The sequence below is a fragment of the Cucurbita pepo genome, chromosome 17 (genome assembly GCF_057944985.1).
Source record: "Cucurbita pepo subsp. pepo isolate OVF chromosome 17, ASM5794498v1, whole genome shotgun sequence".
Classification (NCBI taxonomy): Eukaryota; Viridiplantae; Streptophyta; class Magnoliopsida; order Cucurbitales; family Cucurbitaceae; genus Cucurbita; species Cucurbita pepo.
Window position 1 is genome coordinate 1,626,310 of NC_141814.1, and position 271,272 is coordinate 1,897,581.

General features: G+C 36.4%; 42 protein-coding genes, 2 long non-coding RNA genes, 5 other non-coding genes and 3 pseudogenes across 81 annotated transcripts; 22 read left to right on the top strand and 30 right to left on the bottom strand.

Annotated features, from left to right (window-relative positions):
• Positions 1-1,199: 1,199 nt before the first annotated feature.
• Positions 1,200-6,388, top strand: LOC111778440 (casein kinase 1-like protein 10). Of its 3 annotated transcripts, XM_023658264.2 has the most exons (15): positions 1,200-2,046; positions 2,134-2,174; positions 2,572-2,641; positions 2,762-2,910; positions 2,986-3,081; positions 3,591-3,661; positions 3,883-3,944; positions 4,042-4,105; positions 4,180-4,264; positions 4,539-4,665; positions 4,816-4,889; positions 5,008-5,071; positions 5,266-5,399; positions 5,520-5,803; positions 5,914-6,388. In XM_023658264.2, exons 1-14 carry the CDS (start codon positions 1,971-1,973, stop codon positions 5,787-5,789), a joined length of 1,383 nt encoding a protein of 460 aa, XP_023514032.1. In that variant the 5' UTR covers positions 1,200-1,970; the 3' UTR covers positions 5,790-5,803; positions 5,914-6,388. The 3 variants fall into 3 exon arrangements, with proteins under 3 accessions (XP_023514032.1, XP_086975199.1, XP_023514034.1); XM_087119073.1 differs by having other exon boundaries at positions 5,520-6,388; XM_023658266.2 differs by having other exon boundaries at positions 5,011-5,071; positions 5,520-6,388.
• A 4,352-nt stretch (positions 6,389-10,740) lies between these two features.
• Positions 10,741-19,401, top strand: LOC111778485 (COP1-interacting protein-like protein). Of its 3 annotated transcripts, none has more exons than XR_015413325.1 (15): positions 10,741-10,911; positions 11,051-11,111; positions 11,458-11,637; positions 11,735-11,855; positions 11,934-11,985; positions 13,019-13,071; positions 13,147-13,202; positions 13,380-13,532; positions 13,639-13,847; positions 14,165-15,732; positions 16,434-17,309; positions 17,911-18,319; positions 18,576-18,638; positions 18,719-18,895; positions 19,076-19,401. XR_015413325.1 is itself a non-coding variant. In XM_023658342.2 (14 exons), the coding sequence occupies exons 2-14, from the start codon at positions 11,053-11,055 to the stop codon at positions 18,781-18,783; spliced, it is 3,864 nt and encodes a 1,287-aa protein (XP_023514110.2). In that variant the 5' UTR covers positions 10,741-10,911; positions 11,051-11,052; the 3' UTR covers positions 18,784-19,051. The 3 variants fall into 3 exon arrangements, 1 of the variants encoding a protein (XP_023514110.2); XR_015413326.1 differs by having other exon boundaries at positions 19,086-19,401; XM_023658342.2 differs by lacking the exon at positions 19,076-19,401 and having other exon boundaries at positions 18,719-19,051.
• A 531-nt stretch (positions 19,402-19,932) lies between these two features.
• On the bottom strand, positions 19,933-22,113 carry LOC111779007 (putative protein phosphatase 2C-like protein 44). Its single transcript, XM_023659034.2, has 5 exons — positions 21,986-22,113; positions 21,502-21,795; positions 20,744-20,999; positions 20,459-20,556; positions 19,933-20,329 (listed from the first exon to the last, which is right to left on the bottom strand). The coding sequence occupies exons 1-5, from the start codon at positions 22,016-22,018 to the stop codon at positions 20,192-20,194; spliced, it is 819 nt and encodes a 272-aa protein (XP_023514802.1). The 5' UTR covers positions 22,019-22,113; the 3' UTR covers positions 19,933-20,191.
• Positions 22,114-23,427: 1,314 nt separating this feature from the next.
• Positions 23,428-24,906, bottom strand: LOC111778129 (large ribosomal subunit protein eL14y). Its single transcript, XM_023657792.2, has 5 exons — positions 24,756-24,906; positions 24,552-24,653; positions 23,939-24,068; positions 23,751-23,863; positions 23,428-23,653 (listed from the first exon to the last, which is right to left on the bottom strand). The coding sequence occupies exons 1-5, from the start codon at positions 24,756-24,758 to the stop codon at positions 23,600-23,602; spliced, it is 402 nt and encodes a 133-aa protein (XP_023513560.1). The 5' UTR covers positions 24,759-24,906; the 3' UTR covers positions 23,428-23,599.
• Positions 24,907-26,501: 1,595 nt separating this feature from the next.
• LOC111778586 (kinesin-like protein KIN-10A) lies at positions 26,502-30,670 on the bottom strand. The gene is made up of 6 exons (XM_023658501.2): positions 29,045-30,670; positions 28,648-28,803; positions 28,457-28,564; positions 28,238-28,348; positions 27,040-28,137; positions 26,502-26,956 (listed from the first exon to the last, which is right to left on the bottom strand). The coding sequence occupies exons 1-6, from the start codon at positions 29,681-29,683 to the stop codon at positions 26,711-26,713; spliced, it is 2,358 nt and encodes a 785-aa protein (XP_023514269.2). The 5' UTR covers positions 29,684-30,670; the 3' UTR covers positions 26,502-26,710.
• Positions 30,671-33,111: 2,441 nt separating this feature from the next.
• LOC111778588 (uncharacterized) lies at positions 33,112-34,352 on the bottom strand. Its single transcript, XM_087119240.1, has one exon. It carries the CDS (start codon positions 33,855-33,857, stop codon positions 33,465-33,467), a length of 393 nt encoding a protein of 130 aa, XP_086975366.1. The 5' UTR covers positions 33,858-34,352; the 3' UTR covers positions 33,112-33,464.
• A 5,675-nt stretch (positions 34,353-40,027) lies between these two features.
• LOC111778470 (uncharacterized) lies at positions 40,028-49,719 on the bottom strand. Of its 4 annotated transcripts, none has more exons than XM_023658317.2 (11): positions 49,468-49,719; positions 49,042-49,198; positions 47,382-48,924; positions 47,151-47,288; positions 45,343-45,414; positions 43,831-43,872; positions 43,616-43,705; positions 41,773-41,877; positions 41,551-41,640; positions 41,289-41,368; positions 40,028-41,215 (listed from the first exon to the last, which is right to left on the bottom strand). In XM_023658317.2, exons 3-11 carry the CDS (start codon positions 48,789-48,791, stop codon positions 40,510-40,512), a joined length of 2,733 nt encoding a protein of 910 aa, XP_023514085.2. In that variant the 5' UTR covers positions 48,792-48,924; positions 49,042-49,198; positions 49,468-49,719; the 3' UTR covers positions 40,028-40,509. The 4 variants fall into 4 exon arrangements, with proteins under 4 accessions (XP_023514085.2, XP_023514084.2, XP_023514086.2 ...); XM_023658316.2 differs by having other exon boundaries at positions 49,012-49,198; XM_023658318.2 differs by lacking the exon at positions 49,042-49,198.
• A 4,221-nt stretch (positions 49,720-53,940) lies between these two features.
• Positions 53,941-58,415, top strand: LOC111779252 (protein NRT1/ PTR FAMILY 5.2). Its single transcript, XM_023659365.2, has 5 exons — positions 53,941-54,147; positions 54,741-54,958; positions 56,636-57,201; positions 57,357-57,903; positions 57,980-58,415. The coding sequence occupies exons 1-5, from the start codon at positions 54,030-54,032 to the stop codon at positions 58,304-58,306; spliced, it is 1,776 nt and encodes a 591-aa protein (XP_023515133.2). The 5' UTR covers positions 53,941-54,029; the 3' UTR covers positions 58,307-58,415.
• Positions 58,416-58,673: 258 nt separating this feature from the next.
• On the top strand, positions 58,674-61,679 carry LOC147787396 (protein NRT1/ PTR FAMILY 5.2-like). The gene is made up of 5 exons (XM_023659367.2): positions 58,674-59,077; positions 59,305-59,522; positions 59,636-60,201; positions 60,354-60,900; positions 61,129-61,679. The coding sequence occupies exons 1-5, from the start codon at positions 58,963-58,965 to the stop codon at positions 61,453-61,455; spliced, it is 1,773 nt and encodes a 590-aa protein (XP_023515135.2). The 5' UTR covers positions 58,674-58,962; the 3' UTR covers positions 61,456-61,679.
• A 1,129-nt stretch (positions 61,680-62,808) lies between these two features.
• Positions 62,809-64,091, top strand: LOC111778712 (protein NRT1/ PTR FAMILY 5.2 pseudogene; annotated as a pseudogene). Its single transcript, XR_015413437.1, has 3 exons — positions 62,809-62,982; positions 63,167-63,713; positions 63,783-64,091. The product of XR_015413437.1 is annotated as a protein NRT1/ PTR FAMILY 5.2 pseudogene (transcript).
• A 453-nt stretch (positions 64,092-64,544) lies between these two features.
• On the top strand, positions 64,545-66,086 carry LOC147787397 (protein NRT1/ PTR FAMILY 5.2 pseudogene; annotated as a pseudogene).
• A 530-nt stretch (positions 66,087-66,616) lies between these two features.
• LOC111779253 (protein NRT1/ PTR FAMILY 5.2-like) lies at positions 66,617-68,688 on the top strand. Its single transcript, XM_023659368.2, has 3 exons — positions 66,617-67,192; positions 67,306-67,852; positions 67,926-68,688. The coding sequence occupies exons 1-3, from the start codon at positions 66,630-66,632 to the stop codon at positions 68,220-68,222; spliced, it is 1,407 nt and encodes a 468-aa protein (XP_023515136.2). The 5' UTR covers positions 66,617-66,629; the 3' UTR covers positions 68,223-68,688.
• Positions 68,689-69,577: 889 nt separating this feature from the next.
• LOC111778445 (heterogeneous nuclear ribonucleoprotein 1) lies at positions 69,578-72,767 on the bottom strand. 4 transcript variants are annotated; one of them, XR_002812545.2, is made up of 4 exons: positions 72,362-72,767; positions 70,484-71,791; positions 69,848-70,015; positions 69,578-69,758 (listed from the first exon to the last, which is right to left on the bottom strand). XR_002812545.2 is itself a non-coding variant. In XM_023658281.2 (2 exons), the coding sequence occupies exons 1-2, from the start codon at positions 72,581-72,583 to the stop codon at positions 70,631-70,633; spliced, it is 1,383 nt and encodes a 460-aa protein (XP_023514049.2). In that variant the 5' UTR covers positions 72,584-72,767; the 3' UTR covers positions 70,325-70,630. The 4 variants fall into 4 exon arrangements, 1 of the variants encoding a protein (XP_023514049.2); XR_002812544.2 differs by having other exon boundaries at positions 69,843-70,015; XR_002812543.2 differs by having other exon boundaries at positions 69,578-70,015.
• A 1,621-nt stretch (positions 72,768-74,388) lies between these two features.
• Positions 74,389-75,636, top strand: LOC111778068 (FK506-binding nuclear-like protein). Of its 3 annotated transcripts, none has more exons than XM_023657705.2 (3): positions 74,389-74,529; positions 74,633-74,721; positions 74,836-75,636. In XM_023657705.2, exons 1-3 carry the CDS (start codon positions 74,443-74,445, stop codon positions 75,461-75,463), a joined length of 804 nt encoding a protein of 267 aa, XP_023513473.2. In that variant the 5' UTR covers positions 74,389-74,442; the 3' UTR covers positions 75,464-75,636. The 3 variants fall into 3 exon arrangements, with proteins under 3 accessions (XP_023513473.2, XP_023513474.2, XP_023513475.2); XM_023657706.2 differs by having other exon boundaries at positions 74,848-75,636; XM_023657707.2 differs by having other exon boundaries at positions 74,854-75,636.
• Positions 75,309-78,547, bottom strand: LOC111778067 (uncharacterized). Of its 2 annotated transcripts, XR_002812471.2 has the most exons (3): positions 77,461-78,547; positions 76,986-77,327; positions 75,309-75,448 (listed from the first exon to the last, which is right to left on the bottom strand). XR_002812471.2 is itself a non-coding variant. In XM_023657704.2 (2 exons), the coding sequence occupies exons 1-2, from the start codon at positions 78,329-78,331 to the stop codon at positions 77,465-77,467; spliced, it is 657 nt and encodes a 218-aa protein (XP_023513472.2). In that variant the 5' UTR covers positions 78,332-78,547; the 3' UTR covers positions 77,355-77,464. The 2 variants fall into 2 exon arrangements, 1 of the variants encoding a protein (XP_023513472.2); XM_023657704.2 differs by lacking the exons at positions 75,309-75,448; positions 76,986-77,327 and having other exon boundaries at positions 77,355-77,788; positions 77,999-78,547.
• Positions 78,548-79,609: 1,062 nt separating this feature from the next.
• On the top strand, positions 79,610-80,597 carry LOC111779017 (protein PROTON GRADIENT REGULATION 5, chloroplastic). Its single transcript, XM_023659045.2, has 2 exons — positions 79,610-80,028; positions 80,310-80,597. The coding sequence occupies exons 1-2, from the start codon at positions 79,750-79,752 to the stop codon at positions 80,412-80,414; spliced, it is 384 nt and encodes a 127-aa protein (XP_023514813.1). The 5' UTR covers positions 79,610-79,749; the 3' UTR covers positions 80,415-80,597.
• A 39-nt stretch (positions 80,598-80,636) lies between these two features.
• Positions 80,637-82,959, bottom strand: LOC111779016 (eukaryotic translation initiation factor). Its single transcript, XM_023659043.2, has 5 exons — positions 82,694-82,959; positions 82,233-82,401; positions 81,990-82,115; positions 80,996-81,061; positions 80,637-80,910 (listed from the first exon to the last, which is right to left on the bottom strand). The coding sequence occupies exons 1-5, from the start codon at positions 82,882-82,884 to the stop codon at positions 80,863-80,865; spliced, it is 600 nt and encodes a 199-aa protein (XP_023514811.1). The 5' UTR covers positions 82,885-82,959; the 3' UTR covers positions 80,637-80,862.
• Positions 82,960-83,998: 1,039 nt separating this feature from the next.
• LOC111779236 (large ribosomal subunit protein uL14x/uL14z/uL14y) lies at positions 83,999-85,931 on the bottom strand. Its single transcript, XM_023659342.2, has 4 exons — positions 85,779-85,931; positions 85,218-85,502; positions 84,352-84,393; positions 83,999-84,246 (listed from the first exon to the last, which is right to left on the bottom strand). The coding sequence occupies exons 1-4, from the start codon at positions 85,789-85,791 to the stop codon at positions 84,164-84,166; spliced, it is 423 nt and encodes a 140-aa protein (XP_023515110.1). The 5' UTR covers positions 85,792-85,931; the 3' UTR covers positions 83,999-84,163.
• A 1,405-nt stretch (positions 85,932-87,336) lies between these two features.
• On the bottom strand, positions 87,337-91,270 carry LOC111779024 (uncharacterized). Of its 2 annotated transcripts, none has more exons than XM_087118976.1 (5): positions 90,971-91,270; positions 88,931-89,686; positions 87,759-87,950; positions 87,551-87,670; positions 87,337-87,476 (listed from the first exon to the last, which is right to left on the bottom strand). In XM_087118976.1, the coding sequence occupies exons 1-5, from the start codon at positions 91,019-91,021 to the stop codon at positions 87,369-87,371; spliced, it is 1,227 nt and encodes a 408-aa protein (XP_086975102.1). In that variant the 5' UTR covers positions 91,022-91,270; the 3' UTR covers positions 87,337-87,368. The 2 variants fall into 2 exon arrangements, with proteins under 2 accessions (XP_086975102.1, XP_023514822.2); XM_023659054.2 differs by lacking the exon at positions 90,971-91,270 and adding an exon at positions 89,810-90,191.
• Positions 91,271-93,643: 2,373 nt separating this feature from the next.
• Positions 93,644-99,320, bottom strand: LOC111778957 (uncharacterized). 4 transcript variants are annotated; one of them, XM_087119286.1, is made up of 9 exons: positions 98,974-99,317; positions 97,033-97,451; positions 96,859-96,931; positions 96,702-96,782; positions 96,452-96,515; positions 95,822-95,909; positions 95,644-95,728; positions 94,957-95,007; positions 93,644-94,702 (listed from the first exon to the last, which is right to left on the bottom strand). In XM_087119286.1, exons 1-8 carry the CDS (start codon positions 99,076-99,078, stop codon positions 94,969-94,971), a joined length of 954 nt encoding a protein of 317 aa, XP_086975412.1. In that variant the 5' UTR covers positions 99,079-99,317; the 3' UTR covers positions 93,644-94,702; positions 94,957-94,968. The 4 variants fall into 4 exon arrangements, with proteins under 4 accessions (XP_086975412.1, XP_023514738.2, XP_086975411.1 ...); XM_023658970.2 differs by having other exon boundaries at positions 93,708-95,007; XM_087119285.1 differs by lacking the exons at positions 93,644-94,702; positions 94,957-95,007 and adding an exon at positions 95,269-95,548 and having other exon boundaries at positions 97,033-97,446; positions 98,974-99,320.
• Positions 99,321-100,567: 1,247 nt separating this feature from the next.
• On the top strand, positions 100,568-102,307 carry LOC111778501 (plasmodesmata-located protein 2). 2 transcript variants are annotated; one of them, XM_087119000.1, is made up of 4 exons: positions 100,568-101,618; positions 101,820-101,933; positions 102,029-102,065; positions 102,169-102,307. In XM_087119000.1, the coding sequence occupies exons 1-3, from the start codon at positions 100,850-100,852 to the stop codon at positions 102,034-102,036; spliced, it is 891 nt and encodes a 296-aa protein (XP_086975126.1). In that variant the 5' UTR covers positions 100,568-100,849; the 3' UTR covers positions 102,037-102,065; positions 102,169-102,307. The 2 variants fall into 2 exon arrangements, with proteins under 2 accessions (XP_086975126.1, XP_023514144.2); XM_023658376.2 differs by having other exon boundaries at positions 102,029-102,192.
• Positions 102,308-104,149: 1,842 nt separating this feature from the next.
• On the bottom strand, positions 104,150-104,848 carry LOC111778502 (mitochondrial import receptor subunit TOM9-2 pseudogene; annotated as a pseudogene).
• A 127-nt stretch (positions 104,849-104,975) lies between these two features.
• On the top strand, positions 104,976-107,389 carry LOC111778500 (uncharacterized). The gene has a single exon (XM_023658374.2). The coding sequence runs from the start codon at positions 105,422-105,424 to the stop codon at positions 106,988-106,990; it is 1,569 nt and encodes a 522-aa protein (XP_023514142.2). The 5' UTR covers positions 104,976-105,421; the 3' UTR covers positions 106,991-107,389.
• A 182-nt stretch (positions 107,390-107,571) lies between these two features.
• LOC111779228 (glutamyl-tRNA(Gln) amidotransferase subunit B, chloroplastic/mitochondrial) lies at positions 107,572-114,277 on the bottom strand. Of its 2 annotated transcripts, XM_087118999.1 has the most exons (9): positions 114,139-114,277; positions 112,455-113,124; positions 112,090-112,298; positions 110,749-110,889; positions 110,438-110,641; positions 109,590-109,787; positions 109,434-109,502; positions 107,964-108,177; positions 107,572-107,871 (listed from the first exon to the last, which is right to left on the bottom strand). In XM_087118999.1, exons 2-8 carry the CDS (start codon positions 113,077-113,079, stop codon positions 107,980-107,982), a joined length of 1,644 nt encoding a protein of 547 aa, XP_086975125.1. In that variant the 5' UTR covers positions 113,080-113,124; positions 114,139-114,277; the 3' UTR covers positions 107,572-107,871; positions 107,964-107,979. The 2 variants fall into 2 exon arrangements, with proteins under 2 accessions (XP_086975125.1, XP_086975124.1); XM_087118998.1 differs by having other exon boundaries at positions 112,090-113,124.
• Positions 114,278-114,613: 336 nt separating this feature from the next.
• Positions 114,614-118,534, top strand: LOC111778147 (uncharacterized). The gene is made up of 4 exons (XM_023657815.2): positions 114,614-115,047; positions 116,706-116,776; positions 117,456-117,591; positions 118,289-118,534. The coding sequence occupies exons 1-4, from the start codon at positions 114,891-114,893 to the stop codon at positions 118,384-118,386; spliced, it is 462 nt and encodes a 153-aa protein (XP_023513583.2). The 5' UTR covers positions 114,614-114,890; the 3' UTR covers positions 118,387-118,534.
• A 446-nt stretch (positions 118,535-118,980) lies between these two features.
• On the bottom strand, positions 118,981-120,246 carry LOC111778918 (uncharacterized). The gene is made up of 3 exons (XR_002812615.2): positions 120,087-120,246; positions 119,551-119,625; positions 118,981-119,324 (listed from the first exon to the last, which is right to left on the bottom strand). It is a non-coding gene; the product is annotated as an uncharacterized LOC111778918 (long non-coding RNA).
• Positions 119,101-119,172, bottom strand: TRNAT-CGU (transfer RNA threonine (anticodon CGU)). The gene has a single exon. It is a non-coding gene; the product is annotated as a tRNA-Thr (tRNA).
• A 5,425-nt stretch (positions 120,247-125,671) lies between the features above and the next one.
• On the top strand, positions 125,672-127,191 carry LOC111779158 (uncharacterized). Its single transcript, XM_023659235.2, has 3 exons — positions 125,672-125,944; positions 126,205-126,334; positions 126,477-127,191. The coding sequence occupies exons 1-3, from the start codon at positions 125,791-125,793 to the stop codon at positions 126,982-126,984; spliced, it is 792 nt and encodes a 263-aa protein (XP_023515003.2). The 5' UTR covers positions 125,672-125,790; the 3' UTR covers positions 126,985-127,191.
• A 1,063-nt stretch (positions 127,192-128,254) lies between these two features.
• LOC111778816 (P-loop containing nucleoside triphosphate hydrolases superfamily protein) lies at positions 128,255-138,474 on the bottom strand. Of its 2 annotated transcripts, none has more exons than XM_023658792.2 (16): positions 138,268-138,474; positions 136,839-137,080; positions 136,064-136,492; positions 134,705-134,877; positions 134,431-134,625; positions 133,673-133,849; positions 132,090-132,478; positions 131,519-131,699; positions 130,850-130,972; positions 130,664-130,780; positions 130,011-130,115; positions 129,655-129,795; positions 129,473-129,538; positions 128,896-129,051; positions 128,739-128,820; positions 128,255-128,612 (listed from the first exon to the last, which is right to left on the bottom strand). In XM_023658792.2, the coding sequence occupies exons 2-16, from the start codon at positions 137,005-137,007 to the stop codon at positions 128,560-128,562; spliced, it is 2,556 nt and encodes an 851-aa protein (XP_023514560.2). In that variant the 5' UTR covers positions 137,008-137,080; positions 138,268-138,474; the 3' UTR covers positions 128,255-128,559. The 2 variants fall into 2 exon arrangements, with proteins under 2 accessions (XP_023514560.2, XP_023514562.2); XM_023658794.2 differs by having other exon boundaries at positions 136,839-137,112.
• Positions 138,475-139,305: 831 nt separating this feature from the next.
• Positions 139,306-154,980, top strand: LOC111778481 (protein transport protein SEC24 C). 2 transcript variants are annotated; one of them, XM_023658336.2, is made up of 25 exons: positions 139,306-139,465; positions 140,265-141,187; positions 142,452-142,682; positions 142,871-142,945; positions 143,083-143,181; positions 143,678-143,789; positions 144,125-144,252; positions 145,254-145,373; positions 146,411-146,491; positions 147,057-147,134; positions 147,233-147,325; positions 148,141-148,195; positions 148,478-148,554; positions 149,109-149,180; positions 149,281-149,364; positions 149,841-149,960; positions 150,064-150,132; positions 150,565-150,642; positions 150,998-151,136; positions 151,410-151,574; positions 151,942-152,084; positions 152,169-152,345; positions 153,280-153,368; positions 154,317-154,348; positions 154,630-154,980. In XM_023658336.2, the coding sequence occupies exons 2-25, from the start codon at positions 140,363-140,365 to the stop codon at positions 154,740-154,742; spliced, it is 3,255 nt and encodes a 1,084-aa protein (XP_023514104.2). In that variant the 5' UTR covers positions 139,306-139,465; positions 140,265-140,362; the 3' UTR covers positions 154,743-154,980. The 2 variants fall into 2 exon arrangements, with proteins under 2 accessions (XP_023514104.2, XP_023514105.2); XM_023658337.2 differs by having other exon boundaries at positions 139,461-139,597.
• Positions 154,981-155,760: 780 nt separating this feature from the next.
• Positions 155,761-160,240, bottom strand: LOC111778929 (chaperonin CPN60-2, mitochondrial). The gene is made up of 18 exons (XM_023658941.2): positions 160,025-160,240; positions 159,784-159,808; positions 159,516-159,647; positions 159,244-159,403; positions 158,877-159,052; positions 158,676-158,771; positions 158,177-158,281; positions 157,998-158,084; positions 157,820-157,909; positions 157,646-157,726; positions 157,488-157,556; positions 157,289-157,366; positions 157,089-157,184; positions 156,880-156,979; positions 156,698-156,801; positions 156,479-156,584; positions 156,297-156,375; positions 155,761-156,213 (listed from the first exon to the last, which is right to left on the bottom strand). Exons 1-18 carry the CDS (start codon positions 160,060-160,062, stop codon positions 156,108-156,110), a joined length of 1,728 nt encoding a protein of 575 aa, XP_023514709.1. The 5' UTR covers positions 160,063-160,240; the 3' UTR covers positions 155,761-156,107.
• Positions 160,241-160,742: 502 nt separating this feature from the next.
• LOC111778902 (NADH dehydrogenase [ubiquinone] 1 alpha subcomplex subunit 13-B) lies at positions 160,743-163,331 on the top strand. The gene is made up of 3 exons (XM_023658904.2): positions 160,743-161,116; positions 162,644-162,715; positions 162,850-163,331. Exons 1-3 carry the CDS (start codon positions 160,902-160,904, stop codon positions 162,992-162,994), a joined length of 432 nt encoding a protein of 143 aa, XP_023514672.1. The 5' UTR covers positions 160,743-160,901; the 3' UTR covers positions 162,995-163,331.
• Positions 163,332-163,893: 562 nt separating this feature from the next.
• On the bottom strand, positions 163,894-163,967 carry TRNAV-CAC (transfer RNA valine (anticodon CAC)). The gene has a single exon. It is a non-coding gene; the product is annotated as a tRNA-Val (tRNA).
• A 1,112-nt stretch (positions 163,968-165,079) lies between these two features.
• Positions 165,080-175,424, top strand: LOC111778901 (protein BLISTER). Of its 3 annotated transcripts, XR_002812613.2 has the most exons (14): positions 165,082-165,661; positions 166,464-167,154; positions 167,277-167,953; positions 168,956-169,075; positions 169,780-169,845; positions 170,583-170,693; positions 171,639-171,715; positions 172,476-172,543; positions 172,984-173,094; positions 173,227-173,399; positions 173,933-174,001; positions 174,204-174,368; positions 174,943-175,102; positions 175,175-175,424. XR_002812613.2 is itself a non-coding variant. In XM_023658903.2 (13 exons), the coding sequence occupies exons 1-13, from the start codon at positions 165,584-165,586 to the stop codon at positions 175,021-175,023; spliced, it is 2,487 nt and encodes an 828-aa protein (XP_023514671.2). In that variant the 5' UTR covers positions 165,082-165,583; the 3' UTR covers positions 175,024-175,424. The 3 variants fall into 3 exon arrangements, 2 of the variants coding, with proteins under 2 accessions (XP_086975419.1, XP_023514671.2); XM_023658903.2 differs by having other exon boundaries at positions 174,943-175,424; XM_087119293.1 differs by lacking the exons at positions 173,933-174,001; positions 174,204-174,368; positions 174,943-175,102; positions 175,175-175,424 and adding an exon at positions 173,561-173,902 and having other exon boundaries at positions 165,080-165,661.
• Positions 175,425-176,193: 769 nt separating this feature from the next.
• On the bottom strand, positions 176,194-177,046 carry LOC111779280 (uncharacterized). Its single transcript, XM_023659396.2, has 3 exons — positions 176,959-177,046; positions 176,565-176,699; positions 176,194-176,428 (listed from the first exon to the last, which is right to left on the bottom strand). Exons 1-3 carry the CDS (start codon positions 177,010-177,012, stop codon positions 176,348-176,350), a joined length of 270 nt encoding a protein of 89 aa, XP_023515164.2. The 5' UTR covers positions 177,013-177,046; the 3' UTR covers positions 176,194-176,347.
• A 1,993-nt stretch (positions 177,047-179,039) lies between these two features.
• On the top strand, positions 179,040-187,659 carry LOC111779188 (uncharacterized). The gene is made up of 15 exons (XM_023659281.2): positions 179,040-179,463; positions 180,196-180,354; positions 180,520-180,636; positions 180,747-180,831; positions 181,141-181,249; positions 181,360-181,427; positions 181,510-181,635; positions 181,715-182,655; positions 182,849-183,052; positions 183,127-183,187; positions 184,018-184,131; positions 184,916-185,029; positions 185,157-185,243; positions 185,737-185,804; positions 187,275-187,659. The coding sequence occupies exons 1-14, from the start codon at positions 179,351-179,353 to the stop codon at positions 185,761-185,763; spliced, it is 2,325 nt and encodes a 774-aa protein (XP_023515049.2). The 5' UTR covers positions 179,040-179,350; the 3' UTR covers positions 185,764-185,804; positions 187,275-187,659.
• A 2,732-nt stretch (positions 187,660-190,391) lies between these two features.
• SMAP1 (small acidic protein 1) lies at positions 190,392-191,202 on the bottom strand. 3 transcript variants are annotated; one of them, XM_087118937.1, is made up of 3 exons: positions 191,054-191,186; positions 190,950-190,989; positions 190,392-190,771 (listed from the first exon to the last, which is right to left on the bottom strand). In XM_087118937.1, exon 3 carries the CDS (start codon positions 190,755-190,757, stop codon positions 190,569-190,571), a length of 189 nt encoding a protein of 62 aa, XP_086975063.1. In that variant the 5' UTR covers positions 190,758-190,771; positions 190,950-190,989; positions 191,054-191,186; the 3' UTR covers positions 190,392-190,568. The 3 variants fall into 3 exon arrangements, with proteins under 3 accessions (XP_086975063.1, XP_023513495.2, XP_023513491.2); XM_023657727.2 differs by lacking the exon at positions 190,950-190,989 and having other exon boundaries at positions 190,392-190,768; positions 191,054-191,202; XM_023657723.2 differs by lacking the exon at positions 190,950-190,989 and having other exon boundaries at positions 191,054-191,202.
• Positions 191,203-191,945: 743 nt separating this feature from the next.
• On the top strand, positions 191,946-193,363 carry LOC111778674 (uncharacterized). The gene is made up of 2 exons (XM_023658632.2): positions 191,946-192,460; positions 192,683-193,363. The coding sequence occupies exons 1-2, from the start codon at positions 192,131-192,133 to the stop codon at positions 193,232-193,234; spliced, it is 882 nt and encodes a 293-aa protein (XP_023514400.2). The 5' UTR covers positions 191,946-192,130; the 3' UTR covers positions 193,235-193,363.
• Positions 193,364-193,462: 99 nt separating this feature from the next.
• Positions 193,463-198,823, bottom strand: LOC111778673 (carboxyl-terminal-processing peptidase 2, chloroplastic). Of its 2 annotated transcripts, none has more exons than XM_023658631.2 (13): positions 198,648-198,823; positions 198,148-198,484; positions 197,900-198,049; positions 197,533-197,615; positions 197,173-197,378; positions 196,653-196,721; positions 196,178-196,296; positions 195,880-195,955; positions 195,765-195,806; positions 194,439-194,547; positions 194,005-194,102; positions 193,835-193,928; positions 193,463-193,754 (listed from the first exon to the last, which is right to left on the bottom strand). In XM_023658631.2, exons 1-13 carry the CDS (start codon positions 198,753-198,755, stop codon positions 193,629-193,631), a joined length of 1,617 nt encoding a protein of 538 aa, XP_023514399.2. In that variant the 5' UTR covers positions 198,756-198,823; the 3' UTR covers positions 193,463-193,628. The 2 variants fall into 2 exon arrangements, with proteins under 2 accessions (XP_023514399.2, XP_023514398.2); XM_023658630.2 differs by having other exon boundaries at positions 198,148-198,490.
• A 6,567-nt stretch (positions 198,824-205,390) lies between these two features.
• LOC111778337 (ammonium transporter 1 member 1-like) lies at positions 205,391-207,196 on the bottom strand. The gene has a single exon (XM_023658094.2). It carries the CDS (start codon positions 207,125-207,127, stop codon positions 205,616-205,618), a length of 1,512 nt encoding a protein of 503 aa, XP_023513862.2. The 5' UTR covers positions 207,128-207,196; the 3' UTR covers positions 205,391-205,615.
• Positions 207,197-210,351: 3,155 nt separating this feature from the next.
• Positions 210,352-212,065, top strand: LOC111778123 (GATA transcription factor 1). The gene is made up of 2 exons (XM_023657786.2): positions 210,352-210,722; positions 211,255-212,065. The coding sequence occupies exons 1-2, from the start codon at positions 210,552-210,554 to the stop codon at positions 211,876-211,878; spliced, it is 795 nt and encodes a 264-aa protein (XP_023513554.1). The 5' UTR covers positions 210,352-210,551; the 3' UTR covers positions 211,879-212,065.
• A 2,977-nt stretch (positions 212,066-215,042) lies between these two features.
• On the top strand, positions 215,043-220,192 carry LOC111779117 (uncharacterized). 4 transcript variants are annotated; one of them, XM_023659191.2, is made up of 4 exons: positions 215,043-215,500; positions 215,847-218,789; positions 219,243-219,633; positions 219,930-220,192. In XM_023659191.2, exons 2-3 carry the CDS (start codon positions 215,894-215,896, stop codon positions 219,623-219,625), a joined length of 3,279 nt encoding a protein of 1,092 aa, XP_023514959.2. In that variant the 5' UTR covers positions 215,043-215,500; positions 215,847-215,893; the 3' UTR covers positions 219,626-219,633; positions 219,930-220,192. The 4 variants fall into 4 exon arrangements, with proteins under 4 accessions (XP_023514959.2, XP_023514957.2, XP_023514960.2 ...); XM_023659189.2 differs by lacking the exon at positions 219,930-220,192 and having other exon boundaries at positions 219,243-219,871; XM_023659192.2 differs by lacking the exon at positions 219,930-220,192 and having other exon boundaries at positions 215,880-218,789; positions 219,243-219,871.
• A 2,737-nt stretch (positions 220,193-222,929) lies between these two features.
• Positions 222,930-223,539, top strand: LOC111779271 (uncharacterized). The gene is made up of 2 exons (XM_023659388.2): positions 222,930-223,067; positions 223,144-223,539. The coding sequence occupies exons 1-2, from the start codon at positions 222,989-222,991 to the stop codon at positions 223,425-223,427; spliced, it is 363 nt and encodes a 120-aa protein (XP_023515156.2). The 5' UTR covers positions 222,930-222,988; the 3' UTR covers positions 223,428-223,539.
• Positions 223,540-226,128: 2,589 nt separating this feature from the next.
• On the top strand, positions 226,129-226,820 carry LOC111779241 (S-protein homolog 5). Its single transcript, XM_023659349.2, has one exon. The coding sequence runs from the start codon at positions 226,147-226,149 to the stop codon at positions 226,579-226,581; it is 435 nt and encodes a 144-aa protein (XP_023515117.1). The 5' UTR covers positions 226,129-226,146; the 3' UTR covers positions 226,582-226,820.
• Positions 226,821-233,900: 7,080 nt separating this feature from the next.
• On the bottom strand, positions 233,901-237,896 carry LOC111778713 (uncharacterized). Its single transcript, XM_023658686.2, has 2 exons — positions 234,896-237,896; positions 233,901-234,805 (listed from the first exon to the last, which is right to left on the bottom strand). Exons 1-2 carry the CDS (start codon positions 237,750-237,752, stop codon positions 234,489-234,491), a joined length of 3,174 nt encoding a protein of 1,057 aa, XP_023514454.2. The 5' UTR covers positions 237,753-237,896; the 3' UTR covers positions 233,901-234,488.
• Positions 237,897-244,343: 6,447 nt separating this feature from the next.
• On the bottom strand, positions 244,344-248,905 carry LOC111779301 (putative pectate lyase 1). Of its 2 annotated transcripts, XM_023659423.2 has the most exons (7): positions 248,675-248,905; positions 248,232-248,285; positions 247,423-247,503; positions 246,248-246,890; positions 246,059-246,162; positions 245,822-245,960; positions 244,344-245,103 (listed from the first exon to the last, which is right to left on the bottom strand). In XM_023659423.2, the coding sequence occupies exons 1-7, from the start codon at positions 248,776-248,778 to the stop codon at positions 244,882-244,884; spliced, it is 1,347 nt and encodes a 448-aa protein (XP_023515191.1). In that variant the 5' UTR covers positions 248,779-248,905; the 3' UTR covers positions 244,344-244,881. The 2 variants fall into 2 exon arrangements, with proteins under 2 accessions (XP_023515191.1, XP_023515192.1); XM_023659424.2 differs by lacking the exon at positions 248,232-248,285.
• Positions 248,906-254,752: 5,847 nt separating this feature from the next.
• Positions 254,753-256,491, bottom strand: LOC111778578 (uncharacterized). Of its 2 annotated transcripts, XR_002812579.2 has the most exons (3): positions 256,117-256,491; positions 255,563-255,992; positions 254,753-255,352 (listed from the first exon to the last, which is right to left on the bottom strand). It is a non-coding gene; the product is annotated as an uncharacterized LOC111778578 (long non-coding RNA). The 2 variants fall into 2 exon arrangements; XR_002812578.2 differs by lacking the exon at positions 256,117-256,491 and having other exon boundaries at positions 255,563-256,110.
• A 526-nt stretch (positions 256,492-257,017) lies between these two features.
• Positions 257,018-265,262, bottom strand: LOC111778576 (Protein kinase superfamily protein). Its single transcript, XM_023658487.2, has 13 exons — positions 264,902-265,262; positions 264,061-264,210; positions 262,901-263,071; positions 261,872-262,015; positions 260,934-261,039; positions 260,686-260,834; positions 260,454-260,579; positions 260,241-260,384; positions 259,494-259,581; positions 258,922-259,295; positions 257,990-258,319; positions 257,521-257,751; positions 257,018-257,404 (listed from the first exon to the last, which is right to left on the bottom strand). The coding sequence occupies exons 1-13, from the start codon at positions 265,145-265,147 to the stop codon at positions 257,270-257,272; spliced, it is 2,394 nt and encodes a 797-aa protein (XP_023514255.1). The 5' UTR covers positions 265,148-265,262; the 3' UTR covers positions 257,018-257,269.
• A 1,166-nt stretch (positions 265,263-266,428) lies between these two features.
• LOC111779104 (vesicle-associated membrane protein 722) lies at positions 266,429-269,656 on the bottom strand. Its single transcript, XM_023659174.2, has 5 exons — positions 269,345-269,656; positions 267,932-268,073; positions 267,736-267,856; positions 266,824-266,886; positions 266,429-266,713 (listed from the first exon to the last, which is right to left on the bottom strand). Exons 1-5 carry the CDS (start codon positions 269,535-269,537, stop codon positions 266,570-266,572), a joined length of 663 nt encoding a protein of 220 aa, XP_023514942.2. The 5' UTR covers positions 269,538-269,656; the 3' UTR covers positions 266,429-266,569.
• A 106-nt stretch (positions 269,657-269,762) lies between these two features.
• TRNAM-CAU (transfer RNA methionine (anticodon CAU)) lies at positions 269,763-269,846 on the bottom strand. The gene is given in 2 exon segments: positions 269,763-269,798; positions 269,809-269,846. It is a non-coding gene; the product is annotated as a tRNA-Met (tRNA).
• Positions 269,847-270,286: 440 nt separating this feature from the next.
• On the bottom strand, positions 270,287-270,371 carry TRNAM-CAU (transfer RNA methionine (anticodon CAU)). Its single transcript is given in 2 exon segments — positions 270,287-270,322; positions 270,334-270,371. It is a non-coding gene; the product is annotated as a tRNA-Met (tRNA).
• Positions 270,372-271,033: 662 nt separating this feature from the next.
• Positions 271,034-271,118, bottom strand: TRNAM-CAU (transfer RNA methionine (anticodon CAU)). Its single transcript is given in 2 exon segments — positions 271,034-271,069; positions 271,081-271,118. It is a non-coding gene; the product is annotated as a tRNA-Met (tRNA).
• Between the last annotated feature and the right edge of the window lie 154 nt (positions 271,119-271,272).

Genomic DNA, 271,272 nt, shown 5'->3' on the forward strand with positions numbered 1-271,272 from the left:
TAATCACCCTATCCACCTATTTTGAAAAGAAAAATACATACTCAAACTATAGGCAATCACATTTTCATATTTTATGAATATAAATAATTAAAATTAAAATAATACTATATTATAAAATGCATTATTGTCACAAAACCTAATCTTATTTGATAATATATATTATTACAAAGACCATATCAAAATTATTATTGATCCTAACTCTTGCCATGTCCAACATGCCAAACAATAATTTAGGTAAAAAACACATAGAAACATCCGGTGTCTATGACGATTCGTGTTTGATTATTATCTTGGTGAGTGATAAAAATGTACTTAGAGACACATAATTTAAAGGCTTAAGTATATATAATTGTGATATCTGAGTAAAATTCAAGTACGTAAATTAGAGATGTTCATGAGACGGGACGAGGACGAAGAAGCCTGCCCAATCTCCACCCTCTTTTTTTACTCCCGTCCTCGTAAAATTATATATATATATATATATATTTTTTTTGTGGGAATCAAGGCCGAGATCCCTCACAAGAATGCCGGGATACCAACATTTTAAAAAAATGGTTTTTTTTCAAGTAAATAATAATAATAATAATAATTGCAAGACAAATAAAATATAAAAAAATGATTTATTATAATTTTTAATATATATATATAAAAGCGGGGAACGAGAACAAGGTATATATTTTCCATTATTGATCCAGTTTATAAAACATAGAGAAATCTCTCCCCACTCCATCCTCCAATCGAATGAGAGTGATCATAAAAATACAACGTTTAAAAATGCTTAAAAAAATTATAATTATTACATATATCAATAAAATGCATTTTTATTTTCCGTAGTTCAAACATAAGAATTTCAAAATTAAGTATGTTTGACGTGGAACCGTCTTAGGTCTTATTTCTAATCCTAAATGTGAATTAATTTTGTAAAAATATATTAAAATTTTGAATTAAAATATTAAAAAAAACAGAAAATTAAATTTAGGCCGGTTTTGCAATTATTATTGCAATAATAAAAAAAAAAAGAATATTTTAGGGGGAAAATGATTTCAAGCAGCGTAAATTTGGACACGTTTGGTGGTTCCCAACTAATATTTATTGGAATAAATAATTATTAAAAAAAAAAAAGAAATAAAAAAAAGAAAAGAAAAAAGAATTATTAATATTATTATTATATCATATTATCATCCAGCTTTTGGTGAATCAATTATCACTCACCGTACTTTCTCATCTATTTTATTTTCCTTCCTTTTTCTGTGCTTCTCCTTCCCTCCTTTTCCTCTTCTTCAATCGCATCTCTCAAAATACCTTTCCCTTCTCTTCCGCCATATTCAATCTCTTCTTCAATCGCCATAAATCCCTTCTCAATTCCTTTCACCTCTCTGTTTCCAACTCCCTCACTTCAATTTTTTTGATTCCTTGCTATGAACTACTGTCTCACAGGGATTGGATTCTTTTCATCATCTAAATTCCATCGTTGCCTCCTTTACTGATCTTTGCACTCTCTGACAATTCCGATTTAAGCATCCTTTTCTTTCTCCTTTGCTGTGTTTACTTCCAGAAATTACACTATCTTGCTCTCCCCCCAAAAGACAGAAGAACCCTTTTTTGTTCGTTTTGGGGATTGGGGTTTTGCTTACTCACTAACTTCTGTTTCTTAGATTCTTCCTTCTCTATCATATTTTCGGATTTTTTTTTTCTGAAAGTGAAATTTGAAGTATTTTCGGCGGTCTGGAGTTGGGTTTTTGAGCTTTTCTTTCTTTTATTTGAAGCTTGAAGGTTTTTCTTCATCGCCGTGTTTAATTCCAAGTTGGTGGATCTGAGATGGTGTTTGGAGATTGAAATCGTATCAAGGATCTAGGAATTGCGGATTGGTAGTTCAACTGTTCTTGTACGGTTAGTGTTTTGGATTGGGGTTTGAGTTGTGGTGATAAAAGGGTTAATCGCGAGGGCTTTAATTCGATTCGAGCTAGATCATGGAGCATGTAATCGGAGGGAAGTTTAAGCTGGGCCGGAAGATTGGAAGCGGATCCTTCGGTGAACTGTATTTGGGTATGCTTATCTGGTGCTTTTGAGATGGATTTTATAGTTTTTGAGAAGCGTTGTAGTTAATATTGATATTGATCTGGATTGTTGTAGGTACTAATGTGCAAACTGAGGAGGAAGTGGCTGTTAAGCTGGTATGTAAATGATCTTCCCCTTCCCCTTCCTTCCTATATTTAGTGCATAACTTAATCATTACTATTTGACTTGGACTGGTTCTAAGAAAGTCAAGGCATTTCGAATTGTTTGTTGACGCGGACGAAGTCAAGGAAAACCTCTGAAATTATTCAATATTGGACCTTGGACATATAAGAGTTCCGAATCAAATCTCTTTAGAAAGAAGATCTTTTGTTTGTCTCATCGTAGCCTGATAGTATGTTCATGAACTATTCTAGTATGTAACTCGAATTTGGATGCACCCTGTGACTTAGATTCCTCACTTGCTCCAAACTGGTTGAAGTTTATGGCAGTAAGCATAATGGGGAACGCATTTGTATCTCTATATTCCTTAACAGTGATATATTTTCCTTGCAGGAATCTGTGAAAACCAAGCATCCTCAGCTTCACTATGAGTCGAAACTATATATGCTTCTTCAAGGAGGAAGTGTGTTTGTTTATCTCGCACTACTTCCATATTGAGTTTGATTTTGATCTTGTTATTGTTATTCGTTTATTTTAGTACGCAATCCGTGTGTGTAGCTTATATATTGTTCATTTTGTGAAGCTGGTATACCTCATCTCAAATGGTTTGGAGTTGAGGGTGAGTATAATGTTATGGTTATTGACCTCCTTGGGCCAAGCCTTGAAGATCTGTTCAACTACTGTAATAGGAAGCTGTCCTTGAAAACAGTATTGATGCTTGCTGATCAGTTAGTAAGTATGCTGTTCTTGAAAGAAGGTTCAATTCAATAGGGTTATTAGGCTTATTATGTTCATTTGTTTCCTTAGATAAACAGAGTTGAGTACATGCACTCGCGGGGGTTCCTTCACCGCGACATAAAGCCTGACAACTTTCTAATGGGGTTGGGGCGGAAGGCTAACCAGGTATTTAATATTATGTATCCCATCTGTGTGTGCCGATTTATTTAGGCCTTTTCTTGAAGATCATACAGCAAAGTTCATTTAAGATGTGCTTGCTATGTGTTTTTGTTGGTAATTCACGATATAATTACAACTTAAATAAGAGCTAGAAGGATGCTTTGATTCAGTCGGTAATTTAATTGTCACGACTCACATTCGATTGTTGAAGTTTTCTGTCTACCAACTTTCCCCACCTGACAACAATGAGAGGAGAAGCGTAAGGGGTTTATTGTATCAGGATTCTAATTTCTCTTTGATTGATAAAGCCATATAGACCACTTAGCGTGAGTTCTTCCAATTTGGGATGCAAGAATGGATTGTTCTTGATTAGATTTTAAAAAATTCAAATTAATCTTGCCCGTTGTGTTTTGGCTCTGTGTGAATGCGGTGTCTGTGGGGCAATGAAATTTGTTATTTAGAGCTCATGCACGATGACGTTTTCCTAAGAAGCCTGTTGGCTCATTATTGAACAGGTATATATTATCGATTATGGTCTTGCAAAAAAGTATCGGGATCTTCAAACACACAAGCATATACCATACAGGTATTTGAAAACTAGCATCTGATCAAAGTTGTTAGCTTCTTGCTTATCTGATAATTCAAGTGAGAAGCAAAGACGATAATACTGTCCGCGCATTTTCACCTAAATTACTTTCCATTTGGTTGGGTGAAAGTTTCTTTTTATCTGAGCATGCTAGCATCATTGTGCAGTATAACTTGTCTTTGCCAAAACTCCCTTGAATGAATCTATTTATTTCTTGGCAGAGAAAATAAGAATCTCACAGGAACAGCTCGCTATGCAAGTATTAATACCCATCTTGGAGTTGGTAATTGAGCTATTTACTCTTCGATTCATCCATTATGATATTCAATTCTTTGAAACCGTTCCGATATCTATTTAGTATATATTTTGTTTGATTGCAGAGCAAAGCAGAAGGGACGATCTTGAATCTCTCGGCTATGTGCTTATGTATTTTCTCAGGGGAAGGTTTGATGCTTGTCTTGTGTACTCTCTATTCTTCTTTCTTTTAATCCAGTCTAAAATTTAATTTGTTATTTCAGCCTTCCCTGGCAGGGTTTGAGAGCAGGGACCAAAAAGCAAAAATATGATAAGATTAGTGAAAAGAAAATGCTCACTCCTATTGAGGTATTCCTACATCTCTTACTTAATCTGTCGAAGTGAAATAGAATAAATTACCGTCGTTCACCGAAAATGGGCGAACTATTGGCTATATTGGTCATCATGTTAGCTATATGTTTGAGCTATCGTGGCCATTTACTCAAGAATTAACTACTTTACAAGCTTTCTAGGCTGAATTTTGTATCAAACCATTGTCATAGCTCATGGTTATAAAAGAAAGAGATTTTATGCTATAAATGTTTAAACTCGACACACCGCGAGGCCTTCCATGTTTTTTTAGGTCCTCTGCAAATCTTTTCCAATGGAATTCACATCATACTTCCACTACTGCCGAGCCCTAAGATTTGAAGACAAACCAGATTATTCGTATCTGAAGAGGCTTTTTCGCGATCTTTTCATTAGAGAAGGTTAGTCCTATCCTAAGGCCTACTCGAACTATGTGCAGTCACAGTTGAAGACCTTATGTTGTTGCATCCTCCTCCATTTTCAACTGAAGTTTCCATGAACTGTATCAAAAGTGGTGATAATGGGCATGACACTTGTAATTTTCATTACAGGTTACCAATTTGACTATGTGTTTGACTGGACTATATTGAAATATCCACAGATCGGCTCCAGTTCAAGGACTCGAGTACGTATCTAAATACTTTCCACGTTGTCAAGGCAAACGAGATGTAAAGCAAGAACTATATTTATTTACCTTGATAGTTTCTTCTCTTAATGTTCTTATTCTTGTTTCTTATCATCAGCAGCCAACTGGGAAAGCCGCTGTAAACCCTGGACCATCTGCTGAAAGAGTGGAGAGACCTTTAGGTATGTCCCTTATCCCTGCAAGGTATCGAAGTTTGTTTTAAAGCTCGCAAATGCTGATATTTCCTATTTCAACTAGTTGAACCATATGGTCGTGTCGAGGTCTTGTAGCATTTGGGTCGTTGATGTTCGACTGGATTGTCTATTTGTTCCTTTAATTTGTTTAGTTGAACATACTCTCTTTGAATGTCATTTAGTGGGACAAGATCTCCGCGATAAATTTTCGGGTGCCGTGGAGGCTTTTGCTAGAAGGAATGGCACTGGACATGGTCTACACAGTGATCACTCCAGACACAGATCCTCTGATGATGTGCCTTCCTCCAAGGATGTGGTGAGTTGAATCATCCACAAGAAAATCATATACTAGAATTCTTTGCCTTTGGTTGCTATCCAGTTATTATCTGGTAATATCTCCATTTATAGTATTTCTCTACCTCCTCCATTATTACAGCAACCGGATTCGGAAAGAGCACGGAGTTCTTCTCGACAAGGGAGTGCTTCTAAGAGACCTATCTTATCCAGCAGCCGGCCTAGCTCCTCTGGGGAGCCAAGTGAACTCCGCTCAAGCCGACTTTTCTCAAGCAGCAGTCGTCTGTCTGCTTCTACTCAACGAGTTGAGCCAAAATCATCCTTCCTCCGTTCTTCGGTTACAAAAGGCAGCCACGACGATGCCCTTCGAAGCTTTGAACTATTAACGATTGGCACCGGAAAGAAGAAATAAGAAGCAATCATTGGGTGAGGGAATGCATGCTTTCTCTGTTGTTCCCGTTGGATTGCATCAATATGATGATGATTTCTAACATTTGTATGGTGTCTTCATATTCATCTCTGGATTCCATCCTCAGGTATGGAACTTAAAAAAACTCTCTCCCGCCTCCCCCGACCCGCCCCCAGTATGTATATGTGCCTCTTCAGGGGTTCATATTAGTTTATATAAACCTTTTAGACTCATGAAACAGAGAGAAATTAACAAAGCTCCGGGAAATTGTTGATACATTTGAGGCAGCTGTAACTGTAATAAGTACCTCTAGCATATTCATTCTTTCACGGTAAAGAGTTTCGACATGAACCCGGGAGACTTCGATGATAATGATGATGATGGTGATGATGCAACGGATGGAGATGACTCATTTGAACTCGTTTTTTTTGTTCTTGGATGATGAATAGAAAGAAACCTCAGCTTTAACTTTCTGTGTTAATTATACATCTGCTGCTGCTGCTACTGTTTTCTTATGAGGATCTGATTTTCCAATGACTTTTACTTTCCCTTTCAATTTCAAATAATATGCCTGTAATGGGATGAACAAATATTTGCCTTTATGGATGATAGTGTGCTCGAACAGTTCAATCGAGTTCGTCCGAACTAATATTTTATTTTTATTCGTTCAACATAATTAGGTGGAGATTCTTTTAGAACTCTGTAACTCATTGTAGGTTCGAGAAACGGAGACAAGAGGTGTATGAACGAGATATACAACAGGAAGAAGAACTGAATAGAATTTTTTAATGTTTGGTGATCTTAGATGTGTTGATATCGATGATAACTTACTGTCTCGATGAATCATTTCATCAGGACGTAAAAAGATTATGTATCTTACGTAAAATCTCACTTATTAATTATTGAACACAATTAATTTTTTTGAAAATAAAGGAATGGTCCTACGTTTTAGCAATAATAGCATAACTGAGTGCAAATTTGGAAAGACATCTAATGCTTTTGGCAACTTTATGGTCTGTCCTAACTCAAAAGTTCTTCACTAATAATCGTTGTTTTAAATTCACAAGCTTTTTGTATGATCGGCCTCTCCGTTGTCTCACATACCATCGATAAAAGAATAATTTTTGCAGTATTGTAATCATGCGGGTAAAGATGACCGATACGAAAAAAATAAAAGATCGTCCCTTTAAAAGACAACATAATATGTCGTCTTGGTTAAAGAGATATTTTAATTGGCCAAACCATCGCTAGCAAATATTATCCACTTTAGTCCGTTGCGTATCGCCGTCACCTCACAGTTTTAAAGGTTTCCACACTCTTATTTTGTTCCCCTCCCCAACGGACGTAGGATCTGGAGAGGGGATGTCTAGCTCTCATACCATTTGTAAACAACCTAAGTCTACCATTAGCAAATATTGTCTACTTTGACCCGTTACATATCGCCGTCAGCCTCACTATTTTAAAACACGTCTATTAGAAATAAATTTCTACACTCTTATAAGGAATGTTTCGTTCTCCTCTCCAACCGACGTGAAATCTCACGTTAACCCATTTCTTGAAAACATAAATAAAAGAGAGAAAACTTATGAAATCTTGAATTTTTAAACAGTGTACTAATCTTCATTTTCTTTAAGCCTTTCTTAGTCATTCTATTTTCGGTATTGCTCTTATTCGGATGTGATCTCGATTCATTCATGTACTCTTCCTTTACTCGAGTGTCACATATATATACAAAATCAACCCAATTTAACTACTTGGCTTGACGTGCTTTGAAGAAAATACAGTATTTGATGACTCCAACATTCATCTGTGATATGACTATATTATCTACTTGTGTTAAAGTGTTTTAAGTGTAACAAAATTTGGTAATAAACCATTTTTCTTCGGATCAAAATCAAAATTAATTAATTAATTTTTTTTAGTTCATATAAATTTAATTTCTTTAACTCTAAATCTATGTCTATTTAATTCTAACATTTAATTTATTTTTCTAATGTCAAGAATATTTCACATTTAATTTTCATAATTATCCAACCTAATAATTAGTTTATTAGTATTTTCAAATAAAGGTTCAGTTTTTTAAGTAACAGCCCCACCAGACCAACCACAGCCCTCTGAATCTGTGGGTTCTGGCGACCGACAGCAGTACAAGCCTGAGCCACTCAGCGCGCAACACCCACTGCCTTTCTCACGAGAAGCTCATCTCCTTTTGATCCTTGAGCTCCCAAATTGTAAGAATAAAAGAAGATTATATGGTTTCTCTGTAGCGACAACGTACTTCCAGGATTTGCCACTCAAAACTCTCATTTATTGTAAGTGGGTCTCTCTCTTTCTATCCTGTTTTTCTTATTTGAATCTGGTAATTTTCACTTCCGTAACCTGTTTGATATAATGCCTCTTGAGACATATTCCCATGTCCTTGAAAAACTAGTGGGGCTATGAATGCCCGCAACCTGTTTGATATAATGCCTCTGAGACACATTCCCATGTCTTTGAAAAACTAGTGGGGCTGTGCATGCCTGCAACCTGTTTGATATAATGCCTCTTAGAAAGAAAAAAAGAATATATAAAATTGGTGGGGCAATGCCTTCGAGAAAAACTTAAACATCTCATTAAAACTAGTGGGACTGGGAGTGTGTCCATGGACATGTTTAATATAATGCCTCTAAGAAACAGTTCCATTATTTTGGGTACTTGGGTCGGTGTTGGTGACTCTCGAAACTTGTTTGATGTATTGCTTGTAAGAGACATTGTCATTTTGTTTATAAAAAAACCCCCCAAAAAAAAAACCAATGGGGTTGTGGTTGTTGGTGATGGCCATAACCCGTTCGATGTAATGACATTTTGTGAGATTTCACATCTGTTGGAGAGGGAAACGAAACATTTTTGATAGGAGTGTAGAAACTTATTCCTAATAGACGTGTTTTAAAATTAGAAGGCTGACAGCGATACGTAACGGGCCAAAAGAGACAATATTTGCTAGTGGTAGACTTTGCCTGTTACAAATGGTATCAAAGTTAGACACCGGGGGGTGTGCCAGCAAGGACACTGTGCCTTTTAAGGAAGTAGATTGTGAGATTCCACATCTCCGGTATGAACAAAACATTTCTTATAAGAATGTGAAAAACTCTCCTTAACAAACTGTTTTAAAATTGAGACTGACGATAATATGTAATGGATCAAAACAAATAATATCGACTAGCGGACAAAATGGTGTTCTTCTAAGCTCCTGGTTCCTCTTCTCCCATTAATTGCATCAAAAGTTGGTGAAAATTGGGCGTTTTGTTGGGGACAAAGGGAGGGGATAGGCCAATGCCAAGCCCACTGAATGCCCTATTAACTAGTCACTGAATTGTCCTTAGTGCAATAATTGTCTATTCAAGCTGTGTCATAATTTTCTTATTGATTATTTAGTATCTTATAACAAAAGAAAAGAAAACTCACAGGCACAAACTAATTCTAGTGCTTATAATTTCTTTTTTATGGAATGACAATTTTATATTTTAATTTTTGATAAATTATTATTTTTGTTCATGTGTAGAAAGCTAGAATTTAATCTGGGTTAATAAAATTTACAGCAGTTATTATTTATGATAATTTTATTTAAACATAAAGACTAAATTCTATTTTTTTATAATTTAAATTAAAAAAATAGGGAAGGAAAATGAAAGGAAAATAAAAATCTTTTAACTCTTTTATAAAATTACATGAATTAGGGTTCAAGGTTCAGCATGGAGGTATTAGGTAAAAACCCATGTAGAATAAGGGCAGTTTAGTCATTCCAACAGTAGTTCTTCTGACTTCTCGTGGAATGGAATTTTAATTTAAAAAGAAAACCGAGGAGAATAATATCCAGACTTTCTCCTCTAAAAAATGATTTTATTTTAAATAAGGAGATTAACGAATTAAATTACAAAATTTAGTCTTATAAGTTTTAAATTTTTTAGATTTTTAAATTTTGTATTAGAAAAAAAAAAATTATAATTTGTAAATTATTTTAAAAATATGGAACAAACCAAAATTTATTAAATATAAAATTGAATAATGGAAAATTTATAAACCTATCAGACGAACCCAAAGTTACATATTCTATATTTTCTAAAATTAGAAATTTATTTGACCCAAGTTCAGATATTAAATCTTAAGTTATAATCAATATATATATTTGTTACTTTGTTAACATTAAATATAATTATGAGGTTAATTTTAGAAAAATGGGTAAGTATTAATAAGAGTGGTAACCAGGGGCAAATTCGTAAATATTGTAACTAGTGGGGGGCGTTAATTGTGGAACAAATTAAAATTAAAATAAGGGTTGTTTGGTACTATTGACAAATATTCAAACCCAAATTCAAAATGATACCCACTCTCCCAAAATATTAAGAAAATGCCAGCCAATCACACGTCACACATATATCTAAAATTCTACTTCACATAGCCAAATAATAATAATTAAATCAAATAATTGATGCCGTTTTTCTATTTTTATTTTTTTTAGATAAAAATTAATATTTAATTTTAAATTTTAGAGAAAAAGTGATCACGAAGATATAAAGTTATGGATAAAAAAGCCTAAAAAATAATTATGTAATTTGAATATTTTGAATGGACACTTTTAAATAATATAAAAATATAAAAAATTAAAAAGAAATTGGATAATATAAAAAAGTATGACCAATTTAAAATATAAATGCTAATAATAAATATTTAAGTAAATAAATTAGGATTAAATATAAATATTTGAATATATAATAAAATATTAATATTTTAGATTAAATAATCTGAACATAATTCAACAAAGATAATCACTCTGACTTCATTTGTGTCGCTGTCGGGTTTGTTTTTCAACTTTATTCAGGTTTCCAAATATACCCCTCCTCTTCTCTCCATTTTCCCTTTCAGCCCAACCAAAAACGGTTCCACTCTCTTTCCTCTCTTGCTCTTGGATTCTTCCGCTGTCGCAGCTCTCTCTCTCTCTCTCTCTCTCTCTCTCTCTCTCTCTCATGGCAGCTGCCATTAAAGCTCATCTTTAGAGGTAAATGACCTTTCTCCCTTAGGTGTCTTCTTCAACCTTTTGCTTAGAGTTTAGAGCTCATCTTTTGCTGGCACAAACTTGCTTATTTCGGTATGCTCTGTTCTTTCGCCGATTTCGTTTCTTTCTCCTGTCCTTCTACTTCTTGTTCTGATCTCACGTTTACGGCTATTTCGTTTGTTTTTGTATTGTACTTGTTGAGTTTTGTTGTTCTGATTGTTTTCTGTCTCAGCAATGAAGTCCTCGACTCAGCTTGATTTCGCTACTTTTCAGCTCACGCCTACTCGAACAAGGTTTATGTTCTTCCGTTATTATACGAGTTAATTTATAATTGTTAGCCAATGTTCGAGGAATTAGATTAGATGGCTTGCTTTTGATTTGCTGTGTATTGTTCTGATGAACTTCTTTGTTTCATTCGATCCGCCATGCCGCGTTCTATTTTAGAAGCCGATTCATGATTTTAGTGTTCCTTTCGCGTTGATTAGTTCTTGGTGCATAATATCCTTTTCGTTTTATTTTGTTGAATTTTGTTGAATTTTGTTAGCATATTGACTAACTATCACCATTTTCTTCTAGGTTTTTTGTTTCATAGCATTTCTTTTTAAAATCAAGTATTTGTTCCTTTCATTCACATATCAGGTGTGATTTGGTATTATCTGCAAATGGGAAGTCTGAGAAGATAGCTTCTGGTTTGTTGAATCCTTTTCTTGCCCATTTGAAGATTGCACAAGAACAGATGGCCAGAGGTGGTTATTCCATTATTCTTGAGCCAGATCCTCGCAGTGATAGAATATGGTTCACAAAGGGTACCATGGAGAGGTTGTATAGATATTATGAACATTTTCCTTAGTATTGAGTTTTTTGGGCAATTCATGTTAGTAGATAGTCATATACTGATGAATTTTGCCACCATTAGGTTTGTCCGATTTGTAAGCACCCCTGAAATTTTGGAAAGGGTGTACACTATTGAGTCAGAGATCTTACAGATTGAGGAGGCAATTGTGATTCAGGGCAACAGTGACATGGGGCCTAATGTTGTAAGTATATTCTAGCGTATTAGTAACACTTATCATGTTGACATAAAACCCATCTTTCAATCCACTTTCATCTAACAGGTAGATGACGAGCAAGGAAAGCCTACAAAGCCCATAGAAGGTGCCACCGAAGGTACTAAAATCAGTGGAGGCGTGTAGAATATTTTCTTTCCTTTTCTTAACATAGATTAGTTTCTACTTGAGTTGATCTCTGATAGGAATGGCATTAGGAATGTTATGGAGGTATTAAAGATATGTCATCAATTAGCCTAGGAGTTTGTTAGGAGAGTTTTGTTATAAATAGTGTGGGTTAGAAAGGATGAATCTAGGTATTGACTAAAGTTAATTTAGGCTTGAGTTTCCTCAAGGGAGAGAGGGTCCATAGTTCTTCAAATTACTTGGTTTATCTTTTATTTTGCAATATATTGGTAGTTATATCAATATCCTCGTCTTGGATAATTTGGATAATTAGAATATTGCAACACCCCAAGCACATTGCTAGCATATATTGTCCGACGAACCAAAGTAGACAATATTTGTTAGCGGTGGGCTTGCTGTTACAAATGGTGTTAGAGTTTGACACTAGGTGGTGTACCAATGAGGATGCTGGGTCCCCAAGGGGGGTTGGATTATGAGATCCCATATCGGTTGGAAAGTGGAACGAAACATTCCTTGTAAAGGTGTAGAAACCTCTCCCTAATAGATGTGTTTTGAAATCGTGAGGTGGATGACAATACGCAACGGGTTAAAGCGGACAATATCTGCTAGCGGTGGACTTGGGCTGTTACAAATGGTATCAGAGCCAGACAATGAGCGGTGTGCTAGCGAGGACGGAAAAGAGAACGAAACATTCCTTATAAGAGTGTGGAAACATTCCCCTAAAAAAACGTGTTTTAAAAACCGTGAAGTTGACGGCAACACATAACTAACCAAAGCGGACAATATCTGTCAACGGTGGGCTTGGGTTGTTAAAAATATAGTCCTTTTTCCTGGTTCTTTTTTCTTATGGTGCTTCTTTTTTTCTTTTCTTCACTCTTTTCTTTTTCAGAATATTTTTGAATATGAAGCTAAAGTTCTGTTAACTAACTCAATATTTATGTGCCTTACATACTATGCAATTTTTAAAAATAATTTGATTCATGAATGAGAACACTGGTTTTTAACAGCAAGCAAGTCTCTTCTGGATGGTAATGAGGAGAAAGCAATTGTTCTGTACACGGTAAGTGGTACTCAAATATGCTCTTTAAACAACTTTCAGTTTTTATATTAATTTTCTTTGTTTAAAACATGTCAGCCAGATGCGCACTCACTGGAGACCAATGGACATACAGTGTTAGAGGAGAACTCGAAGTACATACCATCTCTAGTCATTGTCAATTATGTTCTCTACCTGCTAGACTCGAATAGATTTGTAATATGATCTACTCTATGAACAATGGCTAATACTCATTTAGTTAAGGGCAATTATCTAGTGAAGATTTATGACTTTTGCTGCGAGTACTTTTAATTTCATTTAATCCCTTTTAGAGCTCAGCTTCTGAAAGTCCTGGAGACTCGCAAAACTATGCTTCAAAAGGAGCAAGGAATGGCATTTGCTCGTGCTGTTGCTGCTGGTTTTGACATTGATCAGATGTCACCATTGATATCATTTGCCAACAACTTTGGAGCCTCACGATTGATGTATGCAGAGATTCATATTTCCAGCTATATAAAAAAAGCATTATGTTAATGTTTACATCATTTTTCTTGCAGTTTGTTAATGTGAATTATTTGCTGCAAAAAACAGGGATGCATGCGTAAAATTCAAAGAACTATGGAAAAGAAAGCATGAAAGTGGCCAATGGGTCGAAATTGAAGCAGCAGAAGCACTATCCAGCCGGCCAGATTTCTCCCCTTCCATGACTGCATCAGGGATTATACTTACAAGTATGACTGACAAGCAGACAGAATCTCAAATTGAACCATCTTCAACAAATAAGGGGAATGCAATTGCAGGTGAGATATGATGATAACATTAGAAATCTGACGGATTTTGGTTAAAAATGTCTCTTGAACTGAAATCTTCCAAGTTACAGTCTTAGACTTGGAATGTTCATGCGGCATCATTATATTTATGAAGAGTAACAACCATGTGGCTAATTTTTAGTGATAGTCTAATCAAATTACAATTAAAGCCGAACATAGAGCCTCTTGGTTTTGTATCAAATCCGTGCTCTTAGAAACTCTTCATTTATTATATGTGCTTTATAGAATGCTTCTCTTACTCTTCTTAATTTTGGGTTAAAGGATTTTTTGTCCACTTACTCGCCCAGATGGAAATCCGCCTATGATATACCAGTCACCACCAGGCCACCAAGAGTATCTTCAAGGGCAGTATCCTCCTCATATGTACCCTCCCTGGCCCATCAATTCTCCTCCAGGTTCATTACCTGTCTTCCAAGGATATCCCATGCAAGGAATGCCTTACTATCAGAACTATGCAGGAAGTAGCCCTTTCTTTCATCCGCATTATCCAGTAACAGAGGATTCTAGATTTGGTGACGGTATGAAAATGGGAGGAAAAAGGCATTCCATGGAAAGTGGAGATAACTCCATTGGACCAGAAACACGTGAGACGAGTGCTTGGAAAACAAGAATGCCTGATGATGCAGGATCAGAGCAAGAAGATTCAGAAGATCAGAGAAAAGGTAGTCGATTAGGTAAGAAGAAATCAGGCGTGGTTGTCATCCGCAACATCAACTACATTGCATCGAAGAGGCATAACTCATCAGGCAGTGAAACGGATTCACAATCTGAAAGTGAAAGTGAAGAAGGAGATTCACAGGTTATTAGTCCAGAAATTAAACACAAGAAACCTAATCGATCCTCTAGGAGCAAAGGAAAGCATCTAAATTTTGGGGATCAATCGAACACTTCTGCAAAAACTGATTCCCCTGAAGCTGAAGGACATTGGCAGGCATTCCAAAACCTTTTACTTCGAGATGCCAATGAAGAAAAACATCATGCTGATCAAAGTCTGTTTACCATGGAAAGGGAAACAAAGCAGAAAAGGCGACAGAATAAAGTTGGTGATGATCCATTAGTTGCTCAAGGATGGAACAGAGATGAAATCCAAGAAAATGGTACTACGGGCATTGATAGAGTTGGTGGAAGAATCAACCGTGTATCAAGAGCATCAAATGATGAATTATTAACTTCCAGAAGAGATAGTCTATCAGGGGATAGCCATATGAATGTGCAGGCTACAGAACTAGATGGAGGAAGAAATGGCTATAGGAGGCCCGGTAGTGATGATTTTGTGGTTTATGGACATAAGGGTCAAAGTTACTCTAATGGCCACTTGGATCCATTAGCTATAAATGGCTTTGATAATACACAAAAAAGCTATGATAAAAACTCTTCAAATAATTTGGATGGTGATTCTTACATAGTTCCATTGAGATCAATGACAACGGATGCAGTTGGAAAAGAAGGTAGAAGTGCTGTTGACATGGATTCTGAGTTTCCATCTTCAAATCATAAGGCAGAAAACTTGTCCAACAGAGTTGCTACCTATGAGCCAGATGTTCTGAATCTGATGCCAAAGCGTGAAGCAGAAAATGAGCCTGCTGGTTATGATCCTGCTTTAGAATATGAAATGCAGGTCCATGCTGGACGCGTACCAGCTTCGGATAAAAAAAAGGAAGTGGTAACTGATGTTAAACAAGGGACTAAAAGGTTGGACAAGGATCGAAAGCCAAAAATTACTCCTGATAGAAAAACTGGGGGGCCAATAAGGAAGGGAAAACCTTCTAAGTTGAGTCCTTTGGATGAAGCAAGAGCACGTGCAGAAAAGCTAAGAGCTTATAAAGCTGATCTCCGGAGATTGAAGGAGGAGAAGGTATTATGTTAAAAATGTTTTTCTTCACAATCATATCTATAAGCAGAACCCTGAATCTTGAGTAGTTAAGTGATATGGGAACGAACTATTTATCCCGCATGTATATTAATTTTCTTGCAAGTCACGTCCTAGTTGCAGTGTTTTTTTTTTTCTTTTCTTTTCTGGCTAGTTTGTTCTGGACATGTGACTGGTTAGAAATCAAAGAACTCCACAATGGTATGATATTGTCCACCTAAATTAGCCAATGTGGGACTCCCTCCCAACCTTCCTCCCCTTGAACAAAGTACACCATTGAGCCTCTCCTAAGGCCTATGGAGCCCTTGAACAACCTCCCCTTAATTGAGACTCGACTCCTTTCTCTGGAGTCCTCTAACAAAGTACACCCTTTTTCGACACTTAGTCACTTTTGACTACGCTGTCGAGGTTCACAACTTCTTTGTTCGACATTTGAGGATTCTATTGACATGGTTAATTTAAGGGCATGACTCCGATACCATATTAGAAATCACAAAACTCCACAATGGTATGATATTGTCCACTTTGAGCATAAGCTCTCGTGGCTTTGCTTTGAGCTTTTCCAAAAGGCCTCATACCAATGGAGATGTATTCCTTTATCTTTCCCTAAACTTGCCAATGTGAGACTCCCTCCCAACAATCCTCAACATAACTATTCTAATATCTTACTAGTTTTTTCTATCCAGGAGGAGGAGGCAATAAAAAGAATAGAAACTTTGAAGCTAGAGAGGCAGAAGAGAATTGCAGCAAGGGGTAATAGCACATTGCCCTCTCAGCAAACTAGAAAGCTATTGCCAACAAAAATGTCACCCAACTCTCAGAAAGGATCAAAATTTAGTGATTCAGATCCAGTATCATCATCTCCTCTGCCAAGGTTCCCTATCAGAACGGCTTCAATTAGTTCCAATGATTCCAACAAAGCTGCAAAACCCAGCAGATTGATTGGTGGAAAGCAATCAGCTGGAAACAGGTTAACTCAATCTGTATCTTCATTAGCTAAGCTCAAGAAAGATAACAGTGATGTTTCAAATGACAAAAAGGTATCCATGGCTCGTATTAGAAGATTATCAGAGCCAAAAATGAGCACCAGCGATCATGCTTCTTCCATCAAGACACGGACCACCGAGCCAGCATCAAAGGCAAAAGTAACTAAGGAGACTGAGAACAAAAAAAAGATACCTAATGAGACTGAAAGCAAAAAGAAGATATCTGCTATAATGAATTTGGATAAGAGCAAGGCTGCAACTCTTCCAGAACTTAAAATTAGAACGCCTAAGGGACCTGGCGCTACAATTGGCAACTCAATAGGAACTGAAGGTGCTTGTGCTTCCATGGAAAGAAACACGGCTGAAGTCTCACATCATAATGAACTGGATGACAACCCTGTTGTTGAGAAGACTGTTGTTATGCTAGAATGTGAGAAGCCCTCCATCTGTACAGGAAAACCTGATGTCCCATCAGATTTTTCTGCCACCAAGGCTTTTAATTCCCAAATTGAAGTGTCCGGTGTCAATAGAGAATCCATCAAGCACAAATCACAGGATCAGTTGAGTTCTCATGAGGTATGATTGACTGCTGCGTCAGATGTGGAAAGTTTATCAGAGAATTCTTTGAACAGTGTGATGCTTACAGAACAAGTTGAACCCTTAGAATATAAGATTCCTTAGCATTGATTGTAGGTGGAATGCTGCACAATTCTTACCTCTCCCTCTTTTCTTACAGTAGTTCAAAGAAAAATCATAGTCATTGGAAATGAATATCATTTACTATTTATTATTTTTCCATGATCACTCATTATCGCATGACAATAGTGCCCCCAGAAGGAACAAGAAGAATAAGAAGAGTTTCTTGTAAGGCAAGGCCTACTGCTGATGCATTGGGTAATACTAATGCAGTAACACTATTGGTATATTCAACAGGACAAACGGTGCTTCAAAAAGATTACATTTGATTATTTTTTTTATTTACATACCTCACAATTGCACTATACCGGAGTGCTTTAATTGGTATATTAAATGTTTCCGTTTCTCAATCATTTGATCTTTATCGACTTGAAAAGCATCCTTAATCCTTTTCTTTGACTCAACAGATTTCATTATCCTGCCATCCTGCAATGATGCTAAGTTTAATAGATAGCCTTATAAACAAACCTCCTGTGTTCAGGTGACAGCGGATGGTGTAGATCAGGAAGCACAAAAGTTTTCATCTCCTAGTATTGCTGAAAACTTATATAAAGCTCCACACGCCCGTGTATCTTCTTTTGAACATCCTTGCACACGCGTTTCAGAGTATGGAAAAGCAACCCCACCAGATTTGGAGAGTGGAACATCAGGCACTGAAACTGCTAAAGCCTATGTTCCTGATTATGGAAACGCACAATTGGAAAAGATTCCTGAAGCATCAGAGAAGTCTGAGGTAAAAAAATCATCAAAAGGGCTCAGATTATTTTTGAAGTTTGGGAGAAAGAATCATAGCTCAGGTACAGATGAGCATAATGAGGAATCAGATAATATCAGCGCAAATGATTCTGAAGCCAGTGATGTTGGGGCAAATACCACTTCTCACAATGAAGGTAACGTACTTATAGAACACATTTTAGTTGTTTGATAATGTCAAGAAGATGACTGAAATGCCTATATTTCTAGTAACAATCAAATACAATTTCTTTAACTATTATGGAAGATTTCTGTTCTTCCGGACTTTTTTAACCATTATGTTGAAGGATGCAAAGTTCAATTTTGACAAAAATGTGGCTATAGATGTTTCCATGTGTATTTTTCTGTGAGCTGACTATATTGCTTTGTTACCCCTTTGTTTGCTGTCCTCAGTTCCTACACTGAAAAATCTGATTTCTCAAGACGAAACTCCCACTGCCAGCAAAACTCAGAAGTGTAAGCATTTCCAAAGATTTGACATGTTTCTATTTTCATCATGATTTCGAGATTGAATCCATTTTTTGTTCTTGCTACAGCTTCTCGTGCATTTTCCCTGCTATCACCTTTCCGAAGCAAGAACAGTGAAAAGAGAAGTGCATGACACGACACAATTTTGTGGTGCTGCTAAATATGTATGTAAAGTCGAGGAACCATCAAGTTCAACCTTGTGTTTTGCAGGGCTCAAGCCTGATTGGGTTATGAAGAATGCAACGGTTTGTTTTTTATCCTTTTACTACTGTGGCTATATAGAAAAAGTTTTAGTAACGTTATCTTAAACATGGGCATTGTATAGTTCGTATGTGTTCCAGTGATGAACTTCCCTGTAGTATCCATTATGGCTTTATTAAATGAAAACCAGTTTCAAATTATGCAACATTTGATCTACTGTTTAGCTGGTTGCAGCCATGACCACAAACAGAAAAAAAATGGTGTCTCATACTACTCAAGGAATGGAGGAACATCTCTTGGGAAAAGTCGAATACCATTCCATTGTTTCGTTTCTTCTCGAATGTGCTCATTCGATCACCGAGCTGTGGGACGGGCATCAAGCTTGAAATAGGTACTTGTGTGTTGTTACTAATATGATAGTCAATCATCAATTCATCATCATCATAGAATTTGCTGCCTTTTACTAGTAGTTACTTGCCGTTACCTGTTTATGCATATCATTTTAGAAACGGAGCTATTTACGTCCATATGAATCCTTTCATTTCATTCACAGCACTAGAAAATGGCAGCATTTCTCTCTTACTAGGTTAACAAGATCATGTAATGAAAATGAAAGCTTAACCCCTCCCATTCTTAGGAAAAAGATATTTGATACCCAAAATTTGCACCGTTAGAGGTATGAAAGAGTAATTGCATATGTAATGGCCCACATTTAAATGATGACTAATAGGAGTAGGGTAGGGTAGCTCTATGCTTCTTTGCTCGACTTTCGCTCATGATTATTTTACTTTCGCATAACGATTAAAATATTGATGAACAAATTATAGAACTTATTATTGGCTTTTATATTTATGTTAGTGAATCATTGATAATTCTTTTTATGTTATAAGCATCTGCACGAGATATCAACGATTATTAGTGTAAATGTTGGACTTTTTAATTTATAGATATATCAGACATGATATGTGTCGATATGTTAAATGTTTTCTTTTCTTTTGTTTTTGAGGGACATAATCTCTTCTAGTTAAGTCGACACTTCAAATAGGTGAAAAGAGAATGAGAAAACAATATATAAATGGAAGGAAGAAACATGAAAGTTCTTGATTATTATCATACAGCCTTTTTCTGCGATTTGAAAAGGCCTAACTACTAGCAAGAACCTCAAGAACACCGAATAAAATTTAAGCAATAAGCTCACCAAAATTTGCATGATTTTGGATGAGAATTCAGGAATCAGTTTCAGTAAATACTATATGGCTGATATTTACACAATAGCCTTTATAACTCGAACTGTAAACAAATTAGTAAGAAAATAGATAGGAAGAAAAGGATTGATATATTTAGTCAAAACGAATGACCAAACAAGAAATGTTACTCTTGCTCATTCTTGTGGAGGCCTCCTTCGCCAAACACTCTGCTGCTTCCTGTGGGTCTTCCATGTGTCTTATCAGATTCACAACCTCTTGGTTCTTCATAACCTGTTTTTTTTCCCGAAAAAAAATTCTTAATATATGATGTTGCCTTCAAAACTGGGTTTTCGTACATTTATTAGGAGCCAAGATCTATTCAAGCGGAAGATGTAGATGTTCTTAATGTTTAAATCTTACCTCCCATACGCCATTGCTTCCCAGTACCATAAACTCAGTTTCTGAGTAGACTCTTTTAGTTGCAACCACAATTTCGGAGCTTGTCCGGAGCTTCATTCCTATGAAGATGATTGCTCGAGTTAGTAGTTATCCGATAAACGTGCATACTTGCATTCATATGATAATATTCACTGTTTAGACTTGATCTGAAAGGCTTTCATGCTAGGTATTATATAGTCTTTACATGGGCAATTTTCGAGAATAGGAGTCATTTCTTTCCTGAGAAAAGTTCGAAAGAGAGATTACCGAGAGTTAATCTACGATGCCAATGTTGCTTAGATGAGTGATGATCACAGCTTATTTGATGAGCCACACCATCTTCACACACAATGGCTCTATAGTCCCCCATGCAAGTAATCACCAGTCTATCTCCATCAATTACCAAAACTGAAGCTGATCCCATTCTCCAAGGCCCCTTCCCTTCATTTTCATCTCTTGTCTTTGTTTTTGCACTCTGATGCGCTTTCTTCATTGCCTCTGTTCCCTTCCCTTTCATCTGACACTGCAAGTCAATACAACATTTCATGTACAAAATAACCTTCAACTTCACCAACCAAACAATAAAGTTGGTTGTGTTTATAGAGCTGAAAACTTTGTGTTTGGAAGTGGAAAAGTTCTAAAAGTGTTCATCCATTAAAAAACGTTCATAGCATATTTCATCCTTTTAAGAGGGAGTAGAATTGAAATCCAAAACTCTCAGCCTCACGATTTTAAAAATGGTCTAAGAGGGAGAAGTTTCCACACCCTTATAAGGAATGTTTCATTCTCCGATGGCTCACAACTCTAACTCTACTACTAGGGAGAGTGTTCTACACCCTTATAAGAAATGGTCATTATAAGGAATGCTTCATTCTTTTTTCCAACCGATGTGGGACCTCAGATGCATCCTGATGTGGGACCTTAGGTTATGAGCATAACTCATGAAGTGGTAGGTTTGAAGTCCAAAATCCAACCCTCCAACATACTGAAAGAAGAAAAAAGAATGAGGGAATGTTGAGATATACCTCTTTGAAGTTCATATTAAAGAAATGAGTTTGCATGAACTTGATGACTTTGTCACCAATTTTGGGATCAAAAACCCCAAAAAACCATAACTCCACCCCTTCAATCTGCTCTCTCTGCACCACAACTGAATCGTTTTCCGATTCCTCTTCCCAAATACTCGAGCATGACTGATCCGCCACTACGTGATACCCATGGGTCACCGGCGCCATCCACGACTGCTTACTCACCGACACCGATGACGGCCGTCGCTTTTTCCTTGTATTCCTCATCATGAACTTTCCAAATTGAAACGCCTACAAAAATTTACACCATAATCACCCATTTTCAGATTCCCATTTTACAGCCCCTCGCCATTGATGAAAACCGAGGAGAAGGGGACGAAAATGCAATAAACAGAGCTTTCTAAAAAAACTCCATCAATCAGAGTATTCTGAGCTTTGAAGCAAGAAAGGTCCATTTGAACAAAAGAAAAAAAGGAGTTACCTTGAGTTTGTGACGAATATCTTTAAGACCCATCTGCTGAAATTTGAAGAAATGAAGCCCCTCGATGAACACAAGAAAAATCAAGCGAAAATAATCACATGGGTCAGTGGGATTTCCCTTGTTTACACTGAAAACAAGAGTGTTTCCTGGGATTTATCAATGGGGTTTGGATTTTCTGGAGCGGCGCTTCTTATTGAGACTCCATTTTTGGGGTGAATGAATTGGCAACATAATTATTAATTGTCAGTTAAAATAAGAAACTGAAAGATGTAAGAGTGAAGTTAAGTAACGGTCTGTTTCAGCTTTTTTTGTATTTTGCAGTTCAGGCAGGTAAAGAACTTGACGATTTCCCGTGAAAGATATGAGAATGCTAAGCAAACAGCTCCATTTTTCCCTAACAACTTCCTAATCCAAACTTTTCTTTTTTTTTTTTTTTTGTTATTGATTTTAGTTTCTAACGATTGCATTTTTCAATCTTCAATTTTAATGAAAATATAATGAAACTAAGATATTAATTTTTTAACCAAAATATAATTCTTTTTTATCCAATCTCTTTAAACAAAAATTCCATTATGATCATAGTGGGAGATGGATCATATCAACATTTGAATCAACATTCAACATAATTATAATTGTTAGTATTAAGATTTAAAGTGGACTAAGAGCAATAACCCAAGTGGGAAAATTCAAAACGCAGACACTTAGAATAAAAGTTAATATAATTGTTATTGTCGAATAACTTTTTGATGATGGCATCATAGGTTAAGCCGCAAACATCTCAATTAGTTTTGACAAATTTAAATTCTAATTAGAGTATTTAAAAGTTAATAAATGTGGATATGGGTAAACTCAATTACTGAGATCTAGAATAAAAGTGTAAACAACCTAAACAAATCAATTCAAATTTTCAAACAGAAATAACTAAAATTATGATCAAAAGGTTAAATTTAAAATTAGCTGGACCTACAAAAACTTTGGAGTTTAGAAACATATATAAAAAAAAGACAGAGAAACATCTAAGTCTAATTTAGGATTGTTAAACACTACCATAAAAATGAGCGAAGCTTCAAATTCAAAACATTAATGTGAAGATCTAAGTCTAATTTAGGATTGTTAAACACTACCATAAAAATGAGCGAAGCTTCAAATTCAAAACATTAATGTGAAGATCATTAAGTGAGTCCGGCTAATTTAGAGAATGATCATGGATAAAAGGCCTTTTGGGAAAAAGGCCTTTTGGGAAAGTACAAAACAAAGCCATAAGAATTTGAATTTAAAATCAAAGTAGACAATATAGAGAGAGTTGTGATTCCTATCAATTAACTCATAATAATTCTCACCTTTCCAGTATCGATTTCTCCCACAAATGAAAGACCACAATTAGTATTCAAGCCAATTAAACATAAGGGCCTTTTACAAAGAGGATGATAAAGTAATAACAATTAAAATCCAAATAAGAAATTGGCGTATTAAGATTAAAAATGGACGAAGTTGAACACAATGACTTAAAGGCAATGATACTGCTACAAAAAGTTTGGATCTATAAATCAACGACTTATAGATGTTAAAGAAAGTTGACAGCAAAATGGGAAAATCCATTGAAGAAATGAACCTCTAGGCCTCGGCCTTCTTCAACTTCGAAAGCTCTTGCCTAACCAATCCTGCCCTCTGCATAAACCAATCAAAGCCCATAAGGATATTAGCACTTGTATTTAAAATAAAAATTAAAAACAGGAAAATGAAAAAGAAGATAATCAGCACAAACCTTAATCTTGGCCAACATAAGCTTGAACCTGTCGAAGTCGTTGAGAGAGGCTCTTCTCTTCTTAACAATCAATTTTCTGCCCCATGAACTATCTTCCCATTTCTTCTGAACATCTGAATGGATACAAAAACACTTAAGCACAAGCAAATAAAACTAACAGTAAACGCTCATAACAAATTGCAGTATACCCCCAGCTTTCATGGCTTCAATCAGCTCCTTCTTCTTAGGGACCCTTTTAATATCAATTTTGATATCTGTCAGGGAGAGTCTCTTAAAGTTCATTTGAGATCGCTCCATATCAGGGGCATCAACCAGAGCCTGGAAAACACAAAAATTAGCTAGTCAAGCTCATGCAAATGATTAAACAAAATTTTCCATGAAGACACTGATCAATGAGAGATTAAAAAACCAAATTGATAGAACTAACATTCGAAAAAAAAAATGGTTGCAAATTCTACATAATATAAAAATAATACTTCTGTAGATAAGCAACAAAACACCAAGTTGCATACTTTAAAAGAACACTTGAATCAACTAATGGAGAATGATCGAGAAGAAATGACAACCACCATTATCAAGTTCTGAAAGAAAAATCAAACTTTCATAATTTCAAATGTCAAACCTAAAATTGATATTCAGAAGGCATAATAACAACACAAAAACAGTTCAGTTCAATATCTAGCAGTTTCAGCACTGAACCGTATAATACGAGTACAACGTAGCAATTATGAAGAACTTACAAAACCAGAACGAACTATAACACTACATAAAAACTGTTGATTACAGGAAACGAATGCCTACCCGATTCTGGTCGATAACATCAACGATGACAACGAGCTTTCCGTAGTCTTCACCGTAGTTGACGAGGGCAACCCTTCCGATCTCGACATACCTCTTAAACGGCTAAACAAGCACAACCAATGACCAAAATGAACAGATTGAAACGATCACGATGAATGTAGAGTTAAAAGAAAAAGAAGACGCGATTTGCAGAGAGAATCTCACCATTTTCGCAGTTTGTTTGACGTAAGCAACTGTGAGAGAAGCGGCGGGATAGAAGGGAGACGGAAGAAAGTGGTCTTCCTGCTCCTTATAAGAGCTTCTATCTAGGGCTCGGAATTAATCGGCTTCATAGACCCATTTTGGATGGCCAGAAATTGGGCCATCGAAGGAAGTTCAAACCCAAATCCAAGGCTTTGTTTTGGGCCTTCGAGGAAAATCAGACACAAATCCAAGGCTTCGTTTTGGGCCGAAAGTTTAGCCAAAATCCCAGACTGTTTTGGGCCTTCGAGGAAGTTTAAGCCCAAAACATACTTTGTTTTGGGCCATCGAGGAAAATTAGGCCCAAATCTCATGCTTTGTTGTGGGCCATAGGAAGTTTTGGCCCAAATCCAATTCTTTGTTTTGGGCCTTCGAGGAAATTTAGGCCCTAAATCCCAGGCATCGTTTTGGGCCATCGTGCAAGTTTAGACCCAAATCCCATGATTCGTTTTGGGCCGGAACTTTAGCCCAAATCCCACTCATTGCTTTGGGCCATCGACGAAGTTTAGGCCCAACCAAGACTTTGTTTTGGGTCTACGAGGAAATTTAGGCCGAAATCCAAGACATTGTTTTGGGCCTTCGAGGAAGTTTAGGCCCAAACCCATGCTTCGTTTTGGGCCGAAAGTTTAGCCAAAATCCCAGGCTTTGCTTTGGGCATTCGAGGAAGTTTAGGCCCAAATCCAAGACTTTGTTTTGGGCCATCTAGTAAATGTAGGCCCAAATCCTAGGCTTCGTTTTGGGCGGAAGTTTAGCCCAAAATCAGTTCGTTTTGGGCCTCGGGGAAGTTTTAGGCCTAATACAACTTTATTTTGGGCCTTCGAGGAAATTTAGGCCCAAATCTCAGACTTCATTTTGGGCAGAAAGTTTAGCCCAAATCGTACTTTGTTTTGGGCCTTCGAGGAAATGTTGGCCCAAAGCAATACTTTGTTTTGGGCCTTCGAGGAAATCTAGGCTGAAATCTAAGATTTGTTATGGGCCTTAGAGGAAGTTTAGGCTCAAATTCAGGCTTCGTTTTGGGCTGGAAGTTAAGCCGAATCCCAGTCTTTGTTTTTGGGCCTTCGAGGAAATTTAAGCCCAAATTCAAGACCTATTTTGGGCTTTCGAGGAAATTTCTGCCCAAATCCAAGACTTTGTTGGGCCTTCGAGGAAGTTTAGATCTAAATCCCAGGCTTCGTTTTGGGCCTGAATTTTAGCCCAAATCCGAGGCTCAAACCCAGGCTTTTGTTTTGGGCCTTCGAGGAAATTTAGGCCCAATTTTAAGACTATTTTAGGCCTTCGAAGAAATTTAGGCCCAAGTCCATGACTTTATTTTGGGCCTAAGTTTTGGCTCAAATCCTAGGTTTCATTTTGGGCCGTAAGTTTAGCCGAAATCCCAGTCTTTTTTGGGTCTTCGAGGAAGTTTTGGCCCAGATCCCAGGCTTCGTCTTTGTATTGGGCTTTCGTGGAAGTTTAGGCCCATATCCAAGACTTTTTTTAACCTCAAAATTTTATGATAATTGAACAATATTTAGTTGCATATCCGTGTGCTATGTATCATTAAAATTCTGGCAGTTGAGGATAAACGTTAAAAGTTATAACATCTCAATTATAACCTTTTTCTCTCTTAGTTTCCCTTAAAAATTGAGTCGACCCCTCCAAAACAAAGCATCCAAAGAAAAGCTTCTGCCTTTTCCTGGTAGCCCAGCCATCAGCCAATTGAATTTCCTATTAGAACTCAAAATAATGATCTTCAGAGTCCAGTACAACAAAATGCCACAAAAATATCTCCCCCTTTCCTTCTCTTACTGTTTCTTACAGTGCCGAACGGTGTCGCGCAGATAAAGCCTCGGCGTGACGGGCAGCTAGCTTGTTCTCCTTTGAGCACAATGGAAAATGCAAGAAGGCCCCTAACATAAAAAATGTCCCCCTTCCCTTCTCTCCTAGTGTTTTCTTACAGTGATGAATGGTGTGGTGCTAAGCCTCAGCGATAGGCCATCGTGTTGCTGCGATACGTCGTTTGGCGTGACGGGCAGCTTGTTCTCCTTTGAACACAATGGAATTGGACTCAATGGCACAACAACATCATCAACACCTCCTGGGCTGTTCACTCCCCCCTTTACTGCTAGCTTTATAGGCTGCAGCTTTGCCTCTTCATTCTCTGCTAATACAGCTCCTCCCTTCTGGTTCTGAAACATAAACAAAAAAGAACCTAAGGATCATATTCAAAACGGGCAATCTTATATAGAGTGTTCAGATGTTTTGTTCTTACCGTCATGTCTGATAGAATTTGATGTGAAAGCTCTCTCTGGTTTCCACAAAGAGTAAATATATTTTGAATTCTCAATTTTCTCGAGAATGCGGTGTCCTTAGAGTTTTCGTCGTCGTTTATTAATCCGATGCCGATCTCCGATCTCTCCTTGAGATTCTGACTTCTGTTCATAACTGTACTCACTACTCTCTTTTCTTCTATTACTTCCTTATCCTCTTCATCTTCTGCATCGTCTTCCTCCAACACAGTACTTAGGCATACTCTATCACTGTCCCTAAACCGTGATGAAACCACATCGTGATCGACCGACTCGTTCACTTTCTCTAGTAGGCTTTGGATACCATTGTTGGTAGACGGTTGATAATCCATACCGGCGATGATCGGTTCTTGATCATCCATGTCCAAGTCCATGGACTTCACCATCCCTGCATCTGCACTAGCATAAACTCCTCCTAAGAGACTTTTAGCAAGCCTGCAGCCATCCATGTCCCTTGATTTGTTTACAACATCATTGCTTGTTGCTGCATTATTCCTTGAATTCAATAGTCCGGTTTCAATTTCTTCCAAACGTCGTCTCAACGTTTCGACTTCGTGTTGCTGCTGCAGTATCCTCTCTTCCATTCTTCTCCTTTCCAATTCAACAAATTCATGAGCCATTCTCTGGCACTCCTCCAGCTTCCTCTCCAACTCAAGTTTCAGAATTTCGGTTCTTTCGTTCACCTTCGAATTGATCTCTTCCTCGCTCGTCCCCGATCCTCTCGAGCCTGCTTGCTCGAGCCTAGCTCTCAATTCTGCCACTTGTTCTTCTTTCTTCAAGAGTTCTCTATGTGCCTCATTTCTCTCTTTCTCTCTGAGTTTGTTCTCCTTTTGTAACTTGAAGATGAAATCATCCATTGCTGCAATTCTAGATCCCAGAATAACAGCAGAAGCAGACTCATCAGCACCACATTTATCCTTCGTCGGCGTATGCGGACCACGGAAGATGCATTTGGCTTTCGCACCATATTCGAGTGTCGAGATCGTCTTGTGTAATTCTTTGGGATCAGGACTGGCACATAGAATCATCAGAATTTTGGATTTATCATCCTCAAAAGAATCCTGGAGATAGATGGATGATAGATCCAATCAAATCAAATCAAATCAATCTTATAAACATAATCTGAGCAAGAACAATAAGAATTCTAACATGGAAAGTTACCTGCAAAAGCATTGTCAATTTACTGTCTCTAAAAGGCACATGAGAATCACCATTAGCAATTGATTCAACCACTCTTTTCAGTGCAATGTTACCTTGATTAATCTTTGCTGTCTGTGATTCAGGGGAGCAACTATTTAGTTCTTTAAAACCACAAGGGGGGTTGGGGGGGGGGGGGGGGGGGGGGGGGGGGGGGGTTGGTGCTGTTTAAACAATTTTCACCTGCATTTTTGCCTCGAATCCAACTTGCCCAGCTTGCTCTATATTTTCAGAACCAGCCATATCGACAAGCATTAGGCGCCCACCGACAGTCGGCACGTCGAGGATTATCTATGAAAAATCCAGAAGATAGCAAAAAGTTATGAAAATTTCACCATCTAGATAAGGAAGAGAGTTCAAAAGCTCAAACAAACCATGCAATGGCTTCTTGAACTTCTCTCATTACAGAGTGTACTTTTAACAATCCTTCTTTTCTCCACTTTCTGAATCTCTTTGGAAATCTTTCCTGCTTCATTACCAGATAGATAAGTAGCATTCTTTGCCTTCTTCCCCATCACTTCAAGCTTCACCTGCAATAACAAAATGGCTTCAAGCTTCCAATTCCATAAGAACAGTCCAAACTATATATATATATATATATATAACAAACTTAATAGTACAAGCAAATCAAACCCAATAGAAATTTGAAAAAGCTTCACATTTCTTGAATGAAAATTATCATCGTTCTTTCACAAAAGCAAAGAACTAAATCTAGACATGGAAGAATAGAGACCAAATAGGCAAGAAATTGAGGGATTCTGATCATATTACCTTAGTGGCACTGCCCTTAGGCCAGCCAAGCCCTAGCCCTCCACCAGAATTACTCGTTAGAAGATCATATATTTCTTCATTATAAATCTCCAGCACCGTAACTTGTACAAACATTCCAACTCCCAACCGCTCTCCGCCGGCGGTTTCACTTTCGCCGTCGCCTAAAATGTCCTTCAGCGACCGATACACAATCCCGGGCTGTTTCGCACAGCCAAACATGGTGTGGCTCTTGCCGGCGCCAGTGGGTCCGTACATCATAATCGTACATTTCTCCCCCAACTTAACGCCGTGAATCCTCGCTTGGACGAACTTCTTGTAAAACGTATCGAGATCTTCCTCTTCCGACAGAGAAATACCATCGAGGCTGAAATCGCGGTACCCGAAATCGGCCCGAACCCGAACGTTCTGACCGTCAGGATTGATCTGCAGAATCGAAACCGGTTTTTCTTTCCGGTCAGGATATTCTCGGATCCGGCCGATTACTTCTACTGGGTGCTCGGATTGGGAGTCTTTAATGGCGGAATTGGGGAAAGGGGATGGATGTGCCCTAGGGGTATGGAAATTGAGCCGCTTCGCTTGAGGAGTTCTCAATTGGCTCATGTGACTTTGATTTGATTTAGAAGACGGCGTTGGAGCCATTACAGTGAAGAGAACTGCAGAAGAAGAATTATCTAGATTTGATTTCAAGATTGATTTGCAGATCACTAGGGTTTCAATCGAGGGGCTTCAAGATTGGATGAAAGGAAGGACGAGGAATTAGGGGAGCTACAGGGGAAAAAGAAGAAGAAGAAGAACCGTTGAAATGAGAAAAAAGAAGAAATGGAAAAGTGCAAAAATCGTAATGATCATTTTGAAGTTCAAACAAAAATATAGCCGTTGCGACTTCCCAACGTCCACTTTTTACATACTTAACAGCACATCACGCACAGCCGCTTTTTGGACTAATTTCGTTATTTTTCTTTTTCAACTTTCAGATCAAAAATTAAAAATAAATAAAAACTTCCAAATTTTATTGATGAAAATCAATTTGTCAATGAAACGGGAAATCAAACTAATGTCTTGCAAAATAAGAGAAATGTGCCCAACTGTTATGCTAAGTCACCTTCACTTTGATACTCAGTTTAGTTATTGAGTTTGTAAATATCGTTGACAGGATATTTAAAGGGTTTCAAGCGTATCTCTTCGTACATAAGAAATTGTTGTGTAGTTGGGGCCGAGAACCTTATCAGAATTATCAAGATGTCATCACAGAAAATGGTTATAAGATTGAGTTTTAATTGGATCACCTTAGCTGTTGGTCATTTATGAGATCGTTTGTCATGGGGGATCTTAACCATAGCTCGATCTATGACACACGGTTAATTCCTTTGAAACATGGCCTTTAAGGCTAATGGGAGACCGGCTCCCTTTGGGGTCTCGACCTTATTTGGCCATAAGTGCCTTGCCCAACCTTTATGGGCAATTTTCTCAACTAAACAACGCTAATACAACAATTGTTATCCATTTTCGCCTGCATCTAGCTCTTTCAAATTCTTTGCCATTCAAACAAAATGAAATTTAAATGCGTCAACAACCTACCCCTAATTTACACTTAAAACTATGAGTCATAAGTACTTTTAGAAGAATTAAACCTACGTATCTATGGCTAATTTGCACTTAGGTCAATCAAGAACAAAACTGTTTAAAAAGTATAAATTGAATTCAAATGCTAAAACAAAGCTTATGACTTATAGAAAGCAAATAACAACAATAAAAAATATAAAGGAAAACGGCAACTACAAACTTGAATGAATGGAGCTCGAATAGAACCGAAGGAGATTCGATAGGGCGATAAAAAAGAAACTTGTGCAAACAAATTTCCCAAAATGAAGCTTTAGCCACCCTAATAGACTTCAAGATCTAAGGTTTCTATTGAGGTCCATGCGTGAAGTGTAGCGGATCAAAATTTCTTGATTTGAAAAGTTTTGATAGAGAACTTTCTAAAAATCGGTCAAATCCTAAATCTGGAGTGATAAATGAATGAGGTTTAGTTCTAGCATTATACTCAATGAATTTCACATGTACCAAATTCAGTTGATTTTTGTCTTCTTCCTTCAAATATGATCGCATACATAACCCATTTAGATTTTTCTACCATTATACACAAAAAGAACCATGACTGAGCTTTTTTTTACACCCATTTACTCTCTTTTACAAATAAAAGCTCAAACACTAATATACTTGTTTTTACTTCAATTTACTTTTAAACAATGCGAAATATGACAATAGAGATTTACTTTATGAACAATAATAACCTAAATAACACTTGTAAATGAGCGTAATCACAAGGTCCAGTGATGGAAAGGGAGGAAGAGTGGCAATTTAAGAATCCACAACCAATCAAAAAGTTACACCTAGAAGGGAATGACAAGAGACCAACTCCAATCAAATCTCATAGGCCAGTTGTCCCATAGCGACATTCACTCCCCACTCTTTGTAATGAGGTCTCTACACTCCTGAACCCTCCAACTTTTATCTAACAAATCCATTAATTTTAAAAATAAAAAATAAAAGAAATTAATTTTATATCTAATAGATACTAATTAAAAATATTTAATTAATAATAATAAATACATATATATATATATAGTTGTAGACTGGTAATTCAATGATATGTGAATTTGTGCCCTTATACCTTAGAGGTGCAATACAGATTCCAGACAACCTTTTTAAATGCGTCAAACGCGCTTTCAGCTTCCTTCCTTCTACATAGGTGCAAAGAAAGTTTGGTAAGGAAGAACTATTTAAGAGGAATAAATAACGACATGAGACCATGAAGGTTGTAAAATCATTAACAATCTTAAGAATATTTTCTTTTATGGCTCTTTTTTTCTCCCAAATTTTATTAGAATAATGAGTTTTACATCAAAATTTTGGTTTATTTTATCACTTTATAGTATTTTGAGTCTTCTTAATCTAACCTTTTTTTATTAAAATAAAAACTGAAATATTTTCTAAACATTCTTTCCATTATGGCTACCGTTTTCTTCACTCCATCCACTCTACGCAAACTCCACAAAGATCAATTAGCAAAACAATTATGGGAATATAATTCAACTAATTAAAACCTAAATCTTAAGCTAAGTATAAATCATTGAATCTAAGGCCACAAGTTCTTTTTTTTTTTTTTTTTTTTTTTTTTTTTTTTTTTTTTTTTTTTTGGAACTAAAAAAAGCAAGAAAACAATTGAAACCAGAAACAACAAAAAAGTAAGATCAATTTCCACTCGGGAAATTTTGTATGACTTTTTCAATCAATTTTAGGGGGGGAAGAAATACCTATTTTATTTTTGGTTTTCTAAAAACGAATTCTACATATTGCTTTAAAAGATAATAAAAGTATAATCAAATTATTTAAAGGTACAAATGTGTTTGTAAAATGGTGAAAATTTGATAAAAGCAAACATAACTTTAAAAATAAAAAACCTATCGCAACACTAAAGTTACGCCGTGTTTCTTCCAGAAAGAATGATTCTAAAATCAACGGCGGTTTCCTTTCAAGTGAAGTTAACGACAGAAACAGAGAAAATTCGCTCGGATTATATAAGGCCATAACAAGGTCTTTGTGAAAGAACTTGTTAATGCATATGACGGAATCGAGTATCTGATCATCCGACATTCTTCCACAAAGAATGTTTACAAGATTAATTGCGGTTTCCTTCCAAAGAAACAAAGCAATATATCGACGGAAACGGAAAAAAATCGCATCGAAAATCGAAGGATGATACAAATTCTAAATTGACACGACAGAGGAACGAACCTTGACAGCAATGGCTGCCGTGCCGACTAAATAAAAGATGATCGATCGAACCAATCATTTAGAACAAGAGAGGAATCATTCATCGATCCACATATAACTAAATAAATTCGTAAGGCGCACAATATTTTAACAGCGTACGTACCTCAATCATCGCGACTCCATTTTCTAATGCAAATATCGATGCAATATTTCAAAGCTATATATTCATGCATCCATTACAGACCTGCATTTCAGAAACCGAAGCAACCAAATATCTGAAAAACAGGAGCAAAATAAGAAAAGTATTATTCTATAATCATATTAGAGATGGAAAGAGAACTGTGCGATTACAGAATTAGAACAAACCGAACCAATTCTCCGTTTCCGAACTCAGTCCTATACATTGATCAGTAACAGATTTCGCCACGCCGATATGAAAATCAAGAGAACATAAAAGAAAGAGAAAATTTCGAGAAAGCATTTTTAGTGTGAGAGAGAGATAGAGAGAGAGAGAGAGAGAGAGAGAGAGAGAGAGAGGAAACTCGTCTCTCATCTCCCATCCTTGCAGTTTTGAGAAATGGGAAATATTAACGCAAACTAGAAACTAAAATTTACAGCCAATGAAATGACGCCACGTAAGCAGTTACATTTTAATCCACCGAGCGAGCTGGGCCGGGTTAACAATCCCAGGCAAGTGGGCCCCCTCCATCTTCAAGATGCTTGCCACCTCAGCATAGCTCTGATTTTCCTTTTCAACACTAGGCGCAGCGGCGGCTTCCGGCTTCGTCTTCTTATACTCGGCTGGCCGCGAGCAAGTCATTCCAACGGCTTCACTTCGAGCCGGCTCGTATATCTCCCCAAACAAAGTGCCTTTACTGAGAAACTCATGAGCCAAGTAGCCAGCCAGAAGGCGATTCGACACAACGGAGTCGGCTCCCACAGCTTTCGGCTTCACAAACGCCTCAACTTCCTTCCGCTTCCTAGACGCCCCAGGAGGCAACATGGTGGTGGTGGTGCGTGAGTGAACACTACTCATCTTCAGCCTTAGATCATGCCACGTGGCACTACAAAATGGTAAAATCGTAAATTCCCACTCCTAAAAAGGTTCACCCGTCAAATCACTAGAGTTGGACGTTTCGGACGTAACAAATTTTAAATCGTGAAAGATAAGAGGAAAAGGACAAAAAAGATAAAAAAAAAAGGAAAAAAACTAAAAAAGGAAAATAATCATAAAGGACTTGGTGCGGTTAAAAAAACAACAACGAAGAAGAAGCAGACGGTGAATGCCAGTAACTTTAGCAACGAAAAGGGTGAAAACGTAAATTCCGAAGGTAAATCCAGAGAAAATGGTATGTTCAAACCGAATCCGAAACGTCGACACGACGGAATCGGATCCAGGGGCGGCGATTGTTGCGGCGGCGATGGATGAAAATACGGCCAGATTTAAGCACCGATGGCGGTCTGGAGAGTCGCCGCCGTAGACGGCGAAGGAAAAAGGAGAACCTAGGGTTCTAGGGTTGAGATTAATATAAAGAGAGATTGAGAGAGCGAAAGAGGAAAATGAAAAGAGAGAAACAAAAAAGGCGAAAATCTGAGAATATATATGGGCGAAGAGAATGAGGGGAACTGGTGGTTCTTGATTATATTTGGTGTGAACTTATGAAACTACCCTTATTGTTTGTCCAAAATTACTGGATTTGCCATCGTGTATACGAAATGACAGGAATCTCCCTGCTACGTCGTCGTTTTAGGCTTTAGTGGACGGAAGTACGATTTTCTAGCCACGATTGGTACCATTCTAATTTTAATGATATAGCCTGATAAATATAAATACGATATTCTTCATTTATATAATTAATTTCAAAAAATAAAAACGTGCAATTAATTCACGTTTATGGCGAACTAATTATTTAAACTCAATTTAATGAGCTAAGAAATCAAAAGTCAAACTCGCATTAATAATATGAAAGTATATTTATTTTAAGAATTAAATATTATAATAATTTGATTTAAAAAAAATTAATATAACCACTCAAACATAGATCTCGAGCAAAAAATAATCGACTCAGAAAAAATAAACAACATATCTCATATAACTTAATTATGATTCTCGAAATTAATATTTACGAAATTGAGATTTTACGACAGAGATAGAAAGATTTATTTGATAATAAATATTAATTAATTTTTTTAAAAAGACGCAGAAATTTATTTATTTGAAGTTAAAAGGGTCAATTGAAGTTTAATTTAATAAATAAAATATGAAATATTAATATGAAAAAAGAAAGGGAAAGTGATGAAGATTTCATGACCATACCTAACGCGCTAACATTCATGATATTGTGACACACCAAACAATTTTTTCTAATATTAATTATGTATTGTTAAATTTTTCTAAATTAAATAAACAAAATAAAATTTATTTATTGTTATTAATTATTTGAGTTCGTTTGGGACTAATTTTTCTAATATTTCGAATTTTTTTATAGTTATAAATTTATAATTAACAAAATTTTAATTATTTTAGATGAAAATACAAGTATAAATAGGGTTAGGGATGTTTAGACCGAAAATTCTATTCCCACAAAATTTAAGTGAAGATTCCTTAAAGAGAATTAATGAGGATCGAGTTCCGTGTGATGAACTTTGGTCTGTTTATTATTTATTTTAAAATAATAGTTATTTTAAAATTTTTATTTTAATATTAAAACAAAAATGATTTCTAAAAATTCAAATTTTAATAACTTTTAATAATTAAAAAAAATATAAAACAATACTACAATTAAATTTTTTTACGTATAATATTCTTTAGATATATGTTGAAAAATATATATCTTAAGCGAGGTAAATATGAAGATAAAACGTCTCATTAAACGTCTTCTACTCTCTCATTTCTTGTTAAACGTAGAATTTTCGTACAGATAAAATAAATATATCTAATCAAGATGTAGTAAACGAACACGAGCTTGTGAGATGATAAAGCTTATGTGAAGCTCGCAATCTACGTGGTATTTGACCATTTTGAACAAAAATTAGTGAAAAATAAAATAAAATTAATCTCCAACCATCTTATTATATTTTTTATTTATTATATTTTTTTTTGTCGTGGAAATGTAACGACTCCTACCTTATTTAATGAGTTTACGCGTAATATAAAATAAGAAAAGCATTTTCCAACCACTTTTCATACATATCGAAGCTGCAACTTGCCGGAATTTTCTCTCTCAACTATCACATTCTCTCACTAAAATTATTATTATAAATTTACTCCTTCAAATTTAATATATTTAAAACTTATATTATTAAATATAAATATAAATTTTAAATATATTTAAAAAATATTGAAACGAAGATAAAAGAATTTGTTATAAAAAATAAAAAATAAAAATTTTAAGAATCGTTTAATTATAGCTTAAGAATTAAAGAGTATACTAATTACATAATTATTAGTTTTTTTTTTTTTTTTCATGATATAAATGAAATTTGTATTTTAATGTAGAGGTAAATTTTAACGATTCAGATTAACCAAATTTGAACCCAATCTCGAATAATTGCGCGAGAGACTATTTAAGACAACGTAGCTAGATCGGGATTATACCAAACCACAATGATCAGTTTCCGCAAGACTTTTTGCAAGATTCAAACACCTATCATGATCGCTATTGTCCATTTTTGTGCCCACGAAATGGGGTACCGCTCTAATAAATAATTAAATTGTGATAATTTTTTTAACCGAGCGTATATTTAAATTATTTATATAATGAATTTAAATCAAATTATTATTGAATTAATTAATTAAAGAAAAAATTTAGTCATTCTCGAGTCTAAATAAATGAATCATGATTTAAATCGATACTTTATCGGAGCTTGAATTAATAATGGAAAAATAATTCATCCACTTTTGAGCTAAAATTCTGGCATAATAAATTATAAAAATATGATCCATAAATGTCCTTATCTATGTCCCAATCTTAGATTATTTGTTTTTTATTCAATGTCATTTTCTTCTAAAATTTTTCTAATTCAATTAATATATAAAAATCATTTTTAAGTATAGACTATAAAATTTTAAAATACATTCAAATTTTAGATATAGTTTTATTTTATTTTCTATTTTTAAAAAATAATTGTAAAATTTAATATTATGGATGACATTTGATCATGGCTTGAACAAGATAAGATCAGACGAATCAGCAAGAAATTTTCTTTTTTCTTTTTTTCTTTTTTTTTTTCCCGGTCACATTCTTCCCTCATTAAATAAATATTATTATATTGGGCTTTAAATGATCCAACTCTTTATACATGGGCTGATGGGCCGGCCCATAAATTTTGAATCCAACTATGCATGTAGTGGCCACACTATATATATATATATATATTTGAATTTAAAATGCTCAAAATTTAATGATTAGAAAGATCCGATCAACTCGACCCTACTTTATCCGTTGGGTGCGGTGTAACGAGCAAAATCCGCCGCTGGCAGATATTGTCCTCTTTGGGCTTACCCTCAAGGCTTTAAAACGCGTATGCTAGGAGAAGGTTTCCACACCCTTACAAATGGTGGTTTGTTCTTCTCCCTAACCAATGTGGGACATCACAATCCATCCCCTTCGGGACTCAGCATCCTCATTATCACTCTTTCCTTCCTCCAATCAATATGAGACCGCCCCCAAATCTACCCTCTTTGGGGCCAGCGTTCTTACTGGCACACCGCCTCGTGTCTATCCCTTTCGGGGAATCGCGAGAAGGCTGGGATATCGACCTGTGTCTGGCTCTGATACCATTATATTCACAAATATGGGCAAAATTTAAAATTGTATTATATTTATAAATATGACCAAATTTTGTATTTAAACATTTATTAGGATAATACGTCACCTTTAATATAATTATTTTGATTTATTTAGAAAGCATTTATTATTCATTTAATCCCATTATGATAATACCAAAGTGTTTACATTGTTATTTGGGGGCTGATTTGTGGGTGGGTTTACTAAAAGCTAAAAGCATTAATCACTGTATTAGAAGTATATAAAAAACACATATTAATTATAAATAATACACAAATAATTCCAATAATTAATCACTAAAACCAAAATAATTATATTAATAATGCTACCCTCTTTTTTAATTAATTAAATTTTTGCTAAATAATAAAGTCAAAGTGCCCTAGATCATAATAAATTAAATAATATTTCATAAATAAAAATATAATTTATTACCCAATTTAATTTATAAAAACTCAAAAGTAGTCAATTTCACGGTTAAAACGCGTTATTATCTTGGTTGGCACATTGCGCGGTGTTGACTCTAATACTATTTGTAACAGTCAAAGTGCACTGCTAGCAGATATGAATACGTGTATAGGGTTAGAAGCAGAAGGAAGGCGAAGTGGGGAAGTGTTAGTAGTTGAGATGAATTAAATGCGAAGGAAAAATGGGGATTTTAATGGAATATAAATAGGTGTGTGGATGAGGGTGGAGAGTTCATCCATTGGGTCATTGTTGATTGGGCTGTACCAAGATGGGTAGTGGCTGGAACAGAGTGGCTTTGTTCTGTTTGTTATGTTTTCATGTTGTTGTGTCGGGTGTGCTTGCTAGGGGAGTGGCTAAACCGAGGAATGAGGAGGAAGAGAAGTTTCTGTTCTTTGGCAAGGGTGGTGGACTAGGAGGTGGATATGGTAGTGGCAGTGGTTGTGGAGGAGGAGGAGCTGGTGCTGGCAGTGGTTTTGGAAGTGGAAGTGGTGGCGGCGGCGGTCTTGGAGGGGGAAGTGGAGGAGGCTTTGGAGGGGGTCATGGGATTGGTGGTGGTGTAGGAGGTGGAGGTGGAGATGGAGATGGAGATGGAGGCCTTGGAGGTGGTGATGGTGGCGGGTTCGGTAATGGTGGTGGTTATGGCGGAGGATTTGGAAAGGGTGGAGGGGGGTTCGGTAAGGGCGGTGGATACGGTGGTGGCATTGGAAAGGGTGGAGGACTTGGTGGTGATGGTGGAGGTGGAGGTGGCTCGGGTGGTGGATTTGGCGGCGGCGGAAATGGACACCACTAAGCTTTACTTTGCATTAAAAATCCCATAATCACATAAATACACATCAAAATGTTTTGATGCATTAGATTACTTAAAATGTTTTGTGTACCTTTATGCTTCACATTAATATTGTTATGTTATTATATTTCTTTTCTTATCTTCCTCACAATAATTACTGAAAATTTATAATATGTTTAATACAATTTTAAATCCGAACATTAAATTGATCGAATAAAATGGTAATATATAGAAGTATATTATAGCATTATGATATAGATTTAATTAAAAAATTCGCTAAATTAATAAAAATATTTCTAATTTTTTTTTTTTTGAAATTTCAAAAAGAATTCCTGATAATAAAAAACATAAGATGCATTTTGAACAAAAATTGCAAAGTATTTAATGTACCTAGTTATTTTAATATTTTTAAGATGGTAATTTTTTTTTTAATTAATTTAGCCAAAAATGTTGAATGTCTTAACACTTACCTTTTTGGATACAAGGTTCTAAGTGGGCTGCTGCAAATGGAGAATTGATAGAACAATATCAATTCTCCACGATAAATTGTAATCGCCCAAGCCCATCACTAGTAGGCATTTTCTTATTTAGGCTCTCTCAAGGTTCGCCCAAGCCCATCACTAGTAGGCATTTTCTTATTTAGGCTCTCTCAAGGTTTTGAAACGTGTTTACTAGAGAGAAATTTCTACACAGCAGGAATGTTTCGTTCCCTTATAAAAAATGCTTCGTTCCCCTCTCTACTCGATCTAGGATCTCACACATTGATTAGAGAGGGGAATGGAACATTTTTTATAAGGGTGTAGAAACCTCTCCCTAATAGACATTTTAAAACTTTGAGGAAAAGTCCGAAAGGAAAGCCTAAAATAGATAATATCTGCTTGCAGCGAGATTGTTACACTTACTTAACTAAGTTGCATTCCACCTAGAAAGATAGATCTAAATAAAGTCTAAAGGTACAATAACGTTACACCAAACTAATAAATCTGGCTGAAAAACATGCAAAAAGACTATTACTCCCAGAACTTATGAAGAGATTCTATCATTTATGACAACCTGATAAAAATGCAGAACATTGCTGCCATGTTGCATTTCCATGTCCGCCCCTTGAAATTCATGGCGTTGTCCAGTCCATTAGGTACTACTATATATAAGAGGTAAACAAAATGGTGATAAATAATCATCTCTTGTATTAAAGTAACTAATTCAACTGTTAGGGAGAGATCATCAACAAAGATCAGAACACGAGAATGCCGAAAGCTCAGCGGTAGGTAAAACGTTACACAGAGGTTAGATATGGAAGTAATGTTCAAAAGATACCCATACCCATATCCACACCCTTAATCTTTCATGTCCATAACCTAGTTCCTTGCTCCTGTTAATAAGCATGTAGAGAAAATATATCAGTAATGCACATAGACTGGTTAAAAGGCGTCGAGCTCGGGGAATTGTATTCTCCCAGAGTTTTCGTTTCAGCATACTCAGAGAAACGACTTGTTTCGCCATATAGCTTGCTTCAGATTCCGAGCCAAATGATCAAAAAAATATTGAGGCTGGCCTAAAATGAGCCATTAACAAATGCCTTCTTCAGTAATCAAAGAGCCTTCACAGCGAAAAGTTAAATCACAACAATGAGTATTCAACTGTGGTCATTTAGGAAACCTCTTATGATAGAGATCATGAGGAATGTACTCGACGCTAATCTCTTGTCCATCATAAATCCTTCCATGCAAAGAGTGCGCAGCCATACATGAGGCTTCCAATCTACCAAACTCAACAAAAACGCTCCCCACTGCAAATGAACTCTCCAGATTGTTATTACGTTCCTTCTTTTCTCTGTTCTCAGATGTGTCAGAATCTGTTCTCACCATGGGATCCATTCCATGTAGAACTTTCTTCTCATCATCAGCCACCACCGTAGTTGAATCACCTAGAAGCACTGGTTTCTCATCTGAGCCAGTTTCAATTATTTTGGTAACTTTTACATCATGAAGTTCATTTCCTGGGCTGCTCTGCTTGTCACAGCATCCTCGAAGGATTGTTTCCGATGCACTCTTACAAACTACGTCTTCGAAACATGTAGCATCCTTGATACCCATATGACACAATTTGTCCTCCACAACTTCGTTTTTATGTCTACCATTGTGAGGGTAATTACCTTGCTCCTGATAAGTAGCGTCGGGGCAATTATCATCATGATCATTATCATTTCTTGAAATCACAATTGTGCTGATTTCCTGAATCTCATGTTTGATCACCACATCAGTGACATCACAAATACTCTTGTATTCTTCTTCAGCACTGACACAGCTAGTGCATGGCTTTGCAACATTCATGGATTTAACCGTCCCAAACCTACAAAATTGCATCGTATTATTTTACAACAATCACATTAAATGAAATATACACTACTAGTAACTCTCAGGACCTGGCACATTCAAACCGAATGTCTTCAAGAACTTCGTTGATATCTGACTCAGATAGTAAAGGGAGAACATCTGCATTAAACTAGTTCCAAAAAGAAGACGCCAAATCAGACGACTGCAAATGACACTAATTAACTAATACTCATACCCGCTTGCCTATTAAACTGCAGTGTGTATATGTGTGCGACCATGTTTTCATTTTCTGATGGGTGGGGATGGGAGGAGAGTGGTTTCAGAAGAAAGGCATTAAAAAGATTAACGTACCACATTAACTTTCAACACTATTGTTGGCTGTTGAAGAAGAGGTTTTACATGCTCTGGAATCCCATAACACGGTTGACATCCATTACGTTCCTAACATATGTTGCTTGTTAAGCAAGGCCCAAATCACCATGTGAAATAATAATAAAATTTTCATGACGCTTCATTGTGATCAATAACCATCATAAAATAATTATGGGAAAAGAAAGAGAAGATGAGTAGTACCAACGATGCAATGGGAACAGCTGGAAACACTTTTAGTACTTGCCCTCCAATCTTCATACCATTTAGACCAGCACAAGCTTTGGGCATAACTGATTGGTCAACATACTGATAAATAGATTGAGTGCGAATGTGATCAGGGAAAAAAGATTGATCAAATAAATGGCATATAATACAAAGGTTTAAAAGAAGATGGGCATTCATATTGAAGCCCCAGAGCACAACTTATTCGCACTTTTTTTTTCTTGGCTAAGAAATGGTATATAAATTAAACCTAAAGCAAATTCAACATAATAACAGGCCAACATTCAACATGCACATAAAAAGTTATTTTATCTATTTAAAAGAGAAATTGATAACTCAATCTATGCGATACTCGTTAACAAACAAACAAAAAGTCTTGAACTAATGATCAAAGGATTGCCATGGGATACAGTGACCACAAGTACAATATGGGAACATCATAGATATCTTCAACACAAATGTTACTGACAAGAAGGAACAAAGAAATAAAAAACATCATGTATTCATGCTGAATATTGTGCAAACAGTTTCTCCTAGTAAAATAGCCGAGAAGAGACATTGAGTAACCTATCACTGTTGAATATATAAATTACCTATTATATGTCTATAAATGCTAGCTTTAGTGCTGTTGATACAAAGCTGCAAGTACATAAAGGCAAACAGACTAAAAAGATCGACCAATGTGTCCGAAATATAGTGGTTTAAAGTGGCAAAACATGTCCCGTCCATCAGAACCAAAGACGTATTCAAATGTGGAGGTCTAAAACCAAATGTCAACAAGAAATTTCAAAGGAAATCAATAATCTATCCTGAGATATTTCCATCAGAAAGTGAACTTACTCAATTTGGAAACCGATGATTAGGTATTACAATAGCTGGAGTCTCACTGATGGCTATTACGAGCAAGTTCAAAGACAAATATTATACTATACTGCAGTTTTCCTTCTGCTTTATATTGGTCTGATGATTCCTAGAGAAAATAGCATTCTATGTGCATTGGTTAGAAACTAAAAGATTTAAAAGCGCCCATTAGTTAGTAAAATTTTGCACGTTGAATCTTTCACAGTAATAAGAAGCAACCCATATTTGCTCCTCTTGAGGAGAACGACAGGACACTACTAACTGAAGTTACCAACTCCCGGACTAAGACTGTGATCAAGAAGCATTATGGAAATATCACTAAAACAAGTTTTAAGGGATTGCATATACTACCAAAAATATAGTTCAAGGATGTTATTTATCCTGCAAGCGGTATCCACCCAAACTTTCTTTCAGCATATGATGAAAATCTAATAACTTGTTTTCTAGGTCTTACCACTAAGCAGAGATGAAAAATAGTAATGCGTCGATTAATGAATTTTCTGACAAAATGAATCAATTAAAATGCCATTACATGGTGCAGAAATTTTCTTTTACTTGTTTTTTTTTATTCTATGAAGTAAGACTAAAACGTACAAGGTGGTCTGCGCTCTTTAATGAACAATTTAAATCATAACCACATTGATTTATATCTTTAATATATTGTAAAGAAAAATAATAAGAAAGAAAGAAAGAATATAAAGTCTAAAGCAGTTATGAACAAAGAGATAACATAGAGAACTTAAAATGTTACAGTAGAAAAACAAAATACTAAAGGATAACATAGGCTTCCAATGCAGTATTTGAAGGATTAATATGGAGAATCATTTTCTGACTTGAAGTGGTTGTGTAAATATGACGGAGTTTCCACAACAATATAGATCCTTCCCATATCATTACAAATAATAAAATAGCACTTGAGACAAGCATGCTAAAATAATGCACATAAAGCATGAAAATTCACCTCCAAAAAGGCGCAAGGTTCATTAAGATCATTGTTGATTTCAAAGTGATAGGCCTTCAGAGGTCCAAATGCAGCAACAATATTCTTAAGCTGGAGAATAACATTAAAGAAATAATCACCGAATGTACGCAGCAAAGTGAAAACTGTTGCAAGAGGTAAGATCATACACAAGGTATGATTAAGTGCAAGGCAAATAAAATATTTCCTTGAATTACCATTTCAGATGATATTCTATTAGAGATCCCAGCAACAATAATCTGCAACAAGATCAAACATAGACTAAGCAGACATGACTATAAAATAAGCTCACTAAGAGCAATAATAACTCAATAAACTTATTCAAGTTTACACATCAATCACTTAATAGGACACGAACAGTTTAGTTCGTTAATAGTAATGATTCCACTATGTAGGCATCTTCGATGCTCTTACGAAGATGTATGGTGCATAATTCATCAAAACAGCCCCCACCCCCTCAACAAATCAGAAAAGTGATACTTAAGTAACCAGGGAGTACCACCCAGACTATAGAAAATCAAATAGAAAAACATTTACCCATAAATTTCTCTTGGCAATGCTGCTAAAAGTTTTTAACCATAAGAATATAACAACTACACTGACCAGACAATAAGGGGAAAAAACATTTTTTAAGAAATTTTCTACAGTACCATGGATATCCATGAGGACATTTCAGTCACTGCTGCCTCTCATGAATGTGCTATTGAACATTTTAATATCAAATATTTTGTATTGTACCTCTGTGAGAAGACCTAAAAACCTCAGCTATTTGGATCCTGATTTGGAAAGAGCCCAAGATAAATTTTTAAAATGGAAATATATAAACGCAAAAGGAGTGGAAATTCTATTCAGAAACTTCCTTGGGAGAGGCCGAGAGGAACCAGGAAGGGGTTAACCACTCAGTAAATATGGGAAAAGGCTTCTTTATCTTCAGCTAAAGGGGTCTTGGTATTGTTAATATTTGGAACAACCAGGAAACGGATTAGGAAAATGGTTTAAAGTAAAATGTGCACAAGTACTGAGCTGATTAATGAGAACTGAATAACTGATCATTCTATCTTCCTTGAAGATCCAAAGGGTCAGTAATGTAATGGGAAGAATCATCGTGGTAAGAACCTCCTTAGCTGGGTTGTACGTCTGGTGCAGTCTAGGGAGTAGAATTGTCCACGATTAGAAGAAAACAGAAAGCTAATTGAATTTAATTAACAAGCTGTTAACTATTTGACTAATGAACAACTAACAGCATAAAAGTGGCTCTGGAAGAAATTTTGCCAGGAGAAAGCCACAATTTTTTGTGCTCAGCAAGCTCACGGGAGTTACCAACACAGCAGACAGCATCCAACAAAGAAATAATTTGACTCATCTCAAGCCAAGGTAGTCTTAGAAGTTTATATGAAAGAGTGAGGGTTTAAACCGTTTGTTTATTTGCAGACCCTTTATATAGAATGTTCGTGCCGAAGGATGACGAATCTGGTATTTTCCGTGTTGATGCAGTAATCTTTAGACGTTTTCTTGTTCAAATTTTACACAATCATTTCGGGAAGAGAACTAGGGTTTTATGGACTAACATTGTGAAAGGATAGCCACCCCCCCCCCCCCCCCCCCCCACACACACACACACACAAAAAAAAAACCCTAAAAGCTAGACTTCACTCCCTCATCAAGCAATAGTATCATTCTACTACAGTGTCAATAATTCAAATACGTACCTTATTTGGTGAGTCCTCAACAACATCACTGATTTTATTTACTACTGCCACTGACTTTTCCAGGTCACCAGTCTGCATGAAAATAGCAACTGTCTGAAAACCTGCTACATGATAGTAACCACAATAGACCTCAGAAACTGAAATAACATGGTTGAAGAAACATATTCTATATACGGCCAAGAAAACATGAGCAAAATTTACAAAGCTGAGATACTAATTTGCGTGGGAGAAAAAAAAGGAAAAAGAAAAACAGGTTTCACAAGGGGACAAAAGGGGTGTTGAGTGATAACCTCAAACCTGCTACTGAATCCCTCAAACATAAAATACAGACATGCAATGACAAGAATACGGATGTTTGCATCTAAATATCGCATAAAAATAGAATTTCAACTAATCATTCCATAGTTGGGCATTTTTTGTCAAATGGCTCTACATAAACAAAATATAATTTCTCACTCTCAAGATCAGTCCTTGAGTTACATGTTTCTGGTTTAATAAGGTATCAATAGCAAGAGTTCTTATTCCAGTTTGTATGTCTTGATTTTAAGTTCTCAATAGCCGGAGCCTGAATATCTACCGCTTTTAACCTTACTAATAGGGGCGTGCACACTGATTTACATGCAAATGTTCAGGGTTTTTCTTATAAAATTATGAGGTACCACACATCTTCCCTCATAATCACTTAGAGCACTCCTCAATTCATAGGTCCTCCCAAGCATATCCTTTCTTGTAGGAACATCCAAAATTGATCCATGCGCTTGGTGAGATCCCCTAGTTCAATAGGGATACCACTAGAAAGTCAACAATCCGTACATTCTCCTTCTCAAGATTTAGGGAAATGCCTTCTAACCATTGACAGACTCCACAATTCCACAACTTGATTCTCCTTAAGTTTATAAATACATGAAATTCCATCTTCAACTAACATTTCTCAACCAATCTCATACACTTGTGAACTCACCCCTTGAACGGAAGACTCGATTAAATATAAGGCATCCGACTTCCTTCTAACCAAAATTCTAAAGAACATAGAAAGAGAGGACAACCCAGAACTAGTTTTTTGTCCCAGAAAAGAGGATGCAAAATGGCTTCCATTGTCATGCCATGACAATCCTTCATGGGTGCAACTACTATACCCAAGAACTAGCACAAACATAACAAAATCTTCAAAAGCCGCATTCCTCCACTTATGCAACCTTCTCTACCCTTTCCACCACTGCATCCAAACATTGTTTCGATGGGACCATCCCCAACTCGCATAACTAAACATAGCATAGACCATTTCCAACACTACAAGTCATTCTAGCATCCACATTTTGCACCTACTAAACTAAAATATGTATCCCCATGATTGAGAACTTACTTAAATAGGAAATTCTCGTATTTTTTTCTAACCAATTTTCTAGAGAACAGGAAGGAAAAAGCTACCACAAACCTCCCCTGTTCGAGAAAAAGATGCAAGACAATTTCATCTAAATCCAGAATTACAGGCACAACATTCTTTCAAATCAAAAGAAGACAAATTGTAAACAAAAACATAACTAGCACAGCATACTTGGATAACAATTGTAAACAAAAACATAACTAACTTCAATAAAAAAATAAAATGCAGTCATGAAAGATGGAAAATGGTCTCCAACAATAAGAAGATAGTCATGCGGAGGGCCCATATCCCAGGAAACCACAGCTTAACAATTCTAAGTTTGCCTTACAACTAGACCACTTGTGCAATCAATGGAAATTGTATAATATCTTGAGAGTATCATAGAGAATGGAGATGGTAAAAAATTCTGGATGTTTATTCTTACTACAAGCTCGACATAATCCTTTGGTCGCCGAATCCTTAGAATGGAACCAGAGAAGTCACTTCCATCAAATGAAAGTGCTGCTGAAGCATCCTCAGGCGTAAGAAATTCAACAAGAGCTTGCCCCCTATCTTTGTGTATCTGCACAAGTGGTGTTATGCACCAAAACTCACATCAGACAACATCATAACAAAATAGCTACACACATTAGAAACATGGAATAAAAGCACTTACAATACAACTAATACATGGCTGGGTTCCTTCAATGTGATTAACACCTGAAGATGTAAGAAAACCATTCAGGCAATCAATGATTGCTTTCTCAGATGGAGAATGTGGTAAGTTTTCAATATAAAGCCTCCTCATTGGCCGGGTTGCCTGTGTCAGCTGAATTGAATCAACAGAAGCATTTGTCTTCGTTGCTAGATTATTTGAAGAAACCCCTGATAAAGATTTCCCCATGGCTAGAGAAAAGAGAGCACCACCAGATGGATCATTACTAATGCCTGAGGAGACTGTAGGATTTGACGGCTGAAAGTTGGAAGTAACTGAACCAGAAAATAATCCAACCTTTTCTGCTGGAAGAAGATCCAACCCTTCATTTTTCTTCTCTGGTGATCGAACAGGTGGAGTCTTGACAGCAGATTCAGTTCTTCTCTTTCTAGGTGAATAGCCACCAAGCCCACTTCTTGTTGACCCAGAATGCCGCCTGTATTGGCTACTGGAACTGTTGGTGAAATCCCCTATTCTATCACTATCAGAATGCCATCTTCCAGACTTCTTTACATGAGAATCTAATGGCAACTCCTTCTGCCTAGCTAATTTAGTTGAGGACTTGGGTGGCCTTGGAGAAAGTGAACCAGATTTTTTATGTTTACTTTGATGATCTAGGCTTCTTTTTCGTCTTTTTTTCAATCTAGAATTTTCATGATGTGAACTTAACAATATTTTAGCTTCCTTTCTTTCTTTACTTTCTAGGTCATGATGTTTACCATGTTCATATTTCTTTGTAATGTGCCTGTCTCTGTTCCTGTCATCATCACCATGTTGATATTTTCTCTTACTTTCTCGTTCAGATTTCCCCTTACCACGATCTTCACGCCTATCCTTGCCAGCTGCATCTCTTGAATGCCTCTTTCCAGTTTCATTTTCAATGTCAATCCTTGATCGCTCATCATTTTTTCCCCAACCAAGGTTTTCCTGGCCATACTTTTGTCTTTTATCCTTTCCATTTGTGTCATGCTTCAGCTTACCTATCAGTGTCAATCCAGATCCATAGTTATTTCTGTCACTCCTGATCACCATATTGTCCTTCAACAATGTCTCCTCTTTTTTCCTTCTTGAGCTAATCCTGGCTGATTCCTCCAATGGGAGATTTTGCACATCAAGAGAAGAACCTCTACTGTGACGAAAATGCCTTTCCGATTCACGATTGGCAGTAATGTGCTTATCTATGCTTTCCCTTCTTGAATGGCTACCTGTATCACCCCCATCATTAGCAGCTGACTCTTTATTCTTCCTTCTAAGCATAATATCTTCAAAGCTGAATGGCCTAGTCCGAGCTGCACTTTCGTCATTAGAGTTGTACAGGCTCTGTTTAGCACTGGTTCTACTGTATTGTTTTGAGCAGCTATATGTGCTCATCGGCCCCCACTTAAACAGAGGATATAATGAAACAATTAATGCTCAAACAAAGTCCACATTGACCAGGTACAGGAGACCAAGAAGCGGTCAAGGTGGAAAGCCTCAGTGCTAGGTACTTGCACATTAAAAAATCCTACGACCCAATAAATACTCATGTTAAGAATAAACCTAAAGAAAACGCCAATACAAAAACCACACCTCGCAAAAATCAAAACTTAACCCCGCAAGCTACAATGCAGACAAAATTTACTTGAAGACGACGGTTTACAACGAGCCTCTCATTTTTCCCACTTCTTAATCGCTCATTACTCAAGTTGACAACTAGAAGACACAACCCAAAGATTGAACCATGCGTCCTTGGATCACTCAAAGAAGAATTACGCCATCTTTTTTCCTACTTAACTATCCTGCAGGAAACCAAAACCTCCAATTAGCCTAGTCAGACAAGAAACGAATCACGTAAAAACCACTTACATGAAAGGAAATAAACGACTAAACTCCCATCCAATCCCATTCTCCATAATTTCTCGAGCTCGAAACAAGAACAGTATTAACTAACTCAAACCAAAACCATCGATAGCTCGGGAGGATTAAGTGAGAACAGCAGCAAGCAACACAAGAATCCAGGAGGAAAAAAAAAAAAAAAAAATCAGAGAGAAAGATGTAGCAGTGTTACCTTAGATAGAAGGCGGGAATGAAAGTAGAAATGCGAAAGCGGCGATGACGAAGGGATAGATCTCAGTTGCAGCTTCTGAGGCAATCTCGAAGGAGAACGCGGGAAGGAGAAGGAGAAAAAACCTAAATTCAGGGTTTGGATTGGTGTGGGCAAAGAAAAATTGAGGGTTTTTTTGTCTGCAATTTCAGTGCGCAGTCGCTCGCCGTCGTGGAACGATCTCTCCCTCCCCAACCACCCGCCGCGTGGATCGTTTAAATCAATTATCCATACAATTTCCTTTTACTATTACAAATTTTAAATTATAATTTATAGCTTATATATTATTTCAATTTTAATTTAGGTTCATTTTACCAATCATTCATAAATTATTTTTATCCCCCAAATTTTTTAATTCATTTTAGTTTATGGGTCTAAAATCTTCTTTCATAAACTTTCAAAAGTTTAACAATATTTTTAAAAAAATTTAAAAATTTAAAAAATACATTCAATTTTGGATAGAAAATATAAATAATTTGTTTAAAAAATACCCTTGTAATAAACTTTTAATGTTTCAAAAATATTAAATTAAAAAATATATATATTAATACTTTTCAATTTTAAAAAAATAAAATTAAAAAAAAAACACCCACAAAATTTTAATACTATGCCTAAAAAAATTAAAATAAATTATCGTCTATTTATTGACATCTCATAGATTATTTGCATACGTTTTAATATTAATTTGAAAAATTGATGAATATTTTTGAGATGTGATACTAAATGACTAAATTAAAATTTCTCGTGTAAAATTCGTAAGTCAAGTTTTTTCTAAATAAAATAAATAAATAAATAACAAATCATATTTATTAATATTTAGCCAAAAAAAAATTTAATGTAATATTTGGACACCCTGTTTTTCTCATTGGGCCTTAGTTGGGCTTATGAGAGTGTGAGCCATGAATGACTTAGTTGGGCTTAAAAACCCAGAAATATTGGGCCCGATAAATACTTTTGGAAACGTGGGCTTGAGGCCCAATAACAGTAAACCTAGTAACGGAATGTCAGAATTTGTTATGAATGCCTTATCTAGGACCAATGTTTTTTTTTTTTTTTTTTTTTTAAAGATTTATTGTAATTTTAAATATAACATGCAAATATAGTATTTTAAATTAATTAACACATTATTATTTATTTTTGTATTATATTTTCTTCTAATTCTTTTAATTGTGCATTCATGGTATGAACTTAAATACATTTATTAGCTGTAATTTAATTTTTCTAAAAAATTCAATAATACCCCTGTAATTTGTCACAGATAAATCTATTATAGCTAGATATCCAATAAATGACGAGAGAATCTCGACAAGAATGCAGTAAAAAAAAATTATAATCTACCATAGCAAAATTGATTAGGTTCGTGCATAAGACTTCCAGGCTTCCAGATTACCTAAAAAGAGCATTAAAATTTAAATAGTATCAAAGTCAAACACCGTACAATGTGCCAACGAGGACGCTGGGCCCGGAAGGTGGGTAAATTGTGAGATCTCACATCGGTTGGAGAGAAGAATGAGTGTTAGCTAGGACGTTGGGCCTTGAAAGGATTGTGAGATCCCACATTGATTGGAGAGGGGAACGAGCGCTAATGAGGACACTGGACTCAAAAGGGGGATGAATTGTGAGATCTCACATCGGTTCGGGAGGAGAACGAAACATTCTTTATAAGAGTATGAAAACCTCTCCCTAGAAGACGCGTTTTAAAACTCTGGAGGGAAAGTCCGAAAGAGAAAAGCACAAAGATCGCAATATCTGAAATGACTCAAGTATGTTTTCTTAACCAATCATGACCTACAGACCACCATCCGAAACGTTCCGAGTGGCTCGTGTTTCAGAAACCCATATTTGATCGAAGATTCCTTTTGACTAACCAAAAAAAAAAGAAGGGAGAAGAAAATTGAAAGAGTGGAGGCAATAAGTGTCAATTGCTTCCCTAAAAAAGGTTCCAATAACAAAGGTGGTAGGGAGTTGTCAAAGGTGATGGAGACTTGAAGAAATTTTTGGTTGAAACCCTAAATGATTACGACTCCATATTATGCGGTTCCCAACCTTTCACTTCTAAACATTCAATTTGCCCTTTTCTTTATTTGTCCTTTCTTTTCCCTTTCTAGATTGCTTTAAAGTTGTTGTTTCTTTTAAACGCATTCGGTCGATTGCTCGTTAGCCACCTTTATTGAAGCCTTGAATAACTGATCTACTATTTAGTAGTTCATTCATTGTGATATATTTTCGTGTCGTGGTCGGCTTAGACCTGATCTAGTAGTAATGGGTTTAGGCTGTTACAAATGGTATCAGAGCTAGTTACCGGACGGTGTGAGGCACTAGTCATAGTAGGGCTAGACCCTATTTCCCTTTCGGGCACTAACATTCGTTATAAGCGTGCCGACTATTTCCCGTGTACTATAGAGTTGAGAAACGCCTTTTCAAAAGCTCCAAACTTTCAATTAATAGTTCATCCCATCGAAATTGTTGAAACTTTGGTGGCTGATATCCACTTGACATTCTTAGGCTGTGAATCCTCCTAATATATGGCTTGAATTACAAAATAAAGTTATGAACAGGTTTTTCATATTACTCTCTTAAAGAATTCATGATTATTATTATTATTTTTTTTTTATTATTATTTTTTTTTTAGCTTTCCTTACCAGTGCTTGCATTGAACACATTTAAAAAAAAAAAAAAAATTGACAAAAAAAGTCTTATGTGCTATGAAAGGGCGGGATGGAGCGAGGGTAGTGTGGTGTGGAGCCCATTTAGGCAGCCCAATGGCCGCGCTGGCCCCGCCTTCGTCCGGTACAGCTGCATGCGCCTCTGACTTTTCAATACTTTAATTTTGGTCCTACAGATCAAATATCTGCCCATCTTCGCCTGATACTATGTTAGACGAACACGACTCTCTACAATGGTATGATATTGTCTACTTTGAGCATAAGCTCTCATGGCTTTGCTTTGGACTTCCCGAAAAGACATCATACCCTCTTTCATTATAAACCCAATCATTTCCTAAATGAGCCGATGTGGGACTTTTATCATCTAACAGAAGTCATCGATATAAACATGTGCATGTAGAAAATAACTTTTAATTTTTTTTTTTAACTTGTTCATGTGGTATAAAAATTTGTTCATACATATGGATATCTCTACTCGAAGATCTAGTTCGTTCATGTATATAAGTATCAAAAATCAAGTTTGTTCATGCATATGAGTATCTTGGACTCGAAGATCAAGTTCGTTCATGCGTATGGGTATCTCGAACTCGAAGATCTAAGTAATTAACCTAATTTTTAGTCCTAACAAATGAAACCCATTGGTATTAATGATTCAACGTCGACATCTACTACTTTATTTTTGTTCATTCTTTTCAGAAATGTCCAGTCCCAAACAACCGAATCTTTGCTTGGAATACCCACTTGGAATGGACAATATTTAAACAAAAAAGAACCAACCACTTCAAGTTTTGATATTATCCAAAACAAAAACCTTTTTTTCTAAGTAGAGGAAATGAGCGAAGGATCGTAGAGAAGTTCTATCAAGTTCTTAACTATTTTGAGCTCGGAAATTTCTTTTTAGTAAATGCGTTTTAAAATTGTGAGGCTGATAGCGATACGTAACGGGCCAAAACGGATAATATATGCTAACGGCGAGTTTGGACTGTTCCAAATGGTATTAGAGTTTGATACCATGCGATGTGCAAGCGAGGACGTTGGATATGATGTCCCACATTGGTTGGGGAGGAGAACAAACCACCATTTATAAGGGTGTGGAAACCTTCCCCTAGCAGACGCGTTTTAAAGCATTCAGAGGAAGCCCGAAAGGAAAAGCCCAAAGAGGACAATATCTGGTAGCAGTGGATCTCGGTCCTTACATTGGGCCTCCAAGGGAGTAGATTGTGAGATTCCACATTGTTTGAAGAGAGGAACAAAGATTCCTTATAAATATCTCCCTAGTAGATGCGTTTTAAAACCGTGAGATTAAAACAGATAATTAACTGATGGGTTTAAGCTGTTACCCATACCACACTCGTTTCTTAACATCTGCTTCCTTTTGTTGCTTCGTCTTCTATAAACTTTGATTCTTCCTCACTGGTAGACAATTTGGTCTTTTAATTCACGTGTTTTTCAAATCGTGTTTCTTCCACTATCAATAAGAAAAACGACTCTCTTTCTAGGTCGGTTTCTTAAATGAATTTGTTTTCACCAAAAAAAAAAAAAAAAAAAAAAAAAAAACCATCTTCAAGCTTCTCTCATTTTACTTCCCTTCATATACATACACATAGTAACTTACTTTCTTAGGTTTTATAGCAAAGGTAGAGCTCGGGTAGGTGAAAGGTCAAAAGGGTCATTTAACAAGCTTTTAATAAGAGAAATTAATTAATATACAAAACAAAACAGTAAATGTCTGTTCTTTTTCTCTCCTTTTTGGTTCCCACTTGTTTGATTGCCTATAAATGAAAATTTGGGGTATGAATTGTGTATGTGTGTAGCACAGGACAGCACCATAAGAGGCTCACAATTAGAAGACAGACAACCATGGCTGTCGAACAAGGCCTTGCCGATGACTACACACAGGATGGGACTGTGGATCTCAAGGGCAACCCTGTTCGTCGCTCCCAGAGGGGTGGCTGGCGAGCTTGCTCCTTCGTCGTTGGTACTTCTCTCCTTTCTTCAAACGTTTCTCTCGATTCTCCGTTTCGTGTTAGAACTTAGGTGCCGATGTAGAAATTTACGCTACCAATCTTGAAGTATGATACTGTTCATTATGTTTTAGCTCGATGATATTGGTTAAATTAGATCGTCATACAGTTATATAGCGTGAATTTGAACTCGGGTTTTGATTAAAATCTCTCCCTAACAAACGTGTTTGGAGAAAAATACCAAAAAAAACAACGGCATGAGTGAGTTTAGGTTATTACACTTTTTTTTTTTTTTTTTTTTTTTTTTTTTTTTTTGTGAAATATCTTATCTACTCATGATGGTTGGTTCATATTTCACATGGAACCAATCTCTTTTTTTCTCTTTCATGAATTATGTAGCTAGACAAACACTAGAGAGTTTAGTTCAGCACATCACATGACAAACCTAGCTCAGTCTAAAAGTCGGGCTAAAGTCGAAATGCTTTTTGGAGTTAGATAGGGCACATGATAGTAGTGTAAACATATTCTCATAGTACTGTAAATTTTTCGTTTTTTAGTATTTTAAGTTCGATTTTTAAGAAACAGAAACATGGGTTTTGTTACACAGTATATGAAGTATTCGAAAGGATGGCGTTTTACGGGATATCTTCGAATTTATTGATATATTTGACGACTAGACTTGGGCAAGGCACTGTTACAGCATCCAACAATGTCACAAATTGGGTTGGGGCTGTTTGGATGACTCCTATCTTGGGTGCTTATGTTGCTGATGCCTATCTCGGTCGCTTCTGGACCTTCATCATCGCCTCAATTATCTATTTATCAGTAAGTCATCTCTTCCCCGTTATTTTCTTTCTAAAATATTAGAACCAACGAACGAGAACTAATTGAACGACTCGATTCATCCCGAAGAACAATCTCAAGCTTCCAAACCATCAATTAAGAACATTAATATCATCTTAAAAGAAAAAGATAAGAACAAGTTATAGAATCTTTGTACGTAATATCAATTTTTAAATGGACCATAATGCAAATAAAATAAAATACTCTTAAGGAATCACAAGCCTAGAGAAACTTATTAATTATTAAACTTTTTAAAATTTAAAAATTGAGGTTGAATTATTGAATATTGGATTACGTGAAATATCTACGGTCGTGATTGCTTTTTCTATTAATTATTTATTTATTGAAATTCGGACATCACCGATAATAAGGAACCAATAATTTAGTCACAAATGTTGACTATGAATCTTGTCTTGTTCCTCAATTTTTTACTAAAATGTTTTATTCAATCACTCTCACTTTTGACTAATATGAGCTATCAATATAAATTAAAATAAATATTTAATTTCGAATCTATTTTGCTGAAAATAAATAGTGGTGTCTGTGGGTTGAGTTCGATTGAGTTTGAACATTTTTTAGACTCGACCCAATTGTTTGCATAGTAAAAATTTTAACCCGACTACTTCGAGTTGTTTTAATCATTTATTTAAATTTTTGTTAATAATAAAACTAAATATTATAAATTATTTTAAAAATAGTTAGAGAACAAATAATTACAAAATTAAATAAATATATGCATATAGAATTGAAACCAGTTCCATGGAACTTAATTAAACTCAACTCATTTAATTTATTAAATTTTTCGAGTCATTAATTTTTTTAAACACTAGGAAGCTTTTCAATTTATTTATTTATTTATTTATAATTCTTTATTTTGGAATTTAATTATTTTAGAATTTAAATTTATTTATTTTAAGTTGACTAAAAGAATCTTATAATATTTGGTCTATCATCATCTTTGTGCACTTTTCAAGCTTATAATTGGCTTAAAAAATCAACCTTTAGCTTTTGGGATTGAAGAGACTTAAAATTAAAGAGTTTAAAGAATCTTTTGGAATCTAATTTTTTTATTTTAACCAACTTGTTTGAAAATTTTACCTTTTCCCAATCTTTTCAACCTAACTTTTTAATAGTTTAAGATATTTATATTTTTTTAGAACCATTTTTAATATATATATTTGTTAAAAATTATATATATATATATATATATAATATAATATAATATTTAGGTTAAATTAATAAAAACACTTTAATTTTGTATGTTTCAAAAATAATATCTTTAATATTCTAACTTAAAAAGAAACCTTTAGTTTTAGATGAAATAATTAGTAGTTTATTTGATTAATACTCTTAATTTTTTAAAAAAAATTTAAAAATAGTATTTTTAAAAAAAATTAAAGAAAATTTAAAAATAAATTAGTTTTAGACCAAAACTAACTATAAAACTATTTTTCAACTTTTTAGATTTAAGAGTATTATTATTATTAAATGAAAGCCAAAAAAAAAACATATTTTTATTAATTTATTTTAAATATTTGGATTAAAAAATAATATTGAAGTAAACACTGTTTTTTTCTTTGTAAAAAAGAAAATAATATGTATTTTATTATTGTTTTCCCTCTTACAACATGTTGGAATACTAACGTTGTTAACACACAGGGCATGTCCCTTCTTACAATGGCTGTCTCCCTTCCAACCTTAAGGCCGCCATCGTGCGACCAGCCGAACTCCGGCCACTGCCAGAAGGCCTCCACGCTGCAGCTTGCCGTCTACTTTGGTGCACTCTACATCTTAGCGGTCGGCACGGGCGGCACGAAGCCAAACATCTCGACGATCGGGGCGGACCAGTTCGACGACTTCCACCCGAAGGAGAAGAAGCAAAAGCTATCATTTTTCAACTGGTGGATGTTCAGCATTTTCTTTGGCACTCTTTTTGCCAACATAATTCTTGTTTACATTCAAGACAACATTGGGTGGACCCTTGGTTATGGCCTTCCAACTATTGGCCTTGCCGTTTCTATTGGTATTTTTGTCGTCGGAATTCCCTTCTACCGCCACAAGGTTCCCGCCGGAAGCCCCTTTACTCGGATGGCTAAGGTTATTGTCGCCGCCATCAACAACCGGAAACTGCCGCTGCCAAGGGACGCTAAGGAACTCTATGAGTGGAACTTTGAAGAGTACACCAAGAAGAAGAAGTTTAGGATGGAGGCCACTCCCACTTTGAGGTAACTCTCCTTTCCAATTTCACCCGCCATCCAAATATGTCTAAACAAGTATTTATAGCGGAGAAAACACGAACAATTCTCGTAAAGTTCTTTAGTAACTTGTTCTATTATAATTAGTTTATTAGCTCACCGTCTCTTCTTTTGTTCTCCCTTAGCTCACTCAACAAAGCTTCGATCCAAACGGGTTCAACCGATCCATGGCGACTCTGCACAGTAACCGAAGTGGAAGAAACAAAGCAAATGATTCGAATGATCCCAATTCTATTCGCAACCTTTGTCCCAAGCATCATGTTGGCTCAAGTCAATACTCTTTTCATAAAACAAGGCACCACTCTGGATCGAAAAGTCGGCAACTTTAAAATCCCACCGGCGAGCTTGAGTGCCTTCGTCACCGCTACGCTGCTCGTCAGCGTCGTAATTTACGACCGATTCTTCGTCAAGATCATGAGAAAATTCACCAAGAATCCTAGAGGGATCACTCTACTACAACGGATGGGAACTGGGATTGTCCTCCATACCTTGATCATGGTTGTCAGCTGTCTAGTTGAGCGGCGGCGGCTGGCGGCAGCCAGAGAGCACGGTGTTGTTGAGAGTGGCAGCCAAGTTCCGTTAAGTATCTTCATCTTGCTACCGCAGTTTATTCTCATGGGGGTTGCCGATGCCTTCATGGAGGTCTCCAAAATTGAATTCTTCTACGATCAAGTAAGTCTCGTTTAATCCATTTAGTCATAACTCAATCGTTATAAATTTAATCATTTATTCATATTCTTAACATCAGGCACCAGAGAGTATGAAGAGTCTCGGAACATCATACTCAACGACAGCAATCGGGACCGGAAATTTCCTCAGTAGCTTCCTTCTAGCAACAGTTTCCGACATCACAAGCCGCAATGGGCGGAAGGGGTGGATCCTCAACAACCTAAACGCATCCCATCTCGACTACTACTACGCCTTCTTCGCCATTCTCAACTGCTTAAACTTCATCTTCTTCCTCTTCGTTTCAAGGTATTACATATACAAAGCCGAAGTTTCAGACTCCATAAAATTACTCTCCGAAGAACTGAAAGAGAAGGCTCCATCAAAAGAATCAAACAACCCATATTAACATCTCCAATGAACTTTAGAGGCGTTCGCCATTGAAGAAGCTCGAAGCTTGTACTTGTTTCTTCATTTAATTTCCGATCGTGCAAATAATATGATTATATAGTTTATCCCACGCATAGTAAATCTAGTTTTTTAAACCAAAATGGTTAGCGGTTATTTTACTTCCATTTCGTTCTACAAACAAGAGGAACGATCGAACAAACAAAAATTGTAAATTTACTGAATCGGGTATAAAAATTATTCTCGCTCATGCAACTAAAAAAACAAATGGTGACGCGTAGAAATTTATAATTCACCCAAAATTAAAATAAAGTCAAATTCCTTTTAAAAAAAATGAATTTTTAATTAATTTTTTTTCCCAACATTTTGGTTTGGATGTTTGTTTATAAATAAATTTCAGTATCTTTATGAGTTTTGGCAATATTTATAGGACGTGGTTAGGTGGGGAATGAATTTACGGGTAAGGGTCAAAATGGTAATTTAAGAAAGCTTTAATGAGGGAAGTTACAATTATCCACAAAAGGAAAGTAAAAGACAAAACAGTAATTTCCTGTCTGTCTTTTTAATTTTTTATAATCTTTTTTTTTTTCTATAAATGCAAAATTGGGCTATGAATTTTTTATTAACTTTTGTTGTTGTGCCGTAAGAGATTTGGTGATGGCTATCGAAGGCGTTGCTGATGACTACACACAGGATGGGACTGTGGATCTCAAGGGCAACCCTGTTCGTCGCTCCAAGAGGGGTGGCTGGAAAGCTTGCTCCTTTATTATCGGTATTTCTCTCCTTTCTTTCTTTCGATCTCGATACGCTTCTCTCGATCCTCGATTTCGTGTTTTAGTTCACGTGGGTTTATAGAAATTTACACCATAAATCATGAGAAATGAGCGTAATAGTTATATAGTGTGAATTTGACTTACTTTTGAGTTTATACTGTCGGTTTGAATTTGATTTGTAAGATAGTGTTAGTTAAAAAAAGAAATATATGGGTGTTGTGAACAGTGTATGAAGTGTTCGAAAGGATGGCGTTTTATGGGATATCTTCGAACTTAGTGATATATTTGACGGTTAGACTACAACAAGGTATTGTTACGGCGTCTAACAATGTCACAAACTGGGTTGGGGTTGTCTGGATGACTCCTGTTTTGGGTGCTTATATTGCTGACGCCTATCTGGGTCGCTTTTGGACCTTCATGGCTGCTTCGGTTGTCTACTTAATGGTACGTCCTCTCTCTTTTTTTGTATTAACTTTTAAAAATGAATCACGGGTATTAATGAAACTTTTGAAATTGAATTATTTGAAGAGTTCACACTAACATGGTTAATAATACAGGGAATGTCCTTTTTAACAATGGCCGTCTCAATCCCGTCGCTAAAGCCGCCATTGTGCCCCCAACCAACCGTCGGCCACTGCGACAAGCCCTCCGCGCTGCAGCTTGGGTTCTACTTTGGTGCACTCTACATCTTAGCGGTCGGCACGGGAGGCACGAAGCCAAACATCTCGACGATCGGGGCGGACCAGTTCGACGACTTCCACCCGAAGGAGAAGCACCAAAAGATATCATTTTTCAACTGGTGGATGTTCGGCATTTTCTTTGGCGGCTTTTTTGCCAACATAATCCTTGTTTACATTCAAGAAAACATTGGGTGGACGCTTGGTTATGCCCTTCCAACTGCTGGCCTTGCCATTTCTATTGCTATTTTTATCGCCGGAACTCCATTCTACCGCCACAAGGTTCCCGCCGGAAGTCCCTTTACTCGGATGGTTAAGGTTTTTATCGCCGCCATCAAGAAGCGGAAACTGCCGCTGCCCAAGGAGGCTAAGGAGCTGTACGAGTTGGACTTGGAAGAGTATACGAAGAAGAAGAAGTTTAGGATGGAGGCCACTCCCACTTTGAGGTAGAGAGTCCTCGTCCCACATTGACTAATTTAGGGAATTATCATGCATTTATAAGTAAAAAATACTTGAGAAGACTACAATAAAGTGGATAATATCATATCATTAAAGAAAGTCGTGATTTTTAATAGTCTCTTCTTTTGTTCTCCTTCAGCTTCCTCAACAAAGCTTCGATCCAAACTGGTTCAACCGATTCATGGCGGCTCTGCACAGTAACGGAAGTGGAAGAAACAAAGCAAATGATCCGAATGATCCCAATTCTCATCGCAACCATTATCCCGAGTATCATGTTGGCTCAATCCAACACTCTTTTCATAAAACAGGGCACCACTCTGGATCGAAAAATTGGCAAGTTCAGCATCCCACCGGCAAGTTTGAATGCCTTCATCACCATTTCGCTACTCATCAGCATTGTAATTTACGACCGAATCTTTGTCAAGATGATGAGGAAATTCACCAAGAACCCAAGAGGGATCACTCTGCTACAACGAATGGGAACTGGGATCGTCGTCCATGCCGTGATCATGTTTGTCAGCGCTTTGGTTGAGCGGCGGCGACTAGTGGCAGCGAGAGAGCACGGTGTTGTAGAGAGTGGCGGTCAAGTTCCGTTGAGTATCTTCATCTTGATGCCGCAGTTTATTCTCATGGGGATTGCCGATGCCTTCGTAGAGGTCACAAAGATTGAGTTCTTTTACGATCAGGTACATCTTCTATGTCGAGGTTACAAAGATCGAACAAAGGGTATAAGGCCTTTTGGGAAGCCCAAATCAAAGCCATAAGAGCTTATGCTCAAAATGGATAATATTATAATGTTATGGAGAGCAATGAATTCTAACATCTCCTTCCATAACGATTTTATTCGTATTTTTTTGATAGATGGGTTATTATAAATTTAATCATGTTCTTAACGTTCTTAACGTTCTTAACAGGCACCAGAGAGTATGAAGAGCATCGGGGCATCCTACTCGTCGACATCAATCGGGATCGGGAATTTCCTCAGTAGCGTACTTCTCAAAACAGTTTCCAAAATCACGAGCCGCAATGGGAGAAAAGGGTGGATCCTCAACAACCTGAACGAATCCCATCTCGACTACTACTACGGCCTTTTCACCGTTCTCAACTGCTTAAACTTCATCTTCTTTCTCGTCGTTTCAAAGTATTATGTATACAAAGCTGAACTTTCAGACTCCATCAAATTACTCACACAAGAATTGGAGGAGAAGACACCATCTAATGAATCAAACAACTCACATTAACATCTCCAAAAAAAACTGAAGTGGTTTGTAAAAGTTCAGAAATCGATGAACTTTAGAGGCTTTCGCCATTGAAGAAGCTCGAAGCTTTTCTTTCGTCATCTTTGGAGAATGAACCGACGTTTCTTTGATCACCTTCCACCTTCTACTTGTTTCATTTAAAACTAATATATAGTTTGTATGTTGAGAAACACCCAATTTAATAATATCCTTCAACTTTCAAAAAGTCTATTTCTTTCTTTAAGTTACCATTTAACTCAAAATTTATAATACTTATTCGTATAAATTATTATTATTATTGTGATGTCCCACATTGGTTCAAGAGGAGAACAAACCACGTTTACAAGGGTGTGGAAACCTTCTACTAGCAGACTAGCATACGAGTTTTAAAATCTTGAGGGGAAGTTCAAAGAGGACAATATCGGCTATCGGTGGATCTGGATCGTTACAAATGGTATTAGAGCTAGACACCGAACGATGTGTCAACCTTATCGCTGTTCCCCGAAGGGGGGTAGACACGAGGCGGTGTGCCAGCAAGGACGCTCAACATACAAACTATGTTGTATCAACCTTATCGCTGTTCCCCGAAGGGGGGTAGAAATATGGGTGTTGTGAATAGTGTATGAAGTGCTCGAAAAAATGGCGTTTTATGGGATATCTTCGAACTTAGAGATATATTTGACGACTAGACTACACCAAGGTATTGTTAATGCATCCAACCATGTCACAAATTGGGTTGGGGTTGTCTGGATGACTCCTATTTTGGGTGCTTATGTTGCTGATGCTTATCTTTGGACCTTTATCATCACCTCTGTTGTCTACTTATTGGTACGTGCTCTCTCTTTTTTTCTTTTTTTTTTATTAATTCTTAAAATTTTAAATTTTATTAACTCTTACTATTAATATTATATTTAAAAAATATCCATAAAATTTTTAAAATAACATTAACTCTGTGTTACAACATGTTCCAATACTAACATGGTTAATACAAACATAGGGCATGATCCTTCTAACAATTGGCCGTCTCACTCCCGATGCAAAAGCTGCCATCGTGCGCCCAACCAACCGCCGGCCACTGCGACAAGCCCTCCACGCTGCAGCTTGCCCTCTACTTCGGTGCACTCTACATCGTCGTGATCGGCATAGGCGGAACCATGCCAAACATCTCGACGATCGGGGCCGACCAGTTCGACGACTTCCACCCAAAGGAGAAGAATCAAAAAATATCATTTTTCAACTGGTGGATGTTCAGCATATGTTTACATTCAAGACAACAATGGGTGGACCCTTGATTACGGCCTTCCAACTGCTGGCCTTGCCATTGCTACGGCCATTTTTGTCGCCGGAATTCCCTTCTACCGCCACAAGGTTCCCGCCGGAAGCCCTTTTACTCGGATGGCTAAGGTCATTGTCGCCGCCATCAACAGCCGGAAACTGCCGCTGCCGAGGGAGGCTAAGGAGCTGTATGAGTGGGACTTGGAAGAGTACGAAGAAGAAGAAGTTTAGGATGGAGCCCACTCCCACTTTGAGGTATGTTCCGAAATTATATCAAATTACGTCTACACAGTCAGTGTATGATGTTGTCTACTTTAAACAGCTCTTATAATTTTACTTTGGGCTTCAGTGTCAATAGAGATGTATTTCCTTACTTATAAATTCATGATCATTCTCTAACAAACTTTCATTAGGGTTTCTTTTTTTTCTTCTCCCTCAGCTTCCTCAACAAAGCTTCAATCCGAACTGGTTCGACTCATCCATGGCGGCTCTCCAGGGTAACCGAAGTGGAAGAAACAAAGCAAATGATCCGAATGATACCATTTCTCTTCGCGACCTTTATCCCAAGCATCATGTTGGCTCAAGTCAATACTCTGTTCATAAAACAGGGCACCACTTTGTATCGAAAAGTCGGCAACTTTAGCATCCCACCGGCGAGCTTGATCGCCTTCGTCAACGTTTCGCTGCTCGTCAGCATTGTACTTTACGACCGAATCTTTGTTAAGATAATGAGAAAATTCACCAAGAATCCAAGAGGGATCACTCTACTACAGCGGATGGGAACTAGAATCGTCATCTATGCTTTGATCATGTTTGTTAGCTGTCTAGTTGAGCGGCGGCGGTTGGTGGCGGCGAGAGAGCACGGTGTTGTTGAGAGTGGCGGTCAAGTTCCGTTGAGTATCTTCATCTTGCTGCCGCAGTTTATTCTCATGGGGATTGCCAATGTCTTCATGGAGGTCTCAAAGGTCGAGTTCTTCTACAATCAGGTACATCTCCTTTTATAACGGTTTTGTTTGTATTTTTTGATAGCTGAGATTTATTCATGTTCTTAATAGGCCCCTGAGAGTATGAAGAGTCTCGGGGCATCCTACTCGTCGACATCAATCGGTGTCGGAAATTTCCTCAGTAGCGTACTTCTCAAATCGGTTTCCAACATCAACAGCCGCCATGGCGGGAAAGGGTGGATCATCAACAACTTGAACGCATCCCATCTCGACTACTACTACGCCTTCTTCACTATTCTCAATTGCTTAAATTTTATCTTTTTTTTCGTCGTTTCGAAGTATTATGTATACAAAGCTGAACTTTCAGACTCCAAAAAATTGCTCACCGAATCATGTAATGAATCAAACAACCCACATTAAATTCCGATTTTGCTGGTGATTTGGATAAAAAGAGATCCTTAATTTATTGTATTTCTCTTAGGATCAAAATGGACAAAATATTATCATTACGAGGCTCGTGGTTCTTAACATGGTATCAGAGTCATACATTTAACTTATTCATGTGAATAGAATCCTCAAGTGTCGAAAAAGAAATTGTGAGTTCTAAAGGTATAGTTAAAAGTGACTCAAGTGTCGAATAAATGTGTATTTTGTTCAAGAGCTCCAAAGAAAGAGTCGAGTCTCGATTAAAGAGAGAGTATTAAAGAGAGATGCTTTGTTCGAGGGGATAATTGTTGAGAATTATTAGGAGGAAGTAATGATGATTAGTTTATAAGTAATGAATACCATCTTCATTGGTACAAGACTGGAGTAATTATCTATGAATTTTTTTTTTTTTTGCTAATGATCCCAATTCTCATCGCAACCATTATCCCGAGTATCATGTTGGCTCAATTCAACACTCTTTTCATTAAACAGAGCACCACCCTGGATCGAAAAATTGGCAAGTTCAGCATCCCACCGGCGAGCTTGAATGCCTTCATCACGATTTCGCTACTCATCAGCATCGTAATTTACGACCGAATCTTCGTCAAGATGATGAGGAAATTCACCAAAAACCCAAGAGGGATCACTCTGCTATAGCGAATGGGAACTAGGATCGTCGTCCATGCCGTGATCATGTTTTTCAACGCTCTGGTTGAGCGGCGGCGACTAGCGGTAGCGAGAGAGCACGGTGTTGTAGAGAGTGGCGGCCAAGTTCCGTTGAGTATCTTTATCTTGATGCCGTAGTTTATTCTCATGGGGATTGCCAACGCCTTCGTCGAGGTCACAAAGATTGAGTTCCTCTACGATCAGGTACATCTTCTACGTCGAGGTCACAAAGATCGAACAAAGGGTATGAGGCCTTTTGGGGAAGTCCAAATCAAAGCCACGAGAGGTTATGCTCAAAGTGGATAATATTATACTACGGAGAGCCGTGATTCCTAACATCTCCTTCCATAACGATTTTGTTCGTATTTTTTTGATAGATGGGTCATTATAAATTTAATCATATTCTTAACATTCTTAACAGGCCCCAGAGAGTATGAAGAGTATCGGGGCATCCTACTCGTCGACATCAATCGGGATGGGAAATTTCCTCAGTAGCATACTTCTCAAAACAGTTTCCAACATCACGAGCCGCAATGGGAGAAAAGGGTGGATCCTCAACAACCTGAACTAATCCCATCTCGACTACTACTACGACTTCTTCACCATTCTCAACTGCTTAAACTTCATCTTCTTTCTCGTCGTTTCAAAGTATTATGTATACAAAGCTGAACTTTCGTTGGGTCGATTCAACTTTGTTAGAAACGACCCAACGTTTCTTGGATCACCTTTCACCTTCTACTTGTTTCATTTAAAACTATTATATAGTTTCAGTAGACCGAAAAAACACAAAATTTAATAATATCCTTAAACTTTCAAAAAGTCTACTTCTTTCGTTAAGTTACCGTTTAACTCAAAATTTATAATACGGACTCGTATAAATTATTATTATTATTATTATATTATATTATTTATTTATTTATTTAAGATTTATTCATAATACGATGAATTTGATGGAGTTGACCTAATGATCGTCAAAACCGACTTGCCAATATTTATAGGACGTGGATAGGTGGGGGTTGAATTTACGGGGAAGGGTCAAAATGTAATCATTTGTTTTTTTAATTTTCTTTCTATAAATGAAAATTTGGGGGTATGAACTGTTGTGCTGCAAGACAGACAACCATGGCTGTCGAAGAAGGCGTTGCTGATGATTACACTCAGGATGGGACTGTGGACCTCAAGGGCAACCCTGTTCGTCGTTCCAAGAGGGGTGGCTCGAAAGCTTGCTCCTTTATTATTGGTATTTCTCTAATTTCTCTCGTTCCATCTCGGAATGCTTCTCTTAATCCTCGGTTTCGTGTTATAGTTCATGTGGGTGTATAGAAATTTACATGATTATCATCAGAAATGACGTTACTAATTATGTTTTAACTTGATAATATCGATGAACTTAGATTAGTGTGACAGTCATATAATGTGAATTTGATTTGTAAGAACGTGGTCGTTAAAAAAAGAAATATGGGTGTTGTGAATAGTGTATGAAGTGCTCGAAAGGATGACGTTTTCTGGGATATCTTCGAACTTAGTGATATATTTGACAACTAGACTACACCAAGACATTGTTAATGCATCCAACCAAGTCACAAACTGGGTTGGGGTCGTCTGGATGACTCCTGTTTTGGGTGCTTATGTTGCTGATGCTTATTTCGGTCGCTTTTGGACCTTTATCATCACCTCTGTTGTCTACTTATTGGTACGTGCTCTCTCTTTTTTTCTTTTTTTTTTTATTAATTCTTAAAATTTTAAATTTTATTAACTCTTACTATTAATATTATATTTAAAAAATATCCCTAAAATTTTAAAAATAGCATTAACTCTGTAACACAGCATGTTCCAATACTAACATGGTTAACACAAACATAGGGCATGATCCTTCTAACAATGGCCGTCTCACTCCCGACGCAAAAGCTGCCATCGTGCGCCCAACCAACCGCCGGCCACTGCGACAAGCCCTCCACGCTGCAGCTTGCCCTCTACTTCGGTGCACTCTACATCGTCGCGATCGGCATAGGCGGAACCAAGCCAAACATCTCGACGATCGGGGCCGACCAGTTCGACGACTTCCACCCAAAGGAGAAGAATCAAAAAATATCATTTTTCAACTGGTGGATGTTCAGCATCTTCTTTGGCGCCTTTTTTGCCAACATAATTCTTGTTTACATTCAAGACAACATTGGGTGGACCCTTGGTTACGGCCTTCCAACTGCTGGCCTTGCCATTGCTACGGCCATTTTTGTCGCCGGAATTCCCTTCTACCGCCACAAGGTTCCCGCCGGAAGTCCCTTTACTCGGATGGCTAAGGTTATTGTCGCCGCCATCAACAACCGGAAACTGCCGCTGCCGAGGGACGCTAAGGAGCTATATGAGTGGGACTTGGAAGAGTACACGAAGAAGAAGAAGTTTAGGATGGAGGTCACTTCCACTCTGAGGTATGTTCACGTATGATATTGTCAGCTCTCATGATTTTACTTTAGACTTCAGTGTCATAACAAAGTGTCATAACAAATTTTCATTAGGGTTTCTTTTTCTTCTTCTCCCTCAGCTTCTTCAACAAAGCTTCAATCCGAACTGGTTCGACCCATCCATGGCGGCTCTCCACTATAACCGAAGTGGAAGAAACAAAGCAAATGATCCGAATGATACCAATTCTCTTCGCGACCTTTGTCCCAAGCATCATGTTGGCTCAAGTCAATACTCTCTTCATAAAACAGGGCACCACTCTCGATCGAAAAGTCGGAAACTTTAGCATCCCACCGGCGAGCTTGATCGCCATCGTCAACGTTTCGCTACTCATCAGCGTCGTACTTTACGACCGAATCTTTGTCAAGATAATGAGAAAATTCACCAAGAATCCAAGAGGGATCACTCTACTACAGCGGATGGGAACTGGGATCATCATCCATGCTTTGATCATGTTTGTTAGCTGTCTAGTTGAGCGGCGGCGGTTGGCGGCGGCGAGAGAGCATGGTGTTGTAGAGAGTGGTGACCAAGTTCCGTTGAGTATCTTCATCTTGCTGCCGCAGTTTATTCTCATGGGGATTGCCAATGTCTTCATGGAGGTCTCAAAGGTTGAGTTCTTCTACAATCAGGTACATCTCCTTTTATAACGGTTTTGTTTGTATTTTTTTTATAGTCGAGATTTATTCATATTGTTAACATCAGGCACCAGAGAGTATGAAGAGTCTCGGGACATCCTACTCATCGACATCAATCGGTGTCGGAAATTTCCTCAGTGGCGTACTTCTCAAATTAGTTTCCAACATCAGCACCCGTCATGGGGGGAAAGGGTGGATCATCAACAACTTGAACGCATCCCATCTCGACTACTACTACGCCTTCTTCGCTATTCTCAACTGCTTAAATTTTATCTTCTTCCTCGTCGTTTCGAAGTATTATGTATACAAATCTGAACTTTCAAACACCATAGAATTGCTCACCGAATCAAACAACCCACATTAAGTTCCGGTGATTTGGATAAAAAGAGCTCCTTAATTTATTGTGTCTCTTATGATCAAAATGGAATATATCATATCATTATGGAGACTCGTGGTTCCTCACATGGTATCAAAGTCATACCTTTAACTTAGTCATCTGAATAGAATCCTCAAGTGTCGAAAAAGAAATGGTGGGTTTTAAAGGTACAGTTAAAAGTGACTCAAGTGTCAAGTAAATGTGTATTTTGTTCAAGGGCTCTAAAGAAAGAGTCAAGTCCCGATTAAAGAGAGAGTATTTGAGGGCTCGATAAGCCTCATGGGAGGCTCTATGGTATGCTTTGATCGAGGGGATGATTGTTGAGAATTATTGGGAGGCAGTCCTACGTTGGCTAACTAATGGAATGATCATTAGTTTATAAGTAATGAATATCATCTTTATTGGTACACGACCGGAGTAATTATCCATGAATTTTTTTTTCTAAGAGGTGGAATAGAATAATCCCGTTGAAGCATAATGATCATACGTTTGTCACGTTGTATGTCCCATAATAGGTCTCATTATTCTACCCTTTCTCGGTAGTCCATAACTATTCATAGCTATTACCTTTAACACGAAAGAAGAGTTCGATCTGATGCTTTATTTTTGTCCTATGTATACATGAAGTCTCACAAAATAGGGAAAAATATTAGTTTATATGGTGCAACACGACATGTCATTTTTCACTTATTCACACATCGTTAGTGTTCTAAAAAATTTATGCTTAATCGTCTAAATAGAATAAACTATTTACACATCATACAATTTTCAATCTCAAATAACTTATGACTAACAATACAATAGCTCCTGCGACAAACAATTTCATAAAACAAAGCCCTAAGTCGTTCTAATAGTAAGTTCACTTAATCCAACTATTTTACACTTCCAATAAAGTCTAATGGGTTCAACCCAATAAAGCGGCATTAGAATCATCTTTGATTTTATTTAGAATTAAACAATACTAAAGGTTAAACAAACTTACATTGAAAGAATATAGAGAAAATTTGTCTTTAATGTTCTTTCTCCGGCTTTTCAACGGTTGAATCTCTCCATAAAGGCGTGGAGAAGCCTCTTGATGTCAGGCACTTAAAAGGGGTGACGTTGTTAGGGAGGAGAATGAAATTTGATGTCAGGCACTTAAAAGGGTGTTAGGGAGGAGAATGAAATATTCTATGACTAACAACAATATGCAAAGAGAAAAGTGTTCTTTGTGTTCATCTAGATTGAGTGTGTGCGTTATTGTGCAATCCTAAGACAGTTCAACGTTAATGCAATTATTACCACAAAAAGAAATCAAAGTTCAAAGACAAAAGTACAACGGAATCTCCAAAGAAAAAGCTGTCTAAGTTCAAAATATGCAAACTTTCATTCAATCTTCACCCAAACTGAACACCAAAAGGAATACCATTTTCACCTAATAAGATGTTCTAAAACCGAGTTCTTTACGACATTCAGTCGACCACGAAGCAGCAAAACAGAAAATGAGAGAAAGAGCTACGACGTTTTCACTTTATTTTTCGGATTCTGCTTCAACAAAGAACGAACCTCAAGTCATTACCTAATCAATCTCGAAGATATGGATTTAACCATAAAACTCATGAGACTTACAATACCAGAGACTTGGGAGTACGAGTCGACGAGGCCTCACAGAAGAACATGTTCTTTCTCGGGGTAAAAGTCCATAAATGCTGAACACACGCATCATCCCCGACTCGGTCCTTCACTACGAAGCCTGTGTTCAGCCATGACGGACTCCACTTTTACAACTCCGAGCATCCCTCCTGTAACACAAGGGCAAATAGAGGGGGAAAATGGTTATGCCATTGTTAAACACCCAACTACGACTACGATTAGGCTAACCATATGAAGTGATCGACCCAGTACCGAGGGCTCCGACACTATCATCTATCGTCTAAATCTTTGTATTCCTACATGAAATGTAAAGCACAGAAGAACGAAACATTTATCGTCTAAATCCTTGATGTCGTATACACCTGATGATCTTAGAGAACAAGAGGAAACATAAAACATCTGCATATAAGTATTACACAGCTCAAACAAAGTGCAAATATGAGAATTGATAGCAGACAGACAGCTAAATAGACATATCCATAAAAGAGATCAAATGTAAGACTACGTTCAGCAACAAAATACTAAATAACTGAAGCATCAAGTAAACTTCTAAAACAGCTACTTATTTAGACTAGAAAAATTAATACTGCAAGCTACTTGGATTCAAGCAACCCCACCAGGCTCATCGTGTTCCGAATCGGGCCACCGCTTCAGTCAGGAACAAGAAGAAAAATTTTATAACAAGCAACTGGAAAACATCGATCTCGTAAAACAAACAGGGAGATACACACAACATGCTAACATCCAGTTTCCTTTTCATCAAATTACTGTTGTTGAGATTGTCGAGCTTGTGCACCACCATAACCACCGGTATAACCTACTTGTCCGCCATCGGATCTCCAACCAGCATTTCCATAACCAGTGTTTCCATTAGCATCGCCATAGCCACTATTCATGTAACCACCACTGTTCCCTTGTAATTCTCCCCCACTTGGACCACCCCCGACATTGCTATTTGAGGCACTACCAGAACGTCCTCCACCTGTACCGTAACCAGATTGACTCCCGTACGAGCCATCACCTCCACCGTAACCATAACCTTGATTCCCAAACCCACCATATCCATAACCCTGATTGCCATACCCAGCAGCTCCACCAGGAGAATGACCTGTGGGTGCAGATCCAGGTCCACCACTGCCAGCTCCAGCATTGCCCCCAGGGGCACCTCCCCATGGAGCGGCATTCCCATACCCCATGGCTCCATATCCAGAGGGAGCTTGAGCGGACCACGAACTTCTAGGTCCACCTTGAGGACCGCTTGCATAACCAGCATTCGCGACATTTGGGTTACCATAAGCAACAGCAGAAGGGGCACCATACCCAGTATTTGAACCACTATAGTTTCCATAACCACCATATCCCATACCATTGTTCGATGAACCATAACCATACCCGGGATTGTTATATCCAGAGGAACCATAAGGTGGGAAACCTCCACTAGAGCCCTGAGATTGCATGTACCTATTCGAATCCATACGACTATCATACGAATTTGAATTGACACCACCAGATGACCCATAAGTTTGATAACCACCACTGCCTGCACTGCCACCCATTGAGCGGCCACCTGCACCTGGATTGGCATCTTTGGGAAGGGCACGCTTAACTTCTACTTGTTTACCATTCAAATCATGAAATGTCTTGTGCAAAACTCTGTCAACAGCTTCTTCAGTATCAAAAGATATAAATCCAAATCCCCGTGGACGCCTAGTATTTTGATCGTACATGACTACTACATCAGTTACATCGCCATAAGTCTCAAAATACTCCTTAAACCCTTCTTCGGTCAATGTTGGAGGCAATCCCCCAACAAAAATTTTTTTGGTTCTCATATTTCCACCACCAGAATTTCTAGTAGCGTTCAAATTGCCCGCTCTCGCAGGGGTCTGCTGTTCCTCTCGTGATAAGGCCCTCTTAGCCTCAACCTAGAAAAGAATATAAATTACAAATGCTAAAAAGTTCTTCAAAAAAACGACTCGATAGGAAGGTAAGATATTTCCAGAAGATAAGATACCAAATGAGAGAAAGTTATAGCAACAGTGTAAATACTAGCCCCGAAACCGAAACAGATCTATCGAAAACTCGTGACAACACTTCACAGTTGAAGTCAACAGATTCCTACCAAGAACTAACTATCAAGAGAATATACACAATCATATGAAAACATAAGCTATGATGAAATGAAAATGCAGAACACAACCGACCCTTTTGTCAATACCTCTCCTCGTAAAAAAGCAATGCACCAAACCAACAAATTACACCAAAAATAACCCTAAAAAGCTCAGTAACGAGAGGTGCAAATGCATCAACATGAGCAACCCTAAAAAGCCAATAACATCAGATATGTGATACCCAAAAGGAAAGTATTTAATATCATTATGGAATCAAAAACCCCTAAAACTCAAATGAGGTATCCAGGCCAAATCAAAGGAACACAAATGCTATTATCACGAACCAAAAAGACCTAAAATCTCGACATCGAATAAAGAACGCACCGTTTTACCATCGATAGTGTGCTTATCCTGGAGAACTCGATCAAGAACAGAGGGATCTGCAAAGACGACGAATCCAAACCCTCTAGGTTTGCTAGTGATCTTATCCCTCATAACAACGGTATGCATCACTTCACCATAGCTGTTGAAGTGGTCCTTTAACTTATCCTCAGAGGTCTCCCATGAAATCCCACCAATAAAAAGCTTCCCCTGATCCGAATCCATTACCCCTTTTTCTCTCTGTTTCTCAAAAACCCCAAATGGAAAAATCGATTCACGGCTCTGTTCTTCCAGCAAAAATTGAATTTCGTTTATGGGTTACGGATTTCGGAAGAGGGTTTGCAGCCGACTGGGGCTCGAAAAGAGAAAGAGAACAGAAAAGGGGAAGAGAGAGAGAGTTCTGGTGAATCTGAGGTAATAAAAAAGAGTGCTTTTCGCAGTAGGGTTTGAGTGAAAGGTATGCGATTTGAACGGTCAGGATTGGATTAGCTCCACGGTCTGGATTTCTTCTGAACAATGAAATGAATCGTTACTCACGTGATTGTCACGAGATAGAAGGCGAATGCTGTCAAAATGGAATCTTATTGGAGGCCAATTATTGATGGATTCTCATCATTAATAAATAATTTAAAATATATAATGGGTTTATTTTGGTTATATTATGAACTATGAGCCTCAATTGCAAATAATTGTATTAGGTATTAACCTGTGATTGCTGTAGATGAGCTAGGCCTGCGAGGATGAACGCCACTTCACGTCACCCCTATGCTGAGCTAGGCGGGCGAGGATGAACGCCACTTCACGTCACCCCTATGCTGAGCTAGGTAGGCGAGGATGAACGCCACCTCACGTCACCCGTATGCTTGCTTTGCAAACTTCGGTCATACTAAACCAACAAATGAAGAAAAAGAAAATTCACAAAAAGATTAAATAAAATACTCAATTATTTTGTCCTTCTCCAAATTTAGGGTTGTATCACGACGGCGACTCGTAGCGAATTATGTTATAGATTCGACGACACTCAAACGGTAGCGAGAAGTGGCGACGAGTAGAGCCCCAAGATTGAGTCTCTTGGACTTGAACTGGCTACCTCTCTTGGACTTGAACTGGCTACCTCCACTGATCAGCGGTTTGACGATCTCAAAAATGCTTTAAATGAAAAATTTCTCTTCAAATAATCAAAATAATCAAAATCCAAGCTGTTAAAATTGGTTTTACCTATTATCATTTCAAATAATCAAAAGAGTCAAAATCCAAGCCGTTAAAAAAAGAGTCAAAATCCAAGCTGTTAAAATTGGTTTTAATCCAAACTTTGCTCCCAAATCATTTTACACAAATTTGGAGAAGTACTTTCGGTTCTCTGACCACCGGAAGAATTACTTTCTATCCTGTCCCGACCTAAATCGCCTAAAAAAAATATACCATATATGGACCGAGTAGTTTATTGTAATTTGCACCATACTTGTTTTCAATGATTTTCTTTGACACGTATTTTAAAAACTTTTCTCTCAAAACGTAGTTCCGACCATACGAATTGACCCAAGTCCAATTTTTACACGGTTGACTTGTTCACTGAATTAAAACAATCGTCGCACAATCGCCAAATCTACTGTCTCGACAATGGGATGATAACATGATTTTTTCTTTTCTTTTCAACCAAATATTACTCAATTGGTTAATAAACATTATACTTTTTATTTAATAAATTATAACCTTCTATATAAAATTTATAAATTATTTATTTAAAATTAAAAAAATATTTAAGCGGATGTTAAATGACAACAAAGACCCAAGAAAATGGAAAAGAAAAAGAGAAATAGAGAGGACAAAGAAGAGATTTTACTATTTCATATAGAGGAAGAATCCAATTTGATGGTATCAATTTTATGGTATCTTTAACAAGAGTGTGTGTAGGCGCCCACTTGATTGGGGTTGCATTCATTACAAGCGCCAACGTTCTTCTTACTTTTCAAAGCACTTTGGAGCCAAATGCATTTTTCAAACTTCCAACGTTTCCCCTTTCCCTTTCTTGCCTGCCTCTGTAAATGGAACAACCAAATCTAACACAGCTTTCTTGAGCTTCGATGGGGTGTTTTCTAGCTTGTTTCGGGTTTCATAAGCGTCGGAAGAAACGCCGATCACCGGTAGATGGACTTGCAGTTAGCAACCAAGTAATAGATTCAATCTCTATGCTTTTATCCTTCATTTCTATCTAAATTATGTTCTCTTGTTGGATGGCTCATTATAGAATTGTGTGTGTAAATCGTTTGACAGATACGTCTAAGCTACGAGCCTTTAGATTCCTCTCAGGTAACAACTTGTGACGTTACGGACAAACCCGAGATTCAGAATTCTAAACCAAGGTGGGTGATGAGTGTTTGTCGACTTTCTTTGTTTTGTTTGTTCAATAGGACGTAGGGTGGGATTCAAATCTTTAACCTTGATAAGTACTAGTTGAGTTGTGCTTAAATTGTTAGGGTCGTTGTCAGGGATAGATCTAAGGAGCAGGCTTGGGTGAAAATCAGGAAGAAAGTTAGCTTTAATCTAAACGTCCAGACCTACGAACCTGTTCCAGATGACCACTATTTCCTGGAGAGTGACGAAGAGGTAAAAACCGAAGAACATAGCCAAGAAGCAACAGCTAGAACTGATACTACTTCACTCCTGGACAAGGAGTTTACGACCCTGAATCCGGGAAATTACCCTCAAAACCACAGATACCAGAATTGTGCGGATAGTTGTGACGACGAAGAAGATGATTTCGGATACGGTGAAAGTGATTTGGAAGACGGTGAGATTGATGAAGAACATGATGAGTTTGAAACTAATAGTGTAGACAGGAGCCAACAAGTTCATTCTGTTCTAAAACCAATAGAAAATCTTACTCAATGGAGAACAGCTAAAGCAAAAGCAGGGACAATCAGTAAGCAGCAGATGAACAACAAGGTTAAGACATCAGAGCAGCCACAATCTCCAGCATTTTTCAGTTTAAATGAATCGACATTGAATTCGAGACTAAGTTCGAGCTTACCTGATACTCAAAAGCAAGAAAACCCGGTGCATTCGAGCCTCTCGGATTGGTTGTCTGAACTGCATAAAGGATAATCAGTCATTAGATTCATGTGTAGAAGATTGTTTGTATTTTTCTTTTTTTGAATGATTTATTATGATTTGTTTGGTAAGTTTGTTGATGCCTGAAGATGTAAGATTTGCTTTCTGTTGTTAGACGAAATTGTTTGATCAAATAACATGTTCAAGAGTTGTCTTACTGATATAAATCTCGGTCATCCATGTATTTTGAGAACACAACTAACCGGATGTGTTTCTAAAGGAGTTGATCAAGCTCACCGTTAGCAGATATTGTCTGCGCTTTGGCTCGTTACGTATTGCCATCAACCTCATGGTTTTCAAAGCACATCTACTAGGGAGAGGTTTCCACACCCTTATAAGGAATGCTTCGTTCCCCTCTCCATCTGATGTGGGATCTCACAATCCACTCCCCTTGAAGATCCAGCGTCCTAACTAGCACACCACCCGGTGTCTGGCTCTGATACCATTTGTGACAGCCCAAGCCCACCGCTAGCAGATATTGTCCCTTTAGCCCATTACGTATCGTCATCAGCCTCATGATTTTTAAAACGCGTCTACTAGGGAGAGGTTTCCACACCCTCATAAGGAATGTTTCGTTCCCCTTTCCAACCGATGTGGGATCTCACAATCTACTCCTTTTGGGGACCCTGTGTCCTCGCTAACACACTGCTCAGTATCTAACCCCGATACCATTTGTGACAGCCCAAGCTCACCGCTAGTAGATATTGTCCACTTTGGCCCGTTACGTATCGTCATCAGCCCCATGGTTTTTAAAACGCGTCTACTTAGGAGAGGTTTCCACACTCTTATAAGGAATGCTTCGTTCCCTCTCCAACCGATATGAGATCTCACAATCCACTCCCTTTGGGGACCCAACGTCCTCGCTAGCACACTACCCGGTATCTAGCTCTGATACCATTTGTGACAGCCCAAGCCCACCGCTAGTAGATATTGTCCACTTTGGCCCGTTACGTATCATCATCAACCCTCATGGTTTTTAAAACGCGACTACTAAGGAGAGGTTTCCACACTCTTATAAGGAATGCTTCGTTCCCTTCTCCAACCGATGTAGGATTTCACAATCCACCCACTTTAGGGGCCAGCGTCCTCGCTAGCACATCGCCCAGTGTCTGGCTCTGATACCATTTGTAACAACCTAAACCCACCACTAGAAGATATTGTCCGCTTTGACTCATTACGTATTGTCATCAGGCTCACGATTTTTAAAACGCGTCTACTAAGGAGAGGTTTTCACACCCTTATAAGGAATGTTTCGTACCCCTCCAACCGTTGTGGGACCTCACACAATCTTTTCAATGATAATTCCTACAAACGAACCTGTTAAGTATCAATACAACAAGATGCTTTGGCCTTTTCTCAAAACTTCATCCAGACCATCTATCCATACACTTTAGGCACCCTAGTCCCTTTACATTTGAAATCCTAAAGAACGTAACCAAAAGTCACCAACCAATCATTCAAATATGAAAATCTCTCACAATCCACAAAAAAAATTTCAACTGAAACATAGAGTTACCTCAAGGAGCCGGAACCGTGGAGATTCTGAGATTTTGTTTGTCAACGAGGCTCTTTGAAGTTGCTGCAGTTGAAGTGGAGATAAGCGGACTCGAACCCTTATCACTACTTCTCAGTCTCGGTAGAAAAGGTGGGGTCGCTTCAATTTCCCAAGACTCGAGAAGGAGATTGGAACAGGGGGATACAAAAAAGTAATAAGAGAGGGATTATATTCTTCACCAAGGATTCGTGCTTTCAGATTTGAAAGTACCCGCTCGGTAGGCCTACACGTTTTAAACTAAAGTGTCTTTGATGAAGACTTTCTTCACACTAAACAGCAGGCAAACTAATCTACTTCATGTCTCTAATGATCAAAACATCAAACAGAAGATATAAGAACAAGAACTCATGAACATTTACTATACGCCAAAGCCACAATATGAATGAACAAATCGTTATTTTGGTGTAAAGATACAGTAATGAATGAGAAGCCATACAATTTCACTCCATTTCAATCTCAGGAGACGATGAACTCAACATGGTTTCTTGTCCAAACTCAGCTAACAAAGGGCCGCTCCCCTCGCGGCACCTAAAAAGCTTGTTGCTAGACAACAAACCAATCAAGCCAAAACCCAAGATCAAAACCAAAAAAGCATGGCCAATGAATATTAAGTTCATCAAAGCAATACCCCTCATCTGATCCTCCTCAAGATCACATTGAACAAAAGCATCTTGTGTAGCAGGCAATACCAACATTGAACGACAACCCTTCAAAGCAAACGCATCGGTATACAAAGACAACCCAATTTGGAACATCCATGTACCCTTAAACGTTAAGCCAGAAGAAAGTAGAAATTCAGCGAAAAATGCAGAGGGTTTCATAGATAAATACAGGCAACAACAAGCACAAAGAAGGGCTAATCCGCTAGATAAGTGATAAAAAGCGCCACCAAGACCAGTAATACCATTGCCAATCACTGAATACTCAATGAGAAAAGCGATTCCAGCGAAAACGAAGATGAAACTCTCACTTACAAGAAGAGGGTCGAAATTTTCCCGCAAAATAATGAGAATCGTGAGTGCCCAGAAGAAGAAAATGGCCATTGATTGGTGGGAAAATGCAAATTTGTAAGTGGGGTTCCCGGAAAATGCAAGGAAAAGGAAGATTTCAGAGAAGGCGGCAATGGGGAGGAGGAGGATCAGAGAATATAAATCGAAATTTTTCCATTTGTGTTCGGATAAGTACCATGTTCTTGATCGGTAAAGCGATGGGTTGTTGATGTAAACAGAGGAAGAACAGAGTAGCCGACGAACGCCTATGGGAACGAGAAAGAGGGCGGCGGAGAGATGCGCTGCTAATGACGCCATTGAAAGGGCTACTGATTTTGTTGAAGAATTCGATTCATTTTGTTGATGGGTTCATCGTTTGCTCTCGAATTCTTCCCTTGGGAAGACCGAGCTGGCCGATCGTTGACCCTGAAGCTTCAATCCGCTCAACAAAAACAAGCTCGATGAATGAAATGCTTAGAAGAACGATTCAATTTCATAGATGAAGTGATTTTTCTTTAATTATTTTGTTTTTTTTTTTTAATAATTGGATTTTTTTTAAGTTCCATTCCTTATAATTTAAGCATAATTTGTGAGGTAAAGGAACTTAGAAGCTACAAAAACTTAATTACAGAAATGAATGTAAAGCCTAAAATAAGTTGTCTATTTTTTTTTTTTCAACATAATAATAATAATAATAATAATAATAATAATAAATTGGTTGGGTATTAAATAATGCTAAGACAATGCATTAATACAACCTCAATTATAAATTTAAGTAAAATTTAAATTCTAAACTTTTTGTTTTATTAAATTGCACCTCAAATTTAGATAAATGTTGACATCAAATTTTAAAAATATTGCAATTTTATTTTTAAATTTTTGTCCAAATTTTTTTATGCAATGAATTATAAAATATGCATACAATATAAAATTTATAGAATTTTAGGAAAAAAAAAAGTGATTTTTTTTAAAAAAAATTAGTAAGCAAATTAGCAAAATTTAGTAAACATTTAGACCATAATATCAATACTAATTATCATTTTAATATTGATAGATCAAACTTAACATAATTTATTTTAAAGTCTATTCAAACCAGCTCATTAAAAAAAGGTGTACATTAGCATTTTAAAGCTCATTAAAAAGTTTAAAAACGTGTAAAATTAATATAAATATAAATTATATATATTTAAATAATATAATAATAATAATAAATAGATAAATAAATAACATTTAAGCTCAAGAAAATATTATAGTAACCGCCATGAGCGAAATAAGGAGAAAAATGATTTATTTATTAATAAAAAAAATGGAATTGAAAATGGAACTAAATTTAATTGTAAGGTAAAATAGGTGTTTTCTATATTTTTAAATCTAAGATTAATAATAATAATGAGAGGAAGAAATTGTGAAATAGGGGTGGCTTCGTCTTCTTCGCGGCGGATATGGAGCCACGCTGATAAGATTAGCAGCACACAGGGCCCCGTTGCGGAAGCAAACACACCAATATGGTTCAACCACCTCATATTCTTCCCAAATTATGGACCATTGAAGCAATCGCATGAACAATTCACATTCACATCTCTGCTTTTCAAACTAGACGCCAAAACCCTAACGCGGTGTGTGGCTCACAATCCCTCTCTCACTCCCCAATTTCCTCACCCACATTTTACATCCAAGCATCAAACGGAGAAGCCGAGGGACTTGTACCAGAGAAAGAAGAGGAAGAAGCTGTTTCCATGGCGTCCACTTCCATTTCTGCAACTGGATTGTCCTGTTCTTCTACTTTCCTTGGAGGATGGGGTTCTTCCGTGGCTGGAGAGGACTACGCGCTGCTGGCGGTGAAGCCGGCGGCAGTGCAAGTGGGCATGGGGAAGGCGGTGAGGTTCCGGCCGATGATGAAGAACGTCAATGAGGGTAAAGGGGTTTTTGCGCCATTGGTTGTAGTTACTCGGAATCTCATCGGCAAGAAGCGCTTCAACCAGCTTAGAGGCAAAGCAATTGCCTTGCATTCTCAGGTAATGCATCGTTTTCCCCCTTAATCTCCTCTCACTTATAGATCATTTCAAACTTTAAATCAAGGGGAAAAAAAGGTCCAAAATTTACAATAACCAAGAACCAAATAAGCATCAGATTCGAGTAAGCAAGAAAACCGAATCAAACCAAAAACACGTCTAGTTTTTCAAACGACCGTCCTACTTCGATAGTAATGTAACCAAATAATCATCAAACGGACGCATAAACAATTAGATTCAGATTCAAAACACATCTAGTTTTTCTGAATTTTGTTGTTTCTCAGGTAATCACAGAGTTTTGCAAGTCAATTGGAGCAGATGGAAAGCAAAGACAAGGATTAATCAGGCTAGCAAAGAAGAATGGAGAAAAACTTGGATTCCTTGCCTGAGAGATATCATCACTGCTCTTCTTCTTCTTCTTCGTCTTCTTATGCTCTCCTGCTTTCCATTTGCTTCAAGTTCATCAGCTGTAATGTTACTTTCTTAAAACTCACTCTTTAGACACAGGAAGTGCTTCATTCTTCTGTAATTCTGGCAAAGCAGTAAAGAACAAATCAAAATATTCAACCAAAGGAGACAGCCCTCCTCCCCATAAATCTGCTCTCATACAATACAATAATTTCAGTATATTGCTTCACTTCTAGATGGGTATGTTCCAACATATAAATTGAAGTAAAATTCTGGGCATTCAAAGCATGGAAGATCTGAATCGATTGTCTTGGATCCAAAAACAAAGCCAACAAAAGAAGGAAATATAACAACAATGACAAGTATGTCGAAATAACATTTTTAGTATTTTCCTCAAAATTTAGCACGGCAACATGATCTAGTTGATGATCAGACACTGTATCGAGATTTTGCCGACTTTTCCCTCCTCAAGTCCTCCTACAGCCAACCAAAACAGAGAGATTTAATAGACAAAATGAGGGGAACGGGAGAAAATGTTGATGACCATAAAACTGATGCTTACATGAAAGCTGAAGGAAATCTTGTCGGTGACGTCGATGATCTCCTTCCATTTCCTACCAAGGCTCATCTGCACCAAATGATGAAAAGCAACAGAGTAAGCCATAGTCTTTAGAACTTTGCTTAGAAGCTTAAAGGGGCGGTATGTCAGGGGACTGAATTCACCATGTCAAAAGTAATAATGATACAAAATATATTTTCGACATCTACTTTACTCTCAATATTTGCAAACTGTCTAACCAGAGATCTTGAAACAAGTTACAACTTGTAACATACTGAAGAAAGAGTGCAAAGCTAGTTGGCTCCTATTCACTAAAGGCATCTTTGCTTTAAAAATTCAACTTGCATAATAACAAAGAGAAGGAATGCAGCAGGTAAGATTCTTTGATACATCCAAAATCAATTGCATAATAACTAAGAGAACGAATCGCCCTAGGCCCTCCCTAGTCCCTTGCTGATTGAGGTTAAACTTGGGTTCTAAACGTCACCTAATAAATTGCATTTGATTTAAGATAAAGGTAATATGTTATAAATGCAATGGCTAGCAATCTAATGAATAGACAAATTCTAAGAACAAATGTAAAACGATGCAGTAACATTTTGTACTGGAATACTTAACATGAATGTATGAATGAAATAGAGCAAGACATGATTCATAGAGAAGCCAAAATTCATAGAGCAAACAAAGGAAAGCACTGCAAGAAAGATCAGCCCAAAAGAGGCCAAAATAAAGCAAACAAGAGGAGCTACACACAATTAGTAATCTGCACATTCACAACAACAACTATACGTTTACGGAATAAGCGAAGATAATTTTCATATAAGCAGAAAACATGATCTCTCTCAAAGACTTCAAGAATGTCAAATAAGATCTCAAAAAGAATCATAAACAGCAGAAAGAACCAAACCAAAACCTCAGAGAAAATAGGTTTGTTCCCAATAATCTCGTAGAAGACAGGTTTCACTATTATATACAAAATCAATAAAAGGAGGCAAACCTGAGCAGCCTCATTTGTTGCATTCTTTGTCCATAATGCAAGTTTGTCCTGCCTCTGGCGCACACTGGCAACTACGCCACAAATCTCATCAGACTCCTCGAATTGTTCCCCAATTAAAGCCATCAACTAGCAATGGAAGAAAACAATGCAGATTTCGATCATATTACAGCAAGCAATTACCACAGACTCATGAGGCATACAAATAAACAACTTCAGCATAAAATTATTCGACGGTTTCTATACCGTTTCCAGCCACATGCTATCAAGATTAGCCTTTCTACTGCTCGTGACAGTCCATTTCCCTCCATTAGCGCACTCAGGATCTTCCCATTTCGGCTCAACTCCAGATTTGAACAAGTGAAAATCTGCATTGGCCGGCAACTTGCTCGGCTTTGGTATCTGATCGTACAAACTGCAGAATAGTCGAAATCACAAATCGTAAAAATAACAAATCTGGTCTATTGGCTCTTGTCCAATCACCTCGTACAAAATCGTGGTTCGACTTCAAAGAAAAATGAAACACAACCCCCACAGCGTAAGAGAATCCAATCAAATACGCATACATGACAAATAATTCTCTTCAATACACGACTGGTTAGTTAAAATCCAAAAGAGCTATGCCCTAATCTAGCAAAAGAGAATATTTACAGAAGGGGAAAAGGCCAAATCTAAACATCAACGCAGAAAAGGATCCAAGAACGTACCACCAAAATTCCTCGACGGTGTCGAAGGTATAGACCTTGCGCAGAGAGGAGCCCCAAGCGGCGCCTTGCTTCGGCCGCGACTGATTATCAAACCAAAAGGTCCATTTTCTCTCTAATTTGTGGGACTGCTGATTGGAATCGGGAACTTCAGTCGCCGCCGCAGCACCCTCTACCGCTACCTCACCGGCCATATCTTGGGTTGAAAAATACCTCTCTTTTTCTCGGAGGAACTAGGGGGCAGGAAAACCACAGACGAAGCTTTAGGCTTTAAGCTTGATCGATTGGGTTTTGGTGTAGAACAACTCACCTTCTCGAATTCGATTGGGTTTTGACTAAAGCCCTAGGCCCAAAACTCTTCTAAACCCCGACCCGAGGCCCGTAAAATTATTGGAAAATAACAAAAAATGACAACAAAAAAAAAAAAAAAAAAACAGAAAAAGGCTACCATTAATTAGAAAATATGAAAATTTAGAGTTTTTTTTCTAAATAAGGAAAATAATAATTTAACTTACTAATTTCTAAATTTACTGCCTCCTAATATAAATTGAAAGATTTTTATACCTAAATAACTATTCAATACCAAAACATTTGTAGTTTCTCTTTTCATTTGACTCATTTTCAATTTAATGCATAGTTTAACTGTTTACGATACATTGACGTTTATTGATCAGATAATTCGACATTACATAATTGTTGAATTGAAAAATAAAAATATTGCAATAGTCCATGACTTATTAAAAAAAAAAAATTTAATATTGAGATTATGGATATTTTAAGTTCGATTTAAAAAAAAAAAAAAAAAAAAAAAAAAAAAAAAAAAAAAAAAAAAAACTATTTAAATAATTTTATTCATAATTCACAGTAAAAAAAACTCTAAAATTAATCTTCAAGTTTTGAAATTTGTCTATCTAGTTTTAAAATTTTCAAATTACGGACAGAATATTGTTTAATTTTAGATTTTTTTTACGTAAGCAAAATTCATGAGCTAAACTGGTTTAGAAAGATCACTTTAATTACTAATGCTGAATGTAAAAAGAAAATATATTCAAGAAAATATATTCTTTCTCAACCTTCCTATATAATAGGAGTAAAACCGAAACAAAACATTCTAAAACCTTACGGGTTAGGGGAAGCCTGGAGAAAACTCAACCTGTAACAACGTTCTAAAACCTTAAGGGTTATGGCCGAGCTGCAATCTCAAGTTTCTTGAACACGAATCCTAAACATTTTTCTATCAACCCACAAGACAAGCTTGCAAGGGCAAAATAACATGAGATGATAGCTATTTATGAACTGTTGGAAACATTCAAGACAAATTCTAAAAATTTCTTATCAACTCAACATCTAATTCATTGTTTTAGAAAGATACCATCCAAAGAGGTAATAAATTAGTACTATAAGAAACACTAGGATGTCAAAAATGATTACAACTGACCACAGAATCGAGAAGATTGAAACTTTAAAACAAAATTAAACGATAGCATTGGCTGCACTTGCAATCCTAGGCCATAGATCCGCACACTCCTTTCCAATAGGACCCGTAATTGCCGAACCTGTAATAGCAGCAGCAATAAACCAACATGATAAACCTGTAAAGGGTTAAAAACTGAAGGAAAAAGGAAAACGTGCATCTCTTTTTCCTGATGAATGAATCATACCTTTCATTTCTCCTTTCGGGTTCACAATCACTCCAGCATTATCTGCGAATAATATTATATTTGAAATCAGAAAATAGTACTTAAAGAAACACTTCTAAACAAAATTTCTATACGGATGAATCAGCTGTTTAGGGAAGATGGATCTTATACTAAATGGCAACAATGAGATCAAGGATGGAAGTATTGTAAACTAAATCAGTGTACTGTCCACATGGAGCTGATATGAGTATGGAAGCTACAATATATCTGCAACGATGGACACTGTCAATTTACCAGACTCGTAACTGTATCAACCATTACAATAAGGAGGATACCTGACTTATGCCTGGAAGCTAGATGGAGGACACCATTACAATATGTTGCTTTCTGTTAATTTCATATTAGGGACGCATTGATAGTGAGTCCATGAAGACAAAACAAGCACACACGGCCTATCTTACCAAATAGGTTTTATAGAGAGTTATTATTTTATTTTTTTTTTAACGACCCTATTTGGCTATTTGACCCCAGTAAAACGTAGAACCTTAATGAAAACTAAATAAACATCTAAGAAACTCAAAACTAAATTCACTAACAGGGGCTGCATCTGGCTTCAGTAGAACTGTTAATCATGGAATTATCATGTTTGAACAATGCAAGCAACGCCATAACAGCAAGGATACCAGTTAATAACAAAGGCCCAAAGACATAAAATTCAATTAGACGCAATCATCCGGGAATGATCAAGTGGCAAACGTCAACCCTAAAAATATACATTGTTTCTCTCGTGTGATAGATAGCAAACGTCAACAGGAAAACACAATTCCAGATCAAAGTTGGTGTATTATATTGGCTTCCGAAACACAAAAAATTACAAACATATATACCTTCGAAGTACATGAAAACTCCATCCTTTCGCCTCCATGGCTTGCGCTGCCTAACAATGACAGCAGGAAGGACCTTCTTCCGGAGATCAGGCTTCCCCTTTTTGACAGTGGCCATAACCATGTCTCCAACACAAGCCGATGGCAACCTGTTCAAACGGCCCTTGATACCCTTCACTGAGATGATGTACAGGTTCTTAGCTCCAGTGTTGTCGGCACAGTTCACTGTCGCCGCTACCGGCAGACCCAGTGACATCCTGAACTTGTTACCTGCAGAACCTCCGCGCCCTGACCAACAAGAAATAAATCGATCATACACATTCCAGACCTCACACACATAAAATCAACATCCCTTCCACAAAGTAAAATAAATCTCCACTAACAAATTGCAGGTAGTATACAGATTCAATAAAAACCCGCAAAAACAGATATTCTCAATGCAAATGAAACAAGAGCATAATCTTCCGGTGAAAACATAGAGCAGAAGAACCAAAAATCGAAAAACTAAACCCTAGATGGCTAAGCTGCAAAGAATAAACAGGATGGGAACAAGGATTTGCTTACCTCGCTTCGACATTTTTGCCGGCTGAAACGAGAAACTGAGAGGAAATTAGGGTTAAGCAGCGATTTATATAACGATGGGATCTAGGGTTTGTTTCTGTATCTCTTTCTTCCTAAGGGCCCAATTTGAATAAAATTATATAATTAATTATTTTGGCTATCACAAATAACTCTTAAATTATTGGCTTAATGCAATATATATTTTTATTTTATGTATTATTTAATTTGACATTTTAAAATTTAGAATTATTTAATTTTCATTAAGAATTTGTATGTATAATAAAATAAAAATTATAGGATTTTTTAAAAACTACACGAACACATAAATTAATTAAAATAATTGAAATAATTGAAATTAAGCTTAATATTAAAACCATAATGGATATGTTTTTTAAGGTTACTTTTAACGGTACGATTCGAGAACTCAACTAACCCAAACCATAATCTTTCTGTCGGTCCAATTTGAGTTGAATTTTCTGAAAATCGAAAAATCAAATCAATTCACAAGTTGAAATTTTTTTTTTAGGTCAACCCGACCAGTTAACCAATTAAAAAAAAAAAAAAAAAAAAGAGTTATATAGCTCAACTCTCAGCGGTATGCGAATTGTCTGGTGAACCCATACTTACACGTATGAGCTCCTATGTGTAGAGTATATGATACACATTTAAGCTGCCCATTAGCATAGTGCCGTAGGAAAAAAAAAACTGATATGATAGATCCGATCGTTACATTCACATGTTCTTGCATTCAACCCCTAATAGTGGGGTCACTTAATGATTAAAATACTTGTAGCTCAACTCAACGCTACTTTTAAAATTATTATGAAACGTAAGAATATTTAATATCTGTGACCGATATTAATGATGCGTTATGATTTATGAATATTTAATATTTAAGTTTTATGAAATTTTAATTATTAATTTTTTTTAAAACAACTAAAAAAATAAACCGACAGCTCAATTCAACATAACCTGAAAATAATGAGATGGGTAAAGTTGGGTTGTGAACTCTATTCAGGCTGTTCGAGCTACCAACCCAACCAACTCGAAAATCTCAGGTTAGTCAAAAATATTTCTTCGACCCAACCTACACACACCCTTAAAATATCTCGGAAAAGTTGGGCTGTGAACTCCATTCAGACTGCTCGAGCTACCAATCCAACAAACCCGAAAATCTCAGGTTAGTAAAAAATACTTCTTCGACCCAACCTACACACACCCTTAAAATATGTCGGAAGCAACTTTAAAATTAAATTTGAAAATGTATTATATTAATTATAAGGGCAAAAAACCCTAAGATTTACAAATCAAGGATTTTGAAATTTGTTGATAAGATATCTACAAATTGATCAAATTGACCAACAAAGGATCTCTAAGTTTGATTGCTAAGTGGGGCCTCACTCAAACTTATTTCTATTTATGGCCCTTCTTCACTATCTCTTTCTACTTCATACCACAAATATTTATTCATTTGGGTCCTGCAAAATTGTAGTTTTTTCCTCTTTTCTTTTTTTTCTTTTTTTTTTTTAATTTTTAATTTTTAATTTTTAATTTTTAATTATTTTTTTAATGATTTTATTTAATTTTTAATAATCAAATCCATGACTGGATTGGATAGCTGCATTTGAAGGAGTTGACACCAGTGATATGAGCAAAGATATCAGAGGAATCAACCAAGCTATCTTCTTCCTTCACCACTACCTGCAAACACACACCAGCCATTGATTCATATCAATTTAGTTCAATACAATTGGCTCAAAGTTCAGGACCTTTACTTCTTCTTCTCTTTCATGGTTGCTACCACCTGCCCTTTGAGTCTCTGCCAATTCGTCGTTCTTTGCGAACCGTCCCCGAACCCGTGGTCGGCTATCTGCTAGCGTTTTTCGACATGCATACTGTCGATCATTTCGATTCTCGCCGTCAGCGACGTCTCGAGTTTGATCATAAACAGAAAGACATAAGAGAGAATGATTGAGAATGGACCTTTATTTTCTTGCTGAAATTCCTCTCGTTCCTTTTCTTTATGTACCTATGAATCTTCTCCTTCCTCTCTTCCACTGACAGCTTTCCCACTTTGAAGCTACTGTCCTTCAAGCTTGAGAGCTCTGATGCTATGCCTGTGCACTTCATTGCCCCACCTCCACCTCCCACTTGTATCTTCTCATTGTTTACCACCTTATATGCAACAAAATGTATTGGATTGTTTAGCTCGTCGTTATCGTAACATTTGTTGAGGATTGTTCGAAGGAGTTGACTAATTTAAGGTATGAGGCCTTTTGGGAAAGCCCAGAGCAAAACCACGAGAGCTTATACTCAAAGTGGACAATGAGGGTCGTGACTCCTGACATGGTATCGAGCCATGCCCTTAACTTGACCATGTTAATAGAATCCTCAAATGTTGAATAAAGAAGTTGTGAGTCTCGAAGGTGTAGACAAAAGTGACTCAAGTGTCGAACAAAGGGTGTACTTTGTTCGAGGACTCTAGAGAATGAGTCGAGCCTCGATTGAGGGGAGGCTGTTCGAGGGCTCCATAGGCCTTAGGGGAGGATTGTTGGGAGGGAGATTCTCAAGTTGGCTAATTTAGGGAATAATCATGGGTTTATAGGTAAGGAATACATCTCCATTGGCATGAAGCCTTTTGAGGAAGCCCAAAGTAAAACTACGAGAGTTTGTGCTCAAAGTGGGCAATATCATACCATTGTGGAGATCCATGATTCCTGACATCGTATGGAGCCATACCCTTAACTTAGTCATGTCAACAAAATCCTCAAATGTGGAACACAGAAGTTGTAAGCCTCGAAGATGTAGTCAGAACTGACTCAAGTGTCGAACAAAGGGTGTACTTTGTTCGAGGACTCTAGAGAAAGAGTCGAGTCTCGATTAAGGGGAGGTTATTCGAGGGCTCCATAGGCCTTAGGGGAGACTCTATAGTGTACTTTGTTCGAGGGGAGGATTGGATTGTTGAAGATTGTTGGGAGGGAGTCCCACGTTGGTTAATTAAGTGAATGATCATAAGTTTATAACTAAGAAATACATCTCTATTGGTAGAAGCCTTTTGGGGAAACTAAAAGTAAAGCGAGGAGAGCTGATGCTCAAAATGGACAATATCATACCATTGTGGAGATCCATATTCGTACCCGAATTTAGTTAAGTACCTGAAGGTCTGGTGGATGGAAAGTCCCTTGCATATAGTCTTGGCTGTAGACTCCACAGTTGTCTCCCTGATAATCGAGGTCATGCGGTTGCAATTCCGTTCGGAGTAGAGAGAACATTCCACAGCTTTCGACCGACGATGCAGCGGGGTTCATCGATGCAGCAGGCAGGTAGTTTGTCATGGTTGCTCCGACAAACGAGCACGACGGGGAAGAAGGGTTCAGTGGCATGTAGGATGTCAAGGAAGACAAGCAATCGTCGACATAGATCGACGGTAGATCGTCGTCGAGGAGAGTTGCAACCGGAGGCATAGGACACTGCATAAGCCCCTCGGTCATGGGATCTACTAATGGTAGCTGGGACTGCACTTGAGGAACATCAAACTGGCCTGGATGGATGCTGCTGAGATATTGAGGGATTGAAAAGGAAGCTGATGGAGAGAAGTCTATGGAAGCAGAGATGTCATTGTCAAGTTCTTCTTTGGAATCAAAGATACTGTTGGCTGCTATGTTAGTTGTAGCGGCCGATGCGTCGTTAACAGGTATAAACGACGCAGCAGCCGCCGTCGTAACAGTATTGCCATTGCCATTGCCATTGTTATCTGTTTCTGGAGAATGAGACACATTGGTAACACATGATGAATTCTTGTCGTAACAACAATTCGAGCCAGAATTGAACTCGGAGTTCTGAAGCGTCGAGAACAGCTCGGGGTCACAGAAATCAAACATTTGTGCATTGATCGGACTCGAGATTTCTTCCTGAGAAGACACCATCAAAAGCCGACATCAACACCATGAACACATACCAAAACTACAAATAGAAACCACTTCAGAAACGAAACGGATCAAAACAAGAACAAGAGGGTGTTCTGATATAACAACCAATATGATCTTAGGGACGACGATCGTGTAGAAATCGACGTTTGCTTCGAACGAGCAAGAAGCACGATTCTTCATATTAGGACCAGAAGATGAGAATTATAAAGCACACACAAACACATAAAGTTAGTGTTCAAAAGGAAGGAATGGTCTCTAATGCTGCATGTTTGTTGTGCAAAGTTGAAAATGATATGCATTTATGCTCGTGTGACGGAAAAGCAAGAAGCTAATGGAATACTAAATATGGTCGGATTAGTGGCAAATGTTCTAAGTTTGGACAAACAAAGAGAATTTAAAACCCACTTTCATTTTCTCTCTCATTTATCTTAAACATAAGGAACAAGAATCAAACCCGGAAATGATATAACAAGAACATTTAAGCCACGTGAGGGTTGTTGGGAGCGAGTCCCAGTCGGCTAATTAAGAAGGCGATCATGGGTTTATAAGTAAGAAATACATCTCCATCGGTATGACGTCTCTTGAGGAAACCAAAAACAAAGCCACGAGAGCTGATACTCAAAGTGGACAATCATGATTCCTAACGTAGTATCAGAGCAATGCACTTAAAGTTGCTAGTCTCGAAGGTGTAGTCAAAAGTGACTCAAAGGTCGAACAAAGGGTGTACTTTGTTTGAGAACTCTAGAGAAAGAAATCGAGCCTCGATTAAGGGGAGGTGGGAGGAGGTTCGAGGGCTACATAGGACCTCAAGGGAGATTCTATGGTGTCCTTTGTTCAAGGGCTCCAAAGAAAGGAGTCGAGCATCGATTAAAGGGAGGCGGGAGGCGGTTCGAGGGCTACATAGGATCTCAGGAGAGGCTCTATGGTGTACTTTATTCGAGGGGAAAATTGTTGAGAGGGAGTCCCACATTGGAAGGGGATGATCATGAGTTTACAAGTAATGAATATATCTCCATTGGTACGAGCCTTTCGAGAAAACAAAAAACAAAGCCACAAGAGCCAATATCATATCATTGTAGAGAGTCGTGATTCCTAACCACATGTTCCTAGGATCCATTTCTAAGCACAAAGAACTAAAAATGGCAGCTGGGAATTTTATCATACACCTTGAGGGCATTCATGAAAAACGAGACGACGACCGACGAAGCTGACTCGAACACTCACGAATATCATACAAAAAGAGAGAAAACAGGGTAAGAAGATTACAATGGGGAGGATTTTCTCCGACACAGAGCGGCGGCCGACGTCCTGCAACATAGCTGGAGTAGAATGAACCAAAAGGGGCTGTTTCTAAAATGCAAAAGAACAGAAAAACAGTGGATTTTGGTGCATCAAAGAAGAAGTTTCAGTGAAATGGAAGAAGAAATACAAAGAACACAAAAAACAAATCTCCATGGGAAGCCAAACAGGATAAAACAGAGACAGAGATTTATAGTAAAAAACAAGGAGAAATGTCCTGTCTGTGTGTGTGTGTATGATTTTTTTGGTTTCTAGAGAGAGAAAGTTAGAGAGAGAGAGGGAAAGTTGTTATTTTTCTAAGTGTAGGGATGTCCGTGCGCCGTCAGCCTGGCATTCAACGACTGGTCAACCCGATGGTCGCGGTGGGCCAATCTCTACCTTTGTTTAACGTTGTTATTTTGACCTCCCATGACACGTGGACACCTCTTGTCTTACAAATATACTTTTAATTCTTTTTAAACTAAATTCAATTTTTTGGTTTATATTTTAAACCAGTCAACTTTCCAAGGTCAAAACAATCTTAAAATAAATGTCTTATTGTATTTTAATTAATTAAAATAATGGAAGTCGATAGAAAATTCATCGCTCGAGTTGCTTTTTTTGTTCTCTAATTCATGGACGAGACGTTTTGCTCATAAAAATGTTCGTATTCTATACATTTGATGTACTATTTTTTTTTAATGCTAAACTAACTTTTTAACTCTGTTTAAAAAATATATTAAACTTAAAAAAAAAAAAAAAATCATAAATATCTTTACTATTATTTTTTAATTTAGCCGCTTAATATTATGTTTAAAAAATATCATTGAATTTTCAAAAGGCATCAAAATTTTTATTAATACTAAAAAAACCTATTAAACATTTTTTAAAAGTTCAAAAATACTCTTTAACTGCATTCAAAAATAATCTATAAAGTTTCGACAGATGATTTTCGTTTATATATTAATAGTAAATATTTTTTTTGAAATTTTCTTAACGTTAAAAGTGTTAATGTTACATTAACAGTAAAAATATTTTTACCTTTTTTAAAAAATTAAAGATTTTCTTAAAATTTTAATGTATTTTTGAAATTAAATACTATCAGTTTTATTCCAAACTATTTTTTTTTAATTTAGAATATTATTAAAACTTTTGAAAGTTTAAAGTACGAGTATTTTAATTAATTTAATATTTTTTTACCGAGTTTAATAAGAAAATATCATAATTTTAATGATGTCGTTAAATTCTTTAATAACTTCAAAACCTTAAAAAAATGAAATAATCTCCTTGACCAATGAGAATGAGACACTTGGCCATATATTATTGTTTTTTTTTATAAATAAAAAAAAGTAGAAGATAAGATTTGATTTCTCAAAGGATGTCTAAAAGTGGTTTGGCTAGATACCTAAGCAATCTTAATCACTTTATCATCTCAATTTAATTACCATTATTGTTTTGGTGAGTGGAAAGAGAACCTTGACTTTGGTTTGACCAACATGTGTGACATAAGATATGATTTGATTGAGAATATAAAATATATTCTATTCCTAATCTTTTTTATTTATTCAACTTTACCAATAATCCCAATATCATATTTTATATTCACAAAAATTGGATAAATGGAAATTTTATTACGAGTGTGTCGTGTCGGACAACGATTCTACAGCTCTTATGCTAACCCAACGAACAAGTCAGTCATGTGTCGTGAAATATGATTGAGTTTCGAGTCATGTTTGAGAGAAATATTTTAGAAAACGTGAGCAAGGAAATGCGTTGAAAACAATATTATAGGCTTAGAACGAATAAGCAACAACCACAATTTTGATATAATATAACCCGAAAAGAAAGAATTAACAACTAGTCACATCCCGCTATAATACATTTTGGGGTATTTTTGCATGGATAGGTGTTAGACATAATTTTGGTGAGCAGCAGTCATGTAGTCATGGAACTGACATTTAGTCATGGACAACACATGCTGGACAAGCTTGTCTGAGACATCCTGCGGTCACAAACAACACGCCTTGATCAAGTATGATTATGACACGTAGCCATCATCATCAGTCCCTAAGAAAAAGGTTTATAAATACATAAACAGGTGGACTCATCATTGGAATCGAAAAATGCAAACACGTGCAACATGAATCATGTCGTTCATTCCTAGTGAGACCTAGAATCATAGTCTTGGGCTCTCGTTCCTTTCATATGCTCGAGATGTGTATCACTTTCACACATAGAATCCACCCTACTCGTACGAATTTCATAACCACTGGGCCTCGTTGGTATCAATTTCATATGCACCGACCCTACACTAAATAATATATGCATGGAGGGACACTGAATGCATCATTATTCATACCTATATGAATCGCACACATATGAGGTCTCACTAATATTCATATAAGAATAACATAACAACAAACAATTCACCCAACCAAGAACATATTACATACGTAAAAACACTTCGATTATGGCTTAAACAACTAAACTTATATGGAGGCTATCTCAACCTCTAACATAACCCAACGATGCCCAATCTACTCACAACTATCGATAAATGTGTATAAACCCTCTCGTTCATAATTCCTTTCCTACTTAGATGCTTACGAAACTCTCAAATTAACTTTAAATTAAGAGAACAAACTCAATAACGTCAAGCAAAACGACAAACTAGCTCGAAATTCTCGAGTAGATCTTCAAGCATTTTCCACATTTCGAGACGAAATTCCGTTCTAAAAGAGGAACCAATTTTTTCTAGTTTAAGTAGAAATAAATAAAGAGAGAGGGTAATGTTTTGAACCTTATGCTGTTTTGCAGTTCAGAGATATTGTTCCAATCCATAGATCTTAACGTACATTTCTAGCCTTTACTAAAGATGAAACATATTCCAAGCTTTGAATGGATCCATTTTCTGCTATTCAAAACTCAAGTCTTTTTACGATCGGTACCCGAGTTCTTCGATCATGTGCTCGTGTGCTCGTTTCCATAATGAAGGTTAGAACCCGAACACAGCGCCTACAAAGGCTGTCTCACTTTTTAAATGCCCCTATCATGTCAGCATTTGGTTTAGTAAGTTCTACATATTCTTGTTCTATTGCTCCCCTCCCTCCGTCGTCGTCGTCCTTCCAGATAACGACGTCGGTACTTTAGGCAAAAGTAATTCGAGGCATCCGAAAATCGTATCAATGACCTAAATGAGCGGATAAGGCTTTCAAACTAATGAGAGAATCCCGTTTTGAAAAGCACGTTATTGAGGGGGAGGGGGACGATTTCTATCGGTATGCAAACAAGAATATCAAAAAAAGAAAACAGTAGATATTAGTTCGATACGATCAAGAACAGAGAGAGCTCTTACCTGTCTATTTGCTATTGGCGAGTGGTAAAGTAGTGAACTCGGTAAAGCAGCTTCGCTCCTCCACTTCTGGAATTGCTCAACCTTTCTAAGCTTCTCTCTTGAACCGTCTTTCACTCGGTAAAGACGGATGCTAAGGCTAGCAAGTTGAACCGGATCATCGGATGCATACCTGGACTTCGTCTACCTTGTCAAGGGAACCCGGACACTTCCCTTGCACAACCCATTGTTCTTCTTTTGACGATGAACTATTCCATTACAACAAGCTTCTTTTTTCGCCGGGATTCATTCGATTTGTAGTGGCTTGGATGACGGAGAACCCCATGAAAAGTTAGAATTCATACCGTGTAGCGTCTTTCATTAACAATCTAGAGTTTACATCAGAAGAGGGCATCAAAACCCAATAAACATTAGTTCTATGTTTCGATGAACACTCAACAAGAGACAATAATTGTTGATCTGATGCAGCAATGAATGATGTTACACAAAGAAAGAAAGTTAAAAGACTTCTTTAAGAGAGAGTTTTTAATTCAATATTCAATAAAATTGTTGAAAGAACAAAAGGAAAAATGAAGAATATAATCACAAGTAATTAAATACGAGCACAAACTATAAAAAGAACCGTAAAACGTCTTCAGGTTAAGTATCTCGACGCATGAGCGAAACCCCACAACTGCAAAAACCACAAAAACTTATGTAAAAGCCATCACTTTCACTTTATATTGCTAAACGTATAGTAGGACAAGGCATGTAACGGCCCAAGCCTACTGCTAGCAGATATTGTCCTCTTTGGGCTTTCCCTTTCGGGCTTCCCCTCGAAACTTTAAAAGGGGTCGGCTAGGGAAAGGTTTCCACACCCTTATAAAGGGTGTTTCATTCTCCTCCCCAACCAATGTGGCATATCACAATCCACCACCCTTCGGGGCCCAACGTCCTTACTGGCACATTGCCTCGTGTCTGCCCCTCTTCGGGGAACAACCTCCTCGCTGGCACATAGTCCGGTGTTTGGCTCTGATACCATTTGTAATGGACAAGCCCACCGCTAGCAGATATGATCCTCTTTGGGCTTTCCCTTTCGGGCTTCCCCTTAAGGCTTTAAAACGTGTCTACTAAGAAAAGGTTTCCACACCTTATAAAGGGTGTTTCGTTCTCCTCCCCAACCAATGTGGGATATCGCAAGGCACGTGCATGCCAGTGGCAAATAGAATGTCATACTACATCATGTAAAGCACACGATATCATGACAGGTGACTTTCATCTACTCAACGGGTAGATATTCAAGCTATGCAAGTTTGAGAAGTTAACTTACCTCGACATTTTTCAGCTCGAACTCTGGGTCGTGCGCCAAGCATAAGCTACCAAATGTGTCACATGGTCCACTACTTCCATTTAATCTTGTTACATGAAAGCAGACAACTTAGTAAAGTTTGCTGTATAACAAGAGTGGTAGGCAAAAGTTCGATGGAAAAAAAAACAGAGCGACTCACAAGTCGTCGTCCAAACGTAAGGCAAAGCTACCACCGCCTCCGATTGCTAGTAAATCATTCAAGCAAATATAATAGTAGGGGTTAGCTCCTGCATCAGTGGAACAAACACAAATTTGTCAAATAACAGCGGAATAGATCGTGGCCTCGGAGATTGGCCGGGAAGAGATGGGAGAGTCTTTCGATTTTGAAAAACAATGGAAGTACAAAAGTAAAAGCCGAAAACCAAAGAGAGGAACAAAGAAAACTCCTTGGAAGTTTGGAACTTTAAAAGAGACAAATATGACTATCAATATATCCCGAGTGAAGACGAGCTCCTTGTAAAAGGTAAAGCGACGACATATCGATGGTTTCGTTATCAGAAAAGCCTCTGTTTAGATGAAAATGCAAGGAAGAAGCCCTCGAGCAAAGGAAAACAAGAAGAAATGTATGCTGCTTTTGTGGAAGAAAGGTAGAAAAACACGAGGAAACGAACAATGGAGACCATAAATTTCCTCGATCATTGTATTCATACAATAACGACAAACAAAGAAATACGTGCATAAATGAACAAAACACGCGCAACACATAGGACTGATATACTTAACAATATGACCGAGTTCCCCATCGAACACGCCAAAACAGAATATTTACCAGTTGCTCTAAAGAGCCTTGGATCGCCATATTTGGTCGTGAAAACAAACGTTTGGTTGGTTCCCTATCAAATAGAGACAATCATAAAAATTAGATCGAAGTTACAGTATGAAGGGCGAAGAAATACAGGTCGGTTTAGAAGCTAAAAGAACTTCTAAATGCCAATTTCCTTTCCTTCCCCCGGTGTCGAAAGTCGTATGAATATGCAACCATTTTAAAGGGAATGGAGGGACAAGAAAAAGCTACTCACTTGATATTTTCGTTTGGGCGTAGGCTTCAAAGGGCATTCTAGAAGACCACCAAATATGGCGCCTCGTGTATCTCCGACAATCTAGATTAAATAACCACATTTTATCGCTTAAAAGTTCTATCATCAGAGAAACTAAAACAGTCACGGGGCGACATACCAGTAAACAAGGGCCAGAAAGATTGTGGCTATTGCGAATAAGAGTTTGAAGCGATATACCATGCTTCGTTGTACTGCCCTTCATTTGAAACGAAACGAACCAGATCACAGATCAAATATAAACAAAATACTTCATTTGATATAGCTCGAAGTTATAATAATTCAGCTGAACTACCTGTACAGTAAGATCCATTTGCACCCTTTCACAATGTTGGGTAGACAACATCCCAGGAATTCATACAATTCGGCAGAGATAAAAGCGGATGTATCTGTGAGGTCTGATATCGGATTCCTTGGAGTGGGCTGCTCCATAGCTTCTTCAAATACTTTCGAACTACACGTGCTCCTTCCAAATGCCGGGTCATCATCGTGCTTACTATATATTTCTTCCGCCTTGCATCGTATAGTACATTCTAAATCGGTATCTGGGCCTTCCTCCTGGAAATCATTGTTTACATCGCAAAACGGAACCGAGGGAGACTCAACTTCATTGGTGTCTTGGTGAGAATCGGTTGATTTAGATCCACGTATCGACGGGATTACTAAGGATAAATATGAAGACAGTGATTTTCTTCCTTTCGACTTTGGCCTGGCCTACATAACTAAAACCATGTCACAAGCCAATAGGTAAAGACATTCACAAATGAATCAATCAAAGAAAAGGAGATGAAACATTGAGATTGAAACCTCCACTCATACTCCAGCTTTATGATCCCAAAATAACGGGAGTCAAGGTCAGCCAGTAAGACAATGGGAGATAAACTTCATCGTTGAAAGGGAAACAGCTCGGATCACCAACTAAGGCCCCTAAAGGACCGCTCAGTCATAAAGGAGGTAGGGGTCCATCAAGCAGTTCTATAGCCTAATATTAGAGTGTGGGGAAAGTGAGGTAAGTACTAAAAGATATATGCGAAATGTGAATCAAACATAATTCCTCCGGTCAAACATCTTGTTTCCTATAAGTACTTGAACCACTCGAACCAATAACTATATTAGTACAGAACAAGGTTAGGAACCACGAATCTCTACAATGGTATGATATTGTCCACTTTAAGCATAAGCTCTCGTGGCTTTGATTTTGGTTTCCCCAAAAGGCCTCATACCAATGGAGATGTATTCCTTACTTATAAACCCATGATCAACTCTTTAATTAGCTGATGTGGGACTCCTCTCCCAACCATCCTCCCCTAAAACAAAGTACACATTAGAGCCTTCCCCTAAGGCCTATTAAGCCCTCGAACAAAGTACACCCTTTATTCGGCACTTGAGAGTCACTTTTGACTATACCTTCCAGGCTCACAACTTCTTTGTTCGACATTTGAGGATTCTATTAACATGGCTAAGTTAAGGGCATGACTCTGATACCATGATAGGAACCACGAATCTCTACAGTAGTATGATATTGTCCACTTTGAGCATAAGCTCTCATGGCTTTGATTTTGGTTTCCCCAAAAGGCCTCGTATCAATGGAGATGTATTCCTTACTTATAAACCCAGGATCAACTCTTTAATTAGCTGATGTGGGACTCCTCTCCCAACAATCCTCAACAATCCTCCCCTCGAACAAAGTACACCATAGAGTCTTCCCCTAAGGCCTATGAAGCCTTCGAACAACCTCCCCTTAATCGAGGCTCGACTCCTTCTTTGGAGCCCTCGAACAAAGTACACCCTTTGTTCGGCACTTGAGAGTCACTTTTGACTATACCTTCCAAGCTCACGACTTCTTTGTTCGACATTTGAGGATTCTATTGACATGGCTAAGTTAAGGGCATGACTCTGATACCATGATAGGAACCACGAATCTTCACAGTAGTATGATATTGTCCACTTTGAGCATAAGCTCTCATGACTTTGATTTTGGGAACAAAAGTCCTCATACCAATAGAGATTTATTCCTTCTTAATTAGCCGACGTAGGACTCCTCTCCCAACAATACTCAAACGTTAGCCCTACAAGAATTCATTAATCCCCTTCACGGGGTCCCAAATATCCAAATACCCACAAAACCATTCCCCACCCAGACCATAAAATCACAAGACACACAATCTCTAAACAGCATTCAAAGCCTTGCAGCATATGAATCAAGCCAAAAACAATCATAAACAATCGCAAGAACCTGAGTATGAGGATCAGGCGCCGGTGGTTTAGGGGATCCCGAGGTAGTGAAATTAGAGAAGAGGCTGGAGAGCCTCTCGGAGAGCTTATCCTTGAGAGCATACATCTGGGTCAATGAAGATCAAAACGAAAAAGGGAAACGAATAATCTTTCAAGCTGGGGTTGCTTGGACCTTCATGATTCTGTGTTCTTCAAACTTTGGGTTCCCCAGGATTGAAGAAATCAAAGAGAAAAGAAGGAAGCGATGGGTGTCGGTGAAGGATAGAGACACTCACAGATGGGTGTTGCAATGAATCTCAGACGGCTGTAAGAAGAAATTATGGTAAGAGAACGGTGGTGGAAATGGTTAATATTTTTCACCTCATCTTTAACTGTAAATGTAATTATTTTGGGGATTAATGTGTTTTAGACCCAATTTTAGATATTAAAATTGTAAAAGCTTGCAAAAATTAAAAAAAGTGGTTGACTTTTTCAATAGAGAGGGTGGACTTTTTTTTTTTTCTTAAATATTAATTTATTTTTCCTAAAAAAGAATATAAAAAAGTTTTAAGGAAGATAGGGATATTTAGTCTCATAGGTTTTGATGGGCCAATAGGGCCCATTAAATATGGGCCTACTTTGGGCCGGATCTGAGCTGGCTGTTCGAGCATTCTCGACCAAAATAATATCCGGTGAAATTGAAGATTTATTTCACAAACTCATTGTTCAATTTTTTTTTTTTTTTTTGTTAAAACCTTTAAATTTATTTCAAATTTCTATGATCTATTTAAATTAAGGTACACAGGTTAGAAATTTGTTTGAAACTAATATGAAAATTTGTTTGAAATTAATATGAAATTTCGAGTTGATTGGATGGGTGATCTGAACAACTTGAATAGAGTTTGCAACCCACCTCGAATTGGTGGAATCGAGGAAGACTTCTCCATCCCCATCCCTCGTAAAATCCATCCCCGACCCTATAATATAATATTTATATATTAAGTTTGTTGGGTTGGGGACATATTAAGTTTGTTGGGTTGTTGGGTTGGGGACGGGAATCAAGAATATAGTCCAATCTCTTACCCCATTTATATAACAGAAAAAAAAATGTTCTCCACTCCCTCCACATTCTCCATCTAAACCTAGCTACATAGATAAAAGCGGATATCTATAAGCATAAGCTTATATAGTAAGACATCCGCTCCAAGGTGAAATCTCTACCATCCCATGTTCTTGAAAAAGGATAAATATAAATTGATTAAGTTTAGTGGGGTGAAGACAGGAACCGAGAATATAGTCCAATCTCCATGTTTTCCACTCCTTCGTCATTCTCCATCTAAACCTAGCTACGCTGATAAAGCGAATATCTATAAGCATAAGCTTATACAGTAAGACATTCGCTCCGAGCTGAAATCTGAAAAGGGTAAATATAAATTGATTTATAAATTTAAATAAGCAATGAAAGAAGCAAGGAAGATGGATGTGGACTACTACAAATGTTTTTAGATTCCTTTGGCCATTTGAACAATCCAATAAGTTCTCCCTCTCCAAGGAGACCATAAAACTCCATTATTTTAATGGCTTAACACAGTTTCACCATCTCAATAAAAAGAAAATGGCATTCCCAATTTCCCTCCACTTTTTCCTTCTCCCCAAGTTTCCGTTTCACAGCGCTTCCTCTCTCTCTGTCCCTTTGCGAGGACTGAATAGCAAAAAGATTCCCTTCTCTCCTCTCCCATCTGCACATTTTACAGAGAGGTACGGTTTGGTTTGAGGAATTGAACTGAGCCCTCCATTGTTCTTCGGATTAAACCAAAACCCATCTCTCAAATCCGACTGAATTCTTCAATGAAATCGAAATCTCCCCATGATTTGAGGTATTAGTGAACAAACCCCAGATGGGTTTTGAATCCTTTTTCTTCATCATCTTCTTCCTCATTTCCCTCTCTTGTTTGGTTGAATCTGGTTCTGATTACACCACATTGATCTACAAGGGCTGCGCCAAGCAAGGATTCTCAGATCCAAATGGCGTTTATTCACAAGCTCTGGCTGCTTTGTTCGGCTCTTTAGTTTCACAATCCGCCAAAGGCTCCAAGTTCTTCAAAACCACCTCCGGCACCGCCCAAACCTCCATCACCGGCCTCTTCCAATGCCGAGGGGATCTCAGCAACTCCGATTGCTACAACTGTGTGAGCAAACTCCCTGAATTAGCCGATAGTCTCTGCGGCAAAACCATTGCAGGTAGAGTTCATCTCTCAGGCTGCTATTTGCTGTATGAGTTTCCTGGGTTTGCTCAGATATCAGGGTTTGAAATGCTGTATAAAACTTGTGGGGCTACCAACATTGCTGGAAGTGGGTTTGAAGAGAGGAGGGATACAGGGTTATCTGTGTTGGAGAATGGCGTGGTGAGTGGCCATGGATTCTACACTACTAACTATCAATCTCTGTATGTGTTGGCTCAATGTGAAGGAGATTTGGGGGATTCTGATTGTGGTGAGTGTGTGAAACATGCTGTGCAAAGAGCTCAGGTTGAATGTGGAAGCTCAATTTCAGGGCAAGTTTATTTGTATAAGTGCTTTATCAGTTATAGTTATTACCCAAATGGAGTTCCAAGGAGATCTTCATCATCTTCTTCTTCTTCATCATCATATTCTTCATCTCCATCAGGTAAAACCCTCAAACTTTCAGTGAATAACAGTTTATCTCACACACTGACACAGCCATGCACATTTTGGCACCTGGGTTAGATCTGAAATGCATCAAATTCAAACCAAAACACATGTTTTTGCAACTCATAGAGCTAATGAAGGAGCTAGTGTTCTTGATTTCTGAAAGTATATTGATATGAAAGGCTTAATTTGGTGTCAGGGATGGGGCAAAACACAGGGAAGACAGTGGCAGTGATATTAGGAGGGGCAGCAGGTGTGGGATTTCTGGTAATTTGCTTGCTTTTCATCAGAGGTTTGAAGAAGAAACATGATGGTATGCATCAAGAACATGAGTTTGATGCAAATTTCTGCCATTTTTGGTTCAAAAACTTCCATTGATTGATCGAGTTCATCTTCTATAATCTGCAGGACATTGATACAGAGGAAGAGTCAAAGTTTTTTTGAGGTAAAAAAATGGAAAGACAAAAATCCAAATTGCTTTAGTTTTCTTTTGCTTTGTCTTATAAAGAGGATGAGAATTTTTTTGAGTTGACAGAGACCGTTCTTAGTACTGTGGTCTGAAAAGCTTGCTGATAAGAGAAGAAGGAATATCAGTGCATGGAAGGAAGGGAAGGTAACAAAAAGAAAAAGGAAAAAGGAAAAAGGAAATATCAGAACTGAAGGAGAAGGGAAGAATGTTTTTTTTTTTTCTCTTTCCTTTTTTTTTTTTATAAATATTTTTGTTATCTTATTGCTTTCTTTATAGCCATGTGGGTGTTTGTCTCTTTTCTTATATCTCCGACTCGGGTTTGTTTCTCCTCATAACTCAGATCTTTATATGCTTTAAAACAGCTGCCTTCTTCTCGAAGATTTCAAAGTCCAACTATTTTACTGTAAATCTTTAGGTTTTGTGCATACTCTTAAATGTTAAAACGATTCATTCCCGTTGGTTTTTGTTTGGTTAGCAATGGTAGCAGTGAGAGATCAAACCATCAACTTTTGTAATGATAACTGATGTCTTATTCAATAAGTTATGCTTGAATTGTTAAGAGTTTTGATGAATTAATAGCTTGATTTCGAAATTTGACCTATTAAATATCTTCCCGGGTGGTCAGGCATGTGAATCGCCTACAACTATTGTAAAAAAAATCAACCAATATGTCGGAGGAGAGTTTCAAATTCAACTCTTTTCGATGAAATGAGCTTTAACAAGTTGAGTTTTAGTGATTAAGCAGAAGAAACCACATGTTCTCATCAAGATCTTTATTCTCATCCTCCAAAAAGTAAAAAGAAACCAGAAACTCCTTAAAAAGATACAACTTGAGGACCTAAGGAGGCAAATATTGTTCTTAATGCACTTGATGTTCTTCAATAGTCTCAAAGACATTCTCAAAAGTTCAAAATTGAAACTAAAGAAGAGAAATCAGGCAATGTTTAGCAGAAACACAATTGGACGAAAAAACAGATATCTAAACAAAAGTAAATTGCTCCATTTCTGCACAAACTCTAAAACAGAGACATAGAGGGATGCAAACTAGTAGACTAGAAATTGCACAAGGTAATAAAGAAAGGGAAACAAACAGAACTCTACCAAGAACAAACTGGTCTTCCTGTCTTCTGTTCAGTCAGTGAACATTTATGGATTATCAGAGTTGAACAAAGAAATATGGTCCCATGTTCTGACATCCAGAGATGCCATAATTTCAAAAGGCATTCAAAGACTTTCCAGATAAAATAACAAAATCATATACAGAAAGAAGCCTCCAACAGTGAGAACTAAGAAACATTTTAGGCAATGGAAGTGGCATTCAAAGACTCTTTATAAACTACAAAGGAAGCCAAACTATGCAAAGGGAAATACAAAAAACACTTCCACAAGACAATAAGAGAAGAGCAATATAAGTTGGGTGATCAAAGAACTTATCAGAAACGGTATCAATGTCCTCGAATATGGGAGGATTGTGTATCAGCCATGAATGCCATAAGAAGGGTAGAATGAAGCATCTCCATACAAAACTTTACTTTTCCCTGCCGAAGGGCTGATCTTTAGAACAACTTCCAAAAAAGTAAACAAGTCCACCGTATGAGTTAAATGCCAATTCAAAGCCGCAAGGATTTGCTTCCAGAATAAATATGCAAAGGGCCAAGTGATGAAGAAATGATGCAAAGAAACATGGACTAAGTGGCAAACAGAGACTAAAAATGAAACAAACAAATAGGAAGGATGGGTTGTAGAGCACCCAGTATGGAGAGGAATCCAAAAGCTGTTCTGTTAATTTTAAGTTAACCTGTAACAACAAGAACTCAAATGGCCTATCTGAGGGAAAATAAGAACTCCAAGTTACATAGTGAAAAGATATTAGCCCTGATAAAATGCAGTCATACTTAACAGTTAATTACCAAAGGCTAGGCACCTGAAATTAAGGCCATAAGAACATGATAAAACACCAAAATGGCTATTCAATCTGAAGCATCTAACACGATTCATAACAACAATTTATGGAAGACGGTTAGCGAAGCAAAACAACCAATTTGTAGAGCTTGAAAAAATGTCGGAGAAGAAGAAATTTTCAATTCTGGGCATCGAACAATTTCTCTCAAAAAGGAAACAATCATAATATAAGTTTACAAAAGCAATCCAGAGCTTTATGAGAAGAAGAAACTTGGAAGTGATTCTGAATTCAATTCATATAACTTCGCAACATAACTCTAACTCTCCAAAATCTCAATCGCTAACAACGTCACATCTAATCCGCAGTCTCAAACGAAGGAACAAAGATACGACGACATTGTACGCAATCAAAATCCATCCTAAACCCATAAAAAACCCTAAATAGCAACAACATCATGGAGTACCCTTAACCTGAAGCCATCAATCAAGTAGATCATTTCGGAGCAGCGGTGGCTGGAGCACCAAGTAAACTCGCCTGCTGCATCTCAAGCTCATTGAACTGCTGTTCGCGATCCATTTCAATGATGAGCGGCACCACCAAGATGAGAAAAGTCGTCCCTGCAATCCACGCAGCTTTACCGGTGCTACGAAGAAGCTTTTGGGAGACGAATGCGGCATCAGAAGCCGTACTTTTCGCCCGCTGCACGATTTGGGAATCGGAGACAGAACGGGAAACCCTAGACAAGACGCCTAAATTATCATCACCATTAGTAATAGAAGGCCGCTTATTACCTCGAGACGCCATGAAAGGATACAGACGAAGAAATTGAAACAGTGAAAAGAATCGACGCGATCCGATTGATAGAGATATTGATACTGAAAATAAAAATTAAAAAAAAAAAAAAAAAAAAAGGTTAGGGTTTTGGGTGTCTGAAAAAAGCCCAGCCCAGTAGGGAGTAAGAATAAAGCCCAATTTAACTAAGCCCATTTGGCTAAATAAAAATAATTAAAAAAAAACTCTAAAAATTGTAATTACCATTAATATTTAAAAACACCATTTTAAGACCAACCATAAATAAATAAAAAAAGAAAAAACTCCGTGGCCAATCAAAAGCCGCCACGTCAAAACAACCTCTGGAAATTTTCCCGAGAAAATTTCAGGGGAAAAGAAAAAAACTCAAGATTTTCCGAGAAAATTTCTTTGACCGATCAAAGAAACCAAATCCCGCATTCCTTTCGCCTACCCTACCTTTTCTTTATTCTCCTCCAAACACAAAACATTTCCCCAACAATTCCCAAAATCAAATGGCCCTTCCTTTGATTCTACCTTAAATGCCTTCTCCTCCTCCCTCCTCCCCATTGCCGGCGCCGTCCTGCCGGTCCCTCTCCTCTCCGTCCTCAATCTAGCCTTTCTCCACCCCTCTCCAACCATGTCCATTCTCAACCCCTTTCAGCTTCTAGAGCTCAATGTCATCTCAGCTCAAGATTTGGCTCCCGTCTCCCGTTCCATGAGGACCTACGCCGTCGCCTGGGTTCACCCCGACCGGAAATTATCCACCCGTGTCGACACTCACGGCCACAACAACCCCACATGGAACGACAAGTTTGTATTCCGCGTCGACGATGAATTCTTGCACACCGACACATCCGCGGTAATGATCGAGATCTACGCTTTACATTGGTTTAAAGACATTCATGTCGGAACTGTTCGGATTCTTGTCGGGAATCTCATCCCCACTCAGCCGCGTCTCCACCAATTCAGTCAGCAGCCGCAAGTCGGAATGCGATTTGTGGCACTTCAAGCACGGCGGCCCTCTGGTCGGCCACAGGGGATTTTGAATATTGGGGTTGCTCTGCTTCATAGCTCGATGAGGAGCATGCCGTTGTATTCGCAATTGAGTACCTCGGCGATTGGGTACCGGGATCTAATGGGGGAGGAGGACGGTTTTCATAATAATCGCAGCCATGGGACTCCGACGGCGACGACGCTGCCGAAGATGAGAAGGTCGAAGAGCGATACGAGCTCCATGATGGGATCGGAGCTTCGTGGGTCGGAGATTATGGGGAAAACAACGAAATCGAAGGCGAGTTCTATGGTGGATGGATCGGAAAATTCTAAGACGAAGAAAAAGGGGCGATCGAAAGCGAGTTCGATGATCAGTGGATCGGTCGGAATTAAACGAAAAGAGAAATCGAAGAAGGCGAGTTCAATGCTTAGTGGGTCGGGGATTGAAGAAGCTTACAATAAGAAGAAAACAGAGAAACCGAATCCGTTCAATGTAGCGAATAATGATGTCTACAAAATTGAGCCGCCGCCGTCGAGCAAAAAGGAAACCAAACCCAATTCCGGCTATGAAAAACCCATTTCGATTCTGGAATTCATCGATTCGCCGCGGATTCATCCTGGTTTAGAAACGCCCATTCCGAGGTATGATAAAATGCCGTACGCTACGCCGTTGAGGACTCCTCGGAGGTTGACCAGTGGCGGCGGTACTGCTAAAGGAACTCCGATGCACGAAACGCCGCGAAGAGCGACGCCGTTGCAGGGGAGATCGTCCTTTACGAAGAATAACGAATTTACTTATACCACGCCGAGGAAATCGAATTTGGCCGGCGCGTTTTTTACGGAATCGGAGCTTGGTCCTTCGCCGTCGGAGGTGGCGGCGAAAATGGCGATGCAGAAAATTGATGATAATGCGAGCTCGACGGTTGATGGGGCGAGCGTAAATGAAAGCGTTGAGGGTTTACAGTCGAAGCTGGAGAGATGGCGGACGGAGCTCCCGCCGGTGTTTGATCGTGGTGAGTCGCCGAGCTTTCCGACGAGTGAACCCCGACATAACCGTAGTCACAGCGACGGCGGTGGGTTGTTCTCCTGTTTTAGCAACATTTGCGGCTGCGAATGCTCCATCGTCTGCGGCGGATCACCAAAAACACCAAAGAAATCCGGCGGTAGCCGTGTTGCTCGGAGCCCATCGGCGGACAATGTGAGCTTCGTTTGAAAACGCGAAGAACATGAATTCTTTTCGGGTCGGGTTGAACCCGTGGACCTAAATGAAGTAACCCGAATCAAAATCAAACCAAAACGAACCGTTTTTCTTTATTAACGTGGGCAGGTGGTCAAAAGACAAATTTAACCCTAACAGGATAAAGGAGGAAACACAATACAGAGACAGCCAGCCAGTGTCAATAATGTCAATCTACAATCCCTCATTCTTTCTCTATACTTGTTTTTCCATTTTCCTTTTTTTTTTTTCCTTCTAATAATTCTTTTTTTTTTTTTTTTTTACTTTAAATTGAAAAAAAAAGGAAAGGAAATTTTTACTTCATTTTTCTATAAATGTAATTGGATTAATTTGTAAAATATTCTTATATTTATTTTTTTCATGTGCTGTTGATTATTTTTTATTTATAGATTTTAATGTTCTTTAGATCCCATTAGAGCATTTAATTTGTTTAATTAATAAACTTATTTATTAAAAAAAAAACTCTATTTTTATGTTTTTTTTTAAAAAATAATTAGTATTGTACAAATTTTTGTAATAAATACTTAAAAAAAATGAAAATTTTATACCTTTATAAATTTGAATTAAAAAGTTATTTCTAATAAATAAATAAATCACACAAAATTTAATTGATAAAGTTATTTCTAGTCCTTTTAAGACGTTTTGCTCTCTCGAGAAAAATTATAACATGTCACTCAACATAGAATCACTCTAAGGCAAACACGTAATTTTAGAGTTATTATGATTAAAATAGAACGTGAATCTGGTGAAGAGCTTGAAGAAGGAACAAGGCTAAAATCTCTACAATATTTTACTGTCACCGTCTTCTCGAGCAAGTCGGGTTTTGACATCCATGATTATCGATCCTCATCGAGTAGCTACGAACAATCGAACCATGGAAAATGTCATACTTCTTGATAGAACAAACTGAAGAACAGTATGAGATGAATTCAAAGCAAGGAAGACATACTCATTGAACAAAATCATCAGCTTTTGGCGTTTAGTTTCTCCAAAAGAATCTTGTTTAGAAGCCCTGGATTTGCTTTACCTTTGGATGCTTTCATCACCTGGCCAGCAAAAAAGCCTTGCAGCTTGGTTTTGCCACCACGGTACTGTTCTAGCTGATTTGGATTCTCTGCTAGTACTTTCTCCACCATTCTCTCTATCTCGGCGGGATCAGCGATCTGCCAGTACAAAATAGCCAGAGATGATCATCGTTTCGGTTAGTTATTTGTGTCATATTGTCGTTATCAAGTAAACTGTATACTAGCTATCGACTGGCTTCATTCTTTTTCCTTTTCTTTGGATAAGAAATGAGAACGACTTCGTTGGCTACTCCAAAGGGACGAGGAGTCCCCTCCTCGAAACCGAAAGGAGTTGCAAGAAGACCTTCCTATCTAAGTTGATGATGTAAGTGGTGTAGTTACAAAAGAGTTTGTGTTGACTACTCCAGTTAGAGGCCGTGAACGGTACAAAACTTTAACGGCCCAAGCCCACCGCTAGTAGATATTGTCCTATTTGGGCTTTTCCTTTCGGGCTTCCCCTCAAGGTTTTAAAAACTCGTCTGCTAAGGAGAGGTTTCTACACTCTTATAAAAAATGTTTCGTTCTCCTCCCCAACCGATGTGGGATCTCACAATCCATCACCCCCTTTGGGGCCCCAGCGACCTCACTGACACTCGTTCCTATCTCCAATCAATGTGGGACCCCATAATCCACCCCCCTTTCCAAACCCGCGTCCTTACTAGCACACCACCTCGTGTCCACCCCCTTCGAGGCTCAGTTTCCTCGCTGGCACATCGCCCAGTGTCTGGCTTTGATACCATTTGTAACAGCACAAGCCCATCGCTAGCAGATATTGTTCTCTTTGGGCTTTCCCTCAAGGTTTTTAAAACGCATCGGCTAGGGAGAGGTTTCCACACCCTTATAAAGAATGTTTCGTTCTCCTCCCCAACCGATGTGGGATCTCATAATCCACCCCCTTCGGGGCCTAGCGTCCTCGCTGACACTCGTTCCTTTCTTCAATCAATGTGGACCCCACAATCCACCCCCTTCGAGGCCTAGCGTCCTTACTAGCACACCACCTCATGTCCACCCCCCTTCGAGACTTAGCTTCCTCGCTGGCACATCACCCGGTGTCTAGCTCTGATACCATTTGTAACAGCACAAGCCCATCGCTAACAAATATTGTTCTCTTTGGGATTTCCCTCAAGGTTTTTAAGACGCATCTGCTAGGGAGAGGTTTCTACACCCTTATAAAGAATGCTTCGATCTCCTCTCTAACCGATGTGGGATCTCACATTTTTTCTGGCAAGATACGGTTAAAGTCTAAAAAGCAACCAATTCCGCTAATATTTAACATGGAGGATACTTGGAAGCCAAGGGAAAATAGTTATACTAGAAAATAATTCACAATTGGACTTTGATAATAAACAACTTGCCTGAACCAAATCCTTCTCTTTAATCAGCCCATTTACAGTTCCACCTTTAGCTAGCAACTCGAAAAGGATCTATACAGCATAAGCAAAGAAAAGGCATCAATAAAATGCAAACTGACAGAAGTCAACATTTAGACTATAACCAATCATTAAGTTTACCTCTTTCCCGATCTTTCCACTAATGGTACCACCTTTTATGGAAGCTATCAATTCAGCAAGCTCTTCTGGAGTGAGCTTGATATCATTTATAGTTAGCTTCTCATTTTTCATGTAGGCTGCAATATCACCCATTATCCAGTTTGCAGCCAGCTTCACTTCAGCCCCCCTTGCAATAGTTGCATCAAAAAACTCAGCCACCTAGGACATCATGCAGCAAAAGTTCAACCAGAGCAAGTGTATTCTACCAATTTATGCTAATCAATGGTTTAAAAAGAATCATGATTTGTACTTTGGCTTGTTTTTGTTGAGGATTGTTGGGAGGGAGTCCCACGTTGGCTAATTTAGGGAATGATCCTGGTTTATAAGTAAGTAATACATCTCCATTGATATGAGGCCTTTTGGGGAAGCCCAAGATAAAGCCACGAGAGCTTATGCTCAAAGTGGACAATATCATACCATTGTGGCTCATGATTCCTAACATGGTATCAAAGTCATGCCCTTAACTTAGTCATGTCAATAGAATCCTCAAATGTCAAACAAAGGGTGTACTTTGTTCGAGGACTCCAGAGAAGGAGTCGAACCTCGACTAAGGGGAGGCTGTTCGAGGGCTCCATAGGCCTCAGGGGGAGGCTCTATAGTATACTTTGTTCGAGGGGAGGATTGTTGAGGATTGTTTGGAGGGAGTCCCACGTTGGCTAATTTAGGGAATGATCATCGGTTTATACGTAAGGAATACATCTCTATTGGTACGAGGCCTTTTGGAGAAGACCAGAGCAAAGAAGAGTACTTTTTTTTTGCCTCTAGTTGCGAAAATTTGCTCGTTTTTATAAAATTTCTAAGAAACTCACACTAATGTCGTTTGCCAGGAAAAGCACATCCTGCATGCTCAGGCCCATACTCTCATATCTTCTACGCTTCATTTCTGGAAGTTCAGGCAAAGAATCACGGATATTATCAACATATTCTTTTGTGAGGATGATTTCGGGGAGATCGGGTTCTGGAAAATATCGATAATCAGAAAGTCCTTCCTTTTTCCTCATTGTAATTGTTTTCTAAGCAAATAGTACACAGGTGAGCACATGAGTGGACAAGAATAAAAAGAATAATTGTAAGTTATGTCTGATGATCAATGGAGAAGGTACAAAAACGTATGAAAAACCTGAGCGCCTTCTTCCCAGAGTCTGGTTTCCTGTACAATTTGATCACTTTGGCCTTGACTATGGAGAAGCACTTGTCTTGAAATTTCAAAATCAATTGCTCTGCTCATGGATGAAAATGAGTTCAAGTTTTTTATCTCCACCTGCAAATCAATGTATGTTACTAAATATAGTATAGAACTGCACACCACTAAATTTATCTTGCACACACATTTTGTAACGGCCCAAGCCGACCGCTAGCAGATATTGTACAGCTTTTCCCTATTAGACTTCTCCTCAAAGTTTTTAAAACGCATCTGCTAGGGAGAGGTTTCGACACCCTTATAAAGAATGTTTTGTTCTCCTCCCCAACTGATGTGGGATCTCACAATTCACCCCCTTCAGACCCAGCGTCCTCGCTGACACTCGTTCCCTTCTCCAATCGATGCGGGACTCCCAATCCACCCCCCTTCGAGGTCCAGCATCCTTGCTGGCACACCGTCTTGTGTCCATCTCCTTCAAGACTCAGCCTCCCGTCTGGCTTTGATATCATTTGTAACGGCTCAAGTCCACCGCTAGAAGATATTGTCCTCTTTGGGCTTTTCCCTTTCGAGCTTCCCCTCAAGGTTTTTAAAACGTGTTTGCTAGGGAGAGGTTTCCACACCCTCATAAAGAATGCTTCGTTCTCCTCCCCACCCGACGTGGGATCTCACAATTCACCCCTTTCGGGCCCAGCGTCCTCGCTGACACTCGTTCCCTTCTCCAATTGATGTGGGACCCCCAATCCACCCCCTTCAAGGCCCAGATCCTTGCTGGCACACCATCTCATGTCCATCTCCTTCAAGACTCAGCCTCCCGTCTGGCTCTGATATCATTTGTAACAGCCCAAGCCCACCACTAGTAGATATTGTCCTCTTTGGGCTTTTCCCTTTCAAGATTCCCCTCAAGGTTTTTAAAACGTGTCTGCTAGGGAGAAGTTTCCACACCCTTATAAAGAATGCTTCGTTCTCCTCCCCAACCGACGTGGGATCTCACACATTTGGTCTACCCTTCACAAATAGTCCCTCATTCCCCACAATTGCTCGCCTCCTAATGTACTTCAACAGCTAACTATTATTTAAGAATCTTTGATCAATAGATCAACAAAAAAAAAAGCATGCATAATTCACAAACATATGTCAGATTTGTATGTGCTAGAATAATTGAATCAAGGTAGGTGGTCATTCGTTGTTGATATTTATAAAGAAGCTAAGAATAGTTAAACTTCAACCACCCATCCAACTTAAATCATGAAACACGTCCTTAAGTGCCTTCTAATTACTGGTCACAGCACAGAAACAATACTTGTAAGAGAACTAAGCTACCTTTGTTCCAAACCGTGACTGCCCAATAGGTCGAACCGACACATTCACATCGCACCGAAGGGAACCTTCTTGCATGTTTCCATTACTTACACCCAAATATCGAACCAACCTCTGTAACTCAGCAGCATACTCTGCAGCTTCAATCCCAGTTCTCATGTCAGGTTCAGAAACAATCTCAAGCAAGGGCACTCCTGCCCTGTTCAAGTCAACCTGCAAATAACTTAAACAATGAATATAGCAGCCAAGGACAAATAAAAGCACACCATAAAGAACTCGATGTATCGAAATTGGCCATAAAATGGGATCGAAATACATGTTTGGCAAGGCCATAGCTAAAATATGAGATAAGGGATGCAAAATTATTTCCTGAGAGTAGCTTCCACTTTCAGAGTGAAGCAGCTTTCCAGCATCCTCTTCCATGTGAACCCTGGTGATACCAAACCGCCTATGCCCTCCACCATACTCAATAGGAAGATCAAGGTCAATAAAACCGCCACTCGCAATTGGGACATCAAACTGAGATATTTGATAGCCCTTGGGAAGATCTGGGTAAAAGTACTGTTTCCTATCAAACTTTGAGTTGAAAGACAAACTGCAGTTTAGTGCAAGACCCAACTTCACTGCAAACTCAATCACTTTCGAGTTCAAAACAGGCAAGGCACCAGGAAGCCCCATGCAGACGGGGCAGATATTCGTGTTCGGTGAAACACCATAATTGTAAGGGCAGCTGCAGAAGGCCTTGGTGAGAGTGGAGAGCTGAACATGGGTTTCAATGCCAATAATAGCTTCATAGTCCTTGGAGATTCTATCAATAATCTGTTTATCAAAATGTGGTGAAATTGCTATAGGCCTTTGCTTTTCTTGAGTTGCTGTTTGGGATTGAGAGGATTTCACAGAGAAATACAAAACTCTCCTCCTTTTAGTGAACAAAGCAGCAGGGTGAAGCATGAAAGGATGGGTCCGAATGCATCTCAATCCTACAAATGCCATTTCTGTAGTCTCTGTTCTTCTTCTACCATCAATCAGTTAAAAACACTGAAAAATGCATTGAGAATGAGATTTAAATTCACAATCTAAACAACCAACACAGAGAGAGAAAACCAACATAAAACAGATAAGACATTAACAATTGACGATCAATTAACCACTATAAAATATACAAAAAGAATCCAAACCTTTCATGTGACAACGAGCGAAGCAGAGATGGAAGAGATCAAACACGGGAATAAGCAATCTCGCCATTTTTTTTATTTTGATAGAGGGGATGGAGAAAGTGGTCAAAACAAAGTCGCATTTTCCAGTTGAAAATATGAGTTCCTTTTTCGTCTCGCATTTCACATCAAACAAGTATGGAAAAATCATCATATTGAAAACGTTACTAACCCACCAAGCCCTTCCTTCGTAGAGACGTGTATTGTAAGTGATCCGAACTTGTCCAGAACAAGCCTCCCATAAAGGCAAGTGAAGTTGGTGAGCCGTATGATGAGTAACTATCTCCTACGGTTCAGAGAGGACTCAACTCTTAGTTAATATCTCCTTAGTTTTGGGGTGGACCCTAGGACATGGATTCTATATGAACCAATGAATCATGACAAGTCGTTACTACTAGCAATGATTTCCTCGATTTCCTCTTTCATTACGCCATTACTTCATTCCTTCATCCTTTCAATATCCCTCTCCCTTGTTCTCAGTTACTCATCAAATGACATTCAGTTCATATTTTTAAGTTCGATCATTGACAAGGCCATTTCTATTTCTAACCAAGACAAGAAGAAAATTTAACAATGTAATGAAATTTTTTTAATCCATCTAATTATACAATCTATGGAAAAACATTACAAGCATATGCATCTCCTTGAGCAAAAAATAATTTGAATGCCAAACTCTTCTGCACCACAAATGGAGAACGAGATGCAAGGCGATTAACAGAGACAGAAAGAATATGAAAGGTTCGTTGGACCTGAAGTTCATCGCCAACCACGCACATGTAGAAATGGACAGAATCAAAACGAGAACAGAAGAAGAAGAAGAAGAAATTTTCAGACTAACCGAAATGAAAACCTGCCGCCGGCGAGACCAGATTCCGGCGTTGGCAACTCTCTCTGCTTACGGCTGACTGAAATTCAGAGGGAGCCACCCGTTATCCGTTCAATTGCTTGCGTTTTAGATAAAAGTTCCCCAATGTTTTTGTAAAAATATATAAATAAATTGTAAAATTACAGCTGTAAAAATAAAATTAAAAAGAATTATCCCACCATCAAAATACCAAAATTATTTTTAGTTTTTAAAATCTTGAAATTTAAAATTATTTCTTTAAATTTATCTTCCTAAACAACATCAAAATTTATGAAATGTCGTCGTATTTCTAACTTTTTCTATATATATCTATATTTATTTATTATTAATTTTTTTTTTTTTTGTATTTTTTTTATTTTTTTTTTTTTTAAAGTAGTTGCGATGGTAGAATCAGCGTAGTTTTCACTTGACATCAACGTTTAATCAAAGTAATTTAAGGCATTTATTTATTACAAGAAGAAAACGAAAGCCGATGAGAAGAAAAGAGAGCAGTTGAGTATAATTTCATTGAAACTCAAATGCGTTTTCTCTAGTCTGGAATTCAATTTCCACCCATTTCGCTTGATTACCCACGAACTGATTTTTTGTTCCAGTTCATCAGCACGGACCCATCTTAATTTTGTAGACCATCGCCGTCATCTGCGGCGGAATTCTCTGGTGTTGCTTCCAAGTTCTGCGACGGCGATGTGAATATCCATTGAGAGTATTTGTAGAAGAAGAAGAATATGGAGACCCAGCAGTCAGGGAGGTTGAGATTCTCGTTTAGGAATGCGACCGTAGCTGTGTGCTTGTTGAACCTGGTGGCGGCTTTTCTTATGCTTCAGGGTTTTTTGTTTGCTGCCTCTTCCCGCAATAGATCCTCCTCCACAAACCCTAATTTGGGTTCGTTTCCTTCACCTCTCTGGATTTTTATCTTCATTGCTTTTCTGATTTCTGCAAATTCTTTGTGAAGTAATCTAAATATTTATTGTTTTCTTAGGTTTGATTTTTAGTGCATCAAACTGATTCTAATGAATGTTTGTGCCGCTGATCAGAGATGCTAGGGTGATATTTTGAACTGACTATGCTTGTTTGTGGATTGCTTAGATGAGGGATTAGGTATCATGAACTACAAGAAAACAAAAAATTGCGTATATGAGTGTTGGGGATTGTTGGGAGGGAGTAAGGGGGTGCATTGTGAGATTTCACATCGATTGGAGAAGGGAACAAATGTTAGCGAGAACGCTGGGTTCCGAAGGGGGGTTGATTGTGAGATCCCACATTGATTGGATAAGGGAACGAATGTTAGCGAGAACGCTGGGTTCCAGGGGGGGTGGATTGTGAGATCCCACGTCGGTTGGGGAGGAGAACGAAGCATTCTTTGTAAGGGTGTGGAAACCTCTCCCTAGCCGACGTGTTTTAAAACCTTGAGGGGAAGCCTCGGAAGGGAAAGCCTAAAGAAGACAATTTATGCTAGTGGTGGGTTTGGGCCGTTACAAATGGTATTAGAGCCAGACACCAGGGTGTGTGCCAGCGAGGACATTGGCCCCCAAGGGAGTGAATTGTGAGATCCCACGTTGGTTGGAGAGGAGAAGGAATGAAACATTTTTTTATAAGAGTGGAAACCTTTCTCCAGTAGACGCATTTTAAATCTTAAGGGGAAGGATGGAAGGAAAAGCCCAAATAGGAGAATATCTACTAGCGGTGGACTTGGGCTATTACATCCACATTGGCTAATTAAGGGAGTGATCATGGATTTATAAGTAAGGAATACATTTCCACTGGTACGAGGCCTTTTGAGGAAACCGAAAGTAAACCCATGAGAGCTTATGCTCAAAGTGGACAATATCATACCATTGTGGAGGTCCGTGATTCCTAACATTGAGGATGTAATCTTTTTACCTATTTAGCCAAATCCGAAGAATGATAACACTGATGGATTTGATGACAACGGCAACCGTTGTTTTGATGATCATTTATTACAGAGATCGCCTGCACCAATAGAGTGAAGATGATCTGGTTTGGGAAACACGTTTATAACATCAAGATGGCTGTTAGGAGAGCATAATGATAATTAGTTAGGAGAGCTTGGTTATATAGATCTTAAAAGGGGGGAAGATTTTGGGCATTGGATAGCATGGGACTTTGGTAGAGACATAGCCTGTTAGGAGTCACGATCCTCTACAATGGTATGATATTGTCCACTTTGAGCATAAGCTCTCATGGGTTTGTTTTTGGTTTCCCGAAAATGTCTCATACTAGTGGAGATGTATTCCTTACTTATAAACCCGTGATGATTCCGTGATGACTCCCTCCCAACAATCCTGTTAGGAGTCACCCTCCCAACAATCCTATGTCTCCCTCTCAGTGGAGACATAGCCTGTTAGGAGTCGCGACCCTCTACAATTGTTTTTCTAAATCTAAATGTACTTATTAACTGAACTTTTCAATGGAAAAAAATTGTTGTCTGAATTGTTCAGCCCTCCTTTGTTTATGCTCTATACTTCTTGACAGTCACTTGTGTGATTAACTTAGATAATGAGTGAAATTTCATACTGCAGATCAACTGAAGTATATCAGGGAATCAGAAGAGATTCGACTTGCCATGCAGCCATTGGAACTGATTAAAAGGGTAAGCATCTCAAGTATATCCTATAACCCATCAAAGCACAAGACATAAGTCTCATGAGTAAATAAAAACCAAACCGAACCTCCTGTGAAAAAGAAAAGAAAGAAACGACAACGATGACTGAAAAATCGTCTAAGCAAACTTTATGAATTGAATTTAACCTATGGAGATGATTCGGTTTAATAAGTTTTTATGTGAGATCTCACATCGGTTGGAGAGGAGAACGAAGCATTCTTAAGAAGAGTGTGGAAACCTCTCCCACGTGTTTTAAAAACCTTCAGGGGAAGTCCGAAAGGGAAAGTCCAAAGGGGAAATATCTGCTAGGGGTGGGCTTGGGCTATTACAAATGGTATCGAGCCAGACATTGGGCGGTGTGCCAGCGAGGACGTTGGGCCCTGAAGGGGGAGTGGATTGTGAGATCCCACACCGACTGGAGAGGGAAATGAGTGTCGGCAAGGACGCTGAGCCCTGAAGGGGACTGGATTGTGAGAGATCTCACATCGGTTGGAGAGGAGAACGAAGCATTCTTTATAACGATGTGGAAACCTCTCCCTAACATACGCGTTTTAAAAACCTTGTGGGGTTGGACGGTTACATTTTTAGGTTTAGTTTACACCCTGATGTCTCTGCATATTCGGAATTTTCTTTTGCATTGAAGTTTGAATTTCATTATTGTGTTCAGGTAAGGGAAATTCAGCAGGAAGCATACTATGAAAGTGAAGATATACAAGAGAAAGACTCCAAGCAGAATGCTGCCATTGATCTTTCTAAGAGATTGAAAGACTTCCGTTCTCTCAATGATGCTTCCAACGTAAAAGGTACCATTTTTAGGCTCTGCAATCATCTCCCTCCCCAGCTTCACCCTCCACTATAACATCCAAAATCAGAATAACATCCAAAATCAGAACAACCGAATTGGTTCGATTTCATTAAATCCATAATTTTGAGTTCAACAACATATGAAGTAGAGAGATTTGAACCTCTAACCTCTCGATCGAGAGTATATGTAATCTATTCATTTATGCTCGGGTTAACTAATTTCATAAAATATAGAATCAGACATTAGTATATCAGTTTAGTGCGATAGCTTTTTAAAATTCAGGTTGGTGGATTGTGTGATTCCACATCGGTTGGAGAGGGGAACGAAACATTTCTTATAAGGGTGTGAAAACCTCTCCCAGACCCTTGAGAAAGCTAAAAGAAGGCAATATCTATTAGCAGTGGGCGTGGGCATGGGTTGTTACATGGATGGTTTTGCTGGTTTCAACCAATTTAGTCGGTCTAATGATTCATTTTCGGTTATTTTTTTATTCTTCTTAAACCAATATGTCAGAGTTTTCAAAACTGGGTATAGCTCAAATTCGTTAAAGTACATAGCTTTGACTATAGGATTAGAGGTTTGAGTCTTGTGGATTTTGTTTTTAAAGAATAAAGTTGAGTCGACATGTTTACACATGAGCCGCCGTCCCGAGTCTGAGCTAATATGATATGAACAATTTGTGAATTGTGACACAGCTTTGGAGGAATGGCGGAAAAGGAAGATGGAAAGAGCAAGAGTGCGAGAATTGGAGAAAAATGGGACACTGAGATCCCCAACTTCTAAATCCGTATGAACTTTACTTGTGTATGTGATTCTAAAGTGAAAAAGCTTCATACCCTCCTTCTTATACCGAATTAGCTCGTACCGAATTAGCTCGGGCTGTGTTCGGGTTCAAAGACAGAAGAGATAAGAGAGTCCTAATACATGTTTCATTACTTTAACCTCTGCTTGTTACAGGAATGTGTTAAAAAAGCTCTTTCTTTCTTCTTCTTCTTCTTTTTTTTTTTTAATATATTTTTTAAAAATATATTAATTAAAACAATTAATAAATAATTTCTATTAAAATATAAAATATCATAACAAATTCAATAATATTTATGAAGTAAATGTTAAATATAATTTCACATAATATTCTAGACATATATTTATTTACTTGGTAAAGAATGAAATATATTTATATAATATAAACAAATAATAAAAGTTAATTTTGAGATTTAGTTTTAATATATATATATATATATATAAAAGTGGGGTAGGGCGGGGATTTGGTAATTCTGAATCGTGTTTAGTTAACAGAAAAAAATTATTTTATACTCCCTCCCTAAATCTCCATTTAGAAGAAAATTTTCTTCTTGAAGGGAGGAATTGTATCTAACAGGCAAGATAATAGGACAATCATTCTTACTTGAAGCTCGTTCTGCCATAACGGAAATAATCACAATACTTCAAATGAGTTTTATTAAAAAAAAGTATACGAAAATAATCAAAACTTGTAAAAAATGTGATGAGCTCCCAACGAGGATTGAACTCGTGACCTTTCACTTACGAAGCAAACGCAATACCACTATGCTATGGAAGCTGTTGTTGCTATGGGTCAACTGAACTAAACTCACATTTCGCTGAACCCAATACAAAATATGGTCACTTATTATTGCAAAGCATCTATGTATGATCTATGTTCCTTCCCAATGGGCGTAGGGGCTACTGCTGCCGGTGAGCCTCCTAAGGGGCCTGCAGGGACAAGAGGTGGTTTAGTAGAACACATGGTTCTGTACCATATCAATGGGTTAGTTCTTCTAAGAACATAGTTTATGGTTGGGTTAGTTCTTCTAAGAACATAGTTTATGGTTGGGTTAGCTCCTTCAAAACCTTCAATGGGATCTTTCACATAGTAACAAAGTGTGTGGTTCAATACTTTTGCTAATACTTTTTCCCTATGGGCAGAGATACAAGTTACCGTGTATAATTTTCCTGCAAGACTTCTATTTCCTCATTCATACCCTCCTTCCATTTTGGAATCCATCAACGCTTCCTGCACATTACAGGGGTAATTGCCTAATCTTCAACGAACTAAGCTTATATCTTCAACGAGCTTATATCTTCAACGAGCTTATATCTTCAACAGAAGCCAAAATACATATAAAGAAAACCAACTAAGCTTATATCTTCAACGAGCTATTGCCTAATCTTCTAAGGCGTACACCGAGTAGCTAGTTTCCTTAAAATCAGTAGCAGAGAATAAGGCATTGCCGTTCCAAGGAAAATCGATTGCAATCCAAGAAAGAATATCAGAATTCAAAAATACGAAACACCATCACACCACTGATTAAACAACTCATGTCCTCAGAATCTAACAAAGCGCAAAATAAAATCCACAAGAAACGAAGACAACAGTAAACCTCCCCCCGAAACAAAAGGAGCAGAAAAAGACGGCGCAAAAGAATCCGGAAGGCCGTTTTCTGCCATTAAAGAGGAAAAATAACAAGATTATACCTTCATCTGAGAAGATGAAGCTACTTCCACTTCAGGATCTGGCGCAGCCATAGCCACTTCCAAGTCTTTAACCTCTCTTTCTCCTTTCTTGGAAACTAGACACGAAGGAAAATTAGGGCAGGAAAACTGTATTACCAGTCGTGCCTACCTTTTATACCTTTCTTCGACCTCCCGCCCGTGAAAAGTTTTTATTTATTTATTTATTTATTTTTTCAATGAAGGTTAAAAATGTCTTTTCGCTTCTCTGGATTTGAATTTGGGCTTGGGCCAGCGTAAGGCGGCGGCCCATTTGATCATTTGCAAGAAAGAGGCAAAATTAATTTACTAATAAATAAATTTAAAAAAATCGTTAATATAACTTGAAAATACTTCAAATTGTTTGGATCACCCATTATATAATTCTCTTTTACTCAAGCGTTTATTATTATTTTTTTACTAAATTTAAAAAAAATTATATCTTTAATTTTTTTTCATAAAAGTATCCTAATCACCAACAAACGTTCTACATCATTGTCAATGTAAATTTTTTCATTCAATATTCTAATAAATTTTTACTCGAAGAAGTTCTGAAATGTATATAAAAAGTCAAAGGTTAATATTTAAATTTATTTAAAAGAAAAATCGATAATATTTTTTCTTTTAATAATTTAGGTTTTTTTTTTTTTCGAATTGTACGGATAAGAGAAGGAAAAAAAACAGCGAATAAATTAATTACGTACGAATTTATTTAATCGGGGATTTATGAGTCAAATACCGTGTTGATAGCATGATCGAGTGGTTGACTGTTGGTTGACCGTTGACCGACATAGCGTGGCCAGCTTTTTGGACGGTGCCCATAAGAAATCAGATTTTTTTTAATTAAAAAACAGGAAAGATTCAATTTTATTGTTATTTACTTTTTTGTTAATTAATAATTTTAATAATATTTTTACATAAATTTAAATTTTATTAATATCGTCAAATTAAAATTAAATGATTTTGTCAAAACTCACAACTTATAACAAAATTTTATTTTATTTTTCTATTTTTTAAATTGTACTTTTAAATACTAATTTTAATTAACAAATTTTTAGGATTATGTCTAATTAACATCTAAACAATTTTAATATGTGTTTAATAAATTTTTAAATGTAAGTTTAAGATTTTTTAGTAAGTTTCGAAAATTTAATTAATTTAATTAATTAATTAATTATGTTTAGTAAATTTGTAAAATTTAAAAAAATTTAGAATAAAATTTAAGAGTTTAAAATCTGATTAAATGCTTCCAAATTCTAAAATATTATTAGACACAAAAATAAAAATAAAAAATCATTTAAAATTTTAATTACACTAAAAATTATAATTCAATTTACCTTTAAATTTTCACATTATTTTATTTTAGTATAATTGTATTATTTTACATTGAAGTGACATTTTTAAGCTATTTATATTAAATATTTATTAGAATATATATATATATATATATATATATATATATATATATATATATAAAGGGACAATGTCCCTTGGAGAGGTCAAAGGAGTAAACATTAGTGGGGTTTGGCAACTTAATTTTAAATTACAAAAATTACTTTTTTTTTTTTTTTTTCATCTCCTTTTTCCATGAAAGCGAAAGTTTGCACGAAAGGTCCCTAAGAAATTATTTGGTTTCACAATTATTTTAATTTAATTTATGTTTGAAGGAAAAAAAAAATAATAATAATATCTTCCCGTCAACCATATGAAAACGTCGATGTTGTCTAAATAATAGCGGATTCATAACTTTGAGTTTAGAAGAAATTACAAAAACAACTTATTAAATATATATTTGAGATTTTCTCTTTATTTTAAAAATATTTTTATTATTTAAAAAATTAAAGTATTATCACATATACTTTTCAAAATTATCATTAACGTATAAATTACTTAGAATATTAGACAAGATATAGGCATGTTAGTGAGCTAAAACAACTTGCCGTTCACGAGAATGAAATAATGGTAGTTTTGAAATATTTATACAAGTTTAGAGGTAATGTTTCAAATTTGGTGAGTTTTCATCTTTTATATCGACAGACTTAATCCCGAGTCGCATGCCGAAACTCATTGAAATCCAACTTTTGAGGTTATGGCCTAACGCTCTATCCAGCCCTCTTTAAGATTGTCTTCGACACTGTGCCGCCTCATTCTCTCAAACTTCATGTATGTTACGATTTAGCTTCAATGCACACTCGTGATGTGTTGGACGATGCATCACCTTCTTCGGTCACATCGTGACACTCCTCAATCTTGGCACCAACGTAGCCAGATAGATGTCATTTGAGAAACGCCCCTTCTCTGTCTATGACTAATAATAAAATTATAATTACATGGTAAAAAATATAATCTTAATATATATATATATATATATATATATATATATATATATATATATATATATATATATATATATATATATATATAGATATTTATAAAATTATGTCATGATATTTCATAACTTTTTACCGTCCTTGATAGCAATGGTCAACGACAAAGTCTTCCAAGGTCCAATTCAGCCACCCCAAGTGATTTTTGTTATGAACCTAACTTTTAATTATTAATTTAATTTATTCGATACGAACAATATTTTTATTCAACGACCACTATTAAAAATTTCACCGCTAATTTATATTTTTTTTATACATTTATTCAGGTAAAAAAAAAATAATAATGGTTAAGAACAGATTCATGGTACGTACTTGTTTTTTTAATATCAGTGTCTAAAAAGAATCATTCAGCTCGATAATAATTATTTAGTCACTTCTAAAATTAAAATTAAAATTCAAAATTAAATTGTAATTTAACTAAATTAAAATTTATTTTATTTTATATAATAAAGTTTAAGGCTCATTTTAGCACCATAATATCTCATATTCTCAATCCTAATCAATGTAATAAAATATGTAAAAAAATAAAATAATAATAATTAAGGTAATTAAATGCTTAGCTGTTAATCAACTTCAACTTTTGTAAAGTTCTTTTATTTTATTTAATTTATTATTAGAGCATATCCCTTTGTTCCACATTGTCCGTACCAAAAAGGTTATCAATTCAATTATATCCTTCTATATAAACATATATTATATACTTTCTAACATTGGATAAAGATATGATGATCTCAATTTCAATAAATTTATTATATACTTCGGGTTCACCGGTTTCTTTTAAATACCAATATGATCATAGCTCAATGGTTATGACACGTAATTTTTGTAATGCTCAGGATTTAGAATTTGAATTTTTCACTTGATGGCCCCGACATTCCCCTACACGTAATTTTTGTAACCCCCAAGTTTCAAAATCTGGATTTTTTACTTGATGACCCCGAACATTCCCCTACGATATGGTCACCTTACTTACTCTTTGTTTCTTAAGAGTAAAAACTATCGCCACAGATCAACGCGAGTTATTCCAGCTTGTTTTATCTTCACTTACATGCATCTTAAGAAAGTTCTTAAGAGGTCACCTGACACAGAATTGTTCCAAGCAAAACACATTTAACAATGAAATTCCTACGATTGAGCTACCGAAAAAAGGAATGTGCACTTTGTTAATATATGGAATGACTTTTAATTCTTATAAGTCCTATTTTCAGGATCGCTCTCATTCAGATGTAGTCTCGGTTCATTCATGTACCATTCCTTTACTCCCGAGATTCGAAATTCAAATCTTCATTCCACATCAACAACAGATCTAAGAGATCGAAGCTTACAATTTACTTTTGGTTTTCGTGTGCGTATTTAAAATCACGACATCATCAAATTAAACGAGTCGTAAATACACGGATTATTATTTGATTAATTTTTTATGGATGGGTATAGAGCAAATAAATATTAAATTAGATATGGTTGGTGAAATTCCATAATGGGATGGCTTTGTGCATAACACGTTTGCTAGAAGACGATTTTGAAGCAATTCCAAAGCTATCTCTTTGGAATATTTTTTTAAAGTAATTAATTCTTTTTTAATGAAATAAAAATTATTTTTTAATTGAAAGCTAAGCTATAGACTCCTTAATAGAGTAGGGATTTGAATGTGGGGAGAGATATTTTAGAAGTTGGCAGCCAAAATTTCTTGAAATAAATTTCAAAAAATGAAAAAAAAAATAAATTATTTATAAACGGATAATTATCGTATAAAATTTGAATTTATATAAATGACTTTAGTAATATCTTTCCCGATGAAACAAATGGTAAGAATGGTTTTAGTCCAGATGAAATAAACGCCAATTTTCATCATTTATTTATAAATAATTTTCAGACCGTCGATGCTGGGAAGTGAGGGAGTCACTTGTTTAGTCTTGTAGTGCACTCACTCCCGCTACGAGAAAGAAATGACGCCCCAGCTCGACTCGAGACCAAGACCCCTTACAACTTGCACCAGGTTGAAAAGGCAGCCGAACCGCCCGGGCAGCTCAAAACATAATCGAAAATTATTCTTAAAAAATCCAAAAAATGCATGCAAAAAATTCTCTCATAGGGTAGGAGTAAGGAAAGGCGATGTGTCCAAATGGACTTAATTTTAATGTCTCAAAAGGCTGAAAATGGCATAAAAGAAAATATAGTATTTAAATGAGGATATAATGGAGATTGCACATCTCATCTCTCCTTTAATCAAACAGGTGGAAGAATCCCATTGGATACACAATATTTTTAAAATTGAAAAGGTCATCCACTCACAATAATTAAATTATATATTTTAATTACTTTTTTTTCTTTTTATTTTGGTTCAAGGAGAGGGGTTTACGTGGCCTAGGATCTCTTTTTCCTCCTATTAAAAATCCTCACTTTTCATTATTATTACAATTATTATTATTATTATTATTATTGGAATTTTTAAGTCACCTAATGCTTTGGCATCTCCAAGGTTTGTCCTTTCCTTATTGAGTATCATTGCCAACAATTCTCCTTCTCTCTTAATGTTAGGACGGATGTGTTTTCGGAACAGATATAATTGTCTCGTATCTACGAACCATAGAGAATTTAATGGACGTCTCAAGTGAATCCGAGAAGATAATAGCATATAAAAACGACATACTATCAAAAAGTAGCTCGATATTGAGGCATGTGGGACGGGTATAGGCTATATCAGAGTACTAAGTCGATAGAAGCTTAGCTGATTGATGAATCATGGCTAAAAGAAAGATCTTAATCATGTGACAAATTATTCTCAAGCTTGGTTGATGTGAAACAATGATAATCTGCACTGAACCATTTCAAATCTGGAAAAATCCTACTGGAGAGAATCTAAATATGATCTATTTACAAGGCAAAAGAACACTAGGATAGTTAAAAATATGGAGAGAATCTATATATATAATCTAGATGACTCCAAGCTCATCACTTTATAATATTTTTCCTAAAAGAATGATGGAAATCTAGTTAAAATAATCAAATGGGTCATCTTTTATATAAGAAGAATAAGATTAGACAGTCCCGAAAAGAAGATGAAGTTTTAAAAAAAAGGGAAAAGAGCAATACACAATAAAATATTGATGAGGACATATATGCCATTATATAATATTGTTTCGAAAATGATGATGATCACTATAACTTGAACAGTAGACATGATCAGAAAAACTATGAAACCATGAGTGAGTATATAAATATGCAGCAGATATTAACTCAATATGCCATAGAAATCTGGAAGAGAGACAGAGACAGAGAGAGGAAAAGTAAGGCTTTGGAAGATGATGATGATGATGGGTGAGCATTTTGGTTGGGGCAAAGTGGAGGAAGAAGGATGGAGGAAAGGGCCTTGGACTGCTGAAGAAGACAGGTTGCTGATTGAGTATGTGAGAGTTCATGGTGAAGGAAGGTGGAACTCTGTGGCTCAACTTGCAGGTATGGACACATAAGCAAACAGCTCTCCTGAGTTTCGGGTCGGTTCGGTTCGAGTTTTGGAGTGTTCTATTAGTCACTTTAAATTGAGCATTTGTTTCCCCTCATCACTTCTCCTAAATTCAGTAGATCCCCTGTTCTTCCATCGCTTTTTCTTCTTTGGTTTGAGTCATCATTTGTCTTTTTCTTTCTTCCAACTTCTTAAACTTTCAAAGCCAAACTTTTCCCTTTTTCTAATTCGTTTCTTCTTTTGGTGCATTCAGGATTGAAAAGGAATGGGAAGAGTTGTAGGTTGAGATGGGTAAACTACCTGAGGCCAGACCTAAAGAGAGGGCAGATAACTCCACATGAAGAAAGCATAATTCTAGAGCTTCATGCTAGATGGGGGAACAGGTAATCCTCTCTTCTTTTTTGTCATGTTAAGGGGCCCAACGGACGTTTAACAAGAATTTTCGGGTTCGGTATCATACTTGAAAATATGAAGTGTCCAAAATTATGAACAGCTAAAAAGAAATAACCCTTGTAAATCCTGTAGGTGGTCTACCATTGCTAGAAGCTTGCCGGGAAGAACTGATAATGAAATAAAGAACTATTGGAGGACCCATTTCAAGAAAAAGGTAAAGGTAACTTCTATCTGCAATGAAAGGCCCAACCCTCGATTTTTAAGAAAGCATCAGTATCAACAGCAGCAGCAACAACAACAATATTGGGAGATCCTACGACGACAACAACAACATCGAGAACTCCTAAGACAGCAACAACTGAACCAACAACCTAATATGAAAACTGAACTAAGCAGCTCTAAGCCTCAAATAAGCCAGGAATCTTGTACTCCCATGATCAGTAACTACAATACCCAAATAACTGATCATCATGATCACCCAGGAAGCCTCTTGCTGTCAGTGCCTGAGGCAATTTCCATAGAGGACCAACAATTATGGGACGGATTCCTGTGGAATTTTGAGGATTTTCAAGGCAATCTCACACCAAATTCTGCATTTGGAAAAGCTAATATGAACGATCTAGTTACACCCTTTTGTTGAATTTTTTTGGTCGAGATTAATGATTTAACTTCATCGTGTTTTCATCGTAAAAGTGCTGGAGAGTAATCCAAATCTTACCTTAAAATTTTATTTTATGAACTTTTGTATGCAAATTACAAGACAGGCTTAATTATGAACCTTATCATGTATGCTTCTGGGTAATAAAAAGGGGAATTTGATTTGCTATGGTCCAAAATTTTCTACAAATTGTCTCTTTTTTATTCTTAAACAAAGTATATATGGAGTATGGAGATACGAATCTTCAATGAAAAGAATAAATCAGTTGGATAATGCAAGTGATCTTTTGGTCTGCCATCAACCCACTTCTATTGTTCGAACACAAGCACTTAGTCCTACATATTAGGATAAGGCTGACTCCTTAAATATTCATTGATATCTCGATTTGATTATTGATTGGATTTCGAATTCATCAGGGATAACAAAATTTTCTATTGAGATAGAGCTCTACTAAGAGCTGATCCTAACAGCATAAAGTATCTCTAGCTTGATCAGGATGGAATCAAAGAAAGAAATTTCCTCCATATACCTAGTCTAAAATCTATATAAACTAATACCAAGCTGTCCGACAACTCAAGGATACATAAAACTCATGTCTTCAATGGAAACTTAGATATAATGGTACTTTTACACCCACTTATTATTAGTTTATGTCATTGTCTGTCTTTCTATTCCTTATCCTTAGCACCAAAAAAAAAAAAAAATGATGTCTTGTTTTAAATTTATATTTTGGTAAGATAACTTTTGTTTAAAATAATCAAGTGATAGATTCTTTGTAGTTAGTCTCGTGGTTTCATTTTTACATTTATCGTCGTTCTTTTTCTTTTCTACAGTAGGCTGTAAAGTTTTCAATTTTTACCCATTTAGACATGATTATTTTCTTGGGTATTGATTCTTAAGTCGGGTCTGATACTTTTTTGGCTGTGTTCATAATTCTCGTGGTTGGATTTCGACATCTTGAACTGATCTGGAATGTTTGGTTGGTTGAATTTAGTGTGATTTATTAACTAATTTGTATGCAAGTTTGTAATTTCATGTTGAGGACACTATCTCACCACTATTACAAGTTTAAGGTAATCTAGGGATTTGGAGTTTTATGGAATGGAAAATTTATGTATAAAATTGACTTGGAGTAAGTATGGGTAAAAATGAATTTTTCTCAAAAATAAAAACAAAAGGATATGGATTGACTTGAAGTGTGCTAGCAGTAAACGAAAGACTAAACAAATTTATCAAATTTGACCTAGATAGAAGCATAGGAATTCAGAGATTCATTCACTATTCTCATAGGATGATTTAGAAGATTTCAAATATTCCAGTATTAGCTTTGGCATTAAAAATAAAATATTATTCAATCAGACTCAAATATGTCTTAAAATCTCTGCTGAAAATTTTGATTTCTGCCTACAGATTACCAAAATCGGCATTTTTTTTTTGTTCAAATTGTTTTTATAAGAAAAAAAAAACTGAACTAAAAACTCTTTAACTTACTCAAGAACATCTTATCATAAGCTCTAATCAATTGTTAATGCACAGTTTACCAGAATGGCCAATCTTCTAAATCTTGCCTTTCATCTGTTTCCGTTTATTTCTTCGCTGATCACGCAAGCCTGCAAGAAAATAATTGCAATATGAAGAACCTGAGAGTAGATATTCCTACAAGATCTTTTGAACTGAAAATATAAAGATGAAAATTTGAAAAACCATCAAAAGTCGTAAAGATTTTAGTTGTGTACGTTTTTTCTCCTCTTTTTTCTTTCTCCTAAGGTTCTCCACTTTCTTCCGTTTATCAGCCATCTCTTTTGCATCCATATGTACCTGTCAAAACGGATGCTGAGTTGAAACTTTGCCCACGGAAAAAAACATTCACCCGTAGAAAATGTTTCACATTACCTGTTGACCACCGGTTCGAAGTGCTTGAAGTGGTTCCGTAAGATCTTGGCCAATAGCAGCCAACTTCCTCCTTTTGTTATCTCCCGTATTCTGAACAGTCCCGTTCTGCTTGACCATCTCTTCAAATTGATGTTGCAGAAGAGGTGAGACCCCAGCCTGATAAGGAATGAGAGAATAACAAGTTATTAGAAAACAAAAGCAGCTAACGACCAATGGCTGAAACCAGAAATTATTCGAACTTAGGGGCACCCTATTGACTGTGAAACAGATACATTCCAAATACATTGGCACATATAAAAACAGAAAAGAATATTTCAAAAAACCAATAAAACAGGATAATTCATGATCTGAATGTTTTATGATAAGTTGTTGTTTGCCCTGCAAAAACAGCGGTTATTTTCTTACTCCCACTTTCTTTCTTTACCTGGAAGAACTTTTTCCCTGGATGCGAAGTATCGTATCATATAACATATTACAACATTTCACAAAATGAAAATCCTTAATCCAGAAACTCGATGAAGGGCAAAAGGGAGAAAACTTAAGGACTGAACTTCTAACAATACTAGCAGATACTTACTCCGGCCAAATAACGGTGTGAAAATGATTTCGGTTGCAGGGGGTGGGAAAGCAGCTTGCCGAGCTCCTGCAATTAGTAATGAAAATTTTTGAGAAAAAGGAAAATATTATTGTTACTCAAGGTATTAACATATCTACCATATCACAAAATTTTAATGCGAACTTATCCATTGCGGGTAATACCTCTTGCAATTTCTTTAACTGCATGGAGCCAAATTTCTTCTGCTTATGATTGTTTGCTCTCTCATCTTCACTGTCATCGTTATCCACTACTAATTCCACTAACTCTGCATTCCGCTCAAACCAGGTTTTTTTTGCCTTCTCCTAGAAATCAGAAACATAGCTTTAAATTCATAACGACCAAAAACTAAATAAGTGATACGTAACTCTAGGATTAGAACTATGATATTGCACAGAAAAATCAACTGCCAATTGACACCAATTAACACAGTAAGGAACAAGCAGAATGAAACTTAAAAGCGCCAAGACATAAATTTCTATATATCAATAAATAGGCATGAAATTATGTCAATGTTTACTTGAGAATCCTTCCGCAGAATCTTGTCGATCTGGCGTGCAAGAGACAATCGTTTTAGAACCTCTGGCATGTATGAATTATCAACAGGAAATCGCTGGAAGCTTTCCTAACAGAACAAAAGCAAATGAAGCAAGTATAAGGAGGATGGCCCAAAAGACATTACATCAATTCTTGTAATTATCTCTGGTAGTACTTTCTTTTGTATCTATTTCATACATCAATGAAATGGTTTTTGTTTCCTATCAAAAAATACATACATCCAAAAAGACTACAAAAAAAATTAAAGAAACCTCTTTCTTTTTTATGATGAATAAACAACTTTCATTGCGGAAAAAAATAAAAGGAAAGAAAACACGTGCACACAAAAAGAGAGGCCACAAAAGAATGAGGTAAAAATAGGAAGGACCTCTAATCAAGTAAAATAAGACCCTAAAAGATAATTGCAAAAAAGCTTTTCCACCAAACCTCACATAGAAACATTGAATCTAACTAGGGACCAAATAGTGATAGCTACTATTTCTTTAAAATGTAAGTCAGGCAGAGAAAGTTAAGAAAACAAAGAAAATGGTCGAGTAAATTTTTCAATAAAGATTTATTCCCAAATGACCTATGCCTGTAGAAACTAAAATTAAAAAACCACTGTAAATCTGCTACCTTAGAGAAAGATTTGCACAGAGTAGCAAATTTGGAAGTTTCATTGGCAGAGACCAATGCGATACTGCATCCATCAGCAGAAGCTCTGGCTGTTCTTCCACTTCTATGAACGTAAACCTAATGCCAAATAAAACATTTAGTAACACTTAGACAGAAGAAGTGTACAGTAAGTCGTGTCTTACTAACCTCAGCTGAATGTGGTAGTTGATAGTGGACAACAGTTCGAACACCAGGAATATCGAGGCCTCTAGCTGCAACGTCAGTGGCAATCAGTATCCCATTTTCCCTTCCGCGGAAACGATCGATTGCCTACGATAAACAAAAACAGAAGTCTCTGATACAACTAATTAAAAAAATTTATAACATGAAATCAATTATGTTTAATATTCAGAGGATACATTTAACCTGAAACTGAAAAGGAAAAAACATCTTCCTTTTTGCATTAGCATTAATCTTCTTAAAAGAGGAAAACTAAGTTAATTTGGTCCAATGCTATTAGAGCTATAAAGTGAAATCACTTGGTTGAAATAAATAAAAGAATTTTTCCAAAGATTTACAGGGTGGTGTAGGGGAAGTCCAAGACAATATTCTTTCTAGATCTTCGATTTATAGCTCTTCTTCCTCCACACAGTTTCATTACTATACTCTTTGTTTGATCATTTCCAATTGGAGTTTTTGTAGCTTCTTGAGAACTGCTACAGTAATTTCACTACTTTCAATGACACTTATTTCTTTTTCAATGAAATGATAGAAAATAAATTTTGGTAGTACAAGTTGTTGTCAAGTCAGCACCTCCACATATGGAAAAGTTTTATGTCAGATACTAGCTGGGTGTCTTCTAAATAGTAAGCTAACCTTCAAGCGAGCTCGTTGCTGCCTTTGAGCATGAAGAGTCAAGACATTGATACCAACAATGCACAATAAAGCAGAAATATGACGTAGTGCAGCAATGGATGTGCAGAAGACAATTGTGCGGCCTTTTCCATAAACAGACAGAATGTAATACAAATAAGCATCCTTGTCTTCTTCCCTACATCTGCAAGTAGGTCATGAGTCAGTAATGTTCCACATCCACTGGAGAAGAATTAATCAATGCAGAGAAAACTCAAAAAGACAGCCACAACCATCATTGATGGTATGACATACCGAAAGCCTGATATAATTGCTGGCACAAAGAAATTATCAAATTGATGTAATGTAATCTATCAAAAATTAGGAGGCAAAGATGATAGGCAAAGATGTAATGTAATCTATAAGCATCCTTATCGGCTTTCCTCAACCACAAAACATCATTTATAGGGTGAATATAAGTCAGTTGGGGAACATTTTGAATATTCCTTGTGCAAGTACATGATATAAATGAAATATACAATAGAAACAATAGAAGAGTTACAAAATGCTAGATATCAGATGAAAAGGCACATACTCTATAAATGATTCTTCAAGATTATTTGCCAAAACCGATGTGTTAGTCAGATTTATAATAGCAACATTAGGTCTAATCCCAGCTCTCTCAGACAGAGCTTCTATAGAATTCAAACCATCCATCCCTCCTGATTGACTAGGTCTGGATGATCCACGCTTTAATTTCTTGCGAAAATCAGAAGACAGTGACAATGTTGCAGAAAACACAAGTGTTTGCCGTTTCTTTCTTTGAGAACTTGGACTGGTCGAAGAGTTTTCTGCATTTTGTGAATTTTCTGTAGAACAATTTGCCGCAGGGAGCATATCAATAATGGACTGCAACTCACGAAAGTGTCCATTTTCTATCATCCTATCAGCCTCATCCAGTACAAAGAAAGACAATGTCTGCAACTGAAACAGAAAATTTGAAGAGCGTCAACATTATCATCCTATTTATAGCTTAGCCATTGACTAAGAAGCACATACATGGATACGACGCAACACGGACACGAGAACAAGTTGATTTCCAAAAAAGCAAGACACGAAACGATGGAAACACGTTAGTTTTTGTTTAAATAAATGTGTGTACTTTTTAGCTGTTATGAATATTTAATACTTTTAATGTAAATTTCTACCTTTAAACATCAAAATAACAGCCATGCTATATATTAAAAAGATGATGATAAGATAACAATTAACAAACAATATTTACAATATCCAATATCGAATAAGCTTTACACAAAAAACTACAACATTAAAAATATCCAATATCCAGTAAGTCCTACACAAGAAATTACAAGGATTTGAAACAAACAAGCAACTACATATTTTCCCCATCTTTGTCCTGTTCACCAGTGGTTGCTGGTGGTTGACGACAACCGACAATGGTCTCGGTTGTTGTCATTAATAAGCAGTTGTGAGGGTTGGGAAATGATGGAAAGAAACCCTAATATTTTGAGGTTTATACGTGTGGTCAGTTTGGCTTTAATTGTTGGGTATTTGGCTTTCTTTTGAATGGGCTTAAAAGACCTAAATCGTGGAACATTTTAACATTACGTCTTAGTCATGTCTGAGAATGTCCCTGCCGTGTGAAAAAGTGGAGGAAAAAAAAAATTTTGACACGCAAAACAGCATGTCGGAGCGTATCAATGACCAATATGTGTTCAACACCGACACTTCAAAATTTTACAAGGGTTGGTGCTTTATAGGTCATTGGTTAACATCTTGAATAGAACCTGACTAACTGAGCAGTTTTACAACTATGCCTACTCCCTACTTTACAAGTAGGTTTCATTGGTGCTCAACATATTACAAGGGTAACGAAGAAGAGGAAATAATTGAGATAATTGCACAGGAAAGAAAAATAAGCAATTTAAACAGGAAAAGAAAACCACACGAAGAAAATAAACCACAACATTATGGAGTTAAAGGCAACAGATTGATGAAGTTTGTTTGCAACAAAACGAATATGTTGATTAATGAGCTTAAATAATAGATGATGATGGAGTCAAAAAAGGTTGGCAAGATTAAAAAATTAGACTATTCATTTTTATGATTGGAGAGTGAAGATATGGACACGTTTAACCAGTATCATAAGGCGCTCACTTCAACAAGATGCCTTTCTCCTCCCGACATAAGTTCCCACAACCGCCCTGGAGTTCCAACTACAATCTCTGGCCTCATCCTTAAAAGTCTTTCCTGCTTTTCAGTGGACATCCCACCAACGATTGGAACCACCCTGATATTTGTACCCACTGCAACTGCCTTGAGATGATCGGTTACCTGATAATGAAGGACAAAAGAGAGGGAGTTAAACCCAAATTCAATAGATACAAAATTCCAAATAAAACAATTTGAACTCTGTGTGGTATTTTCCATTATGGATTGGTGAACGTTAAATTCATCATGCTACCAACACCAAAATAAAAATAAAACAAAATAGAATTAGATTTATAACATTAAAAGAACTTAAGAGGGTAGCTTTTTCTTTTTAATCGGAGACAAAGGTTTCATGAATGAATGAATAGAAAGAAACGAAAGTGTTCAAAGGATACCAACTCAAAAAATGAGTGAAAGGAGAATAAAATAGAAACCACAGTGAGAACGGGATATAAAGGCATTCCAGTTAATACAAACGTCATGACAACAATAAATAATAAACAAACAATAAAGAGATCGCTACTGTGAGACCTTGAACACCATTGTAAGGTAGACAGTTTTCTTAACCTCAAATTGTCATCCCTAGTGTTTCTTATCTTAATAACGTTGATCCTAGCATGTTTTGTCTCCCACTTGTTCCACAACAAACATATTTATTTAAGCGTCCAGCCATGTGTGAGTATCAAATAAAAAATCACAACCACCTGAATAGCAAGTTCTCTAGTAGGAGTAATAATAAGAGCCCGTAGAAGACTTCTGGGAGCATATCTTCCTGCATCTGCTCCCTCTTCTTCAGACTTCTTTCCAGACTTTTCCCGTTCGTCCAATAAACGTTGTAGGATTGGCAATCCAAAAGCTAGTGTTTTTCCAGATCCTGTCTCGGCAGCACCAACAACATCCTGTCACATGAGCAAAATTCAATGACCGGCAAAAGTATGGTCCATTTTCCACCCGTGCAATGAAAGAAAGAAAACTAACCTTCCCCTGGTAAGCAGCAGCTGGAATACAAGCTTTCTGGATCGCTGTAGGTTCCTTAAACCCAAGTTTGTAGATCGATTTCATAAGCAAAGGGTGAAGTCTCAACTCATTCCATGCATAATATTCAGTTTCATCAACTGCATCCTTTTCAACTTCATCCTTGATTTCTTTATCTAAATGCAAATCAGATTATACGCAATGTGTAAATATAAAAAAGTTCTGAATAGTCACTTACAATTCAACAATTGTTCATCTAATCAAAACAACAACAGTATTAAGTATAACTACATCTTATTCAGAAAATGCACATTGGCTGGAAATTGGTAGCTAGGCAAAAACTTTCTCCATGATTTGAGCCTCTCCAACAAACCAAACAAAACCATGGCAGAGGTATGGATTCGCGAAACAAATAGTTGGGATTTGAATCTCAGAAGACTCCTCAAAGATGATGAAATTACTGAACAGTCCACCCTTGTACACAATTGATACACGGTGAGCGTCAATGAGACACCGGATGCATGGATACAGCTCACAGATCTCTCTGGAAAACTCATTGTTAAATCATCGATGATGAATTTAGTCCATAGTTTGGGCACCAACGAGAATCCTCCATACACGACAATAAGGAAGGGATCCTATTCTAAAAAGATCAAAGCATCCCTTTGGAAACTTAGCCATGAAGCAATCAATATGGTTGATAGTATACAGGGAAGAATGTCATACACTACCGCAGCCCTTCAAGCTGAGGCTTTATGTGCAGGGAAAGTTCAAAAACTCAATGCCTTCTTTTTGCTTACTCTCCAATTGTGCGGCTATACTGGAACTAAATGATAAATGTATTTGGCTGGGCTACAGGCATTCGGGAGAACACCGTGGACTTTCTAGTGCTAATCCTTATGAGCATCCTTTCAAAGGAACAAAAGCAACTATATCGTTTGCAATGAAGAGAGATTCTTTGGAAGGAATAATCAGGTTCTCAAAGATAAGCTTATCTCTTTTAATAGTTTTACGGAAATTTTGCTTTGTAATGCTCTTTATTGTTGTGAATGCTATCATAGTCGCTTGTTGGAGGTCATTTTTGTAATCCACCTATGGTGGCTTGGGCTTTTCCTATCTTTTTTGTACATTACATTCATCAATGACATCAAATTATTTTCTTGCTAAAAAATGGTCAAATAACTAATGATTGAATTCTAACAAAGAGCACACAAATATGACAGAAATATAATTTGCCTCCATGAAACAATACGAGACAAGTTCAATGATTAAATAAGAATAACAATATTTCATGAATCAAATGCTTGTATAAAAACCAAGAATACTATGCTCCACAAAGTTTTATATGATAATAATACTAACCAATTCCATGATCCTTTGTTCCTTTTTTTTTCTTCTGCAGCTTCTTCTCCATCTCCAAATCATCACCGCCATCCATTTCATCTCCAACCTCTGTCTCGATCCCATCACTATCACTGCCACCTATATTTTCAGCCACATCTTCCTCACTAGTTGGGGCTTCATTATTGACCTTATTTTTCTTCTTTGTCTTTTTTTTCTTCTTCTCCTTCTTCCCTTTTTTGTTTGTTTCCATATTCATATTGTCCCCCTCTTCCTTATTCATGCTACCCTCACCATCTCCCGATGCACCCCCACAGCCATCAACATTGTCTTGCTCACCTTTCTTTGACTTTTTGCTGGCTGTTGATGTCAACTTCTGTTTCACTGTTTCAGGTTTTGGAATTGTCAGGCCATACTCTGCTTCGTCAATCTCCTCAAGCGAAAGAAAACCTGTAGTACATTGAAATAAGCAAAACCATTACTAAAATGTTCAAGCGAACATTTAAACCCCCATAAACATCAATTATCATTTAACACCAATATTATGTGCCACGCCAATAAAACAAGAATTCTATACACATCCTAATTATTTCTCAGCATTGTTGATAAACGAAACATAATTAAAACTACAAATAGAAGAACAACTTAACGAAATGAAGCAATGTGCTCAGAACATGTAACAACGAACAAACGATATCAGATACAGAAAAAAGGCCACAAACCCAACAGAATTAATTTAGTATGACCACGCGTGTAATATAAGCTTCTAAAGCAGAGCATACAAATTAATTCAAACCTCCTTCGAGATCGTTGGATCCAATGAAAGCAGACAAGGCGTCATCCCTCGGGATTGATGACTTCCATGAGAGTGAATCGAGACGGTCCAATTCTGGGTCTTTCTGGATTCTCTTCCTCTTTGGCCTTCTCTTTTGAGAAGATATCGACTGCATTGGGTCCTCAGCCATTTATGAACTCTCGAATACAGCCTACCGCCCAAGTTTGGCTGCAAAACAAATTGCTCCTGCTAATGCTTGTTTCCTGGGAAAGAAAAGAGATTACAACTACAATCTCTAAGGAGGAAGTTGCTGCCATTTAGGAAAGAGTACAAATCTATTTAAAAGAGAATTGAATAATGCTATAGATTACTTCAAACCAAATTTCTGATAAATAAAGAAGTGAAATGCTGGAAAATCCACGGTCACACAAACAAGGTAATTCTCGGCTGAGACCAAAGAGATACGCAGATGATCAAAGCCTAAATTGTAGAAATATGCAACAAATTAAAGCGGGGGATACACCTGTTGGATGAAGAAAGTCCCACATCGGCTAATTTAGGGAATAATCATGGGTTAATAATCAAGGAATACTATCTCCATTGGTACGAGGTCTTTTGGGGAAGCCCAAAGCAAAGCCATGAGAGCTTATGCTCAAAGTGGACAATATCATATCATTGTGGAGAGTCGTGTTCGTCTAACATGGTAACAGAGTCATGCCCTAAAACTTAGCCATGCCAATAGATTGGTAAATCCTTAAATGTCGAACAAAAAACTCCAAGAGAAAAGGAGTCGAGCCTCCTCGAAGGCATAGTAAAAATGACTAAGACTCCAAAAGAAAAAGGAGTCGAGCCTTGATGAAGGGGAGACGTACTTTGTTGAGAGCTTATGCTCAAAGTGGATAATATCATACCATTGTGGAGAGTCATGTTCGTCTAACATAATATCAGAGTCATGCCCTAAAACTTAGTCATGCGAATAGATTGGTAAATCCTCAGATGTCGAACAAAAGACTCCAAGAGAAACGGAGTCAAGCCTCCTCGAAGGCATAGTAAAAAATGACTAAGACTCCAAAAGAAAAAAGAGTCGAGCCTTGATTAAGGGGAGACGAGCCTTGATTAAGGGGAGACGTATTTTGTTCGAGGGGAGGTGTTGGATGATGAAAGTCCCACCTCGGCTAATAATCAAGGAATACTACCTCCATTGATATGAGGCCTTTTGGGAAGTCCAAAACAAGGTCATGAGAGCTTATGCTCAAAGTGGACAATATCATATACCATTGTGGAGAATCGTTCGTCTAACAACACCCACTATCCGAACCGCCAAAACACAAACCACGTCTCAATTTTTTCTCCCGGTTGCTAGTCGGTGTTGTTACTTAAAAAAGAGAAGAATATCCTAGTTTGTGCTTTTCAAGTGAAAAGAAAGCCATAGATGAGATTGGAAGAATACCAGTAACAAAAGAGTATAAACTCAGTGCGAACCGCTAGGAGGGGCGCCGCAGCGGCACGAGCGAAAGAAAGATGACGGCGGCGACAGCACTGAACGGGAAAAAGAGGCGACGATGACACTGAGCTGCTGAAACGGAGGAGGAGACCACGTGAAGAAGAAGAAGAGAATAAGAAGTGGTATGGAGCACGTGAGAGAGTCGAAGATGAAAGAGTTAGGTTTTCCTCGTTCTTTTATTTATTTATTTATTTATTTTATATACGTGTGTGTGAAAAACAATAATTAATTCTAAATAGTTCATTTTAAAAAAATGGCTAAAAAATATCAACAATTAAAAAAAAAAAAATTGCTTACCATACAATTATTTATAATATATAGGATTAAATATTTTAAAAATTATTAAATATTTTAAAAAAATAATTTAACTTTTACTAAAAATATAACTTTGTGATTCTACATAGATCAATCGAGAAAAAAAAATGGATCAAGCGAATGTTGGGGTTCGTTATTGTGCTACCATTTGAATTTCTCCGTTTTTTATGAGACCTATCATGACCTCTTGCATTGCTCTCTCGTATGTTTCTTTTAAATTTTTTTTAACTAATTTAAAAATGGAACCTACGGTATTTAAATCGAAAGCTTCGCCCATTTTTTTTTAGAGATTCAGTAGAATGTCAAATACATTAAAATTATGTCAGTTCGTACCTCACTTTTTTTTTAGTTTCATACAATTTTTTCGGTACATTCAATACATTTATATCACATATACATATTATGATATAAAAAATTTTATGGGTATTTTTTAAACATATATTTACCGGTATTTTTTATTTTTTTTTTAATAGAAGGATATTAATAAAAAAAATTAAAATTTAAGAAGTATTTTTTAAATATTATTGAAACAAAATATTTACCACTTTTGTTAATATTTTTGTATCTTTGTGATATTATTAATTATTTATGGTATATTTATTAATTTAGCAATTGTAATTTAAGGGAATAGCTAAATAAGTAAATAAGAAAATGGTCAGAAAAAACACGCTGTCGATACATACGGTCTTTTAATAGTTGCATCTCGCATGTGCTTCATCATACGTTTTCGTTCCTCTTTCATTCGCGGATTTGTCTACTGGAGCGGAAAAGGGTGTAATGAATAAGAGAATTGAATCTTGATTCGTGTTACATTTCTGTGGAAATTCGGGTATTATCTTCAATTCTTTCATTCTCGGCTGTTCTTTCGCCGTTATTAGTTTCTGTCGATCATCCAATCTACTAATTTCGACTTGGATTTGTCTGATTTTCATTTGATTTCTCAATTTCATTGATGTTTTGTGTAAGGAAATCCTCGTCATAGCCAACCCAGTTGCTTAATTTGCTTCATTTTGAAGTTTCGCGATCGTCTGTTTGTGTTAATCGCACGATATATATTCGTTAGAGTTCGAATGTCAGTGAATTGGAACGCTTGTTTAACTCTGTCGAACTAGATTCTTTTAGAATTTGTGGACGATAACTAGAAATTTTGTACTCGATATGGGTTTTGATGATTCGTAAATTTTCTCTGGTTCTTCATCCGCAAATTTCCGACTCAAAGGTTTATGGTTTTTATGTTCTTTTGCGAACTGATTGTGGGTTATGATTCATGTTGCTAGATCATCTGTCGTCTTTCCCCTTTCCACCCCTTTTCAAAATGCGTTGCAAGAGTAATTCATATAAATTTAAATTGTCTATATTCAGACTCTTATAGGCTGGTTTACTTTCGTTTGTACTCCCATGGCTTGCTTTCCAGAAGTTTATCATTTTAAACACTCTCTTTTCAGTTTAAGACACACCATAAAAGTGGTGGTGTCCAATTTGAAACTACGAGTTTTAGTTGTAGAATATTAGTTATTCTACTTCAAACTCTTTTAGATGGTGTACTGTTATAAGTAGTAATGTTTTTATGAATGAAAGCAAGGATGGACGAATGTTCTAAAACTTGTTGATTTGGTGTATTCTTGCAGAGTTGATTTGGGTTGTTGAATCTGCACAGTGAATTTGTATAGAAAGGTTCTATTGAATAAGAGTACGAAAGTCTGGTTCTTTAGAATCTGGTTGATCAATGGCAGCTCTTGTGCCTCCAGGGGCACTTCGGCCCAATGAAAGCAATAGCAATCAAGCTCCACCACCACCGGCTAATTACTACCCTAATTCTCAGCCAAATCCTGGTTCTTTAGCTGATAATTTTCAAAATATGAATCTCAATCGACCTCCTTCAATGCCCAATTCATTCCCTAGGCCCCCATTTGGCCAATCACCACCTTTTCCTTCGTCAGCACCCCCACCAACTGGAATATCTGGTGCCCCACCTCCATTTTCACGGCCTGGTCCACCCTCATCTTCAATTGCCCGACCTAATTTGCCTTCATCGGGGCCTCCACCATCTGCATTACCTCCCAACATGACTCCAATGAGACCTAGTGGGCCACCTGTTGGACAACCGTCTCCATTAGTATCTAGGCCAACTCCTCCAGGTGTTGGGGCTACTGCCCAACCTGCTTATAGGCCACCTTCCAGTGGTTCAGTTATGCCTCCACTTGGTTCACGTCCAAGTGCAACCTTGCCCCCTTCTGTTAGCAACCCAAGCATGCCTCCACCAAGTGCTCAGGGTGGTGCATTGAGTAATGGCCCTCCAGCATTCGCGCAGACCAATTTTCCCAGTGGGCCACGTTTTCCTCCAGCAGCCAATGCACCACAAGGTCCTCCACCAATGGGAGCATCTGTTCAAACTCCATATATGCATTCTGTTCCAGGTGGCCCTGGATTTTTGCCTCCATCAGGTCCTCCCGGGCAAGCAGCACCACCATTTCCATTGGCAACTCAAGGAGTACCGCCACCTTCAGGTTCCCCATTTGGGCCGCCAACATGGCCAATGCAACCTGGTCAGGTAGCCGCCGTTCATTTTTTTATCTTGTTATTATGCAACGACCATATTGTGTTTTTTTTGTTAAAGCTATTGTGTGATGACCCACTTCTTATTAGTTTATTTCGGTAATGTGCATTTCATCAGTTGGAGTATTGTCGCTCTCTAAAATATCCAATGCAAGGAAGATTTATTCATTTTTTTTTTCCGGATAGGAAACATATTTTATTTGATAAAATGAGACATGCATACAAAAAATGGCACAAAAGCCTCTAGCTTCTAAGGACGTTCTAGCATTTTCCAGAAATTTATAGGGATAAACCAATTCTTTGTGTAAATTAGTTATAGAATTGATAATTTTAAATTTACATTTACATATAAAATATCTTACTCTTGCCTTTATCGGTTCATTTATTGCAAAGTAAATAATGCAGATGAGAGTATCGTGTATTATGAAGTAAAGTTCAAATTCTCGAGGGCATAAGGTTAAAATATTATTGCTGTTGTTTCCTTCCTGTCTTAGAAGCGTGGATATGATGTACCTGTGTCATTCCATTCCATTGCATGATTATTATTATTCTTTTTGAAAACTATAAGCAGAGATATGTTGAAGCCTTGAAGGAATCATTTAGTACTTTCTAATTAAATTTAGTATTTGTTAGAGTTGTCAACTTGTCATGTAATCAATCATTTTCACTTTTTATTTTTAATTTGACTACCACTGCATTATGCCTAGCATGTTCAAAATTCTAGTGCTTGTTCAACACACATTTGTCGCTTGAACGTGGGATAAGAGCTTGTTGAGTTTGTGCGTTGTGTAGTAGTTAGTTGAAAGTGCAAATTAATATTCATGCTTGCATTGCATACACTTTTATAAATTCATGTGTGTGTGTGTGTGTGTGTGTGTATTTTGCTGATTGAATTAGAGAGAGAATTTACAAATTATGGGACATGCGCTCAATAGGCATTTGGTACCCAACTCCACTATATAACACTCAATTTTAGACATGAGGAGAGAGTTTTCAGATTTATGGTTGAACCGCTGAAAGTCAATAATTTATTGACTGATTTGTTTTAAAGCAGAAGAAACTTGGAAAAAATGAGGTAGATGTTGTCCATTGTGTCATGCACAACTTTTTTCAGTTGTGCTCTTTCAGACACGTTTCGATCCTGTATGAATTTTCATCTTGCCCATATTTTTATTTTTCATTTGCCCTAATAAAAGCTGGATTACTCATTTGAAAAAAAAAAAAAAAAAACTTGATTATTTTTCTTATTTGAACACAAGGCGGCAGCTCCTCCACCTATTACTGGTCAATTGCAGCCACCTAGAATGTTTGGGATGCCTCCACATCCACCTAACCAATCCATGACTACTATCTCACCTGCTATTGGTCAAACTGGATCGCCTGCAGCCACACAATCAAAAATTGATCCAAATCAGATACCAAGGCCCGTTCCAAATTCATCAGTCATCCTGTTTGACACTCGTCAAGGCAACCAGGCCAGTCTGCCCCCGGTACTTTCTCAACATACATGGGGTTTATTACATTCGCTTTTTTATTTCCCTTGTTTTATTTCTTGTCCTAGTGATTTTACTGACAGCACTGTTGCGCGAATACGAACTTCAAATTTATTTACTGTTGCTGGTGTTTGTTTCTTTCAAGCTTTAATTGTTGTAATGTTCCTTCTTTATACTTTATGAAGCTTGCATCAAGTGAGTATATTGTGAGAGACACTGGGAATTGCAGTCCACGTTTTATGAGGTGCACCATTGGTCAGGTGAATGACTAGTATTAGTTTCACCATTTCATCATTTCCCATTTTTATCTTTTGCTTAATATTCTAGTTGATGGCTGCCTTGCAAAATCTCTCTATCTTGATGTCTTATGGCCATGTTACTTTTCATATTCTTACAGATCCCGTGCACTGCTGATCTTTTGAACACATCAGCCATGCAGTTGGCTTTGCTAGTCCAACCATTTGCTCTTCTACATCCTTCTGAGGAGCCCATTCAAGTATATAATGCATCCTTTTTTTGCTTTTCTTTTAACTAAAGATGTAATAATAGCAGTTAGTGTGTTAATGTAGTTTTTTTTTCCTTCTTCTTTTATTGTTACTATTTTTTCTAATGGAGTGTAAACTTAGTTCACATCTCTTTATTTCCTCATCAAAGAGTAAGTTTATCATCGTTAGGTGATTTTCTATTTTAGGCTGTGGAGATGCCTAGTTTCTAATTAAACATACCAGCAGCTATCAAAGCCAACGCACATATTAATCCAGAAAAACAACAAACTTGAATAATAAATTGCACGATTACCCTTATCCTACTATGCCAGCCTTAAAATGAATTTATTTGTTATGTAATGGTTACAAATGCACTCTTACTGGTCCATTAACTTATTATATACTAGGAGAATATTGTTGCAAAGTTTGGACTTTTTATCTTGTCAAATGGTTGAATTTTATTAAACAGTGATACCGTTTGTTCATTCAGTGGATTTTATTTTATAGGTTGTGGATTTTGGGGAAAGTGGGCCAGTCCGATGTTCTCGCTGCAAAGGCTATATTAATCCTTTTATGAAGTTCATTGATCAGGGAAGACGATTTGTCTGTAACTTATGTGGTCAGTTAAGATGTTGCTACCTTTTTAGTGGGATGTTTTCATGTTTCTCTTAAAGATTGGATATTTGTTGTTTGATTGACGTAGGACTATGATTCATCATTTTTGCAACTAGGTTTACATACCATTTGTTTTTTATATTTTCTGGTTAAGGGCATTCCTTTGATGCCCGTTACCTTTCTGCCTTTTTTGCTTCCATTCACCTTCTTGTTTAGTTGTTATAAAATACATAATGCTGCTTTTGTAGAATGTCAAATGATTTCTTTCATATGTGGAATTCTATTTGTCATTTCTTCTGTAGATGGTAATTTAAACGCTCTATGTCATTCCTTTTTCAGGCTTTACTGATGAGACTCCTCGTGAATACCACTGTAATCTTGGTCCAGATGGTAGAAGACGAGATGCTGATGAAAGGCCTGAACTGTGTAGAGGAACAGTAGAATTTGTTGCTTCTAAGGAATACATGGTATGGTACTTGGTTTATGATACTCCATTAGCATGGAGTTTAACTTTTTTCTTCTCCTACCTGTTTATTCATTGCTTTATAACGGATGTAGACCATGTTTTTTCAATTTTAAGTTTTTTATAAGAAACAAACGGCTGTATTATAAACAAAAGAGAAGAGAAACCGCCCAAAAGCCAGGGGACAAGGAAGCCCCTGCCAACAAAGGATAAGGTATCAAAGCCTTCCAATCAAACTACTCATCCCTATAATTTCTGTTGGTAGTTTATGCTACAATGAATATTATTTGATTGAAAATCTCCATACCTAAATGGCTGGAAGTGCATTGTTTCTACTCCCTAAATTTCCCAAATCACGTCCTTACAATTTGGAGGTAAGGTAATAACATCCCAACTTATGAAATGATTTCTCCTTTCGGTTTTCAACTTTTTCGTGATATCTCTCTCTCTCTCTCTCTCTCTCTCTATATATATATATATATATATATATTAGTAGGTTGGCATGTTTGACAAAAATAATTGAACTAGGACCATAATTTTATTCATTGTGACCAAGCAACTAAATGTTGGAACATGCCGTTTTCTCCTTTTGGATGTGTTCTGTTTTTTACTACAAGTGGCTGGTTCAAATTTTTTAGCACTATCTTGTCGTGTGCATGGTTAGAGTGAAATCACACATATTCTTTATGGACTGGACCATGCCCTCCACTGTTTTGTGTTTGCAATGATTTTTGTAATTATTGCCAAAATAATATCTTGGCATTCTAGTAACCTCTCTTGGCTTTCCACCCTCTTCTCTTGCATATTTCATTGACCTATGAAATATCATGTTTGTAGTTAAAATAACAAATAATAATAATTGAGCTAGAGGTAAGCAGGTTTCGGTCATGTTTATTTATTTTTTTTTGCTTCTCTTGGTGTCTTAAGTTCAATCTCGTTTGTATGTATGTGCTTAGATATATATATATATATATATGCTGTCTTTGATGCATTTTTTTATTCCAGGTGCGTGATCCAATGCCAGCTGTTTATTTTTTCCTCATTGATGTATCCATGAATGCCGTACAGACTGGTGCCACTGCTGCAGCGTGCAGTGCAATTAGTCAAGTTATTTCTGATCTTCCTGTAAGTTCTACATTTGATTGGGTAACATTATATATGCATGGATGTGTTTATAATCCATAGCCTTCAATGGTGCTCTGTGGTATTTGTACTTGTTTTTACAAGGGTTTATTTTTTTTTTTTTTTACAAGGGTTTATTTATGTATTTATTCTTGCGGTATGTATGTGTGATGCATTACCAAAAAGAATTGATATTAGATCACCCTGAATCTTTCTTTTGTTTTATAATTATTTAAACTAGTCTGAAATGATCGCATTGGGTTGGTAATATTGTGGAAGAGCAACTTCTTGCGAGTATGCTTTCTTGTTTACCACAACGGTAACTTCTATAATGATAGGCTTTAATATGGTTACATTCCTTCTTTGATCTCTTACTGGAGAGCTTTCATGCAATTCACCTTTCGGTGTTTGGAGGTTTTTACTCCTTTATTTCATTCATCAATGAATTTTGTTTCTCTCTTCTCAAAATAGTTTTGCTATCTTCTGATGGAGGTACCTTGTGTGACCTATGCTTAATTATTATATTATCCTCTCAGGGTATGTCCTGTCTCTCTTAAGTGATTACATCCTCTTTTCTGTTTTTGATTGCCATTTTTGTTAATTGAACTCTTATAATAATCTAAATTCTATAAGAGATTTGGTAAAGTTCTTTCTATGCAATCCAACAATCTTTTGCTGAAAATGTTTCAGTTCTTGAGTGCCCCTTGATAAATTGAATCCTGTATAAAATCTAAGCACGATGTCACTCTGAGGTTAAGGAACTTAGTATTTCCAAAAAATTTCTATATCTTTTGTCTGTATTTTCTTAAGAGTTTGCTTTGGTTAAGAGTTTGATTTGTCATTATGTCTCATTCTTCTTTTGCCCGTGTGTTTTAGTGTGTGGGGGGTTGGATTTTTCTAATATTGATGTTTACAAATAGGATCTATGTCGATAATGTTGGTATTTATTTATTTTTCCTATTTCATCCATCTTCAGCCTTCTATTAGCATTCTATTCATTTGTCTCTATCCTAGTGACTAATAACACCATGATGTTCCAGGAAGGTCCTCGTACATTTGTCGGGATTGCAACATTTGACTCAACAATTCACTTTTACAATCTGAAACGTGCACTACAACAGGTCACATTTTGATTATTGTTATCTATCTCCACTTTAGGCGTTTGTTTTGTATTGAGGGTGAAAAAAAACTTTGTTTTCTTGTTGATGTATGCAATGACTGGTATTTAGAAGATAGATGGAAGGGAAACCAGCTCATTCCAGAAGATAGATGAAAGAGTTGAGAAGAAATCCGAATTATTGATATTTGTGGCTCTACCTGCTTCTTGTAATGATTTTATTTTGAATCATTTAACTCATCATTTTATTTCAAACCTAACCTTGAGTAGGCGAAACTGCCTCGAGGATTAGTGAAGGAAGTCAGATGAGCCTTGTGCAATAATGCATACGTCCCTTTTTGAGTGATTAAGCTTCCATCTGGTCTGTTTTCTTGAACAGTCTATGCCTGTAAAAGAGAATTCCAAAAAGGATCAAAATTTTCATCAGGTCTTCAGAAGTCCATATAAGCTTGAACACTCGAGATGAAATACTATAGTTATTAGGAAGGCTAACTAATAGTCTCCAAATCCTTTTACTATATTTTTATTATTTTTATTTTTATGTTCACTTTATCATTTTGTCTTTTCAGCCTTTGATGCTCATAGTCCCTGATGTACAAGATGTATATACTCCTCTGGAGTCTGATGTTATTGTTCAACTATCAGAGGTCAGATTTTCCAAAATATTTAATTTTGATGAGCTTGATCATTGGATTTCTTTTACCTTTTCAATATCTTTAATAATATCACTTGTTTGTTGGAATAGTGCCGTCAACATTTGGAGTTGTTGCTCGAGAGTATTCCAACGATGTTTCAGAGTAATAGAACCACCGAGTCGGCCTTTGGTGCTGCAATCAAAGTATGTTTTCCATAGTATCATGATCATTGGCTACTATGCAACTGGTGTGGTTTTTTTCAAATTTTCTGAAAAAAAAAAATGTCTTAGGATAATATTGGATATTTGTTTCCTTGTAAAACCCCCCTCTCCCACAAAAATGTTGTAGGATAGTATTGTGCAAAGCCCATGAGATTCTTTGAAATTATTATATATTTAATTTTATTTTTTTAAAAAATTTTGTAAGTGTTAAAAAGCATCCCTTCTTTTCCCTTTAAATGAAAAGTGGGTGGTTGCAAAACAAAATTATAGTTGTTTACAGAGAGGAGGAAAAGCCAGCACAAAAAAAAAAAAAAAAAAAAAAAAAAAAAAACCCTAAACCACCTATACAAAAGCCTTACAGTTAGACCTTCCACTTGTTTGTAATAAATGATATTCTGTTCGAAAAACAACAAATATAAACAAGAAAGCTTTAGAATCTCAATGATGAAACAATTCCATAAAATGAAAGACAGTTTTGTGTTTATTTAATTGCTATTTTAACAGATTATTTGATGAGTTGATCAGATTATTTGATGAGTTGATGTGTGTGCTGATCACTCAACTTCTCAATATTCAGTTCTGTTAAAAATATTGGCTCATGTTCACCCATCATATAGACTAGACTGATACTCCAGTCTGTTTACTAGTCAAAAGCTAGAGTTTGTTTCTACTTCTTGTAATGCTTTTTTCCATGCAACTCAGAATTTTGCTTTCTAGGTCTATAAATAGAACGTGTCTCACTTCTAAATAAATGTTTACTGTTTATTCTGACTGTAGTTTTCTTGACCTATTTTTAGGCAGCTTTCTTGGCAATGAAAAATACTGGAGGCAAAATCTTGGTATTCCAGTCAGGCAAGTTCATAATGCATATTCTTTTATCGAGGATTTATTGCTGTTTGTCTCTTGTTTCTTGCTCTTGTTTTCTTTGGCAAGAAATATGACTTGAAAATTCTTACTATTATTTGGGTGCCGGTGGCATGGACGTGTTACCTTGGGTAGGAGTGTTATGTTCGAATCTGCCTTAAGCAGCTCCTATTTTGTTACAACTGCATTTCATCTTCTTTACCACCACCTATTTGTTATGTTGAAAATATTATTTTCGTAACCTAATTAGTTACTTTTGATAAAATACAGTCTTGCCATCAATTGGCATTGGAGCACTTTCTTCCAGGGAGGCTGAAGGAAGAACAAATATTTCTTCTGGGGACAAGGTATTTTTCTGAACTTTTGTGCTATTTTTGTTTCTTTTATGAAGATTATGTTGCCATTGTTATTGTATTTAAAATTAGGAGCATAATAATATCAGGTTGAAGGAAAGTAACCAGTCGTATAAATGTTCTATTGGGATCTGGGTTTGAGGATCCTTCACTGTGTAGTTGAAATAGATGAACTATATTCCCGGGAGGAAAACTCTCTTCTCATCCTGATTTCTTAAGCCTATAAGACTCTTCACCGAGCAAAAATCATATAAAGATGGCCCGCAACATATAGAAATTTATGATTTCTAATTATGAATTGAGGCTTTCTGCTTAGCAATGGAGCCGATTTTTGTTTTATCAATATCATCATTGGATTGTACACCATCCTTTCCAATTGCATAAAGGCTGCAACCAATGATTAACCCTACCCTACGTTATTTACCCCCACTTATTTGCCAGTTTGCATTAGTATACTATTGTTCACTGTAAAAGTATGAAGTTCATCATTTCACGACTAATTGAATATCGTGTGGTGTCATTTTCATGAAACTTCTTTATTTCTTCAGGAGGCTCATAAATTACTTCAGCCAGCTGACATGACTTACAAAACAATGGCAATTGAACTGGCTGAGTATCAGGTGAAAGTGATCTTTCATGTCGTGTTGCAGTGATAAACGACAGGATTAACGGCTGACACTGGTCAGAGTTTTCTGAACTATTTTTGTCTGCATGTTCTAGGTCTGTGTTGATGTGTTTCTCACTACCCAGAATTATGTTGATATTGCTTCTATTTCTGACATTGCAAGGACTACTGGGGGGCAGGTAAGAGTATTTGATTTTGGTAATTCTCATGAGATACATTTGAACCTTTTTTTTTTTTTTTTTGAAATATAAGTCTGTACTTTTCTGCTAATGAGGCACCTAATGTATAACTGCGACGGTGTGGTCGTTGGTTTTTACACATCCGGCTGTTAGTCTCTTTCTTATTTTCATTTAACTATCCAACAAATGCTAAATCAGAACAGCTTCCCATTTAACAGGCTGAAATTCCTTTTAGTCTCTATATTTCTTAATGTCTTTGGCATTCTAATTATGCTACTTTTTTTAGTAATCAATTAAAGTAGTATCATATTTCTGGTTGAGATCTTTAACTTCAGTATTGAACAGAATAAAAAATGCATTCGGTTATTGATTTTTACGATCTCCATCTTCAGCAGTATATTTAAGCTTCCTAAACCTATGCGGAATTCCCCTTTTAACCGTCTCTCTTACTTGATGTGTTGTTTACTGTGTTACAGGTTTATTATTATTACCCCTTCTCGGTTCTTTCTGATCCAGCAAAGCTCTATAATGATCTTAGATGGAATATCACAAGGCCTCAAGGTTTTGAGGCTGTGATGCGTGTTAGATGCAGCCAGGTGATTATTTTTTTATGAATTTCATTTTTGTTAACGAAAAATGATTTGGTGGCTTTCATTTTCTCTCTTTTGTGAAATCAGTTATAATTTTATCCTTTTCCAGGGAATTCAAGTACAAGAGTACCATGGGAATTTTTGCAAACGCATCCCTACAGATGTTGACTTGCCTGGGGTATGTTATTCTTGACATTATTACTTATCTAAAATATTAAACAAGTCTTTAGAACAGTCGGCAAACCCAACCAATCCTGTTTTGGATAGAGCCAACTCTTATTCTTGGTGTTGTCCTGTGTTAAGTAAAGCTTTTCAGGAGCATGTGTGCTACATTTATGCACTCCAATACTTCCACAATGGTTCAAATTTCATTTCTTTGTTTCTTAAATTGTAGGATCAACTTTTGATGCTCATGTTTATTTAGTACCTGTGCCTTTTCCCTTTTCTCTTTCACTAAATTGGTTTCATTAGCATTGGCTTTTGTGTGTTCTGATTTTTGCCATGCCTAACTCTTTTATCGTTGTTGTATATTAGCATGACGCTTTTGTTTCTTTGTTGCTTGTAAAATTGTGGGTTTATGGTTGTCTCACCATGGTTCTCTTTGTTACAGATTGATTGTGACAAGACTATACTGGTTACTTTAAAACATGATGACAAGTTACAAGATGGCTCAGAATGTGCTTTCCAGGTAACTTCAGTCTCAATGGCTTAATTGGTATGACTCGTTAGTGTTCCTCCATGACCTCAAAAATTGGATAACCATTATGCACAAACGAAAAGGGATCTTCTTGGTCTATCTTGTTTGTTAAAATTCTTCTCATTATATGCAAAACTTTACACTCATTTAATGCATGAGTCATTCTTAGAAATTCACGGTCTGTCTGTACTTTGTGATGCCGTCCTTGGTTGGAAACATGTGCTGGCTGTCTTTGCCACTTGGTTCATATTTTTGCACCATTATTCTGCCATCAAACTGAAATGGCTTCTTAAGATTTATATCCATGACTTGTTTTACATTCGTTTATATTCTTCTTCTATTGTAGTGTGCACTACTCTACACTACAGTATTTGGTCAGCGGAGAATTCGTGTCTCCACTTTATCTCTACCTTGCACTAGTATGCTGAATAACCTCTTCCGATCAGCTGACTTGGACTCTCAGTTCGCATGTTTTCTCAAGCAAGGTATCTTCACTTTGTGGTTATATGTTTATTATTATTTTAAAAATTTTCTTTTGCAGATTACATCATAATTTTTTCTTTTCAGGGGTAAGAAACAACGTTACTTAATTGTCATTATTCTAATGTTTACATTGAGAACTGCATTCTAGTTGATTTGATTGTGGTCTGATGATGTCTAAGATATGCTGTGAACATACTATTAATCTCTTAATATTTGTTTCAATTTTAATGCTGTAATTAATTAGTCTTATTATGTTCTTTATCTGATTTTTGTAGCGGCCGCTGAAGTTCCTTCATCCCCAGTATTGCAAATCCGGGAGCGTATGACAAATCTGTGTGTCAATGTTTTGCTTTCATATCGCAAGTATTGTGCAACAGTATCATCATCTGGACAGCTCATTCTTCCGGAGGCACTAAAGCTACTGCCACTCTATACCATTGGTGTGTTTTTTATATATTTCAAAACCTATCTAAATTTTCTTACCCATGTGTCTGAAATTTCTTTGCTTTGAAATCCATTTCTCCCAATTAGTTCTTTAGGAGCAATATTTGTTTGCGCTATGAATTCTGAACTCTGTTACGGCGAATGCTGGAAGCATCTTTATAGAGAGTTAGTAGTTTATGATCTTTGGATCACCTATGGAAATTGGAAAATATGGAATTTAACTAAGATATTTAATGGAATTGATCCAATATAGGGAACTCATTACATGTTAGTAATACAAGAATAAAGTATAAGCATAGTTGTGTTGATAAAGTTTGGTACATGGTTGTGGGTCAGTGATATCATTCTATTGGCTTCTTTCAGCATTAACAAAAAGTACTGGTTTGAGAACTGATGGAAGGATCGATGATCGGTCTTTTTGGGTCAACCACGTTTCGTCCCTTCCAATTCCTCTGGCTGTACCTTTGGTATATCCTAGAATGTTGTCTATACATAACCTTACAGAGGTATGACTTTGTCATTTTATCTTGCTCGTTTTCTTTCTCAGTGATGCATTATTCTCAGTTGGTATTAATTCCTCTTATTGGCAGGATGGCGATTCGACTCCGGGTACTCCAATTCCTCTTTCGAGTGAGCACATGAGTGACGAGGGAATTTATCTTCTTGAGAATGGTGAAGATTGTTTAGTATATATTGGGAACTTGGTTGATAGAGACCTGTTGCAGCAGTTATTTGGCATTTCCTCGGTTGATGAAATTCCTGCTCAGGTATCTTTACTATCTGTAATTTCAATGATCAAATGGAGTTATCAAGAGGTAGAGGAAAGCCCCATTGAAACAAAATTTCTTAAAACTTTTCCAAAAGGGTTCTTATTTTTTTGAACCAGTAACGAAAATTTTCATTTGAACTTCGTGTGGTGCGAAGACCTTTACAATTTTCATCTTCCCATCCTGCAATGTGATCCATCCATCTGCGCCATTGCCTAATTGAAGCTAGTTGGAAAGCCTTTAGAGCCTCTGCCCCTACCTTTCTGTTTCAAAAAAAAAAAAAAATGAAGCGAAAGCTGAAAAAACCCTTTGTCCTTTCTTTCTCTAATAGTAAGGTCAGCTCCATAGCTTCAACCTATACAAGGGGCAAGCCAAAAAGATTAACATTCAAAGGGTACGAGCTCTTACACACAAGTGAGATAAAAACAATGATGAAATCAAAAATAAAAGAAAGATTACAAGGAGAAAAGAAATGCCATCCAATTAAGACATATATCCTGTAATGAAAAATCAGCAAAAGCCTCTTGCCTTAGAGAGAGTACGCTCGAGATGGGTTGGATGAAGACAAACTGTTCCCGATAATTTTGCAACCAAAAAGGGACCCATAAACAATTGGAGAATAATGATCTTGAAAGTGTCGGAGAAGACCCACTTTGCAAAATCACGCAACCTTTTCAACGAACCAAATTCATGCAGAACATAAATCCGTTTGATTTTAGACAAAAAAACGTAGATGAAGGAAAATAATACCATTGGGGCATTGATTCTAAAGAGAAGATGATAGAAGGAGAACAAAACTACTGTCTTTCTTTTTTTATATATATATCATTGTTGTGGTATATATAATTGCGACTTATAAAATATGTTGAGATGTCTTAATTGGATTCATATACTTGATAGCATCTAATTTTCACTAATACTGTTGTACGCTCAGTTTGTATTGCAGCAGTATGACAATCCTCTGTCTAAGAAGCTCAATGATTTGATGAATGAGATACGACGTCAAAGATGTTCCTACCTACGGTAAGACTCATATTTTAAATTTTTTTTTTTTTTTTTTTTTTTTTAGTAGTAGAGTTTGTATGTTGGGAATGGGGAGTGATAAAAAATATATTTTACCACAATGAGTATCCAACCATAATGATAGATAATGGATATGAGAGTCCTATATCTTAAAATCAAAGGGTGAGGAACGTTACAAAGCTCTGCACCAGAGAAGACACAAAGAAGATGCAGAGAAATCTGTGACACCAATAGTTTTGTCCCTAAAGATCCAACTGTTTATTTTTTAAGATAAATCTCTCCCAGCTAGTTGCCAATGTTGAAGCAAGTTGGCTCTGATCTTCCCTTCGCTACCTTCATGAATATGTTATACGTTTGTAGACAATGCAAGAATAGGTGACCCAAGTCCTCCAATGAGCTTTCATAGAGCAGCATTTGTAGGGATTTAGATGTGGATGAGTATATGCTGTGAGCGATAAAGGCAGTCGATTGTTAAACAACCCGAGTTGTGAATGACGTTCAACAACCCGATTGTTAAATCTGCCTCTAAAGAGTTGCCGCAACTTGCGTAAAAGTGAAAAAGAGGTGCGACTCTTCAGGAGCCCTTGATTTCTGTAACGATATTCACCAATCCGACTGGCAAAATATGTGTCTGAAAAGTTGAGCGTAAGTAACTTGCATTGTTGGCCTTAGAACGCAAAAACACAGATATCTTGAGTTACACTCAGCAAGGATGCCAGGTCCAGTGTTCCAAAAAATGAAAAGGCCATGTTCTGCCAAATACTGTTGGAATGAATTCTTACCCATAGAGAGCCTGCTCGGGTTGGAAATGAAAATACAAGGGGGATTCGTTCCTTTCTCCAAAATACAATACTATCTCCTTTACATATTAAGTTATATAGATGCTTGAATTTCCTTTTTCATCTACTTTTTTTGGTTGTGTATTAATTTCCCCCCTCTTTTTTGCAGCTTGAGGTTGTGCAAGAAAGGAGACCAGTCAGGTCAGTTTTATACCAATTCTTGTCTAGTTGTTAAAAGATTACAAAGAAGTAGTACCCAATTTTGTATTTTTTGTCTTTCCATTACCTGAAAAAATGACACCCAAAAAAATCATGTTCCATTTTCAAACTCGACAGTAACCGAGTATTTATTATTCTTTTCAACTGCAATTTTGTCAAACTCAACAATAACCGAGTATCGAAGCGTTACTTTTAGTTTTGCTTCATTCTGTATATTGGTGTGTTGTGAGCTGATTGTATTCTTCTGGCTTTCTCTTCTTCAGGGATGCTATTCTTTTCGAATATGATTGAAGATAAAAGTTCCCATGGCCCTTCATACATCGAGTTTCTTGTTCATGTTCACCGACAAATTCAGATAAAAATGTCTTCTTCATAATCTTACACTTCAGAGGAACTCCTTACCAAGAAACTAGAGTCGCATGAGAAAATGGAAATGAAATCCCCGGTACGAACGACATTGATCGAAAGTCCCATTCATCTTCGAGTAGTTAGATGAGTGAATTTTGATGGGTAATTGTTGCTAAATTATTAAGTTTGATGGAAGATTTTGGTAGTGAACACAATCAACACAGTTTCTTGTTAAATTTATTGTTGTTTTCGCAACATTCTTTTTCCCTTTTCGACTCGAAACATCCTCTTACTTATCTCTCAACAGTCAACATGCTGCCTGGAGGACAGAAATCGTCAAAGAATATATAAAATATGTGATAGATTAATGACTACTTTTTCGTAATTTAATGTAGAAGACCATATGTTGCTTGCTTATTTGCAGTGCATAATGTAAATACGAAAAGGTTAAATTTAAGTAGAAAATTTATTTTGCTTCTTATCAACATTTTATATACAGATCTTTTACGCTACCCCATGATGTGTATCGAATATGGATCCATGTAGTTTAGAGATCAAAATAGGTGGATGGTCGAGTGTGGATTCCCTTTTTGTTAGTCCAAATGATAATTTTACAGCATTTGTCAAATCTCAATGTAAAACGGAGAGATTTAAAAAGAAAATCCGTGACTATAAACGTTTAAGATAAGCATCTAACCCTACTAGATTGTTAATTACTAAACCAAGGAGTATTAGTCTCGAGTCAAGCCGGAGCATCATTTCATTCTAACAGGAGTAAATACACTGCAAGACTATACTCCACCTTCCAGCCGCTGTCTTTAAAGTTCAGTCATTTCCTAACTTAAAAAAAGCGAAAGAAGTTCAGTCATTTCCTAACTTAAAAAAAGCAAAATCCTCTTCTTTCGATAATTTTTGATAATTCAAACAGCGGTCCTATGAGTTTGTTAAGAACCAATCGATTCATAAGCCATTCGTTCTCCCCTCTTGACTCATTAAATCCAAATCACCAAGAAAACAAAGGACATTCAAAAGAAGTAACCCAAGAATTCACCAACTAAAAAGTCCCAAAATTTATTGATGAAGACGCATAAACTTGACAGATAAAATGGAGTTGCAAGGCTATGGCCCTTGTGCAGGTCATGAGGGAAAAATATATATATTTCTCGATGAAAACAATGAAAAAGACTACAGTTCCGCAACATGGAATGACAACTCTCCCTAGTCTCTATGCCTACCCTCCTGAACATGAAAGGAAGCGTTCCTTGACCAAATTAAGTCAAGACTATTATGAAACAAACAAGAATACGTCTTCTAAGGTTCGTGAAATGTCACGCTCTGGGAAGCAAGCACGGGTAAAGTTGATTTGATTCATCAAAATACTGTCTTGATGCTATTAGTAATCCATTCCTCCCATGCCGCCACCCATTGCTGGAACTTCCTTTTCATCCTTGGGGAGTTCGACTACAATGGCTTCCGTAGTTGTCATCAAAGAGGAAACGCTATATTCGTAAAGATAAAAACTTAGTCTCGAGGAATATATTAGTCATAGAACATTAATGAAAGCATGGTTCCTTCGGCTTACCTAGCGGCATCGACTAGTGCAGTTCTAATTACTTTAAGAGGATCAATGATGCCAGCTTTGATCATATCCACATATTCACCTGGTCGTGCATGTCAAATCCATATTTGAATTAGCCAGAAATGGAATACATTGCCACTATTTCTCTCTTCCTTTCTCTGGCAGGAAATATATGTAGAACTAACCTTTTGCAGCATCGTAACCAAGATCAGGGTTGTCCTGCTCCAACAGCTTCCCAACCACGACAGCCCCCTCAACTCCCGCATTCGATGCAATTGTGTGTACGGGTGTCTGAATAAAATATTATATACAGGAATGAGAGCTGCTTCTTACAAACATACCTAACTAAATATCAGACTTAACGTCGGTGAGTAAACAATCATGTTTGAGAATGAGATTATGACCTTTAGAGCATTCTGAATAATTTGAACACCAATTTTCTGATCGAAGTTAGCCGTTGAAAGTTTATCTAGTTCTTTCGATGCATACAAAAGAGCAACACCACCACCTGTGGATACAGCCATTCAGTGAGTGTCCTTCAGATGCAATATGTAAAATTATAATTAGCACACGGAAAATAACTTACCTGGTACAATTCCTTCTTCAACAGCTGCTTTTGTGGCATTCAAGGCATCAGTGACTCTATCCTTCTTCTCACCTACTTCTGCCTCACTTGCTCCTCCAATCTGCATAAGTATTTGTAGAACGATTGGCCTTAAGTTAGGAAATATTTGTTTCAAGCCATCTCTCCAGTCAGTACAAAACAAATTCAAAATCAAAGAGGAAGGGGCAGACCTTCAATACAGCTACACCACCAGAGAGCTTCGCTAATCTTTCCTGTAACTTCTCCTTGTCATAATCAGAAGTGCTCAGTTCAATAGCTGACCTTATCTGTAAATTGCAAAAGACCAAGAACACGATAGTGATTACCTTTTATTATACAATGAAAGTTAATCACTTATACCATATAGTGTTTCTAAATGCTACAAACCCACCTGTTCACATCTTTCCTCGATAGACTTCTTGTCACCAGCGCCATCTAGAATTACTGTATCGTCCTTTGAAATTGTGATCTGTAATACCAACCTAAATTAATAGAGAATTCCAACTAGCAGCAGAAAACTTAGGGAGGAACGGAAAATTATGCTATATCATAACATGTATACCATCATAGAACTATTTGATATATCATACCTTCTTGCAAGAGCCAAGCATATCCAGATCAACTTTTTCAAGATTCATGCCAAGCTCTTCAGTAATGAGCTGCCAAAAAGAACATGCATGCGACTCTCAGAAATCATAGAGAAGAATATTATACAAAAGGAATGATACAGTTACACATAAAGACTTACCTGACCACCCGTGAGAACTGCAAGGTCGTGCAGTCCAGCCTTCCTATTTTCACCAAAACCTGGTGCTTTAATGGCACAGACCTGCAGAAACAGTAAGCAATTAGGCAAGGAACAAAACAAATTAAGTTACTTCATTCCATAATTTCAATTGTTGAAAGAATATGAGGGTCAAACCTTAATTCCAGCACGGAGCTTATTCAAGATAAGAGTGGCTAGTGCATCACTTTCGACATCTTCAGAAACGATAAGAAGGGGCCTTTGCCTCTGAAAAAATTAAAGAAAAATACAACATTTATCATCTATTTGCAATTAAAAGCAAATAAGAACTGTCAACCATCAAAAGGTGTCCTACCTTCAGAGCCAACTCTAAAACTTTCACCACAGAGTTAATGCTAGAGATTTTCTTTTCATGGATTAGAATAAGAGGATCATCCAACTCCTGCCATGTTAACCGACACAGTAAACAAAGTCAGGATACATTGATGATCAGGCTCATAATTTTATTGGAAAGATATTAAAAAAGTTGCATACACATTTCTGGTTCTTTTGGTTAGTAATGAAGTAAGGAGAAATGTATCCCCTATCTAACTTCATCCCTTCAACAACTTCCAACTCATTAAACAATGTCTTCCCATCCTGCAGAAAATTGAAGAGACTCGAAATAAGCACGGAAGGAAAGGGATCGTCACATAGAAAAAATTGCAAAATAATCCCACATTTGGACTAACAAAAGGCAGCAACACTAATTGACAGAGGATTTAAAGAATTGATTCTCAACTACTTTGTTTTAACTATATCTTACTTTGATTAGTATGCAAATTCATAGTCAAAACTATACCAAGTTCATTAAGTTCTATTGACTTTCTAGATGATAAAGAACTTTTATTATTTCTGAGATGAGTGTGGGAAAGGGTCTAGAATCAAATTCTATCAAGTACTGAAATAAATTGAACACAAGTACAGGTGAAGGAAAAGGGCGGGCATTACCCATTAGCATACTGAGATTGTATAAATATGTAAGCAAACTTACCGAGATGGTGATCACGCCCTCCTTGCCAACTTTCTCCATGGCCTTGGCAATCAACTCACCAATTTCTCTTTCTCCGTTGGCAGATATTGTTCCGACCTATGAAAATACAATCAAATTGCATGAATGATCCTTCAATATAAAGTTACTTCAAGGCCATCAAGGAATCAGCCCAAGTGGTCCTAATGGAAAGTAAGAACAAACCTGGGCTATCTCTTCTGATGTGCTTATCATTCGTGCTCTACTCTTCAAGTTTGTCACAACAGAATCGACTGCCATTGAAATACCACGTCTTAGATCCATGGCATTCATTCCAGCAGCAACGGACTTGCAGCCCTCCGTAAATATTGCTCTCGTAAGAATAGTAGCACAAGTGGTCCCTGCAAGCCCCAAAAGTCCTCAATTTCACTTTTTAATTTAGTGTATATGGCAGTAGTAATACAATTGTGCACTTTAGTGGTCAAGTCGATTTTCTTTCAATCATTAAATATTCAAGGAGATGATGGAAAAACCAACCATTAAGTACTGAATACATGGTAAACGATAGCGGTAATCTATAACAGAAGCTTACCATCACCAGCTACATCATTTGTTGCATTAGCAACCTGCTTCACAAGACTGGCACCAACATTTTTAACCTTATCTTTAAACTCGATACTCTTTGCAACAGTCACACCATCTTTTGTAACCTTGGGAGCCCCATAACTCTGTTCAATCACAACATTGCGCCCCTGCAACATGACAGAATCGACATCTATCAACGGAAGGCAAGGCAATATAGCACAGAGATTAAACGAGTGATGAGAATGGATTGCATCATGAAGCATAGGATGATAACAGTACCTTAGGACCCATTGTGACTTTAACGGCATCAGCAAGATCCTCAACACCCTTAAGCATAAGTCCTCGAGCCTCCACCCCAAATTTAACGTCTTTAGCGGCATAGTTTCTGCTCCAGCTCGACCTACTAGCAATCTAGAAGACCAAACACATGAAACACAAAAACACAAGAGTGATTCAGGGAATATTAGACACTAAATGATCTCCATTCATGGAAATTATCAACAAAGATAAAAACATCAAAAGTATTAGAAACAGAACAAAAACTCACCTGATTGGCACCCTTCCTAGCAAGGCTGAAAAAAACGAAACAAACCAATCAATAAACATTTTTTGTTCGTCAAACTACATCAATAACCATTTTTAAAAGACCCACTGTCTCAGTGACCAAAAAGAACACTAACCCATATCTGCCCCTCTTTCATATCAGAATATATTACAAACCACAAGAAGAAATGATAGGAAAAGAAATTGAATCCCAAGCTTAGCAACTAAAAGGACATGAAACTTACCGAGCTTTGGAAGCGAGGCCTGAAGCGAAGCGGTGCATTGTAGACGTCCGCTGAGACCCAGCAAAGGATATGGGAACAAAGAGAGGAAGATCAAGGGCGCGTAAAGAGGAGAAAGGCGATGAATTGCAGCGATCGAATGGGTGACCTAATAATGGGGAGAAGAAGGCTCTAGAAACGAACTTAAACCACTGCACCTTCTAGGGTTTAGGGTTTAGGGTTTAGTCGTAAATGGAAATTGGAAACACTACCAGCCTAACTTTTTTTTGTACCTTTACAACTGACGTGGCCAAGGGTTTTACGTCCGGTCGAATTTCTCGGTTCTGTTGAACCGGGTCAAAATGATAATTTTAATTTCTTATTTATATAAAAAATGTGTATATTAAATTTATATTTATTGCTTAAAGTTATTTTATTTTCAAGATGGTAAAAAAATGAATAAATAATATAATATTTAAACACAAATATAAATATAATATACATTTTTTATATTATTATTAAGTTTGAATTTGTATTGATTTTTCATTTAATTATATACATTTTTTAATCAGTGGTATTTTTATTATTTTAACTTAAATCTAATTAAAAAAAAAAAAAAAAAAAAAAAAACAGTCATATCTAATTATTAGTAATTCATAATTTTTATAAAATGGGCAATAACTACTTAACCTGCAGGTGACGTAAACTTTGACAGTCAACAACGTGGCGTGCTCTCATCAGGCAGAAAAATGGGCTTTCATACGCTCGGGTTCCACCGTTTTCCTCTGTACTATACTTGAGCCTCTCCTTCGTCTTCGCAATCTCCCAAGTCCAAATTTCTGTTTCGCCATTACAGCCAGCTCTTGATTCGTCCAGTTAAGCATCGAAGCAGCTATCTGAGATGACGGAGGCCGCGATTCGGAAGAAGCCTGGAATGGCCAGCGTCAAGGACATGCCGATCCTCCAAGACGGGCCACCGCCGGGTGGATTCGCACCCGTTCGTTACGCTCGCCGGATTCCCACCAAAGGCCCTAGCGCCATGGCGATTTTCCTTACTGCTTTTGGTGCATTCTCTTGGGGGATGTATCAGGTCGGCAAAGGCAACAAGATCCGAAGGTATGTGTTTTCTTCCTCTTTAATCCATGGTCTTTACCTCTTTCATCCCATTTCGCTAGTAATGGAATTGATTGCTTTCTGAATCCGAGTTTCGTATTTTCTTCAAATTAAATGTTTCGAGTTTGCATAGGATGTACTGGATTTCTGGACCTAGGACTTCCGTTAGGGATTTGTTGGTTCTTGTTGAAATTCGAGATTCATTCTTTGTGTTACGCTGTCTTGAATTTTACTGATTTTCTGCGTAGATATCTTAAAGGGAATTACTTCGGACGACTTGTCAAACCTGGTAATTCTTTTTCTTCAAAGCCTGAGCGAGACCTATTTCAGTGAAGATTACTCAATTCTCAATTCTGATTGAATCCCACTAAACGCTCTATAAAGGATAAAGTCAAACAACAAACATCTTTTCCACTCCTCATTCCTGGTTTGATTCAGTTTCAAGCCAATTGAAGGAAGAATCATTACTTGCAAAATAACATTGTTCATCCATGAGAACTATTAAGGACAATGAACTTCTCCATAATCTCTGCCTAATAAACCCTCATATTTTTGCTTTTGGTTTCACCTCAATGAACTTCTCCCATAAATCGACTTAAGGAATCGCTCAAATTCCTTCTGAGTTATTGTCCTGGCTTTGATGCTCAACTCCAGGCATCATACTATTGGAGATATAGTTATCCTCCTCTTGAACAAATGACTATTGAGCCTCCTTTCAAGTAGTCATCTATCCATCTACTTTTACTCATGTCAACTCATATTCTCCAGAGCACACCACACCTAGTAGAGCTCAACCACAAATTGTGGCTCATCACTACCCACCTGTTCAATTTTGGAGGTTTCTATCAACACGTTTTAAGTTTGAGGCATGTGTTTGTTTGTTAAGGATGATAAACCTTTCTATAATACTGATGGTATAATTTTGTCTGCTTTGGGCAATTTGCTTTTGGTTTTACTTAAAAAGCTTCGTACCAATGGAGATAGCTATTCTTACTTATATACAATCTCCTCTTGTCTAGGAGAGGTGGGACTTTGGTTGCACTCAACAAAATTGTCAAAATTCGTTACACTAAAGGTTTTAATCTTAACATCCGTTCATGTTTAGGATTTTGATAAAACTGAAAGTTAAGGATGGGGAGGAGAACAAATCATTCTTTATTAGGGTGTGGAAATCTCTCTCTATCATACGCATTTTAAAAACCTTGAAGGATACCCCGGGAGGGAAAGTCCAAAAAGGACAATATTTGCTAACAGTGGGTTTGGGCCGTTGCAGGAAGAGTGTGCCCGTAGTTTCTTAGTACTTTGAAGGGTTGTTTACGGGATTGATATTTAGTATAAAAAAAGTTCCCGTAGATGATGTCATGCTGTTTCGTTCGACCCTTTGAATCTTCGTCGTCATGGTTGGTTTATTAAGTTTACATTACTCTTTTGGTGCAACTACTTATGAAGTTTATCAATGAGCCTATGCAGCATAGCATATACATGGCATTGGCCTGAATTCATAATATATTTTGTACTTGTCTATTCCAGAGCACTGAAAGAAGAAAAATATTCAGCCCGGCGTGCAATATTGCCTGTACTTCAAGCTGAGGAAGATGAAAGGTAAAATCCAGAGTCTTTATTTGATTCAGGAGGTGTGATGTATATGCCATTCCGAAGTGATCTATTAATCTGCGATGGCTTTGTTTTCCCGGTTATAATCATAATCTAACCATGTTGTTGTGATCGCTTTCCAGATTCGTGAAAGAGTGGAAGAGTTACCTCGAATATGAGGCTGAAGTTATGAAGGACGTGCCTGGTTGGAAAGTGGGTGAAAATGTTTACAACTCAGGAAAATGGATGCCTCCAGCAACTGGTGAGTTACGGCCCGAAGTCTGGTGATCATTTTCTTTCGAACACATTGACTCATTTGTGGTTGACATGTAGTTTGAATTTGTCTGCTCTGCCAATGATCCTCATATGGGTTTTGCTTGATTTGTTGGATCATGGCCTTCCTTATGATAATAAAAGAAGGGTAGCCCCATGAGCGTTCTAATTAACACGTGGATTAGCACGTGAGCGTTCCTCGCACTTGGTGTGAGTTGAATTGTTGATATGATAAATGACTATCTATTATTTGTATTGAGCATAAAAGGATTTGAAGACATGTCATTCGGCTCGTGTTCGCCCTTTTATGTTGAGTTCAGTTTACTTAATCTAGCCGGTAATGACTTTAGTACTTGCAATGAGTAATGACTTTAGTACTTGCAATGAGTTGAGGTGATTGAACTAGTGTAGGCCGTAACGTGACTTTACTCTTTAGTTCTTGTAAAAAAAAATATAAAAACAGGTATCAAATTCAAACTAGCAACTAATCTTATATCCGATCTTGACACCATGTGCATTGGTTAAAGTTTTTGGATGAGAATATTCATAAGGGTGTGTATTTTTTCAAGTGATGTAAGGTAAGATGAGCAAGTGAGCTCGATAAATGAGAGCTTATCATAAGGATGGTACAATCTTGTAAATAAAATATGAATGATCGGGAATGATCGAGTTAATGGGTTACTCTAGAAGATAAAACAAAATAAAGAAATAAAACTTTATGTTTGGTTGGATCGCTCAAATAAAACGGTACATTTCATTAATATATTTGTTAATATTAATTATCTAAATAATCCACAATTTAAAAAATGTTCAGCCGAGTTCTTGTTAATATTAATTTTGATGAAACTCTAGATATAAGTATTTTCATAATCAACCCCAACTTAAAAGGATATCCAAAATAAAACTATAATTGATGTCTGAGCCCGGGTTCGAACCGGGGACCTCTAGTGTGTGAGACTAGCGTGATAACCAACTACACCACCCAGACTTTGATGTGCCAATATTTCCAATTTTATTTATTTAATATTTAACCAATAAACTTTTTAATACAAATTCACACACAAATTTCTTTTTCATTCATTTTGAATGAATAAAAATATATTTATAAATTTCAAAATCAATTTTCATTCTTGAATTTTACTTTCATTTGTAATGATTTATTTTAATATCTTTCATTTCGTAAGGACTAAAACTATATTCTCAACTTTAAATATAAGATTTAAATCATTAACTTCGAAGATAGATCAATATATTAATTAAGAATTTCGTGTATATTTAGAATTTATAAAGTTTAAATTGTTTATAATAAATTAACATTTATTTTTGATAAAATTTCTTACGAAAAATATTAAATTGTTATAAATCTGAAAGTATATAAATTAAATTATTGGATGTTAAGGTTCGATACAAAAATTAAATTGTTCCAAAATAGAGTTGAGAAAGTTTATACAAAAACTAAATCGTTCCACCGGTGAAGCTTAGAGATGTTATTGATGGTGGTAGTAGCGGTTGACGAGCGAGATAATGTAAGGGTATTTTGGTCATTTTCATATATTGTGAAAATTATAGATGGATTAAAAATTAATCCCTTCAAACTTTAGAGTTTTAAAATTTACGTGTAAGTTTGTTATTTTTTTTGTTTTAAATAACTCTTTAGTTCATATGTTTTAAAATTTGTCGATAGTCTAATTTTACAGAGTGAAAAAAAAAACGAACAAGAATCAAGGAAGGTCGGATGCCATCTACAGATGTTAGGCTCGATCTAATTGTACGATTTAATAATTCGGGCGATGTGGAGCAGTACCCTTTCTTCTTGTTACTTAGATAGGTCGTTTTTGTCATGATATGTTAATTAATTTTTAATACACTAAAAATCAATATTTAATTTGGATGATACGAATTTTTTGTAGTAAATTTAAAATTTTAATTGTTATAAAATCGAGAGTATATGTACGAATTTTTTTAAGAATAATTTGGATTCAGAATAAATTTATAATTTAAAATTTTTAATTGCTAATTAATTTTAAACATTTCCCCGCCGCGAACGAACACAGGGAATGAAACACATGCTTGACGCTTCCGTTATTCTCATGATACAAATTTTTTAAAAATTATTATTTGTTTTGAAGGCGTTGGGGGAAATTTTTTCGACGCCTCACCCAAATTACAACAGCAAATCCGCAAAATTTTCCTTTGTAAGAACAATCTACCAACGCACACATACAGGGATCGAAGTTAGCAGAGGAGATCTGCCAGATTGCTGTACATTTTCCCCCCCCACAGGTCTCCTCTTGTCCGATCCGATTGGAATCCGCCTCCTTTTATAACTTGGGATTGTTTTCAACAACATTTTCCTCCTACCGCAATTCGTAATTCTTTCATTTTTTGGTTCCCCCATCAATTTCCTGACGGTTATCATGATTTTCGGTTTCCTTTTCTGCTAATTTAGTCTCGCAGTGTTTGGTTTAGATTCATTGTATTCCGCTCGGGGTGATTGGTTTGATTCCTTTTGTGGGGTTGTGTTTTTATACCCGGTAATGGTGTCGTCATAAGGATTTTAGGCTTCTTTGTGATTGTTTGCTTGAGCTGGGGATTGTTGTTTTGATGGCTTCGGCTCAGGTTTTGCCCAATTCGATGGCTTCCACTCGGAAATTAGAGCATTTGGAAGCAGGGAAGCGTCGGGTATGGATTTTTCTTCTCTTTTCTTCGAACGTTTTTTATTTGAAACCATCGGCAATCAACGTAGAGATTCTGTATGCAATAGGCTGGTTGAGTTGGGATTAATTGACGACGATCGAACTGCTAGGGAAACGTTTGATTTTCATTTACAAATTTAGGGAGCTAACTTCTGTTATTTGCATTAGGAAATTTTTGGTTTCTATATTATATAATATTCCCCTACACACAGAGCTTCTTATATCCGTTTTGTGGAAGGGGAGATACGTCAATGCTGATGTTTTCCTTTGCCAAGTATCTGGCTGTAACTTGTTTGCTTGATGCTTGTACTTTTGACCAAATGTTTTAAGCTGCAGGGTCGATATCGATTGCATCTATGATAGGGAATTGATCCACCTTTTGGTGCTTGTTCAGCTTTATATCTGGATTATAGTAACTTACTCAGAGGATTGTAACGGATGTCTGATAGCTTTAAGCACGTTCCAGAACTTTTATTTTTTAATATATGTGTAAAGGCCTACCTAAAGAAGATTATGAAAAAGTTCTGAAACTTTTTTTTTTCTGAGTACTTTCTATCATTAAATTGGTTGTTCTGTTGTGTCTACCCAAGGTTTTGACATTAAGGCCTTATCTTCTCTATGCAAAAAAAAAAAAAAAAAAAAAAAAAAACATCACACATCATATGGATGAAGTAATCGGAGCGACAAATGATTGCGATAGCAGAAACTGGAGAAAGTGCCCCTTTTTCTTTTATCACTTCATTGATTCTTGTTGTATGTAAAATTTGATTACTTCCTTTTTCTTGCAGTTAGAGGAGTTCAGAAAGAAAAAGGCAGCAGAACGAGTCAAGAAAGCCGCACCACCAAGCCAAAACCACATTTCAGCTGGTGGTTCCCAGGAGAAGAAACCTTTAGAATCTGAACATGCTCAACGAATTACGAATTCTGATGGAGCTACGACAACGAATGGAGCTGGCAGATCTGCTATTGCATCATCCTCTGTGGTAGTCAAAGATGACAGAAATACAAATAGCTTTTCTCAGAATATTGATCAACATGTCTTGAATGAAAGACATGCGGACTATCCTTCTACAAGAAATGGGGATGGAGCCTTGTCTGCTAAACCGGTGAAGCAACCATCAAATGGTCAAGGGCTCTCTGGAACCACACATGGTATTAGCGGAAACAAAATATTAGAGATAAATAAGGATTCCGGAGTTGGCTCCCAGGCTAGAATTCCGTTTGGGAGTGCATCTGGCATTGGGCAACACGCAAGTAAAGAGACCGATAATGTTTTTGGTCAGTCTGCTCTCCGTGAGGTGGATGGACCACTCTATAGAAGAGATGGTCAAGAAAATTCTATACTTAAGAGCTCTGGTCCTTTGCATAAGTTTTCTGCAAATATTTCTCCACAGAATACTATCGGAAATTTACAATATACAGATTCCAGTAGTAACAATATTTTGGCTAGTGGACATTCTTTCACGTCATCTAATGATGGTAATTTTGACTGGATTTCAATTTCTATATATCTTGTGATGTTTGATTTCTTTTTTCTTATTCTTTTTCATGTTCTATCCAGGGAGGATTGATGATAACGGATTGTTTTGTATTTTTTATAGGCTTCTTTAATAGTACAAGTAGAAAAGGATATAGTTCCCAAGAAGTTGGGGAAAATGTGCACAGAACTTCTGAATTCATTGGAGAGCAGACATCTGATCTTGGACAACTAAAGCCCTTTGATGTAACTGAATTTACTAGAATCAAGCCTGCAAACATGCAGTCATCTGAATCTGCTGGTTCGAATACTGACTCGAGAAGCCCCTCCATCTATGAACCATCATACACAACATCATCTGAAAATAGTTTTAGGAGGTCTCGCTCATCATTTCTTGATTCTCTTACTGTACCCAAGGCTCCTTCAGGGAGTTTTCTTGGGGTTGCTGAACATGATAAGGGATCTAGAATATTTGATGGGTTTAAAGCAAATGAAAAAGAGGCCACAATATCCTTCTCTTTTCAGAATCTTATCAAATCTGATGGGTTCAGAACAAACGAACGTGATGGCTCAGAGTCATTGCCTTTTCAGAAGCCATTAATGGATATGAAAACAGCGGGAACATCCTCAAAATTTTCCTCTCAAAACACTCCAGTATCATATAGCAATTCCTTTCCTCCAGTTTTTGTTGCTAAGGGTGTGGACCAGCCAATTGTAGGGATTGAGGAGGATAGTATGCTGGAGAAGAAACACGAGCTTTATTCATCCAAGAAATATGAAGATTTTGCTGCTTTGGAGCAGGTACTTTTATATTTGGTTGTGGTCATTGAATCTGGAACTGGTCCATCTAATATGTAAATTTGCAATATGCCAAGAAAGATTATATTATGTTCTTTTTGAATTTTTATTTAAATCAGTTTACCAAAACTAAAAGATAATTTATATGTGTTCCTGTAGTTGCAATTGGTATTGGGATGGGCTGAGTTTTGGACCCTTTCTACAGTATTTCCAACTAGAAAAGTTAACGAGTTGAGAAGATTATGCAGTTATATTTAAAATATAGTCTACTATACATCTTGGAGTACTGAGGTTCTACCCCATTTGTTTTTCTGCATAGAATCAAGTATTTCCCATGTTTATGTAAACTTGAGTAGTCTTTTTTTAATCATTATCATTATAAGAAACAGTTTTATTGATGATATGAAATTACTGCAAGGAGTGAACTCCGATCCAAGTGAGTTACTTAAAATTGAGAATTTCAAGTTGGTGTTGCTGCATACCTTCACTTGAAGGAGCAGACAATCTTATTTCCTTTACTTCATTATTTTCATGTCATACTGAGATGAGTCCTCTTGCTTTGTAGTAGTTTGATTGATTTTGAAAATTACATTCCAAGACATTTCTTTATTGTTGAATCTTTCAATGGACATTCCTATTATGTATAGCTCAAGTGTTGTTGACCCTTAGCCTAATCCATCAAAAGGAAAACAGGTTAATTTAAAACTTCCAGAAGCTTATTGAAGAGATCTTACTAATTTTTTTTTTCATAATAGATAGCTGAACTTGGTGAAATGTTACTATTGCAATTTATTTGACTCCACGTACTAGATAGAATGAAGATGTTGCAAAGAAATGATACTGCTTGAATAAATGATGAACTACATACCTTTTTGTGCTTCTTGGGAAATGTTTTTCCCATCTTCTAACTTTTTTTCATTCTTGAGCTTCCTTTGCATTTCTTTCTCTCGTGAAGATTATATTCCATTGACATTCTTTGTGGTCTTGAATTTTCTTCTTGTTCAGCACATTGAAGATTTGACACAAGAGAAATTCTCATTACAAAAATCTGTGGAGGCTTCAAGGGCTTTAGCAGAGTCCTTAGCTGCTGAAAATTCATCTCTTACAGATAGCTACAATAAACAGGTTAGTTTATAGAATCTGCGTGGGTATCAGGTAACGTTATCACCTTTCCGATGACTAAACATTTTTTGTTCATGACCTCCTTTCTATATTTTGCTGGTCTTGATATCTGACTAAGTAATAAACTATGGCTTTCATCATTAAGACATTTACAGTTTTGTTAAAATTTGACTGTTCTGCTAACATGCGTTATCTGTATATATATTTTTTAATTAAAAAGTTCCTCTGTCCAGCTGATGTGACTTCACAACCAATAATTATACGAAGAAACAACCACCTTCCCATTTGAGCATCCTTATTCTTGTGATGAATCATAGAGTTCGATTCCAAATTTAAACCTTTTATTTTAATGATCAGACGTTGTTTCTTACAAGTTGAAGAATCTAATGTCTTATAGGCTGTCTGGATATAGAAGATGGCATGGTTCATGTTTTTAGGTGCCCCTTTCATATTGTTATTTATTTATTTTTTATTATTATTATTTATTTACGATTGTTTTCTAAGGAAGATCAATTAGAGTGTGTTTTTTCCCCCATTTAGTATCTTTCATTTGTTCAATGAAAAGCAAGTGGGAGCCCTTTAAACATTTGCAGTTTTCACGTTGACACTCTTCGAAATTAAATTAATGTGAGATTAATTCTTGATAACCATATGGCTTTGATTGAACTCTTTTATTTCTGTTTTCCTTTTTCTTGGTAATCCTTCAGAGAAGTGTTGTCAACCAACTAAAATCTGATATGGAGATGTTACAAGAGGAAATGAAGACGCAAATGGTTAGTCTTTTTCTTATCTCAGTTAGTTTCTTCCTTTTTGTTAGTTTTTCACTGAAGATCAAGTTTCCAGACTGAAATGGGGTGACTAGCCTCCACAATGGATGTTATTTTGATTTTCTTTCCCGATTTCTGTATTCCTCTGGATTTTTTATGGATCATGAAGAGTGTGCTTGTGAGAAGTTTGTTTTAAGAACGAATTATGCTACAATAGTACAGACATGTATTCAACTGAAAGCTGGATATAATTTTTAATCATTGGTATCCAATTTAGTTCTATCTTCTTAATTGACTTGATCATTGTTGATATTCTAGATTCAAGTCATGAATTAGCATGGGGATTTAGATGATTTATATTAATTTTGTCCTGATATATCCAAAGAACTGTTACAGTGTTGTCCGGAGACTTTGTGAGATGCCTTTGACTCCTGTGGAGTTTTGGAAGTGAAATTGAATCCATTTTACCTTTCCTTACTTGCATTATGTGTGATGTTTATTAAACTTACTGTTGTAGCTTGTGCCAGATGTGTCATTCTCAGTTCTCACACCTGCATATTTTCATTAATTTGAAGACTTGAAGATTTCACGTTCGAAGTACTTTTTGCTGCTACAATGCTTCATGAGCAGATTTATAAAAAAAATATTATACATGTTTATGAAATGTGGAGTTTTCCCCAATTATTGTACAGACGTGTGTGCATATACATGTGTATGTGTGTGTGACTCCTTCACTTCACCAGGTTGAACTGGAATCTATCAAACTTGAGTATGCAAATGTACAACTAGAGTGTAATGCAGCTGATGAACGTGCCAAGCTGATAGCTTCTGAAGTAATTGGTCTTGAAGATAAGGTAATGATTTTTTGATATCATAATTGTAGGTTTCCTCCGTTGAAAAGTGAACTTATAGTTCTCCAAAAGGATCTTTGACTTCAAACTCAGGATCAAGTAGCATATCTTTGTATTATTTTTTTTTTTTTGGGAATTTTACATCTGCGTCTCCTTTTTGAATTCAACTTGTAGCTCTAGCTTCTTTCTAGAATGAACTTCCAAACAAAGAGCCATTTCTTTGTGAAGCTTTTCCAATTCGAATTCTAGTTGATCAATCCAGTCGTTGAGATTTTCAATAAAGACTACATATGGCTCTATTTTGGAGGAGTTTTCAGGAACCGTATAGAAAAACTTTGAAGGGGGAAATTAGGAGTTCTTAAATCCTCTCTTTGGTGTTCTCAATCCAAGATTTTTTCTGGGTTCTCTCTCCAGATATTTGTCTTAATTGGGCTGCCTTCTTCTCCGCCCAAATGATTACATCCTTGAAAAAGAAATCTTCCTCGGTCATTAAGAATAATTAGAAAAGCACCTTGAAAACCAAAGTCTTATTTAAAGCCTTATCATCTAATGAAGATTTCTTCCAAACTGAAGACTTCCAAGTTGATTATGATATGCATAATTTGGAGGTCGAGGAATGACATTCATTTAGATCAGAATGTCTCTCAAATTAAGCTGTAAAATGCAACTGTTGTGATTTGGGTAGACATCCTTTTTGGATTTTGATATTAGCACTCTTCATGGTTTATCTATCCATTGTTGCATTATAGATATGTCGCTCTTCATTTGACTGGTTAAATATATATTTTGTTTGGATTTAATTGAGGAATTTAACATATTCTTGTTATGCTTTCCATATGACAATGAATGACATTGACCGTCCTGCTTAGGGATTGGACCAGAGTCCTACTTGCATTCTGTTTGGATGATTAATTATGTCTAAAATGTGTTTCTTATTTATTTATATAGGCCTTAAGACTAAGGTCTAATGAGTTAAAGCTGGAGAGGCAATTGGAGAACTTAGAAGCTGAAATCTCTTCATACAAGTACGTCATCCAATATTGTGGCCATTAACAAATAACCTCTGGTTCTTAAACCAATCATCACATTAAGTTCCTCAGTTATTTTGACATGGTTATTTCTTTGTTTGGTAAAGTTCAGTTATTTTGACATGGTTATTTCTTTGTTTGGTAAAGTTCCAGAAATGGCTATTCATGGAAATCAAGTGTTTTGGATGACTAGGCTAAGCATTGCACCTATTTAAAACTTTTTGTTTTGTTTTTTTTCCGACAAAAAATATCATTGAAAAAAAGGGGAGAACTTCTAGGATAGGCCATACGGAAAATAAAAAGCCTCACCAACCAAAGGTAAAGGAAAACGAAGTGAGACGGGAATTTCATTGGTGTTTCATACAAATTTTAGGGAGAACTTAGAATCTTTCTGTGATCACAGTTCAGTTAAAAGCCAGAGATGTTATGTTATGCATGAGTGCCTCAAACTGTGAGGCTTGTGGTTAGAATGAAATAATGGGTTGTATTTTTTTTATTTATTATTAAAAAAAAGTATGGGCGGAAGTTGAGTTTGGCATGATTTTTCACTTCAACTTTGTGTAGTTTTTGTCTTTGCTCTACTCTTTTTAGTTACTCCATGTGTAATTAGTTCATATTTTGGAGCAATCTTAGTTTTCCTTATTTTTTACTTCTCATTTAATCAATGGAAGGTTATCCGTTATAAAGGATTTTTGTCTTTAGCTGTTCTTACTAACTGGAGCTTAAAAATAAACTATAATTTTATTGGATCCTGCAGGAAGAAAATGTCTATCATGGAGAAAGAACGTCAAGATTTTCAGTCAACTATTGATGCTCTTCAGGAAGGTAAGCGTAATGAAGATTGTCGTAAAAATAATGTTTGTAATTTTAATAGACTAATTTGAATGCTTTACTATTTTTCTATTTCTCTAATAGTGGTAGAAACAATACATTTGAGATATTTGTTTATCGGAGATGGTGGATTGTTTGACAATCTCTTTTGTGATTAATTTTTTCTGCGTGGAAGAGAGTATTGAATTAAATGGGACCATAATTGTTCTTGAAAATAATTGCCTGTTTGTGTTCTGTTTTTTAGAAATGATAACAAGTAGATCCACACTTTTTTTCTTTGCTGTTTCGGTGTTATTTGTTAGCATTTTTCCTCCTATCGTGAACGGTCTGACGTGATGATATCATTTTTTGGTACACTTTAAGAAGACCCTTCTGGCTTCCATCTTTTAAATAACATCATAGTTATCTGTCATTTCATCCATTCTTTTTAACAGAGAAGAAGCTGCTGCAGTCGAAGTATCAAAAAGCTTCTACAAGTGGAAAGTCTATTGATATTAGCAATACTTCTAATAGAAAAGACATGGCGACATCTACAGAAGAGTTAGGTGATGAGAGCTTCCTTTTTCATCTCTTTTTCATAAGTTTACTTCACCCATCTTTTTTCTCAACATAAAATTTGTCACAGTAATTTTTTATTTACTTTTGTATTCAATGTTTAATTCATGCAATGAATACAGATACTACTCCTGGTACTTCTAACCATGAAGTAAAAGATGGAACATCTTTTACTGAAGATGATACCTCCGGAGTTCCCATGCTGCTTGAAAATGCTACTACTGAAGTTTCATCAGTCATTGTCCCTCCCGATCACATGAGGACGGTTCAAAACATCAATGCTCTAATGGCTGAGGTAACATCCATAAATGAATATGAACTTTTTTTTTTTTTCTTGTTATATACAAGAAAATATAATATAAATTATGTCTAGTTTCAGGAGTTAAGAATTCGCTATAGAAGTTGTAATACTTATCTTGGGGGTTTTATCATCTTTTTTTATTTTCCTCTTTTTAGGTGATTATTGTTTCAATTGTTTTAGCTTTTGTTCCCTATTGGTTTTTGCAGTCATTAAAGTGAGTAATTGACTTCTTCTCGTCTTTCAATAATAAACCCCGGTGATTTGGGGAGCGGGTTATCTCTACCCCTTGCCCTTAAGTTGTCTTCCTTTTCTCGATATGAATATACAAGTTTCCGTTTCATATATATACACATACACACACATATCCTTATAAAGAAAGCAAATTGAGCATCCTTTTCGTTGGCCTCTGTCTCATGGGAGATTTATTGATATGATGGTTTCTTTCCTAACCACATAGAAAAGAGGAATAAGTTATTTAATGTATCCAATATTATTGACTTGTGATGATGGATTTTATTGATTTGCAGTTAGCTTTAGAGAAAGAGGAGTTAACACAAGCTTTGGCATCTGAGTTAACTGGCAATACTAGGTTGAAGGTAAATTTTTGTCCAATCTGAATATTGTACACACTATCGGTTCTTTTATACATGTTCACCTTAATAGCTATTACCCTACCTTCAAAAAATACAATTGGCTGGAGATTCAAGCCTGTATGTTAGGAACTGAATTTTAGACTGCTCATATTGTCCCTCAACCCGAGTCTTTTATGTCTGTACATTTATTTGTTTCTTTATGAAGGAGTTGAACAAAGAGCTCACTAGGAAACTAGAAGCACAAACTCAAAGATTAGAGCTTTTGATTGCTCAAAGTATGGCCGGTGAGATTGTTCCTGTGAGGCATCTTGATTCTCGCGCAGTGCATCATGAAAATGAAAATATAGTACTTGCAGATGAAGGCGATGAGGTATTGTTATCTTTCATTAAGTCATCATAGTCTGCCATGTGTCTTGTGTTGTTCGTTGTGTTTGTATGCACTTGCACGTGTTCTGGTGTGGGGGGTGGGATTAAGTATAAATAAATGCTGCACATTTAGAAAAAGAATTGGAGTTTGGCTTAGTGTGAGATCCCACATCTGTTAGAGAGGGGAACGAAGCATTTCTTATAAGTGTGTGGAAACTTCTCCCTAGCAGACGCATTTTAAAACTGTGAGGCTGACGATGATACGTAACAGGCCAAAAGGGACAATATCTGCTTGCGGTGGGCTTGGGCTTGGGCTGTTACAAATGGTATCATAGCTAGACACCGGATGGTGTGCCAGCGAGGACGCTGGCCTCCAAGGGGGGTGGATTGTGAGATCTCACATCGGTTGGAGAGGGGAACAAAGCATTTCTTATAAGGGTGTAGAAACCTCTCCTTAGCAGATATGCTTAACGGGCCAAAACAGATAATATATACTAGCGGTAGACTTGGGCACTAGTATGGTTTGATCTTATCGTTGGAATTAGTTCAGTCAGGCATATAAATTTTCTCATTCTTAGGTGGTGGAGAGAGTCTTGGGATGGATTATGAAGCTCTTTCCGAGTGGCTCATCGCGCCGAAGAACCAGCAAGCTTCTTTGAGATTGTGGGGGGTGATTCATTGACAGTGGAAGGCCAATGCTTGAAGCTTCCATTGTTCTTTGATCCTTCAAGTTGCTAGGTAATACATTGGAGATCATAAGTTGTACATTTCGTGTCGGTTTGTTAATTCTTTTTTACATCAAAGAAGCAGGCTACCCAGGCCATCCAAATTGTTATTTCTTCAAGGAAGATGGAAAAGGAGCTTCACAAATTTTGGTGGGAGTGTTACTTGATATACACTTACACAGGAAAGGAAATAGGGTTTTGAGTTGTAATGTTTGTTTTTTGTTCTGCACTTCTTTACTCTTTTGCCTACATTGTTTCTGTAACCATCATGATAACCTTGAAGGGATTGAGTTGAGCCCAATGATGAAAATTACCACATTGTTTTCATTTTTCAATACTGTTCGTGAGAAATCTCCAATGAACGATAGAATTAGATCCATTTTGTATCATATTTAAGGGATTCTTAGGTTCGAGTCGAACGAAAAAAACAATATGGAGTATTAATCTTTTTTTTTTTTTTCGTGAGGATCCCAATAGAGCGTCTTCTACTTCTAATAGGCTATGAACTAGTTCAATGCAACAACAATCCAAGGACGCATACCCAGATGGAAACTATGTTCCAAGTTCCCACTCTCGACCCATGTAACATGCTACACCAAGTAAGAAGTGTAGAACAATTAGCTCACAAGGACCACCATTGTATAACCATCATCAATAACCATCATCAAGTTGGGTAAAAGTGCAACCCGATAGCTGCAGAAGTAGGGATAATGACACCAGAAATAATATTGTTTCCGTATTCATAAGAAGTGATCTGATTAATATTTTTAATCACGAAGGCATGGCTTAGTATAGAATAAAAAACTTGGAATTATAAATAAGTGAGCATTTTAAAGAAGAAAAATCAGATGGTAGGAAGCAAAGAGAGATGAAATCAACTTTGGTGAATCTAGACCGCATCTAAATGTGCGGAATCTTGCGACAGTTCAAGCATAGTTAAGAAATATTCAATTTTACATGCTTAGTTCTGGCTCGGAACGATATTAAGAGGAAGTTAATTGGCCTATTCAACTATATATCTCAAATTGGAGTGGACATCGTTGGAATTTGGAAGTGCGTGACTATTAGCTAACCAGATCAAGTAATCACTATCAAACTCGGAGGTACGAAAAATGAAGCCTTGTATTATCTTGCTATGCTTTATTACATTCAAAAAGCAAGAGGATTTGTATCCAAATTCCAAACAAAATATTACCTAATAATAATAAACTTCATCAATCAAATTAATAATTTGAAATTTAAAGAACTTAGGTGTTCTTCATTTCTTGTCACCCATTCCAAGTGTTTCCTTCACTGTGTCCACAGCATCTTGAGCCATATGAACCATCTTCTCTCCAGTCTGCAACAAAATAAAGCATCACAATTCAAACCCGAACCCGAACCCAAACCCGAACGAGAAGCTCTTTACACGTATTTTTATCAAAAAAAAATTAAAAAAAAAAAAAAAAAAAAAAAAAGGAAAAATTTTGAAAAACCTGTTGGAGAAAAGTAACAGGTTCTTGTTTGTCATGGTGGGCAGAAAGTTGAGCTTGAGCTGAATCAGTAGGCAAAATGTCTCTTGGTTCATTGCCTGTGGATTGGGTAGCTTCCATCCATTCTTCTGTTCTTGCCTGCCTCATCATTTAAACCAATTCTTAACCATTTCCAAAACTTTACCCTCAAAAAATCACTATTCACGACATCAAGATCGAGATCGTTCAAATCACGCTCGATATCTATTTCACTTCAATTTCAATCCAAACCCAAAAAAAAGTTCTTGTATTTAAAAAATAGTTTTAAAAACAAAAAAATAAGATCGTTCCATAATCAAACATACAAGAAAGTACGACAAAACAAAAACAACGAATATCGAAACATAGTTTCAATCACCTGAGTTAGGCTTTTGGTTTGGTCATCATTGAAACTTTGCTGCATGCTAGACATCTCCTTTTTTTTTTTTTTTTGTAACAATGGAAGATAATTGTTTTTTTTTTTTTTTTTTTTTGGGTTTTGAAGTTTATTGAGGCTGTTTATATAAGTCTAGAGGTTGCTTTTTTAGATTGACACGTGGAGGAGAGAGAGAGAGAGAGAGAGAGAGAGATTTGACTCACTCAAAACTTAAAAGAAGTTGAGAATAGAGAGAAAAATATGGGGAACCAATTAGTTACCAAAATAATTTGATTTACCTTTTGAATTAGTAGTTTTATTCAAAAAATTTAAATGATGTTATTATTAGAGTACAATTATAGGTATATAACTATAAGATATTATTTTTATATTAATTTAATTAAAATATTCTCGGTATTTTTGGATATTTTTTAGATTTTTTTTTTAAATGGAAGGATATCATTGAAACTTTTAAAAGTTCACGAACAGTTCAAGTTTTTTTTTTAATTAATTTGACCATATTTTTATTGGTGAAAATTGAGGAAAAAACTAAATGAATTATATATATATATATAATATGAGGAGAAAACTAAATGAATTATATATATATATATATATATGATATGATATGAACCGAGAGACATTAATCATACAATATGCTTCCATGAAGATAGGAAGAAAATATAGTTGAAATTATTAAAAGTTATTTCAATTCATGCTAGATTGAAGAAAAATAAAATTTCATGTTATAAATTTTGGGTGGATTAACATTTAAAATAATTTAGATTTATTATATTTCATTAATCTATTTTAAAACTTTTAATTTACTTTAGGTTACAATTACATGATGGTTAATCGTGGGCATTAAGTATGAATGTTACAACTTTTAGAATAACTTTAGTAGTTTCATTTTGAGACTATATAAAGCTATGTATATTGTATTTGTAGGGAGACTTTGGAAAATGTAGTATTCTTTATCCCATGGCTAAGTTTCTTTGCAATTTTATGTAGTTTATGTTGCATGTAGAATCATTCAAGCTCGACATGATCAATCTTGCTTGTGGAGTGATTCGAATCTCAATCAAGTGTTATTGTCTTGAGATATTTGATCAACAAGAATCATTCAAGCTAGACATGATTGATTTTTTTTGTCGAGTGATTGAGTCTCAAACAATGTTCTTGTCTTGAGATATTCGATCAACAAGGTAATTCGAATCTTACTCCTCTTGTAGTTATTCTTTATCTTATCAGTATAGGTTTATAAAAAATTTTATCCACTGAACTTGAAACAGAAACGGATTGAGTAAAAAAAATGCTATATAATCGACTCTAACCCAATCAGTAGTGTTGGGGTGGTTCTCTCGAATTTCATATTCTATGTACACCACTAGTTTTCCTTGTTCATGACTCATTTTTAATCTGGATTATGTGAGGTCAGATCTTTAAATAAATAATAATAATAATAAACAAATAAATATAAAAAAGTAAACTATAATAAAATATAATAAAATATAAATAATAATTGAAATATCTGGATAATATCTCGAAACTACGTGAATATACTATTTTTTTTTTATTTTTTTTTAAAAAAGGGGAAATAATAAATGTTAGTTTTTAAATTTGAAAAATAAAATAAAATAAAATTTAATTTTCAAGTATAATAAAATACTATATTTTCATTCTTATTCGTAGTATCTAAATTTTTAAAAAGGTAAAAAAAAAAAAAAAAAAAAAAAAAAAAATCTGATTCTTTGAATTGAATTTAGAATCTGTTGAAAAAAGACCTCACATTATATTTATATTTATTAAAGATGAATAAAACATTAATTATTAAATAAAATTGAAATTGAAAAAAGAAGATTAAAAAATAATTTTATTTAAAAAATTAAAAGCTCAGAATTAGTGATGGGTTTAATTGTTAATTATTTGTTTTAATATAAAGATTTAAAATTAATTGGGATAAATTAAAATATTGTGGGTGTAAATAGCAATTTGTAGTTGCGGGTGTGAATAGAACTCTTCGAAGAAGAAAAAGAAAATAATAAAAATTAAAAATTAAAAATTAAAAATTAAAAAACATTTTGATTTTCGGAGGTTCTCTCTTTCGATCTCTGCTTCGTTTCTTCTTCGTCTTCTTCTTCTTCTTCTTCTTCTAGGTTTTCTTCCACCGGAATGCGTTCTTCTTCTTCTTCTTGCAGGAGATCCTTCTCGATAATTTAAAGCCCTTCCTCGCCTGAATTTCGCTATCTTCTCCGGCGATCATTGCTTCTAAATTGATACAACACCGCACCTTTCTCTATTTCACTTTGAATTTTGATTAATTTCCTCCAATTTCTCCCTTTTCCCGATCGAAATGCCGGAGAGTTTTGGAGCATGACGTTTTCTCTTGTGAACGATGACAGCTTCATTCGGGGTTTTTGACGAATCAAATTCTCCTTCCACATCGACTCCACCGCTCCCGCCTCACGTTTCTCAGCCTGGTCCGGCTTATCCCTTGAGCAGGCAAAGGTGAGGGTGGGACTGAATGATTATTTGATGCGATGTTCGTGTTTTGATTGTATGGATGATTGCCCTCTTTCTTATGCGGGAGGGTTGGGTTGTGCGAGGATCGAGATATGTATGGCCAAGATTTCTTAAATCTTGGGTCTGAATTTCTAAGATTTTGATGTGTTTCCCCCAGCCTGAAAGTTAACTGGGAAAATGTTAATCGAGCGCACGAAGTTTGATTAAATACACAAATTTTGATTTTTTTTGCTTCTTGTAAACTAGTCTATCTTGATTTTCTAGTGCTATTTTAGTTTCTTGTGTTACTGTAGTAGTAGTTTGGCATGGAATCGTTGCCATGGTCTTTGGGAGTTCGGAGGGTCGAGGGGATGGAGCGACGATGGCTCGTACTCTGTAGCTACGGCTAATTGAATGATCTAATTGGACTTGACCTGTGTATTTCTAGTTAAAAGGAGAGAGTTTTCATTACTATGCTGATTGTTCAACTCTCCCATGAAATAAAACTGCGAGTATGATTGAAATTTTACAAATTTCTGCTTTGTCTATAATTAACACGAGGATTCTTGGTGTTATAATTATCATCATGAGGACATGGAGCATTGGAACTTGTTTTGGGTTATGGGATTTTGCTATATTGATGTGATATAGATCAGATAGTTCATTTACTATTTAGGGATCTTGGGTTTTGCAGACTTAACTCATCCTACTGCCTAACTTTGATCTCTTTTTTTTCAGAGTCGGCAATGTTTTTCAACTTTTAGCCCAGAGGGAGGTTTCTCCTCAAACTAAACGATCATTGAGGAGGTTTTGGGGAGATTCTCATGACCGCCAATGTGATCCGGCTGGGCCAAGATGTGAAGCAGCCAGAGATGCTAAGCGGGGTCTTATCTCATGGTAGTGCTTTGTTTCTTATAATGCATCTGAATGTCTAATGCAATAAATGAAATAATGAGAAATATTTTGCTTATTTGTTTATCCTGCCATTTTATGTTGTGATACTTCCTCTTTGTTACTTCGGCCCTTATTTGGGATGTGTTATTAAATTTGGAATCTTGTCAGGGTCGAGGCTGAATCACTACGACATCTTTCAGCTAAATATTGTCCTCTTGTGCCTCCTCCAAGGTCAACAATTGCAGCAGCATTCAGCCCTGATGGGAGAACGCTTGCTTCTACGCAGTGAGTTGCTGTTAAGGGATTTTTTTTTGCTACAGTGTAGTGATGAAGCTCCATGTTTGGTATAATTTAGTGTAGATGCTTATTTCTGTTTATTGTTTTCATGCCTGCAGTGGAGATCATACCGTAAAAATCATTGATTGCCAAACTGGGACCTGCTTAAAGGTGCTAAGTGGTCACCGAAGAACCCCTTGGGTGGTAAGCATGAAAGTTGCACACTTTGTTCTTAAGAAATCTTTCATTTCTTTCAGCTTATCATACTTGTGATCAGTAGTATAATATTCTTCAATGTTTCTTATAAAATAGATTAATATAAAAAATAGTTTGGTGGATTATTTAGCCTTTTATTTGTTCTTTAAAAGTCAATTTCATTGGGTATACTTGTTAACATATTTTGCGAATGTGGCTTAATCGTTATTTTCTTTTTGCCATGGCTTCATTGATTATTAGTTTTCTGTGTGGCAAGTTGCTCCAATTTTCTGGATTCGTCTTCTGCTATTCTTTCAGGTCAGATTCCATCCACTGTACCCCGAAATTGTTGCTAGTGGAAGCTTGGATTATGATGTTCGACTGTGGGATGCAAACACTGCTGAATGCATTGGCTCTCGTGATTTCTGTAATTTCTTTCTCCAAGTTCTTTGCATCGTCTTGTCTGAATGGTTGGATAGTTGGAAATTTTTGTATGTGTATATGAGTTATTGTTCAACCATGTGCTCCTCCATGCAGATCGTCCTATTGCATCCATAGCTTTCCATGCCCAAGGTGAGCTTCTTGCTGTGGCATCAGGTCATAAGGTGAGGATTTTAAATGGGGAATTAAATATATAACTCTATAAGTGCATTCCATTATACAATCTTGATCTTAAATTTTATGCAGCTTTACATTTGGCACTACAACAAAAAAGGGGAGACACCCTCGCCAACCATTGTTTTAAGGACACGGCGATCATTGCGTGCTGTGCATTTTCACCCACATGCAGCCCAATTCCTTTTAACAGCAGAGGTAAATTGTTTTTGTTGCCTTTTAAATTTTCCTCCTTTTGATCACTTATCCTAATTTTTCCGATTAATGTGTTCTTAAGGTCAATGATCTCGACTCATCAGAATGTGCCATAACATTAGCAACATCTCCTGGATATGTGCAATATCCGCCCCCTACTGTATATTTTGCCGATGCACATTCTTCTGATCGTTCTAGCTTGGTGGATGGCCTTCCTTTGATGTCCTTTCCTCTGTTGATATGGCCTTCATTTTCCAAAGAAAATAGGAGAATGTCCATGCAGCGAATGGAAGCGGATCATGCTGTTGGGAGATTACAAAGAGTTGATCCTTCTGCTTCAGTGCGGCTTTTAACATATTCAACCCCATCAGGACAGTATGAACTCGTGTTGTCACCCATTGAACCTAATAGTTCGTCTCCAGTTCCAGAAGAAACTGGAACCAATCCTTTCACAAGTGAAATGGAGACAGAAGTTTCAGAAACAGCTGTGGATGCTTCAGAGCATATGGAAGTGCAGACTGAAGTGAGGAATAATCAAAATTTTCCCTTCAATGACCCTTGGGAACTACCTTTCTTGCAAGGGTGGTTAATTGGCCAAAGTCAAGCTAATCAACACGCTCTTCGGTCACACAGTGATGATGTTCGTGAAAATTCTTCTGCACCATCTGATATAGGAGGAATTCATGCTCCACTTGCTTCATTAATTCCTACCAGCACTGGCCAAAGTAGAGGTGGTAGGAGATCTAGTTCAAGAAATCGTTCCTTACGTTCTCGTGTGCCTATGCCTGTGAGTGGATTAGATGAAGATGCTACTATGAGTAACTCAATTCCTGACGAAAGTGATCCACAACCCATCGTCAGTAGAATTCAGTCTGAGCTTGCTGCATCTCTGGCTGCAGCAGCTGCCGCGGAGTTACCTTGTACCGTGAAACTCAGGATATGGTCACATGATGTTAAAAATCCTTGTGCTCCACTGAATGATGAAAGATGTCGGTTAGCCATTCCACATGCAGTTCTCTGTAGGTATGTTCTTTTGTGTCATTCAACTAGTTTTTGTATGTGTGTGTACATATATATAGATAGATAGACTGACAGATAGTTGACATTATTTGGGAGGTTTACAGTATGGGACGATTGGAAAGCCTTTATTTTAGCTTATTCTTGGATTCTGGTCTGACTAACCATCAAAGTCTATCTACAAATTATGTTTTTGCAGTGAAATGGGTGCCCATTTTTCGCCTTGTGGGAGATTTTTGGCAGCATGTGTGGCATGTATGTTGCCACATATGGAAGCTGATCCTGGATTCCAAAGCTATGCTAATAGTGATGCAACTGGGGCTGCAACATCACCTACACGACACCCGATTTCTGCTCAGCAGGTCATGTACGAGCTTAGGATATACTCTCTGGAGGAGGCAACGTATGTATCCAGCACTTGATTCCTTCCCTTTTTATAGCTTAAATTTATCTCTTACCCTTGTTTTCTGTATATAGGTTTGGTATGGTACTAGCATCTCGAGCAATAAGAGCTGCTCATTGTCTAACATCTATACAGGTTTGTTAATGATAAGGACTGTTATTTTCCGTTAAGTACCTTAAACGAGCATGATATTGTAGGGTTCTATGCTTAAATCCTTGGAGACCTTTTTTCTAAATTAAGAAAAACATCTTCTACCATCACCTTCAGTTTCTATGTAGTGAAGTGTGCAAGCGGTGCTAGATCATGTAGCGATAGTCTTATCCTTGCAAACTTAATGTGGCTCATTAAATATAAGAACTTTGTCCAATGTTTAGTTAAGAATTGAAAAAATCAGGTGCATTTTTCGTGATTAGGCTAACATCTTTTATATGCTTTAAATAGGAAACAAATAGGAGAATCTTTAAAGAGGTTGATAGGTTCACTTCCTCCTTTTAGGAGTTTGTGACCAAAGCAATCTGTAATTATCCTTTGTCTCTCATTCTCAGCCATTGGAATCTTTTCATTTTTTCTTCTTTAGCCATTTTGTTTCTCATTCTGTGGTGCACTGATTCTTTTTATTTATTTTTTATTATTATTACCCCATGCATTTTTTTTAAATTTTTTTGATTTCCATGAGTGTCCGAGCCTTGTGTGGCGTTCATCTTGATGAGGGCTTAGCTTCTTATAAAATAAAGAACTTCCCAAGGAAACAAGTTGTATCAACCCTTTGGCCTCTTTTCTATGATTTTTTGCTTTCTTGTTCTGTTTCCTTTGTAGTCTTCATGTTGGTTGGGTCTTGTTTCTTTTTGTTACCCTTTTTTATATTCTTTCATTCGTTTCTTCTAAGCTACGTTTTTTCATGGTAAAAAAAAAAGTAAATAAGTTGTAATGAATTTTACTGAAGTTTCTACTTGTTATAATTGTAGTTCTCTCCCACATCTGAACACTTGTTACTTGCTTATGGCCGTCGCCATAGTTCACTTCTTAAGAGTGTTGTCGTAGATGGAGAGACAACTGTGCCCATATACACTATACTTGAGGTAAAGTTCATTTCTTTTGTTTAATTGAGGTAACCAGGATAAAATTGAGTGCACCAATATTTTTCTTTTTATTATGTGTGCAGAATGAAGAGGTGTATTATATTTCTTTTGATTCTATATGATAATAGTGCATGGCTGATTTTTGGTGCATTATTAGAAAGTAAAGCTCTTATCCACACGATATAACTTTCTTTTTCATCTGTGAAGACTTTGGTTTTAGAAGTTGTAATTCGTTGACATGCAAACCTTTATTCTAAAGTTTGCTGGTTAAAGGGAAAAAAAAAATCCTGTATTTCAAATTTAGAAGGCAATCCAAATGTGAATTCTGATTGTTGGATGTCGCTTCTTTTAGCAAGTTCTTACTTGTAGAAAAAGAAATAAGACATTGTCTTTTTCTAAGATAATACATGGTCTTTTTGCAGTTTCAATGCTATTTATTAAGACCTAATCCTTTGGTGTTTGTAATTCTTGGAGATATATTTCCTGGAAGAATATGCTACATATTAATAATGCCGACAGGATCAACAAATTTTTTTAAAGATGTTTTATGGTGGACCTCATGGTGGTTGTACTCAAGCGGGCATTATTTCCTTGGTTTCAATTATTATAGATGTCATCATAAATCATAATATTACAACTATGATGGCACTGGCTCATAACTTCGTGTTTGACATCAACAGCTGCTGTTCATTTATGATAATGTTCGATTGATATTAACTATGTAGCCTTTTGATGTTCCTTTATTTTTCATCTTAATTGACTGAAGTTTGCTTTGACAACTTAGGTTTACAGAGTTTCTAACATGGAACTTGTGAGAGTGCTCCCGAGCGCTGAGGATGAGGTAAATGTGGCTTGTTTTCATCCCTCAGTGGGAGGAGGTGTTGTCTACGGGACCAAGGTAAGCTGCTAATATTTTTCCTTAATTATTTATTTATTTTCTTTTAATACAATTATTTTCCTTTTATTCTTTCAATATTGATGAAACTTTGATGTTCTTTTTTTTTTTTTTTTTTCTGTCCATACAGGAGGGAAAGTTGAGAATCCTTCAATATGACAGTTCTCAAGCCATTAATCATTCAACGTATGGGTTTGTCGATGAAAACATGCTTGAGGTAGAAAACAGTCGGAGAACTTTCTTTTTCCTAATTCTTCTTATCCATGAATTTTCATGCTGATTGCTCTTTTCGATTTCATCAATTTAAACTTGTGGACATAACATATTATGTACATGGTACTGGCATAGCCTCTCTGCATTGAAATGTCACTTTTTAGTGTTTGATTCAGTAACTGTCGGACCAATATGGTAACTATTATCGAACATATAGCAGTAAATGATAACTAGAAAATTACACCTATCTAGAATCTTTTTTTTTAATAAGATGGCATGCTGGGTTTTCTTGAGTTAAAGGACAACCAGCCCAAACCAAATGATCATCAAAAACAATACAAAGTAAAAACCCTTGTGCTTAGAACAATACAAAACAATAACTTGATGTTAATTATGTTATGCATGCTTCCATAATTTGAGCCCATTCTTGATGAGTTCTCTTTGTGCAGTAATCTTATAAGGCTTGTTTTGCTTCTGCCTTTTTGTTTCAATTGCAGGTTCCGACATATGCCTTAGAATGCTAGTAATTGTCAATGACGACATGAGATTTGGCGCAGCTTGACTGGTTTGTCTCTCACATTCTCAAGGGTTTTTTTTTCTTTCTTTCTTTATTATTATTCATCATACTTTTCATATTTGTTTTGGTTACTATCATTCCTTTCAGTTGTCTAGTTAGATAATCAATCATATGTAAGGATCAAACATACCAGCCTTTTTTGTATGAAACTTATAGGTTATATCAACAGGTATCTCCCAAACTAAAGAAAGGAGTTCACATAAGATATTTCAATTGCTATTATTTAAAAAGATGTCATCATTACAGAAGAATCTGGAATTGTTTTCTCGGGCGAATGAGAAAATGTCCACTACTTCTGAATTTCCTCTGGACCCCTAGTTTGTCCTAAAAAATTGGTTTCTTTATCCAAGTAGGCCAAGAGATAGCTTTCACAACATTGTAAGGAATCACTTTATCTTTAGAAAGGAAGGGAGGATAGCCGCACAACTGTTGCCATAAGAGTTCCTCTGGATTCCTAGGTGAGCAACTACTGATCTAGAAAGTGAGAATCGGCTTTTTTTTTTTTTTTTTTTCTCGAACTGACAATCAAGAGGTAAATGACTCCCAGTTTCACACTGAAGAAATATCCTCTTTGGTCATCTCTTGAACTATAGGATGCAGGCTTAGATATTGATGGAAGTATCACGTCTGTTCCTCCACCCAACAATAAAAATAAACTCAGAATTTGCCGCCACTATTTGTGTACTCTTTTTATGATGCTTCAACACAGATTAGCATTTTCGTTTGAATGATGCTCCCATACTTGCCTTGTCATTTGTACCCTACCTTACTCTTTACCAACTACACACTTCTCTTGCACAAGCTAACTCACAAAAGGTTATCAGCCGTTGCTCTCCCCCTATCTATTAAGTATACCGTATGGATGGCTTACAAAAATCTCTCAATTTTTTTATGAATTTGCTAGTTATCTCTTATATTATTCTTTTCTCACCCCTCTGACTAGTCATTGGATGTAGCAACAAGCATACCCCCAAGGCCCTTCTCTGATTGAAAAATGGAGGAATCTTAATAGAGGAAATCCTTCTGTAGAGAACAAAACCATTTCCGTTCTCATTATAGGGATACACAGGCAGGAAGAAGATCTCTAGGATGGAGAAGGTAAGACAGACCAAGAGATGGCTTATGAACCTTTTGAGAAAGTTCTGACTGGCATCTAATTCTATTTGCTGGTCTCTCAACTGATAAGCACCATGAACGATATTCAAGAAACCTTCTGTTTCCCTCTCTTCCAATAGGCTTCATATGCTATAATGTGCATCAGAATGTGAATTGTCTTTTTTTTTTTTTTTTTTCCAATTTATTTTTTTCTGTAAATTTGTTGCAAATCATTGGGATAAGTTGGTCTAGAATCGATTTTGAGATGGTGCCAAAATGCTCAATAGGTACTCTGGACTTTGATGGTTATCTACTTTGGCTTACTCTAAACTTGGAAGTGCTAATGTGTGAATTATGATTCAGGGTGGATGTGCTTGCGTGCGCTTCTCAAGTATCCTCAGAGCACAGCTGAACAGATTGATCATATTCTCAGTATTATGCAAATCCCCTTATAGAGGCATGTCATAAATTCAGTTTGGCGCACCATTGTTGTACAAGCTTGTATTTTTCTGTTTGTAATTTAATAACTGATCTGGTGCTTAGTTGATTTGATCTTTACCTGGAATTTCACACACAGATATATTTAAAAAAAAAAAAAAAAAAAAAAAAGAAAGCAAAAGATTTCAAGGTCGAGTTTATTGTTTGTGCTTTGTTTGCCCTTCAATTCCAGATGTTTGAATTAAACTGATTGGACAAGAAGTGTAATTTTTCCCATGATTTTCCAAGAAAGATTGCAGGATTTAGCAAAGCCATGGTGGTTTCTGTTTACAGCTTCAAATGAAGAATTTCCTTAGTTCAGTTGTAGAAGCCAGCCCACTTGAGAATTTTCTTTGCCCTAAAAAATAAAGTTTACTGCTTGGATGAACTTGGAGGGGATATGATTGAATTTGGAGGGGATATGATTGAATTTGGAGGAGATATGATTGAATTTGGAGGGGACTGGCTTGATGGTTAGAGAGTTGTATGGATGTTTGGTTAGTTTTTAGTTCGAATTGGAAGGTAATCAGCCTTCTGGTATCGAACACTACTCATGAGACTTCATTTGTATTCAATACTACCTATGGCTGATGTGACTATATAGATCTGTTTCTCTGCCTATTTGAGATTAGCTCAGATTAGTAATTCAATTAGAAGAATCACGACATTCTGCTCTGTAAGAACATGCTTCATTTTGTAGAAGAATGTTTAGATATGGCCATGGTTTTTTTTTTTTTTTAATCCTTCTAATTTGCTTTTTTGTGTTAAAACTTATCTAAAGTAAAGAGAGTTATCAAAATTAGTTTTAGAAAAAAAAACTTGGCTTTGCTGTCAAAATTGGTTGCTGTCGAAATCAGGAAAATTAATATATATATATAATTTTTTTTTTTTTTTTCTCTGGAACATGGACTTCTACTTTTTTCCGACCGCAACCAAAAACCACCTTCTACGTCTGTGATCTTTTTCGAGTATTTTATTGTTAAGTATAGTTATGATTTTTTCAATTTATCTTCTTTAGTTATATCTATTCATATGTATAATCTTGGACTATCAATAATGCTTTTTCTTTAGAGTTGGACTACTTGATCGATCCACTTGTATTATGTCAATATTAATCACGGTTCTTATTTATAGTGAGAATTATGTCTCATGATCAAGGATACTTGTATTATGTCAATATTAATCACGGTTCTTATTTATAGTGACAATTATGTCTCATGATCAAGGATATTTGAGACTTTTTTGCGTATATGAGTTTGTTCGATAGATCAATGTTGGGATTAGTTACACGAATTTGATGTACAAAGGTTCTTTTTATGGGTTAATTAACACTCCAAACTCTTATTGGGATTACATTTTGAAACCATCTGTACATATTTCGTGGAAGAGAAATGATGTCCTATGAAAATACTAGAAAAGTGGATAATAGCAAACATTGATTAATATGTGGAATTTTTCAGTCCAAACCTAAGCTATTGTGTTGTGTTCATCTTCTGTGTGGAGTCATGTACATAATACATAATCTTCATGAACCAGAAACTTACTCATTAGATTCCATTGTTCATGGTTGACCTTAAAGAGAAAAGGACTCATACGACACGGAGCACAACCGAGCAGTTTCTAGAGGTGTTCGTGATTTCGAGTGAGATTGCAAATCCATCATATACTTCACTATCTGTCTAGTGCCTATCCTCATGAGCTCTCTAATAAACATTCCAAGTCCCAGCTGCATCAACTCACCTAACTGGCAACGTGATGATCCCCCCTACATTCAGCCTACTGCAAAAATACATCAAGAAAGCTGCATTGATGTTTGAACCTTCTCCTAGTAGACAGAAACTGCGAACTCGTGTTTTGTCCAACTTGTGTTAACCTACTAAAAAAATCAAGACACCAGATCATCTGAATTTGCTTATCATGTCAAACCTCCACATATATGGTAATTGACATCATGTTACAACAAGAACTCAAGAAAACTTTCCCCAAGACACATTGTTTTAGCATACAAAACATTCGGTAATCATGCTGATCCCCAACACTATGTGGTAATTGGCATGAGGTTACAACAATGAACTCAGTAAAAACTAAATACCAAATGGTTTAATTGAAACATTGGACTTTCCAAGTTCCACTACCTCATACATCCAAATGCTGGATCCTTGGCTCTAGAAACAGAAATAAAGGAAAACTTGCCCATAGGGAGGATTTAAATTAAGCTGGCTTGAGATACGATGGCTATAGTTCATTCGCCACAATTTAACGCTTAATAACAACTTATTTTTCACAACTTATTTTTCAATTCTATCCGCTTGATTCCATTCGAGAAAAAAAGGACGGGTACACATGAAACCTACCACAATTCTATATCGGTTTCTACATTGTTGTTGGTCAAAGCAGACCTATTGCCAGTATCTAATGGGGTAGTTCCAAAGAGTATAGAAAAATTCTATGTACTTCACAGAGGATATTTAGGAACAACTCATTCAAGAATTAACAGTATGCTGACCCTTCATGATAAAACCTATAGCTTATAAGACAACTGTAAATATGACAAAACGGCGCATCATTGCGCCGTTCTAAATCCATGGTGAAACTCTCTTCGTATATCACAAAAAAGAGGTAGCTTTTTCCCCCTAAATAAAGTCCCTTCTTCGTTTCAAATGGGATTCTTATCAGATAAAAGTATCAGTGAGATTCGCCTATTCATTACACTAGTAAATGTAGACTAACAGATAGGGATGAGCTTATCCTTATTCCTTACTAGCAAGCAGCAAGTTTTTGGCATCCAAGCCAGTTATACTCGAAGGATATTCAGGCTAACCCATGGACTTCCTCAAAGTCCAAAATAGATTACTAAACATCAGAATGGAGCACATAGTTGCAGGAATTGTCTACTACATACAAACACCTCCTTAATTTTCCTTGTAACTAATGACAAAGATTACACGGTTGATTATTGTGGTTGAGAGGGAAAAGCAAGCAAATATGCCATAACCAATCAAGTACTCAAAAGCAATCAGTCTCCAATTTTCAATTTATCGCCAAGAAACTAGAAGTGCTGAAATCCCTAAAAAGCAGTAGGACATACTAGCATCAATCATCTTGTTTCATCAACAGAAGCAATAAACATACGATTAGTAAACTGACTACTTGTTTCGAATGGAACCAGGGAAATGAATTTTAGTTGATGTCGGAGTCATCAAAATCGTCCTCGAAGGAGTTGAAGAAATCGGCATCGGCGAGCTTGTTCTCTGCTGAGATCACGCCCTCGCCTAATATCTCAAGTGGATCGACATCATCCACGTCCATCGCTACCGTCGATCCCTGTTCTTCCATCTCCGCAAAGAACTCCATCGGTGTAGGCCTCATTTCTCCTCTCGCTGCTGCAATCGACCAATAACAAAACCGATACGTTTCTTCGGAACTTCAAAAAAATCGAAATAAAAAGCGAAACAGCCATTCGATCTCTTTTAGGATTCTATATCATGAACGACTGGAAAATAATCAAGATCAAAGAAGCTTTCTTCAATGGAACATGGACATCTTTGATTAGCAACTCACCGGAATAGAATTTTGAACGAGGCGAAGCGAATTACAACAGCTTCAAATCACAAGAAACAAGAAAATCGAGAGGCAAAGAAATTGTAATCAATCAAGATTCTTACCTGATCGACCCCTCACAATCACGCTTCGAGCCCAACTTTTATTTCTGAGTTCTGTTTCGCTCTTATTCTTCTTGCTTCGTCTTTGTGCCGACTGGAGAAGCAAAGGGATGGATATATCGAGCCCTCACAATCACGCTTCCAGCCTTCCGGCTTTTATTATTATTATTATTATTATTATTATTATTATCCATTTTTACTATAATACTTTAACAGTCTTTCAAAAAAAAAAAAAAAAAAAAAAATATATATATATATATATATATATATATATATATATATATATATATATATATATATATATATATATATATATATATATATATATATATATATATATATATATATATATATATATATATATATATATATATATATACATACGAGATGTGATGTTCACACGTAGTTGGGAAGGATAACAAACCACAATTTATGAGGGTGTTGAAACCTTCCCCTAGCTTTTAAACCCTGAGGGGAAGCCCGAGAGGAAAAGTCCAAAGAGGACAATATCTGCTAGCGGTGGATCTGGGGCGTTACAAATGGTATCAGAGCCAGACACCGGACGATGTGCCAGCCTTCTCGCCAGTAAGGACGTTGGGCCCAAAGGGGGTGGATTTGGGGGCGGTCCCACATCGATGGGAGGAAGAAATGAGTGCCAACAAGGATGCTGGGCCACGAAAGGGTGGATTGTGATGTCCCACATTAGTTGGAGAGGAGAGGAGAACAAACCATAAATATATTCATATTAATCCTTTATTTAAAAAATATGGTTAAATTTTTAATATTAGTATTAATACATTTAAATTTTAAATAAAAAATAAAAAATCTCTTGATCTTAGTATAGAATCAAAAACGTTTATCTACAACATGATCGTCTTTCCTTCCTTAATTTCTAAAATCTCTTCCAGTTGTTTGGTTAATTATCAAAACTTAAAATAAAAATGAAATAACAAAATTTTGTTGTAACTAAAAGAAAAGAAAGAGAACATTCCACGACCCACTATGGGCCATGGATAGAAGGAGAGGGAGGTTTAAGAGAGGAGGAAAGGGAAGCAATTACAAAACGGATAACGTGGCGAAATGAAGGCCCTGCTTCTTCATCCCACCAGCTTCAGCTTCACTCATCCATGGCGATCCATTTTCCCCAATCATTCTTCTCGCTTTCGCTTCTCCTCTGCAACAACCCACTACCGTCCTTGGGACTCCAATGCCGAATCCTTCGGTTCCCAGAAGTTCAGACGCAGAAATGAGGACGAAGAAGCCGCCCAGCAAGGCTTCGACCCCGGCATTCGCTTCGGAACTAGCCGGAAGACACGCCGCCGTTGGTGGTCCGACGAGCCGGCGCCGGAGTTCGATGAAGAACCTTCTGGGGTCTTGGATGATGTAATCGACAGTGTCTGGATTTTCAAGGTAACCCAATCCATTTCCAATCATCCATAGATCCCTTCGATGCTTCTCTGTTTCCAGCTTCCTACAATGGGTAATGTTTAGCATATAGAAATATTCAAGGAGAGAATTCAGTTTGCGGTTTGATAAAATTACCTAAAGAGTTCTTCGTCTTCTTCTTCTTCTTCTTTGGCATTTCTGGACTTTGGGTACGTAAAATTCATCAGCCAATCTTGGTGAGTGCAGGTATTCAAATCCTACGGCTGGGCTCTGCCACCCATAATCATCTCACTGCTGTTAAACTCAGGACCAAAAGCTTTTCTAATGGCGTTAGCTCTTCCACTAGGCCAGTCAATCATATCTCTAGCACTAGAGAAGCTATGGGGAGCACCAGAAAGAAGGCCAAAGCGCAGAACCAGAACCAAGACCAGGAAGAGACCATTCTACAGCACAGAGAGGAGGAGGGTGAAGGAGGAGGAGGAGGAGGAGGAGGAAGAAGAAGAAGCACAAGGAAACGGGTTAGGTAAGGGAAAGATGGGCTATGGATATCAGTCATGGGAAGTTGGTAGCAATGGTGGTGAAGTTAGAAAGGAGAGTAGAAGTGGAACCAATTTTGGTGGATGGGAGGATCTTGATGGAGTTGAATCAGGGGTGAGAAGGAAAAAAAAGAGCAGTAGTTCATCATCAATGGAGAGTGGTAAATTGAGTTGGAGAGAAAAGAAAAGTGATACTCCCCTGCTCTTGAGACTGTTGATTGCTGTTTTCCCATTTTTAGGTTCATGGACTAGGATGCTTTAGTAGAATGAGCTTCTAGGCTTTTCTTCTATACCTCACCAATTTTTACTCACTACTTGGGCTACATAAAACCTCAACAAGTTCCTCATCTTGTTGGGTATAGAATAAAAAGTTCAAAACTATTCTTATGCATAGTGTAAGCCTTTTAATCTAGTGCAGCAGGGTCTTTCTTGAGAACTATTCTGGGTTTTCAAATAATCGATAAAAGACGCATCTCGAACTGTACATTGATTTCATCAAAGTATAATATATATCAAACGTACAGTTCTTGTATGTACATTGTAAATAATTTCTATAACAGAAACTTGCAGGATTATTAATGTAAAGAATGTTGATCAATCAAGATAACTGAGCATCCCAAGTCAAATAATGGCAATTTAAACAAAATAATCTTTTATCATCTTGAAAATAGTTGTACCCTGTTGACATTGCAAGCAGAAGCAGGGTCCTCAAAGCAGCTACAGAAACCATCTCCGTCCTTGGGGAAGGATGCCGGAAGAGGACGATCTGGAATCACTCCAACCTGTAGAATAACCAGGTGTGTTAAGAACTTCGACTTCCTGAGAAGTGTTTGTGTGTTTGTGTGGTAAGAGATAGGGAGACCTTGTCAATGTTGATGTGGGCTGGTGTCTCGTAACGAGCTACTGTAACAGCCAAGCCAGAACCATCGGATAGTTTAAAGACTGACTGAATCTTGCTGCAGAGAGGGATGTGAGTTCATGTTAGGAATACGGATAAAAATGACATTTTGTGGCGCTGCAAAATGTTCTTACCCTTTCCCATAAGTTGGTTCTCCAAACAACACAGCACGCTTGTTATCCTTCAATGCACCGGCTAGTATTTCACTTGCACTAGCAGTTCCCTTATTGACCTGAATAAGCGTATCACCAAAATGATCGCAATAAAGTTAAAAAAGGATTACACTTTCCATACACTAGATTTGCAAATGTCCAGAAATAAGACAAAATGGTGTTAACTCCATAGAATAAGAAAGATGTAAAGGGAATCTTTTATGCATGAAGAAAATGCATGGAATTCATTGATGGAAGTCGGCTTTAAATTCAAACCAAGAAAAGAAATGTAACTTAATGAAATGCTAAAGATGAACTAAAATTTGAGTTACTAAAGGGTTGTGATGATGAAGAAACAAGAGATGAGATATTTGAGCACGCCTTTATTTAGAAAGAGAATAGAGCTGAAAGTTTACCAACACGGCTAGTGGTTCTGAAGCTGCTATAGTGCTGCTTCCATCTGAATCATATATATCTCGGACACCACTACTGTCGCAAATATACACAATAACACCTTTGTCCAACCTGAATAAGAACTGATAATATGAAACCAGGCAGCAGAGTTCTACGTGCATTGCACGTGACACTATCAACTTTTAAATTCTTTTATGTCAAGTATTATGTTAAAACTGAGATAAATTACTGATTTCCAAAATAAAGAAGTAAACTAGCAAATGAAATGATCAATGAAAAAGAGAAAAGATGAAATGATGGATCTCGAGCATGCACAGCATCAAAATCACCTAATAAATACAAGTCTACTCGATTCATTAAAAATAAATGTAGACAACCTATTTTACAAGGAATTTACCGAGGGCAGGCAAAAGGAATCAAGCAAATAGGAGCCTAATTGACCTAGCAAAGTGATATGATGCTTTCCCTTCAAAAACCAGATTCAATGTGGTACAAGATTATCATGAACAACTATGGTTGTGAGCCTACAGCTAATGTGGTTTCTAAATGACATATTTAAGAGTTCTCGGAAACCCATTTCAACCATTTCCCATTGCTGAAACAAAGAGGCGTTTGTTGATTCAGTTTTAATTCCTAGTGTTGACTTTCCTACGTCCCTTAGAATTTGATTTCTATTTTAGAAGATTTATTTATGAAATCAAGCTCCAAGACTTGTCTACCCTTCTTTTGTTGCTACAAGAGACCTCCTTTCCCTAAATAAATACGAAATGATTCTCATACTTGGAATTTGGAGCCTTCAAGCAATCATCTTCTCTAGCAAGTCCTGTTTTGTCCTTATCCCAATCTACCTCCCCTCCCCTTTCTTCATCTGACTATAGAAGGCTAAAATTCGGAGGAAGATCACAGCGTTTTGTTTGGTTGGTGACCTTGGGGAGGATGGATAACATGGGCTTTGTCCAAGTATCTTCTTCCATGGTTTCAAGCCCCAAGTGGGATGTATTGTGTAGGAAAGTTAGTTTCATATCCTAAAAGTAAAAAGTATGACCACAATAAAATTGTAACATCTGTAGTTCTAGTAACATCTGCAGTTCTATGTAATGTGCAATGCAAATATGACTTACATGCTAAACAGGGAAATTTTCCATGAACTATGATTTGATATCCAGGTGAAAGAGCCGACGAATGCAAAGTGACCACTTCTATCACCTAGAATCTTTTGCCACGTTATAAATTTAAATGTAATCTACTTGAATTCCGTTGTGTCATATTACACCATTATTGAAGCTTACAACATGAATTACATCACATAATACTCAAATAGCACGTACCAAATCTTGGCAATCTCAACTCCTTCGGGAAAAAGACCACCACTGCAACAAGATCCATAGTTCAAGAACTGTGCTAAAGTGCAAACTTAAGTGCTGAAAAGTGAAAGCTAATCACCTATTGTCCCGAAGGTCGAGTACAAAGGCATTAACCCTGTTACTCCTTAAAGAATCAATAGCTTCCTTCACAGCACCTGCAAAGGACGTAATCTCAAAACAAAAGCACGTTATCTCTTGGAATCCCTTGAAGACTGAGAATACTACAAGATAATGCCCTAGACATAATGTTGTTTTCAAATGACGTGCAGATAAGTAAAATGAATGAGGGAAATTTCAGATTTATTATTTGATTATCTTGTCTGAGTCAAACTACAGTGTAGTTGCTCTAGCTACAAAGTACAGATGATCTTCCTTACCAGAGGCCTTTTGATTAAATGAGGTAAGCTTGATGTAACCAATCTTAGAAGAATTGTCCCCTGAGCCAGGCAACTCACAAATTCTGGACTTCACTGGATTTATTGCAACTTTCTCTCGCCTGGAAGATGTGATTCTATTAGTTCTGGAACAGTTAGAATAGTAGAGGGGAAAGTAGACTTAGTGCAGCTTTATTCATAAGCTATATGATGCCAGAAGGTTCTCTCTAGGGGCAAAGGACTTTTGGCTCCCTAGTTCAGGACAAACTGAAATAATATTCTTTTGGCTCCCTAGTTCAGGACTTTTGGCTCCCTAGTTGAAAAAATATAAGATAAGGGGATAAATTCCAATGACAAACTGAAATATTCTACACAAACGAGAAACTACCATGATTTACAAAAGAATTTAAACTGCTGAAAGGAGGAAGGCATCAAATCATTGTCAGCTAGCCGTTAAATGGGTGGAAGATAAGCTTACACTAAATCTAGATGCTTTACACTGGGTCCACTTTGAACGGTCAATTGCACAGAACTTCCTTTGGGTCCCCTGTAATCACTCTTGTTAGATGGCGAAGTAAAATACAATTAAATCGACTCCAAGAAATAACCTTAACCAACTAACATGAGTTAGAAAACGGGCCTTTCTAAATCAATAGTTTCAAAATAGGTTCACAGATAATCTACTCGTGTGCCTTCGATGCAATAGTTTGTAGGAATCATTGCGATGGCTTATGATCAAGTAATAAAACAAAATACAGCGTATGTTTCATCCTTCATAACAAAAATGAAACACCAGGGATACCATGAACATGAAATCCATGTTTTTGCATATCCGGATATAACCGAATACAAATTACTAAATTTAAAGAGAAGTTGCAACATGTTAAAGTTAAATAAGTAACTCCTTATTAACTTTTTTATATATTATTTATCTACCAGCAACATGTACTGTTGCACTGTTTCAAGATTATGGTAACTTGGGAAGGAAAGAAACTTACTGCAATCGCTCTGCTGCATCATATATACCCATGGATTCTGTAGTAATGTCATCAATTGCCAGAATCACATCACCAGAAGTAATACCAGCTCTTTCTGCAGGGCCCCCAGGTGCAGCTGAAACGACAAGAAGTCCAGCAGGTCCATCAACAGCGGTGCGATAACCAATGGACAGCCCTACACCTGTAAGAGCACCTTGAGTACCAGACTGCCTTCAAAGAAGATATTACTAGATTTTAGAGCATTGCTTTCATACATCCAGAAGGAGATTATAAGTGAATGTCACGTCTAAATTTGTAGATGGAATTTCTTTTCCATCTAGACAAATGAAACACAACTTAACAAAAGGTAGCATTTCCTACCTGCAAGCTTTTAAACTTTTCAGGTTCTAGAAATCGAGTGAAGGGATCATCAAGAGTCGCAAGCATCTTCTTTATTGCAGTATCTGAAAAAAATTTAGGAAGACGAGTAAACAAGTCTAAATTGAAGTGCTAAATTAGCAAGAAGTTTCTCGCCACATATATGAGACCGAGTGAGGTTTTGCAGCAAGATTTATTTTTATCAATCTAACTTATAGATCATAATAATCAAATCAATAGGATCAGAGGTTCAAATGATAGGACAAATTTACGACCCTGGGTTGAAACAGTTTATTCATGCCTTCGGATCATAACTAGGAAAATATTCGGTCTACCATGCAAGATAAGAAACAGAGATGAAATTTCATACAGGTCTCTTCTCGCGTATTCATGGGTTCATTTCTCAATGCATTTTCTCTGTAACGAAACCAACTTTGTCCATTAAAATTCTTGTCGATATACGCACGGTCTATTGTCCTCCATGCCTCCAAAAAGAGTAGATTCTCTTCAGTGAGGGCCCCTGAATTAAAGCACATTCAATCAAGAAAAACAAAATCCCGAACAGTGTTTTCTCAAATTCAAGCTCGAGTGTAGATACAATTTGAAAATTAAACATACATGATGGACTATCCCCAAAAGTAGAAGATACAGACATCACTAGCATCACGCAAACCATCACCCGAGCAAGTTGTACAGAAAAACGGTGTCTAAATTTTTCCATAGCATTCCTGACTCTTCGGAAATTCACCGCGTATTTTTTCCACTTGAAGACATACCGATAGCATACGGAACTCATACCAGACGAGGAGGACAAACTGGAATGATATCTCCGTAGCTGCCGAAGCAACAAACCACGATTCGGTCCACAACTCCAACCCCAAATTCTCCCCCGACCATCGGTGCCGAGACTCGTTGATCGACCAAAACCAACCACAGGAGAATTCCATGGCAATACCTGCGACTGCCATAGCTCAATCTAACACGTTACTGAAAAGCAATGTAAATTCCTAATGCGACATTCAACGGCGAAAATTGCGCCGGCAGAGTGAAATTCTACATTATGATTGACAGCAGACGAAATTGATGATAATTTCAACAAAGAGATGGAGGACGAGTACCTTGACAGTAGCGCGACAACTAATAGTATGTTGAAGATGGACGTTGAAGAAAGCGAAACATGGTGAGGAGGAAGAAGAAGCACATCTCGAGAGGAACTCCATCGCCATTGTAAAGCCTACTGAGCGTTCACCACCATTGCTGGCAGCTGATGACTGTACGGCTTATCCATTGATGTTCGGCTTACTTTTTCACGAACAACTCATATGGGCTATCAATTAGATCCATGGGCCTAATTAATTAAAAATTAAATAGAACAATAAATCATGGGCTGGGCCTGATTTTATGTGGGCTGGGCCTGATTTTTTGAATTCAATAGATCAATGGGCCTATTTAATTAAAAATTAAAAAACATAGATAATGGGCTGGGCCTGATTTTTCATGGATCCAATATATACATGGGCTGGGCCTGATTTTTCGTGGATCCAATAGATACATGGGCCTATTTAATTGAAAATTAAAAAGAACAATATAGATCATGGGCTGGGCCTGATTTTGGTGGACCCAATAGATACATGGGCTGAGCCTGATTTTCGTGGACCCAATAGATCCATGGGCCTATTTTAATTGAAAATTGAAAAGAACAACACAGATCATGGGCTGGGCCTGATTTTTCGTGGATCCAATAGATCCCTGGGTTGGGCCTCATTTTGGTGGATACAATAGATCCATGGGCCTATTTAATTGAAAATTGAAAAGAAGAACATAGATCATGGGCTGGGCCTTATTTTCGTGGATCAAATAGATCCATGGGCTGGGCCTGATTTTGGTGGATCTAATAGATCCACAAGCCTATTTAATTGAAAATTAAAAAGAACAGCATAGATCCTGGGCTGGGCCTGATTTTTGTGGTTCTAATAGATCAGTGGGCTGGGCCTTATTTTTCATGGATCCAATAGACCCATGGACTGGGCCTGATTTTTGTGGATCCAATAGATCAGTGGGCTGGGCCTGATTTTGGTGGATACAATATATCCATGGGCCTATTTAATTCTAATTCGACCTCCTACAAAATGGGTAGAGGTTTAATTCACCAATAGTGATGGACTAAATTGAAAATTATTAATCTGTAGGGACTAAATTGAAATATTTTAACGAACGGGTATTAAATAAAATCTAAATATCACTCAAACATTAAGAACTAAAACATATATTTTAACAACAGGTTTTAAAAATTAATTACATAAATAAAATTTAAATTTATACCATTTTTTTTAATATTTTTTTCTTTAATTCAACCATTAAAAATAAGAAGTTTAAATTTAATTTAGTTCCTTTAATTTGTAAATTTTTGCTTTAGTATTTATAATTTGGGTTTATTTTCAATTTTCATTTGATTTGGGTTTTTTTTTTAATTACAAAAATTATAATTGAACCAAAATACAAAATAAATAAATTCCAAAAAGAATAGTCCAAGTCATGAAGTATAATTAATTAAAAGTTGTGGGAATTCTGTAATTTGAAAATTTGAATATGGGGACTTTTCTGTCCAAAATAAAACGCGTCAAAAGTGAAAACTAAAAGTCAAGACTAGGGGCTGCTACATTAAATTTGCGGGACCATAACTAAATAAAATACATACATTTGCTGACGTCACATTCATATCCACATAAAATTTCCAATAATATAATAAAAAAATTCAATTTTTTAATTTTTTAATTACAAAATAACTATTAATTTTTATGATTTGTAATAATTTAATTATTAAACATGCTTTTTTTAATAATTAGATTAAATTATTATATATAAAATTTAAAATTTAAAATAGGATAAATGTGAAAATAATTAACAAAATCTTTATTGATTAAAGTGCAACAAATTTTAATATTTTTTAATTAAGTCATGTGAATACCATTAAGTCGCAAGGGACTTTATAGCGTTTAATAAATATTTTAAAAAGCGGTGTGAATGGAAGAAGTAGGCACTGTTGACTTAGAGAGTACTAAAAATGTTCATGAATTTATGCGGTTGACGTCTTAACGTGAGATAGATATGAAAATGGCATCTTCGAAAGAGAATTCTCAACCCAATCTTTGTATTTTCTGTCAAGTCGAGTTCATTCAGTTAAAGAAGATGAAATTAACGGGAAGGAGTGAACAGAAACAAGCAGAGATGTGACGGTGATAGTGATTGATATGAAGAATGACTACTGAAGAGACGGAAAATGGCAATGATGTCTCCACGACAACGAGTAGTTAAAATGGATGAAAACGAGTAACGAAGCACTTGCAACATGACAAGATTTGGTCGATCGAACGACGAAGAGATTCGAGGAAGGACCGAACAAGGGAAATATGAAACCCTAATATATACTTACTAGGTTTGGGTTACCTAAAAATTGAATAACGAACCTCTATAATTGTATGATATTGTCCACTTTCATCATAATTTAGTGTTTCTTGCCTGTATATTCGTGATCTATTGCATATCATCTTGTCCTCGTCGTATATGTATATATATATTTTATTAAATTATAAATTTGATCCTAAATTATAAAATTATGTTGATTTATTTTTTATTTTAAAATTTTCTTATAGATTATTATATTTCAAAATTGTATTTTCCTTGGCTTCCACTTGCCTTAAACGTCATCGTTTTGTACGCCAAACCCACCCCCTTCCCTTGGGTTACTCTCCACTTGGACCAATCATGTGCCGCCACTAGTGAACCTTTCCGTCTTTTGTTTTTTCAATACTTTTGGGAGCTCCACTTACCATCCTGCGGTCCACTAATTTCCATGTCATATTTATTAAAATACGTTCAAATTTAATATTATAATTTTTTTTAAAATATTATTGATTTAGAAAATATGTCTTATTTATTCGAGAGATGGAAAATGTGCACGTTTCGTTAAATACAATTACTTTTGAATAATTGTTTAAAGTATCTTAATAATATTAGATAGGAACGTTTTATTAGTAGTAGGAGCATTACCCTAAGGACAACAAGTTGATAGAGATAATATCTATGATGGGAGTAATGGAAGGCTCGGGAGATAGCCCAACTAAACCCAGACTTGGGACAAATGGCCGAGCAAAATCCCGACAATGTAGATACGTCGCAAGAGGAAAGATATTTCTAGGATCATAGACGACACGACCTCGAAGAACTTGATGACACATCCAAAGAATTTTGTGATGGGCCAACTGTAGTTATTAGTTATAGACAAATTTGTGAACGTATGAAGTGCTCTGAAGGATACAGGTTGAGTTTTCCTCAACTGTGGTGACAACCAATCTCAAGAGCCCTTGTCGTGAATGATGACCTAGTCGTATGGGCAACGCAACATTCCTAAAAAAATAGTTCAAGAAAGTGTTGAAATTTAAAAACAACGAGAATTCTTAAACATCGAATAAGAAGATAGATTTGTGAAGGAGTATGAACAAGAATAGTTCACTCTTATGTCCCATTTTCCCCCGAGATTCAACTTATTGGGCCTGAGACTTCAAGTCGAGGGGTCGTGTCTGTCCAATTTCCACCAATAGTTTCGTGTGTGAAGTGACCCATCTCGAATAAAGTTCTTTGACTAAATGTTGCAAAGATAAGCAAATCTCGAACCATCTCACTATATTATCATTTTTATAAAAATACTAGTGGAAGAACTCAACTTTATGGGTCTAGATAATAACGTGGCCTATAATTTAAAAGTTAACCAATTTTTAAAGTTCGACGGAAATTAAAAAAAAAAAAAAAAGTATTTTAATTATACAATGATTACATTTTAATGATATATATAGTGCTAACTTTTTTAGATGATTTGGGTGGAGTCACGATCCAACTTTAATGATCATAATTTTAATGGTCTTAATTTTTTAAAATATATAATAGACGAAATATAATTTGGATCTTTAAATTATTATATTTTCGTCTCATTTTAATTTTTTAAATTTCTATTTTATTCTTTAAATTTTTATATTCGTATAGTTCATATACTCGTGGTTAAACATTCATTTTATATTTAACAAATCTCTTAACTCACACGTTCGTAAATATAAGATATTTTATTTATTTTTAATTAAAAAATATAAAAGTTGGTAGAATTTTCGTTAATAGCAGAAAGTGAATTGTTTTCTTAATTTTCAATAAAAACAAATAACAACATATTATTAATGGAATTTCACTTTTAAATCAGTTTTATTATAAAAAAAAAATAACAATTAAGCACAACCAACCGTCCATCTACTCTACCAACTTTTAACACATTTTAAATATGTTATTTATTTATTATTTAATATTATTATTTAAAATTCGAGAATCGAACTTTATTGTTCGGAGATTGCGTTCACTCCTAACCATCTAGGACAAGACCTTTCAATTTTCATAATTGCTCGTCTAATTCCAGTCTAAAATTTTTCAAAAATTATATTTACATTAGTGAAGTCTCGTTTAATTTCTATTCAGAATCGAGCAACAAAATTATTCATCTATATGCTAAATTATCGTTCCAACATGAATTTAATTTTTTTTTTTTTTTTTTTTTTTTGTGGCTTTAATGAATTGCTTTTTTTCAAAATAAATAAATGAATTATTGCTTTTTAGAAAGCTCCGACCTTTTTGGTAATATCCTTAAAAAATAAATAAAGTCCCAATAATTATATATTATAAATAATATTTATAGTGGTGTTCCATCTGCCAAATCTCGCACGTGGGAAGCGTCATGCCAAAAATCTGAATATAATATTATAAAAATAATAAATTTTAATTTTAAATATGAAAAAACTTAATTTCGACTTCCCTAGAAATGGGAATAGTCAAAAATGGAGGGGAAAAAGTGGTCAAAAGCCACGTGGATTAATTTTGCTTTTAGAACCCTCTAAAGTTGCAAATTTATTAGTAAGGGTCTGAGGTTTTCATTTATTGCATAAATACACATAACGACAAAAGCTTCACTGTTTAGCCGTGGAAATTCAGAGCTCTAAGTTCACACGTCACCATCTAACTCCCACCAATAGCGTTCCGCCAATATTAAATTTTAATTAAAATTAGAAAATATCTTCGTTTTTTAATTGTAAAATTCATATTTTAATTTCTTAAGCTGAAATTTATTTAATAAAAAATGTTAAATTTGCGTAAGCATAGAGCTTTGAGAAATTATATTCAATTTCAGAATTTAATTCCTTAAAATATAGTTTGGAAAATAATGGTTTTTATTTATTTTTAAATAAATTGACGGATGACTTTTAAAATAATATTATTATCATTTCTAGGCAATCTCTTCCATATATTCCTTATCTCCAATATTTATTTTTTATTCACAATTATTTAATTTATTTATGAATTTGAATTTTTCCACTCATTTAACACAAATCTATTAATTTTTCTTTTTAAAACAGGTTGGAAGCTAGCGCAACTCTCGCTCGAGTATCATTATCCCGATCACCGAACATGTTAGTCTTAAAAAATCAGGTAAGAAAACAAGGGGTTGACTCGATCAACTTAGAATCTCCCATTTCAACATTGACTATTTATGTAATATTTTAGACGTTTTTAATCTTCAAACGCTTTAACGTCAAGTATACTTCTACACATGCAAAAATATATATTTTTTGTCGATTATTTATCTATTACTTCATAAATTACTCCTTCAAACACTAATTTAAATTTAAAAAAATTTCTCGATTATAATGTTTTATTTCTTTAATCTCATTCACGATAGACTTTGATTTCTTCTTTAATATTTAATTGCAATTTCTTTTCAAATAAGAAAAGATATAATATAATTTTTTTTAATACAAAATATGATTTTAGAATAAGAGTTTTAATAATGATTACTAATTATAAAATTATTTTAACACGTAGCTTTTAGCCATTTTGATTTACAGATTACAGTAAGACTAGGGAAGAGAGAATATACGGAGTTATTGTATGACTGAAATGTCTTGGTTCATATCACATACGGAAGACTCATTTTTTCTGTAGATTACAGTAAGACTAGGGGAGAGAGAACGCGAGGAAGAAGACCTGACCCATGCTACTCGATTCGACCTGCGTACCAAACTAGTTTGACCTACTTACCTAACCTGACTCGCTTGACTAATCTGACCCAACTCGATCAGTAAGATGTGACCCGAATCCAAAAAACCTAATTTCTCGAGGTTTGCACCATTTTGACTTGATTTTTACCCTATTTTCAATGGTTCTAATATTTTCCCTCAGGGACTTTTGAAAATTCTTCAGGATTCGAACCTATCTCGAGAAGTCTACAAAAAATAAGTGGCCACATGGATTATCTCTAAGTAATACTTATAGGCGTTGATTACGACAGTGGGCAAAATCCATTAGGAAGTATGACGAAAAACCTAGTTAATCAAGTTGGATATTTATTAGAATACGCCTATTTGATCAAGTTGTATATTTATTAGGAAGCATGACGATAAACCTAATTGATTAAGTTGTATATAGTTAAGCCTAGAAACTTGTTTGTGTTTGATTTAGTACAATATCATGCTTAAAGCTTCCGCTTATATGTTGTGAACTTTGATTAGTCCTAATTTTATGAGGACTTCAGCATGTCGTCTCATGTATTCATAAATTTGTTGATTGAGAACGTTGGACACTAATTTTATAGGGACTAGATTCCCTTGTCGGCACGAATATTATATTAGATATATGATTATGTGCCCTAAAGAGCCTAGACGAGAATATGCATGAATATGAGTAGTTATTGTACATTCCCTTAGTCCTAAAACCCACATTTTGTCCCTATGAATATTTCAAATGATCATATGAATAATTCTGAACTATGAAATTTCTGTAACACTCACGATTACTTATGGATAAAATATTAACAAATAATCAATATAAGGAAAATACTCGAAAAAAAAAAAAAAATCAGTTGAATCAGGATTTTTTTTTTTTTTTTTTTTTTATATAATAAATACGTACAATAAAACTTAGTAGTGTGGGGTAAAAAAATAATTTTGAAAGGATAACACATTTAAGCCAACTTGGTCGAGAAACCCCAAATTTCTTAATTTCCAAATGGACTGGTGTCCCTTGGCTCAATCCTTCTCATCTGGACCCCATTCGCCGATGACTCATCTTCATCATGGTACACGTAAGCAAATCCACCGTGACGTGTCATGTCCATTCCGGCCATCTCATCCGCCGGCGAAATTCTCAGTAGCTTCAGTTTATGAAGCCCGAAAAACAATGGTCCCATTGTGATGCTTACCCACCCAGCAATCACCAAAATCTGTATCAGATGCGCCGCCAGCAACTTCCCTCCGCCGCCCATGAACAACCCGTGTGGCCGCCCGATCTCTCCGCCGTACACCTCGTTCACATACTCCTTTGTCGCGAACAATGCTGTGAAAATTATCCCCCACGCGCCGCACCCGCCGTGCAATTGTGCTGCCTCCAATGGGTCATCAAATTTCACCTTCTCCGCCAGTTTATTCAAGCTGATTAACACCAACGCTGCCACAAATCCGCATATCACTGCCGCCCATGGCTCCACCACTGAGCAGCCGGAGGTTATGGCGGCGAAGCCGCCGAGTAATCCGTTGCAGACGTCGGTGACGTTCCAGTGACCGGAGAGAATTCTTTTTCCAAAAAGGGTAGTCAACGCTGCTGTGCAACCGGCGAGGGTGGTTGTAACGGCTGTCCGACCGACGGCGCTCCACTGTCCGTAGAAATCACCCACTCCGTACGGAACTAGGATTTTGGTGAATGAACCGGGGTTGAACCCGTACCAACCGAACCAAAGCATGAAGGTACCGAGAACGACTAACGTAGCACTATGGCCTCGTAACGCAACGGATCGTCCGGTTTTTTCGAACCGACCGATTCTTGGGCCTTCTATTAAAGCACCCCAAAGTCCGGCGATTCCACCCACCATGTGAACCACGCCCGAACCGGCAAAATCGATGACTCCGGTTCCGAATAAGAGATTTCCATTGGACCGGGAGGGGCTGGCCCAACCGTCTGGAGACCAAAACCAGTGGGAAACCACCGGGTAAACAAAGCCGGTCAAAACAGAGGAGTAGATCAAATAGGCAACGAATTGGGTCCGCTCGGCAATTGAACCGCTGGTGATGCCGGCGGCGGCGATGGCGAAAGCCCATTGATAAAGGAAGAAGCTATAATCGGTGGGGGTGGGTGTGGCGGAGGGGATTGACTTGAGGCCGAAGAAATGGCGGCCGATGAATGCGTTGGAGGGGCTGCCGAAGGCAAAGGCGAAGCCGAAGAGGTAGTAAAAGAGGCCGCCGGCGGCAGCGTCGAGGACGTTGGTAAGCATGATGTTCATGGTGTTTTTAGCACGGACGGAGCCGGCGCAGAGCATGGCGAAGCCGAGTTGCATAGAGAAGACGAGGTAGGCGGAGAAGAGGAGGTAGACGGTGTCGACGGCGAATTTGGTGTCGGAGAAGTTGGTGGTGGTTGTAGAGAATTGATCGCAGATGAAGGAGGCAGCGGCGCCGGAGTTCGTGACATTGGGGCCGAGGAGCTGAGCCAAAGTCAGTGTGCAGTTTGGAGCCGCCATTTTTGAAAACTCAAAAAACAGAGCAAGGAAGTCTCTCTGCTGGAGAGAAACAGAGCGTGGGATTATTTACATATTGATCCGACATTTATAGACGCATCGACACCATGGTGATGTCATTATTATTATTTTGGTTTTTTTTTTCTCTCCATATTTTAAAATTATATAAATTTTAAGTCAATTTATTAAAAAAAAAATTGATGGGTCTTGAGTTACATTTACAATCGACACAATTGATGGGTCTCGAGTTTAGGTTTCTTGCCTAGAACCATTCAAATATGACTCGATCAATAACGTAATCCAGATCTTATTTTACCATGAGTTTGATTCCTTGTTGCTTTGGAGTTCTTGAAAATTTTAGATCTAGAGGTCTTGTTCTTCATCAATTGTTAGATCGAATCTGGAATGAAGTCACTTTTAGATTTTTAATCTACAGGCTTCCATATTCATAAGAGTTATTATATCCCATTGGCTCCCTAGCTAACTCAGTACATGCTGCTCTAAATAAATTTATTTTCTTTTCGTTATCGTTACATTGATTAAGTTGAAAGTCAAAGTCAAAACCTACTTGAATATATATATATATGGTTAATTTATAATGTTTTAATAACTCATAATAGTCGTCACGTTGTATATATAGAATTTGCAATTTAGCCCTTGAAGTTTTGGCAAATTGACGAAGTATCTAATATTGTGATGTTGACAGGTGAAGTCAATGGTCATGGCATCTTGTGGATGATTGAGTGTTCACATTTCAAAGTACATGGGTGTCAAAAAAACATAGTAAATATATATATATATTCAAAAAGTTATATTAAATTTCGTTACGTATGAGTGACGACGACGAATATTAGGAGGAACTCAAATACATTTGATATGCTAGAATATTACAATAAATCTACGTACGTTTCAGTTCAATCTATGATTAAAGATGTTCATTTAACTCGTAGGATAAAAAAATCACAGGAGCAGAGGAGTGAGGAGAGATTTCTCCCTGTTAGATAAACTAGGTTAGAGACGGGAATTAGTAAATAAATAGATGAATAACTACAACATTCATCGATATTTGAGCTCGAGTTCGGAATGTCGTTTATGTTGTCTCTACAATCGTTCTTCATTATTTTTCTATATATATTATAATAAAAATAAAAATAAAAATTTAAAAGAGATGAAAATAAAATTTTATTTGAAATTAGTTTTGGGGTTATACCAGGGTGGGCCAATATGAAAAAGTGATGCGCAAGCCCAACTCTAACTTGTGGGCCTGGATCAAATATTGGGCCCAGTCGCAATAAATAGCTTTGAAAAATTAGGGCCCATAGCCCAGCTCATTAACCTAGTTTTTAATAAAAGGCTATTTCTTTGTCGGTTTTGCAACTTCCCCACTTAACTTACTTATATTGTCTACTTTGACCCGTCATGTATGGTCAGCTTCAAGATGTTCCCACACTCTTATGAGAAGTTGCTACCTGAGTTGTGTCAGCCTCAACAAAATAAGATGGAACGAGTAAACGATTAGTTTTGGATTGAAGTGAGTCCGAGTATGAAAACCTCCAGCTGAAGAAAAATATGGGTTTGTACTTATCGCTCGGGTATGTCATTGTAGCTATGTTTTTAAGATTATTTTCTTTGAATTTTGATTCACTAAAATAAATACACAAATTTAAATAATTTGGGAGAAATTAATTTGATTTAGTTTGAATTTTATATTAGATATAATTATGGAATAATTTTAGTATTTTAGATATAAAAGTTGTCCCATAATTGACACTCTCATTTAAACCTATTTTCAATGCATTTACGTACCATTCCTTTAACCATCAACTTTGTTTTTTTAGGTTACATAGAAAAGGAAGGTCGTCTTATTCTTCAATTCCCCTTCTTTTCCACTTTTATCTTTCACTTGATACTTTGGAACACACCGTCCTTATAGAGAGAGAGGCACTTTCACGTCTTCTTACCCCCAAAATGGCCAATGATCGTAGAAAAGTTTCTTTTTCTAGGGTACCCCAAAAATAGATCCAATAGAAATGTGGTAGGGTATGTTCTTATAGAGAGAGACACTTTCACGTCTCCTTACCTTGAAATGAAAAATGATTGGGGAGAGGTTCTTTTTCTAGAGTACCCGAAAAACAGATCCAGTGGAAACTAAGGTAGGACATGTAACTCAAAGGATTAGAGCTTCCTTTTTCTATGGTACACAAGAATAGACCCAGCGGAGACGGGGTAAGGCTTGTAACTCAAAAGATCAGAGCACGTGACCAGAACCACGGTAATAAAATAACTTATTATGTTGGTATTTATAAATAATATAATGGGAAGGTTGACAACAAATCAGGAATGTGACAATGAGATTCACCTTTAAATCCTAAAAAATTTGTGGACCCTTCTTCTAATTTTAAATAAAATCTCTGTTTTTTCAATCACATTTATTTAGTTTGAAGAGATTCTCATATATTAAATTTTATTCCTTTTTTTTTTGGTTTAAACTTCAAAAGGCCTAATTTTGGTTCATTATTTATTAATATAATAATTTGGAAAAAAATAAATTAAGAGAACCGTTAAATAAATAAATAAATATATATATACTTATATTTATTTAAAGTACGGTCGGCTCAATATTTACTTTATGTAGTTGAAAGACGTGGTGGGGCTTTAAGGCGTTGGACTTTCCTCCCACATGCACGCACTACTGTTCCCCAATCCCAACTCTGAATTTACATTATTACCCCTCCCTCCTCCCTCGTGGAACCCACGCTCTTTTCTCTTAATCCATCACTCAGCGCGTGGGCTCGTACACTATTCTCGCCGCCACATGCGGTGACTCTATGGGCCCCACGAACAAACTTCCCATAAAAAAACTCCAAACAAAAATAAATCAAGAACTCCAACCACGTGGGCCAATCTCATTGGATGTAGCAAAACGACGACATATCGTGAACATCGTCCAGACACCCATCGATCTCATACATACTTTTCTCTCTTCCTAATTTACCCCTCCCCACAGCGTTAAACTCCCATTCTACCCTTTTTCTTCATGCCCATCAGATCCACGCAAAATTCGGTGATACCTCATCTCATTAGCTGCCAACTCACTCTGGTCCTTCACTCTCAAGTCAAAGTCAAACACTTATACTTGGTTAACTCTACAACCATCCGCATAGGATTACCCCCTTTCTATACGTTATAAAGCCAAAACAGAAATGGATTTTTTAATATTTATTTATTATTATTAGAGAGAGAAAGAGAAAGAGAGAGAGAGAGAGAGAGAGAGAGAGAGAGAGAGAGATTTTCATCCGTTCGTTCGTTTCCCCCACTACCACCCGAAAGCCCTCACGAAGGCTGCGTGTTGACGATAAGCTCTTTCTCTCTCCACAAATAAAGGATTTTCTCTCTCTTCAAACTTCAAACGAAAACTGAAACACAAATGGAGTCTTCTTTGGCTTTCATGGATGACCTTCTGGATTTCTCTTCGGATATCGGTGAGGAAGATGAAGAAGACGACGTCGTTCCACCCAGATCTTCCACGGCGGCCGACTCCTCGGAGTTTAACGCCGCCTCCCTCCCCGACGACACTTCTTCCGGCCGTATTTTGCTTGTAAGTTCTTTCCTTTTATTCTCTCCGGTGGGTTTCTGAAAATGGGTTGACACGGAGTGAGTTACTGTGTTGACTCGCCCGAGTTTAGTAAAGAGAAAAGTGAAGTCTAGTGAGATGAGTTGAAAAGACATTTATGTCCTTGGTAGACACTGTATGGATTGCGAAATGTTGAGGGTATTTTGGTCATGGGATTCTAATAATAGTGGAAATATTAATATATTTAATTTCTTGATACGGCCACTCCCCTCTCCTCCATAATTTTAGACGAGTGTTATATTGAAATGACATTTTTGCCCCTAACTCCCGACATTCCTCCAACGAATACGAGTTGGCTTTTTCGTCATTTTTTTTTCGTAACCCCCCGGCTCTCAGTATTAAAAGAAAACATAATAATTTAATTAAATTATTATTATTATTTATTGTTGATACTGTTATTGTAATTATTGGTGGACCAAAAAGACAGGACCGAGTCAACTCGGTTGGTTTAGGCCGAGTTTTACTGAACCGAACTCGTTTTGGTTTTGTGCTTTAGGAGGATTGTGGGGAGGAGGAACTTGAGTGGCTATCAAACGAAGATGCATTTCCGGCCGTCTCGACGTTCGTCGACATTCTCTCCGACCACCACCACCACCCGCCGCCGCCGTTGACGACGGTCTCGAAACAGAACAGTCCAGTTTCGGTTCTCGAAAGTAGTTCAGTCAGCAGCCATAGCGAAACCAACAGTACTAAGTCAAGCAGCCACGGAAGCGTTTTGATGAGTTGCTGTGTCGGCCTGAAAGTTCCGAGTAAGGCTCGGAGCAAGCGCCGTCGTGGCCGGCACATTTCCGGCCACCATCTCTGGTTCAAGCAGCAACCCAGTTCGAGGAATGTTAAACAAGTAGTACCCACCACGACGACGACGACGGCGATAGGGAGGAAATGCCTACATTGTGGAGCGGAGAAAACGCCGCAATGGCGGGCGGGGCCATTAGGGCCAAAAACGCTGTGTAATGCTTGTGGGGTTAGGTTCAAGTCAGGGCGATTGGTGCCGGAGTACCGGCCGGCTAGTAGTCCGACGTTCTCGCCGGTGCTGCACTCGAATTCTCACCGGAAAGTGATGGAAATGAGGAGGCAGAAGCAGTTAAGTACGGTGGTGAATCCAATGGATAAAGGGTAAGCTTCAATTTTGGGGATTTTGATTTTCCCCTTTCATCCGCCATTAATTTAGCTTAGATTTTTAGGCATTTGTTTGTTATTGTGGGACAGAGATTCAAAATTAGTGCAAAATTTCTCTGTTTAATGCCCAAAATTCATTAGGGAATTTTGACAAAATGTGTTTTGATTGTGTTTTAGACCATTTTTTCCCTGTTCTTCAAGATTCTGCACATAAATAGAAAATTAGGGTTTTTTTATAATAATTTTCATAGATTCTAATTAGGGTTTGTGGGGTATTTTTTAATCCTTACAATACTTGTTTTTTGTGTGTAAAAATGTGAACTTTTTCTGGGTTTGATTTTCCCGAGAAAATTTCTGTCAATTAATTTTGTGTTTGTCAAGCGAGAAAATTGGGTGGAAAATAAAAATTGAACCGAAGATATAATGGCCGTCTGAATGTATAAATAAAATTTGATTTTTATTTATATTAATACAATTAAATAATGATATTTTTTTGTGTAATTATTTTTTTTCTGTTGAGAGACTCAATTATCATGGTATCAAAACAAAATCAGACCCTGCCCGGCCCATTAGGATTGCCCGGCCCAAATGTGTTAAGTCAATTTTCTAGGGAAAGGTTTCCACACCCTTAAGGGTGTTTTGTTCTCCTCTCAATCAATGTGGGACATTACACGGTCTTGCTCAATTTTTTTTTTCGAAATTGAAGAAAATCCCTAAAAAATCATAATATTTGATGAGAATTGAAAAACTAGTGTGAGTTTTTGTCTGAAAGTTCATATGATTCATAGACTTAGGTCTTCGTTAGACTCACCGGAGAAAATATATATATCATATGATTCATATATATGATAGACGGTTATATATAGTAGATGGACATATTTAATAAATTATATATAGTAAATTAAATTATATAAATAGCCGTAAGCAGTACTTTGAAATGTACTATCTTCCCTTTTTTTTATTCTCTGTTACAATACATATCTGAAGTTATCAAATATGAACTTCTAGTCAATACTTCTCATCGCATTTTCTCTCTCCTGTTTTATTCTATGTTTATTAAAAAAAAAAAAAAAACAATATTATGACGTCAAGTTATTAATGAACTAATATCACATTTGAATGAGAGCAATTTTGAAGATATGAAACGATGGTTAAAAAATACGTAAAAAAAATTAATAGTTACTGCCTATATCAATAAACTGCACTTATCTGTTCGACGGTTTAACTATAAGAACTCTAAAATTAAGTATGCTTGCAATCGTTTTCGTGGTTTGGGTCTTTTCTTTCTCATCGAACAAAAAAAATAAAAAGATAAAAAAAAAAAGAATATATATATATATATATATATATAATTTAAAAATAGGATAAAGATGGAAGATAGCTTAGTTGACACTGAAAGACATGGCTTTAATATTTTTTAAATATCTTAAATTAATTGCCAACTCTCTATCCCATCACAAATTATTTTCTTTTCAAACTGGAAATAATAAATTAACAAAATAATTAAAAAAAAAAACAATTTATTTAAAAAACAAATTTCAACTACACCCAATTACGTATTAATTTTCTTTAAAAAAACGTTTTTTATTTTCAACTCTTCCTAAGTCAAAATTTGACTTTTTATTTATTTATTATTATTAGCGAACTAAATTGTTTTCGCACATAAATTAATATAAAAATATTTCAAAGTTGTTAAAAGCGAACGAGAATGACTATTTCAAAATATGTTCAAACGCAAACATCCATTGAAATACTCATACCAACTATTACCGTGATTTTAACAACTTTGAACTCAATACCGTGATTTTTTTTAAAATTTTTATATTTATAAACTATTATATCTTTTAACATGATCTAGGTCTGATCGTACGCTTAATCACAGTAATATTCTTATAATTCTTGGGACGTTCGTAGACTCGTTTTAGGCTATCTTGATCTTAAAAAAAAAACTCACCTTATGGTTAGCCTCAACGAGTTATAACCCTATGGTCAGCCTTGAGTAATGTTTTAGCCCTTAGAATATGTTATAGCTTCACACTCGGAATATGTTGTGAGAAACTTATGTTTGAGTGCTTCTATATTTCGACCATAAATTTTCTCTTCTCCTTTGCTTCATGGTTCGATCTTTCCGTGCTGATCCAAATTTTATTTCTCTTGGGTTCAATTCTTATTTTTGTTGTATGTCGATCCAATTTTATCCGTTAATTCATATATTAATTTATTTTATAATCTATTATAGTCTCTACACAATTATTAAAGGTCGTACACAAATAAAAATAATGGAAATATTATAAAATTTCCTACCCAAAAAGAAAAAAAAAAAAAAAAAATAGAAAAAGGATGGAAGATGTCTAAAGCGTGTTAGAAAATTCTCACGTTCACATTTTTATTAAAAATAAAAACAATAATTATAGTGGGTCCCACAAGAAATGCTGTGGTATTCCTTCCAACGGCTGATGATTGGTTGTTAGAATCTAAGCAAGCGTGAGCCGTTTGATTTTGACGTTGGCTTTTTTTTAACCTTTAAATTATATATATTTTTAATTACTGGGTTTCCGCGGGCCCACCACCCAACTGAGTGGGCCATAAATGGGCCGATTCATCGGATCATCTTGGGCCCACTCTTTTTGCTCCAGTCCATCCATGTTGCTCTTCCATTAAATTCCTTGCAAGTTACAACTTTGAATTATTTATTTATTATTTTTTTAACCACTGTTAATTGCCGACAATAATTTCACTTTTTACTGTAGGAGATAGGAAAAAATCTCGATCTATTAATCTATTACACATGGTCATTTTTTATTACAACTCGAAAAATTATGATTTTTACGTCGTTTTTGTGCATTCATTCAGTAACTCGATGTTATATATACATTTTTATTCATATTATTTAAATTAAGATATTAAATTTGGTAAATTTTATCTCTCGTAAAATAATATTTGTACAAAAATTACAAAAATAATACACTATATTTAAAAAAATAGATTTAAATATAAATGATTGTTACTTAAATTTTTTTTATAAAAAAAATGAATAATATAAATTAAATTTGGTCGTGGAAATATATTAAATTTTTTTTTTATATATATATTTATAATTTTATAAAGAAAAAGATATAAAAGAATTAAAAATTACTATTTATATCTAACGATCTTTAGAAAAGGAGAAACCTAAAAGAAAAGGAAGTTTCCTTCTGTTGTGAAAGAAAGAGAGAGAAAGAAAGTTAAAACAATTTTTGGTTGCTAATGAATGACACAGCAGGATGAGCTCCATCATACTCCACGGAGATTGCTGAAGGGGAAGCACGATTCTTGCTTTAATCTGACCCTAATTAATCTCTTTTTCATTTGCACCCAATCAATCCTCTTAATCCATCCTTTTTCTTCTTTATTCGATTCAAATCTCCCTTAATTTCGCTCTTACTCTTCATCATTGATGAACTACTTCAAATCTCTGCGTTGATCGTGATTCTTTTGCACTCTTCTGCTTTTTCGAGTTCGAAAAGCCGTAAATAAAGGCGTTGAAATCTTCCTCCTCGATTCTAGGATTCATCTGCCTCTGTTTGGTTGCGGTGGACTTCATTTATGGCGACTGATGCTGATTTTTCATCGCTAGTTCAGAGGTATTTTTTTTTCTTTCTTTCTTTCTCGACCTTCTTGATGTTAATTGGTTTTTGTTGGTTGATTCAGTTCATCTCTGGATTTTAATAGTTTGTCGTATATGCGTTTCATAGATTCCTGTGATTAGACTTGTCTGATGCCCTCCTTTTAGATGAATAGGACACTTATGTTTGTTTGTTTTGTGGAAAACTATATTTGGATTCTTTTTAATGGATAATTTGTCTTGTTTGGATTCCATTCTGTTCTTTCTTTCTGAAACCTATCATGATTTGAAGGACTGAGATGTCGGATGGATGGTTCCCTTTGTCAACATTGTGTTCTTGTTTCTTGTCTGAATCCCTTTTGCAGGTATTGAACTGTTGTTGTATGATCATGTTGTAGCTCTGGTTGGACGGATGGTTGTTAAAATGTTGAGTTTGCTGCTTCTTGCTTTTCTGTTTAATACTTCACATGGATTGAATTCAGAAGGGTATTTTCTCTTGGAGCTGAAAAATGGTCTTTCTGATCCGTATCGTTCGTTGAGAAATTGGGATCCGAGCGATGGAACACCGTGCCAATGGACCGGTGTGAACTGTACTTCTGGTGTGGAACCAGTGGTCTATTCTCTTGACTTGAGCTCGAAGAATCTTTTGGGTCCTTTGAGCTCGAGCGTTGGTGAATTAATCCACCTAACTTATCTTGATCTTTCCTTCAATGGATTCACGGGAAGTATACCGAAAGAGATCGGGAATTGTATGAGGATGGAGTATCTTTTTCTGCAAAACAATAAGTTTGATGGGGAACTTCCATCTGAATTGGGGAAGTTGACTTCATTGGTTAAGTTGAATATATGTAATAATAGAATCCATGGTTCTTTTCCTGAGGAGATTGGGAATCTAGAATCCTTGTTTGAATTAGTTGCATATACGAACAACATAACGGGGCCATTGCCTCATTCGTTTGGGAATCTCAAGAACTTGAGGATGTTTCGAGCAGGACAAAATGCGATTTCGGGAAGCTTACCAGCTGAAATAGGTCAGTGTAAAAACTTGGAAACGCTTGGCCTTGCTCAAAATGAGCTAGAAGGGGAATTACCAAAGGAGATTGGTATGCTTAGAAACTTGACTGAATTGATTCTTTGGGGGAATCAGTTTTCTGGCGTTCTACCGAAAGAGCTCGGTAATTGTACGAGTCTAACGGTTTTTGCTCTGTATCAGAACAATGTTGGTGGATCCATACCTAAGGAATTTGGGAACTTAAGCTCTTTGAAGAAGTTGTATATATACCGGACTGCGTTGAACGGAACCATTCCGAGGGAGCTTGGGAACCTTTCTCAGGCATTGGAGATCGACTTCTCAGAGAACTATTTGAGTGGTGAGATACCTAAAGAGTTTAGTAACATAAAAGGTCTCCGATTACTGTATCTTTTTCAAAATCAGCTGACTGGTGTTATACCAAATGAACTTAGTAGCCTGAGTAATTTGACTAAACTTGATCTTTCAATCAACAACCTCAAGGGTCCTGTTCCGTTTGGGTTTCAGTATATGCCTGCATTGAGTCAATTGCAGCTTTTCGAAAACAGTTTGAGTGGTACCATTCCTCAAGGACTTGGACGTTATAGCCCGCTGTGGGTGGTCGACTTTTCGGACAACCTCTTGACAGGACGAATACCTCCCCATCTATGTCGTCGTTCTAACCTGATCATCTTGAACTTGGTGTCAAATAACCTTTATGGAAATATACCTACCGGGATCTTGAAGTGCGAATCGTTGTTGCAAATTCGTCTCATGGGAAACAGGTTTAGTGGCAGCTTTCCATCAGAGTTGTGTAACTTGATGAATCTTACTGGCATTGAATTGGACCAGAATAGATTCAGTGGTCCGCTTCCTCCAGAAATTAAGAATTGCCAAACGTTGCAAAGGCTGCATATTTCAAACAACTACTTTACATCTAATTTTCCTAAGGAGATAGGGAAGCTTGTGCAGTTGGTGTCGTTCAATGCTTCATCGAATCGTTTTACTGGGTCGATTCCACCAGAAATCGCCCACTGCAAGACTCTCCAACGGCTCGATCTCAGCCACAACAGGTTTGAAAATACGTTACCGAACGGGATTGGATCTCTTTTAGAGCTGGAAATTCTCAGAGTTTCAGAAAATAAGTTATCAGGCAACATACCTGCAGAATTGAGAGACCTCTCCCGTTTGACAGAATTGCAAATGGGAGGTAATTCATTCTCTGGTAGCATTCCTATGGAGTTGGGGTCTCTAAAAAGCTTGCAGATTGCTCTGAATCTCAGTTTCAATATGTTAACTGGGGCAATACCATCAGAACTTGGAAACCTGAGTCTACTGGAATATCTCCTGCTTAATAACAATCGCTTGACCGGTGAAATACCGAGCTCGTTTTCCAGTCTTTCGAGTTTAATGGGTTGCAACTTCTCCTACAACGACCTTCATGGGCCAATCCCGTCGATACCCTTGCTTCAGAACATGCTTGCTAGTAGCTTCATTGGCAATAAGGGGCTCTGTGGTGGACCTCTTGGTGACTGCAATGGAGATTTGTCGTCTCCATCTGTTCCATCTTCCGAGAGCGTAAATGCTCCTCGAGGTAGAATCATTATCGGGATTGCTGCTTCCATCGGTGGAGTTTCTATTGTTCTAATCATGATCATCTTACATTGCATGATACATCGACCGGATATGGTGCAAAACAAGGAAAAACTATCTCTGGATTCGAACATCTACTTCCCGCCTAAGGAAGGTTTTACTTTCCGTGATCTAATTAGAGCTACAAATGGTTTTCATGAGAGCTGTGTTGTAGGAAAAGGTGCTTGTGGAACTGTCTACAAGGCAGTGATGCCTTCAGGACAGACCATTGCCGTTAAGAAGTCGATGTCGAACAGGGAAGGGAGCACCATGGAGAATAGTTTCTGGGCTGAGATTTCGACTCTGGGAAAGATCAGACATCGCAACATCGTTAAACTATATGGCTATTGCTATCACCAAGGTTCCAATCTTCTTCTTTATGAGTACATGGAAAGGGGTAGTTTGGGCGAGTTGCTTCACGGGACTGCGTCTAACTTGGAATGGCCGACTCGGTTTACAATTGCCGTGGGAGCTGCCGAGGGACTTGCTTACCTACATCATGACTGCAAACCAAGGATCATACATCGTGATATCAAATCGAATAACATTCTTCTCGATCGTAACTTTGAAGCCCATGTTGGTGATTTCGGTTTGGCGAAAGTGATGGACATGCCTCATTCTAAATCAATGTCAGCCGTTGCTGGATCGTACGGTTACATCGCTCCTGGTAATTCCAACTCTTAGTACCCTATATATATATTCTATTGATGTCTTTTCCATATTCACACTGTCTCGACGTTTGGTCCAAAGTTCATCCAAACTTCGATCCGTTAGGCTTAGAAACCTAAACTTCATAGTTTGAAGAGCCCGTTATGTTTGGACTTTGACCTGTTAGAGCTTTGGAGAGTTAGGAACCATAGGTTTGTCCTTTCGAGAACTTGTCTCAATACTTGTGTACAAGTTAGTTTCTAGAGTTCGCCCGAACTCCTCCGACCCTTTTCGAGCTCTGGAGTGTTAGAAACCCAAAATTGAGTTGTCTGTTCGTTCGTTTTATGCAAAAGACCTGTTAAGATCTTTCTATTCTTCTTTGAATCAGAACACATTCCTGCATTTATCATTCAAGCAAAACTCTTGAAAGATTTAACACAAACTCACAGCTTCCTCTCATAATTTATTGCAGAGTATGCATACACCATGAAAGTCACAGAAAAATGTGACATATACAGCTATGGGGTAGTTTTACTAGAACTGCTAACTGGAAAAACTCCGGTACAGCCAGTAGATCAGGGAGGCGATCTCGTCACATGGGTCAAAATCTATCTACGAAACCATTCGATGTCGTCTGGAATACTAGACGAGCGGCTGAATCTTCAAGACCAATCCACGGTAGATCACATGCTGACAGTCCTAAAAATTGCTTTGATGTGCACAAGTCTATCTCCTTATCAACGACCATCGATGCGGGAAGTCGTATTGATGCTTTTAGAATCTACCGAGCCCGACGAAGATCATATTCCAGCTTTAACTGATAATCTAGCTCCTAAGGACGATGCTGTCTCGTGAAATTTCAGGTGGGCAGTTTTCGTTTTCGGATAACTGAATAGTTCTTCAATTTTTTTAACATAACAATGGTCATATGTATATTTCCTCCCTGGTAGAGTATATATATACAAATATATAGCATGTAGAGTCTCTTCGGAGTTCATAGTAAATAGGGTAATGGTTATGTGCCCAACTATTTCTTAGATTTTGCATTTGTTTTAGGATTCAATAAAGGCTCTTCGTATAGCTTGCATACGGTTGACATAATCTACAGCCCTCTGTTTTGCTATTCAAATCTGATATTTTTTAGTGGTTAAACAAGCAGGTGTCAAGGGAAATTGAAAATACGGCTTAAATCGACTGAAATAGCTATTGGTTCGGGTTCGGACCAGTTTGGTTGGTCGTATAAGAAACATACCCAAGCCGATAAGAAACTACGAATCGATGTTTTATTAGCAGTTCATTATCCACGTGAGCTTGATGTAATTGACATGGACTCATTCTCTTCGGGTCGAAGGTTCAAATGTCCATATCTCATTTGTAATACTAAAAGACAAAAAAAACACAAGTGGTCTATTATGCGTTATAATCCAATCGGTACATTCAAGGATGAGTTCGAGTCATTCAAAATCCTACCTAAAGTGGCTAAACTTTAAAGGAAAATAGTATTAATTAATATCAAAATCAAACCTTCCATTTTACGAATACATCCACTTCGTATATTTATTTAGGTTGCCATTCATAGCAAATATCATATTTGAGTGTCTTCGTTATGATCATATGTGACTCGATCTTAATCTTGAGTGAGTAATGTAGTCCTACCTGTGAGAGTTTATATTTTGATCTGCACGAGTGAAAATGACTTTTGCAGGTGAATGTTTCATTTTATTTCATTTATTTATTTCGGTATGCTTCTATCCAAGATCGAAACCAACATAAATCTCAAATTTGTAGAGATAGATACATTAATAGTAAAAAATACTCATGAAAAGCGAAGAAACTTAAAAGAAAAGAGTATTTTTATCAATGCTGAGATACATCCGTTCCTTATATTTATTTAGGCGGCCATGCATAGCAAATATCGTACTTTTTAGTGCCCTCATTGAACATACAGAGACTTTTTTCACCCACAATCCACATACACAGATCGCAAAGCCATTTGTCTCTTGAATCTTTATAGATCTCAAAGTAATGAAACGAATTAGGCCACTGGAAGCTACAGTAAAACAACGTTTTACCAAAGATATTTGGTCGAAAACTAAAAGCATAGCTGATCAAAGATGGCAGCCGATGAATTCCCAGATCGTCATCGCCGGATTTACAGTGAACAATGAGCTGATTATGACTTTTCAAAACATTTGTTATATTGACGGTAACCCTTGGTGGAGAAAAGATTGATCCCTCACTATTAGATATGCTAGCGAAAAATAATGAGATTAGCATAGACAATGCAAGCGTCGAAAATGAGCTCATTTTTTCGTGTAAAACAAAGGAAGACGAGTATTTGAACATTGTGATTGGTTTGTTTCAATTTTATAGTTGGGAGTGGATTGTAACGTACTATGAGAGTAATTATATTATATTTTCATACGTTTTCTCTTTTGACAAAGATCTTCATTATTTTTTTATTTTTTTTATTTTCTTTGTAACTAAACGTTATGAACTTTAAACTTATTTAATAGGTTTCGAGAAAATATCGTGTCGTGTCAGTAATACCTTCTCAAACAATAGACGTTATGTCTAAGTAAGCCGGTTTAATTCTATTAATTTAGTTGAATTTATTTAGATTGATTTTATGCCATGATTTTAAACAATGGGGATCTCATGCATTTATGTATGTCATGTACATCGGGATACTTTCTCGTTATGTTATGTTAGTACGGACGTGTACTTTCGATATTTATGTTCGCTATGATATCATGCGGGTCTTTCCCTTCCGTGGTGTCTAGCGCGATGCATTAGCATGTTTAGCCCGATCAATCCAGGTCCAAGGGGTATGTATACAAGCTCGCTTGGTGGGTCTATGTATACGTGTGTGAGAAAGTACCACACATTCAATCATTTGTAGCGCGCTCTCTACTAATGACCTTATTTTTGGCTCGCCTATACACCAACGAAGCATCTACAGTCAACATAACAAATGCTCTGGAAAACCACAATCAACTTACTACCCACTGCAAATCCGGTGATGACGAGCTGGGAATCCACAAGCTTCTTGTTAATGAGTTCGGATGAGATTTGTAACAATCGGGTTAGAAATAAAAAAGAAAAAACATGGAGAGAGAAAGCGTCTTGTTAATGAGTTGGTGGGGTTTGTAACAATTGGGTTGAAATAAAAAGACGATGGGTTGAGAAATCAATATTGTGACAATCGAGTAAAGAGAGGTACATGAATGGACCAAGATCACATCCAAATTAGAGGAATCCTGAGAATAAGATGACTAAGAAAAGCCTTCTTTTTCGGTGGCTCAATTGCAAAAACTCCATGATTGAATCGTGTTTTACTTGGATCAATTCTATGTTAAGTGATTTCACGAGAATTTTTTTGAGATGCAGGTGAGTGATGACAAAACATGTTAGAAGGACTTGTGTTGGTCTGGGAACAGGGGAGGCCATCCGAATTTCTAATTTCCAATCAACCAAACCTAACTCAACCCGTATATATCCCTAACCATGGTACCTCAAACTCTTATATATATATATATATATATATATATATATATATATATATATATATATATATAACTGAACACGTGGGGTGAGAAATCAACGATTTAATCTCTGGGTCCAAGAATATTTACTATAACTAGTTGATCTATACTCGGACTAACAGCATACAGTTTTATCAAGTACGAGGTTGCTTCATGTTACTAGGGTTTGTTCTGACAATCATGCAGGAACCTCACATGTCCCACTGATCTTCATCAAAACAACCGTTCTAATTTCTGGGTTCAAGAGTATTTGCTATAACCAGTTGAACTATGCTCGAACTAAGAACATACAATTTCATCAAGTACAAAGGTTGGTTCGTGTTACTAGGGTTTGTTCGGTAAAATGATGAGAGTCACGTGAACCTCACGTGCCTCACTGAATCCCCATCAAAACAACCAACCATCCCTGAAAACTAATAAATACAAATCAAACAAAAAAAAAAACAGTTCACAGATGTGCACTGTTGCATGCAATTCGCTCACTTCTTTCTCATTGTTTGCAATGAAACCAAACCTGAGATCCAAATTTAATGAAATTTCACTGTTCGAGGCTGAAACACATTTACTACAATACCCTTTTATTACTCTCAACTGTCTCTTCCTCTCAATTTGGCTCTATAAAATCCCATCGCCATGCATGACATCTTCATCTAGAGGGTAGAGAAGCCGAGCCATGGCGAAGATTCACGTTGTTGTTGTCGTGGTCGTGTTTGTTTTGCTCGTCGTGCATGCAAATGGACGTAACGTTCCAGGTTGTTAAACTATCACTAAACTCAAAAGTTTTATATAACGAAGAAAATGTTTGTGTTGTTAATATTTTAAATACAGGTGGTGGTAGCGGAGATGGGGATGGAATGATAGACATGGCTGTGGCACCGGTAGCGGGTCAGCCGAGCAGCAACGATGTCGACGAAAAGAATATCTATGGTGGGGTTGGAGGGTTTGCAGGGATGGGTGGCTACATTGGAGGATTGTTTCCACATCTTGGTGGGGTTGGTGTAATTGGGAAGTACGGCGGAATTGGTGGTGGGATTGGGTTTGGTCACGGTGGCTTTGGAGGCGGAGTTGGCGGCGTTGGCGGCGTAGGTGGTGGAGTTGTGCCATTTCCTTGAGCAATGGTTATGTTATTAATGTGTGTGTTTTGTTTGTGTGATGGTTTAATTTTCTAAAATTTGTGGTAATGTAGAATCTTTTTTCCCTTATATTTGCATTATTTTCTGTTTTTACGAGTAATCCCTTTAATCACGTGTGAGATTCTACATTGGTTGGAGAAGAGAGCGAAACGTTTTTTATAAGAGTGTGGGAACCTCTCCTTAGAATACGTATTTTAACCCTGTGATGTTAACAAGAATACGTAACCGGTTAAAGTGAATAATATGTGTTAGACACTGGACGGTTTGTTAATGAGGACGCTAAGCCTCCAAAGGGGGTGGAATGTGAGATCCCATATCGGTGGGAGAGGGGAACAAAACATTTCTTATAAGGGTGTGGAAACCTCTCTCTAGAAGACGTCTTTTGAAACTGTGAAGCTAATGACGATACGTAACGAGTCAAAGCAGACAATATATAACGGGCTAGTTGATGATTTTGAATGATTTTTATCATAATGAGATCTTCAAACTTCAGTGAAAGAACCAAAATCAATCATGGATAAAAATGCAATAACAAATTTCAAAATATACACGAGATAGAGAAATTTGTGCAAGCGGAAGCTTGAAGAAGGTACCGGTTCAGTCAGTTCGTCTAGACCAATGGTTCATTCAGACCAGGTCTTGCCCCTGTTTTGATGGGTTGACCCTTTTTTTACCGTTTCTTGAGTCGATTTTAATCGTGTTAATATTATAATTGTAGGGTTTAATTGAGAGATTTTGGAGAATTTAATAGATGAAAATCAAATTAAAGTAGATGTTTTGAATTTGTAGCTCCCCATCAACAGCCTCGGTTCAAGGGTTTTTTCCTTCGAGTCAGGTCCACTCCTTTCATAAAACAAGGTCAAAATGAACGACTCAATGTCGACTCATAGAAACTCGAACCAATCAGTTTTGTTTCACTTTGAAGCATATGACCGGCACCGGTGCTGCTGCAACGGCCATCAACGTCAACAATTTTCTTTTCGAGCCAAGCTTATAGGAGAAGCTTGATTTATTATGCTTAGCACGTAATATTTCAACTAAAAACTATGTTGTAGATTTTAAATTGTTAAAAGATTATGGCGTAACATTAAAATTTAAATATTTGTTTATGAAATATATTGATTTATCATAATTAAAAAAAAAAAAAAATAAATATTATATTAAAAAATAAAAATTTTAAAATAACTATTTTTAAAAGAATAAATGATAAAAAATTATCCAGTAAATTCACCACAAAAATAAATGGAAAATTTCGCTGGAGATCCACCTTGTCTCGTGTATATCTCCAATATTAATTTAATTACTAATTTATGTTTATTATTTTATTAGTAATGATAGATAGTCGTTTATCATAACGACAGTTTAGCTGTTAAAATATTTATGAATGATAAACAAAATTAAAAAGAAAAAAAAATTGTGTTATTTACGAAATAATAATTATGTTGCTATATTTGCAAATATGGAAGGTGATTCAATTGCCACCTGTTAAAATTTCTCTAAAATTTACAAAATTATTTAAATTAAATTACAAAATTATCCTTTAAAAAATTTAAATTAATAATTTCTAGGTTTTGTATAAAATTGATTTTATCTCATTATTTAACTAAAATTTTAAATTAACAAATTATTTCATTAAAAAGTAGGGCAAATGCAATGATTTTTTTATTTTAAAATTAAGATTATTTCCTTATTAAATAAAGATTATTTATTAACTAATGGAAAAAAAAATATAAAAAAAAGAAATAAAAAAACATGTAACATTTAATAACATACCATAAGGGCATTTGAGAATTGCCCCATTTGGAAAGATAATAATTATAAAAAAAAAAAAAAAAAAAAAACAATCAAGTAAAGGAATATCATAATTTTTATTTATTTTCATTTTATTTTTATTTTTATTGTTGAGGTCGATGCTAACTTAGGATTATACCGACACATTTTCTACTACAGGACAGACCATGACTGTATTTTAAAGGTAAAAACAAACTTGCATGCAACATGAAATTAGGGTAGAGCGGGAATAAGGTAGCTTCTCCATTTCCGTCTCTGTATTCACCCGCTATGTTTATCACCAAAATTCTCTGTTAGGTTGAGGTGGAGAGAGTGTGACAGATTAGAGAAAATTGTTATTTGAACGGTCAATTTCTTTTTTAAAAATATATTTTTTTTTTGACAAAATTCATATCAAATTATTTAATTATATTGTTTAACTATAGAATTCTAACATATCCAATATTATAAAATATAATAAAAAATGGGATAAAGAACGAAGAACACGGGTGAGAACTTTTTTCTTCCACTCTATCATTTCTCGTCTAAACGGGTATTCCTACTCCAATACGTCCAGTGGATTCGTGTCTTTGTAGAGCAATAGAGATTTTCAATATTATTTTTAAATAAATTCGAAATAACCTAACATGAACGAATTAATATTAACTTTTTTGGAACCGAAGCAAAAACAAAAACCCATTTCGAAAATCACTTTTTTCAAATAACCCATTATGCATTTTTTCTTTTGGACACTAGGGTGGTGAAATTTCTTTCTTTTTCATAGCACTAAAATATTGTCATTTTTAATATAGTTTTTTTTTTTTAATTAAAAAAATGGCATTTTTTTTTGACATTTTCCTCAATAAATACCTAAATCAAAACCAAAACCCATTAAAAAGAGAGGAAAAAAAAAATAATAATAAGGGAAATGAAGAAGAAAATTCTGAACGCCATTGTCCTCCTCCTCTTCATCTCAGCATTCTCCTTCTTCATCTTCATCATCCAACCAGACAGACTATACCTACACGGTGTCGTTTACGAGGTTCGGGTCATCAATGGCTTCACCAACAATTCATCTTTGCCTTTGGTCATATGGTGTTCTTCAAAAGACAGCGATTTAGGTGGGAGGGCGTTGCAAGAACACGATGATTTCAGCTGGAGAGTCACAACCAAGATGTGGAACACCAACCAATTCTGTTGTACCATGAAATGGGATGCCAAGAGGAAGTCTTTTGATGCGTTTAAGGTTCCTAGGGACTTCTACCGATGTGGGATTTTCAAGAAATGTTCTTGGTTGGTTAGGGAAGATGGCTTCTACTTTAGCCCTGATGAGGTTAATTGGAAGAAGGATTTTCAGTGGTGATCCATCAAAACACACACACACACACACACACACACAACACCTATTTGTGTAATGTTAATATGTTACGTTGGTCTGTTTTTGTTTGTTTTCTTATGCTCTCTTGTGTCTTGTCTTGTTGATTATGGAATGAAATGAGAAGATAAAAGCAACAACGTTAATTAGCTCTATTCTTGTTTTGTTTTTCTGGGTTGATTCATGTCCACGAGGTCAATTTAAATAAGAACAACAACTTTTGATTAGTTTATTGTTTGATTGAGTTTATCAACTTTAATTTGTTTATTATTTGCAGATCTCTCTCCACCACAAAAAGTAAAAAGAAAAAAAAAAGTGATATGGATGGAAAAGGAGGAGCACTTAGATTATTTATGGTAAGGTTTTATTATTATAATTTCTAGTCACAGTTCAAGTCGATCGCGAGCAGATATTGCCCTATTTGGTTTTCTTTTTTGAGCTTACTCTCAAGGTTTTTAAAACCCGTCTGCTGGTGGAGAGATTTCCACACTCTTATAAAGAATGCTTCATTCCTTTCTCTAACCGATGTGAGATCTCATAGTCCATGCTCTTTTGGAGTCCAACGTCTTCGCTGGCATACTGTCCGGTGACCACCTTCTTTTGGGGCTCAGCGTTCCACACCCTTATAGAGAATGTTTCGTTCTCCTCCCCAATTGATGTGGGATCTCACAATCCTCCCCCTCCGGGTCCCAACATCCTCGCCGGCACTCGTCCGGTGTCCACCTCCCTTTGGAGCTCAGCGTTCCACACCCTTATAGAGAATGCTTCGTTCCCTTCTCCAATTGATGTGAGATCTCATAATCCACCCCCTTCGGGGCCCAACATCCTCACTGGCGCTCGTCCCTCTCTCCAATTGATGTGGGATCTCACAATCCACCCCCTTTGGGACCCAACATCCTTGCTGGCACACCGTCTGGTGTCCACCTCCATTCGGGGCTCAGCGTCCTCGCTGGCACACTGTCCGGTGTCCACCCCTTTAGGGCTCAGCGTACTCACTGACACATCGCTCGGTGTCTAGCTTTGATACTATTTATAACAATCCAAGCTCATTGCCAACAGATATCTTCTTTGAGTTTTCGTTTTCTAGCTTCCCCTCAAAGCTTTTAAAACGTGTCTGCTAGAGAGGGGTTTCCACCCTCTTAACAAAGATGTTTGGTTCGCCCTCACACCAATGTGAAATCTCACCTATTCCTATTGGTTTTTTTTTTTTTTTTTTTTTAGAAATTTAATATGGGCATGATGTAAAATTGTATTTTTTAATAAAAATATTTTCTCTTTTATGGGACATGTGTGCAAGAGACAAAACGCCACCTCAAATTCACAATGTCGGGTTTTCTATGGTTTGAATGTTTTGTTGGATGCCTTTTTTGCCATTATAAATTATTGGGAAACATAAATTTACAATAATTAGGTGGAAACGTAATGAGGTTAGCATATAATTATTTAGTTTCAAAATTTAGTCTTCAAGAAAATTAAGATTTCAAATTTACCAAATAAATTTAGTCTTCATTTGGTATTATTTTATTAATGTTTTCAATGTTAAATTCTAAAAAAACTAAAAATAAAATATTTTTAGAATTCAATTCTTAACAATATCAAAATTAAAGAAATGGTGAGAAAATTTTAGGGGCATAAGGGACTTTTCCACCCTATATCTTCCCACCATCGTCACGTTGATTTCATCCATTCTTGATGATGTGCCGCTAGCCTCCTTATTCTTCGATAGACTAATGACGTTCTGTATAGTTATATTCATAATATCGGATTAGCCGGTCATTATAGATAAACACAAATCTTATAAAACAAAAAATCAAATAGTTATCGAACAAAAAGAAAAAATAATACCCGAGTAAAGGATGAGTACATGGATGAACCGATACCACATTCGAATGAAAGCAATTATGAGGATAAAAGAGTTGAAAGTCATTACTGATACCGAACAAGTCCACAATTTTTTTCCAGTGGTTCAATCATAAGAAGTTCATCGTTACGTGGGTTTTGCTTGGAACAATTATATATTAGGTGACTTCCCGGAAATTTTCTTAAAATGCATGTGAGTGAAGACAAATCATGCTAAAAGAACTCGTACTCGTCTAAACTGTGAACATGGATCATTAAAAAAAAAAAAAAAAAAAAACAGTAAAATGGTGGCAAGATTGACCTAAAATAATAGTTGTTGGAAACCCGACAAGTTGGAGACTGTTGTGAGTAAGTGGATAATGTCCATTAGCTACAAGTTTACTGTTCGACCACATTCGAGGATAAAAATATACATGTCGCCCATGCCTGCCTCTCTCGGTGTTTCCTCCAACACATAAAATTGGAGAAACACAAAGAAAAATCAGCTGAAAAAGTTGGAACACTCACTATGATCTCAAATGTTCTTCAAGGATGGAGACTAATCACAAGCACCAATGTATAACCACAAACACTAGTCTTTTTTCATCTATAGTACGCTTAGATTTGCCTTTCGCGATATCCGGCTTTGTGTTTTTTACCTGTTCTGCTCACGCAAACGCTTACGTTCATACATTTACCTTTTTACTTTTTGGTTTTGCTTTAACACATCGGTCTATTGGAGAGGAGAACGAAACATTATTTATAAGGATGTGAAAACCCGAAAGGGAAAGCTTAAAGAAAACAATGTCTGTTAGCGGTGGGCTTGGACCGTTACAAATAGTATCAGAGCTAGACACCGAGCAGTGTGTTAGTGAGAACGCTGGGCCTCGAAGGGAGATGGATTGTGAGATCCTATATCGATTGGAGAAGGGAACGAGTGTCAACGAGGACATTGGGTCTCGTCTCGAAGAAGGGTGGATTGTGAGAACCCACATCTATTGGAGAGGAGAACGAAGCATTCTTTATAAGGGTGTGAAAACCTCTCCTAGCAGACCCGTTTTAAAACCTAGAGGGGAAGCCTGAAAGAAAAAACCCAAAAAGGACAATATCTCTCTAACCGTTGCTACGATCATCAATTATTGCACATTGAGAAAGTAAACCATAGAATTTTGAGATAATACTCGAATTTGGTAGTAAATTGTGATCTTATCCTTTGATAATAGGGTTTGAGATTTCTCTTATCTCCATCCTTTTTTCATCACTCTTATGGTTTCCCATTCACAAAACACAAAATTGAATGGTTGGGTGCTTTCAGCTTGTATGGTCTCTTTCACACAAACAATAATATTATTCTAAAAGCAAAAGTTAAGTGGAGTCGTGTAGCATGCGATACTGTTTGGTTTAGCTCGTAAATCGATGTGATGCTAGTTCTATACGCTTTGATGTCTAAATCGAACGAGAATTTGAGTTCATTTGTAAGAATGTAAGTGTTGTGTAGTTCATCTCCCGTGTGAGGTTGATCTAGAGTTTCTAGCTGCTCCAAATGATCTGCTCATAAGAACATTCTACGTTCTAATCTCAATCCTATAATATGAACTTCAAAAAAGTTATAAAGAATATTGTTCAAATTATCACAGAAGTTGAACTCGGGCTTCGTTTAGCATTTGTGATATCAGGGTTTCACCCACAACACATGTTCACTTCTTTTAAGTTTACTAGAAGCAAACAAAATGGGACATGTTGGAAGACACTTAGAATGATTTTCTTCAAAATTGGTGCATGATTTGTGGAGTAGTAGCCTTTGAATATGACCAAATATTTAATGGGTGCACCACCAACATCACTATGAAGAATATTCGACAATATATACAAAAGATTAATTCTACCAACCTTCATGTTTTAATCTTTTAGGTCGAGTACTTGTAAGATATGTAATTAAATGCGGGTTTCTATACTTTTGCACCCACCGATGAGAGGGAGCTTAGACCTGTTAGGTTTCGTGAAACCGAACGACGCGTTGTTTGTGACTCAGTAGGAAGAAGGTGGAACTACACATTTCCGTATTCAGAGCATTGTTTGAGTGAACAAGTAGCACTTACAATACAAAGCGTTCTTGAAGAGACCCATCAACAATGTAGTTGAGAATTAGGCATCATTATGGCGCTTCTTTAGTTCAAGTACTGTACGTCTAATTCGGCCCAGTTGAGAAAATAGAGACCAAGACCATGATATTCTATGAAAAGATAGGACGTATCATGATTGCATGTGATTATATTTCCTAACCCCAACAGTGAGGTCACTTACTGAGTATTTTTAAATCACTTTTTTTCACGTAAAGGTAAGACACCCTGATACGGATAACGACATTGCTACGAAGGCCATGGAAATGAAGTTGAGATACCGGTATCCATGTTTGGTTTAATAGCCCTTAGGTTAGATCAATGTGTTGCTTTATTTTATTTTAGGGTTATTACAGTTGTAGTGAGCGGAAGAAAATCTTATTTATGTTACGATGATCCACCATGATAGCCAACGTACTCATTCCCATAGTTTTATAAGAACCGATTAACCACGTCGGTTTTTGGTTTGAGACTTTTGTACCAAAAACGCATTCGTCCGAGAATGAACTCCATAAACCCTACCATTTATCCTTGATAAAGTGAGCTATTCTGAAACAGAACTCACTATACACAAGACATAGGTTGAATTGACTGCCATTTTCAATATCTTTTAATTTCACTGTTTGAGCAATACCTTAGATATCCCATCCTTTTGTCGCCTCAACAAAAGGCATTACCTAGTTTACTCCTTTTTAGTTTAATAATATATACAATTTTTATGTGTTGGATGACTTGACACGAAGCAATTTATGGGCATGACGTGGACAACATTTGTCGGTAGAGTGTTCACGAGTTGTGTTGGTTGGATCGAGAAAAAAATAGAACACATCTAAACCTAAACCTAACTCGTTGGCGGAGTAGCTCAAACATTTTCTCCATCCCCGTTTATTAGATTTTTTTCAAAATCTAGGGTTAGAGCATGCAATAAGATATACTTATATCGGGAAATGTTCACAGGGCAAGGAGAGGACAAGGATACGAACGATTTGAACAACTACAATTGCTTTCCAATGACCAGAAATCATTTCTACACGGTTAAGATACGAACGATTTTGGCGATGATAAAAGCAAAATGACTCCCAATCACACCAACGATCATTGTTAAACTAGGATGAGACAAATTTTGTACATTCAATAGCAAAAGAGAAAGGTAGGGTTTGGAACACTGATTTAGATATGAAATATAAAAGAGAATTTATAGTACAAATGAGAGTGTTTGTGCAAAGATGAAACTTTTTAATGTTTTTTTTTTTTTTTTGTAGTTTTGTTATTGATGTTCAAACGTATGATCATCTTATATTTACTTGGAACTCTCAACCTCACTATAATGGATTGTTTGGGAAGCTGCCAAACAGGATGGGACACTTCACATAAATCCAAATCAAAATGGTGTTAATCCAAATCAAAATGGTGTTATATTCCTTTTGATGTCGATCATTAACAGATATTGTCTGCTTTGGCTTGCGATGTATAGTCGTCAGTTTCACGATTTTAAAATAGAAAAATTTATAGGGTATGTTTCGTTTCCTTCTCCAATTGATGTGGGATCACACAATCTACTCCCTTGGAGACTCCGTCCTCACTGACACACTGTTCGATGTCTTGCTCGGATACCATTTGTAATAGTTCAAGTCCATCGCTTTGTCGTCAGTCTCACGGTTTTAAAATGAAAAATATTATAAGATATGTTTCAGTTTCCTCTCCAACCGATATGGGATCTCAAAATCCACCCCGTTTAGGGACTCAGCAAGGACGCTGGCACACAACCTGATGTCTTGCTCATATACTATTTGTAACAGCCCAAACTCATCGCTAACAGGTATTGTTCACTTTAAAACATGTTTGTTAGGGAGAGGTGTCCACACCCTTTTAAGGTATGTTTCATTTCTCTATTCAATCGATGTGAGATCTCACAATCCACCTCCTTTGGGGACCCAACGTCCTCATTGGCACACCGCCCAATATCTTGATCAAATACGTTTCGTTCTCCTCTCCAATCGATGTTGAATTTTACATAAACCGAGTGTTGTCTAATGGTTTGAGAATTGGAATCTCTGTTTTGGCTATTAGGTTTTTGGGAGCATCTTCCCCATTTCTCAAGAACCCTAAATTTCCTCAAATAAAGTACAGTACTTTATGAAACAGGAAGCAAGGTCTGCCATAAAGCAAGCACAAAAATGGAAGAAAGAAAACAAACAAGAAATAAAAGTGAGAAAAGAAGGCATTGAAGAAGAAGAACTCAGAACCCATTTTTTGCTTTACACTTCTCTTTCTTCTTCATGGAATCAAACTTCCAATTTGGTGATGATGAAATGAAGAAGCCAAATATGGGTTTTAAATTGTTTGTTTTAATTTTATCCAAATAGGTTTTAAATTGTTTGGCGACATGTCCTGGTTGGTCGAATGTGAGTTTGGGGGGTTTAATGATTGCATTTGTTGTTACCTTCCAAGATTTGCATTAATTATGAATGTGAGATTTGACACATTTTGTAATGCTTCAGAACATGTCGCCAAATTCAGCTTAAAGTTGAGTACTTCAAATTTAGCTTTGAACTCAAGAGAAAAAAGCTTTACCAACCTTGAAAATTGAAACAAATTGGGATTGTGTCGAAAACAACAAAAAAAAAAACATGTCAGCCCATGATCTAAATCATACTCTCACCCATTTTTGTATCTTTTCTATTCATTTTATTGAAGCTTATCGAGTCATTTGAACGCTTACGAGAATCTATTGAAGCATAAATAATGCTTATCTAGTTTCACTGGCCTACTTCGACACGTTTCGAGCTTCTACTGACTTAATGGTTGCCTACTGTTCTTTATCGAATTATTACAATGCTTATCGGGACAACTCGGACAAATGTCATGCCAATTAGGAATGATTGAGGCCTACTAATGCTTTATAATGCCACCACATGCACCGAGATGTCATATGCCTTTGCAGCTCGCTCGAGACATGTTAATTGTGAATTAATCTATGAGTTAACTTAATATTTTGAGCTTTCCAACCTAAGCACTATCGAGGTAAGAATCGTTTGCGTGTCAAAACTTGAATCTGTAATGCAACCTCCAACTCATGGGAAAGGGCACAATGTCGATCCTTGGGACAACTCGGGCAAGTATCATGCCAACTAGGAACTATCGAGTCCTAATGATGCTTTGTGATGTCACCATGTGTATCAAGATGTTATATGCCTTTAAATCTCTCTTCGAACACTTGTTAACTTTATATTTGAAACTTCCCAAACTTCCATCCTTCCAAGAACCATGGAGACATGAACCATTTTGTGTCCATATCAAGTCATTTCTACACAACTCTAAAACGCAACCTCATGGAAAAGGGCACAATGTCGACACACCTGTGTCACTAGACACTGTCATTAAAATTTCATTCCCGAAGTGAAACGTGCAAGACACTCATCTTGCAATACTTGCCCACTCCCACTCCATGAGACATATATGCGTCACGGGTGGCTCACTTAGGCAACGAGGCCAAGGAGTGTCAGAGAACCAACATCACGTCTCCCCCTACAGTACATTCTACGACATACTTAATCTAACACCCAGGCATGTAAAAATGACACAAATTCATACATCAACGTGGAGTGTCATATGATGTCCGATTGACACCAAATTTTTGTTCAACGAAGAAGCTTACGAATAAACGAGATTCCAACTTTTAGCTTAAGCATCATTCAATCTTCTTTTTACAAACGAAAAAAAAAAAAATTAACTATCTCTGCCATTAGAGGATGATGATGAATAGATCAACGAGGAAGCAGAAAAGCTTGTGTTGAGTAAGCTTCTGGTTGACAATTTTGAAGAAGATGATTCAATTCCAACTCCATTGCCATTATTTGAGCTCTTGTTGTTCTTCTCTTGCCCTCCATTTGTAGGGGAGGCCCCACCTTTGAGCAACATATCAACTTTTGCATACTATTCTCTTTCATGTTTGATTCCTTTCAGCATCGCTTCCACATCTTTCATCGTCGGTCGCTCGTCCGGTGTCGAGTTTACGCACAATAACGCTATGCCTAAAACTTGCATCATCTCCTCTATTTCTGTCTCTGGTCTCGATTGCAATCTCGGGTCAAGGACTTCGTTCCCTCTCTTTCTTCTCACCCAATCCACTATGTGTAGTCCGTCTGGTATCGTTGGGTCGATCGGTTGTTTTCCTGTTAAGACTTCGATTATCACAACTCCGTAGCTGTAGACATCACTCTTCTCGGTTATCTTCATCATGTAACCATATTCTGAAACAGACAAAAGTTGAGTACTGGATTAGATATATCGACTTTGTCTCGCTATATGTCTCGGGTAATCGAAAGAAGGTGCTTACTTACCGGGAGCAATGTATCCATAAGAGCCTGCAACTGTGTTGGATGACCTACCAAAATCTCCGTTGTCGATAAGCTTGGCTAGACTGAAATCGGCGATATAGGCCTCGAATTCGAGACCGATGAGAATGTTGTTGGCCTTAATGTCCCTATGAACAATTGGAGGGACACAATCATGGTGCAAATAGGCAAGGCCTTGTGCTGCACCAAGTAAGATTTGGTATCTTAGATCCCATTCCAAGGCATTCCCATTTCTCTCATGTAAAAGACTTCCCAAGCTACCATTCGGCATATAATCGTACATTAACAATCTCGTGTTTCGATTCGAACAACATCCCAAGAACCTCACGATGTTCTTGTGACGTATCGAGCCTAGAGTTTTAACCTCGGCCGAAAACGAATCCCTTACTCGACATTTATCGTCGCTATTATCTGTTTCCATCATTGTTGGCCATAGCTTCTTCACGGCAATCACTTCCCCGTTATCCAATTCTGCTCGATAAACCATCCCCGAACACCCTTTGCCGATCACATTGCCATCCACAAGAAGCCTCAACACTGACTCAACAGAGAAATTCAGTTTTTGGAATGGTATGAATTGCCAAGGCCAAGTATCTCCCATCTCCGAATCCTCGTCTCGAATCATCTTCCGTGCTCGAATCACTGCGATTAACCCCATTACTATCATCATAAATGTCAGGACAATAAGCAATGCAATGGCTAGCTTCCACTTTCGTGATCTCGTTGTATCATCACCGTCACTCGTAAGTCCTTCTCCATCTGAATCCGTTACGAAACACGAATCTTTAATAGACGAACAGAGACCATCGTTGCCAGTCAAGTCGGTCGGTGACAGCTGTCTGAAAAGCTTATTGTCCGGAAGAAAACCATTGAATTCATTGAAAGAAATGTTAAGCAATACAAGATTGTCAAGCCCTGCAAGCGGTTTCAAATCACCTTCAAGCCTGTTATGTGAAAGGTCAAGAACAGACAGCTTATTAAGTCCAGACATTTCAAAAGGCAATGAACCAGTCAGCTCATTACAGCTAAGGTTGAGAGCGATCTCGAGCGATACGATCGAACCCAACTCGACCGGTACGTTCCCGGTGAGTTGATTGCTGCTGAGATCAAGTAGTTGGAGATTTGAACAGAGTTTAAGCGATGTGGGAATTGTTCCTGAGAAAGAGTTTCTAGCTAGAATGAGCTTATTCAAAGAAACAAGCTGTCCTAAGCTAGCTGGAATCCGACCAACAAAATTGTTGGATGAGACATCCAACACTTGAAGCTCCGACAGTGAAGACAGTGATTCAGGCAATGAACCTTTCAGTTCATTGCTGCTTAGATCAATCATTTCCAAAGCTCCACAGCTCCCAATCTCAGCAGGCAATGATCCTGTAAGATGATTTCCTGACAAATCAAGGAAATTCAAGCTCCGTAACGCACCGATCGATGCCGGGATCTCCCCCGTAATCCGATTGTTCCCGAGCCGCATTCGGAGAAGAGAGCTGCAGTTACCAATATCAGGTGGCAATGTACCAGAGATATCATTTGAAATCAACAAAAGATTAGTCAAGTTCTTGAGGTGAAACAATCCAGGAGGAACACTGCCTGTTAATGAATTATGAGACAAATCAAGAGCTTGAAGATATGAGCAATTCGACAAACTCCATGGAATGTTTCCTTCCAGCTGATTCTGCCAAGCAAAGAACACATTCAGATTCCTTAACATCCCCAACTCAGGAGGGATCAAACCAGAAATCTCATTGCTATCAAGCTGCAACTGCGAAAGATTCGTAGCGTTCGAAAGATTCGAAGGGATCGAACCCGACACGTTATTGCTACTAATCATGAACTCCTCAAGGAAAGGAAGACCTCCTAATGTTAAAGGAATTGCCCCAGAAAGAAAATTCAAAGAAAGATCAATCTTTTTCAAGCTAGAACAGTCACCAACTTCAGGTGGGATTGTTCCAGCTAACTCATTCTGCCATAGAAACAGCTGCTCAAGCTTCTGCAGCTTACCAATTTCCTTTGGTATTGAACCAGAGAGACTATTTTCATACAGAAACATGTTGACAAGCTCAGAACAGTTGCCTAGCTCCGGTGGAATCTCGCCGGAGATCATGGTGGTGTAAATGGATAAAGTTTGAAGCTTTTCAAGTTTGCCTAAAGAATTAGGCAAAGGGCCTGAAATTCTAGTGTCAGCCAACCCCAAAATGGTTAGATTTCTGCAATTTCCGATCTGATATGGGATTTCTCCATTGATATCTCTGTTTCCACCAGCTCTAAGAATCTCAAGATTCCTCATTTTTCCCATATCAGAAGGGATTCCTCCACTCAGTTTATTGTCAAACAAGAGCAAGTTCTTGAGGGACTTACAATTGGTAAGCTCAAATGGGATTTTCCCAGCCAGCTGGTTGGAGTTCAAGATCAAATCCTCAAGCTTCTCGAGCTTTCCAATGGTTGTTGGGATTGTTCCGACAAGGTTGTTTGAGCTCAAATCAATGAGTGTGAGCTCAGTGCAGTCACCAATGTCGGAAGGAATGGGGCCGGTGAGATTAGCATCAGAAATGACCAGCCTTTGAAGAGAGTGAAAAGAGGAGAGATTTGAAGGGAAAGGGAGATGAAGAGGGATTGAAATGATCCTGATTTGAGTGACAAAGCCTCGAGGAGAACAAGTAATGGAGGTCCAGTTACAGGGCGTTGAGTCACGGACATTCCAATCGGAAAAAACAGGGGAAACAGGGGAAACAGGGGAAGTGTGAAGCCATGAGAGAAGAATTGAAGCTTCTTCATGGATAGTTGCAGCAAAAGAGGAGAGAGAGAAGAAGAAGAAGAAGGGGAAGAAGAGGAATTTGGTGGACATTTGCCTCAAATTCCAAACTTTTCTTCTTGGGTTCGCATAATTTAGGGGTTTCAAAACTCTCTCTCCTTATGGGAATGTGAGTTTTTGAGAGTGTTTGCTCTTCCTTGACATCGACTCCAGCTCAAATAAGAGTGTACAAATGCCTAGGATTTGGTTCTAACCAAATAAAAAGCATTTTAACTCCAAATAACGTTGTTGGTCTTTTTCAATTGAGTCCTACACTTCCTTCATGTGCTCATTTTTACTAACCTTGCTCAATAAGAAGGGAAAAAGAGTTTTCGTTTTGTTAAATGGAGGTTTGTTTTCGTCCTCGTGGTCAACAACACGGCTTTAGTCCATGTCAGGTTTGAACCCAATAAGATCGTGTTTTCGATATGTGATTTGGGAGACTTTAATTAAATCCATATTTATCCCCAGATTCACGAGATTGTTCATGTCAATAGTCTTTCCCTGCAAATTATGTATGTGCAAGTTATTATAGTAAGTTATGTATGTGCAAACTATGCATATCTATAACATGTACTATGTTTGGATAGACGTGGTTCTATTAGAGGATCACTAAATAATCTCTCGTGACGATTTGTCTAACAGGACTGATCTAGATAATCACTAAAACAGTATTTGCCTTGAAGACCACAGTCGAAGAAGAGATATTAGAGCACATTCAGGATGACAGGACACCGGAAAAAGCATGAGACATGTTCGGGACACTTTTCTTAAAGAAAAATGATACGAAGTTACAACTTCTGGAGAACGAGCTGTTATCAATCTCACAACATGACATGACGATTACTCAAAAAATTTAAGAGTTTAATTGAAACAACTATAAATACACCCGTGTAAACTAACGTTTTCCAATGCACCAACACCAACAAATTTAATTTTTCAACCATGATTGTAGTAGGGATTATAGGGTTCAAATCTTTGAAATTAGGGTTCTAAGGATGAAATTAGAACTTCAAGTTCTTTGTATATTTATATAGATGTGAAAAGAAAGTGAGCAACAAGACACAAACCTTAAAAAAAACATATTTAAGTGGACATAATTAATATTAAAAACCAAGTGGTTTAAAACTCCAATGTCTTGAGATCCAAGAAGCTGCAGCTCCAGCCACCAGCCACCTGTCTCTGTCACTCTCATATTAATCAGAAAGTAATGAAATAAACAAATATAAAACTTTAGCTTAAAATTTTAAAACATTATTCCATTTCTGATAATTTAGTACACAAAAACTTAGATATATAATATATAATATGCTTAAGACTTACTTATTGTCATAAAATGGTTTGCCAGAGATTGGTTCACGCGGCCTCTGCAGAACTCACATGACCAACATCAACAAACCCTACCCTTCTCATCTTGTCTTTCGGCTCTACTTTGTTCGGGTTTTTTTCCTTTTTACGACACGATAGTGAAGATTTGAACTTCAACCTTACGAGAAAAATGGATGGCTTTAATTAGTCGATGTGGGACTCCTCTCTCAACAATCCTCGACAATCCTCCCCTCGAACAAAATACATCGTAGAGTCTCTCTTAAGGTCTGTAGAGCTCTCGAATAACCTCCCCTTAATCGAGTCTCGACTCTTTTTTTGTAGCTCTCGAACAAAGTACACCCTTTGTCGACACTCGAGGATTCTATTGACATGGCTAAGTTAAAGAGCATTGTTCTACTCTGTTGCTCTCATGGCTTTACTTTTGATTTTCTCAAAAAACTTAGTAACAATGGAGATGTATTCCTTACTTAAAACTCTAGCATTTAACAGTTGAGCTATGCTTATATTGGCACTGTTGTTTTCATAACGAAAGATGATAACAAACAATGATTTTATCGAGAAGAATAAGATTCAGACATGTCTTTTATCAAACCAACTGTGTCGGAGAACATTATGGGACTTTCCTTAATCCTAAAATGACAAACTTTGTGGTTTTTTTACCTATTACGAACATTAGCAAATTGTAGAATAGAAATCATGATGAAGTGTAACGTGTGTTGTGTCAATAATCATCTTAGCTTGCCTTGAAAGAAACACCTAATTCATACATTTTTTTACCATGTATTTTCACAATACGCATGTGATAGATTAGTAATTAAGCAAAGTTTATTGTTTTTGTGCTTAATCCGTTAAATGTCGTGCATGAATACCCAGAATTTGGACTTTGAATCCGACACCTAATGACCCCGACATTCCTCTATGACATGGTTACTTCTTAAGAGTGAAAACTATCCTCACAAACCAACACGAGTCTTTCTAACATGTTTTGCTCTCACTCACGTGCATCTCAGAAAAAATTTCTATAAGGCCACCCAACATAGAATTGATCGAAGTAAAACACGCTTAACTATGAAGTTCCTATGATAAAGCTTCCAAACAGAACCGTCCACCATGTTGGTATAGTTAATAACTTTCATTTCTTTTAAATATTTATTAGTCATCCTATCCGCGTTATCGTTCTCCTTCAGATATGGTCTTGATTCATTCATGCATCACACTTTTATTCGGGTGTCACACCAAGACATGACCAACGATTATATCTTTAGGATCACTCGTTCGGATGTTGTCTCTATTCCTTCATATATCTCTTCTTTACTCGAATGTCATATGTCCATTGGATTTAATTACTGGTCATAATAATTTCATTGTCCTCTACCAAACTGTAATTAAATAAAAAAATAAAACAAATTAGTGTATGCACTTAATATTTCAAAAAAATAATTAATTAAAGCACACGTAAACATTGGGAATAGATAAGTTTCATATGCATTTGTCACCCACTAGATCTTCTAATATTTTAATTCAATTTTTTTTAATTATTTAATCCAAAACTTTATTTATGTGTTGAAATTAAGAAGAATTAAGACTTTTGGAGGAATCTCTATTATTTAATTCTAATACAATAAATTAATAAAATCACCCACCAATTTTCCATTTATTTAAAAAATATTTTTATAATACACTTACAAAAATACCTTTAATACCCTTCGAAAACGAACTTCATAAATATCTTTAAATTTTTTAAAAAGTTCAAAACAAAAATATTATAAATTTTCAAAAATAATATTTAAAAGTCGAGATAACCTATGAGGTGTAGATAGACGATTTTCGTCTTTATATTGGCGGTAATAAATTTTTTTAAACTTTTTTTATAAAGATTAGGATATTTTTTTAAATAGAGTAATAAGCCATATTTTTTATTTTTTATTTTTTATTTTTAATTTAACTATACTTTTTAAAGTTTTAGTGTATTTTTTAAAATAAAATATTAATAATTTTTATTTCAGAATTAATTTTAATCATTAAGTTAGTACTGATGTCTTTAAGGGTGTTCGTTAGTTGGGTTGAGTCAGGTTTGAACTTTTTTTTAGACCAAATTCAATTGTTCGGGTTAGATTGGATTTATTGAAAATTTTTATTTTAATAAAAGTAAAATATTAGTTTATAAAATATCGATTTATTCATTTTTAAATATTTAATTAAGATTTACATTATATTATTACTACCGGAAGGAGATCTAATAGAAAATTCATAAATCAAAAGACAAAAACCTGAATTACAATCGAGAAAGTTACATATATACTAAATTTCACGAAGTGAACAAATTCACTCATACTCGTTCTCATTAACATCAAACGTAACCTAGAAACCTGAACTACAACCGAGAAAGTTACGTGTATACTGAATTTCTTGAACCGAACAAATTCACTCATACTCGTTCCAATTAACATCAAACCCAACCCAGGAACCTGAATTAAAATCGGGAAAGTTACGTATTTGTTGAACGAGGAAATAAAAAGAGGTGGGAATCATGTGGATTTGAAAAATTCCCCCACAAGAGACTAATGGGCTACAATATTAAACAATATCAAAAGAACAAAAAGCAAAAGAAAATAAATATATTAAAAATTAGGGTTAATAAATTATAATAGTGGTAATGGTAGGTTTGGACAACATGAAGAACACATCCCATATTTTGAGGCCAACCACGTGACCAACACAATCATCTAAAACAAAAAAATATTTCAATATAATTAAGCTATGCCGAATTCAGAATCAGCAACTATGTGACTCGGTACTATGTGACTCGGTATTTCCTGTAACCCCTGTGACACAGTCACGTTACCTACTCCTCACTTTTTTAAAGTGAAAACTATCTCCACCGACCAACATGTATCCTTCCAACATGTTTTGTCCTCGCTCACATGTATCTTACAAAATTTTTCAAGAGGTCACCTAACATAGAATTGCTCCAAGCAAACCATTCCTATGATTAAGTCACCGGAAACGAGGACCTTGTTAGTATAGGTAGTAACTTTCATTTCTTTGAAGGGTTTATTAGTCATCCTATTCTTAGTATCTCTCTCAGTCATATTTGGTCTCAGTTCATTCATGAAGGGAGCACTGACTTTCAATTATTTTAAGCATTTTTAGTCATCTATCCTCAAGTTCATTCTTATTTAGATGTAATCTCAGTTCATTCATATACCCCTCTTTTACTCGGATGTCACGTTGAATAATTTAAAATAATTTTTTTTAATTATAGGGAAAAAAAATCCAATCATTAATAAGTGGGTTTAATGTATATCACAACAAACACAAAGGCATGAATGATGGACAAGAGTTGGTATGTTTAGGTAATGGGAAAGGAAGAAAAATAATTCACTAATAAATATATAATAATGTGTACTTATATTTAATTATATCTTTTATTAATGTAATGGTTAAAATATTATTTTAGTCTCTAAATTTTTATATTTATATTAAATAGATTTTTAATATTTAATATCTATTTAACAGATATACGAACTTTTAATTTTATTTATGATAGGTCTTTAAACTTTAAAAAACGTCAATATGGATTCCTAAACTTTCGATTTTATTTCTAACGTGCATTTTTTAAATTAACAAATTCATTAAATATAAAATGAAATCGTATGTTTAAATACATAATTGAGAGCTACGGGACTTAATTAGAAATTTTTTAAAATTTAATGATCTAAAGATACAAAATAAAAAAAAATTATGGATATATTAGATACTTTTAATTTTGAATTTAACGGGTTCTTACTTTTTAATTTTGTGTTTAATAAATATTTTTAAAAAATAAAATTTTAATTTTGGTATCTAATAAATTTATAATTTAAAATTTTTAAGAGTTAAAAAATTAATTTTATTATATTTGTGAATTTGTTGGAAAGAAAATTAAGAATATATATATATCCAAAAGAGGAGAGAGAGAAAAAGAGGTCAAAACGGCGCAGTTTGGAGGGAGTGGCCGAAAATTCAGGGTTCGGTGACGTTGGAAAAGGCTTCTCCTTTGGGATCTTTGACACGTATCTTTTTTTATTATGAACTTAATTTTTTTTATTCATTATTTAAATAGATAAAGAGTATATTTTGGAAGCTAAATTAGAAAATTACAAATTTTCACATAATAATGATAATAATAATAAATATATAACTATTATATAAAAAATTTAATATATAAATTTTATTAAGAATAAAAATAGAAAATTTTAGTCGATAGATAAATAAAACTATTATTTATGAAAATTAAAAAAAATTAAAACAATTGGGCCTATCAAGCAGGCCCAAATCATGGGCCGATCGTTAAGATATTCAAAAAGGCCCATTAAAAGGCCGTAGGACCTAAATATGGGCCGATTTAGTTGGCCCATGTAAACATCTTCCCTTCTTAACTGCCACGTTAGAAAGAGACCAAACAGTATTTCTTAAAAATAAATAAACAAAATTGTTAATTAAAAAAAACTTTATTTTCTTATGTATAAATGAAGCATGTGTCACGTGCCATTATTTTTATATTACCAAACACATGACATTGAGGTTTTTTCATTTATATTTTTTGTTTTTTTAATAACTTTTTAGATGGTAAAAAGTTTTTTTAATTAAACAAAAAAAATATTATTTTTATTTAAAATAATAAATTACTAAATAGGACTAAAGTCAATTATATCCTTAAAAATTAATTCAAAATTACTTATATCAAAAAATTTATTTAATTATTAAAATATAAATAGAAAAGTCGTTTTATTTATAAGTCGGGTCTATGAAAACAACGTATGAAACAAGCACAAAATTTTCATGGCTTCATTTATAAGCCATCTAACAAAGTTGAAAATCATGAAAAATGACAATCTTTCGTGACTTCGTTTTTAAGTTATCTAGGAAAGTTGAAAAGGCCCATAAATAAGGGCTTCATCTAAATATTTATAGTCTATAACACGAGTTATTTGATTTATTAGTTGACTTTCGTTTTGACATGAACAAATTGTATTAAATAGAAAATTTAGAGAAGAAACATCAACCATTGCACTTTAGGAGTTCATGAGGATCTCGAGGTGGGAAATCCCTTTTAGGGTTTAGGTTTTAATCTTTTAGACAATAATATATTGTTAATTGGCGTTGAGCTAAGAAACATTTTGACGTTGAGCTCCATCAACTATTTCAATGTGACGTAACTTAATTTTGAGTTTTCAAAGGTTTAATCATGTTTTTTGTTACTAATCATATTGGCTATAACTTGCTTGATGGTATAACAAAGTGAGGGGAAATGGCCCACAAAGCACATGATGGTAAAACAAAAATGCTGGCAGATCACAAACAATTTGAAAGGCCATAATAATGAGTATAGAGACAAACCACTCTAACCAAAACTTAACAATTACCCACTAGGTAAAAAAAAAAAACATAACAACATCACTACTTTCCTTTCAGCTTTTGTACTCTTCTTTAAGCTGTCTCTATCATGATCTCAAAAGGTTAAAAAAAAAAAGTTACAAAACCAAGAGTAAAAAACATAGTGTAATGACCGACAATATTGCATCACAAAATGACTCGACGCATATGGTAAAAAAAACCAGACAAATTGAGGAAAAGAAATTTTTGAAGAAGGACAACGCTTCTGCACCTGCCCCTTAAATGGCATTTTCTTTTCAGCTGAAGCAGGCCGAGGTTGAGCAACCAACAGATGAACAACAAAGGGGTTTGGTTTTAAAACAAGTTTTGAAGGGGAAAAAATGTGTTTGTTAAATGGCTATAAAGAAGGGGGCAATGGAAATGGATGAGAAATCATGAATTTTTCTTTTTTGGTGTTAAGATGATAGGGACAGGACTAGCAGGGATGGCCTCGGCGGCAAGGGAGCGAACCTGCTGAAGAAGTGATGGAGGCAACCATGGAAGCAGATTTGGCTCCTAAGCTGGAGGCTCTCGCATAGCTTGCTGAAGCTCCAGCGCCTGATGGGGTGAAATAAGCACCGTTCAGCAGCATATCTCCTTCTGATCTCCAGTTCCACCCTTTCCATTCGTTCTCTGCTGTTTCAACTCGTTTGGTCACCTGCATTACATCGCATCAACCAAGTGAGATCTCTCCGTTCGAAAGGAGAACAAAACCTTCGTTATAAGGTGAGATTTCATTGGAGACCCATTTTAAAAACTTTGAGAAAAGCCCGAAACGGAAAGTACAAAGAGAATAATATTTGCTAATAGTTAGCTTGGGCTTGGACGGTTACAAAGAGTATCAGAGCCAGACGTCCGGCGATGTGCCAACTAGGAGGCTAAGCCCTAAAATGGGGTAGACACGAGACAGTGTGCTAGTAAAGATGCCGGGCCCCGAAGGAGTGGATTGGTAGGTCCCACAATGATTGAGGATGGACATGAGTGGTGTGCCAAGGACGTTGGGCCCCGAAAGGGGGTAAAATTGGGGTCCCACATCGATAAGAAAAAGGAATGAGTGCTAGCGAGAACGCTGAGCCCTAGAAGGGGGTGGATTGTGAGATCTCACGTCAGTTGGGAAGGAGTAAGAAACATTCCTTATAAAGGTGTGTAAATTCTCTCTAACAAAAGCGTTTTAAAAACTTTGAGGGGAAGATCAAAGCGGAAAGTCCAAAGAAGACAATATCCGCTAGCGGTAAACCTCTAGGGGAAGTTCGAAAGGGAAAGCTCAAAGAGAACAATACCTACTGATAGTGGGCTTAAGCGGTTACAAGACCCGACTATTAAAGAATTTTGGAATCTAAATCTAAGTTGAAATGATTTTTGGGGGAGTTAGTTACCTCCTTGGCAAAAGGGTTGGTTGGAGCAGCATATCTGTTTCCTTGACTATTGATGGTGGGGTTTGCACTCCCACCAATGGCATACATCTCCCAATGAGTGTAGTCATTGTTCACCACATGGAAATAGCCATGCCTACATCTATACACATCATTGAAATTTATGTGGGGTGAGAAATCGCTGTTGACAAACTCAACACAATTTAAACCATCTTCTTCACGTATAAAAGACGAGCTTACCTTGGCATTCTTTGAATGAGTCCCTCTCCAAAATGGTTATAAGCAATGGTGACTTGCATTTGCTTGTCCTTTGTGTAGGAATCACTATGGCCTAGAAGCATCACCTGTTACCATTTAAGATCAAATTTCATCAAACAAATTTGTTATTTCTAACTTGATTTGATATCAGAAATGCAATAGAAAGTGTACCTCATTGTGGTGGGTGAAGTGATTGTTGGAGATGGTGATTGCAGTTGAGCCCATGACAGCATCAACAAGGCCATCGGCACAATTAGAGAGTGAATTGTGGTCGATCCATATATGGCTTGACCCAAAGATGGAAATGGCATCGCCATCAGCCATGGTTCTCCACCCAAAATGAGTTGGAGAGCTTCTCACCATGGCATTTCCTGTGGGCTTGCAATCATGGATGTGAAGACCATGGATAATGATATTGGTCACAAACTGTATTGTGATGCAAGCGCCATTGGCGATGTGTACATTGACCCCGCGAGCATCAATGGTCTTAAAACTGTTCATGATGAGTTCTTGTTTCAATTGAATCACCATGTCCCTTTTGAATACGATCCAAAGAGGTTTCTCTTGAATGACAGCATGACGAAGAGTCCCTGGCTTCGGGTTCACCGGATCGTTGTCGCTTGAATCAGTGACAACGTAGAAACGACCATCACGACCACCGATAGCATTCCGGCCGAACCCAATGCCACATTCAGCTAGGCGTTTACGTTTGTGGTGCCAATTGGGGTCGCAACGCCAACAGTCATCAATGGGATTGCCAGTTCCACAGGAGAAAAATCCCAATTTTCTCCTTTCAGTGCTGTTACGGATGCTCCTGCCATATCAAAGAACATTCTTAGGACAAATTTCTCTTGAGTTCTGAAATTGCTCTTGTCCAATGAAAAACCAAAGATAGGATAAAAGTTATGGGAAACCCCATCACAATCTACATGTACAAATATCGAGAACAATCAAGAATTTGTCGGAAAGCGAATGTCAGGGGCGCCAGTAATGCTCGTTTTCAATCACAACGGTAATAAAAGAATGCATATCACTAAAACAGAAAATGACAAAATCATGCTGCCATTTTGACCACGAACACTCTTTCATTGTAACGTCTATAAATTCTCTTCCTAAGATTTTACGATACAGACAAAAACGAAACGAACATCCGCATGTGCGATGTTCAGCTCGCTATTTGATTACTACAAGACCCATTACTAATTACAAGAGAAAAATCCAATTCGATCCAAATTTCACAAAACCAATCTCTCTAATAATGAATTTCTTAACAAGATATAGACATCTTTACGATAACAAAAGAATCAATGATTCAAATATAGAATGAATGAAAGAAAAAGACTCACATCTCAACAGAGGCAGCAATCTCGTCAGGATTATCCACAGCATGCTCATTGTTAAGCTCCTCCGAATCATCATTCACCGCCCTGTAAACAGAATCACCCAATTAAGTGACAAACCCACCTAGATATTATCTTTTTATTCTCACTTAACTTAACAATTAGCCATATTAACTTAACAATTAGCCATATTAGAGGAGTTTAAACTTCAAAGTAGAGCCAGTGAAGACGTATATTAGAAAAGGGCGCGTGGAATATCAGAGGGCGCGTGAGGAATGGAAATGAAGAAGTTAGTGAGTGGCTTCAACGCTCAAGGTGGGTGCGGAAGAGATCTTTCACGCAGCCCGCCGTACTGTCGTTCTGTCACAGAGAGAAAACGGTTGGGAAAAGCGCTTTTGTTTAGAGAGAGGGAATTGTGGCAAGACGATTGGTCGGCACTAGAGGGAAGGAAAAAGATAAAAACGAACACCCAAAGAATTAATAAGAAAATAAAAGGAGAAAGAAGAAACTGTCCTTCTATTCTTGTTGATGAAATGACTGAAACGCGAGGGAAATGACAGGGAGCCTGTGGGGTAATTACGGGAAGGAATCTTAAGGGGGAGTAACTGGAAACGGAACAAACGGTCCAGATTGAAGATCTGGATCTCAACGGCTGAGATCGTTAGCTACAGTTGGGTCATCACATCACACGGATCCGAGGAGAATCCAACGGCTGTGATTAGCAAGATGGGCAGAACGTACGGTTGAGATCATTTCATTACGGTACAGATTTTCCCCTTCCTTTCATTACTCGAGTTAATGAAACGAACACTAACCTAGTCGCCATTGATGAGTTGATAGAGCTCTGAAACTTCGTCGCTAACACAGTCCTGAACAAATGAAAAATAACAAGAATCGTTTCATAAACCGCTACAGTTCGTTTGAAACTAAGAGATTCTATTTTTATTCCTCACTCCTTTAGTAAAAAGAATTTTGAACTGAAGTCCGCCATTAAAGCAGTGGAGCGTAGTTTTACTTTATCTCATTTCGACATTACAGCATTGATCCAATATTCTAAGAAAAAACACTAAATCATATTGAATCATACATCCACATTGAACATTCAAGAGTCTCCAAATTGAAATCGAAAAGAATCAGTACCATACAAACCTAGCATTTTCTCCCAACAAGAAATTCACACAATGTGGCTAGAATTATCAAATCAAACACATGACATTGAGATTGTAAGAGAAGAATATGAAAGGAAGAAAAGATTTACCTAATTTCAGAGACCTCTTCTTTGCGAACCAGAGCCATTGTTACGAAGAACACCATTGCAAGCGCAAGCAGAGACAGAGAAGACCATTTGCTGAGTGCCGCCATTACTGACCTCTCTCTCTCTCTCGTTCACTCTCTTGAGAAAAACCAGAGGGAATTAAGAGAGAGAGATTATGGAGAAGGAGAAATGTGGAGAGAAAAGGAAGAAGAAGAAGAAGAACAGAGGAAACGAGTGGTGATGTCAGTGAAAGCTTTGGACAAAACGGACCTTTTATAGACATACCTCCAACGGAAAGACGATAACAAAATACCAAACATTCGTCCAACCGACGTTAACGCCGTCAACTAACTTCTACGTTATATATATATATATATATATATATATATATATATTTTTTTTTTTTTTTTTTTAATTCAAAGAAACATGAGAGAAATCCGGAAACTTAATAACATTGCATGAGAAAATGTTAAAATAAAATTATTTAAATTACAGTCTAAACTTTTTTTAGCTTCCATACAAAAATAAATAAATAAACTACAAAAATAAATAAATAATAACTCGTTTTTTTACCTTTGGACAGTGGTGCTTGGAGGTTAAGTTAAATTGGGTTGAGACATTTTTAAATTTAACTCAATTGTTCGAGTGGTAAATTTTTTTAACTAAAATAAACTTCAGTAAATAATGAACCTAACTCAACCTTAAATTTTAACTGGAACATCTAATTTAAAAAAAATATTTATGAAGTTAAATAAAAATAAAATAAATATATTATTTTAAAGAAACCCTAATAAAAAGTATAGAAATTAAATATATACCATTTTAAAAGTTTTAAAACTAAAATTTATTATTTAGACTCTGTTTTTTGTTTTACTCTTTTAAAATTTTAGTTTATAAATATTACTTTTTAATAACATTTTTAAATTGAAGGGTTTTTTTTTATTATTATTAAATAGTTGGAGAAAAACTTGTTATTTATTTTAAAATTTGTGCGAAAATAGCAAAAACATTTATAAAAAATGGAGAGAAAGCATAATTTTAAAAATTAGAAGGGTAATAAAAAATAAATTAATAAGTCCTTTGAGTAATAAATTTTAAATAAATTAACATAATAAACACTGAAAAGACTAATTTGACCCTCTAAATGCCTCATTCACTTGTTTACTAAAACAGAGAATTCATGTGAAAAATTGGGAATAAATCAGTCTTTTCCAATAGGAATTTAAAGTTCTTTTTTACTTTTTTTTTTTTTATTTATTCTTTTTATTGCTTTGACGCTTCACGAATCCCTTTATTCAGCTTTCCAAGTTTCAACAAACCGGCCTTAACGGAAAATAACTGACTCGTTATTTACCGTGACCGTAAATACACAAGCTACCGTCGAAACTTTTCGACTTTTTTAACTGAGGCAGGCGACGTTTTTTACCCCCCTAGTGCCACGTCGGACGGAGCTCGAGACAGACGTGGAAGGTACGGAATACGGTCACCGGGAACCGATATCACGGTTTTCAGCTGATTTTGCGGTCAATAAATATATAAAATAAGTAATTAAATTTGGGGGTTGCTTGGATGAGTGAATCACAGTCACAGGCACAAGTTACGGCTCTTGATTGGTGACTCAGCCTGTTGGGTGTGGAACATTTGGTCACAGGCAGTTAAGTTATCTTTTCTTCCTTTATTTTTCTTTTTTTCCTTTTTGTTTTTTGTTTTTTCTTTTTTTAGTTTTAATGTAAAATTAAAATAAAATTTAAAACTCAACCCTCCTCAATTCTGGCTATGATGGTGGAAGAGCTGAGTGTTTCTCAAGCTTCATCATTCATTTTCTTTATTTTCATTATCTTTTCTTAAAAAAAAAAAAATGGAAGTCAATTGTTAGTCTAACGACCCAGATCCACCGCCAGCAGATATTGTCCTCTTAGGGCTTTTCTCACGGCTTTAAAACATGTCTAGTCTGCTAGGGGAAGGTTTTCACACCCTTAACTTTAAAACGCGCTGCTAGAGAAGGTTACCTTTATAAACAGTGGTTTGTTCTCCTTGGAACATCACAGTTAGTCTATGTTATAATTTTACGTATTTATCAGGTAAATTAATAGAAAATTTTAATAATGTTTAAAATTAAAAATATAATTAAACTAAAAAAACATTAAAATGCGATAATTATTTTCCTAATTCATTCTTATTTATCACATAAATTAATACAAAATTTTCATGAATTTCAATTTTTTAAAAGAATTATTTAAATTTTTAATTATATTTTAAAAATAAAAAATATCAAACAAAATCCTAATTAAAAAAAATTAACTAAAAATTAAAATATTTTATTAACGAATATAAAATATTGTTACGTTTTGTAATTTAAATATTATCGTAATTTCTCGTATGAATATTTATTTTAGTTTTATTTAATTATTTATTTATTTTACTATATAATGAACAAAAAGGAGTATAATATTGCACGAAAAGCCCGTGAGAAGATTTCATAAAATAAAATAAAGAAATAAATTAAAATAATCAATTCATGAAACATTTAAAATATTTATTAAATTTTAATTAATAGAAGAAAAAAAAAACAAAACTTGAGGGACTAAAATGTATATTTTAAAATTTAGAAGGACTAAAAAGTAATTAAAACAAAAAAAAAATAATAAATTTTCCATATTTTTGGGAACGATAATGCTCCCATGTAACAACCAAGTGCCTCCCATCATAACAATATTCTCACGCCTCCCTCAAAACCATTAACCAACAATATTTCTCTCTCTTCACGTTTATTTACCATTTTACCCTCCTAATTTTCTTAAATAAATTAAAAATAAATCCTTAATATTTATTTAAAAATTAAAAACATTTTAATTACCTTGTTTAATTGCCCCTCTATTATAAGACATTAATGATATGACTAATGACCCTTTTTTTTCACTTTTTTTTTTACCAATAATGTGTTTCTTACGTTATTAAAAAAAAAAAAAAGTAATGATATATTTAAATAAAATATAATTTGAAACCCGTAAATAAAATTATTGTCGGGTATGGGTATAGTTTAATTAGTAAAGATATGCTAATAAATCTGAAATCTCTCCCTAATAGACACAATTTAAAAATGTGAGGCTGATGGCGATAATAATATCTGCTAGTAGTGGTCTTAGAGGGTTACAAATGGTATTAGAGCCAAGATGGATGGTGTGCCAGAGAGGATGCTGGGCTCTTAAAGGGGGTGGATTGTGAGATCCCACGTTGGTTGGAGAGGGGGAATGAAACATTCCTTTTGAAGCTGTGAGGCTGATGATGATACGTAACGGGTTAAAACGGACAATATTTGCTAGCAGTGGGCTTGTACCTGAGGTGTTGAACTCGAAAAACGAACGTATTAGCTATGTTCAGAAACAAAGATGTATCGAGTACATAATCTATTTGGTGCTCGTAAGAACGGTTCAATGGTCGGGATGAATTAAGTAGGGTAAAGTTGGGTAAGTTGGCGGGTATGGAAGTCTAAATTTGCATGAGTCCACAAGTTTGTTTTGCCGGGAAAAGTGAAAAAAACAAAAAATTACTCAAACCATTACTTTTTACTCCCTTTGACCAAAAGCCAAACACCTTATCTCCTCAACAAGTTTCCTTTATTTGGACCACCGTGGGGCCACCGTGGGCCACCGTGGGCCACCGTGAAACATCGCCGGAGCTAATTACCAAAAAAAAACTCAATTAATTCACTTTTTATAGAATATAATTTGGTTATTTTCTTTGAATTATAATTCAAGTCAAACTCATTTCTTTAATCAATATTTTTGATTTAAAGCCAAAAAGTGACATTAAAGTTTTGGGGTAACACAAATTTTACCTTTTTTTTTCACCTTCCAATACAAATTATGTTCAAAATTTTGACCTAAAATTTTTAAAAATATCGAGATCTTCAACATTAATATATTTTATTTTTTTTTAACTAAAAATGATATAACTTTCAAATATGTTATGAACGTATTGATATTAGTGTTTAATGATAGCTTTCACTTTAATACCATGTTAAGAATCACGTATATTCGTAATGATATGATATTATCCACTTTGAACATTAGTTTTCATGTGAGAATCTCACATTGGTTGGGAGAAGAGAATGAAACACCCTTTATAAGGGTGTGGAAACCCGAAAGGGAAGGCCGAAAGAAGATAATATCTGCTAGCGGTGAGCCTGAGCTGTTACATTTCATGGCTCTGCTTTTGGTTTTTCCATGTTAATAGAATCCTCACATGTTGTTCGAGGGCTCCAAAAAGGAAGTTTCAGAAGAGGCTCTATGATACATTTTGTTCACGGGAAGAATTGTTGAGGATTATCGAGAGGAGCAAAGAATACAATCATAAGGTCTTTAAAATTTGGAACGTTAGTTATTGAGCGTTTGATACAAAGTATTTGGTAAGTTATATACTCATTGGTTGGTTAGAAAAATAAAGTTAGGTATTAAAAATTATAGCAAAATTGAATTGAAATTGGAAGCATGTTTGTCTCTCTACCAAACACTATCAACACAAATAATGTGTAGTAAGTTGTACCAAAAGGAATAAAAATTTACACAATAATACATAATAATTACTCCTAAAATAACGTACGGTCTTTTAATGTCGAAACTACTTTACTTTTAATGTTTGTCCATCGACACGCTCCTCAACTCGAATTCGGCGTGGTTCGACAGCTCCAGCAACTTGAAAACAATAACATATTGATTATTGGTCAATTGTCTCTTAGAGGTAGAATTTATTCACGATTATAACAATAACATCCTTAGAAAATAGAATGCCTCATTTAAATATTGTCATGTTTTTTGGGAGTAACAAATAGAACAACATTAATCATTTGTCTTTATTGCATTATAATTCCCAACAGAATTATTTTTTTTTTTAAATTGGGACCTAATTTTAAATTAGCATAAAAGCTTTTTAATAGTTCCTTTCAATAATCCTCGTCGGCCGGGATCATTGTGGGCTCCAGAGGCCCATTTTCGAAATTCTCAGCGAGAGGCCCATTGATGGCCATTCGCGTGAAGTTGGGCTTACTCCTCGATGCTTTGGCCCATTGGGCCTTTCTGATTGGAACTCAACTTTTGGATCGCGCATCCTGGTGGGCCGTCGATTTAGGCCGGATCAAGATGGAGTTGGGCCTCGGGCTCGAAAAGTTGTGGGCGTCGAGGCACGTGATTCGGGAGTCCGGATGAGGAAGAAGTCCAGTGAGAATGGGCTTAAGACTGCTGGTGATGGGCTGGAATGGAGTTTAGTGATTGAAGTTGGGCCTGGGCTTACAGTTGAAACTATGTTGTGCGCCTCATGGGCCTGAATAATTGAATGGGCTATTGGCATGTGAAGGCCCATTTTTCATGTCTTGTTTCTCTTTCCAGATTGTATGTTATATTTAAGGGCTTGCATTCTTTATAGTTTATAGGTCAATGGATATGTTTTTATATTATATGATACTTATTATTTAACACAAACCTATGATTAACTTAAATTTAATTATTATAATTATAATCATGACCATAATTGATTGATTAATTTATGCCCGTTCAAATTAATCTGATCAGATAGCTGAATTAATAAAAATAACTTTGTATTTATCTTTAAAAAAAAATATTCATAGACTTTCAAAAGTTTCAATAATTCTCATTTTAAAAAAATCAATATCTTTAATATTTTTTTTATATATATAAAATACTCTCAACTCAAATTTCAAATCCATCAGTAGTAAATATTGTGTAGTAAATATTGTCCGCTTTGGCACATTACGTATTGTTTTCAGTCTTACGATTTTTAAAAATATATCTTCGTTTTTTAGACAGAGGTTTTCACACATTTATAAAAAATGTTCCGTTTCCCAACCAATGTGAAATCTCACCGACAAAATATAAAATTTAAACATATTTTTATTAATTTAACCTAATAGTAAAGTGGGTGATGGTGAATTTCATTTTTTTCAACCTTTCTGATGAATCAAATCATGAGGAATTGAATGTTGTGAGAGAGGCAATAAAGGAGAAGATGAGAAAAAAAAGGAAGTTAGTATTGGGATCAGATGATCCAAAAATGAAAGCAATCATATCTAAAAGATCCAACTTAATTTTGATCATATACCAACATCTTCATCTTTCATTCATTACAAGTTTTAGGATATGAAAAGTGGTTAAATCTAAATATTTTGCTGATTGACTAAAATGAACATACTATCAAAGATGGTTGATCCCAATCATTCGAGTGCAATCGTTTAATAATCTTGTTTAGCAGACTCCCACAAAGCTCATAGCATCAATTTCTCGGTATCTCCACACATTATTCTAAAAGAAAACTTCACTATTATAGATATGTCCAAAGGTAAATACAAGTTAAAATCGTCGTGGGTATAAGCCAAAAGTAATTGACATGTATTTTTTCTTTCGAGTTCGAAGGCTCAAGATTCTAAAAGATCTAAAAGATGGCAGTAACAAGAAAATCAAATACAAATTGTCTTTTGCATCAGGAATCCTAAGGACTTAACCCTATGTGTCATCACCACTCTTCAGTCATTGCAGCAAATTGCACTCATTATTGAAAGAAAGATTCATGGGAGGAAACTAAAAACAAGCATACCTTTTTCTTTTCTGTTACTGAATCGTGCAGACACAAGAGTTTCTTACTCCCTCAAGCTCCCCATCTCCTGATACACTGTGGCAAAACCAGAAACTTACAGAATAAGCACAAATTCATCTTTGAAGCTCTCAGACTTGATCATGAACTACGGTTTTCAAATACAACATGTTGCTCTATTTCTTGGCATAATTTAAGCTTAATCATGAAAAAGAGGCCATTATTAACTTAGAATTTAATATCTACTTGAAGAGCAGGGCTTTGGAAATGAGTATAAAGTAAGCATACCTTGGATCAAATTCTTGGATATGAGCAATATCTTTACCATGGGCATCAGGCCAGTTCACTTTCCTTGTTTCTGTAGGACAAGTCTCCTCCTCTTCCTCCTTCTCCTTTGTCTTCTTCTTTAAATTGCTCTTGAGATTTGGGATTTCTAAATGAATCCCATTAGACCCATTTCCATTACCATCTTGTAGCTCATGATTATTACGCCATTTTTGCTTGACCCCATCTCTCTTTTCTTCAACAGAACGTGACCTGAAAATGGTGCTCGTCTTGCTTCCTTCGCCTTTGTTGTTAAAGCTTCCTGAAGGTGCATAGCAAGAGCACACTACGGCGGTGCACCTGCTCCGCGCCGCCGACGCCAGGAGTACAATCAACAAAGAAACGCCTCTCTTCACCGGTTTGATCCGTTGAAACCATGACCAAACTTGGAGCCCTGTGAGGGAAGAAGAAGAAGGTTAGAATCGTTAAAGCATTTGATTAAACACAGATGGCATGCTGAAGATTTGGGGATTTGCCACAAAAAGTAATGGAGAGGGGAGTTTTGTGATCATGATTACAGTTTGCTGTACACTTAAACAGAGTGGGAAAAGCACAATCATGATCATGCCACCACTACAAGTTGTTGTTCTTTTGCTTTAGAAAAGCACTCATTTGTGGGGTAAAAGGCTGAAATTCAAGAGAAATTGTCTTCTCCTTGTTTATTTGGAGAAGTAATCGACTGTTCCTGTTGGTTTCAAATAGCAAGATGGGTAGTTGGCCTCTCTTTTTCTTTTGTCTCCTGCTGTTTCGGATTTGCTTTCTTTCACATGCATGTGTTTAGAAGATGTATAAGAATTGAGCTGTGCTTGTGGGTTGCCAACTCCATGGATTAAGGTTTTCATGATACAGAATTTGAATAAACTGCATTGTGCTTGTGGAACCATGTGTGCATTAGATCAACATAAGTGCCATATATTTGAAATGCAAGAACCAAAAGTCTTAGAAGCTGCCTAGATTCCATGTCTCTTGGATAAGAATGGACCTACAAACTTTTCATTTCTATTCTAACTTCTTAATCACTTAAATCTTCGTTTTTAGATTTCGAGATAGCGACCCATCAAGAAAATTTGTTTACGGCAGTTTTCTAATTCCTTTCTACGGCCTTTAGTTTATTTTGTACAAACCTTCAATAACATGAGAAGTGAAAAGATTCAAACCTTTGACCTCTTAGTTGAAGACATGCATCTTAAATCATCCACGTAATATGAAGCTTAGTCAATGGTTGAATTGTCTTTTCCGGTTTATTTGCCCTTTCAATCTTATTTAAGCTGTAGATACTCAACCCTTCAAATAAGTTCAAAGAAGGGTCATAAAACTGGGTACATGTCATCAACATTACAATTAGAAGTACCAAAACAAGGCAATTGTAAAGAGAACAAGCACAAGATGAACAAGATTAAGTTTGGTAAACAAAGTCTCTCTGTGAAAATAAATTTTAATTTCACTATATAATGAAGTATTTGGCATACAATAGAACTGCCAACTTTACATTTCTTGTTAGTGAATGATATATAAAAAAATATAAAAAAAGAAAGAAAATTTCTCAAAGCATTTAAGCATTGGAAATACCTGAAAGATGATCAGGTTAGGTTACATAATTCACCTGTATATATATCAGTTATATGTGTGCTAAATTCAAATGACGTGTAAAAGTCGAATTGTGCGCGTTCCTCATAACAATGCATCACGAATTAATCGGGCGAATACCCGGGAAGATAATCGACTGAGCACCTCAGGAAGAACTGTAGTGGAGATGCCTGGCAAAACTGGAAGAAGCTCTTGAATAACTCGAACAACATCCGCACCCTGTTTGTACCCACAATGATGAAAAAGGGAAAATAGTGAGGATATACTCGTTTGAAAGAAGATCAAAAACTCGTTTAAGTATATGTTATTCACTTCTGAATCGAGCCTACAAGTACCTCTTTAGATGTTGCTGAGATTGAACTTCCCGCCGTTAAGAACTCGAGAATCTTTTGAACATTATTTAGTATGACTCTGTCTTCTTCTGATACTGTGGGTAGAAGTGCGACAGGCTTGAATGGTCCAATGGAAGGAACCATATTAAAAACTGGTGTAGCATTTCTAAGTCCAAAGATTGACATTAAACGTACTAACTGCTCCCTTGTGACTGCATCAATGCCCTTCACAATCTGCATAGTACAACAGTGAACAACATTTTCATTATCAAGAAAAATATTGGCCTTGCATGTTCAAATATCGAAAGAGGAAAGTGACATAAAGCAAGTATTTCTGAAGCTCAGATGTCTAATTTGCTAATTAGGCTGTCAGTTCACTAGTAAAACCGAGAATGCAGTAGCATTTGGGGGGACCAAAAAAGGTAGTAAGATTATATCTAAAGTAAATTACAAAAGTTGTTCTAGAGCTTACCTCATCAAGAAGAAATTCCCGAAAGAAGTTCCCTCTATCAGACAGCAAAAAGGCCAAGGATGCTCTTGTTTCAATAGGTTGATTCTGCTCGAATTCACGGGGAGCAGGAAGAAGTTGAAGAAAGGAAGATGATGTTTGACTTTTCAGACCACCAAGCCCGGCCATATCTCCACTTAAATCCTCTCCGCCCCCACTTTTAGCTGCAGTAATGAAATTCTCGAAGGCTTGCATAACATCAATGAATCTCTCAGCATCAAATACTCCGGATCTCCCGTAGATTGTGTATCGTAAAGCACTCCTTAACCTTGGAGACTCATCAGTCAGAAGTCTCTGAAAGAAAGGAGAAGAAAGAGACCCAAATGTAATTAAGTTAAGAGTTCAGTCAAGGCTTGGCCGTAAATTTTTGGCTATGAACAAGGGGGTTAGGTTATAACATGTTTCTAGTATTTATGAGCCCAGAAACTAACTTAATAACAACGAAAGGACCAAAGGGTGTCTTCAACGACTACTGTATTTTTTACATACAAGTTTATGGCAACATCCTTGAAAATCCACCATTTTTCCAAGTGCTAAAATCGTATAACATGATTTACTATGAACTGTAGATCCAACACTTAACTCACTGTACGGACAGAAAAGGTTAATTAACATTTAATGTAGAGGTTTTTTGTATACATCATTTGCAAGAAAAATATTGAATTAACCTTCAAGCTTTACCATTTTCGGGAAACAACAAAAACACACCGTGAAACAAACAACCCTTATCCTTGTTATTGATGTTTACATTCCCTACAAAAATAAAATCATCTAATAGATCTACCACAAAGGAATACAACCACAGCCATGAGCACACAACGTTTATTTCAGTACGGAAAAAAAGGTAGTATCTAACTAGCATCATCAGCAAAATAAATAAATAAGAGGAACTATACCTGTGCAATATAAGGATATGCCTCATCCACGATGGCAAAATCAGGGTTTCCCACCAAAGCTATTCCTTCTAGAACCCCAATTGCCCTGATTATAAGAGCAAAATATGGAGGTATCCGAAATGGATAATCAAATGTTATCTGAGCTAAATCTGAAGCCAGCTCCTGGAAGTTGATATTCTTTGCACCTCCACCCTCAAGAGCCTGATCGAAAACTTTTGCTAGGACTGGCAAGATTGGTTCCAAATTAACACCCTCTGGAATAAAACCAAGCTTAACAAAGTCTTTGACAATAGCCGAATAATCTCGATGAATGAGATGTGCAATTGCTTCAATCATTCCATACTTCTGATCATCAGTTAACTTCGTGACTAAACCTGTAACAGCAAATAAAAATCAAGTCATTATAAAATCATGAGTGTTCGGGATAAAGATAAAATTATTAGATACATTTTGTACTCAAAGGAGGTGCATGAAACCAAGTTGAGATAGATAGGTTGTGGGTGAATGGACAAACATATATATAATGAACGTTAATATACGCCTTATATAAATTGTGTTCTAAAGTTTGTTACCGAAGTCAAGTACGGCCAACTTTCCATCTGGAGTACGGATCAAATTCCCAGGATGAGGATCAGCATGGAAGAATCCAGTGTCAAGTAACTATAGGAAAATGTATTTAGTTAGAAAACTCTAAAGATATACAGGAAAAGTCAAACTGCAGTGATATATTTTGGCGCGCACACAAACAAAACCTTTTCCCAGTAGTACAAAAACCTTCTTATATATATGACTGATACATTCAAAAGTTCCATAATTCTAGTCACTGTAACCACAAGTATGCAGGAACCTGTTCTAGGATATAAATCTGACACCTACTACGGTGCACAAGTATTCTAGTGCATCTTGAGAAACACTTAAACCATATCTAGATTGTTCTGACAGCGGCTACATCACATCAGCAACTATTAAATACTTGATGCCAAGAAGTTTACCAATTAAAGAAGAAGAAAAAATAGTCATTTGTGAGGATATGTATTGATTTGACTCCATGGAATGTTGATGTATATGCTCCTTCAAGCAATACATTTTCTTTTTTCGGTTTAATGGAGGGATAGAGCCCCCCTAGCATGAATAATGAAATGGAGTAGTCACCACAATATTTCAAGTAACTCTCCGTATGTACTAAGACTCTTTCATTTTGCCCAGTCTAGCTTTCAAATAATAGAACAAAAAACATATACCCAAGGACCTTTGTCTTTATCATGAAATGGTTGTCAAGAAGGCACTGGTATGTCAAACTTATTGACCAGGAAAATTACCTGCTTTAGGTAGCATATGACTCCCACATTCACAAGTTCCCCAACATCACTTTCCGTACTTTGGGACAGCTTCTCTCCGTCTATCCATCCAGTAGTGAGAACCTTCCTTGAAGTATATTTTTGGTATGTTTTTGGAACAACCACCTAAAAGCACGAGAAAAATTAATTATCAATACTGAACCTTAAGGAAATAATGGTATGTGCTAGGTTTACCTGTGGAAGGTCCTTCCTCATCATCTCAGCAAAGCGTGTTCCATTTTCACCCTCATTCACATAATCTAGCTCCTCAAAGAAGCGAGCTGCCCATTCATCTACCAAGCCAACCACATCTAGAGAAATCTGAGAGAAATCAGAAGCAAGAAATGGAATATTAAAATTATTTCCATCTTTTCAAAATAAAAGATTACTAAATTATTTCCCCCTTCATTCTAAATGAAAAGAGTACCTGAGGAAACTTCCGAAGAACCAAGCCCAAATTCCGTATGATAAACAAATCAATAGTTACAGTCTCTAGAACGAAAGGCCTCTGAACTTTAACAGCCACCAGATCTCCGTTTTCTTTCAAACGACCTTTGTATACCTGCCCTAAAGAAGCTGCCATATTTTTTTGGGGGAAAAAGAAGTGAGCATTATCTCATAATATAAAGATAGAATAATCCGTGCTAACAAATGTCTAGTTATAATTGTCCGTACCAGCAGCAATTGGGGAAGGAGAAAGTTCCGAATAAATGTTTTGCCATGGTTGACCAAGTTCCTCTTCAATAAGACTCATAGCAACATCATCGGGAAATGAAGGAACCTTCAGATCGAGAAGGAAAAGAGATTAGACAGTAATTTTTTTGGTAAGAAATCAACCTTTCCTTTTTATTAACATCATTCAGTAATTAAATAGGTGCTCTTCTAACTTAATGATAACTGGCAATAGAACATCAACAATGCAATCTCAGTTCTCTATGACATGTCTAGGTGATAAAGTAGACTAGAACAGAAATATCTGGCAGCTATACACACTCAGTCAGTTGGCAGAATGAAATCCAACTAAGAACTAGCTATCTAATAGCCGAGGTTTACGAAGCAGGTTATAAGAATTTAATATCCTAAGAATTAGTATCAATATTTCAATTTCAAAAGGATTCGAAGGTAGGCTTCAAGTGAATATTATTTTCTACGAGGATCAAGTTAATTAACATAATTCAACACAGGAAGACTATAGCCAGATGTTCATTGCAAGGACTAAAGTGCAAGAAGAGATGCCCAGGCAGTGGACATAGAATACATTTCACAATGAACATAAAAGGGATGCAGCAATCTAGAAGTTTTTCAATAATAACTTTTGTTTCCAATAGCATGAACCATGTATGCTAGGTTTGACTTGGAAAGTTCAGTATAAAAACTTTATCAGCACCAATGTTGTCTTATAACTAAGGCCCAAATTTTTACAGTCAAATCACTCTTCCAATGTAGAAACCATACTGATCAAAGATTATAAACTTATGGGAATAAGAAACCGCGTTATGAATGGTATCAACTACAAAGGATTAGATGCATGTTTCAATTTACAGGGCTTAATTCAGACGAGAACTCAGATAATCTAAACTATAACATCTGTACACATAGAATGTTAATCATACCTTATCACAAAGCTTTTGTAACTCAGTCATTGCAGCAGGTGACAGTATATCTGGTCGAATACTCAGAGCTTGTCCTAGTTTAATATATGCTGGACCCAACGAGGTCACAATTTCCCTTAATTCAATTGCTCTTTCAACTTCATTCTGAAATAAAATGTTCCAATTGCAAAAGGAATCACAAAGGAAGGAGAGGTTATTGGTATGATTAAATATAAAGAGAAACATGAGGGTAGATTTAATGTAAAGGAATCAAAAATAAATTTTATGATATTTTCCAGATCAAGACATGTTGTTTCTCTACAATATAAGTCGTTCATGAATTAAAACGAACAATACACTACATTTTTATTTGAAACAACATTTAGAACCATGAAGCACTTCAATTGGTAAGAAACACGATATAGATGGTGTAGTGTATATTTATATCAACCATGGGTACGGCATAAAGTAATTCAGAATTGGAAAGCTTCTCCTGCGTCCTACTAAAATATACATTTTAGCAATTTGGAGGTAATACTAGTTTAATACCAAGGAGTTTAACTAATAACTAACAGTTTTAGACAGAATTTCAAGAATGGTAGAGATCGTTCATTAAATATTGTATAGGATATGCAGATCAAAACAACATTAAAAATGGGGAAACTGCTACTTCTTTTTTACCCTCAATTGTATTATTGACTAATAACCTTTTTTATTTTGAATCCATTAATATTCATATCTTAACCAATCATTACTCCACCACTCCTATTAAACATTCAGAGAGAATCAAGAGGCCATATGATCACTCTAAGCTTCACAACTGGTCATGATAATCTTTTCTTAATAACAAAAGAAACTTGTCATTGAATCAATATTCTTTTTAAATGCTCCCAAGCCCATATTCTCACCTCCCAAGATTCACTGCTGCTCAAGACACGACTCCAAATTCTAATTTCTAAAGTTTCCCTAATGGTAACAATAATAATTGCCCACACCTGAATGTAGCATTATAAAATAAACAAAAGAGGAAAAAAAGTAATGTAGACATACCTCCTTAACTTTCTTGTTTATGATGTCCCAGACAATATGTGAGAGAAAGCCTCCAGCAACAGAAAGCAACTGAACAATTCGTGTTGCCACAGCCTGTGGTCTTTTCCCCCAATATGCAGATATGCTATCAGGATCATAAGCCAAAGGCAAAAACTCGCTGCTCTCATCTACCTAAAGCAGAATAATTTAAATATAAAAATACATCGACAGAAAATGAGGAAAAAACACCTAGAAAAATGAGCTTACTAAAGCTTTTTAAAAAAAAGCATGAGTTTCATGCCGCACCAATTTCATTTTTTTCATATTATAACTTCTATAAGCAGGTTATTAGCCCCCATAGAAGCTTCTTCCCTAATAGGAAATTATTCTTTGGAAGGAAACGTTGACTATCAACTTCCAGTTCTCTATTTGGATCAAACAAAACACCGATGATAGTACTCTAATTCATATCCACAATCTGTCAATGCTATTGATAAAAAAATGTAATCAACTTGAACATGATGATGACTATTATCATAAACTGAAAATATAACAGAGTTTAGAATAGCAGATTTTACATTTTCCTAATTGAACTGTTCACAGTTAAAATTGATTTGCCTGTAGGCCTATCAATCATGATAATCTAAGTGAACCCACTTAGAGCTAGAATCAAGTCCCATTGTCTAGGTTTTCTTCCGGATAGGTTACATATGAGGTTACTGGAGTTCTGATGGAAACTCCAATCTATCCATCAGGTTGTGGATGTGAGTGAAATACGTTCTCGATGCCTTTGATCCAAAACCCAAAAGTAGTTGCTAGAAGTTCAAAATGCAAGTAAAGATATTGTATAATTCTAAGAGTTGTGCAAAAAAAAAAAAAAAAAAAAAAAATCAATGAGCAATTAAAACAATTTCGTGAGTCCAGTAACAGATAAGACAATCGCAAATTTTATGCATATACAGCGCGATTATAGAAGTCAATTTTGGTTTTCTTGATTTTTACTCACTTCACATATGAATAATTAATCATATGTAACTCCCTCCCATATTTCTAATCTGATATTCAGACCTCGAGGGTCATTTTCATTTAATTTCATACGCACATCAAACATGAATGGACCGCAAAACTATATCACACATTATTGAGAGAGAAAAAAAAGTGCGTTAATCGTACACTTATACCTCAACAAGGCGGAGCTCAACATTATCCTCTGCAAAAAGGGAATCTTTTAGATTCTGTCCCCGTAGTCCTCTCATGAGTATTGCCAGCTCTTCATTTTCTTCCATCTGGGCTCTAACTCTTTTAATTTCCTTCGAAACATCTCCAATTCTCTGTCATTTCTAAGATTAGTGAAGGAACTCCACTAAAATTAAAAGACTTAAAAGTATATATAATATATTTTAAGGTACATCAAAAAGTGAACATGAACTCTCGATAATCCATGGAAAAGTTCATCTCAAATGACAAGGAATCAAACGCACAATAACACTATTCAATTCTGGTAAATATTTAAACGATAGATTAATCATTTAACGTTGAAGGGTGAAAACGAAAGGCACCTAATCTAACAATCACAACCTGTTATATCCCAACGTGGATAGCAGAAAAAAAAAAAGAACCATCAAGACTAGTGACTAGTTCGCCTAATATGATTTCGACGCGAAAGTGAAGACATACAACCAGGATTTCCAAACCACCAAGGTCTCCACAAATATAGGCACAAGCAAATTTTGTTAAATCGAAATTTAGCCTTCATGGAAATTGATCGAGCTCAGTAGTCGTTATTCTTCCGGCAAGAACTCGAAGTCTAAGAAGCTGTGCATATTCAACAATCATTCTAAATTTACATTTACGTCATTAAAATCCTAATCAAACTCATATAGATCAATCAAACGGCGACCGGTCCAAAAAGAGAAACCGAACAATCATTAACCAGCTCTAGAAGGAGCACACAAAGGAAATAGAAACAGAAACAGCGTAAAATTCAACAGTTTAAAGAAAGGTTCATATGAGAGTACTTACAGTGGAAACTCCGTTAACAGCTTTAGGAGCCGGAGGGGATCTCGCTGATCCATTGACGGACTTCGTTGGAGACGAATTCATGGACTCATTCCGCGTCGATTTCGGGTCAGTCGCAACCGCAAGAACCTTACCGGCACGCCTGCGAGTTCTGACGATTGGTTTGGGAAACTGAAGGCGCGATGGTAAGGTTCGGCAGCGAATGGTGTCGATTCCGCAAGAGACGAGCTGTGGTGCTGCTGCGTCCATGGCGGAAGAGTCAGAGTCGAAGTGTGAATCGGCAGAAGGAAGAGAAGAATGGCGTCTGCAGAGAACTGAATTGACTTCGTTAGCTAAATGGTGCTGGTGGTTGTGGTTGTTGATGGGCGAATATGCATCAAAGAATGAGGACCGAGAGACCATTTGGCCATGGAAGTAACACGTGGCGTGATTTGGAGCCGGAAACCACTTTTCCAATGGTTAAAAAAAAATATATTAAATAATACAAAATACTTCCATCGTTTATGTACTTTTCAATTATGGGCTTTATAAAGTTATATTGGTTAATTGAGTTAGTAAGAGACAAATTTTACACGTTTATTTTTATTTATTTCTTATTGTGAACACGACTCTCCACAATGGTATAATATTATCTACTTGAGAATAAGCTCTCCTGACTTTGCTTTGAACTTCCACCTCATGGCTTTGGTTTGGGCTCTCATAGCTCACTTTGAACATAAACTAAGTCTTTGGTCTAGGCTATCATAGGCTTATAAGCTCTCATGGCTTTGCTTTGGGCTTCCACTTTGAACATAAGCTCTCATAACTTTGGTTTGGGCTCTCATGGTTCACTTTGAGCATAAACTCTGGCTTTGGTCTGAGCTCTCATGGGCTTCCATGGCTTTGGTTTGGGCTCTCATGGCTTTGTTTTGTGCTTACACCTTGAGCATAAGCTCTCATGGCTTTGCTTTAAGCTTTGGGCCTCGTGCCAATGGAGAGAGTATTCTTTTATTATAAACTCATGAGAGCTCTCATCGTTTTGCTTTGGGCTTTCCAAAATGCCTCTTGCCAATGAAAAGAATATTCTTTGATTATAAACTCATGATCAAATTAGCGTGAGACTTTCATCTTTCAACGGTCAGATTATTTTTTTTAATTATTTAAAAAATTATATTTATTCCAATACATGTTATATTAATAACTAAATTTTCATAAAATTCAAATATCAAACGTTTACCAGTTACAAATGTTAAATATATATATATTTTTTTATAAAAAAATGTCGGGTAGGGTTGTAACCCTATTTTCGGGTTGACTGACAAAAAAAACGTCAACTTGCAAATTGAACCAAATTCAACTCAACCCAAATCGAAAAAAATCTAATCTTCGTGATTTAAGAATCACCTAATTTAAATTTTAAATCATATTAACATTACTTAATTTTTTTCAAAATTTTATTAATGGATGACTTAATTATCTTTTAAATGTAACAAATAAGAGATAACGAATAAATGAATGAATAATTACAAATCTTTAATGGATGATGAAGTACAACAATCCATGCTAAAGATCATCTTTTTTATGAGAATGGCTATCCTTTTAATCCAAAAGTGTACAAAACAAGCCTTCACCAACGCAAAACACTAATGATTTCTTGAATGGAGCATTAAAAATGCTCTCATGGGTTCGATTTTAGCACGAAAATCCGCCACAAACCGATACAACAATGATCAAAACCAAGATAATGATAATAGCTAAGATGATCAGTTTTATCTTCATATTTTGGTACCACATCTTCTTTTTTAATTGAGTCCCGCTCGTCTTGAAATCTTGAGCCTAATCAATAAAATAAAACAATTGACTCGTGATCAATTGTCTTGAAATATATATCATTGATTAAAATTTATATATGTATGCACTTCGAGAACAAGATTTAAGAGACTAACCCTTGAACGAAGATCTGCAGTTTTATCTACCAATTCGTCAACCTTAGCTCCTCGTTCCAGTATCTATAGAACAAATAAAGCAACCATCATCAAACACGTGTCATATAAATTTGTAAAACTCTTGTAATCGAAACTAATTCTAACATTTCGAAGAGTCTTCTGCAAATAATCAAGACCAATTCTAACATTTAAAACTATAGTGTGAGATCCAAGATTGGTTGGGGAGGAGAACGAAACATTTTTTTATACGAGCGTAGAAACTTCTCTTTAGCAAACATGTTTTAAAACCTTGAGATAAAATCCGAAAGGGAAAGCCCAAAGAGAACAATATCGGCTAGTGGTGGGCTTGGCCTGTTACAGTTAGTACCAGAACCAAACACCATGCGATGTGTAAGTAAGGAGGCTGAGCCCTGAAGAGGGTGGATACGAGGTGGTATGCCAACAAGGATTCTAGGCCCCAAAAGGGGTGGATTGTGAAGAAGCTGAGCCCTGAAGGGGGTGGATACAAAACGGTGTGCCAGCAAGGATTCTTGGCCACGAAGGGGGATGGATTGGAGGGTCCTACATCGATGGGAGAAGAGAACAAGTACCCGCGAGAATATTGAGCCCCAAAGGGAAGTGGATTGTGAGAAGGCTGAGCTCCGAAGGAGGTGGATACGAGGCAATGTGCCAGCAAGGATTCTTGGCCTCGAAGGGGGGATGGATTGGGGGAGCTATATCGATTGGAGAAGGGAACAAGTGCCAACGAGGAAACTGGGTCTCGAAGGGGGTGGATTGTGTATCGTTTGGGGAGGAGAACCAAACATTCTTTAGAAGAGTGTGAAAATCTCTCACTAACAGACGCGTTTTAAAACTTCACGTACTTTTAAATCATTAACAATTCATGGGTCGGGTCGGGTCGGGTCGTTTTACCTTGTCGATGTTTCCCATCATAACAGCTTTAACTTCAGAAACCTGAGCCTTGACTTGCATAAGCTTACTGCTTTCTTCAGGATGATCTACACAGTATTGCATATGAGCCTTCATTTTGGGTCTGCAACATTTAACTTTCAATATCACTCAACAACAACACTCCTCATCAAATGAACTAAGAGCCATTAAAATTTACCCAAAATCCTTATTCAGACTCTTGGGGCCAGCAGTTCCAGCTTTTCCTCCACCATATCTCTTGTTGAAGTCCTCCTTTATCCGCTCCAGAAACGCCATCGAAACATGTCGTCCTGCAGACTCGACCGCAACGATACAATAGACTGCAGTATCGAACCAAAATTAGAAACGTTACGAGAATTGTCGGGATCTAAATCGTTACAAAAATTAGCTGTACTTTAAACATTAACACTATAAAATTAGCTGTTCATCTATGAATTTCTTTGTTTTTTTCTTTTACTAAAATTTTTTGTTAAAGAGAAATATATTTCGGAAAAATTACAAATATAATCTATAAACTTTAATTATTTTTAATTATTTTAGTTTTTGAAAATTAATTTCAAAAGTGCCATAGAAATTATTTTTGGATGAAAAATTACAAATATAATCTATAAACTTTATTTATAAATAAATATATAATTTTTTAAAAAAGAATTTCATCAAATTTTGAAAATTTTATTAAACAAGTAATAGATTTTTTGAAAACTAATTTCAAAAGTAACATAAAATTTATTTCTGACCAAAAATTACAAATATAATCTTTAAACTTTAATTATTTTAAATTTATGTATTAAAATTACAAATATAATATAAAATTTTATCTAAAACTTTAGTGGTTGGATGATGAAAGTCACACGTGGCTAATTTAGGGAATGATCATGGATTTATAATCCTGGAATACTCTCTCCGTCTAAGGCCTTTTGAGAAGCACACAACAAAGCCATGAGAGCTTATTTTGAGAAGCACAAAGGCTTAGGCTCAAAGTGGACAATATATTATACCATTGTGGAGAGTGTATTCTTCTAACATGGTATCAGAGCCATTCTAACATTCAAAAGAAAAAGAGTCGAGCCTCCTCAAAGGCATAGTCAAAGAGTGACTAGAGAAGACTCCAAAAGAGTCGAGACTCGATTAAAGGGAGGCGTACTTTGTTTGAGGGGAGGTGTAGTCCCACATCGCCTAATTTAGGGAATGATCATGAGTTTATAAGTAAGGAATATTCTCTCCATTGATCTGAGCCCTTTTAGGGAGCCCAAAGCAAAGTCATGAAAGCTTCCACTCGAAGTGGACAATATCATACTATTATACTATTATGGAGAGTCGTGTTCGTCTAACATGGTATCACCGTCATTCTAACATACTATATATATATATATATATATATATATATATATATAATGAATTTAGGAAGATTAAACAGCTAAAATTGTGGATGAAGTGATTAATTACGATCATGCCAATAGAATCAGAGTTCTCAACACAAACCGTTAAATCGCCAATTTCAACGAAAAAAAAAATGATAATCGATCTCAAGAACAAGCAAACGAGTGATTGAATAGAGATTGAAAGATCGAAATGAAAAGGAAAAGCGTACTGAATCCGTTGTCGACGAGGTAATTGAAGGTATGGCCATCGCAAGTGTAAGTGAAGCGATTGTTGGTAGCAGGAAGCCGCTGGAGGCACTCAGCGGCGATGCTACTAAAATTTCCTGAGAAATCTGTATACTCAGCCAAAATCACCGTTCCTCGAGCGACGAAGCTGTAAATCAAAGATTTCTGCTGCGCCATAGCGATTGGAATCCAAGAACAGAGAACGAATTTGGGAGAGGAAAAGAAATTAAGTCAATGAATGGCTAAAGGAGGCTTTTGAATTTTGTTTTGGCTTGCTTGCTTGCGCGTTCGATTACGCAGTCAATTTGTTTTTTTAAGAAGAAAAATAATTTTGAAGCGGACCCGGTCAGTCGCTGCCCGGATTTATTATAAGTTATTGTTAAAAGAAAAAAAGAAAAATATTGGGGTGAGAGAGGTTCGAACTCTCGACCTCAGGATCACTCTTAGCTATGAGACCTACGCGCTAGCCAACTGCGCCACCACCCCGTTTGTTGACTATTTCAGCATATTAATATTATTTAACTTTAGTTAAGAAAATAAATAAAAATATTATAATATTTCATTAATTCTTTAAAATTCAAAAAAAAAAAAAAAAAAAAAATTGAATATCATTGTTATGTCAATAGTCAAGTAAGTCATTAAATAATAAAAAGTGTCTAAATTGATTTGAATACTTTAATTCGTGTTTAATTAGTTATTCAACTTTTAAAATGTTATAATATAATTGTTAAAATGTTTTAAGCAAAGAATAAACTTTTAGTATTTAAAGAATTTTAAACTACAATTAAGTCTTTTTTTTATTATTATTATTAGTTTTGAAGCTGACCAGGTCAGGTACTACCCGGGTTTTTTTATTTTTCGGTCAATTTATTGTATTTAATGAGTAATATTGATTTTGAGTTAAGAAAAATAAAATAGAAAAACGATGGGGTGAGAGAGGCTCGAACTCTCGACCTCAGGATCACTCTATTGCTATGAGACCTACGCGCTAGCCAACTGCGCCACCACCCCGTTTGTGTGAGAATCTTTTTTATTTTTTTAATGTACAATTATTTTACATTTTTTTTAAAATTAAAAGTTTATTTTGTACCAGTTATTATGTCTGATTTTATAAAAAAATTATTGATAAAATGTTAATCATAATGTTCGTACGTATTATTTTTCATAAATGTTAGCTACTTTTTTCATAAAGTTATTATGTCTGATTTTATGTGACACCGGAATAAATAACGAGTACATAAATGAACTAATATTACATCTAAATGAAGATGATCTTAAACATAAGATAATTAAGAAATACGTAAAAAATTTGAAATTTATTATCTATACTAATAAAGTAAAATTTCATTTTCCGTAGCTCAATTATGTAAATGGCATGGTTAAACGTGTTTTATTTAGATTAATTTTATATTAGGCGACATCATATGATTTTTTATGAAATACATATGAGTGGAGACTATGGGATGCAAGAAAATTTTCAGCTCACCGAGTGCAAATCTCAATAGAAACTATCCATCTTGTTGTGTTATTTACTTTTTGTATATAGTTTAAATTAGTGAGTGAATCAAAACATTGTGTAAGTGGGCATAAGTTCATATAATTTTTTATGCAAATAATAATAATTATTTATTTATTTATTATTATTATTATTATTGGAGAAAAAGAAATATAATTGGGGTGAGAGAGGCTCGAACTCTCGACCTCAGGATCACTCTATTGCTATGAGACCTACGCGCTAGCCAACTGCGCCACCACCCCAACATGTGATCAGGTTCAGTTAGTTAATAAAAATAATTTGTTTAATTTTTAACAATTGTTATGCTCATGTCACAATGCAATTATTAAAATTTAATGAGAATGGAAGTTCATAAAATAATATTTAAGTTAATAAATATATTTTTTATTTTTTTAA

Excerpts from the sequence above, each read along its gene's own strand:
- LOC111778481 (XM_023658336.2), top strand. The coding sequence starts at position 140,363 with ATGGCAGCTCTTGTGCCTCCAGGGGCACTTCGGCCCAATGAAAGCAAT. Across the intron at positions 149,365-149,840 it reads CAAGGACTACTGGGGGGCAG|GTTTATTATTATTACCCCTT; the intron begins GTAAGAGTATTT and ends ACTGTGTTACAG. Across the intron at positions 151,137-151,409 it reads CGCATGTTTTCTCAAGCAAG|CGGCCGCTGAAGTTCCTTCA; the intron begins GTATCTTCACTT and ends TGATTTTTGTAG.
- LOC111779158 (XM_023659235.2), top strand. The coding sequence starts at position 125,791 with ATGATGATGATGATGGGTGAGCATTTTGGTTGGGGCAAAGTGGAGGAA. Across the intron at positions 125,945-126,204 it reads CTCTGTGGCTCAACTTGCAG|GATTGAAAAGGAATGGGAAG; the intron begins GTATGGACACAT and ends TGGTGCATTCAG. Across the intron at positions 126,335-126,476 it reads CATGCTAGATGGGGGAACAG|GTGGTCTACCATTGCTAGAA; the intron begins GTAATCCTCTCT and ends TAAATCCTGTAG.
- LOC111779024 (XM_023659054.2), bottom strand. The coding sequence starts at position 89,884 with ATGAAGAATCGTGCTTCTTGCTCGTTCGAAGCAAACGTCGATTTCTAC. Across the intron at positions 87,951-88,930 it reads TCCATCCACCAGACCTTCAG|GTGGTAAACAATGAGAAGAT; the intron begins GTACTTAACTAA and ends GTTGCATATAAG. Across the intron at positions 87,477-87,550 it reads ACCATGAAAGAGAAGAAGAA|GTAGTGGTGAAGGAAGAAGA; the intron begins GTAAAGGTCCTG and ends GTGTGTTTGCAG.
- LOC111778068 (XM_023657705.2), top strand. The coding sequence starts at position 74,443 with ATGGGGTGTTTTCTAGCTTGTTTCGGGTTTCATAAGCGTCGGAAGAAA. Across the intron at positions 74,530-74,632 it reads GACTTGCAGTTAGCAACCAA|ATACGTCTAAGCTACGAGCC; the intron begins GTAATAGATTCA and ends ATCGTTTGACAG. Across the intron at positions 74,722-74,835 it reads ATTCAGAATTCTAAACCAAG|GGTCGTTGTCAGGGATAGAT; the intron begins GTGGGTGATGAG and ends TTAAATTGTTAG.
- LOC111779007 (XM_023659034.2), bottom strand. The coding sequence starts at position 22,018 with ATGGGTCTTAAAGATATTCGTCACAAACTCAAG. Across the intron at positions 21,796-21,985 it reads ATATTCGTCACAAACTCAAG|GCGTTTCAATTTGGAAAGTT; the intron begins GTAACTCCTTTT and ends AAATTTTTGTAG. Across the intron at positions 20,330-20,458 it reads GAAGCAATGGCGTATGGGAG|GTTATGAAGAACCAAGAGGT; the intron begins GTAAGATTTAAA and ends GAAAAAAAACAG.
- LOC111779117 (XM_023659191.2), top strand. The coding sequence starts at position 215,894 with ATGGTTGTTAAAATGTTGAGTTTGCTGCTTCTTGCTTTTCTGTTTAAT. Across the intron at positions 218,790-219,242 it reads GTACGGTTACATCGCTCCTG|AGTATGCATACACCATGAAA; the intron begins GTAATTCCAACT and ends AATTTATTGCAG.
- LOC111778902 (XM_023658904.2), top strand. The coding sequence starts at position 160,902 with ATGACGGAGGCCGCGATTCGGAAGAAGCCTGGAATGGCCAGCGTCAAG. Across the intron at positions 161,117-162,643 it reads AAAGGCAACAAGATCCGAAG|AGCACTGAAAGAAGAAAAAT; the intron begins GTATGTGTTTTC and ends TGTCTATTCCAG. Across the intron at positions 162,716-162,849 it reads CAAGCTGAGGAAGATGAAAG|ATTCGTGAAAGAGTGGAAGA; the intron begins GTAAAATCCAGA and ends ATCGCTTTCCAG.
- LOC111778957 (XM_087119284.1), bottom strand. The coding sequence starts at position 99,078 with ATGTATGCTCTCAAGGATAAGCTCTCCGAGAGGCTCTCCAGCCTCTTC. Across the intron at positions 95,910-96,451 it reads AAGGCTCTTTAGAGCAACTG|GAGCTAACCCCTACTATTAT; the intron begins GTAAATATTCTG and ends CCACTGATGCAG. Across the intron at positions 95,729-95,821 it reads TTACGTTTGGACGACGACTT|ATTAAATGGAAGTAGTGGAC; the intron begins GTGAGTCGCTCT and ends TCATGTAACAAG.
- LOC111778129 (XM_023657792.2), bottom strand. Across the intron at positions 24,069-24,551 it reads ATGTTATCGACCAGAATCGG|GCTCTGGTTGATGCCCCTGA; the intron begins GTAGGCATTCGT and ends TGTGTTTTCCAG. Across the intron at positions 23,864-23,938 it reads TGAAGCCATGAAAGCTGGGG|ATGTTCAGAAGAAATGGGAA; the intron begins GTATACTGCAAT and ends GTATCCATTCAG.
- LOC147787396 (XM_023659367.2), top strand. The coding sequence starts at position 58,963 with ATGGCTATCGAAGGCGTTGCTGATGACTACACACAGGATGGGACTGTG. Across the intron at positions 59,523-59,635 it reads CTTCGGTTGTCTACTTAATG|GGAATGTCCTTTTTAACAAT; the intron begins GTACGTCCTCTC and ends TTAATAATACAG. Across the intron at positions 60,202-60,353 it reads GAGGCCACTCCCACTTTGAG|CTTCCTCAACAAAGCTTCGA; the intron begins GTAGAGAGTCCT and ends GTTCTCCTTCAG.
- LOC111778440 (XM_087119073.1), top strand. The coding sequence starts at position 1,971 with ATGGAGCATGTAATCGGAGGGAAGTTTAAGCTGGGCCGGAAGATTGGA. Across the intron at positions 2,047-2,133 it reads CTTCGGTGAACTGTATTTGG|GTACTAATGTGCAAACTGAG; the intron begins GTATGCTTATCT and ends GGATTGTTGTAG. Across the intron at positions 2,642-2,761 it reads TATGCTTCTTCAAGGAGGAA|CTGGTATACCTCATCTCAAA; the intron begins GTGTGTTTGTTT and ends CATTTTGTGAAG.
- LOC111778485 (XM_023658342.2), top strand. The coding sequence starts at position 11,053 with ATGAAGTCCTCGACTCAGCTTGATTTCGCTACTTTTCAGCTCACGCCT. Across the intron at positions 11,856-11,933 it reads GTGACATGGGGCCTAATGTT|GTAGATGACGAGCAAGGAAA; the intron begins GTAAGTATATTC and ends TTCATCTAACAG. Across the intron at positions 17,310-17,910 it reads ATCAGTTGAGTTCTCATGAG|GTGACAGCGGATGGTGTAGA; the intron begins GTATGATTGACT and ends TCCTGTGTTCAG.
- LOC111778123 (XM_023657786.2), top strand. The coding sequence starts at position 210,552 with ATGGAGTCTTCTTTGGCTTTCATGGATGACCTTCTGGATTTCTCTTCG. Across the intron at positions 210,723-211,254 it reads CTTCCGGCCGTATTTTGCTT|GAGGATTGTGGGGAGGAGGA; the intron begins GTAAGTTCTTTC and ends TTTGTGCTTTAG.
- LOC111779104 (XM_023659174.2), bottom strand. The coding sequence starts at position 269,537 with ATGGCGCAGCAGAAATCTTTGATTTACAGCTTCGTCGCTCGAGGAACG. Across the intron at positions 266,887-267,735 it reads TGATGGGAAACATCGACAAG|ATACTGGAACGAGGAGCTAA; the intron begins GTAAAACGACCC and ends TTTGTTCTATAG. Across the intron at positions 266,714-266,823 it reads CTGCAGATCTTCGTTCAAGG|GCTCAAGATTTCAAGACGAG; the intron begins GTTAGTCTCTTA and ends TTTATTGATTAG.
- LOC111779252 (XM_023659365.2), top strand. The coding sequence starts at position 54,030 with ATGGCTGTCGAACAAGGCCTTGCCGATGACTACACACAGGATGGGACT. Across the intron at positions 54,148-54,740 it reads AGCTTGCTCCTTCGTCGTTG|TATATGAAGTATTCGAAAGG; the intron begins GTACTTCTCTCC and ends TTTGTTACACAG. Across the intron at positions 54,959-56,635 it reads CCTCAATTATCTATTTATCA|GGCATGTCCCTTCTTACAAT; the intron begins GTAAGTCATCTC and ends GTTAACACACAG.
- LOC111779241 (XM_023659349.2), top strand. The coding sequence starts at position 226,147 with ATGAAGAAGAAAATTCTGAACGCCATTGTCCTCCTCCTCTTCATCTCA.
- LOC111778674 (XM_023658632.2), top strand. The coding sequence starts at position 192,131 with ATGAAGGCCCTGCTTCTTCATCCCACCAGCTTCAGCTTCACTCATCCA. Across the intron at positions 192,461-192,682 it reads ACAGTGTCTGGATTTTCAAG|GTATTCAAATCCTACGGCTG; the intron begins GTAACCCAATCC and ends TGGTGAGTGCAG.
- LOC111779253 (XM_023659368.2), top strand. The coding sequence starts at position 66,630 with ATGATCCTTCTAACAATGGCCGTCTCACTCCCGACGCAAAAGCTGCCA. Across the intron at positions 67,193-67,305 it reads GAGGTCACTTCCACTCTGAG|CTTCTTCAACAAAGCTTCAA; the intron begins GTATGTTCACGT and ends CTTCTCCCTCAG. Across the intron at positions 67,853-67,925 it reads TTGAGTTCTTCTACAATCAG|GCACCAGAGAGTATGAAGAG; the intron begins GTACATCTCCTT and ends TGTTAACATCAG.
- LOC111778588 (XM_087119240.1), bottom strand. The coding sequence starts at position 33,857 with ATGAGTAGTGTTCACTCACGCACCACCACCACCATGTTGCCTCCTGGG.
- LOC111778576 (XM_023658487.2), bottom strand. The coding sequence starts at position 265,147 with ATGGACGCAGCAGCACCACAGCTCGTCTCTTGCGGAATCGACACCATT. Across the intron at positions 263,072-264,060 it reads TTGAGCTCCGCCTTGTTGAG|GTAGATGAGAGCAGCGAGTT; the intron begins GTATAAGTGTAC and ends ATTCTGCTTTAG. Across the intron at positions 259,296-259,493 it reads GTTGGCCGTACTTGACTTCG|GTTTAGTCACGAAGTTAACT; the intron begins GTAACAAACTTT and ends TTGCTGTTACAG.
- LOC111779271 (XM_023659388.2), top strand. The coding sequence starts at position 222,989 with ATGGCGAAGATTCACGTTGTTGTTGTCGTGGTCGTGTTTGTTTTGCTC. Across the intron at positions 223,068-223,143 it reads AAATGGACGTAACGTTCCAG|GTGGTGGTAGCGGAGATGGG; the intron begins GTTGTTAAACTA and ends TTTTAAATACAG.
- LOC111778713 (XM_023658686.2), bottom strand. The coding sequence starts at position 237,752 with ATGTCCACCAAATTCCTCTTCTTCCCCTTCTTCTTCTTCTTCTCTCTC. Across the intron at positions 234,806-234,895 it reads TTATGGATACATTGCTCCCG|AATATGGTTACATGATGAAG; the intron begins GTAAGTAAGCAC and ends TGTCTGTTTCAG.
- LOC111778673 (XM_023658630.2), bottom strand. The coding sequence starts at position 198,755 with ATGGCGATGGAGTTCCTCTCGAGATGTGCTTCTTCTTCCTCCTCACCA. Across the intron at positions 198,050-198,147 it reads TTTTGGGGATAGTCCATCAT|GGGCCCTCACTGAAGAGAAT; the intron begins GTATGTTTAATT and ends GCTTTAATTCAG. Across the intron at positions 193,929-194,004 it reads GAACCAACTTATGGGAAAGG|CAAGATTCAGTCAGTCTTTA; the intron begins GTAAGAACATTT and ends CCCTCTCTGCAG.
- LOC111778147 (XM_023657815.2), top strand. The coding sequence starts at position 114,891 with ATGGAGACCCAGCAGTCAGGGAGGTTGAGATTCTCGTTTAGGAATGCG. Across the intron at positions 116,777-117,455 it reads CATTGGAACTGATTAAAAGG|GTAAGGGAAATTCAGCAGGA; the intron begins GTAAGCATCTCA and ends TATTGTGTTCAG. Across the intron at positions 117,592-118,288 it reads TGATGCTTCCAACGTAAAAG|CTTTGGAGGAATGGCGGAAA; the intron begins GTACCATTTTTA and ends ATTGTGACACAG.
- LOC111779236 (XM_023659342.2), bottom strand. Across the intron at positions 84,394-85,217 it reads AGTTTTCATGTACTTCGAAG|ATAATGCTGGAGTGATTGTG; the intron begins GTATATATGTTT and ends TATTATTCGCAG. Across the intron at positions 84,247-84,351 it reads CCCGAAAGGAGAAATGAAAG|GTTCGGCAATTACGGGTCCT; the intron begins GTATGATTCATT and ends CTGCTATTACAG.
- LOC111779016 (XM_023659043.2), bottom strand. The coding sequence starts at position 82,884 with ATGGCCGGTGAGGTAGCGGTAGAGGGTGCTGCGGCGGCGACTGAAGTT. Across the intron at positions 81,062-81,989 it reads CAACAAATGAGGCTGCTCAG|ATGAGCCTTGGTAGGAAATG; the intron begins GTTTGCCTCCTT and ends CATTTGGTGCAG. Across the intron at positions 80,911-80,995 it reads AGATTTCCTTCAGCTTTCAT|GAGGACTTGAGGAGGGAAAA; the intron begins GTAAGCATCAGT and ends GGTTGGCTGTAG.
- LOC111779301 (XM_023659423.2), bottom strand. The coding sequence starts at position 248,778 with ATGGCGGCACTCAGCAAATGGTCTTCTCTGTCTCTGCTTGCGCTTGCA. Across the intron at positions 248,286-248,674 it reads GAAGAGGTCTCTGAAATTAG|GACTGTGTTAGCGACGAAGT; the intron begins GTAAATCTTTTC and ends TCATTTGTTCAG. Across the intron at positions 247,504-248,231 it reads AACTCATCAATGGCGACTAG|GGCGGTGAATGATGATTCGG; the intron begins GTTAGTGTTCGT and ends TTCTGTTTACAG.
- LOC111778901 (XM_023658903.2), top strand. The coding sequence starts at position 165,584 with ATGGCTTCGGCTCAGGTTTTGCCCAATTCGATGGCTTCCACTCGGAAA. Across the intron at positions 165,662-166,463 it reads TGGAAGCAGGGAAGCGTCGG|TTAGAGGAGTTCAGAAAGAA; the intron begins GTATGGATTTTT and ends TTTTTCTTGCAG. Across the intron at positions 167,954-168,955 it reads ATTTTGCTGCTTTGGAGCAG|CACATTGAAGATTTGACACA; the intron begins GTACTTTTATAT and ends CTTCTTGTTCAG.
- LOC111779280 (XM_023659396.2), bottom strand. The coding sequence starts at position 177,012 with ATGTCTAGCATGCAGCAAAGTTTCAATGATGACCAAACCAAAAGCCTA. Across the intron at positions 176,700-176,958 it reads AAACCAAAAGCCTAACTCAG|GCAAGAACAGAAGAATGGAT; the intron begins GTGATTGAAACT and ends ATGATGAGGCAG. Across the intron at positions 176,429-176,564 it reads CTGTTACTTTTCTCCAACAG|ACTGGAGAGAAGATGGTTCA; the intron begins GTTTTTCAAAAT and ends ATTTTGTTGCAG.
- LOC111778816 (XM_023658792.2), bottom strand. The coding sequence starts at position 137,007 with ATGGCTGAGGACCCAATGCAGTCGATATCTTCTCAAAAGAGAAGGCCA. Across the intron at positions 133,850-134,430 it reads CTAGAGAACTTGCTATTCAG|GTAACCGATCATCTCAAGGC; the intron begins GTGGTTGTGATT and ends CTTCATTATCAG. Across the intron at positions 130,973-131,518 it reads AGCAACGAGCTCGCTTGAAG|GCAATCGATCGTTTCCGCGG; the intron begins GTTAGCTTACTA and ends TGTTTATCGTAG.
- LOC111779017 (XM_023659045.2), top strand. The coding sequence starts at position 79,750 with ATGGCGTCCACTTCCATTTCTGCAACTGGATTGTCCTGTTCTTCTACT. Across the intron at positions 80,029-80,309 it reads CAATTGCCTTGCATTCTCAG|GTAATCACAGAGTTTTGCAA; the intron begins GTAATGCATCGT and ends GTTGTTTCTCAG.
- LOC111778500 (XM_023658374.2), top strand. The coding sequence starts at position 105,422 with ATGTCCATTCTCAACCCCTTTCAGCTTCTAGAGCTCAATGTCATCTCA.
- LOC111779188 (XM_023659281.2), top strand. The coding sequence starts at position 179,351 with ATGACAGCTTCATTCGGGGTTTTTGACGAATCAAATTCTCCTTCCACA. Across the intron at positions 184,132-184,915 it reads CCATATACACTATACTTGAG|GTTTACAGAGTTTCTAACAT; the intron begins GTAAAGTTCATT and ends TTGACAACTTAG. Across the intron at positions 185,244-185,736 it reads TCGATGAAAACATGCTTGAG|GTTCCGACATATGCCTTAGA; the intron begins GTAGAAAACAGT and ends TTTCAATTGCAG.
- LOC111778337 (XM_023658094.2), bottom strand. The coding sequence starts at position 207,127 with ATGGCGGCTCCAAACTGCACACTGACTTTGGCTCAGCTCCTCGGCCCC.
- LOC111779228 (XM_087118998.1), bottom strand. The coding sequence starts at position 113,079 with ATGGCATTTGTAGGATTGAGATGCATTCGGACCCATCCTTTCATGCTT. Across the intron at positions 110,642-110,748 it reads TCTGGGAAGAAGGCGCTCAG|AAAACAATTACAATGAGGAA; the intron begins GTTTTTCATACG and ends CTATTTGCTTAG. Across the intron at positions 108,178-109,433 it reads AAGAGAAGGATTTGGTTCAG|ATCGCTGATCCCGCCGAGAT; the intron begins GCAAGTTGTTTA and ends TTGTACTGGCAG.
- LOC111778067 (XM_023657704.2), bottom strand. The coding sequence starts at position 78,331 with ATGGCGTCATTAGCAGCGCATCTCTCCGCCGCCCTCTTTCTCGTTCCC. Across the intron at positions 77,789-77,998 it reads AAAATTTCGACCCTCTTCTT|GGTACATGGATGTTCCAAAT; the intron begins GTAAGTGAGAGT and ends TTAACGTTTAAG.
- LOC111778929 (XM_023658941.2), bottom strand. The coding sequence starts at position 160,062 with ATGCACCGCTTCGCTTCAGGCCTCGCTTCCAAAGCTCG. Across the intron at positions 159,809-160,024 it reads GGCCTCGCTTCCAAAGCTCG|CCTTGCTAGGAAGGGTGCCA; the intron begins GTAAGTTTCATG and ends CGTTTTTTTCAG. Across the intron at positions 157,557-157,645 it reads CAGTTCTCACGGGTGGTCAG|CTCATTACTGAAGAGCTTGG; the intron begins GTAAGTCTTTAT and ends TCTTTTTGGCAG.
- SMAP1 (XM_023657727.2), bottom strand. The coding sequence starts at position 190,757 with ATGAGGCCTACACCGATGGAGTTCTTTGCGGAGATGGAAGAACAGGGA.
- LOC111778586 (XM_023658501.2), bottom strand. The coding sequence starts at position 29,683 with ATGGCTCCAACGCCGTCTTCTAAATCAAATCAAAGTCACATGAGCCAA. Across the intron at positions 28,804-29,044 it reads CTAAGGGCAGTGCCACTAAG|GTGAAGCTTGAAGTGATGGG; the intron begins GTAATATGATCA and ends TTGTTATTGCAG. Across the intron at positions 26,957-27,039 it reads AAATTCTATCAGACATGACG|AACCAGAAGGGAGGAGCTGT; the intron begins GTAAGAACAAAA and ends TTTATGTTTCAG.
- LOC111778470 (XM_023658318.2), bottom strand. The coding sequence starts at position 48,791 with ATGAGCACATATAGCTGCTCAAAACAATACAGTAGAACCAGTGCTAAA. Across the intron at positions 47,289-47,381 it reads AGCCATGTATTAGTTGTATT|ATACACAAAGATAGGGGGCA; the intron begins GTAAGTGCTTTT and ends CCACTTGTGCAG. Across the intron at positions 43,706-43,830 it reads ATAGAATATCATCTGAAATG|CTTAAGAATATTGTTGCTGC; the intron begins GTAATTCAAGGA and ends GTTATTCTCCAG.
- LOC111778501 (XM_087119000.1), top strand. The coding sequence starts at position 100,850 with ATGGGTTTTGAATCCTTTTTCTTCATCATCTTCTTCCTCATTTCCCTC. Across the intron at positions 101,619-101,819 it reads ATATTCTTCATCTCCATCAG|GGATGGGGCAAAACACAGGG; the intron begins GTAAAACCCTCA and ends ATTTGGTGTCAG.
- LOC111778445 (XM_023658281.2), bottom strand. The coding sequence starts at position 72,583 with ATGGATTCGGATCAGGGGAAGCTTTTTATTGGTGGGATTTCATGGGAG. Across the intron at positions 71,792-72,361 it reads ACACTATCGATGGTAAAACG|GTTGAGGCTAAGAGGGCCTT; the intron begins GTGCGTTCTTTA and ends ATTCTTTTCTAG.